At 33.2% G+C, this 241623-nt stretch overlaps 18 protein-coding genes and 4 long non-coding RNA genes across 38 annotated transcripts; 17 read left to right on the top strand and 5 right to left on the bottom strand.

Moving 5' to 3' along the window:
* Positions 1 to 23882: 23882 nt before the first annotated feature.
* LOC116404666 lies at positions 23883 to 32148 on the top strand. Of its 4 annotated transcripts, none has more exons than XR_004217668.1 (6): positions 23883 to 24053; positions 25250 to 25290; positions 25504 to 25622; positions 28610 to 28762; positions 29260 to 29325; positions 32003 to 32148. It is a non-coding gene; the product is annotated as an uncharacterized LOC116404666 (long non-coding RNA). The 4 variants fall into 4 exon arrangements; XR_004217667.1 differs by having other exon boundaries at positions 25504 to 25687; XR_004217666.1 differs by having other exon boundaries at positions 25250 to 25622.
* Positions 32149 to 46703: 14555 nt separating this feature from the next.
* On the top strand, positions 46704 to 70250 carry LOC116404614 (phosphoinositide phosphatase SAC4-like). Its single transcript, XM_031887634.1, has 10 exons — positions 46704 to 47048; positions 47668 to 47872; positions 47968 to 48133; positions 53115 to 53337; positions 53716 to 53792; positions 61553 to 61740; positions 61816 to 61913; positions 62103 to 62236; positions 62395 to 62499; positions 69941 to 70250. Exons 1-10 carry the CDS (start codon positions 46857 to 46859, stop codon positions 70233 to 70235), a joined length of 1683 nt encoding a protein of 560 aa, XP_031743494.1. The 5' UTR covers positions 46704 to 46856; the 3' UTR covers positions 70236 to 70250.
* Positions 70251 to 88056: 17806 nt separating this feature from the next.
* LOC116404619 lies at positions 88057 to 91021 on the top strand. Its single transcript, XR_004217583.1, has 2 exons — positions 88057 to 88559; positions 90649 to 91021. It is a non-coding gene; the product is annotated as an uncharacterized LOC116404619 (long non-coding RNA).
* Positions 91022 to 91561: 540 nt separating this feature from the next.
* LOC101222764 (ethylene-responsive transcription factor RAP2-3) lies at positions 91562 to 92882 on the top strand. The gene is made up of 2 exons (XM_004153027.3): positions 91562 to 91747; positions 92039 to 92882. The coding sequence occupies exons 1-2, from the start codon at positions 91567 to 91569 to the stop codon at positions 92608 to 92610; spliced, it is 753 nt and encodes a 250-aa protein (XP_004153075.3). The 5' UTR covers positions 91562 to 91566; the 3' UTR covers positions 92611 to 92882.
* Positions 92883 to 95619: 2737 nt separating this feature from the next.
* Positions 95620 to 96565, bottom strand: LOC105435841. Its single transcript, XM_011658984.2, has one exon. It carries the CDS (start codon positions 96415 to 96417, stop codon positions 95815 to 95817), a length of 603 nt encoding a protein of 200 aa, XP_011657286.1. The 5' UTR covers positions 96418 to 96565; the 3' UTR covers positions 95620 to 95814.
* Positions 96566 to 101445: 4880 nt separating this feature from the next.
* Positions 101446 to 123196, top strand: LOC101211856 (phospholipase D zeta 1). 3 transcript variants are annotated; one of them, XM_004150042.3, is made up of 20 exons: positions 101446 to 101997; positions 102557 to 102658; positions 103356 to 103471; positions 103575 to 103716; positions 105839 to 106009; positions 107270 to 107443; positions 107643 to 107885; positions 107987 to 108103; positions 108863 to 109002; positions 109106 to 109255; positions 118373 to 118529; positions 118660 to 119193; positions 119612 to 119722; positions 119913 to 120059; positions 120180 to 120377; positions 120560 to 120661; positions 120821 to 120952; positions 121109 to 121174; positions 122523 to 122584; positions 122661 to 123196. In XM_004150042.3, exons 1-20 carry the CDS (start codon positions 101767 to 101769, stop codon positions 122905 to 122907), a joined length of 3342 nt encoding a protein of 1113 aa, XP_004150090.1. In that variant the 5' UTR covers positions 101446 to 101766; the 3' UTR covers positions 122908 to 123196. The 3 variants fall into 3 exon arrangements, with proteins under 3 accessions (XP_004150090.1, XP_011657284.1, XP_011657285.1); XM_011658982.2 differs by having other exon boundaries at positions 101862 to 101997; positions 103381 to 103471; XM_011658983.2 differs by lacking the exons at positions 101446 to 101997; positions 102557 to 102658; positions 103356 to 103471 and having other exon boundaries at positions 103581 to 103716; positions 105847 to 106009.
* On the top strand, positions 115136 to 117650 carry LOC116404561. The gene is made up of 2 exons (XM_031887297.1): positions 115136 to 116792; positions 116881 to 117650. Exons 1-2 carry the CDS (start codon positions 115690 to 115692, stop codon positions 117482 to 117484), a joined length of 1707 nt encoding a protein of 568 aa, XP_031743157.1. The 5' UTR covers positions 115136 to 115689; the 3' UTR covers positions 117485 to 117650.
* A 3942-nt stretch (positions 123197 to 127138) lies between the features above and the next one.
* LOC101214034 (probable protein phosphatase 2C 73) lies at positions 127139 to 131970 on the top strand. Its single transcript, XM_004150049.3, has 6 exons — positions 127139 to 127418; positions 127964 to 128208; positions 128362 to 128646; positions 129510 to 129627; positions 130637 to 130860; positions 131564 to 131970. The coding sequence occupies exons 2-6, from the start codon at positions 127975 to 127977 to the stop codon at positions 131750 to 131752; spliced, it is 1050 nt and encodes a 349-aa protein (XP_004150097.1). The 5' UTR covers positions 127139 to 127418; positions 127964 to 127974; the 3' UTR covers positions 131753 to 131970.
* A 9287-nt stretch (positions 131971 to 141257) lies between these two features.
* Positions 141258 to 145273, top strand: LOC101211619. 3 transcript variants are annotated; one of them, XM_004150041.3, is made up of 8 exons: positions 141258 to 141492; positions 141588 to 141718; positions 141895 to 141972; positions 142042 to 142086; positions 142176 to 142220; positions 143229 to 143280; positions 143396 to 143492; positions 144887 to 145273. In XM_004150041.3, exons 1-8 carry the CDS (start codon positions 141375 to 141377, stop codon positions 145050 to 145052), a joined length of 732 nt encoding a protein of 243 aa, XP_004150089.1. In that variant the 5' UTR covers positions 141258 to 141374; the 3' UTR covers positions 145053 to 145273. The 3 variants fall into 3 exon arrangements, with proteins under 3 accessions (XP_004150089.1, XP_011657281.1, XP_031742582.1); XM_011658979.2 differs by having other exon boundaries at positions 144895 to 145053; XM_031886722.1 differs by lacking the exon at positions 143396 to 143492 and having other exon boundaries at positions 144895 to 145273.
* Positions 145274 to 145653: 380 nt separating this feature from the next.
* LOC101211371 lies at positions 145654 to 148552 on the top strand. Its single transcript, XM_004150040.3, has 8 exons — positions 145654 to 146085; positions 146196 to 146326; positions 146509 to 146586; positions 146679 to 146723; positions 146816 to 146860; positions 146944 to 146995; positions 147141 to 147237; positions 148251 to 148552. The coding sequence occupies exons 1-8, from the start codon at positions 145779 to 145781 to the stop codon at positions 148414 to 148416; spliced, it is 921 nt and encodes a 306-aa protein (XP_004150088.1). The 5' UTR covers positions 145654 to 145778; the 3' UTR covers positions 148417 to 148552.
* A 1509-nt stretch (positions 148553 to 150061) lies between these two features.
* Positions 150062 to 152986, top strand: LOC101211120. Of its 3 annotated transcripts, none has more exons than XM_011658978.2 (8): positions 150062 to 150559; positions 150661 to 150791; positions 151011 to 151088; positions 151166 to 151210; positions 151296 to 151340; positions 151474 to 151525; positions 151679 to 151775; positions 152485 to 152986. In XM_011658978.2, exons 1-8 carry the CDS (start codon positions 150439 to 150441, stop codon positions 152501 to 152503), a joined length of 588 nt encoding a protein of 195 aa, XP_011657280.1. In that variant the 5' UTR covers positions 150062 to 150438; the 3' UTR covers positions 152504 to 152986. The 3 variants fall into 3 exon arrangements, with proteins under 3 accessions (XP_011657280.1, XP_031742775.1, XP_004150087.1); XM_004150039.3 differs by having other exon boundaries at positions 150076 to 150559; positions 152477 to 152986; XM_031886915.1 differs by lacking the exon at positions 151296 to 151340 and having other exon boundaries at positions 150074 to 150559; positions 152477 to 152986.
* A 1874-nt stretch (positions 152987 to 154860) lies between these two features.
* On the bottom strand, positions 154861 to 161691 carry LOC101210872. Its single transcript, XM_004150038.3, has 7 exons — positions 161090 to 161691; positions 160026 to 160223; positions 159140 to 159412; positions 157864 to 157966; positions 156746 to 156864; positions 155754 to 155930; positions 154861 to 155656 (listed from the first exon to the last, which is right to left on the bottom strand). The coding sequence occupies exons 1-7, from the start codon at positions 161378 to 161380 to the stop codon at positions 154901 to 154903; spliced, it is 1917 nt and encodes a 638-aa protein (XP_004150086.1). The 5' UTR covers positions 161381 to 161691; the 3' UTR covers positions 154861 to 154900.
* Positions 156763 to 158295, top strand: LOC116404470. Its single transcript, XR_004217314.1, has 2 exons — positions 156763 to 156897; positions 157816 to 158295. It is a non-coding gene; the product is annotated as an uncharacterized LOC116404470 (long non-coding RNA).
* A 3445-nt stretch (positions 161692 to 165136) lies between the features above and the next one.
* Positions 165137 to 171726, bottom strand: LOC101210633 (pumilio homolog 24). 2 transcript variants are annotated; one of them, XM_004150037.3, is made up of 18 exons: positions 171543 to 171726; positions 170697 to 171008; positions 170481 to 170534; positions 170012 to 170073; positions 169827 to 169908; positions 169615 to 169738; positions 169405 to 169488; positions 168900 to 169014; positions 168672 to 168822; positions 168441 to 168554; positions 168255 to 168326; positions 167620 to 167670; positions 167483 to 167533; positions 167258 to 167365; positions 166988 to 167161; positions 166197 to 166271; positions 165855 to 166108; positions 165137 to 165515 (listed from the first exon to the last, which is right to left on the bottom strand). In XM_004150037.3, the coding sequence occupies exons 2-18, from the start codon at positions 170964 to 170966 to the stop codon at positions 165380 to 165382; spliced, it is 1977 nt and encodes a 658-aa protein (XP_004150085.1). In that variant the 5' UTR covers positions 170967 to 171008; positions 171543 to 171726; the 3' UTR covers positions 165137 to 165379. The 2 variants fall into 2 exon arrangements, with proteins under 2 accessions (XP_004150085.1, XP_031743892.1); XM_031888032.1 differs by having other exon boundaries at positions 168900 to 168981.
* A 1170-nt stretch (positions 171727 to 172896) lies between these two features.
* LOC101213788 (WD repeat-containing protein 43) lies at positions 172897 to 184908 on the top strand. 4 transcript variants are annotated; one of them, XR_004217310.1, is made up of 13 exons: positions 172897 to 173146; positions 173773 to 173866; positions 174358 to 174501; positions 174624 to 174739; positions 174919 to 175073; positions 175655 to 175743; positions 175839 to 176382; positions 176513 to 176665; positions 177091 to 177248; positions 177377 to 177456; positions 177542 to 177653; positions 182613 to 184477; positions 184571 to 184908. XR_004217310.1 is itself a non-coding variant. In XM_011658976.2 (13 exons), exons 2-13 carry the CDS (start codon positions 173777 to 173779, stop codon positions 184742 to 184744), a joined length of 1890 nt encoding a protein of 629 aa, XP_011657278.1. In that variant the 5' UTR covers positions 172905 to 173146; positions 173773 to 173776; the 3' UTR covers positions 184745 to 184908. The 4 variants fall into 4 exon arrangements, 2 of the variants coding, with proteins under 2 accessions (XP_011657278.1, XP_011657279.1); XR_004217309.1 differs by having other exon boundaries at positions 182606 to 184477; XM_011658976.2 differs by having other exon boundaries at positions 172905 to 173146; positions 184403 to 184477.
* A 242-nt stretch (positions 184909 to 185150) lies between these two features.
* Positions 185151 to 187140, bottom strand: LOC101214193 (major allergen Pru ar 1). The gene is made up of 2 exons (XM_004151286.3): positions 186878 to 187140; positions 185151 to 185647 (listed from the first exon to the last, which is right to left on the bottom strand). The coding sequence occupies exons 1-2, from the start codon at positions 187056 to 187058 to the stop codon at positions 185349 to 185351; spliced, it is 480 nt and encodes a 159-aa protein (XP_004151334.2). The 5' UTR covers positions 187059 to 187140; the 3' UTR covers positions 185151 to 185348.
* A 2737-nt stretch (positions 187141 to 189877) lies between these two features.
* LOC101213949 (major allergen Pru ar 1) lies at positions 189878 to 191344 on the top strand. The gene is made up of 2 exons (XM_004151285.3): positions 189878 to 190138; positions 190844 to 191344. Exons 1-2 carry the CDS (start codon positions 189958 to 189960, stop codon positions 191140 to 191142), a joined length of 480 nt encoding a protein of 159 aa, XP_004151333.2. The 5' UTR covers positions 189878 to 189957; the 3' UTR covers positions 191143 to 191344.
* Positions 191345 to 194920: 3576 nt separating this feature from the next.
* On the bottom strand, positions 194921 to 198292 carry LOC101210389 (protein DEHYDRATION-INDUCED 19 homolog 4). The gene is made up of 5 exons (XM_011658975.2): positions 198005 to 198292; positions 197759 to 197901; positions 196420 to 196497; positions 195675 to 195934; positions 194921 to 195388 (listed from the first exon to the last, which is right to left on the bottom strand). The coding sequence occupies exons 1-5, from the start codon at positions 198063 to 198065 to the stop codon at positions 195280 to 195282; spliced, it is 651 nt and encodes a 216-aa protein (XP_011657277.1). The 5' UTR covers positions 198066 to 198292; the 3' UTR covers positions 194921 to 195279.
* Positions 198293 to 200085: 1793 nt separating this feature from the next.
* Positions 200086 to 205636, top strand: LOC105435840. Of its 2 annotated transcripts, XR_004217159.1 has the most exons (3): positions 200086 to 200341; positions 203648 to 203770; positions 205136 to 205636. It is a non-coding gene; the product is annotated as an uncharacterized LOC105435840 (long non-coding RNA). The 2 variants fall into 2 exon arrangements; XR_004217158.1 differs by lacking the exon at positions 205136 to 205636 and having other exon boundaries at positions 203648 to 204156.
* Positions 205637 to 210191: 4555 nt separating this feature from the next.
* LOC101210138 (two-component response regulator ARR2) lies at positions 210192 to 215126 on the top strand. 3 transcript variants are annotated; one of them, XM_004150035.3, is made up of 6 exons: positions 210192 to 211088; positions 211667 to 211819; positions 211931 to 212311; positions 213098 to 213174; positions 213273 to 214433; positions 214536 to 215126. In XM_004150035.3, exons 1-6 carry the CDS (start codon positions 210902 to 210904, stop codon positions 214596 to 214598), a joined length of 2022 nt encoding a protein of 673 aa, XP_004150083.1. In that variant the 5' UTR covers positions 210192 to 210901; the 3' UTR covers positions 214599 to 215126. The 3 variants fall into 3 exon arrangements, with proteins under 3 accessions (XP_004150083.1, XP_031743094.1, XP_011657276.1); XM_031887234.1 differs by lacking the exon at positions 211667 to 211819 and having other exon boundaries at positions 210193 to 211088; positions 214536 to 214788; XM_011658974.2 differs by lacking the exon at positions 210192 to 211088 and having other exon boundaries at positions 211902 to 212311; positions 214536 to 214788.
* Positions 215127 to 218594: 3468 nt separating this feature from the next.
* Positions 218595 to 222406, top strand: LOC101209891 (importin subunit alpha-1). Its single transcript, XM_004150034.3, has 11 exons — positions 218595 to 219020; positions 219226 to 219322; positions 219425 to 219516; positions 219611 to 219742; positions 219838 to 220023; positions 220116 to 220279; positions 220363 to 220441; positions 220753 to 220881; positions 221054 to 221181; positions 221258 to 221644; positions 221768 to 222406. The coding sequence occupies exons 1-10, from the start codon at positions 218811 to 218813 to the stop codon at positions 221631 to 221633; spliced, it is 1593 nt and encodes a 530-aa protein (XP_004150082.1). The 5' UTR covers positions 218595 to 218810; the 3' UTR covers positions 221634 to 221644; positions 221768 to 222406.
* Positions 222407 to 225885: 3479 nt separating this feature from the next.
* On the top strand, positions 225886 to 227097 carry LOC101209646 (GATA transcription factor 16). Its single transcript, XM_004150033.3, has 3 exons — positions 225886 to 226349; positions 226449 to 226571; positions 226681 to 227097. Exons 1-3 carry the CDS (start codon positions 226329 to 226331, stop codon positions 226954 to 226956), a joined length of 420 nt encoding a protein of 139 aa, XP_004150081.1. The 5' UTR covers positions 225886 to 226328; the 3' UTR covers positions 226957 to 227097.
* The last annotated feature ends 14526 nt before the right edge of the window (positions 227098 to 241623 follow it).

Genomic DNA, 241623 nt, shown 5'->3' with positions numbered 1-241623 from the left:
AATCAAATATATACTTTTTAAAATGTTTAAATACTATTGTAGTGGTCGATTCTAAATTTTTGAAGATTCTATTAGATTTTTTTAAATTCACAAAATGTCTATTTTCTTGTTTTTTAAAAACTTTATTGTGGTTATAGAATTTTATTATATATATATATTTGAAATCAAATATATACTTTTTAAAATGTTTAAATACTATTGTAGTAGTCGATTCTAAATTTTTGAAGATTCTATTTAGATTTTTTTAAATTCACAAAATGTCTATTTTCTTGTTTTTTAAAAACTTTATTGTGGTTATAGAATTTTATTATATATATATATTTGAAATCAAATATATACTTTTTAAAATGTTTAAATACTATTGTAGTAGTCGTTTCTAAATTTTTGAAGATTCTATTTAGATTTTTTTAAATTCACAAAATGTCTATTTTCTTGTTTTTTTAAAAACTTTATTGTGGTTATAGAATTTTATTATATATATATATTTGAAATCAAATATATACTTTTTAAAATGTTTAAATACTATTGTAGTAGTCGTTTCTAAATTTTTGAAGATTCTATTTAGATTTTTTTAAATTCACAAAATGTCTATTTTCTTATTTTTTTAAAAACTTTATTGTGGTTATAGATGAATAATATAACGTTGACATGTGCTTAAGTATTGGTTGGCTCTAGTTTAGATTTTAAACGTCTAGATTTGGTTGATATGATGATATGAATTACCAAATGAGTATTCTTTTTTTAAAGTTTAACGACTAAATTAGAATAATTGTAATACTGATTTTGGTAATTATATATACATATACTGTCTTTTGCATTTTCATAGAAGTTTTACTTAGAATTGAAATTTTTATTAGTAAATACACCAACTCTATTAGTTGAATACAGAATTGAAATTTTTATTAGTAAATACACCAACTCTATTAGTTGAATACCCTAAATTTGACGGTATTTTGTTACTATCCTAAAGATTTTATTTTATCTATTTCTGTTTTGGTGGTAGATTTTAGAGTTTTAGATATCAATTAATTAATATGTATCCCATACATTTCTACAAGTAAATTAGTAGTTCAGTGACTCTTTATATTAGTGGTTAGTGTTTTCTTTTGGCAAGAGAAGAGGGGGAGAATTGCATAGGTTGAGTTCTATGACTTATAGAGTTCATTACCATCAATTTAGATCATAATCCATAAAACATGGTTGGTGACCCATGGGAAAAAATGTTTAAAAAAAGAAAGTAAAGACCCACAAGAAATTGAAATTTAATTAGGCAGTAATCAATGAACATACCAGATTTTAAGTATGGATGAGAAAGCTGTATTTAAGTAGGAAATTGAAGTGGCATGTGGCGCAGATGTTGAAATCAAATTTGACAATAATCTTAACATCTTGGGATCCAATTTTCAAATAAAATTTAAATGTTAGGAATAAAATTATATCCTTTAATATTTTATTACTAAGTTGAAATCAAATTCAAATCTTAAATATGGAATAGATTTCAAAGAAAAAAAAAAGTAATTTTATTGGTTTTTAAAATATGACATAACATGTCAAATTATATATACGTTTAAAATATATTTGGTTGGTGGATATAGATTTCACGAAGATATATTGGTGAGGGGTATGGGCAACGTATATTAGTCTCCAATTTAGTTCAACCATTGGATAAATATTTAACTTTTTAAAATCGATAATATTTAGTTGTTTTTCTATAGTAATGAAAACAAAATGGAACATTTAAAGCAAAATAAGTAAAATAAAATTGAAGTATATGGATGTGATAATTAAAAAAATAGGACTTGAACTAATGTCTCTACTTTTTCCAGAGGGACCGGATTGAATGAATAAACAATATATATTATATGTCGACAATGTGTGAAGAGAAAGAATCAAGAATTTTTTATTTTATTTTGATACGTATAAATACAACTACTACATTTATTTATTTATATAATATTTTATATACAATTATTTGATTTTGATAGAACAGTCTAGGAGGAAGTCTGATGAGTCATTTGAAATAAATGTTAATAATTTTTTTAAAGGGAGAATAATAAGTGTTAATAATTAGATGGATAAAATTTGGATGTATATGGAAATAATTGCGAGTATTTCAAAGATTGAAAATAGATGGTGCAGAAGCAACAAAATGAAATCCATATATCCATTATATTGCAAAAAGAGAGAACAAAACTGTGAGAGAAATTGGGTGGTTTTTTCTAAAAAGGTTTACGACTTTTAAGAACATGACCTATTTTACTGTTACACCGATATATACATTTTTTCTACCCATATATGGTGTGTAATGTATAGAAATATATTCAAAGAGGATAAACTATATATATTACTCTTTGCTCTACTATTTGATTTTATGTAAATAGAAAATTGTGAATGACTAGTAAGATATTGAAATGAGTTGGAAATAATTTGATGAATTTTATTATATTTTGTAAATAATTTTAATAATTTGCTATTTTTTTTAGAGTGATCTATAATAAATTTTACTATTTCTTTTTCAATTTTGTAATTAAATTCAAGTAAATTGCGTGCAACATTTAATGATATGCATATTTGATTTGATTTAAGAGCATAACTTTATGTAAGGTCAAAATTTTAGGCCATTAATATTTCAATCGGTGCTATATATAGTTTTTGAACTTTAAAAAATATACAGTAAATTTAACATCTTTATTGTTTGTTAGTACCAAACATTTTTTAAATAAAATAATATATTTATTGGTCATTTCAAAACTAAAAAATTAAGGTTCAATTAGAAGCAAAGTATTAAGATTTATTACATAAATTTAAATTTAAATGTATGAAAACTAAAAAGTTTGAGAAAAATTTGAAACTTACTTGTAAATGCTATGTACTGTATATGTTGACCATGGAAGAAGAAGATATTATCTTAGCTTTAACTCTAAAGTTAATAAAAAATTTATGGGAAAGAATTTGAAGCCACGACGAATGCGTTCACGGTGTGCTCCTCTACCTCTACTCACCTTGATATTTTAATAACTTGATTTTGTATATATTTAATTATGTTAAATAAGTACTTAAAATTTATGTTAAATATACAAAAACTAATAATTAAGTTGGGGAGACATATGATATGCCCGTGGCCCCTATGTGCATGGATCCGTCCATGAAAAAATTACAGCCAATGACAAATTAAAAATCTAACATTCAACGTGGGTAACACATTTGTCTTATTTTTTTTTCTAGATATAACATTTGTTAGTGTATGAAGTGTCTCGAGTTTATGAAAGATATCAAATGTATATCAATAGTATATTATAAGTATATCAAATATATATACAAAGTGTTATGTATTAGATGTTATTAAGTATATTATTACTTTTTCTTGATATTTAATGGATTGATTTATTTTTTGTCATTTTTACCCTGACAATAAGTTTGGACTATAAGTCTAATTCTAAAACTTATTTTTGTCAAATTTTTGTCAAATTTACGACAATTTCGATTATTTCTAAATTTTATATTCATATTATTTTCATGGTGCACATGCAAACTATAGATTTGGATCTATGTGTTTCCAAAACTTATTATTAATTTAAGTTTTCTAACATTAAACCCTTTTTGTTTTGTTTCTTTTTCTATGTCAAGTTATATGAATTTTTACTTGAGCTTGAATGTTTGTTTTTGTTTTTTCTACCTTACATGTGCAACTTTTTCTACCTCATCCAAAATTTGAAGATAGATTTGAATAGGGTTTGAGGAGTTATGTATTTGACATAATGAAAAGTGTGTTGTATATATATGATGTCGATTATTTCTCACCAAATTGTGTGGCGGTGGATAGATTTCTTGATTTTAATTGGCCTTAAATCTTTATTCTTCTTGCTCTGGTTTTTATTAATTCTCATACATTTCTAACAATCTAATTTGTTGGAGAAATTCACATATTGTTATTGTTCTCTACTTGTACCCTTCTTAATGAGTGTGTCAAAGCTTAATACAATCTTTTTTTCATAAAAACAAGAATTATATATTTATTTTAACTTTGTATATTATTGTTTTATCGAAAATAACTTGGATTCTTACATTTGTCACCTCACAAATATATTCAATTTTAAGATCTCTGTCCTTCTCAATATAAGATTTTTCTTTTTTTACTAGATAAGGTGCTTTTCTTATAGAACGAAATCTATTTGTTTGCGGTAGAGTTCATATATTGAATAACTGGAATGACATTTGGTTAGTTGTGTGAAGTTGTAACTTGTTTCCACCGCTCAAAGGAAGCGATTGGTAATAGTTGAGTATATAATGGTATATACTTTTAAGAGACAGCTCATTGGGCATAGTAGATAGGAAAGATAGTTTGAGGAGTTGTAGCTAATTTTGTAAAATAGAGTAGCCACCCAAAAAACCTATGGAGATAGGAACACATCTCATCTTATCTTTTTCAAATGAGGAAGATGAAGATTCTCATTGGTTTAATTGTTTTTATTCTTATTGTGTTGTTGTCCTCATCATTATCATTATTTTACTTCTCTTACAATTATGAGGTTGTTCTATTTTGGGTATTTATATATGATCTATACATGTGTACAGAAAATATTTATGAAACTATACTGTACACATTTGTTTATGCAGTAGATTTTGGTGTCCTGACATTCAAAAGTAATTAATATACTTTTATTTATGAGTTTCAGGTTTAGTTGATATTTTGGTTTCTAAACTTGAAAATGTTATACCTTTACCATTTGAGTTTTGAGTTCATTTTCTATTTGATTAATTTCTCCTACTTCAAGTTAACTTATATTTTAAAGGGCCAACTATTTGAGTGCAAAGTTGGTTATTATAGTTTATGGAGTTGAAAGGGTATGTTTGAGGGGTTGCAAAGTATTTTTTAATTTGAGTTCTAAAGTCTAATATATGGTTAGGCGAATTTCATTGCCTAAACTCAAGTCAAATACCAAACTGAATCTACCACACAAGCACCAATCTTAGTGGTAAAATCGATTTGAACACAAGAAGTGTGTTAGTTTCTCAAATAAATAGCTCACATCTCGAGAGTAACCAATGAAATCGGAGGAGGGTTTGGTGATGAATTAGCAATAAATGAAATTGCAAGAAAACAAAAAGGTAAAGGTAAAGGTTGTGAATCAATTTTTTTAAAAAAAGTGTAGTTTGGGTTGTGACAAATCCTTCCAGTTCAATGTAGTTGATCATATAATTCTAACCACCGTGATTTATTTCTTACACTCAACCAACTTAATCAGAAAAACTAATCTAACTAATTAGTTCAACCGAACAAGATGAAAAACATGCGTATGTAAACGAATTATCCTAATTGCATTAAGATTTAGGGCACACTAAATGAACTAATTAACTTTTAAACGTCTAACTAAATATTTTGATCTATTCAATCCTAAGTTAGTTAGATCAATACTCATCTAATTCGATTTGCAAGCCAACATAACTTCACACTTCTTGTAATTAACATACAATCAATCACAAATCATAAGTTAATCAAAGCAGTGGTCATAAAATTTCTATACATCTGATACTATAATCAAAATCTATCGAAAACAAAACTAAATCAACAATACAACATAAAGTTAAATACGAAACCTAAAACATAGATCGAAATGGAGAAAGAGACATAAACACCCAAGCCAAAATACAATATTTTAGCCCATAATATTCATAACGAACACCAAGGAATTGAATTGATACATGAACAAACCAAAATAGTGGAAAAATATAAGGAATCGTGTTAAGAGCTGGCTGGGACGAATTTTCTCCAACCTAGGTGGCAAAACATTGCTTTAATTATAACATCGAGATGGATCTACGATGCTAGGGACAGTGTCACGATGATTCACATGCTCGACGAAAAGATCGTGCGAATTGTTTTCAAAGCATCACAGTGTTGTGTGTCTTTCGGGCAAAGGAGGCATTATGCCTTTGAACGGTGCAACGGTGCAAGCTGGTAGAGACAAAATTGTACGTTATTTGATGCTTTGACCTCGATCGATGGAATTAGACACAGTTCTTGTCCATTTTAGTTCCATTTTGTTATTATAGTCCGACTCTACCCTTAATGTGTTCAAACTTGTAAAATAACCAAATAGAAACATAAAGTTCTAGAAGAATCTCGAATTAAGAGAGGTTAGATATCATATTTTTGGTGTTATCATCCGTGAAGCTTATGTTTCGAGAGTTTGATTATTTTATCATAAGTTCATTTAAGAAGTCTGTGTTTAGGTGTTGATTTGTTTATCATGGAGTACTTTTGAAGTATTGATATGACGTTAAATATCATATTTTACAAATAAAAATAAAAGGTTTGTTTTCTATGTATTGATCTTATTTGAATATATAGAGAAAAAAAACTTGAATTAAGGTATGTTTGAATTGTCGAATTGGTTGTTGGAAGTAAACATCAAGCTCAATCACCATATGGGTTATCCAAATTGGCAGCCCATAAATCCTTTAAAAACTTTACTTTACTTCTCCCTAAATAATTAATTTAAAAATGTAACCAAAATAGTTTACATCATTATTATTTTAAATTAATTAATTGATGGTTAATACAAACATCCAAATTAGCCTATAAAAATGTAAAATTAAAATATCAAAAGATCACATTCCGTCCATATTGAACTGTTTGAACATGTCGACATGTGAAATGAAATCTAACCTTTGCATTTGATTCATTAAGTTGGTTGCAAGTTTATATATATTAATAATAATAGTAATAATAATGAAAAATCTAAACAAAAGCCAAAAGAATAACTCACATTAAATAAATGTAATCACACATAAGTGTAATATTCTATATATATTTATATTGATGTTAATATGTTACCTTGTAATTGGAATGGTGATTTGAATAATCTAATAGGATTATGTGTTTGGATCAAAATATGTTGCAAAAGAAATAGCTAAATGTGTGGATTTAGTGACAAAGAGGATATTCATGTGCTTATTTTAGGTCCATTAGGTTCCCTTCCTAGCTCGTAAAGGGTAATAAGATCTATTTACTTTGAGAATTAGTATAATATAGAGTGATACATTATAATATAAACTTTATCTAACTTTATTATATAAGTTTAATTTTGGATATGATTCAAAATTAAATTATGAGAGATAAAATATTTGAATGAGTTCAAATATTAATTTAATGTGAATTTGATTCATATTAAAATTAATTATGAGAAACTTATATTTGAATATGATTCAAATTTAATATAAGATATTTAATTTAGCCATTAATTAATTAGAGAATTAATAATAGTTTAGTTTTATTTAATTAAAATGATAAGATATTGCATAGATATTCATTCATATAAGATTGGAATGAAATATTAATTAAATCATATTTAATTAATTACATTAATATAAATCTATAAGATATTGGAGAGATATTTATTCAAATTCATGAAAGCAAAAAGATGAGTTTCTCTCAAATATCTCTAAATCTTTTTTCATCCCAATTGGTTCCCACAAACCAATCTCATCCCAGATGATAGAAAACGTCATTGAAAGTAAGTTATCCGTATCTTTTAATTTAAAAGCATGCTTAGTTTTTGTTTAGAATTTTAGTTCTAAATTTTTGCCAATGTACTAGTATTTTAAGATTTCCAAATTAATTTGAGTAACGGTTTTTTAAATTCTTCCACTGTCATAGTGCTTTTATCCTTTCAATGACGATGTTAGAGAGTAAGGTTAGGCGAAGATGGAAGTTATTGGAGAGTTTGTTGATTAAGAACATTAAGAGGGATTAAGAGAAATTGTGGAAGATCTTGTTAGGATTTAGAATTTGTGGATCTGCCTTCTGTTTGGTCTTAGCTTCGGTTATACCTTCTAATAAGGTACTTAATTCGTTCAATGAAATAATTTCTTCTATTGAAATTTCGTATGCAATTTTCTTTAACTTCGATTGAATTTGTTACTGTTTGTATTCAATCATATTTTATGTTGTTTATTCAATTTGGGAATTTCATTGAACTTGTAGATTATCAGATTTGTTTACACTACACTTTCGTGTGATTTTGTCCATTTTTTTTCTACTGGAAAACACATGAAGCAATACTTTGATTTAAGTTTTTGTTTTGGCTTGAAATTGGGTTTCTGAATTCAATTTAGCCATGAGTGATAATCTTAGTATCTAACCCAAAACATCACGTCGAACAGATATTGATCGACTAAGATTATGAAATTCCCTATGAATTAAAGAAAAAAAAAAAGAGTAACTCGCCAACCCAATTGTCCCAACCCGAATTGTTTGGGTTGGGTGGACACTTGCACATGAAATCGATAAGGTTCATTTTTTGCCAACCCATATACTTCTAGTTGGTCCATATTTTTCCTCCAATTCCCAGCTCAACCTGAATTATGTACACCCCTACTCATACTCTTTCAAGAAATTTTCTCTATCTTTCTTCCTCTATCAAGGTGCTAAAGCCCATACATCTATGGTTGTGTCCTTGTTCGTTGAGAAGTTCATTATGGTTAAAGAAGTATTGGGGATAGGAAAACGTGAAGAAAGGGAATCATCAAGGGTGGGTACTCTTCTCCCTCTCTTTCTTCACTAATGATGTTAAACTCTTGACTTTCTAGCTCTAAGTGTTATATATGGGTTTATGTTGATAATTGTGTTGGAATTTTTGTCCTAAAACTCATAGTTTACAAAATCATATTATATTCTATATAATAAAGTGGTTATTGAGGACTTAATAGTGAAAATAGAATACTATAATCTTAAATTCAATAAACTAAGATCCCGAGACTATCTAGTGTAGACTTGAAGTTTATGTAAACATAAATGTGGATCAAGTTCGAGTATATAGCCCAAACGGTCTATAGTGTATGAATAAGTTTGGGTGCCTTCTTCTAAGAACACTATGGATGTAACCCACTTTGTAGTTAATGCAAATAATGTGATCCCTAATCGTTCATGTAGAGATATGAAAGTGGGGACATTCTATGTAAAGAGTTTACATAAGACTAAAACCATGAAATAGTCATTTTTAAGTTATAACACCGTACATTGATTATATAAAACTGTCTATTTCAATTATTATGACCTAGGTAACATAATCTTAATCTTGAGCTAACTATGAACTTCTCTTTAAATGAAATTATACTTATATCTGCATAGGTGAGGATAGCTCAACATTGCTAGCCTAATAAGCCCTACCACTTTAGGGGTAGAGACCGGTTGATGGTTATGGACATCGGGTGTGCAAGATGAAATTCACTCTTACCCGCTTTAGGGTTAGTAGATAGGTTGTTCCCTTAAAGATTAGATCCAAGTCTTGAACAAGGAGTCTTACCCTCTCACTAGCCTGAGAGATATTTGGTTTATAGGTTGGACCTAAAACCAATTGTTCAATAGTGAATCAGTAGGACTTAAGAAACAAGATGTAATCTTAGGATTTGTGGACAATCATTTGTAAGGGTTGAAAATTTTTTACTCTAGAATATCTAGTGAGAATTCTCTCAAGAGCTAGAAGACTCCCTAACTCTTAAAGTCAATCGTCCTTGAAGATTGAAGCTTCTTTCAAAATATAAACTTTCTTCCAAGACTCAAACTTCAAGAACATCACGTGTTCCACTTCCTCAAATCAAGCATAAGCATTCAATCGAAATTGAATCAGAGAATCAAATTCTAGAGACTGAACCACATCACATCAAATCATTTGGTTTTTTATTGGGAGGCTATTTAAGCCTTGCTTTAGGTTATTTAAGTAAGTTTTTGACAATTGAAGTTTAGAAATTTTCCATCAATAGAAATTCTTTGGTAGATGACAAAGTCTCATCACCATCTTTTTGCAATTCTTTATTTAGGGTTGCATGCCAAAAACATTCAAGTAGCATTTTTTTGGTCGACTTTGTAAAGGGAAAGGCAATGTACGTATTTGAACTATATGCTCGTATTGAAATTTAACTTTGTAACTATGTTGGTTAATATTTGCACGATGACCTTGCATGTGAAAATGTTGTTTGTTCATCCTTAAATTACAAATTGAGTACTAAACTTTGAATTTAATATTTATAATTTGATTTATAAACAAATAAAAGCGTTTAATAGAAACGACATTTGAACTTTAATTTTGTATTTAATAAATCATTGAACTATAAATTTTTTGGCTAATAAATTCGTGAAAAGTTCAAAATTTTAAAAATTAATTGATTTATTAGATATATGTGTATTGCATGTGTAATGTAACAAGTCATTCACTTGTGTTTTTTAAAAAAATTGGAGTATAAGATCAAAATTTGTAATTTTAAAAGTTGAATAACCAAATAGACAAACTTCAAAATTTTAGAAACTATATTTATAATTTAATTATTTCTAATGAATAGGAAGAAAACTATTTATAATGTAATGGCCACCATTCTTTCACATTATTAATTCACCATCTTTATCCTCTCCAAGCTCCACACATAACAAAACAAAACCTCCAACAAATATTCTTCTCTTACTAAATGGATCTCATACACTTAAAACAACCTACATATAAATTAAAACAAATAACAAAATAAAGGCCTCTAATTTCCTAAAATAATCAACTAAACTCTTCCTATTTCAAAGTGAAAAAAAAGCACAAAAATAATAACCTTATAAATAGACATACAAGGATTCTTCTCCTACACATCAACAATGGCACCACATCTACTCGTCTTATTGATATTTCTCTTCCTCATTGTCTTATTCGACATGTCGATGGCCAGATTCTCGTTTGCACCACAAAAATCATCCATCATTCAACTTCACCATTATCAAATCGAAATTCACAACGACTTGGAAATGTACTTGTTAGACAGTCATTGCTTCTCGAAAGATAACGATTTAGGGTTGCATATACTTTTTCCAGGTGAGCTACAAGATTGGTCGTTCCAAGATAACGATTTTGAAACTACTAAATTTCGTTGCATATTGGAATGGGAGAACGGATTATTGGAATTTGATTCTTTTAAAACTAATCACAATTTCTTGAATAATTTTTGTGGCAATTTAACTTGTTCTTGGAGTGCAAGACAGGATGGAGTTTACTTGACCAATGTAAAGGGTGAATATGTTTTTCAAGATTATTGGGACATGCTTATACATTGAAAAGCTGGCTACCTTAGTTTCTTTTCCCTTCTTACAAAAGTTGAGGTCAATAGTTTGGGTTGATACCAAGGTGTGGTGAAGATAAAATATACATAACCTTTCACGTGACATCAATAGTAAATTTGAAAAGAGAGGACCTACTACAAATTTAGTCTTTCTCGATGCACGCAAATTTTGATTGTTTGATGGTCATGGCAAAGGGATATCAAGAAAAGTATGTTTCTTAATACAATGTTTATCTTGACGGGTATGTACGTCAAGAAAAGTCTCCTTATTTTGTCGAAGAAATACGAAAAAACGTAAGAAAAAATGTGGATTCTTGATTTCCTTGATAGGCAAAGTTTTCTCAATTTTGTTGATGGTTCACAAATGTCGAGAAAACTATTTCTCAATAGACAATAAACATCAAGAATAATATATTAGTTGTCTAGCAGTATCTTTCAAGTTAGTTAGGTTTTCTTGATGGACAGACCCATCAAGGGATGAATTTTCTTAATTGCAATGGTCATCATCGAAAAAATTAATATATTTGTTTTCAATTTTTGATGGGTTTACAATTTTCTTGGATGGACAAAGACAAAAAAAAAAAAAATCATGGACAAGATCATCAAGAAAAATGATATCTTGAAGGCATTGCCCATCAAGAAAAAAAACTAGTTTTCACGTAACACGAAATTTTAACCTCGTTAACTAGTTCAGAAAACATGATATTCATCAATAATATTATGAAATTGTACTATTTTTTTAAATTATTATTGTTTATTCATCAATAATACAATATTACTTTTTTAAAAATTAAGTAGCGTAGATATAATTAGATGAAATAGTGACTTTATCAAAATTAAATTAGTTTTTATGTTCAACTTTAATGACTTGAATTGTGAGTTTATTTATGGTTTTTAAAATTGGTAGAAGCACTAGAATAAATCTGGCCTTTAATGTGGTTCAAAATCGACATCTTTGCTAGAGTTATTAAAGCCTTTAATGTCGTTTTTAAACTGACATCTTTGATGGTGTTATTGAAGGTCTTTAATGTCGGTTGGTTTTGATGTCGGTTTTTACAAATTTATTTTTATTAAATTTTTTGCATTATTGTCCACTTTTTTATTTTACCAAATAGTTAAAAACTGACATTATGGATCCGCATACATAAATATTTTTTCTTACGCCAACAAATATTAAAATTAATATTACTTCATAAACTACAATATTTCTCTTTTACATATGTATATACAAAATCAAATCTCAATATTGTGTTTATATATATACATTGTACACAATACATGAAACAAGATCCAATACACAAGACTTAAATAAGAAATCATAAACCTTTGCAGTCTTCAACCTTGAACAATCGCTTGGTTATTTACACAATCACTTAACTTTCAACCGATATGACTTCAATCATTCTACAAACAATATCTAAATCAATCATTTAATCCTTAGAATTTTAACAAGACAGCTTTGAAAAAACATGTGGAATAAAAACGTTTCTAAACACTATCATATAATTCAAGTAAAAGATAAAAACATTTGAAACTAAATCGATTAGTCAAGTATATGTAACAGAAGACTGCAAGTACTGGTAAAATAATTCAACTGACATCACGCCACGTCTCGGAATGAGCAAGGAGGCATGAGGTGGGTGTGACACCTATAATCATAAGCTTTTTTTGGCAATGAGAGAAATGAAAGTTTCATTAACCACATTGTTAATGACAACATTACTTTCAAAATCCTTCAAGGTTTCAAATTCTTTTGCATTTTTAGCCCAAAAACTTGTGTTTTCGTATAAGTGGCTTGGCTAAGGTCTGTTTAAAGGAAGTCGTGCGAGAACTATGGACTTTTGTAAGATTATTTTCTAGCCTCTAGCTTATCAATAAATTCAATCTCATTTTTTATTCTCCTCGATAATGCCCTTTTTCTCTGTTTGTCCCATTGCTTAATGGTGAATGAGAGTTTTTCAATCTTCACACAAACAAAAGCAAATTAATAACTAAATTATGCGACAATTCCTAATGTACTTCAGGCATAACTTTGTCAATTATTTCTACTTATGCTAACATGCTAATAGACATGTTCAAGTAGACCACGATAGCGTCTCAATATTCATAAATTGAGTTATCATTTAAGCTTATAAATCTATATGTGATACTACTGTGCGCATAATCAATAAACATAGTTAAAAGTTTTTAATCATACTAAAGATTTCTTAAACACAATTCTAATTTATTTAGATGCATAACATATTCAAAGTTCAATAGTACTAGTACTATTTTGTTGAGGGAAATAAATTTTATGTCATAAATTATTTTCATCCAATAATGAATTGACTAATTCGAATCCATCACAATAATATTCATTACTATAACATCAATTTGTCAAACTATACAAAGTAGTATAGTATATGCTCGTTAAATATATACATAGAATATCATTCTCAAATATAGCACAGAAATAAGCTAGCTAAATTCTTAGACCATATGTATAAATTAATTCCATGGAATACAAACCTATTAGTAAAGTTTATTCAAACTAACATAGAAGGCTCAATTTATTATTCATATTTGTAAAATAAGTTACCAATCAAATATCTTCACAAGATATATAAATCGTGAGCACAAAACTTTCTATCACACGATGAAAACTCAAATGCCTATTGATTATGCCAAATATTCATCAATTAAATTTGCCACATAATGTCAATTAATCCAAACTTCAATCTAGAGATTTGTTAGGCATAATATTTTTCAAATATATAATATGTGGCCATTTATACCTTTTAATTTACTATTCAGTGCTAATTTATTTCTCAACTTAATAGTCACGTTCAAACATTTTAGCTAATATGAATAAATTAACTAAAATTTTTAACGGAATAAATTAGCATCAATAATTTTAGTAAATTTCTTCTAAAGTTTAGCGTAACTTACCAAAATATTAGGATACATAGTATTGACAAGTTTCGCACTTCTTTGCATAGTCTATTGAGTCTTAGATCATCTTAGACTAGTAGAAGTCCATTCTTCTTAGCTGGAATTGAAGCTTTGGTCCCAATTGATGTGCTCCAAAACATCTGCATGTACTTCCTTTAGAGCTTTTATTGACTCTTCCTTTTCAAGGCATCGAAGGAAGAGCCCTTTAAGAGCTCGATGTAAGGTTCCCTTGTAATAAATGAAGTGTGCAGCTGTTCTTCGTATCTCATTTTTATGAAGGGAATCATTTGAAAGCTTTCCATGTTCAAGATACTCTATGATGAGTTGACGTCAATCTTCTTCATCAATCAAGTGGGATGTCACATTCATTTCCTGACATTCAGATATAACTAGAAGCATAATCCATGGTTGACAAAGTGGTATGTTCGAGAAGGAACATTGCTATGAATTTCTCCCTCTCTTTTGCCTAGCAAGGAAACTCCTTTCTACAACAACTCTCAACGTCGTCTGTATGCTTAATTCGCCGCCAAACTGACATGCGAGATGTTGGTTCCTTCTTCTTTGTATCTATGCTGGGAACCAATGTTGACATGTGGGCCTCCATTCCTGAGACGATAACAATTTGGAGCACGGGGTGCTTGTACATTTTTCTTTTTAGACACGCCTAGCTTTTCAAAGGTCAATGATCTTGTAGCGTCAAATTGGAAGAAGAGAGAGAAACCGACAAGTATATGTGATATAGTCGTCGAATTTCAAATCAGAAATAGCTTATGTTTAAATGGGATTTAAATATTATAAATATGAATACGGATTCATACTCGGAAGCTCGGAAATGATGAAAATAATCAAAGTTGTAAAAAAATCAAAATGTTGACTTTTGACTTTGAAAAGTTAAAATTTGACCGGCTATAGATGCAAATATGATTTGAATTTTGAGAAAATGAATGGGGATTCATACTCGAGAGGTTGGATTTAGTCAAGACGATCAAAATTGTAAAAAGTCAAAATGTTGACTTTTGACTTGAATGGTCAAATGACCATTTTACCGCTTGACTAAAGTTAGTGAATAAATTTAACATTTTGTGGATAATTTCACTAACTCTTAGTGGGCTATGTGGAGACTTATGGTGATGACACCAAACTCAGTAATAGAAATTGGAATAGTGAATAATTTCACTAAAAGTTAGTGAATTGTGAGGTGTTGAGTTATGGTGAATTAAATTGCATCCATTTTGCATGTAACTTCTTTATAAATTAATTTGAATCTTTAGTTTCAAAAACTTTTGGAATTTTGTTAAAAATTTCAAATTTTATCTTTTACTAAATTATTATTCTTCACCTCTCTCACACGAAAAAAATAGTTCTCTCTTCCAAATTTAATATCCCTTTAAAAAAATTTATCTCGGTTCCTTCTTCAATCGGGTTCCACAATCCGATTCTTTATCCAGAGAATAGTAAGTGACTACTAGTAGTGGTCCATTCAATTTCGTGAGAGGTAAAACGTTCACATTCGAATAGATACAAAGGTATATTTTTTCCTAAACCCTCATTCTTTTAGTTTAGGGTTGCATGTTAAATAGGTGCAATAAGGGTAATTTTCGATTCCTTTTTTCGCCTGGCATGTCTCTTATTAACATATCATTAATAGAATCCAAAATTTTGCTATAACTTGTAAATATTTTAATTTATTTTGTTATTTTTAAAAATATTAAAAAAAAACATTAAAACAATCACTCCCCCTCTTGATCTCAATAATTTCGTGGACACCTAAGTTGCTTTTTTTCTTCGCACTCTTCAATATATGAGGATCAATATGTGAATTTGTTGCATGTATAGAAAAAACTATAGACGTATAAAGAGGATATACATTAATCAAAAGAGACCCAACCAGACTCGAACTAAATCTCGGCTCTGCATGTATGCGACCCAATTCGACCACTTTGTTCAAGTCTAAACCCTGTTAGGTTGGGTTTTTTCTGTTCTTGGAAAAATCTTTTTGGAGATCACTTTACTAGATGATTTAGGGAAGAAAACCCCAATCCAAGAAATTAAAGATGATTATTCAATCAAAAACATGAAAGAAAATAGAAAAGGGAATATTCAAGGGAACTTTCAAAGAAACCACAACTTTCCATTACAGAACTACAATAATGAACAAAGCATCAGAAATCAGGTAGAATTTTTTATCACCTCACAAAAAGCAATTCACTCATAAATTTTTCATATAAATTAACAAAAACCCCAACAAAACCACAATTAAATACATTGAGCCCAAGCTAGATAAATATCCCATTATCGGCACATGTTGATCAGTGGAGAAAAGTTTGAGTGCATAAACAAAACTAAAAAGGGAAGAAAATAGAAAGAATTCATCATTCTTTGGAATGGTTGGAATCGATGGTAGAATAACCTGAGCGGCAAAAACTTTTATTTAAACATAAAGCGACATCACAACACAACTCTGAAGTAGTGCCATAGCACCGTGTCATTTTCAGATCTAATGCACCTACCTGCCTTAATTACAACGTCGCACACAACATCCTAAGGCACATCGCGGTGCATAAGGTAGAAGCGAAACTAACTTATTTTTTTATGCATTTGCCCCGTTTGAGTGTATGACTTCAATTTTATCAAATTCAAATTATACCCTTGAACTGAATGAAACCTATAAAAGAGTAAAAAAAATTGTGATATCATGGAACAAACTCATATTTTTTTATGCATGTAGTTTGTTAATAAAATCTCAACACCTAACATTCCAAAAACAATTAGTGGAACTTAGTGAGCTAGATGTTTACATCTCATGTAGCCACTTATTCCACTAAGTGTTAGTAGGATTATCCAACAAAAATTTGGATTTTTTCACTAACTTAGTCCAAGGGCAATATGGTCATTTGACCATTTAAGTCAAAGTCAAACTTTGACTTTTTCAAGTAAACAATCAACATTTTGATTTTTTTTATCATTTTGTCCATCTTGACTAATTTCGACCTTCCGAGTATTAATCCACATTCATTTTTCCAAAATTCAAATCACATTTGAATATAAAGCCGATCAAAATTTGATTTTTTAAAGTAAAAAAATCAACATTTTGACTTTTTAAAACTATGACCATTTCCATCAATTCTGAGCTTCTGAATATGAATGTGTATTCAGATTTTTAATATTTAAATTATATTTAAACATAAAGTTCTATCTCAAACTTATAACCGACGACAATATCAAATATATTTGTTGGTTTCTCTCTCTTTACCTAATTCCAACAATTCAAGTTATTCCAACATATAATTCTAAGTTAATTCCTTATGAGCTATCAAGGGAACCTAGTGGGCCTATAGATTATGGGGTTCACCGATCCAAGATTAACTGGCTGAACCCTTTTAGATCGAGCTAATCATCATTTGTTAACTAATGGGTCCTTCAACTAAAGTTTCGTAGTTGCACTCCCTCACTATAGATATATCTGTGTCCATCTAATATAGCCAGGGTCAGTAAGTTAATCCTTCATAGGTTGTTTAAAACCCCGACTGGATCAAAATACCATTTTACCCTCGAGATTACATCTTACCACTTAAGTTCCACTGATCCACTATTAAATAATTGATTTAAGGTCTAGCCTATAAACTGAATCCCTCTCGAACCAATGAGAGGGTGAGACCTCTTGTTCAAGACTTGAATTCAATCCTTAAGAGAACAACCTATCTACTAATCCTAAAGTGGGTAGAAGTGAATTTTATCTTGCATAATATGTTCCTACTTATCCACATAGTCTTACCCCTGAAATGAGAGGCTTATTGGATCAACGCCGTTTAGCTGCCTTCATCTACGCAACTCTAAGGATAATTTTGTTTAACAGAAGTTCGTCGTTAGTTATAGATTGAGATTATGTTATCTAGGTCATCCATAATCAAAATAGTCAATTTTATATAGGTAAGGTGTTATAAATTAAAAAAGACTATTTCATGGTTCTAGTCTTACGTAAACTCATTACATAGGATGCCCCTACTTCCATGTATCTACATGAACGATTCAGGATCACATCGTTTGAACTAACTACAAAGCAAGCTGCATTCATAGTTTTTCGAGAATAAGTTGTCTTTTTTATCTTAAGATTGAGGTCTCTTATTTATCTCCAATTAAAATTGGTCATTCCAAATTCTTGTGCTTCCTCAAGACAAATTAAGATATGGTAGAAACCTCATTCTTACTTCAAATTAAAATTTTGGCTATGTTTCAAATTTTATTTTATTTAAAAATCAAATTTTTATTCTCAAATTAAATTAAATTGCAGATAAAACCTTGAACCTTTTTTCAAATTAATTAAGTTTTGGCCATATTTCAACCTTTATTTCAAATTTGAATCAAACTCATGTACTAAATTCATAGTTTAATTAATTTGATATGTTGAATTGAACCAAAAAAAAAAAGCTCGCATTTTGACTTCAAATTTATCTTTTCAAGATTCGTTCACTCATATATGTGCATAAATCTCGAAAAAGGGGGCATTTGTTGAATATAAAACTTTTAGACCAGTTACAATTGTCACATCATTATTAAATTAATCATGAAAAGTATAAATAATTGACTTTGAAACTAATTAAAAAATTGACATGTGTCCCAAATTAAAATTGAAAACGTAAATTGGCAAATTCTAATAATGCCACATGTTTTTATCCTAATTGTTGGATCAAGTTAATTATTTTGGTGCAATTAAATATTATATATTTGGACTAAGTTCAATTATACCAAAAAAAATAAGCTTAATTCTGCCCAAAGGATAAATATGACTCAAATCCATGTGGTTGAGCCCATGGGTTTGGTCCATGGACTAACCAGACTCAAGCTCATAAAACCTAACAAGAGAACTTTATAAATAGAGGAGTTCTCCTCATTTGTAAAGGAGATAAATTTTTTACTCCAAAAGGTTTCCAGAGAATTGAAGTAAACTTTCTTCCAAGACTCCAACTTCAAGAACATCATGTGCTTCGCTTCCTCAAATCAAAGCATAAGCATTTAATCGAGAGAGACTCAGATGATCAAATCTAGTGATTAAACCACATCACATCAAATCAATAAAAATACAACATCAACTTAAATTCAACTCCACGAATCAAATTTCTCCAGAAATGTTGTGCAAATAAATTGACATGTTCAGTGAGACATCTCTACCTCTCATCTCTCTCTCATCATCTAAATCTACAAGCAAACCAATGGTCCCAAAAAAGCTACATCCAAATCTTCTGTTTCAAGTGACGCCTACACTGGACCTGTTACCCGCCGTCGTTCTAAGTGGATCATTAAAGAGTAAGATCGAGTAAGATCAAGGTTCTGCCATCGTGCAAAGCATCCTTAAGCAGTTGATGAAATCTCCTAAAGCTAGGATTGACATCAAATAAAATCCTTTATATGATGATTTTGATTTTGCCTCTAGCAAGTGAACGACAGAGACACACTCGGATGTGATGTCTGTCATGATGGCTGATGTAACGGTTGAGGCTGCCATGTCATAGATGGCGAGGAAAATTAATCTTCTGATGAAGGTTGTTGATGAACGAGACCACAAAATCGAAGCTTTAAAAGCTATAAAAAGATGTTAGGTTCCATAAGACAGGGATGCTGTAAGAAGTCATGATCCCTTTAAAGCAGATGTAGGAGCAGCTTAGATGTAGGAGCAGCTTATAAAATAGCCTCAGTCCTAGAAATCCATTATTTTGCACTTCTTTATCCTGGAAATCATTAAAGTGGAGGAGTGATTAATATAATGGAACTAATTTCTAATGGATAGTCACCTGGACCTTTATTTTTGGAGCCTTCATTTTGTCTTCAAAATCATTGAAGCGAAGTCCTCAAGACTATCCATTCCGTCCGAAGGCATGAAGCAAAGCTGACTATTGAGGAGTGCAGAAAAGAAATATTAGACGACTTTGGAGGACTTGTTTATCCATATAGAATTAGACGAAGGAGTTTATCAACCTTCACTTCTTATCTTTTATTGGGACTACTTTGAAAGTTTAGGATTTAGAGTCAAAAGCCTTTCTATTATTGTTGCCTTAGTTAGAATGAACTGAGAATTAAGGAGCGAGCGATTCAAAATACTTCTGCAGAAAATGGAGATTTCTTAGACGAATTTCTTTATTACAAGAGAGATCGGCCTTTCTATAGGCCTTTGAATAAGGAAGAGCTCACCGAAACTAAGAAACTTCTGCAAGAACGACTGAAAGACTAAGGGCTAATTGGGTTACTCGAGCGGGCTCTTTACCTCCTCCTCATTCCTCTTGTGAGGATTCATACGACATTTCCCCGCGCCTCTCGTAAGACCCTCCCTCTCTACTTTCACTGCCTCTTCCTCCGATCCCGTTCCTTTTAGTTAAATGGAAATGAAGGATAAAAGAGTAATAAGCTTCTATATTTATGTATATTACTTTTTGTTGGTTTATTCTCGGTAAATGTTAGTGGTGAATATTTATGTCAGCTGTAGTAATCTACTGTTCATTCGATTCTTATTCTTCTTTTATTCCTGGTACCGGGAGTACCCCTAGAATAAGATGGTTTCTTTCCTTTTTTTTTTTTTTTTAATTTGTACCACAAGAATACAAATATGATGTTCCTTTCAAAGTTAGACCTTTATACAACTATATTATATCTGCACTTTGATATAGGGCGAGGACAATTGACTTTACAGTGAAAATACAAGAATTACAAAAGCAACTTTCCATGGATGTAATGCTTGTGTGTCTTGGAAGTGTGTGTTTTCTTTTCTTTTGTTTTGTTTGTATCTCCCTTGGGAAATAAATTTATAATAAGCTTCAACGTACTTGTTCTTCTCCAAGTATACCATATTTGCTTTTGTGTTGAGTCATGTCTAGGGGATTGGAAACTCACACCCACCTCTTCATGAACTCCTTTCCAAAATCCTCTTCGTGTAAATAAGAACGAAGAACTTTCTTAATTTGGATATGACGTCATAAAAACTTTGAAAGGTAAAGTGCAAATGCTACTTTCTGGTTTTAAAAAAAAAAAATTAGAATTTGCATCCCATGAAGAGAAGAAGAAGAAAATAACAGAATTTGTCAAGCGTACAATATTCATTTTTACTTTAAGGAAGAAGGATTCTTGCAATAAGCCTATTATTAAAAACTCAACTTTGTTTTCCCTTATTTTCTTTGATTTTATTCCATGCTTTTACCAACTAAATCTTCGTTGTATTCGTGCAGTTTATAATAGAGACGCACTACAAAATCACAGAAGAAGTTCATCACTGGCATAAATCTCATCGATTGGCATCAATAAAAAAGAAATTGAAGAGCTTATTAACATTCTTGGTCACAGAGCTGTTGGTTCTAGCACTTCAAAGTGAGTGCATTTTGTATACGTAACATTCTGTTTTTATTATTCTCTAGAAAAGAAAACAACTTTTAATTGTCAATACTACCAAAAAAGAAGCAAATACAGTGAAACATATCAGTGCTCAAAGTCTAGTGAAACATATATTAAGGGAAAAGAAACCAATACAACCAAAAGAATCTCATGACTAGCCTTGTCTAGAAAGGTAAAAAAAAAGAAATACAACCTAGAAATGGAAAATAAGGGCTATTGAATGAAGATTCCCTATTAAAAGTATATTGTTAATGTGTTAATAAGTATTAACTAAGATGAAGTTTCTTATAGAAAAGTTTGACACCCTGTTTAATTTGGAATGCCTTTTGTTTTTCCAGTTTAAATATTTTGTATTTTTCTAGGTGTAGTTGTCATGTTTTATTTTGTTTCATTGAATTTTGAGTACTAGACTATATATTATAATTCAAGTAAAAGTCATTTTTCCTTTGCTTTAGAGCAAAATAGTCTGGTGGTTGGTTACTTCGATTTTTTCCTTGCTATTCTCCTTGTCTTTGGAGGTTCTTTCACATTACACAAATAGATATTAGAGTGACCTTCGCTGATGTGCTGCTTACCAAAATCTTAGATCGTAGTTCAAAAATGTAATTCTTTCTTATCCATAGAAGAAAGTAATGTCAGTGGTTTCAATGCATAACAAGAAAGGGTCTAAACTATTGCTATGGGAAAAAGTTTGCTTGATTCTATAATCTTGTTTGTTCCTTCAATCTACTAACAATTTTTAACATGTAGGATGAATCTATTATTCATGCATTTGTTACATAACTTAGTTTTTCTCGAGAGGACTTAATATCAATTCGTGTGTGCGTCAAATTGTTTTTTTAATGGTTTATCTCATGTACCTTTTATTTTGAAATTATAGCAAGTGCTTTCATTTTCTTTTAACTTTTTCTCCATTTGTTTTTATGCTTGGACATAATGACTTTTGTTATGGACATTTTATAGATGTTCAAGTTGGTCAACCCATTACAATCACGATAATGTTTTCTATTTGAATGCATGTCATTATTTTTATTAAAGCTACCATATAATTTTATTTTTTCTTTGCATCGTAACCAGGTAATCTCTTTATTGTAATGAGAATTGACTAAAAAGTTTGACACCAAATATGGTGGAAGTTTTCTCTCCCTAATCATACTACAAATGATTGGAAAGTCGTTCCTTCATGAAAATTTGGAAGAGAAAAGTTATGTATACCATTTTATTGTTTGTATTGAAGTTGACTCTGATGGAGTGAAACATAGAGGTTAGAGCTCAATTTTTTGGTGCTTCAGTGTTTGTTTAACTAAAACATATTTACTGATTGCTTCTTGTACTTGTAATGTTTTATTTTTATTTTATATAATTTTAATTTTGAATTTAAGTTTAAATATTTTATTGATTTTGTGTTCCAAGATACTATACATACACCTATCATAAATGAGGATTTTTGTTTAATAAAGTTTAATTGTTTGATCTAGTTATCTTTGCTCAATTCTTATTAGAGCTGCTGATAGAACACTGATACAATATTTTTATTTTATTGATACCTTCACAGAATTACAATGTAAAAGAAGTAAAAGAAAAGTAAAAACCCTAACCCTATGCCCGTTCTCTCTTTCAAGAAATGTTGCAGCCCTAATTCTTCACCAAATTCTTCATGCCTTCTTCCTCCCCACCTCCTATTTATAACCATCTAAATGCCTTAACTAACTACCCTGGCCCTATCTAAATGTAGGTATCTATCATTACCCGGACCTTCAGAAACACATTGTCCTCAAGGTGTGCTTACAAATATGATCATAAAATTGACCCTCCCCTTCCTTTTATTTTTTATTTTAATTACAACTCTTCTCAATTATATTCTCATCAAGTTTGAAAAAGAAATTTTCTTCAGCTTCAAAAAATAAAATTCTGGACTCCAAACAGATCCATTGCTTTCAACCCATAGTCCAAAATATTCTTCCTCTAGCCCACAAATCAGCCCATTAATACTGAATCTTTCTTTCCTCATCTTTACGCACGTTTTTCGTCTCTCCCATTCTTGAAAATCTCCACCCACTTCATCTACACAATAATGGACCTCCATTAATATATTTATAACAAGTTGAAGTCCATATAACAGAAGTTGAAGCCACTGGAAAAATAAAGCCCAAGATTTTAGGGTTTATTTCTGTTGCCCTATTCTTCTCTCGTATCTCTTTCGGCCACATCATTGGCATCCTTACGCGTGCAACTTCATCTTCTTCACGAGATTCTTCCATCTTCTCGATCAACTCTTCGGACCACTATTGATCGTCGTTTGCCAGCATTTTCTTCCTTCTTCACATCCAGACGAATGTCGCTGTTTCTTTTCCCATCCACTTGTCGACTTTTTCTTTCTCTTTTGCATCCGAACGACTGTCGACTTCTGCTTCTTCTTTTTCCATTGCGAACAGATGACTTTCGACTTCTTCATTTTCCATTGCAACCAACAGTTTCGGTTTCCTTAAGCAACAACTTTTTCTTCACTCGATGTTTGCATCTCACGTACAAGTTTCCTCGAGAATAGTTCATCAACAACTGGAAGGGCTTCGACAATAGATAGCATCACTTGAGGCTACCTTGGGACGACATCCAATATTTCTCTACCGATGTATTCTGAGTATCTGGTAAACTCATTTCCTAATTTATCCTCTCGTTGACGAATATGGTGGCTCAATCTTCCATGTAATCTTTCATGGCAACAACTATTTCCTCAGTCAATAAAGATCATCCTCGAAGGACGACAACAATTTAGCTTTCTCATAGGGGAAATACCTTGCCCATACTAGGCGACCCACATGAACGATATTGGAAGGCAGAAGACTCTATTCTTCGATCCATATTGATCAATAGTATGGAACCTCAAATTGGCAAGCCGTTTTGCTGCAACAGACACTTTACTCAAAACGTCAGAATGCCTCTCGTCTATACACGCTGAGAAAGCAAGTTCATGAATGCAAGCAAGGAACCATGGATGTCACATCCTTTTTCAATAAGCTTTCTCTTATATGGCAAGAAATGGACCTATGCACTAGGGCGTGATCCCACTGATGGTGTACAGTACTCGAGAATTGAAGAGAATGACAGGATTTATGACTTTCTTGCTGGTCTTAATCCTAAGTTTGATGTAGTTCGAGGGCGTATACTAGGTCAAAGACCGATTCCCTCCCTGATGGAAGTTTGCTTGAAATCCGCCTCGAGGAAGATCGCACAAGTGCTATGAATATTTCCGCAACCCCTACTATTGACTCTGCTGCTTTTAGTGCAAGATCTTCTAACAGTAGCAGTGACAAGCATAATGGAAAACCAATTCCTGTCTGCGAGCATTGCAAAAAACAATGGCATACCAAAGAACAATGTTGGAAGTTACATGGTCGTCCCCCAGGAAGTAAGAAACGCCCTTGACAAACAGAACACAGGGCGGGCGTATGTGAGTGAGTCTGCTGAACCTCCTCAACAATCCGATCCACACAAAAACCAAACTGATCTCAGTCTTGCCACTTTAGGTGCCATTGTCCAATCAGGTATACCTCACTCCTTTGATCTTGTTAGTATTGATGGGAAGAACCTTTGGATTCTGGATTCTGGTGCGACAAATCATTTAACTAAGTTCTCTGAACATTTTGTGTCGGGAACGAGACAATTAGATTGCAGATGGCTCTTTGGCCTCCATTGCTGAAAGGGGAATATTTCCCTGTGTAGGGCTCTCCTTATATAATGTTTTACATGTGTCCAAACTATCTTATAATTTGTTTCGATAAGTAAGATCACTCATGAGTTAAACTGTAAAGCAATATTCTTATCTTATTCTGTCTCTTTTCAGGACTTGAGCTTGGGGGAGGATGATTGACACTGCCAGACATAGTAAGGGACTCTACCTCCTTGATGACGATACCTCTTCTAATAGCATTTCTATAACTAGTCTCTTATCTTTCTATTTCACTACTTCTGAACAAGATTGTATGTTGTGACATTTTCGTTTAGGCCACCCTAATTTTCAATATATGAAACATTTATTTCCACATCTCTTCTTCTAAAATTGAGGTGTCTGCCTTATCTTGTGATTTGTGTATTCAGGTCAAAGAACATCGAGTCTCCTTTCCTTCACAACCATACAAACCAACCGAACCCTTCACTCTTGTACATAATGATGTCAGGGGACCATCCAAGATAACAACCTCATCTGGAAAACGGTGGTTCGTAACCTTCATTGATGATCACCCGTCTTACCTGGGTCTACCTTATCACTGATAAATCTGAGGTTTCCTCTATGTTTCAAAATTTTTATCACACCATTGAAACACAATTTCATCAAAAAATTGCTATTCTTCGGAGTGATAATGGTCGGGAATTCCAAAAACATAACCTTAGTGAATTTTTGCTTCCAAGGGGATTGTTCATCAAAACTCATGCGCTTACACTCCTCAACAAAATGGAGTGACCGAGCGAAAAAACCGTCACCTTCTGGAAGTAGTCTGTTCCCTTATATGCTTTCTACTTTTTCCTTCATACTTGTGGGGAGATGCTATTCTTACAGCAGCTCATTTAATCAATAGAATGTCTTTTCGTATTCTTCATCTTCAAACACCCTTAGATTGTCTTAAGGAGTCCTACCCATCTACTAGTCTTGTTTCTGAGGTTCCTCTTCATGTGTTTGGGTGTACCGCTTATGTCCATAATTTTGGTCCTAATCAGACCAAATTTACCCATCGGCTCAGGCATGTGTGTTTGTTGGGTATCCCCTTCACCAGTATGGTTATAGGTGTTTTCACCCATCATCCAGGAAATACTTTGTCACTATGGATGTTACTTTCTGTGAGGACCAACCCTACTTTCCCGTTAGCCATCTTCAAGGGGAGAGTGTGAGTGAAGAGTCTAACAACACATTTGAATTTATCGAACCTACTCCTAGTGTTGTGTCTAACATCGATCCTCATCCCATAGTCCTACCCACAAACCAAGTTCCATGGAAAACGTATTACAGGAGGAATCACAAAAAGAAGTCAGTTCCCCTACTAGTCAGCCAGGCTCCAGTCTAAGACTCTGAACCTCCTCGAGATCAAGGTATGGAAAATCCTACTAAACCTTGTACTAAGAATAAGATAAGTGAGAATGACAGGTCTAATGTTGATGTTCTTGAAAACGTGGAAGAAAAGGACAGTGGTGATGAGATTGAGGTCAAAATAGAAACCCGTAATAATGAAGCGGAACAGGGTCATACAGGAAACAGATGAGTATGATTCCTCTCTTGACATTCCATTGCTCTGAGAAAAGGTATCAGTCTTGTACTAAACATTTGCAATATGTTTCCTACGATAATCTCTCTCCTCAGTTCAGAGCTTTTACAGCAAGCCTTGACTCTACCATAATACAAAAGATATCTACACTGCTTTAAAGTGTCCTGAATGGAAGAATGCTTGTCATGGAAGAGATGAAAGCTCTTGAAAAGAATAGTACTTGGGACATTTGTACTCTACCTAAGGGACACAAAACTGTGGGATGCAAATGGGTGTTCTCTCTCAAATACAAAGCTGATGGTACTCTTGACAGACACAAGGCAAGGTTAGTTGCGAAGGGATTTACTCAAACCTATGGTATTGACTATTCAGAAACTTTTTCTCCAGTTGCTAAGTTGAATACTATTAGAGTTCTGCTATCTGTTGCTGTGAACAAAGATTGGCTTTATATCAGCTGGATGTTAAGAATGCCTTTTTGAATGGAGACCTCGTAGAGGAAGTCTACATGAGCCCTCCGCCTGGATTTGAAGCCCAGTTTGGTCAGCATGTGTGTAAACTCCAGAAATCTATATATGGTCTGAAACAGTCTCCCAGAGCATGGTTTGACAGATTCACTACCTTTGTCAAGTCCAAGGGTACAGGCAGGGACACTCTGATCATACTTTATTTACAAAGGTTTCCAAAACAGGAAAGATTGTGTTCTAATAGTTTATGTGGATGACATTGTTTTGACTGGAGATGATCAGGCAGAAATCAGTCAACTAAAGCAGAGAATGGGATGAGTTTGAAATCAAGGATTTGGGAAATTTGAAATATTTCCTTGGAATGGAGGTGGCCAGATCTAAAGAAGGTATCTCCGTATCTCAAAGAAAATACATCCTTGATTTGTTAACAGACAGGTATGTTAGGATGTCGTCCCACTGACACTTATTGAATTCAACTGCAAACTAGGAAACTCTGATGATCAAGTTCAGTTGATAAAGAACAGTATCAACGCCTCGTGGGTAAATTAATTTACTTATCTCATACTCCTGATATTTCCTTTGCTGTGAGTGTTGTCAGCCAGTTTATGCAGACCCCTAATGAGGAACACATGAAAGCTGTCAACAGAATCTTGAGATACTTAAAATCAACACCTGGTAAAGGGCTGATGTTTAGAAAAAAACAGAAAGACCATTGAGGCATACACTGACTCGGATTGGGCAGGATCTGTTGTTGACAGAAAATCTACCTCTGGTTATTGTACCTTTGTTTGGGGCAATCTTGTAACTTGGAGGAGTAAGAAGCAAAGTGTTGTGGCCAGGAGCAGCGCTGAGGCTGAATACAGAGCTATGAGTTTAGGAATATGTGAGGAAATTTGGCTTCAGAAAGTTTTGACAGATCTTCATCAGGAATGTGAGACACCATTGAAGCTTTTGTGATAATAAAGCCGCTATTAGTATTGCTAACAACCCTGTTCAACATGATAGAACTAAACATGTTGAGATTGATCGACATTTTATCAAAGAAAAACTTGACAGTGGGAGCATATGCATTCCGTACATCCTTCGAGTCAACAGGTTGTTGATGCTTACCAAGGGCTTCTCAGACCAAACTTCGACTTTGTGTTAGCAAGTTGGCCATTGATATTTACGTCCCAACTTGAGGGGGAGGTTGAATTCTTTTTTTTTTAGGCTTTTCCTTGTTAGAATCCTAGAATAATTATGAAAGATTATGGGAATGTTTCCTTATTTTCCTAATTCTTTTCCTTTTTTTTCCATTGTATACTTATTTATTCTCCCTTGTATCTATTGTTTTATTGATTAGAAAATAATAACAACAAATAATCGTGGTTTTCTCCTGGTACTCGGGTTTCCACATAAATTGGTGTGAACTCGTTGTCTCTCATTTCAATAATAACCATCTAACTGCCTTAACTAACTATCGTTGGCCCTATCTAAATGTAGGTATCTATCAGCTGCATTCTCGAAAGTATTCAACGACATACAGATTTATTGGAAAATTTCATAACATTTCTTTGAGATCTACTTCAGGTTTTGGGAAGTAAGGAATGTGTGGTGCAACATCTTTTGCAATCTGCTTCCTCCATCCTTTGCAAGGTACATGATACAATACCATCTGGAAGATGCATTCAATTTTCTTTTGGAACGTAACCAAAATTTTAATTTGAAATAAGGATGAGATTTCTACCATATCTTAATTTGTCTTGAGGTTGCACAAGAATTTGGAGTGACCAATTTTAATTGGAGATAAAGTTGGATTTATGGCTTCGATTTAAATTTGAGATAAAAGAAGGGTATATGTGCAAGTTAAATTGACTTGGATTTTGAACCAAAGTTTCATTTTTAAAATGGGAATAAGATCTGTTTTTTTTTTTAAATGTTGAAATATTTAAATATTTAGTTATCTAAAAAATTAAATTCGAGATTTATCCCAAAATGAAATAATTTAAAATAAGATAAGATAAATAGATTATCTTTTCTATTTTAAATATTGAATATAATTAAAATATCATTCTTAACCCTTTTAGTAATTAGATTTGCTATAAAAAATGATTAAATATCATTCCTGATCCTTTTAGGAATTGAATTTACAGAAATTGGATTTGTTGGCCTTATAAATAGACCACTTCTTAATTATTTATTCCTCATCCGGCAAGAAGGTATGAAAAATTTCTATTCTCCCTTCCTCTTCTACTCTTTTTGTCTCCTATTTTTTCGTTGTTTTTTTTTCTTCTCTTCCTTTTTGTTTTTAGAAGTTAGAGGTAAGAACTTCTTTTTTTTCTTCTTCTTCTTCTTTTTTTTTGTGTGCAATCGTTTGCAGGGTGACTTTATCGTCAGCGATCCAACTTTTACTAGGGGACGATCGGACATTTGTCGTCAAATCCACCTCCCTAGTAAGAACGATCAGACATCTCAATTTGCTTCGCCATCATCGATTCGACTTCTTCTAGGGACGATCGGGCTTTTGCCATCAGATCCACCTCAGTAGGAACAATTGAGCTTCTCTATTTTGCTTTACCGTTATCGATTCGACTTTTTCTAGGGAACAATCAAGCTTTTGCGGTTAAATCCACCTCCCTTGTAAGAGTGATTTGGCTTCTCGGTTCTGCTTCGTTGTCATCGATCCAACTTTTTCTAGGGCGATCGAGCTTTGCCGTCAAATCCACCACCCTAGTAAGAGTGATCTGGCTTCTCGGTTCTGCTTCGTTGTCATCGATCTGACTTCTTCTATAGAACGATCGATCTTTTGTCGTCAAATCCACATGCCCAGTATGAGTGATTAGGCTTCTTGGTTCGCCGTCATCGATATGACTTCTTCTAGGAGAAGATCGGACTTTTGCCGTCAAATCTACCTCCTTAGTAGGAGCAATCAGGCTTCTAGCTAGGTTTGCTCTATCGTCAGCGATCTGACTTCTTTCTCTCTTTTTTTTTTTTTTTTTTTTGTTTTCGTTTTTTAAATCTGTGTGTTTATATATATATATATATATATTCATTTCTTTTCTTTTCTTTTCTTTTCTTTTTTCTTTTCAATTTTCTTTTTCGTTTTTTTGTTTTGTTTTCTTTCTTTTTTCTTCTTTTTTTTTTTTTTCTTCTTTTTTTTTTTCTTTTCTTTCTCATTTTTTCTTTTGCTTTCTTTTATTAATTTATTTACTTATTTTCTTACTTTCTTTTTTTTTTTTTCGTAAAAAGAATTATTTTTTTTATGGAGGAATTATGCTTTTCACCATGATGCATTTCACTGAGTATTCTGATTCGACCAAAATGTGTTTAATTATTCTAAGGGTCATTCTCTCTGTGAGAGAAGGGGTATTCAAGAATATCACGGACTCCTAAATACCCAAGGACAATTTTTTTTTTTTTTTTGCCTAAATGGTCTAAGGAACAGTCCGTAAACCCAAATTCATCTTTAACATTTTGGCTTCTCAAATCTTCAGTCCACAATAAGCCTCCAAATGAGAATCCAAAATTGACGTTGAGTCATCGAATTATAAGTAACCCAAAAATTCGTGTGGGCAATGTGCTCAAAGTCCATGAAGAATTTTACTATCTTTCTTATTATTGGGGATGGTTAGAGCTTGTCGTTGCTAAAAATATGGTGGAACTTAAGAGAGCTAACATATTAAATGTTGTGATGGCCTCACTGTACATATATGATCGTAATAATGACATTGTTCGGGCTTTCTGTGAGGCATGGTGTCCTTCAACAAACACCCTTCACACCTCAGCTGGTGAGATGTCCATCTCCTTATGGGTCTTATGGATGTTAGGAGGACTCCCTATTAAAGGTAGATTTTGTAAAGGAAGCATTCCTTGCCATCAAGACTTATTAGGATCACCCCTAACACATGTCCAAAAAGTTGCGAGCATTTATTTGCAGCCTACTATCACATTGCTTCTCAATTGATGAAGGTGGGTCAAATATTATACTAATCTTGAGGCTCGAACACATATTAACAAGGAAAGGTATGTGTCATGGCACGCGTGTCTTCAGGCAAAGAATAAGACGAACTCTTAACGGATGATGGAAAGTTAATTAACTGGAATACTTCATTCTTTATAAGCATTCAATGTTGTTTTCTATCCTCGCAATGTGGATCCACCATGGTTATTCAACCTTATAGTCCTTGTAACTTTAGCTACAATTTGGATTTTATCAAGACGTGTCATATGACTTTAGACAAAAAAGTTTACGAAGCTGATTTGGCCAACTACGATATTATTGGATGATTTGCATTCGCGAGAACACACTTCCCAAGTATATTCTTGCGCTTGTTATTAACCCGAATGCACATATTACTTCTCATTGTAAAGTCTGATGGCTTGCAAAACACGGTGATTACCTCCAAGAAGGAGTGCAACATTTGATAGATCATTTCACTCCCCTCCACAACCACCAAAACAATTGAGAATAATTTTGGTAGTAGAAGTCAAAAGATATGCTCCAATGGAATTGAGGAACGGCCCAAGGAGAAAATTGAGGAAGGTACAAAGTGCTTGGTGGATAATTCGACCCCTTCTACGATTTAAACTTTCTATTAGAGGTGGTACTGACAATGTGGGTAAGGATAATTGCTTATTAATAACTGTCAAGCGCCCTTATGAACGTACTAAGGACATTCAAAGCAACAATGATGATCGTCATTGGAAGAGACCCAAGAGGCCCAACAAACAGTTAATTGATGATGAAAAGCCTCCTATTAAAGCACCAATGCCACATAGTTTCTTTATGTTCCTTCCCCATTGTTTCTTTTCGTCTCATTTTTTTTTATCATTTATTTATTTTATTTCCTCTACTTACTCCCACTCTTATTTCTTGTTCTTAACATTATTTTGCAGTTATCTTTAGGTGACCATGACCTACACATCGAAGGAACCTTAAAGCCGATGACAAATCTAGAAGGTTATAACGTTATACTTACTTATGGTGAGAACTCTAAGACACCTATAGGTGCAACAATTGGGTCAGCTTGTCCTCTTGTGATCAAGGGTCTCCTCAGCAAGTGGAAGGAATGAAGCCTATTGCATCTTATGAGATTTCTCATTTTTGTGCCGATAGCTTAATTCTAACCTCTAGCGACAGACTGCAACAATCTTGTTCGAAAACCTATGACAGAAGATCATTCGTACCCATTTTGAATGAGTAATTAGTCTTGAATTAGAAATGCGTAAGATCTTTGATGCAATTGCGACTAGTGGCAGCAACAACCATATCGTTTTGAGGGAGTTTATGGATGGTTACTGCCAAGGTGTCGAGAACCATAATCAAATACATTCCTCATTTTTGCTCCAATCAACTATGGATACTCAGTTAATAGAGGCAAAAGGTTTTGTCAAGACTCTACGACTTGATGAGAACCATATATTGACAGAGACCAACACCGTCAAACATCACCTTACACGAATATCTGTCAAGGAGGCTAAACTAGAAGCAAAACAAATGGTGGTGCGGACAAACTCCGTCAAACTTTCTGACATAATTTCCAAGCACGACATGGAGCTTAAGCGAAAGCAGCATGAGATTCCAAAGACTTGCGAGGAAATTGACAAACTCGAATGTGCCCCAATCGTTGGAGATGTTGATGCTAAAATCCTATGATCACTTCTTGAATATTTAGAAAGCACACTAGAGGAGCTGAAAAACCTTAAATGGACCTATGAATCACTGCCTCTTCTTATTTATCTATTTATGCTATTTGTAATTTTCGAGCTAGAAATTTATAATGAAACATTCATTCTTTGATTCTTCGACTTCTCACTTTTCCTATATTGAATGCAATGTGTCATTTATTTTTAATTACTTAACTAGACTTAAGGTTTTTCTCAAGCTGCCTACGTAACCTTTATAATGTAGGGATCACGTCATAACCTAGTTCACCTTTTTATCTTTATTTGTTGGACTAGACTTAAGGTTTTCCTTAAGCTGTCTGTGTACCCTTTATAATATAGGATCAAGTCATAACGTAGATTTCGTTCAACTTTTTTTTTACTTATGAAAATTAATCATAATTTTTTAAAGAATTTGTCGTTGATTAGGTCAATTCGTAATCCATTCTTGATCAACGATCTTGCCATTTGTATAAACTTCTTTAATAATGTAGGGTCCATCCCATTTATCCCATTTAGGTGTGAACTTATTTTCTGTATACCTTGTTGTGATGATTGTTCTTCTTATAACAAGTATTAGATCACCAATCTGAAAGGAGCGAGGTTTAACATGCTTAACAAAAGCTTTGGACATTCTCGCTTGATTACATTCCAATGCTTGTTGAGCCTCTAATCGATTTTCATCAGGTGCTTCTAACACTTGAAGACGTAGCTTGACATTATCTTCAGTAGTTAATCTTCTGTACTGTCATTCCTAGCGATAGAATTTCCCTTCCAGTTTCCATACCGTAAACAAGTGAATATGGTGTAACCCCTCTAGAAGTGCGATGAGTAGTTTGATAAGCCTATAATGCCTCATCGATCCTTTCTTGCCAATCCCTCTTTGACTTGAAGACAATTTTCTTCAAAAGATTGCACAACGTTTTGTTGAATGCTTCTGCTAGCCCATTCGCAGATGTGTGTTGTACACGAATGACTTGTATTGCTTGAACTTGAATTTTTCACATAATTTGTCTATCATGCTATTGGAGAATTGCCTTTCATTATATGTCACAATTCAATAAGAAATATTGTATTGATAGATGATGGTGCGTTCAAATAAAGTCTGTCACATTCTCCTTCTCGGTCTATCTCAAAGAGAATGGGATCAACCTACCTCAAAAAATAGTCTGTTGTTGCAAGGATATAAGAATGTCCTGTTGATGATTTGGTTTGTGTAATAGAGCCAACCATATCGAGTTCCCAAGCCTCGAACGGCCAACAAGCTACAGTTGGATGAAGAGGATCTGGAGGTTGGTGTATGAATTTTGCATAGTATTGACAAGCTTCACACTTCTTTGCATATTCTATTGAATCTTGATCATCTTAGGCCAGTAGTAGCCTGTTCTTCTTAGTTGGAATTGAAGCTTTGGTCATGAGTGATGTGTTCCACAAACACCCACATGTGCTTTCTTTAGAGCTTTTATCGACTCTTCCTTTCCAAGGCATCAAGGAAGAGCCCCTCAAGAGAACGACGATATAAGGTTCCCTTGTAATAAATAAAGTGCGTAACTCTTCTTTGTACCTTAGTTTTATGACAGGAATCCTTTGGAAGCTTTCCATGTTCAAGATACTCTATGATGGGTTGATGTCAATCTTCTTCATCTATCAAACGGGATGTCGTCATGGTCGCTCAATGACATTCAGACATAATTGGAGGCATAATCCACTGTTGACAAAGTGATATGTTAAGAGTTACATCCTCTGGCATCATCAAGGCATTGACTAAATTCGCCAATGTGTCCGTCCTCTTATTTTCTACTCTAGTGACATGTTCAAGCATCACGCTATCGAACCTTTCCATCAATTGTCGAGCATAAGCGAAGTATGGCTTCAAGTATTCATGTTTCACATCATACTAAAGCAAGAGTTGATTGATTATGAACTTTGAATCACCATAAATTTCTATGAATGATACTTCGATTTCCAATATCATTTGAAGGTCAATTATCAAAGTCTGATATTTAGCCACATTTTTCGAGCACAGTTCAGTGAGAACAAAGCTATAAGGCAACATATGCTTCTCAAGAAATGAGGATGATGCCTGGCCCTACACCACTTCTTCGTGATGCACCATCAAAGTACATAATCCAAGGTTCAATAACTTCCGTGAAGAAAATCTCATCGTCTAGCAGGTCCTTACATAACTTCCAATCCGAAGGAATTGGGTGGTCTGCTAAAAAGTCTACTAGCGCTTGTCCTTTTATCGCCTTTTGGGAAATATAGAAATGTCATATTGTTGGAGTAGAATCACCCATTTGGCTAAGCGTCCAGAGATGATTGGCCTAGACATAACATACTTTATAGGGTCTGCTTTTACCACTAGATGAACTGTGAATGCCTGCATATAATGCCTCAACTTATCGATGACAAAGAAAAGTGCGAGGCACATCTTCAACATGGGAGAATAGTTAACTTCAACCCCAATTAATGTTTACTTAGATAATAGAGAGCACATTTTTTTTTCCTTTTCCTTCTCTTGTTCCAGTAATGGATCCACGTGAGTGATGTATCCTAATATTTTGCTAAGTTACACTAAACTTTACGATAAATTTCCTAAAATTATTGACCATAATTTATTCCATTAAAAATTTTAGTTAATTTATTCATATTAACTAAAATCTTTGAACGTGACTATTAATTTTAGAAATAAATTAGGATTGAATAGTAAATTAAAAGGTATAAATGGCCACATATTATATAATTGAAAAATATTATGCATAACAAATCTCTGGATTGAAGTTCGGATTAATTGACATTATGTGGCACATTTAACTGATGAATATTTGGGCATAATAAATTAGAAAATTAATGATCCAAATAAATTAGTGAATAACATGGCATTTTGAGTTTTCATCTTGTGGTAGAAACTTTTCGCCTCACAATTTATATAATTCTTTAAATATTTTCTCGTGAAGATATTTTGATTGGTAAATTATTTTACGAATATGAATTAATACAATTGAGCTTTTTATGGTTAAGTTTGAATGAACTTTACATAGGTTCGTATTCCATGAAATTAATTTGTACATATGGTCTAAGAACTTAGCTAGCTTTTTCTATGCTATATTTGAGGATGATATTCCATGTATATATTTGATGAGCATATACTATAATACTTTGTACAGTTTAACAAAATTATGTTATAGTAATGAATATTATTGTGATGGATTCGAATTAGTCAATTCATTACTAGATGAAAATAATTTATGACATAATATTTATTTCCCTCAACAAAATAGTATTGTTGAACTTTGAATATGTTATGCATCTAAATAAATTAGAAGTGGGTGTCTAACGAAGGTGGCATATCTTGTGTTTAAGAAATCTTTAGTATGATTAAAAACTTTTAACTATGTTTATTGATTATGCGCACAATAGAATCACATATAGATTTATAAGCTTAAATGATAACTCAATTTATGAATATTGAGACGCTATTGTGGTCTACTTGAACATGTCTATTAGCATGTTAGCATGAGTAGAAATAATTGACAAAGTTATGCCTGAAGTACATTAGGAATTGTCGCATAATTTAGTTATTAATTTGCTTTTGTTTGTGTGAAGATTGAAACAACTCTCATTCACCATTAAGCAATGGGCAAACAAAGAAAAAGGGCATTATCGAGGAGAATAAAAATGAGATTGAATTTATTGATAAGCTAGAGGCTGAAAATAATCTTACAAAAGTCCATAGTTCTCGCATGACTTCCTTTAAAGCAGACCTTAGCCAAGCCACTTATACGAAAACACAAATTTTTGGGCTAAAAAATGCAAAAGAATTTGAAACCTTGAAGGGTTTTGAAAGTAATGTTGTCATTAACAATGTGGTTAATGAAACTTTCATTTCTCTCATCGCCAAAAAAAGCTTATGATTATAGGTGTCACACCCTACCTCATGCACCTCCTTGCTCATTCCGAGACGTGGCATGATGTCAGTTGAATTATTTTACCAGTACTTGCAGTCTTCTGTTACATATACTTGACTAATCGATTTAGTTTCAAATGTTTTTATCTTTTACTTGAATTATATGATAGTGTTTAGAAACGTTTTTATTCCACATGTTTTTTCAAAGCTGTCTTGTTAAAATTCTAAGGATTAAATGATTGATTTAGATATTGTTTGTAGAATGATTGAAGTCATATCGGTTGAAAGTTAAGTGATTGTGTAAATAACCAAGCGATTGTTCAAGGTTGAAGACTGCAAAGCGTTTATGATTTCTTATTTAAGTCTTGTGTATTGGATCTTGTTTCATGTATTGTGTACAATGTATATATATAAACACAATATTGAGATTTGATTTTGTATATACATATGTAAAAGAGAAATATTGTAGTTTATGAAGTAATATTAATTTTAATATTTGTTTGTATTTATGTATGCGGATCCATAATGTCAGTTTTTAACTATTTGGTAAAATAAAAAAGTGGACAATAATGCAAAAAATTAATAAAAATAAATTTGTAAAAACTGACATCAAAAGCCAACCGACATTAAAGACCTTCAATAACACCATCAAAGATGTCAGTTTAAAAATGACATTAAAGGCCTTTAATAACTCTAGCAAGATGTTTTGAACCGACATTAAAGACCAGATTTATTCTAGTCTTCTACCAATTTTAAAAACCATAAAATAAACTCACAATTCAAGTCATTAAAGTTGAACTAAAAACTAATTTAATTTTGATAAAGTCACTTATTTCATTCTAATTATATCTACGCTACTTAATTTTTAAAAAAGTAATATTGTATTATTGATGATACAATAATAATTTAAAAAAATAGTACAGATTTCATAATATTATTGATGAATATCATGTTTTCTGAACTAGTTAACGAGTTAAAATTTCGTGTTACGTGAAAACTAGTTTTTTTTCTTGATGGGCAATGCCTTCAAGATATCATTTTTCTTGATGATCTTGTCCATGATTTTTTTTTTTTTTGTCTTTGTCCATCCAAGAAAATTGTAAACCCATCAAAAATTGAAAACAAATATATTAATTTTTTCGATGATGACCATTGCAATTAAGAAAATTCATCCCTTGATGGGTCTGTCCATCAAGAAAACCTAACTAACTTGAAAGATACTGCTAGACAACTAATATATTATTCTTGATGTTTATTGTCTATTGAGAAATAGTTTTCTCGACATTTGTGAACCATCAACAAAATTGAGAAAACTTTGCCTATCAAGGAAATCAAGAATCCACATTTTTTCTTACGTTTTTTCGTATTTCTTCGACAAAATAAGGAGACTTTTCTTGACGTACATACCCGTCAAGATAAACATTGTATTAAGAAACATACTTTTCTTGATATCCCTTTGCCATGACCATCAAACAATCAAAATTTGCGTGCATCGAGAAAGACTAAATTTGTAGTAGGTCCTCTCTTTTCAAATTTACTATTGATGTCACGTGAAAGGTTATGTATATTTTATCTTCACCACACCTTGGTATCAACCCAAACTATTGACCTCAACTTTTGTAAGAAGGGAAAAGAAACTAAGGTAGCCAGCTTTTCAATGTATAAGCATGTCCCAATAATCTTGAAAAACATATTCACCCTTTACATTGGTCAAGTAAACTCCATCCTGTCTTGCACTCCAAGAACAAGTTAAATTGCCACAAAAATTATTCAAGAAATTGTGATTAGTTTTAAAAGAATCAAATTCCAATAATCCGTTCTCCCATTCCAATATGCAACGAAATTTAGTAGTTTCAAAATCGTTATCTTGGAACGACCAATCTTGTAGCTCACCTGGAAAAAGTATATGCAACCCTAAATCGTTATCTTTCGAGAAGCAATGACTGTCTAACAAGTACATTTCCAAGTCGTTGTGAATTTCGATTTGATAATGGTGAAGTTGAATGATGGATGATTTTTGTGGTGCAAACGAGAATCTGGCCATCGACATGTCGAATAAGACAATGAGGAAGAGAAATATCAATAAGACGAGTAGATGTGGTGCCATTGTTGATGTGTAGGAGAAGAATCCTTGTATGTCTATTTATAAGGTTATTATTTTTGTGCTTTTTTTTCACTTTGAAATAGGAAGAGTTTAGTTGATTATTTTAGGAAATTAGAGGCCTTTATTTTGTTATTTGTTTTAATTTATATGTAGGTTGTTTTAAGTGTATGAGATCCATTTAGTAAGAGAAGAATATTTGTTGGAGGTTTTGTTTTGTTATGTGTGGAGCTTGGAGAGGATAAAGATGGTGAATTAATAATGTGAAAGAATGGTGGCCATTACATTATAAATAGTTTTCTTCCTATTCATTAGAAATAATTAAATTATAAATATAGTTTCTAAAATTTTGAAGTTTGTCTATTTGGTTATTCAACTTTTAAAATTACAAATTTTGATCTTATACTCCAATTTTTTTAAAAAACACAAGTGAATGACTTGTTACATTACACATGCAATACACATATATCTAATAAATCAATTAATTTTTAAAATTTTGAACTTTTCACGAATTTATTAGCCAAAAAATTTATAGTTCAATGATTTATTAAATACAAAATTAAAGTTCAAATGTCGTTTCTATTAAACGCTTTTATTTGTTTATAAATCAAATTATAAATATTAAATTCAAAGTTTAGTACTCAATTTGTAATTTAAGGATGAACAAACAACATTTTCACATGCAAGGTCATCGTGCAAATATTAACCAACATAGTTACAAAGTTAAATTTCAATACGAGCATATAGTTCAAATACGTACATTGCCTTTCCATTTACAAATTCGACCAAAAAAATGCTTCTTCCAGCGTCTTACAACCTAAACTATATGAGGGATCTTCCAAACCTAAACTAGTTGAGTTCCTCCAGTATCATAACTTGTGTAGGGAACTCTTCACTATTGGCCTTCGCAATAATAGCTTATAGAAGGTAGGAGAGTTAAGTCGATTAGGTCATAATGCGTTGAGTTCCTTTGGTATCAGAACTTGTGTAGGGAACCCTTCACCATTGGCCCAAGCAGCAATAGGTCTAGAAAGTAGGAGAGTTAAGTCGGTTAGGTCAGAATGTGTTGAGTTCTTTCCGTATTCGAAATTGCGTAGAGAACTCTTCACTTTTGGCCTAAAGAACAATATCTTATAGAAAGTCGGAGAGTTAAGTCGGTTAGGTCAGAATGCGTTGAGTTCCTTCTCTATTAGAACTTGCGTAGGGAACTCTTCACTTTTGGCCTAAGCAACAATTACTCATAGAAAGTTGGAGGGTTAAGTCGGGTAGGTAAGAATGCTTCTAGTTCCTTCAGTATCAGAACTTGCATAGGGAACTCTTCAGTTTTGGAAAGTCGATAGCTACCATTCTTCAAATGACCGAATGAAACTTAGTTGACTTGTTGAGTTCATTTTAGAAATGTAGGAGGCTATATTGACCTTATCATTAATTATGGTTAGCATTATGGTCAAGTTGAGGGCATAACCAATGGGACGAACCAAAACTCACCCATCATCAATAATTAATACATATACAACATTTTTTATAGTAGGAGATAGATAACATACATATCGTGCATAGGATTTATGGCTTATGTTTTTTGATTTTTTGTGACAAATATTCCTTGTGCTCTTTCATCCTGTGTATGTTTATGATTATCCCTCCATCCTAATTAATGACTGCTCACAAGAAGAACTGAATAAAGTTGTTTCAGAAAAAAGATGCGTACAAATTGACAAAAAGAAAACAGATCAATAGAAACCTCCTACTAGCATAAAGCATCACTCGCTTCTATTACAAATAAGATAAATAACACCAGACCAATTTAATTTGATTTATTAGCCTGGACTCATTTGAACTTTGGTGGATTGATTTCAAAATACAACTGAAAGTTTGCTTCATGGACATCATGAATTTTACCTGGTTTGATCTAGTTACTTGCGGAGCAACTTGGCTACGATCCAAAGGACATATTTGATTTTGACTTGCAAGTATGTGATGCTTAACCAAGTGTGATTGGTGGTACTATGCGAGAATTTGTGTTCCGTGGGAGGTTGGACAATTTATGCATGACATTTTGCTATTTGAAGGTTTGGTTTTTGCTAAACCACTTCTTTAAGCACTACAATTTTGTATTTTGCCAAAAGCATTAAATAAATGTTTTTAAGAAAAAAGAGAGTTCTGGAACACTAAAAAAAGCATTTCAAATAGGCTCTGAGTCATCTCTTGGTAGCTAGATTAGTTTCCATAAACCACATGGCACATATTTGCTTGCCTTCACAAAAGATTCTTAATTTCATATCATTCATTCTAACTCGTCAAACATACATTTATTTGAATGGTTTTATACAGACACTCATTATCGACAATACTTCTCCTGACAGTAGCCTTAAGGATGAGCCTGGTGTCAAAATGGTGGCTTTTTTCGACAATGAGGAGGTTGGATCTAATTCAGCTCAGGGGTCTGACTCTCCAAAATGCTTAATGTTTTATCACGAATTACGACTTCCTTTAGCTCATACCCTACAATATTCGACTTTTCTTTACACTTCTTTGTTTCCTTTTCTTTTTATTGATATAATTAATTTTTTATCACAAGGATAGAATTTAGACATGCACACCGAAAAATGGATAAAAATTTTACTCTAATTTCCAAGATTAACATGTACATGATTAAACCCTAAATTTATTTGAAGTTAAGTCATTTTATTTAAATTAAAAATTTACTTGTTCTAGTAGTTAAATTTGTTAGAACTTAGTGTTGATTATTATTTCAAACTTTTGAATGTATATAATGCTTTTTTCTTTTTATGTTATAAATTTGAATATTTTGGTTGTAATTCTGATTGTAGATTCGGATGAATGTGAACTATATCTTCTTAGTATGGCAGATACGACTTGATCTATAAATATCTATATGATTATAATTTGATTTTAGAATAATAATATTGGATAAGTGCTATTAGATCAATTATAATTATGTTTGTGTTATTACAAAAGATGCTATAGAGGGCAATCAACAATAAAGTTTGTGGTAAAACGGGGTATTTATATTTTCCATAACAATAAATAATGCTAATAAAAATAAGAGACTTTCAATAACAAATCTAGTCTTTTATAATGTCTTTTTATTCTTATAACATTTTTTATGATATTTTTCAATACCATGAAATGTTTCCATAACAGTAATTAAAGCTATAATATATCAATTTTTATATTACTATTAATAGCTCTCCAAAAACGCTATTAAAAGTCAAAGACTTTTTGCTACGACAACATTCATAAAACGCTAAAGAAAATGGTTTATAGCATTTTTTAATGTTATTAAAATAGCTATTGAATGGTTTTGATAACGCTTTTCCAAACGCAATAAAAAACACTACAAAAAGTCTTTTATAACATTTTTCCAATGGTATTAAAACACTATTGAAACATTATGATAACGCTTTTTTAATATTATTAAAATAGCTATTGAAACGTTTTTCGAATGCAATAATAAATGATATAAAATGTTTTATAGCAGTTTTCAATGTTATTGAAAACACTATTGAAACATTTTGATAACGATTTTTCCAACGCAATAAAAAACGCTATACAATTTTCAATAGCATTTTTTTCACGTTATAAAAAATATTTATAGAATCATATATGTGTTATCGATTGAGACATATTATCTATGAAAAATCATGGACTTTCAATAGCATCGGCTACGATAGCATTTCGAAAACGCTATCAAAAATCAACAATAGCATTTTTTTATGCTATCGTAATTGATATTTCTTGTAGTAGTGTATTATAAAAAAAATAAAAAAAATAAAAAAATAAAAAAATAAAAAAACACAATCCCTACGTATGATTTCCATAATACTTGAGTTTCCCAACTGCAGACTTCTATTTTCATATGTTAGCAGAATGAGTTTGTTAAGATTATAAATTATGGGACTCAACTCACTTAGACTATGGACCAACCAATTTATTTTCTCCTTTAATTACAATCATTTAATGCCAAAAAGCAGTACACAATCAACCTACACACACAAAAAAAAAAAAAAAAAAAAAAAAAGAACTTTTTATGTAACCAATTCTCAACATTTTTTGTTACTTAGGTTAGGTACTTTTTTTCCTCTAATAATTGAACTCTTTTGCCTTCCCATTTAATTTTACTTTCCTATTACCTGTTGCCTGCTTCCACCCCTCGGATCAAAGAAAAAAAAAACAAAACAAAACTTTGGGTTCATTACTTCTTTGTCATAAGAAAAAAAAATACTTTTAAATGCATTAGTGAGTGTTGTTAAATTAGCGAGTGACTAATAATTTGTTGCCATTGATGAGTTGACATTGATTTAATTTGTTTAGGTGTTTGGAAAGTTAAAATAGTACATCTGTTGTATTGGATTAAAAGCTTGTCTAAAGGCTATAAATATAGACATTTGCTCCTATTACTTTTCTCTATGGTTGGGAAGCTAAACACTCGGATTCAATTTAGTTAACCCTTTTTTTCTAAAATCCCTTTAATCTTGTATATCTGATCTCTTTTCTCAATTTTTTTGTTTTGTTTTTATCATGTCAAATAATTGAATTTAAATACTGAAGAACCCAAATTTTAAAGTAAAAAGAAAACGCAATTAATTCTCCCAATATAATAGATAACTCCACAAACAACAAACATACATAAAATGAAAACTAGTCTTGACCTAAACAAATTATAAATGAAAGATCAATGTAAATACAGCCCAAAAAATAAAATACAAAATACCTAATTCAATATTCAAATATCTCCAATAGACATATGCATGCTTTTTAAACTCATTTTTTTAGAAAAAAAAAAGTGAAGAACTTTTTTCATAATTAATCAATTATGGCTGAGTATTGACCACAAGATCTTGATGTGTGGTAGATATGAATTTCCAACCTAACTCAAACTATTTTTAGTTCCGCTAAAGAGTTTATGTGAAAGATTACATTGTTGTCCAGTTTTTGCCGTCCATAATTATTGATCCTCATTTTTATGATTCTAGGAATGCTCTATAAGAAACAATAACTAAATTATCTCGATTTGAAAAACTACCTTTTATCTTCTAAAAAAATCATGTCCATGATGCATCATTTTCAGAATCTACAATAGCAAATGCAAGAGGAAAAATTTGATTGTTACTATCTTGTGATGAATATGTTAATAGGATGCCACTAAACTTACACTTAAAAAATGAGTTATCAACGTAAATGGTGGGTCTACAATATTTCTACCCTTCAATTGATACACCAAAAGCCATAAAGCAAAATTTGAATTGGATCACTATCATCCATCTTTAAAGCAGTCCATGTACCTATAAAAAAATACAAAATATTTCTATCAGCACCAACAAAAGAAAATAGATAGACAATGATAACATCTTTGTCTATCTAAGATAGATTGTGATATTTGTCTATCTCCATCTATTTGAAAATGAATGTAAATTTGATATAGAAAGTTGATCATATTTAGGTTAGATTCAACCATTTTATCAAAGAAACTTGGAATTAATGTGTGCGATTCAACCGTGTCACCTTTTAATATCTTTACTATGTGTTCTTTTGCCATCTAAGCTTTTTGATAACCTATATTAACTCCAAGATTTGTACAAGCCTTATGGATAATCACTTTTGGAATGGAACGGTGATTAGGCATGAACCTAAAATCATCTATCAAGCAACAACCAATTACTCGTGAAGAAGCTTGCATGTAACAACTTTGGGTAGTATTCAATAAACAGTCATGGTCATAAATGTATCTTCTTACAATGAGATACCCTAACATACCATTTGCACCCTTCTTGCAAACATCCAAATTAAAGAGACCTCAAATTTGATATTGTAGTTTTTAAATGAAAGTTGTTCTTTCACTACTATTATGCAAAATCACTTTGAAAGCACTTCCTTACTTTCAAATAATTTTTTTACCTTTAAATCACCATGATAAGAAATCTCTCTTATAACTTCATCATTTGAAACATAAGAAGAAAAACCAATATTCAATGACACCTCAATATTATCCTATACACTACTAGAAGAAGACTTTTTCAAAGAATTAACACTTACATGAGCAACTAATGAATGTGTCTACTAATTGCATATTTAGCCAAAGCTAAATACCAAACAACATCGTGTTTTTTTTTTGTATAGGGCATCTCATTTTGAACGTTGTTTTTACCAAAATCCAGTAAAACAAATAATTGTACCAACTCAGCCAATTGAATCTTTTTGTATATTAAACCAACCAAACAATTAAAGCTGATTTAGACATCCACCAAAATTCCAACAACTGAGTAATTCTCATATAAATTGCATCCATTCCATTGACCTCTATAAAAACCAACTATAGGAATAGACATTGTATTCTATAAAAAGAAATTGCAATTAAGTATTCAATAGTGGTAGAAAGAAATAGATAGACATAGATGATGTTATCACTGAATAAAAGAATAAAACGTGAACGACAATGACAATGAAAGGATAAACGATCATGCAGTGAAATAATATACATTAAAGATTAAACGATCGTGTTGACCATAATAAATTATTGTTTGACCATAGTAAACGATCATATTGAATGCAATAAATGATCTTGTTGAATGTAGTAAACGATCGTGTTGATATAGGTAAACGATCGTGATGGTATTGGTAAACAATCGTGTAGCTCAACGTAAATGATTGTGAAAAACTTCAAACTAACGATTTTCATAATAGAATACAGAATTCTTACAAAAGTATTTAAATCTTCTACACAATTGAAACGAAAACGAAATTTAGAATTCTTACCACAAACAAAAACAAAAACAAAAACAATATAATTCATAATGAAATATAGAATTGTTAACGAAATTTTATAACCTTCTAAACAATTCAACAAAAAATGAAATTTAGAATTCTTACAGAAAACAAACTCACAACAATGATCTTGATAGAGAAGTATAAACGATCTTGATATTGATAGAAATGAGAAAGATGAAGACGAATATTACACACAAAAAAAATCTAAAAGAGTATTTAGATTAAATGAATAAATGACGAAGAGAGTGAATAAATCACAAATAACTTGGGAAATTGATGAATGCCTTATTTTGGAAATATGAATACTATAATATTTGGTTAATTAGGGGAAAATGCAGGAGAGAGAAAAATTAAAAAAAAAAAAGTAGAATGCACGAGAGAGAAAAAAATTAACGTAAAAAATGTGTGAAATTAAAAAAAAAAAAAAAAAAAAGAAAACCTATTTACGTAAATAGTTTTAAATTAATCCATTTTGACTAATTAATTTTTAAAAAAACTCTAATTATCCGTATCACAAAGCTAAGGTTTTCCAAGTAAATTAAAATAATGACTCGAGATCGCAACACATACACATACCTTCTCTAATAATATTATTCTTATTTTAACTTCATTTATATAAATTTAAAAAAAAAGAACAATTATGAAATAATTTTTGTGGACTGTGGACGGCAGGCACGGTCACCCAAATTGGGGTCTTCATTCCATTCCCTCTCCTGCCCATCCCTGCCCCTGGATCTGCCCGAATCATTCTTCTCCCTCTCCCATCTGTATCTCGCTTTAAACTAAAAATTTAATAACAAACTTCAACAACAACAATAATTACCTACCACTTCCTTCTTTTTCCTCTCCTAAAGAAACCTTCATTATCTCTATCTTTCTATATATGTATATATGTAGTTGTGTAGTTGTGTACATTATGGAGTGAAATGTTGTTTTGTTGAGTTGTTAATCATTTGGTTTCCGTTAGTAAATGAATGATTATACGATCAAGAACCGAATCCAGTTGTTCTATTTTTGTGCAAATCATTCTATGTTGTATTTGAAGCAGCCTAGCGTCTTTGTTGGGGTTGATTTAAGGTGTCAGCAGTTGTGAATTCGTGGTTTCTGGGTTCTGGGTTCTGGTTGTATGAATTATTTGATTTGATTTGATTTCATATCATATCATTTTCCTTTCTTTCTTTCACTTCACTTCAATTCAATTCAATTCAATTCAATTGTGTGATTTGCATGCCCTTCTCCTAGTTTCCCTGAGCCTGGGCCTGTGCTGCAAGGCTCGGGGAATCTGTAAAATGGCTTCCTCAGAGACTGATCCCTTCTCCTCCTCTAATCCAACCGCGTCCTCTGAGAATAACTCATTCTCAACATTTCCTCTCCCATCATCAGAAAATGATGTATACTCCAACTCTGCCGCATCTTCTGATGACCTCCGTTCTGCCTCTCCTGTTTGTATGCACAAATTCAGGCTTTATGAGACTCGATCGGTAACTACACTTTCTTTTCAGTTCTATCTTTACATCCCATTTCCCCATATTCATCATACTGTTCACTCGTACTCTTTTTTCCTTTACCCTCTTACTCTTCATCTCTCCTTGGTTGTGCTTTTAACCAGTAACTTTGTAATATGCTTTACGTTTTTGTCATGCTAATTCATACGGTTCCTATTACAGCCTATAGCATTCGTACATATTTCTTCTGTTTGCTGTTCTGTAACTTATAGCTACCTACGTATTCACACATTTCCTAAACATATTACTATGCAGCTTAAAAGTTTTGAGAGAATTTTCTTCTGTAGTAACGTTTCTATGCTTTTGGTCATCAACTTTCCATGATTCTGTTATTTATGTGATAACTGATATTGTCTTATTGAGGCAATTTGATTGTGGTGGCATTAGTAGATAAATTCCTATCTTTTTTATTTTTCTTCCTTCCCTCTAAACAGATTCTTTCTTCTGTTGACTGTAGAATCTTGGTTTAGTAAAGGTTGAAGAAACGTTATGTTGGTGATGTATGTCACTTCTTGATGTGGTGTGGTGTGGCTGTCTAACTGTATTTATGTATTTGTGGTAGTATTCCCATTTATGCTTCTTTCCTTGGTTCTAGAAATTTTACATGGTAGGAAGGGACAAGAGTAGAACATATTGGAGGGTGCTCAAAATTGATAGGATGGATTTGTCCAAGCTAAACATACGTGAAGATTCTGCTGTATATACAGAAAATGAATGTTCTGATCTGCTGAGACGGATACACGAGGGTAATAAATCTACTGGAGGACTGAAGTTTGTATCCACTTGCTATGGTATTGTTGGTAAGCCAAATCTTATCTTATCTGTAAGGTTCTAATTTTGCTATAATAATGTGATATTTTTATTGCAATATCATTGTTTCTTTCTTTTGTTCTAGGATTCATTAAATTTCTAGGACCTTATTACATGCTGCTTATTACAAAGAGACGTCAAATTGGTACAATATGTGGTCATCCTATATATGGTGTTTCCAGAAGTGAGATGATTCCACTTCCAAATGCTGCTGTTTGGTCCAGTATAGCCATTCCAAAGAATGAGAACAGGTTCTTAGTTAATTTCATTGCTTGGTGTTTATTTCTAAGTGGTATAGTAGGAAGGAACAGCAACTGTTGCTCATAGTGATTTCTTTGGCTCTTCTTATTCTTCTAATTTTTGGTGTTCCTTGGTGTTTATTTCTAAGTGTACAGGAGAAAGAGCAAAAAAATAAATTAATATTTCCAAAAACAAAAACAATATATTAAATATCTTCAAGATATAAGAATTGGAAGCTCAAAATAATAAATACAGCCTCTCCTATTTGTTCTAATAAGATCACTTTGGAATCCCAATAGTCATGGCCAGATCCACAAACAAATGATGAAGGGGTTGCGTTTTTATCCCCTGTTTTTCATTCTTCTTAGACTATGTTTCATCTCTTCATTCTAAGAAACGAAGGAAGTTCTCTCCCCTCTCTCCTCTCTCCTCTCTCCTCTTTCCTCCTCGCCAGCCCCTCCGGCCACCACCAACTCTTTCAGAATGGAGGTTTTTGGCTGCAAGATCAGTCTCATTACTGCATATGAAACGAAAACAATTATTGCATCATTGAAGACGTGGAAGCCCATATCTCTCCTCCCTCCTCCCTCCTCCCTCCTCCTTCATCATTCCCCGGTTCAGTCAAACCTCTCCGACCAGCCCCTCAACATGGAAGTTGCTAGCTGCAAAGTTAATCAATCTCATTACTGTATGTGGAAGGAGAAAGAAGACTTTATTATTGTAGATGTGGAAGCTAAAAAATCCATTTCAATCTCCGAAGCTCAACTCCGATGGACTTTGCACACTATTTCTACTCTCCTCAATAATCCAGTAGACCGCTTCTTCAAGAAAGATGGTGAAATTGACAGAGGGCGAATGAAAATCTTCAAGTTCCAAGGCAACTCGGGGTGGATCCTCAGCTGTGACATTTGGCCTTACTAAGGAGGTCATTCTACCCTTAGAATATGCTCCGGAATCAATATGCAAGGTTGGTCCTCCTTCTTTAGAATGCTGGATAAGTATGTAAACATAGTAGATTACGCCCGTTGGTTCTCAACCCTTTCTACCAAAGCTCCCTTCCAACCTTCAATGGAGAAACAAAGTTATGCTGCTACTGTTAAATCCAAAATCTCCAACCATTCAGTACCTAAATCTGGAAGAATGGAACCAGGCCTGAATTCCATCCTTCAAGATCCTTCTCAGGGTTCAGTTTGCCATGCCCTTCTATCAAAAAACAATGGTTAATTAAAAACCATGATGTGGCTAAGCTAAACTTTGATAACCTTTAGATTATCTCAAAACTTTTTGCTTCTGATGATTGCAGATGGATTTGCAAATTTCTGGAATCAAAATTCCAATCCAACATTGTTATAAACCTCCTTTATGATGACAATGCTCTTATCAGCCTTGATCAAGGCTCCCTTAGTGAATTAATTGGTGCAGTAGGTAAATGGCAGGCATGGGGTAAATTTCACCTTAAATTTGAAAGATGGGACAGCTTGAAACATAGTAGGCCACTGATGTTGAAAGGCTATGGAGGTTGGATTAAAGTGAAGAATCTTCCTCTTGATTTCTGGTGTAGAAGTATTTTCGAAGTAATTGGAGACCATTTTGGAGGACTCATAGAAATAGCCACTGAAATTTTACCAATTGTAGTGAAGCTCACATTAAGGTCAAGAAGAATCAATTTGGTTTTGTTCCATCAACCATTGAAATTTCAGATCAAAAGAGTCATATTCTACCACGCACCTTATTTCTGATGTTCCTCTCGGGGTTTTGGGTGCACTGCCTTTGTCCAAAGTCGTGGCCCTAAACCAAAATAAGTTTACCCCTTGTGCACATAAATGTATCTTTATTAGGTACCCCCTTCACCAACGAAGTTATAAATTCTTCCACCTTCCCAAAAATACTACATCTTCATGGATGTAACCGAGTTTGAAATCAAGGACTTGGAAGCTTGATATATTTTCTTAGAATTTGAGGTGGCAAGATCTAAGGATAGTATTGTCATTTTCAAATGAAAATATATTTTAGTTTTGGTAAAGGAGACTGAAAATCTTAGGTGTAAACCTGTTGAAACACCTATGGATCCATATCTAGCAAGACCTAAGTGAAGTGATTAGTCCAGTTGACGAGGATATGTATCAAAGGCTGGTGGGAAAGTTGATTTACTTACCACATACCAGTTCATACATATCATATTCTATAAGACCTTGAATCACCAATTGGCCCAACATATTAAACTTATGGGTGAAGGTAAATTTAATCATATATTGTCTTGAAAGGCATCAGAAGTGGAAATGAATATTAACTGGGGAGGAAATAACAATGTTGGGTTTGAACACAGTGTTGAAGACTTGATACTCACTAGGGCTTATTCGAAAGTAGGGGAAATTTGGTCCGAAAGATCTGGGAATAAAGTTTATGTTGTGTTGAATGTCAAGTAGTGGAAGTAGGTCATGAGGAACTTTCTTTGATTTCTTGTTGCGACTTATCAATGAAACGAGCCACTTGTTGACTATCACTCTTGGCTAAATTGTTTCTAGCACTCAAACGATGGAATTCTTCTGTGTAGTCTTCAATTGATCAAGCTCCTTGTTTGCTATGTTGAAATTGGTTGTGAAGAAGTCGCTCATGGTTAGCCGGTAAGAAGTGCTTCATGAGTTTCAGTATTTTAGGCCAACTAGTGATAGGTTTTTTGCCATACATATGTCGATTGCCTTGAATAGGATCCCACCATGTCGATGCACCACTTTTAAGTTTCAAAGAAACAAGTTTCACCTTTTTGTGTTCCAGGGTGGCCATATAATCAAAGAAATTTTCAACGTTTTTCACCCAATCTAAAAAGGTTTCTATATTAATCTTGCCATTGTACGGGGTATGTTGATTTCATTTTGAAGTCATGTTCATGGCGCCACTGTGGTTGTCCTTGCCACTCTTGATATTAGTCTTGATTTTTCCATAGTCTTGTGCTTGTTCAACAGGATTCTGTTGTTGAAACAGTGGGTTATACCTTTGTGGAGAATGCATCATTCTAGCTCGAAAATGTGGCTGTGGACTAGGCAAATCTTAATCTTTGGATGAATCAGAATACAGTCCCAATAAATTAAGCGTGGGTCTATAAGGTGAATTATCTGGCATATGTTGATGGTATGGAATGAGATTAGGCCGCTGCACACCTCTGTTATTAATTCTTTGGTCTTCTTGCTGGTTCTTGGATTCTTGGAGGATTCTCTGGACTATTCGATGCAAATCTTGGTTTTCTTGCAGTATTTACTGCTGATTTTTAGGTCTGTGATGAGCTTCTTGCTGCAGATTTTGTACATTTCCGGCTGCTTGATTCCCTGCCAATGCCTCTTGATGAGTTCTTAGTTGATTTTAAACCATTCGTCCCACGTCCAAGGTCAGCTTCTTGATTGCTTGTCCACATTGCCTAACCTTCAGCTTGTGGTTTGACAAGAGGTGGTGAAGGATGCTTCTGCATCATTGGGTGGGAGTGAAGGAAGAGTGGGGAGTTTACTGAGCCCTTTACTCGTCATGAGGTCCCTTCTCGAGGTCGCTATAATACCAATTGTTGAAGGCTAAAGAGTCTTGGAGAAATCTTGGAAGAATTTTGGAGCAGGAGTTTTATTAATTGTGAATAATGAGAGAATGAAAACATTGATCCCTTTAAATGGACCAAAGGGAAAGGGTGGTTACACAACTAAACTGCCTAACTAGATAACTAAACCTAACCTCCTTTAAAGAGACCCGAAGACGAAGGGTTTTGTCACACTTGTTAAATCTAAAATATTTAAAGGTGAATATAAAAGGTCAAGTACAAGAAATATCCAAAATACCCTTGATAACCCTACATCACACACGATCTCCTGAACCAACTTACTTTGATACAATCTTGAATTTGTAGGAGTAATATTATTTTTCTATTGGATACGTGTAATTTAGGTCTTCGTTGTAGAAGAAATTCCTCCTTGAAATATAGAAAGAATAAATATAATAATGATAAATATCTTGACAATTGTCATTTATATACAAATATAGGAATTCCAGCACATTGTTAGTTAGCCGTGAACAGTCCAAATGAACATCATCTTTGGGTTATTAACAAAATTTTAAGATACTTGAAAGGAATTCCAGATCATGGGCTACTGTTTAAAAAGTTGTACTAGAACTTCATACTGATGCTAGTGGCTGGAGATTTAACTGATCGAAGTTCTACATCTGGATATTGCTCTTATGTTTGGGGCAACTTAGTCACTTGGAGAAGTAAAAGGCAGTCAAATTGTTGCTAGATTCAGTGCAAAGGATAAGTATCGAGCACTAATTTTGGAAATTTCTAAAGGAATGTGGATTCAAAAGTTTTTAAATGAGCTAAGGATAAAACTCAAAATTCAATCAAATTATTTCGCGACAGTCAAGCAACAAGCAACATAGTGAAGAATCCTATACACCATGAGAACGAAACAATATCGAGATAGATCGAAATTTCATATCTGAGAAGGTTAACATGAACTTAGTGGAACTAAACTATATTCCATCTTGCCATCAAATTGCCGACATTCTTACCACAACTTTATTGAGAAGAAATTTTGATGAATTTAATTCCAAGCTTGGATTGTATTCTATATATATCTTTTAATTCCTAGCCAAGGGGATTGTAGTTTTGTGTAAATTTATTTATATCTTTTAATATTTTTAGATGTCCTTTTCTTTTCTAATGAATTCCTTTGTTAGTATTTGGCTTCGTTTTATACTTACCCATTATTTGGTCTTGTCCAAAAATAAGAGAAAATATACAATTTCTCCAAAAATCAATAGTTAGGTTTATCATTTTCTATATTGTATTTTGAGCATTAGTCTCTTTTCACCACTACAATGAAAAGAGTTGTTTCCATTTCAAAAAAATCCTGTCTTATCTGGATTTTTGATGTAGGAAACTTAATGGTGGGCTTACTGTAAGCATTACAACTTAGTTAATCTGTTATTTATTTTTCGTTTGTTTGGTGATGTTAGATACAAGAAGCTCCTATGCTCGGTGGATCTCACAAAGGACTTCTTCTTTAGCTACTCATACCAAGTTATGCGTAGTCTACAAAAGAATATCTGTGATAATGAAACAGGTCACGCTCTTTATGAAACCATGTTTGTGTGGAATGAATTTTTGACTCGTGGAATCCGAAACCACTTGCATAATACCATTTGGACGGTTGCTTTGGTCTATGGCTTTTTCAAGCAGGTGAGTAATTGGTGCTTCCGGGATATCCTTCTGATAGCGTTGGAATCAAATAGTTTAGTGTGTGGACTTGAAAAACCTTGCCTTTAATCAATTGGTGAATTATTATTATTATTTTAATTCATTTTTTAAAGTTTCATTCTTTCTTTTATGAAATCTTGTTCTATAATTAAACAAGAAAGTAGTTGGGAATTTGTTAATATTTGATTGATTTGTTAGCATATGATTGAAGTCCACGGTGATTGTTCAATAAGACTCACTGGTAGGACAGATAACAATGTTTTATCACTGCACATTTTGTTTGATGAATATGCTTGATGGTTTCATTTTCCATTGAGTATCACGTTATTTTACAAAGGATCCTCTCTTTCTTGCTTATAGGGTACACTATCTCTAGATGGGAGAGATTTCAAGTTGACCTTAATTGCTAGACGTTCTCGTCATTATGCTGGCACAAGGTATGTCCGTTCTGCTTCTAACCTCAAGTCTCTACACTTCTCATTTGATTTCTAACTGTTTGAAAAGGAAACAAGAACTTTCAACGATGAAATGAAAAGATACTAATGCTCAAAGTACATAAATCTCGAAGGAAGAAAAGAAAAGAATGTGATAGACCACCAATTCTAATACATATAGCATAAGGAAGACAAGTTGAATGATACATGCACATGCGATGGATGTGGAGGAAGTGGAAACCACCTCAGTGGGGACCACAGTTAGTTACATTGGGGAGGTTAAAAGGAGAGATAGAAGGAAAGATGGGGTGGTTAATTAGTTTATGGAAATGCAGGGCTGTAATTTCCTTGAGAGTAGGGAATGCAGAAAATGTTCGGTTTCTGTAGTCTGTAGCAAGTTATTTCCATTATCGTGAAGTACTATTATGTTTGATGTTTTATGTTGAACTTGGTTAATTTCTGTATTAGTTCTTGTGTTGTTCTTTGTTTTCAAGGTTGTGTTATTACAGTTTTCTGTAAAAGTTTGGCTGTTTAATAAAATAATAGAACTCGCTACTTGGTGTTCTATCATTTTGGTATCAGAGATTCGAATCTATGCAACGTTTTCGCCATGGCTCAAAAGCGAATTGAGGAAAAGTTGGAAACGATTGATCAAGAGATACTTGGCATTCGGGTAGAGTTACATGGATTACCATCTATTAAGGAAGATATTGATAGAACACTGATATAGTGTTTCTATTTTATTGATATCTCAAACAGAAAATTACAGTATAAAAGCAGTAAAAGAAAAGTAAAAGAACTCTAACCCTCAAAGAAAAGTAAAAGAACTCTAACCCTCTGCCCTTCCTCTCTTTCAAGGAATGTTGCAGCCCTAATTCTTCACCAAATTCTTCGTACCCTTCTTCCCTCCTCAACTTTCTATTTATAACCAACTAACTACCAACAAATCTAATTACCCTTTTACCCTTACCCTATACTAATCTAGGTATCTAACAGATTTTTCATCGTTAGCAAAGAGCATTGTGTAAAGATACTGATAGTATCTTATTTTATTGACTTGAATGTACGAATTACAATATCAAATAATCAAAGAAAAATTCACACACTCCTATCTAAACCTCAATCTAATCAGAACAGATCAGAACAAGGCAAACAAAATATGGAAAAACTCCTAACAATGTAAACGACCAAACAACTATTAAATAAACTTGATGTCGATCCTCTGCTTCTCTCAAACTGAAACACGACAGCCTCTCCTACTCTGAAGTATTTTTCTTCCCCCCTCTTTCCTCCTCCTTTCTCCCTTTTAATCTGTTTTGCTCACTGACGATTGTGAAAGATCTTCCCCGATATTCTCTCCCCTATAATCTTGCGTGGGTTGATATTTCTGTTACCATTTTTTTCCTGCTATATTTAAATAATATCAGTGGCCTAGCACATTGAAAGGCTGGGTGTGCAGGCTGAATAACAACAGCAACATCAACAAACTTTCATGAAATATATTGAAGGAGTGATTAAGGGAAAGACAACATGGGAAGAAGTTCCCGAAGGTTCATCCAACAAGAAAGAAACTATGATTGATGTCAGTAATTCATTTGTGATGGGAGGAAAATCTGAAGAAAAACACACCAAGTTGGAAGGAGAAGAATTTGCAAGGGACCGAAGCAAATTCAAGAAAATTGACATGCCAGTTTTTGTGGGTACTAATCTGGGATTTGTGGTTATTTATAGCAGAGCGTTATTTTCAGATACACAAACTTACTGAATCAGAAAAGATGACGGTGTCAATCATTAGTTTTGATGGAGCAGCCTTGGATTGGTATAGATCTCATGAAGATCGTGAACCGTTTGTTAATTGGGAAGATTTAAAGAGAAGACTTATTATTTGATTTCGATCAGGCCGTGAGGGATCAATCTTGGGCAGATTTTTAACAATAAAGCAAGGCACTACAGTGGATGAATACATAAATTTATTTGATAAATTGCTGGCACCTTTGCTTTTTTTGTAGAAGACAATCACAGGAGAGACATTTATGAATGGTTTGAAACCTTGGATTAAGGCAGAAATGGAATGTTGGAAGCTTGTTGGGCTTGCTCAAATGATGAAGTTGGCCCAAACGATTGAGAACTTAGAGGTGATAAAGAGTGAATCAAACTTCAAATGTGCAGGGGATGGTAAAACCTAGGTTTCTATTGTAATCTAGAATTCAATGAAGTATATTTCTTATTCATATTGAGTCAAATGAAAGTTACATATTTATATAGAGAATAAAATAAACCTAGACACTATGTAAATTACAATAAAGGACATATGTATATATATATATATATCATAACATCCCCTCAAGCTGGAGCAAATATGTCGATCATGCCCAGCTTGTTGCACAGATAGCTTATCCTTGTTCCATTTAAAGCTTTAGTTAGAATATCTCCCAATTGTTCTCCCTTCACATATCCTGTGGACACCAACCCATCTTGGATTTTCTCACGAATGAAGTGACAATCCACCTCAATATGTTTAGTTCGTTCATGAAATACTGGATTAGATGCAATATGAAGTGCAGCTTGATTATCACACCATAATTTTAGCTGGCACGGTAATACTGAAGCCTATCTCAGATAATAGTTGGTGAATCCATACTATTTCACACACAGATTGTGCCATAGCTCTATATTCTGACTCAGCACTCGAACGAGAAACAACATTTTGTTTCTTACTCTTCCATGAAACTAAGTTTCCACCTACAAAACACAATATCCAGAAGTCGATCTCCTATCCTCACGAGACCCCGCCCAATCAGCATCAGAAAAACATTCAACTCTCGTATGTCCATGATCTTTGTATAGGATCCCACGTCCAGGAGCAGCTTTTAGATAACACAAAATCTGCTCTACTGCAGCCCAATGATCCACTGTAGGGGAAGACATGAATTGACTTACAACACTTACAGAATATGCAATGTCTGGTCGAGTCACTGTTAAGTAGTTCAACTTCCCAACTAATCTCCTATATCTCTCAGGATCTTTACATAATTCTCCTTCTTTAACAAGTTGCTGATTTGGCATCATTGGAGTGCCACTTGGTTTGGCGCCTAATTTTCCTGTTTCAGACAACAAATCAAGTACATATTTTCGTTGAGACAAATAAATACCTTTCTTGCTTCTCATCACTTCAATGCCCAAAAAATATTTCAATTGGCCCAAATCTTTTGTATAAAACTGACCCTGAAGGAAAGTTTTGAGAGACGAAATACCCAATGCATCATTTCCAGTAATAACAATATCATCAACATATACAACTAGTAGAACTATACCCTTCTCAGATCGGCGATAGAAAACTGAATGATCAGATGTACTCTTCTTCATACCAAAGCATACAAGGGCTTGACTAAACTTACCAAACCACGCACGAGGACTCTGTTTCAAACCATACAGAGATTTTCGAAGGCGACATACTTTATCACTCTCCCCCTGAGCAACAAACCCTGGTGGTTGTTCCATATAAACTTCCTCTTGAAGATCACCGTGAAGAAAAGCATTCTTAATGTCAAGTTGATGCAACGACCATTTATTGGTAGCAGCCATGGAAAGAAATAGGCGAATGGAAGTTAACTTGGCAACCGGAGAGAATGTATCTGAATAATCAGTGCCATAGATTTGAGCATAACCTTTGGCAACAAGGCGAGCCTTTAAACGAGCCACTGTTCCATCAGGATTCATCTTGACAGCAAACACCCATTTACAACCAATGGCCTTCTTTCCTGCAGGACGAGATACCAAATCCAAGTACCATTATCATCTAAAGCAGTCAATGAGATGAAAACTTCATGAACAGAGTTAGGAATAGATGTGGACTCAAGAGACGTAATAAACGCATATGTGGAGGGAGATAACTGGTGATAGGAAATAAAGGAAGAAACGGGGTAAGTACACTTGCGTTTACCTTTGCGAAGAGCAATGGGAAGATCATCACTTGGCGCTGGATCACATGATGAAGGAAGCATTGATGGAGGACATGAGTCTGAAGGTTGTGGTGGAGGTCGTCGGGAGTAGACTTGAGAAATCAACGGGCGGGAAGGAGGCACATCAGTAGACAAGGATGGTGTGGGAGAGGTAACCTCATATATAAAAAGATTGTCATCCTCCCCCTGACACAAACTCGATGGTGATGAAGTAAAGGGTGTATCTTCAAAAAAGACAACATCAGGCGAAACCAGATACCTTTTAAGGGTAGGACAATAACAACGATAACCCTTTTGAACACGTGAATAACCCAAGAAGATATACTTCAAGGATTTGGGATCTAACTTAGTATGATGAGGACAACGTGAACAAAACAGACAAACCAAATATCTTAGGAGCAATAGGAAACAAATGCTTGGTAGGAAAAAGAACACGGTAGGCAATCTCACCATTAAGAAGAGAGGAAGGCATTCTATTAATCAAAAAACAAGTTGTAGAGACAGCATCCCCAAAAGATTTTTGAACATGCATTTGAAACGATAAAGCACGCAGTTTCAAGTAAATGCCTATTTTTCCGTTCTGCAACACCATTTTGAGATGGAGTGTCAGCACAGGAAGATGATGAAAATGCCATTTTCACACAAGTAAGAGCCAAGAGAATGAGAAAAATATTCACCCGCATTATCAGTACGCAAAGTTTTGATAGAGACATTAAATTTTTTTTATTTCAGTATGAAAGGCACAAAAATGAGATAATAACTCAGAACGATTTTTCATTAAATATAACCAAGTTAGACGAGAATGATCTCAACAAAAGTAACAAAATAACGAAAGCCTGTTTGAGATACAACTGGACACGGACCCCAAATATCAGAATGAACTAACTCAAATGGAGCAATTGCTCGTTTATCGACTCGAGGACTCGAACTAAGACGATGAAATTTCGCAAATTGACACGAAATCACAATTTAAAGAGGACAAAGACCTAAATTCTGGATAAAGTTTCTTCAACACAACAAAGATGGATGACCTAAACGACAATGGACTTCAAAAGGAGAGGGAACGACAGGACACACAGCTTGCGATACTTGATGATCAAAGAGATAAAGGCCTCCTGACTCATATCCTCTACCAATAATCTTCTTCGTCACACGATCCTGAAACAAGCAATAACCAGAAAAGAACATGACAACACAATTTAGGTCATGAGTAAGTTGACTAGTAGAAATTAAATTAAAGGATAAGTTAGGCAAATGTAACACAAAGAGAGAGAAAAGGATGGGGTAAGGTGAATAGTGCCAGAGCCAAGAACAGAAGATGTGGAGCCATCGGCCAATGTAACAGATGGAAAGGGGCAGGGGACAACGGTCTAGAAAATAGGTGAGAATTACCTGTCATATGAGTGTGGCACCAGAGTCTATGACCCATTTGGTAGATGATGTAAGAAGACACTTTATTTACCTGGGCAACAGTGGATGCAACGGAGTAAAGGAAGATGACGCTTGTAATGACTCTTGGTAATTCTGAAACTTAGCAAACTCATCTCAGAAATAGTAACTGACGCCTCTGTATATCACATGTGGAGGCTATCTGAGCATGTTGAGATCGTTGACTATTCTTATATACAATTTCCGACAATCACGTTTCATATGGCCTGGCTTACGACAGTAGTTACAAACAATCTCTACAGAATCTGGTTTTCGATGATCATTACTATTCCTCTAAACATTGCTATCCATCACTCGAGGGCCATTATTTTTCTTGCTAAAGAGAGCACTACTGGGTTGAGGAATAGACACATTGTCGGAGAGCTTTCAATGCGAAGAACACGAGTGAAAGCATCATCTAATGATAACACAAATTTCCCTACTTCATCTTCTTATAACCCTACAAATTTTCCTACTTCATCTTATCATAATACTACACTCATAACCATTCCCCAAAATGCATATATCAAATATACAACAATAATTTTTCTCCCAAACGCATATTATGATAACACTACTATTATAATCCCTCCCCCAAACACATATTATTATAACAGTACCATTCATATTTCTTCCCCCAAACACATATTACCATAACACTACCAATAACAATCCTACTTCTTTATGGCTCCCTTTGTATAACTCTCTTGTACTTTGAGTTATTATTAATAAAGAAGTTCTTGTCTCCGTTTAAAAAACAAATAACCCAACCCCAAGCACATATTATCATAACACTAGGATTATTATAATCCTAGGATTATCATAATCCTTTTCTTCCATAACTCTTTCCCTCCCCCAAACGCACCCTTAATATCTCAAGAGGGGTAGACAGACTATGTAAATCAGTTCTGGCCCGCTTCCACATACGCCATTCCTGACAATGTGGCTTCTTCCTTGGGAAAGATAGTGAGAAACTTACTCTGGGAAGGACACTCCAGAAGTAAAATAAACCATTTGGCGAATTGGAAAAAGGTTACTCCTTAGTTTGATGGGAGTCTTGGTTTAGGTGGCAAGTTATAAGAAGTATTCATGGTAAAGAGGCCTTTGACTGGCACATGAAAGGCAAATCCAGGAACAGTTTGAAGAGTCCTTGGCTCAGCATCTCAAGAGTTTAGAGGAAGGTGGAACCTTTGGCTTTATATAATCTTGGTAATGGAAGAAGAATTGATTTTTGGACAGATTAATGAACTGGTGACATCCCCTCAATCTTCAATCCCCTAAGCTATTCAGAATTTCTTTGCTACCTAGCGGCTCAGTTGCTGCTCGTTGAGACGATTCCACTATGTCTTGGTCTATCGTGATTCAAAGACAGTTAAAAGAAGACGAAATTCCAGATTTCCAGTCTCTGCTATATCTTCTTTCTTCTGAAAGGGTGATGGAGTCGGACGATAGTAAATTCTAGTCAATTGATTCGTTAGGCAAATTCTCAGTCAAGTCCTTTCAGTTCATCTTTCTCCATCGTTCCCGCTAGATAAAGGAACTTTCAAAGCTCTCTGGAAATCTAGCAGTCCAAGGAGAGTTAATATATTGATCTAAGATTATGGCTTTCGGTCTAAATTGTTCCTTGATTATGCAAAGTGTGCCCTTGGTGTGCTCACTACGTATGAAGGACAGTGAGGACCTGTTGCATCTCTTTATTATCTGCCTTACTCAACCAATTGCTGGGGAAGTTTTCTTTCCCTTTTGGATGTAGGGTTAGTTTTCGATGAAGCTCAAATGTTTTTCAGCTGCTGAGGGGTCCGGTACTGTGAAGGAGACAGATTAATATATGGGAGAACATGATAGAATAACTGCTTGCAGAAATCTGGTTTGAACGCAATCAATGAATTTTCCACGACACGGCTAGGGTTCGGGTGAGATTTTTTCTATGGAAGAAGATAGATCTAGTTACGGTGATTAGGGTTCCGTAATGGTGGCTAGGATTCCGAAGACGAAGAAAAAATCAATTCTAAAGCTCTGATACCATGAAGCTATGTATGAGAAAATGGAATTTCTTATAATTGAATGGTGAGGAAACTCTTACGTTTATACAAAAGAACTCTTAATCAAATACTAGACTGAAGCAATCAGTCTAAATCTATATGGAAATAAAATATACATAGAATACATAGGGAAACAATCTTAGTAATGTTTAATTTACAGCAGAATTAACAAAGCTTGATTTCTTACACTTTTCCTCCTGGAACTAAATTATTGATTTTTTAATCTTCAGGAGATCAACTACTGACAATTTAGTTGAGTTATTCATTTTATTTTGATGAAGTCTATCCACTGAATTATCGTGTATATATATTTATTTCCCCTATCTTGTAGGTATTTGAAACGAGGTGTAAATGAGAAAGGTAGAGTGGCAAATGACGTCGAGACTGAACAGATCGTTTTTGAGGATGTCCCTGAAGGGGTTTCTATGCAATTAAGTTCTATCGTCCAGAATCGTGGCTCAATCCCTCTTTTCTGGTCACAGGAAACTTCACGCTTGAACTTAAGGCCTGATATTATACGTATGACCTTGATTCCATTGTACTTGTTCTTAATCAGCTTATGTATTGTTCCTTTAACCCAATTTGTTTTTCCAGTGTCAAAGAAGGATCAAAATTATGAAGCAACGAGACTTCATTTTGAAAATCTTGCTAAAAGATATGGAAACCCCATAATTATATTGAACTTGATAAAGGTACTTAGTTTAAATTATTCTTTTTATACTTTAATAGTACTTGCAATAATTGTTTAACATTCAACAGATGGAGGATGTATCACGCTGTGTTATGGTCCTATACTAGAGCGCCTGTTGATGTTTTCAGATTCATGCTTTTATTGAATTAATAATCAGTCTGAAGTTATATTTGGCTTTTCATGAAAACAGACACGTGAGAAGAAGCCACGAGAATCTATTCTTCGTGCTGAGTTTGCTAATGCTATTGACTTCATTAATAATGATTTATCTGAGGAGAACCGTCTTAGGTTTCTTCATTGGGATCTACACAAGCATGCTCGGAGGTCTGTGTCTTGTGACATGAGTTTTGGGAACTTGTCTAGAACTTTTGGTTGTTTGTTACTTGTGACGTATTCTGTTTGGTTTCCTGTCGTTACGTATTCCTGTCGTTAAGTTTTTGTCGTTAAGTCTTTGGTTTTAATATTGTTCTTTCAACTTTCAGTAAAGCTACAAATGTTTTACTGCTTCTGGGGAAAGTGGCTTCTTTTGCATTGACACTTACGGGATTCTTTTATTGTCAAGTTACTCCAGCTTTAAGATCTGAAAGGTACTTAATTATCCTGTCATTTTTGTATGTATATTCATTTTTAGATTCAATTACTTTCTTGGCCATTTATATGATGGAATTGTATGTGTGAAATTAAACTTGAACACATCAAATATCTTATCCTCATATCAACAGAATCCAGCTATGGGTGATCATTGGTTGGGCGGGATTGGTTTTGGATAAAAACCGCTGCCGACCACCGACAACTCAATGCTTATTGGTCTATTATGATGGTTTATGGAGGTGCTGAAGATGTTGGCCATCCTATCACATGGGCTAGGCGGGGGGTTTTGTTGGTTTCGTATTTCCGGTGAAATGTGAGAAAAAAAAGTGAAGAAAGGAAACAAGAAAATGAAGAATAAAGAAGATAGAGAGAAATTGACAAATGGAGAAAGAAAAAAGTACGAAGAGGAAAATAAGAGAGAAAAGAAGGGAAGAAAACAAAACAATGGACTGAGAAAAAATGAAGCAAAAATGGAGGAGAAATAGTGTAATAAAAAAAGAATAAGAAATGAAAGAAATTATGTAGGTAATGTGAGAGGAGAAAGAGGGAAATTGGAAATTAGATGTTAGGGAGAAGATAAATGCTCTAAAACATATTGAAACTTGGGAAATACAGTTGCCTAAAACTAAGAAACCTGCGGGTGGTATATGGGTGTTTACCATAAAATGTTATGCTGATGAAAGTGAAAGATACATGGCAAGAATGATAGCTGAAGGATTCACCCAGATATATGGAATTGATTATCAGAAAACATTTGCTCCTGTTGCTAAAATTAACTCCATTAGAGTTTTTTTTTTTCTTTGTCTTGAGTTAATTTAAATTGGCTGCTATACCAACTTGATGTGAAAAATGCCTTTTGAATGGTGATCTTGTGAGCTTACCATTTTATGCTGTTTTATAGTTTTTGTTTCCATGTAGATTGTTTCTCTGTAATTCCTGAAAGGAAACAACTGAAGTATTATGTACTTTAATTTTTGTTTATTTGTTTGGAGATGATGAGGGCACTAAGATGTGTAAATAACCTCATTAAGATGCTTGGCTGCGTCCATTGACCCTTAGGTCTTTTCTTTTATGTTTTTTGTCTAATCCTCTTGTACTTTGAGCATTAGTCTCATTTTTATTGATGAAGAATCTGTTAGACCACCAATTATACATACGTATGTGAGGAGGGGCAGAAATGAGAATTCACCAGCTAATAATAAAAAGAATGATGGGGAAGGAGAACATGCTGAATGGGCCCCACTGGGTGGAATTTTAGGAGAACTATAAATAGGAAATGTTGTAATAGGCTGGGTAGGTTTTATTTTGGGAATCTTCTTTAGGAGGGCAGGCTGCTGCAGCCGCAAGAGGGTAGTATCCTTGTAAAGAGAGCTGGTATGTTTTTTCTGGGTATTTCTTTCTTTCGTTATCGTTTATCTTGTTGCTGTGATATTTTGGTTATATATAAATAAAAGATAGCAGAGTACCGACTCTGTTTAGCCACTGTTGGGTCTTTTATTAGTTATTTGTGTTTGGGAGCCTAACATTTGGTATCAGAGCCATAAAACTGGGGGTGGTCACGCGACTCATGGCACAGCGACAGATTGAGGAAAGGGTGGAGGGAACAGAGAAGGAAATTATGGGTATGAAGGAAATGTTAATGGAGATGAAGAAAACAATGGAAAGAATGGCGGATGAGTTACGGGAGAGTTCTAACTACAAAAAAAAAAAAAGATGAGTCGGGAACATCTGATGGTTCGGTCATGAAGCTCAAAGGAAAAATAGAAGAACCCGAGCTTACAATCGATACGAATCAGAACATAATCGATCGAAGTAAGTACAAGAAGTTGGAAATGCCTATGTTCTTGGGCGAAAACCTGGAATCCTGGGTGTACAGGGCCGAGCACTTCTTCGAAATCAACAATCTACCCGAAAATGAGAAGATCAAAGTGGTTGTGGTCAGTTTTGGGCAAGATGAAGTGGATTGGTACCGATGGACACATAATAGGAAAAGGGTAGAGTCGTGGGAAGATTTAAAAGGAAGGATGTTCGAATTCTTCAAAGATTCTGGCAGAAAAGTTTAGTAGCACGGTTGATCAGATCCAACAAGATGGTTCTTACAGTGACTATGTGAAAAAGTTTGTCACTACTCGGCACCTTTACCCCACATGGAGGAGAGTGTATTAAGAGACGCCTTTCTGACCGGGTTGGAACCAAATCTTCAGGCAGAAGTGGTCAGCAGATATCCACAGACGTTGGAAGATTGCATGAGAGAGGCTCAATTGGTTAATGATCGTAACATGCGTTGACAATGACAAAGGCAGAAGGGAAAATGATAGAATACAAGAAAGGAGAAGGGTCTGTGGGCAAAGCTCAAGAGGGAATGGAGAAAGGGGTAGTAAGGAAGACTGACTTCCCAATGAAGCAAGTGACGATACCCATCAAAGGTAATTACCAAAGGAGTGAACCACCCGTTAAACGCCTATCAGATGCTGAGTTTAGATCCAGACTTGACAAAGGGCTGTGTTTCAAGTGTAATGAGAAGTATTCCCCGGGGCATAGATGTAGAATGAAGGAAAAAAGGGAACTAATGTTATTCATCATGAATGAGGAAGAAGGGAATGAAGAGGAGAACATGATAAAGGAAAACACAGAGGCAGTGTTGGAATTAAACAACCTGGATCTTAACAAGGAGAAGGAGATGAATTAAACACCATTACTGGGCTGACCTCAAAGGGTACTAAAACTAAGGGGTGAAATAAAAGGAAGAGAAGTAGTGGTGCTGATCGATAGTGGAGCCACCCACAACTTTGTGCACTATAAGATCATAGAAGAAATGAAGATACCGATCGAGGCAGACACCACCTTTGCAGTAACAATTGGGGACGGGACTTGTTGTAAAGGGAGAGGATTATGTAAGAGGCTGGAAGTGAAACTACAGGGGATCACAGTAGTGGCAGATTTTTTGATAATCGAGATGGGAAATGTAGATGCAATCCTAGGAATGCAGTGGTTAGACACCACAGGCACTATGAAAATACATTGGCCGTCACTGACCATGTCCTTTTGGGTCGGAAGAAAGCAAATTGAACTAAAAGGGGACCCTTCCCTCATCTGAGCAGAATGCTCCTTGAAGACGATTGAAAAACCTGGGAGAAGGAAGATCAAGGGTTTTTATTATCACTAGTCAACTATGAGATTGAAGAGAATGAAAATGGAATTGAGGAACTGACTAAAAAAGGGGATGAAGAAGACACTCCCATGATCAGAACGTGTTGCAACAGTATACCGATCTATTTGAAGATCCAAAGGGGTTACCACCTAAGAGAGCAATAGACCACCGCATCATGGTAATGCCGAATCAACAACCAATTAATGTACGACCATATAAATATGGACACGTGCAAAAAGAAGAGATTGAGAAGTTGGTGGTGGAAATGCTACAAGCAGGAGTGATCAGGCCAGCCGTAGTCCTTATTCCAGTCGTCTTGTTAGTTAAGAAAAAGGATGGGGGATGGCGTTTTTGTGTGGACTACAGAAAGCTAAATCAGGTGACCACTTCAGATAAATTCCCCATTCTAGTAATAGAGGAGCTGCTGGATGAATTACATGGAGCCACGGTATTCTCGAAGTTGGATCTAAAATCGGGGTATCACCAAATATGTATGGAGGAAGACATTGAAAAAACAGCGTTTAGAACACACGAGGGACACTATGAATTTGTTGTGATACCTTTCGGTCTCACCAATGCGCCAGCCACCTTTCAATCCTTGATGAACCAGGTATTCAAACCCTTCTTAAGACGCTGTGTATTGGTTTTTTGACGATATTTTAGTGTATAGCATTGATCTGTCGGAATATGCGAAACATTTGGGTATGGTCTTTGGTGTCATGAGGGATAATCAATTGTTCGCGAATAAGAAAGAGTGCGTAATAGCACTCTCAATCCAATACTTAGGACACATGATCTCCAGTAAAGGTGTAGAAGCGGATGAAGAGAAAATTAAGGATATGACAAACTGGCCTCAACCCAAGGATGTGACCAGATTGCGAGGATTCTTAGGCTTGACCTGCTACTATAGGAGATTTTCTAGGGATATGGCGAAATTGCCGCCCACTAACTAAACTCCAGAAGAACTCCTTCTGGAATGAAGACGCCTCTGCAGCTTTTGAAAAATTAAAGATAGCCATGACTACCATCCCCGTTCTAGCGTTGCCTAACTGGAATCTATCGTTTATTATTGAAACAGACACATCGGGCATAGGGTTGGGGCGGTACTATCTCAAAATGGGCATCCCATAGCCATCTTCAGCCAAAAATTATCCAGCAGAGCACAATCCAAATCGGTTTATGAAAGAGAACTCATGGCTGTCGTACTGTCCGTGTAGAAATGGAGGCATTACCTCCTTGGGAGGAAATTTACAATTATATCAGATCAGAAAGCACTCAAGTTTCTGCTGGAACAGAGGGAGGTACAACTGCAGTTCCAAAAGTGGTTAACCAAACTACTAGGATATGATTTCGAGATACTATATCAACCGGGGCTACAAAACAAGGCAGCAGATGCACTCTGTAGAATCGAACAACCAAATGGAAATGAATTCGATGTCCACGGTACGAATTGTGAATATGGAAATAGTGAATCGGAAGTGCTGCAAGATACAGAACTCCAAAGAATTAGGGAGGAGTTACAACATGGTTCGAGAAAGGGAGTAAATACCGTTTGGAAATGGGAAACTTCTTTACAGAACAGAGTTGTGCTTTCCAGAAATTCTTATTGATACCGACGTTGATGCATACTTTCCATGATTCCCTTCTAGGAGGGCATTCAGGGTTCCTAAGAACCTATAAAAAATGAGCGGAGAGCTGTATTGGAAAGGAATGAAAACAGGCATCAAGAAATACGTCGAGCAATGTGAGGTATGTCAAAGGAACAAATATGAAGCACAAAACCAGCAGGGGTACTTCAACCAATACCCTTTCCGAAAGCCATATTGGAGGAGTGGTCCATGGATTTCATAGAAGGATTGCCAAAAGCGGGAGGAATGAACGTGATCATGGTCATTGTGGACAGATTAAGCAAGTATGCTCATTTCGTTACCATGGAACACCCATTCACAGCTAAAACAGGTAGCCAAAGTGTTTGTTGAAAGAGTGGTCAGCCAACATGGAATACCTAAATCATTAATATCCGACAGGGATAAAATCTTCATTAGTCATTTTTGGAAAGAATTGTTTGCATCCATGGGAACTAAATTGAAAAGAAGTACCCTTTTTACCCCCAAACCGATAGATAGACTGAAAGAGTCAATCAGTGTGTGGAGACATATCTAAGATGCTTTTGCAACGCGCAACCGCACAAGTGGGATAAGTTTATTCCATGGGCTGAGTTGTGGTATAATACAACATTCCACTCCTCCACGAGATCAGCCCTTTCCAAACGGTGTATGGAAGACAACCCCCCCCCCCCATTTCTTATGGGAATAGAAAAACTCCGAACAATGAAGTAGAGTTAATATTAAAAGAAAGGACTTAGCATTGAATGCTCTGAAGGAGAATCTGACTGGGCACAAAATCGTATGAAGAAAATGGCAGACACAAAAAGAAGGGAACTGAAATTCAGAATAGGAGATGAAGTATACTTGAAACTCCGTCCTTATAGGCAACGCTCGTTAGCTCGCAAAAGATGTGAAAACTGGCCCTAGATTTTTGGACCATATCCAATCATTGAAGAAATAGGAGATAGCATACAGGCTTCAACTCCCCCCGGAAGCAATTATTCACAATGTTTTCGCATCTCCCAACTAAAACTCAAGCTGGGAAATCAACAAGTGGTCCAGCAACAACATCCTATATTGACAGAGGACTTTGAGCTACAGTTATGGCTTGAGACGGTATTGGGAATCTGTTGGAATAAGGAGCTGGAAGCGAATAAATGGTTAGTCAAATGGAAGAATCTACCTGAATCAGAAGCTACCTGGAAAGCTGTATACCAGATGAATCAACAACTTCCCCACATTCCACCTTGAGGACAAGGTGAATCTGGAATCGAAAGGTATTGTTAGACCACCAATTATACATACGTATTTGAGGAGGGGCAGAAATGAGAATTCACCAGCTAATAATAAGAAAGAATGATGGGGAAGGAGCACGTGCTGAATGGGCCACTGGGTGGAATTTTAGGAGAACTATAAATAGGAAATGTTGTAATAGGCTGGGTAGGTTTTATTTTGGGAATCTTCTTTAGGAGGCAGGCTGCTGTAGCCGCAAGAGGTAGTATCCTTCTTGTAAAGAGAGCTGGTATGTTTTTCTGGGTATTTTCTTTCGTTATCGTTTATCTTGTTGCTTGTGATATTTTGGCTTATATATAAATAAAAAATAGCAGAGTACTGACTCTGTTTAGCCACTGTTGGGTCTTTTATTAGTTATTTTGTGTTTGGAGCCTGACAGAATCTGTTTCCTTTAAAAGATAAAGTTCTCAATTAGCTATAATAAATACTATTTTATCATTCCCATTTTCTACGGTATTTACTATTTGCTACAATTTTTACTATTTTACATTCATCATTTTTATTTTTTTCTACAATGTTTGCTATTTCCTTCTACACTGTTTACCACTTCCTTCTCGAACTAAAACAATTTACACCTGAAACACATACTATCATAATCCAAACTAAAATAATCTACATACAAAACACAAATTATTATAACTCAAATATAATAACCTAGGACTATAATAACCCATTTGTTGCTCCAAACGCCCATGCCTTCTTAGTGATTTGAGCTGATTATATTAGATATTTTTACACTGTACGTAGTTCATGGCCCTTTCTTCTGTCTGATTATATACCGTACATGTCCACTAGGTCTCACCTATTTATCCAAAACTAATATCTATATGGATTTGGCCAAAGTGATGGCTGGTTAGCTATTAAGCATGGGTAGAACACAACACAATATTCTTTTAAAACACAAGAACAGATTTATTGAAATGATTTTTTTAAAAAATATACATCATTTTTACACCAAAGAAGGTTTAAAGCAAACATGTTGATGCATTTAGATGTTTAAAAACTTAGCTTGATGCATTTCACCCTAAGAATTTATGATTACTGCCCAAATATATGCCTTTTAATCTCTACTTGACCAATATTTCATCATGTCTAACAAATTTGTTGCATTAACAAGTGTCTTATATGTGTCAAACAAGTGTTAGAGTGCTTGACATGAACACGCTAGCCAAACTTAGGTGTCTGTGCTTCTTAGTTGGTTACTATGCATATTCACATTTTTTTTTCCATGGTTATGTTTCTGAGCTGATGTCTCCCTCTCAATGTAAGAATGAACGATAGATTTTAGCCAAGGAGTACAGTCTGGTTGGCAATGGTGTCACTTTTCTGGTAGCATGTTTCTTGACTCTTCCCGACAATAAACTTTATATGCAAACTTTCTTTCAGGAGTGAAGGAAATTGTAGCATATCTTCTCAGTTACATTCAAACAATGATGTCGAAGATGCTGCTAGCATGGAAAAGCAAATAAGTGCGGACAACCTTGCTTCTAATGGGAATTACATTATTAAGCAGTCGTTATTCCAGAGTGGGGTGCTCAGGACCAATTGCATAGACTGCCTCGACCGTACAAATGTTGCACAATATGCATACGGGTTTGCTGCTCTTGGACACCAGCTTCATGCCTTGGAAATTTTAGATTCCCCCAAAATCCATCTTGATGCCCCTTTAGCTGATGAGTGATGGCATTTTATGAGAGAATGGGTGACACACTCGCACACCAGTATGGTGGCTCAGCAGCCCACAATAAGGTACGCCCAATATCTTCCAAAGTGCTTCCATTGTGGGAAATGTAATTCAATCTTTAGTTAACATTGTTATTATTATTTTAATTTGATATTAATATGATAATTTAATCATTGACGTTATAGATAAAATTCTATTGACCAAACAAGAATAATGGAGTAGATATTGAAAAACAAACTCACACAATTTGTTTGAGGAGAGAGTATCTTGCTCCCTTTAAGAAGATTCAAGCTTTTTGTAGCGTCTACTATATTTATTTATATAAACTGCCGATGTAGCAAATATGCTCAGAAATGTCTCCCCCCATGATATAATAACTCAATTGAATGTAGTGTAGCTCAAACCATCTTGTATTTGCTCCAATCAGACTTCTGTAAGATCCCCTATTATTTATACGTACAAGAGGAGGGGTAAAAAGGTAAATGAACAAGCATTTAATATGGAGGAATAATCTGAAAAGTTTGTGCAGGTGGGACTCGCGGGGAGGAAGATAGGAGAGCTATATATAAACCTTTATTGGGTTTAGGGTAGCTAGGTTATTTTATCTTCCATCTTTTGGTTGTAAAGGCTGCTGTAGCAAGTTTCTCAGCTCATTGTCAGGAGGCTGATATGTTTTTCTTGTTGTTTGTTTTTTCGTTATCGTCATCTTTGGATTTGTTATCACATTTTTGGTTATGTCTATATATAAATCAGCAGAGTACTGTCTCAGTTTCTGCCATTAAGTTGGGATATTTTAGATTATTCTTGTTAGTATCCTAACAACTGGTATCAGAGCCATGAAACTGGAGGTTTTTACACTCGCAATGGCTCAATGATAGATGGAAGAAAAACTAAGATTTCCCTATCCTCCACTAATTCTTTCCATTTTACCATCCCTTTCATCTTCATGGTTCCCTTTGAAGAAAATCCAGTAATCGTTTTTAGCTCAATTTCAGTTCCTTCTATGATATCCAAGTGCATAGAAGATTGAACTAAAGCTGAATGATAGGGGGCCACACAACTTTATACACCAGAATTAGTGGAGGATAGGGAAATCTTAGTTGTGAAGGGTACTGAGTTTGGGGTTCACTATTGGCAATGGCACGCGTTGTAAAGGAAAGGGGTTGTGTAAGAGGGTTGAACTAAAGCTGAATGAGATGATTATTGGAGTATTTAGAGTATTTATAGGAGATATTATTATGTCGATTCTTTCCTTAAGTTTATTCCTCATTTAGTATATTTAGTCTTGTACTTTTGCTAAATGATCAATGAAATAAAGATTTATTCCATAAAAGCAACATGGTATCAGAGCTCTAGGTTTCTTTTGTCTCATTGAATCTAGCCCCCACATCCACGTTCGATGTCTGCCTCCATTGATCATTCGTCGACAGAGGTCGAGCCATCCCCCATTAGCCGTCTCCGCCGCTGCCCCTTAGATCTCCAAATCTACCACCATCGCCGCACCTTAATTCCCTTTGCCGCTCAAATCTGCCACCATCCAAATCCCAGTCGTCTTCTTCGTTTTCACCACCATCTGCCCCGATTCATTTTTTGTTTAGTTCTGCTCAGCCTCTCAGCTCTGATAAGTTCACTTTTTTTCTGTTCACCTCCAGATTTTGAATTCGTTCAGTCTGATTCCAACCTGCTCTGATTTAGTTTCCGCATCTGGTTCTGATTTGCTCCACTATCGACCAGTTTCAGTTCAGATTTGTCATGCACAGCTCCGGTTTCCATCTGCTCTGTCCCACAGATCCAGTCTCGTTTGAAGATCTGTTCAGCTCGTCTTTGTTTGATTTCGATCCGTCCACTCCAGATCCAGCCAACCTTCCCCTCATGCCTTACTTTGCGTTCTGCCATCTCCCTATCAATCCCAAGAGTTCTTGTTTTGTTCTTTGTAGGTTCTTTTATAGATCTCTATAGAGGATCTATGTTTCTATCCCAGAAGTTCTTTGTTTTGTTCTTCGTGGATTTTTTTTAGCCTAGAAGTTCTTTGTGTTTGTTCTGCATTAGGACAGCCCCAATACCCACACCCGAAGTGATGTAATTCAAAGTTGGATTGATTTTTCAAAAGAATTCTCTGCCATATTTCAGGCTAGGAGACTGTTATATATTGATATCTCAAGGTTAGTTACAAGTTAGTTACAAGGTTGTTTTATTTAGTTAGTTACAAGACTGTTTTAGGAAGTTAGTTACAGCTGTATTTCTAATTAGTTAGGGATTTTTACTAACTAGCTATAGTTTACATCATTCCACCCCCCTAAGGATGGACTCGTCCCAGGGTCCATCAGTCAGCAAGCCTGAAACGATCTGGTGCATGGTATGGCTTTAGGTCAGCAACATTGAAGACTGGGTGTATGTGTATGTCTTGTGGTAGATCGATCTTGAAGGCATTATCTCCGTATTTCTCTAATATAGGGAATGGCCCAATTTGTCTGTCTTTCAGCTTGTTGTAGGTGCCAGTAGGAAATCTGCTCTTTTTCAGGTGTACCATTACTAGGTCTCCTTTATTGAAGTGGGCTTGTCTTCTTTTTTTATGTGCTGCCTTTTTGTAGGAGTCTGTTGTCTGTATAAGATGATCATGGACTTCCTTGTGTAGTTTTTTGATATTTTCTGCCATGCATTCTGCTTCGTTGTTGAGATCCACAGTTGTGGGGAGTGTAGTGAGATCAAAGGTTAATCGTGGTAGTTTGGTATAAACTACTTCGAAGGGGGACTTTCCTGTTGATCTGTTCTTCATATTATTGAAGGCGAATTCAGCTTGAGCCAATGCTAGATCCCATTGTTTTGGTTTTGACCCGCTAAGGCAGCGTAGCAGATTACCGAGGGTCCTGTTTGTTACTTCAGTTTGTCCATCTGTCTGTGGGTGGGCTGTGGTGCTGAATTTCAGTGTTGTGTCAAACTTCTTCCACAGTGTTCGCCAAAAGTGACTCAGGAACTTGACATCTCTGTCTGATACTATGCTTTTAGGTACTCCATGTAGTCGTACTACTTCTTTAAAGAAGAGGTTGGCTATGTAGATTGCATCATTTGTCTTTTTGCATGCTACGAAATGTGTCATTTTGCTGAATCTGTCCACTATAACCATTATTGAGTCAAATTGTCTTTGTGTTTTTGGTAATCCAATCACGAAGTCAATTGATAAATCTTCCCATATTGAGGTCGGGATGGGTAGTGGCGAGTATAATCCTGCATTCGTGCTGGAGCCTTTGGTTCTTTGGCAGATGGGGCATCTTTTTACGAAATTATTGGAGTCTTTTCTTATTTGCGGCCAGTAGTATCGTTTGGAAGTGATCTCCAATGTCTTATTCTGTCCGAAATGTCCAGCTAGCCCTCCAGAATGTGCTTCCTTTATTAAGGCTTCACGTAGTGAGGTGTGCGGGATGCATAATTGTTCTCCTTTAAATAGATATCCTTCAACAATGTGGTAGTCATCAGCGTCTAAGAAGTTGGAGCATTTGTACCAGATATCCTTGAAGTCAGTATCACCTTCGTATAAGTCGGGTAAATGTTTGAATGCTATGATTTCCGAGGACAGTATTGTGAGTAGGGAGCCTTTTCTGCTTAGAGCATCGGCCACCTTATTCTCTTTGCCTGATTGGTGTTTGATCACGAAGTCAAACCTTTGGAGGAAGGATATCCAGCGTGCGTGCATCCTACTGATATTCTTTTGAGCTTGAAGGTATTTTAGTGAGAAATGGTCAGTTAGGAGTACAAATTCTTTAGAGATCAGGTAGTGTTCCCATTGTTTTAGTGCTCGGACGAGGGCATACAGCTCTTGTTCGTATGTGCTCCAGGTCTGTCTTGAGGTGCTGAGTTTTTCACTGAAGTATTCGATAGGATGTCCTTGTTGTACTAGGACAGCTCCAATCCCTGTACAGCATGCATCAACTGCTACTTCAAAAGGTGAAGAGAAATCTGGTAATCTAAGGATAGGGCTGGATGTGAGCTTCTTTTTGATATCTTCAAAGCTTTCTTGTTGTAACGGGGTCCATTTGAAGTTTCCTTTCTTTAGACAGTCAGTTAGTGGTGCGGCTAAAGAGCTGAAATTTCTGATGAATTTCCTGTAAAACGAAGCCAGGCCGAGGAAGGCTTGTATTTCTTTAATGGAGGCAGGAGTCGGCCATGTATGGATGGCTTCGATTTTCTTTGGTTCCATGCTTATGCTTCCTTGTTTGATTATAAAGCCGAGGAATGCAATTTCTTTTTTCATAAACATGCTTTTCTTAGTATTTATGTAGAGTTCCGCTTCTGTTAAGACTTGGAACAGCTTCCTTAGGTGTAGTAAATGCTCATCATTGTTTGTGCTGTAAACAAGTATGTCATCGAAGTAAACTACTATGAATTTGTTGAGAAATGGGTGAAGTACCTGGTTCATCAATCTCATGAAGGTGCTGGGTGCGTTAGAAAGGCCGAATGGCATGACCATCCATTCAAATAATCCTTCGTTTGTCTTGAAGGCTGTCTTCCATTCGTCGCCAGGTCTTACCCGTATTTGATGATAGCCACTTTTCAAGTCAATTTTCGAAAAGATACTGGCTTTTCCGAGTTGATCTAGCAGGTCACTAATCCTTGGAATGGGAAATCTATACTTTACCGTGATGCGGTTGATGGCTCTGCTGTCAACGCACATTCTCCAGCTTCCATCTTTCTTTGGCGTGAGAAGTGCTGGTACTGCACACGGGCTGAGGCTAGGTTTGATGTGCCCTTTCTTTAGTAATTCCTCAATATGATCATGAAGTATTTTGTACTCCTGGGGGCTCATCCTATAGTGAGCCAAATTTGGTAGTGATGCTCCCGGAATCAAGTCTATGTGGTGCTGTATATCTCGAAGGGGTGGGAGTCCCTTCGGTTCTTCCTTTATATGAGGGAACTCATGAAGGAGCTGCTGTAATTTGGGTTCTATGTCTTCAACCTGTTTTTCTTTGGTTTTTTCAATAACAACCAGTCCTAGGATGTCTTGTTCCCTTTCTTTAAGCATGTTTTTCCCACTAACAGTGATGAATAACTGTTTCTCACCTCTTAACCCTTCGTTAATCTTTTTCGTTATAGGGAGTAAGACTACCTTTCTTCCCATCCATTGAAACTCATATGTATTTTCCCTCCCTTTGTGTAATGATTGAGTATCATACTGCCAAGGTCTTCCTAGTAGGAGATGGCATACATCCATCTCAATGACATCACAAACAATTTGGTCTTTGTAGGCGTTTCCAATGGAGAGAGGGACTGTACAGATTTCGCTGACCGTGGCTTCTCCTCCTTTTCTCACCCAACCTATCTTGTAAGGGTTTGGATGTGCTTCAGCCTTTAGATTCAAGACTGTTACTAATTTCTTTGCTACGAAGTTTTCACTGCTGCCGCTGTCTATGATTACGTCACATACTCTTCCGTTTATGGTGCATCTTGTCTTGAAAAGACAGTGGCGTTGCAGGTTCTTTTCTTCCTTGGGCGTAATTAGTAACCGTTGGATAACACAAGAGACCCTTTCCCCATCATCTGCTTCAATCAGTTCAGTTTCTTCCTCTGCTTCTATACTGTCTTCACTTATCTGTCCTCCTTCTTCGGCTATTGCAATGGTTTTTCTTTGCGGACAGTTGTTTGGCAGTTTGGCCACATCGGAAGCATTTTCCTAATGACGAGCGGGAGTAGCTGTTCTGACCACTAGGCTTGAACGTCTGTTCTTTCTTTCTTTCAACGGCTACTTCTTGATTATCAATCTCTTTCCCTTTTGCTTTTGTTGAGGTTGAAGGTTGGTCGTTTGTTTTGCTTTTTGTCGAATTTGTTTCCCATGCTGATCTTCTATTTAGATTCTTGGATCGAATTGCAATCATCTCCTCTACCGTTTCTGCAAATGATATTGCTTCAGACAGGAAACGAAATGGTTGTAGTCTGACCTTTTCCTTGATGTCGAATCGAAGGCCTCCACAAATCTTGCAACCTGGTGCTGTTCATTTTCGCTTAGGTTTGTTCTTGCACTCAGGCGGTGGAATTCTTCAATGTACTCAGCTACTGTCCGGACACCTTGGCGGCAGTTTTGGTACTGATTGTATAAAGTTTGTTCGTAGTTTGGTGGTAAGAATCTTGCCTTCAATAATTTTTTCATCTTTTCCCATGAGCGAACCGGTTGTTTCCCGCATCTTTGTCTATTGATTTCTAACTGATCCCACCAAGCTGATGCACCAGCCCTTAATTTTAAGGCTACTAGGTGGACTTTCTTGCGTTCAGGCGTATCCATGTAGTTGAAGAAGTTTTCAGTACTCTTTATCCAGTCCAAGAATGCTTCTATGTTTCGTTTGCCATCATACATGGGAAGGTCAATCTTCATCTTATAATCGTGGTATTCTCCTCTTCTGGCCTCAATTCTTTGGTTATTTCTTCCTGCTCGTGCTTCATCATTGAAGTTCCACATGTTTCCTTGTTCATCCCCGCTTGAAGAATCATCTTCTTGGGTTTCTTGCCAAGCTTCTTGATCTTCTTGAAAGTCTTCGTCAAGCTGTTGCTGTATAGCGTAACCGGGTCTCCTTCTTTGAAGTCCTCGTGGATTGTTCATGTTTCTAACGTATCCCCTTGCTCGCCGGCCTCTTGTTTCACCAAAACGTTGGTCGTTTTGGAAGTTAATTTCATTCCGTGGTGGTGGCTGTGGGAATTCTCCTCTTCGGTTTAACAGTTCGACACTTTCCATCAACCTATCAAATTTGTTGTGGAGATCTCCCAAAGATTCTTCAACAGCCAGCAAGCGAACTGTTGATGTCTTTGGAGAGAGGACGGTGATTTCCTCCGCCGCTTCTTGCACACGGTTTTCCCCCGTGGCAGGGTTGTTAACTCTTCGGCCAGCCATTCCGTCCAAGAATCGGGGCTGCTCTGATACCAATTTGATGTAATTCAAAGTTGGATTGATTTTTCAAAAGAATTCTCTGCCATATTTCAGGCTAGGAGACTGTTATATATTGATATCTCAAGGTTAGTTACAAGTTAGTTACAAGGTTGTTTTATTTAGTTAGTTACAAGACTGTTTTAGGAAGTTAGTTACAGCTGTATTTCTAATTAGTTAGGGATTTTTACTAACTAACTAGCTATAGTTTACATCACGAAGCATCAGTTTCCAGCATAAAACTTTGTGAAAAATCAGGAATACCTAGCACTGGGACAGACATCATTGCTGACTTTTAACTGCTGAAATGCGTTCTCGGCCGTCTCATTCCACTTAAAGTTACCTTTTTTTAACAGTTGTGTCAAGGGCAGCGCAATAGAACCGTAGTTTGCAACAAATTTCCGATAATACCCGTTAGCCCCAAAAACCCACCTAGCTCCTTCACGTTCTTGGGTGCTGGCCATTTAACCATCGCTTCTATTTTTGTTGGATCCGCTGCCACCCCCTCTGAAGAAATAACATGGCCCAAGTATTCAATTTTGTCAACCGCAAATTGGCATTTTTCAAAGTTGGCTACCAGTTGATGAGCTACTAGAGTTTCCAAAACCATTGCCAATTGGTGCAAATGCTCGTCCAAGGACTTGCTGTAAATTAAGATGTCATCAAAGAAAACCAAAACAAACTTGCGTAAATATGGGGAAAGAACATCACTCATGACTGATTGGAATGTTGCCAGAGCGTTCTTCAACCCAAACGGCATCACAAGGAATTCATAGTGCCCCTCGTGGGTTCGAAACGCTGTTTTGTGAACATCGGCCGCCCGCACCCGAATTTGATGATAACCTGACTTTAAATCAATTTTGGAGAATATGGTTGCCCCAAATAATAAGTCTAACAGTTCATCAACAACAGGAATCAGATACTTATCTGGTATAGTGGCAAGATTCAGTGCTAGGTAATCAACAAAATCGCCGGCTACCATCTTTTTTCTTAACAAGGAGCACAGGCTTGAAAAGGAACTTTTGCTTGGCTGAATTATTCCGGCTAGCAGCATTTCCTTAACTAGTTTCTCTATCTCATCTTTCTGAAATTGGGGATAATGATACGGGCGCACGTTCACTGCACGAGCCCCTAGTTTTAATTCAATAGCATGATCATGATCGTGAGGTGGGGGTAATTGATTGCTTGGTTCAAACACAACGCTAAAGGACTGAAGAACTTTTTGAAATTTGGTTGTAGTTTACTCAAGTAGTCTGCTATGTGTTCCCTTGCTCCCCACTGTTCAACTGCACTTAATTCGATTGACACACCTTGATCTTCCTTCTCAAAGGTTTTCATCATCGATTTAAGTGACACTTGGGATATTACTAAACTTCTATCCCCTTGAAGAATTACCACCCATTCACCCAGTGAGAATTCCATCTCCGACAACTTGTAATAAAAAATTACTTTCCCTAACATTTCCAACCAAGTAACTCCTAATATAATGTTGACACTCCCGAGTGGTAGAGGGAGAAAATCGTGAGTGATTGATAAATTGGCGATTGTCAGGTTTACATCCTTACACACACCGGTTGCTTGGACTACGCCTCCGGTTCCCAGAACAACCCCATATGCATCCATGGTTTCTACTGAAATTTTTAGCTCTTTGACTATCTCTTCTGCAATTAAATTGTGTGTGGCTCCCCCATCGACCAGCACCACAACCTCACGTCCCCTTATTTCTCCTTTAATTTTTATGGTTTTCGGCGAATTGAAACCTACCAATGAATTTATCGACAGATTCACTATTTCCCGTTGGTTTCGATTTCTTCCCCCACTTGATCGGTTCTGTCACTTAAGTCTTCCCCTTCTTGAACAACAATGTTGTTCAATTCACGTCTTTTGCAGCGGTGCCCCGGACTGAACTTCTCGTCACATCTAAAACACAAATATTTTTCCTTCTTAATCCGCACTTCGTTGTCAGTCATTCGGCGGTATGGTTGAGACATCGTACTCTTCGCGCCCGATTCCTGCGATGAAGTAATCGTCGTGGATGAATACGATGAATTTTGGCTAGGGTTAATCGTAATCGTTCGTGATGTAGCGACCCGATTTGAGGCCTTTGACCCAGTTTGACTTCCCGACCCGCTTGGCCCACTATTCGACATTTTAAGTGATAAATTAGGGTTTCCACTTGCCCCATGAATTCTCTTCAATTGAACCACTTGATCATCTTCTCAATTATTTGGGCCATTAACATTTTAGCCTGTAGGCCCACTGGATTCAATTTTCAGATCTCACTTTGGATCTCTTCCTTCAGCCCACACACAAACTTACTTTCTAGGGCTGCATTACTCATATCTTTAAGGCCGGCCGAAAATTGTTCAAATCGCCGCCGGTAATCCCTCACGGTGGTCTCCTGCTGTAATTTCATCAACCTTGCGTGTTTATCTCCCTGGTCGGACGCTTTGAATCTCGTCCACAGAAGCTGTCAGAATTCTGTCCAGCTGCAGATTTTCTTTCTATCCTCCTTCCATTGATACCAGTCCAAAGCTTCCCCTCCAAGCACAGGACCGCCGCATCCAACTTATCTCTCTTCGTCAGATATTCACCACAAAATAGCACTCCACATGATGTAGCTATCCATCCACGTTCTCTTCTTCCTCCCCTTTAAATATCGGCACCTCCAATTTTCGTAGCTTCGTGTCAAAAAGGGGTATCTCACAAATATTTGGTGCACATGGTACTCCAACTCCCTCATCCACCACCGGGTTAGTTTTTTGTTCACTTTTTTCTTCCTGAACTTGTTCCTCATTCATTATTCCCTTTCCCTTGTCTGTAATCGTTCTTTCACTAGATGTGGATCCTTTTGAGGCACTTCCCGTCACTCCCATCCCGTGTATTAACAATTTCATATCCTCGCTCAATTTTTACCAACCATACCAGGAACGTTGGCTCTGATACCAAAACTGTTAAGGCTTTAGCCAAAATTTTATTTATCAACTGTGGGAAAGGATTTGAGAGCTCCCAAGTCTCTCCAGACTCTAATGAGAGTCTAGACCAAAATCATATGTCCAAAAAGATACTCATACCCTCCCACTCAAGACACTTAAGTAATTGCTCAGAGAAATAATAAAATACTTGGCCCCACTCTAACAAACACATTCCTAAGGGCCCACACAAATGGAAAAATACCAACTAACACTCAATCATTCTTTCTTCTTTCTATTCTTGTCTCTACGGGAATGCACCTTTACTATGGGAGGTCTATCAGCTTTCTATATAATTTATGAGAGTTTAATATTGCATGGTTGCATGGTATAAAGATGGAATAATATTTAACCCAACATTGAATATTTCCAATGTTTATCATCACAACAGGTAGAACTATCTAAATGACTTGCCATGCTTGGATCCTGAATTGTATCGCCACCTTATTTTCTTAAAGGTGTGTATTCCCTGGTATCACTTTTAGCTGATACCACACTTAGCCTGTTGATCGATGATCTAGATCAATCTAGTATCCTCATAGAATCTTTTTCTCACTCCTTATCTTAAATTTTGGGTCTTCCCTTCTGATTTTTCTGGACAGCATTATGAAGGTGACATTTCTGAACTAGGGCTATATTTTGTTATTATAAACAATGAATATGGAAAGCAAACTGAAGAAGAGCTACTTCCTGGAGGAAGAAACCGTCGTGTCACCTGTGAAAATGTCATCACATTCATTCATCTTGTTGCCAATCATCGTTTGAACTTTCAGCATAGTTTGTCCCTTGTTTATCCAATGTGTCTCCCTACTCCAATGTTGATTGAAAACATGTCCTCCTCAGATACGACAGCAAAGTTCTCATTTTTTGAGAGGGTTTCAGCAGCTTATACAGAAAGAATGGATCGACATGTTCAATGAGCTTGAATTCCAGGTATCACTGGCTCACTGAGATAGTAACGTGGTTTGCATGAAAAGGCTGGTTTGCTGTTATATAATCTCTTGATGACTCGTTTATCATTGCACATCAACTGCCTCATGTGCCTTGAATCCTATTTCATGCTAGTATTAATTATACTATTTGGGAAAGAAGTATGTTAAAGGAGGAACATTTTTTCTCCTAGACCATACGAAGTCAGTAGGGTTAAGCACTTAGATTTGCATTTTTATTCTTCTTTTTGTGTGGGTGTGTGGGTGTGTGGGTGGGGGAGGGGAGGGGGAGGAGGTTAGTAGTTTTGATAATGTGCCATTGTCGACCTTTAATTTTCATGTGACGTGAAACACTAAACTAATTAAAGCAAGAACCTAGAATGATTAGGAGTACACTTGATCTTGTGATCTGGGCAGCAACTAACCAAAGCCTAAACCCTAGAGGAATAAGGGTCTTCCTTATTGAGTTCACCTGAAGGAATAGATGTGGGTTTCCTTGATGATGTGAAGATTCAGGTTCAGGATAAGGAAACTAGTCTTCCTTAAGATTCAAGTTGTTCATTTTCGAAGAGGCATAATGCTCGTAAAAGTGTAGAGGCAGAATTTTACTAATCATTAAAATCTGAGAAATAAACGAAGTGAACTAGATTGTTTTTAGCCATACATGGACTCTAAGTGGTGACAACTGAAGTCCTTGTAAGGGGAAAAGATGTGGGAAAAAAATTCCCTTGCGATGGGAAATGATAAGAAAAACATAAAGAGAACCCTAATTTAGGTCAAATCATGGACCAATGGCTAAATACTGTGAGGTTTTGTTGCTAGTCTTTTGTGGTTCCAAGATAAATCGAGTTGCTGTCTTTGACTGGTCTATTTCATTTCAGCTTTTAATATCAGGTTCATAGGGTAAGTTCTATTAAACCCTTTTTTCTACATATGTATTTTCTTTTCTTTTCTTTTCTTTTCTGCATAATTTTTTTGCATATTGTGTTCGATAAAATTTTGAAAATTTGAAATCTTGCAAGAAGATTAGTTACAATTAATCTTCCTTTGGAGGTTGAACAATTCTTGGTTTAGGATATCGAATACTAGATTTATTGTAGTGCAATCGGAATTGTGATGTCAAGTCAATTAAATTTCATAATTGTAGATGATGTTGGAGGATCTCACCCGGGTAATTGGGAGATGGTTTTGAAGTCTTTGGAGCTTAGGGAGTTGGTCATCGTTTAGATTCTTTTTAATATTTTTCAATTAATTTCGAATTCTTACAATGTGTATGCCTGTATTTGTGTTTGAAACTGGGGGATAAATTGATTACCATTATTCAGACTTCTAGTCCTCTCTTATGTTTCTATGACTATGAAAACAAACTTTGGACTTGTATTGTTTGTAATGCCCTGTTTGGTCAGGCACAACCATGATCAAGAAATTTGTGATAGGAAACTGAGAAACATCTTCACTTTTTTAATCATGTTCTTTTATGCTTTTGAAATGTGGGAACATCGAAATTTGAATTTTTATTTCATGCTTTCAGGAGCATTATGTCATTGAGATGTTTTGGGAAGTTATCAAAAGTTTCTCCGTGGAAAACCAAAAGAAATTTCTGAAGTGAGTATTTTCATTACACATCAGTTGGTCATTACTTCTTGTCTCAAGTTGGCTTAGAGAAAAACTGAACTTCAGAAATATAACAATTGGATCTTGCTTTTTCATTAGGTTTGTAACTGGTTGCTCTCGAGGACCTCTTCTTGGCCTTAAATATCTTGAGCCATGTTTTTGCATACAAAGGAAATTGGTGTTTTGTTCATTTTTCTCCATTTCCTGGGTAAAATTCGTATCCTCGTTATTCTTAATTATTTGTTTTGGTTTCCCTTAAGGGGATAAGTTGGTTCCTTCTAGAGCTTAAACTAATTTATCCTGCTAGCAAAAATCATGTGAAAAAGTAACTCAGTACTTTGCGAGACATTCCTGGCTACATGCTTGAAACTGTATTCAGGCATATATAGATTAGCGTGGAACATAAAAAAAATGGGATAATTGCAAATGTAACAATTAGATTCAAAATAATTAAGTATATAGCAACATTTTAAAATGATAAAAATCACATGTCATGTCCAAAATTACTCTGAGGAACACATTTTAGTCATTGAAAATCAAATTTGGTGCTATGAAAATCGGGTTTAAGTATTAAATCAAACATTAAATTGATTAAGATTCTCAATAGTTAAGGGCATGCCAGAGTGGCTTCTAACATATACGGAGTGATTTTAACTCTAAAAAATCATTCTCAAACATATCCTATGTTTTTCACCTTCACGGCTCGTCCATTATGGCTGGGTTTTCTTTTTTACTTGGCCATACAACATCCAGTCCACCAAGAAATTTTTATTTTTCGTGATTACGTGAAACTAACACCAATTTGGTTGAATAACTTGGTTAGGTTTATGATGTAATATAGAATGTCATGGCTAAACAACTGTAGTTAGTTAGTAAAACAGTTTTAAACAATTAAGCTGTTCAGCTGTTAGGACTGCAGTTAAGACTGTTTCATAAAAACAGTTATTTCATCTACTTGTAACTACTTACAATCCTCAATAAATACTCCATCTCTTAGCCATTATTGGCAGTTGTGAAAAACTAAGTCCAACTTGAATTACATCAAGTGGTATCAAGCAGCCCCGATCCTCAGACGGATGGCTGGCCGGAGAAGAATCCCCGCCGCAGGGGACAACCGCGAGCAGGAAGAGGTGGAAGAGACCGCCACCCTCTCTCCAAGGACCACCACTGTACGCTTGCTGGCCGTCGAAGACTCCTTGGGAGATTTACATGACAAAATGAACAAAGTAATGGACAACTTAGACTCACTCACTCGAAGAATGGATGAACTACCGGCACCGGCAAGGAACGAGGATTATGACTGGAAGGCAGGAAACAGAGGTGGCTGACGGGCTCAAAGGAACCTTAGAAACTGGCCCAACCAAAGAAATGATCAAAGAAGGAGACCGGGAGGAATCCCACTACGACACGCCGACGATGATGAGCAAGATGACGACGAGGAGTGGCAAAACGTGCAAGATTATGATTCTTCCAGTGGCGACGACCAAGGAAATATTTGGAACGACAACGGAGAATATCGAATGGCTTATGGCTATAGAGGACATAAAGCATGACGAGAGATTCATCACGACTACAAAATGAAAATTGACCTCCCAGCCTATAATGGTAAACGGGATATCAAATCTTTCTTGGATTGGATAAAAAACACCGAGAACTTATGGCTCTGAAATTGAGAGGAGGATCCTCGGCATGGTGGGACCAATTGAAGATAAATAGACATAGATTCGACAAACCACTCATACAATCATGGCTCACGGCTATAGAGGACATAAAGCATGACGAGAGATTCATCACCACTACAAAATGAAAATTAACCTCCCAACCTATAATGGTAAACGGGATATCGAATCTTTCTTGGATTGAATAAAAAACACCGAGAACTTGTGGCTCTAAAATTGAGAAGAGGAGCCTCGGCATGGTGGGACCAAGTGGAGATGAATAGACAGAGATAGGGCAAACCACCCATACAATCATGGCTCACGGCTATAGAGGACATAAAGCATGACGAGAGATTCATCACGACTACAAAATGAAAATTGACCTCCCAACCTATAATGGTAAACGGGATATAGAATCTTTCTTGGATTGGATAAAAAACACCGAGAACTTGTGGCTCTAAAATTGGGAGGAGGAGCCTTAACATGGTGGGACCAATTGGAGATAAATAGACAGAGATTCGGCAAACCACCCATACAATCATGGCTCATGGCTATAGAGGACATTATAAGTGATAGTGGAAGCAGTGAGAACTTTTTAGCAATAAAGATTGTGACCATTCTCTGCCTAAAAACAGACCCTCACCCTGATCCTTACAAAATAGGATGGGTGAAGAAAGGAGGAGAGACCACAATCAATGAAATTTGCACCGTGCCCCTAGATTAGAGAACTTGTTTGCAGATTTCCTCACCTAAAGAAGGACTTGCAAGGATTGCCACCAATTCGTGACATCCAACACCAAATTGATCTTACCCCAGGAGCCTCGCTACCTAATTTACATGACCACATTGAAGACTTGTTGAAAAAGGGTCACATGAAGCCTAGCCTAAGCCCTTGTGTTGTGCCAACACTGCTCACACCTAAGGCCGGAAGTTGAAGTATGTGTGTAGACAGCAGGGCTATCAACCGAATCACTGTAAAATACCGATTTCCTATTACTCGAATTGGAGACTTACTAGATCAACTAGGTAAAGCTACCATCTTCTCAAAAGTTGACTTAAGAAGCGGTTATCACCAAATAAGAATCAGGCCCGGAGACGAGTGGAAGACAACCTTCAAAACTAATGAAGGGTTATTTGAATGGTTGGTGATGGCCTTTGGCTTATCCAATGCACCGAGCACCTTCATGAGGTTGATGAACCAGTGCTCGTTTCTAAACCAGTTCATAGTGGTTTACTTTGATGACATCCTCTTGTACAACAATAGTACTGAAGACCACATTCAGCACTTAAGAAAATTGTTCCAAGTCCTGGCCGAAACTGAACTGTACATTAATCCAAAGAAACGTACATTCCTCACCAAGGAAATTGTCTTTCTCGGCTTCGTAATCAAAGAAGGAAAAGTAGGTATGGAACCAAAGAAGACAGAAGCCATAAAGTCTTGGCCAATACCAACCTCCATCAAGGAGGTACAAGCCTTCCTTGGCTTGGCATCCTTTTACAGAAGATTCATCAGAAACTTCAGCTCAATAGTGGCCCCCTTAACCGACTGCCTAAAGAAAGGGAACTATAAGTGGAACGAAGAGCAACAGCAGAGCTTTGAAGAGATAAAAAGAAGACTAACTTCCAGCCCTATTCTACAGTTGTCGAACTTCGCATCACCCTTTGAAGTAGCTGTTGATGCTTGCGGAACCGGAATTGGAGCCGAGTTATCACAGCAAGGCCACCCTATTGAATACTTCAGTAAGAAGTTGAGCACAACAAGACAGTCCTGGAGCACTTACGAACAAGAGCTTTATGCCCTTGTCCGAGCACTCAAACAGTAGGAACATTACCTCCTATGCAGGGAATTTGTACTCCTAACGAACCGCTTCTCTTTGAAAGATCTCTAGTCACAAAAGAATATTACTCGGATGCACGCACGATGGATCTCCTTCCTACAAAGGTTCGACTTTGTCATTAGGCACCAAAATGGTAAGGAGAACAAGGTGGCAGATGCACTATCCAGGAAGAGCTCCTTACTCACTATTCTATCCATGGAGATCGAGGCATTCAAACACTTACCTAACCTATATGGGGAAGACGTTGACTTCGCCATGACATGGACCAAATGCAGCCACTACACCAAGGCGGAAGACTTCCATATAATGGAAGGATATCTATTCAAAGGAGATCAGTTGTGTATCCCACACACATCACTTCTAGAAGCACTACTAAAAGAGGCTCATTCAGGAGGATTGGCTGGACACTTCGGGCAGGATAAAACTTTTGAAATAATCTTTAAGAGATACTACTGGCCTTAATTAAGAAGATACTGTAACAACTTTATTAAAAGGTGCCCTATCTGCCAAAGAGCTAAAGGTTCAAGTATAAACGCAGGCCCTGTACTCACCATTACCTACCCCAATTTCCATTTGAGAAGATCTATCAATTGATTTCGGGCTCTGATTACCAAAAACTCAAAGGCAGTATGACTGAGTCATGGTTGTAGTCGACAGATTCAGTAAAATGGCACACTTTGTGGCTTGTAAGAAGTCAAATGATGCCACCTACATAGCTAATTTATTCTGTCGAGAGATAGTTCGGCTGCACGGAGTACCAAAGACCATTGTTTCTAATCGGGATGTCAAGTTCCTAAGCCATTTCTGGAAGACATTATGGAGCAAATTTGACACAACCTTGAATGAAATATAGCACAACATCACACCCTCAAACAGATGGCCAAACAGAAGTTACAAATAGAACTGTCGACAACTTAATATGCTGTCTTAGTGGATCCAAACCAAAACAGTGGGACTTAGCTCTTGCACAGTCAGAATTCGCCTTCAACAATATGAAGAATAGATCAACCGGCAAATGTCCATTTGAGGTCGTATACACAAAACAGCCAAGACTAACAACCTTTGACCTAGCATCACTCCCCACAACTATTGACACTAGCTCAGAAGCAGAAAAGATGGTAGAAAAGATTCAGAATTTACACGAAGAAGTCCATAACCACCTAAAAGAATCAACTCAGTCCTACAAAAAGGCAGCAGACAAAAAGAGAAGACAAGCTACCTTTACTGAGGGAGACTTAGTAATGATTCACCTCAGAAAAATTCGATTTCCAACTGGAACACAAACTGAAAGACAGACAATTAGGACCATTTCGTGTCCTAGAAAAGATTTGAGATAACGCTTACAGAATTGAACTACCACCAGACTTGCACATTCATCCTATTTTTAACGTGGCAGACCTGAAACAGTACTATGCCCCAGATGATTTCTGCCTTGTCAACTAAGTCACTCGGGTCGAGTTCCATGCTAGGGGGTGGAATGATGTAATATAGAATGCCATGGCTAAACAGCTGTAGTTAGTTAGTAAAACAGTTTAAATAATTAAACTGTTTAGCTGTTAAGACTGCAATTAAAACTGTTTCATAAAAACAGTTATTTCAACTACTTGTAACTACTTACAATCCTCAATATATACTCCATCTCTTAGCCACTATTGGTGGAGAATTCATTGTGAAAAACTAAGTCCAACTTGAATTACATCAGTTTATTAAAGTCTGTTGATTTGCTGGATGAACTAAAACATATACATCTTTTCTAAAAAGGATAAAAAAAACTTGCATAAGTTTTCATTTTCACAACTCTATGATTTGTGATCAATGCAGCAAGGAGCAGCTGGCAAACAAATTTCTTTATGCCATAAATGCGGATGCTGGTTTTGATCTAAGCTAATGGTAAGTCGTACCCTGCTCAATATTCCTTCTATTCTCCACTTCATCCTTCGCCTTGGCCATAATTTCCAATCATACATGGAATTTACTTTGGTTGATTATTTTTTTCTTTCTTTTGGATAAGGATATCCTGGTCTTGCCCTTATCATGGAAGATTCTTGTATATCTTTCATCCCATACTTTGGTTGAATTTTGGAACATTAATGTATCGCCTGACATTCATAAATACACTGTCATAATTTTAAATCTGCTGTCTTCCTACATTATGCATGTTTTTCTGTTATTGAAGATGCTGCCCGGTTGTGCTAAAAGTTCTCAGTCACATTCTAAATTTTTCTTTAGTTCTCAAGCAGTCATGTTAAAAGATCTCAATCACATTAAGTGATTTTTGACAGGATGTTGTTGTTTTACCCTTCTTCTTGTTGATATACCTTTCGTAACATCCTTTCATCCCTAATCTCATCCTCGACCACAACCACTGCTTTGACCACGATCGTCTCTCCGAAGATTTGTGAGGTATGTTCTTGGATTGGTTTGACATTCTACTTTTCTCCCATTCTCAATAAATACTAATCACCGCTTCATCTCTAATCTCATCCTCGGCCATGCCCTGATTTTGTCTAATTTTGTTTTCTGTTATTTTGTGAAATTCTTATTTTTCTTGTGATCTTTACATGTAGAGATAGGAAGAAATATCATGCTCCAAATACTAGTCCTTATGTTTCAATTGGCGTTAGATTTATTTATGTGTCCCAAGAAAATCGATCACATTGCACGATACCTTGAGCTCCTTCGGTAAAATCTGAATCAAAAGTGCCTCCACTACTCATTGTAAACATTGATCAGTCGATTAAGGATCCTCTAGAATCTGATCTTAATACCGCTTTCAGACAAGGGAGGATTTAATTACTGAGAAACAAGTCTCTTTATTTCCCTCACAAGCTCGACAATGTGAAGTTCCAGATCGCTTGAAGTCAATTGTTGAGCAATGTGGAACTACTTTGGTTTGAGTATAGAATAACTTGATCTTGGTTTTTCAGCCAATTATCTTTTAGGTTTGTTTTAGTGGATCACATGAGGTTCGACGAATGCTTTTATTATTTTGGCCCTCTAAAGTTCTTATGAAATATTCTGGTTCTAGTCACTCACTCAAGATCGAAGGATGACTTGGGAGGGATATTTTTTTCAACAAAGCTGCATTGTTGTTAGCTCTCCCTTGGTGTTTCCTTCCATCTAGTTTGAAGTTTTTAGTCTGCAATTTTCAGCTGATTTTGGGCTTCTTGTTGAAAGGTTTTAAGTTCGCTTTGTTCTCAGTTTTCTATTGTTTTCTCAGGATTTTGATTGTTTTGTTCAATTTGTCTGTACTTTTGTTTTGGTCATTCTTTTCGCTCTTAGTATAATTCTCCTATAGTTTGAGCATTAGTCTCTTTTTTACTTACATCTTTAATAAAAAGGGTTGTCTCTGTTTCAAAAAAAATATATGAACAATTATTTTTCAGAAAAAGGCGCCTGATTAATATGTTTGTCAAATTTCTAGAAGAGGGATATAAGGACTAATTTTTTATAGCAAAAGTTAATCATAGATTAACAGTTGGGGAGTAATTTTAAGAAAATAAAATAACCTCTCTGAATTCTATACCTCTACATTGTGAAAATTGAGGCTAAATGACGGGGTTCTGACCAAGTATACATTTATATTAAGTTTCTTCTCTCAAAGCTTATAAAATACATGCCAATTGACATAAAAATGAAGAAAACTTAATGATAAAAAGACTTGGTGGGTTGGGTCCAAAAGTTTTCTTACCCCAACCCATGAACCCTAGATAGTTTTATGTCGCAAGTTGGTAAAGATGGAGTTACTGTACAAAATAATTCCTTTGAGGTAGTTTGGGTTTGATTATCACTCACATTGAGGAATGCAACCGTACATGGCTGATCCAAATTGCCACATCAGCTAAAAGTACTACCTTTAGGAACTAGTTCGAAGTTTCATTCTTTCATAATAAGAATCATAACTTTTCATGAATATGTGAAAAGTTACATTGTAATTCCAACCTTCGAAGGACCAAGTATTTAAACAACAACAACTCTCCCAGCATATTTTCGAAGAGATTTTTGGAATTGGTTTCAGAACAAGCTTATCTTTTATTTTTGATTGAATACAACAAATATATTTATGTTTATATGCTGAGGAAGCAAGGCTATTCAAGGTAGCTTCTCATCTAAGATATATTGATGTCTATCCAATGAGAGGAGTTTGGCATCCTAAGAATCCCGGGAAGACTTTAGTCTTTGCTCATTGGGATTTCTAAATGGAAAAGCTCAGAGTATTTCTTCAATTTATTTTTTGTTACCTGTATATAAGTTAGAAAGGACCATTCCTAGAGTAATAAATTAGAGCTTCTTTAGTAGGAAAGAAAAAGATTAATAAACTCTATAGGTTGTTGATGAAATATTAAATGATATTAAAATGAGTGATTTCTATTGCCTTCTTTGAATCTGTAGAACCACTTTTCATTTCACATGGGAGGACTATTTGTTATATTCTTTATATTAGAATATTGAATTAATTAGAAAGTTGACTTTGATTTTCTTTTCCATTCAGACAGTTCCATTAGGTTATGGGCACTAAGTGGTGAAACATTGATGGAGATGGTTGGTGACACTTCCATTGTGTATTCAGTGGATTCACATGCTTCCGAAGTCATTGTTAGTGGGAGTGAAGATTGTTCGGCAAAGATATGGAAAGGTTAATACTTCAATCTATAGGAGTTCGTCAGTTTTTGTTATTCCTTTCTTCTTCTTCTAGCGTGGAGTTATAGACCACTATATCGTCCAGATAGACCACCACAAACTTGTTAAGGTATTCATGGAAGACCTGGTTCATTAGCGTACAGAACGTTGCAGGCGCATTGATAAGTTCACATATTTTACCTTTTAAATTTGTCAGTGAAGATCGACAAGTTTTACGTAGTCTTTTAAAAATATGTGAGGAAAAAAAGACAGATAAGTTTACGTATTCGTTTATTTATTCTATGAAGTTTGATTTGGTAGGTATGTTGTGAATTTGTAAAAGTAAAACAAAAAAAACAAAAAAACATAAAAAACACTATTTGAACCTATAAAAAGAGAGGAAAAATAAAAGAGATAGTTGCAAATTTAACAATTAAATTTAAAATAATTAACTATATAGCAACTTTTTTAAAAATTTATAAATAAAGCAAAATTTGTCAAATTCTATGGATGATAGACTCTATTATTGATAGACCATGTTATAAAAATTGGTCTATCACCGATAAATCATATGAGTCTATCAGTCATACAAATCTATCAACGATAGCCGTACTATATTTGCAATTTTTTTAAAACTTGCTATATCTTTAATTATTATTTCTCTCATCATTACCGTTACTGAAAATAAAGTGTGATTATGTGTAGTGGACCTGGTAGTAAGCCCAATAAGCAGGCACCATTGTAGGGCCCAAAATGAAGGCCCATTAAGATCGTCTATAAATAACATTGTATGAAGTGGTTTCCAAAACCTCTTTATTATGTTGGAGGAATTATATTAGAGAGAAAAATGTGCGGTGGTGCCATTATCTCTGATTTTATAGAGAAAAAGCGAACTTGTAAGCTTAACAATGAATCTCTTTGGTCCCATATCGACCCTTTCTCCGATCTCCTCGGCCTCAATTATTCCTCTGGTACGTTCATGTTCTTCCCATTCTCCATTTTTATAATTGTTTTCATTTCGTTTGATTCCTAAAAGTTCTCTCTATATTATATTATTCTACGTATTTGCAAGGAAGGAATAACGATGAAGATCGATTTGTTTATATTTTATTCAATTAACTTTAAAAGTAATACAATTCTTAGTCTCGCTACTTCTATTTATTTATTGCTTCTAGTTTAGCTATAGTCTTTTAAAATAAAATATTAGAGAAGGGAATGAAAATTTCAATGGTCATGGGTATTGAAGTGTGACTGATTTGTAGTGAAAACTGAGACGCCTAAGAAAAGAAACCGATCTACGGCGGCGGAGGCGGTGGCGGTGGAGAAGACTCGAAAAGCTCGGAAGAATATATACAGAGGAATCCGGCAACGGCCGTGGGGAAAATGGGCGGCGGAGATTCGGGACCCACGAAAAGGAGTTCGAGTTTGGCTCGGCACTTTCAACACCGCGGAGGAAGCGGCCAGAGCATACGATGAAGCTGCCAAGCGGATCCGAGGAGAAAAGGCGAAGCTCAACTTTGCTCCAGCGCCGCCGTCGCTCGCGGCTCAGCGTCAAACTCCGGTAAAAATGCAGTGCGTCGTCCCCGAGTTTACTCCGAGTGGCTTGAACACCACCGGTTCGCCTCCGTGTACACGTGCGGATAGTTCGTGTGACAGCGAGGAGTTGTACTACGGCGAGGAGTTGGCGAGTTTGAGATCGTTCTTGGGTCTGGATAGCGAGGAGCAACAAGCGAGTGAACTCGGTGGAAATGGGGAGTTCGAACGAGTTGATTTGGATGTTTGGATGATGGACGACATGTCGTTGAATGAGCAGAAGTTCAGTCAGATGGTATGAACGTAACGTAAAGTGTTCTGTTCGACATGTTGGTTATTGGTGTGTGTAATATTTTAAAATGGTTTTTTTGTTTGAGCTTTGAAGTGTTTTGGCGTAGCCCTTTGTAGATATTATTATGGAGATTGAATAAATGCTTTGCATCTTGCGATATGATTATGATGTGTTTTTGTAATCCTTTTGGAACGACATGTCGGTTCTTGTATCAGTTCAATCTGCTTACTTTGTAGTTTTATCAAATATTTTATTTCAACTCCCAATGCTTTCTATGTTTTACTCTTTTTTGTTGCTCTTCTCTTATCTCACACACAACTATATAATATTTATTACTTTGCTCTCATTTGAATGTATATTTTGGGGTTCTTTGGATCAAATAACACTAAAAACATACAACCCTTCCTTAACTTTTAGTTGATATGCAAACTGGACTTCCATATAACATTGGTTTTCTTCTATTTATAAACGAGTAAAAAATGCTAAGGCATAATAATTGAAGACTTTCTAACATGTAGTTTTGTCTTTAAGAATGCACTTAAAAATTTTATATGAAAGAAGATAAGTGTTATTATATATCTACCATACCAATCTCTTCTCTCCTTAATCAATACATGAGACCATTTATAAGAACTTCAAAATATATAATGATCGAAATTGGTTAAAATTAGAAGAAGTAAGATGAAAGGTATCTAAGATACAAACCTTTCAATTTAGGTATGGGGAAAAGGAGGAAGAGGTGCATGAACCAAACGTGAAAATGGTCCAACTAAAATCCAAAATGGGACCTAAAATCAAAATGACGGTTTAAATTGAAAGAAAATCAACAAAGTAATAAATTCTCAAAATTTTATCTCTTCTTCTTTTAGGGTTTGATTGATTTAAAATTCAAAATGGCTTTGACATCTTCATCATTGCCATGTCCTTTCAAATTTACCTAATTATTTTCTTTTCTCTTTCCAATTACTAATTACCTCACCAACCAAATATATTAGCAATATAAGGTGTTTTTCAAAATTGGTAAACTTAGGTAAATGTCCCCATTTTGTAATTGAATTTTGAAAAGTGTTGCAATATTTAGCATTAAATCATTTTTCATTTTAACATTTCACATAAAAAAAACATTCTTCTTCTTTTTTTCTTCAATCTATATGTGCAAACATATTTATCTCAAATCTCATTCTTTGTCGTGGAGATTAAAAAATGAACTAGTAAATTAGAGGATCGTAGTCATTCACTGTGTTGCACGTAAAATTTTGGATGATCGAGTCTTTATTATTTTATAATATTTCATATCCTTAAGTGGTTTATATTTGTGATTTCATTCGTTTCTGATAAATTATACCTTATAAAAGATGATGAACACTAAAATTTCATTCAACCTGTATAAATGTAAAGCCATTATAATCATCCAAAGAAGCTTATTTTTCTCAAAAGAAATCCAACTAAATCAAAAGAAAACTTAAAAAATTAGAATATTATAAAAATGCATTAAAGACAAGTGGTGGATACTATTCCTCGGACGACAAGGCGAAAGGGAAAATCTAATGAAATTATTTATCCAAAGTGTTGCCCAATTCGTTCTATTAAAAGAATTGCAAGAAATTCTAAGTGAATCCCCACCATGATTTTCCATTGCCACATTGGTAATTTCAATGAATATCCATCAAATCTATTGATCAAATTTAAACTATATAATATGAAATTTTGTTAGAAAAAGATAAACTATGTATGTGAAAATTGTGCGTATTTTAGCCTCTTTTTAGATTTTAGTTTTATGGCAATGTAATATAAAATGAACATCCAATAGGTAGGACATTGTACCATGAATCACATTGTTAATACTTGAATACATATTTGGTTCTCAAACATACTTGTGTTTTATGAGTCTTTGACCAATTCTATTTTTTTTTTGTACAAACTTGTTCTTTAAAATGATTTCGTGTAAAATTGAAATTTGTACATGATATATCACTAAACTTTCCATTCTCATTCCAATAAATTCATAAATTTGTATTTTAGGTATAAAATAGATGCTATAAAAAGAGTATAATGAGGATATTTCCCACAAGGACATAAAAAAAACTGGGTATTTTGAGAAAATTAGAATTTAGAACACAAAAGCTTTCAAATAAGTGTAGGATTGAAAATAAAGTCCAAATCTTATCCTCATTTATCTATACAGTATAGTGTTGATAGGGACTGAAAAGACCACACAACTCTCTATAGTATAATCACACATCAATTCCTATACATCAGATATTTTATTTTCATTATTTGGTAAGAAAAAATGAATGAAGCATAAACAACAACCAACCAAATTTCGCGGATATAAACATAATATAAACAAACAGTGATCATACTACGAACAAACGCAGCAGACAGACAAAAAGAAGATCCTCAAGTTGCTTAATGGGTAGAAAGTTTGGCGAATCACATTATTGAGTCAAATCATTGTAACAAAGATTTTGACAACCCAAACACAGAAGACATAATTGATGAAACTTCTAGCACTACAATAATGTAAAATATTATTTCATAAAAGAAAACACTTTTATCTTTAAAATCTCTAAAAAAGTTAATGTACGTTTAGAAAATGTATCCATTTGTGTCAAGTAATGTCACTAAATCGCCACAAACTGTAAAACTATAATGACCAATAAAAGTTAGGGGACTAAAGTATTTACTCCCTTGTAAGAAGCCTATGATCATAAAATAAAATAATGTATGATGAAAAGATTGAAATAATAAAGGTTGTAACAACCCAATTACAGGAGGTTAAATTCAAGCAGTAAAAGCATATGGCCAGTTGACACCAATAAGAAATGATGATAATAATAACAATATGACAAATACAAAATGATGAAACCAAGAACTTTCTATGGAAGTCAAAACCAATGGATGGAAAAACAAGCAAAAGATTTCCGCCCACAGATTTCTCAAAAATATTTGAGACAGAAACAAACAGGCAAATATTTTTATCCATTATAAGAATGATAAACATGAACACCAGCCACAGAGAGTTAACTACTAAGGAATGTTATTATCAGATTGATAAGGCACAGATTTCAATATGTAATTCCCAACCAATTTATAAAACAATGTTAATTATTTACAAAATATATACATACCAATTTTCAAATTGAATTCAAGAGATTTATACCCAGATTTCCATTCTAAAAGATGATCATTGAGAAAGAGAATTTGTACTAATCAACAAACGGAGATCAATCTCATGGCCAATTTCCCTCTTTCGGAATTCCCAATTGCTTCAGCTGCAAATCTAACAACCTTCTTGAACGCAAAATGAACACAATTTGATAACGCAATCCAACAAACCACCTCGTAAACGAAATAATACGCTGGATTTGAAGAGGAAGAAGAAGACGATGATTCATCCCAATCATTTCCTCCAAATCTATCGAAATTCCAACCTCTACCACCGCCGCTGCCGCCGCCATCTCCACCAATCGGTCCATCAAAATCGCCGCCACCAAATCCATCGTCCTCGCGTCCCTCTGAATCATCGCTATACAATCTACGTTTCGTTCGACGCTTTCTACGGAGAAATGTCCGAGATGCCGATCGGTAGGAAACCGATTTAACAGGGGGCGGAGCAATGGTTGCGACGGGGAAAAGTGCGGCAGATAATCGAAGAGCTGCGGCGGTGGAAGACGGTGGGATCTGGTCAGTGATTGAATCGGTGACGGAGATACAGTAATTGGAGACGAAATCAAGGCGATTGAGGAGTTTTGCGAAGCCGATGCTATTGTTGGCAACCATTGAAAGGGTTCCGGCAACCAGAGAGGAATCCATTGGAATGGAAGGATTTGGAATTGGGATTTCGTAGTAGGAGAGAACTAGGGATTTAAGAAATTTGGGGGAATCGAAGAAAAATCAATGAGGAAAACGAGTTGGCGGGCGAGTCACTCCACGAGTCTGGAATCCGAAAACCCCGCGTGTTCATAATGCGAGGCTTAGACCAATTCGCTCACGGCAATAGTCCGACGTCTCAACGTAGTGGGCCGGTTTGGGCCGTATTTGGGCCTTGAATACTTGGTACTTTCTGGGCTAATGCTTCAGTCCATTTAACCAAAACATTTTTTTTTCTTAAAAAAATAATAAAAAAAAGTCATGGCAATATATGCTTAGTTAGATACTAAGTGTATGTTATAATTTGAATAATTTAAAAATGTTGTTATATGATTCGTTATTCTTCTAAAAGTGTTATTCAATGGTATAGTGTAGGTTAAGGGCACCATAAATCAAGTCCAAACAACCAAGCTGTTTTTGGGGATCTAATTTTCTTTTTAAAATATAATTTTGCATTTAAAGTGTTATATTTACAATCTTTTAACCTAAAAGATATCTTCGAATTTGAAAATTCAACGGTCTTAATACTATTTTGATTACTTTAAACTTTGATTCGTTTTGGTTCCTATACTTTCAACATATTCATTTTCATTCCTTACTTTCAACTTTAGTTCATTTTGGTTTTTATACTTTCAAAAAGTGAATGTGTCAAATCTCTTGATTTTTATTTTTAAAGGAACATAGTCGTCACTTTTGAAAAGTACTTCGAGGACCAAAATTGAACATTTTAAAAGTATATAGATCAAATTGAATCATAATTGCAAATACAACTATCAAAATGAATATTTTAAAAGTATGACAAAAATGAATTAAACTTAAAAGTAACATAGTAGTATTTAAGTGATTGATTTTATATTAATATCAGTTGAATATTTGAAGGGATGCCGTTTTAGTACGTAACACGAAAAGAAAGAAACCTTTGTTCTCAAGTCAGTTATCCTTCGTGACAATGCTCAATCCATCATTTTAGTAATGTTGATTTTTGAATTAAGAACTCAACCAAAACATATTTATGATTTATCAAATGCATATTATCTTAAAAGTATATATAAAAGCATAATTTAGATTTCTTACCAACAAACAGATATTTACAATTTTAGCTATGTTACATGCTAATGCATTCACATGGTCATCCAGCGAGAAGGACGAACTGAACAAGTAGAGAAAGAATTTCAAAGTTGTTTGGAAAGTGAATAAAAGTAGGTAACTGCCTTCAAAGTATCCTTGTGATGTATATACATTCACATGGTCCTCTTTTACTTATTAAAATAATCAACTTATCATCTTTGTGATGCATATTCATGTTAAATAAATATTACACTTCTTTCAAGTGGGGTTGAATGAAAAATTTTGGTCAAAGTGAATTCTACCATGGTATCTCAAGAAAAACCGAGCTCATTGAAAAAATTATAATTTAAATCAATTTGAGTAATTAAAATTTCACAAAGTCAATCCAATTGAAGCTCGTAATAGAAGAATGAATTGAAGATATTTGATCCAAGTCCAATCTCATCACGTAACTGGAATCAAGTCCACCTAAAACTCATGAAAATCTTTTAATACGAGTCTAACCATTTTATTTTGGAGGATGGGAGGAAGAATGAAGAACGAAGTGCTGAAACTTTTGTTCTTAGTTATCTTGAGATTAGACAAATTGAAAGCTTAGAATATTGGAGCTTTCTTTAATTCCATAAGACTAAAGCGTTCATGATCTTCTCAAATTTTGAAAACATGTTCAAAGCTCTTGAGATAAGGATCACAGGATCAAAAAGTTCTTGATATGAAGAATATAACTTTGGTGAAGTTGTAAGATTGATCCAAGACAATCAACATATTAAAGGTTAGTCTACAAGTGAAATACCAATCTTCTAAAAAGATCGATAAGTCTAAAGATCAATCATGGATGGAAATCAACGAACTTTAAGAATTTTTTATTTTAAAAGAGAGAGAATCAAGTAGATTAAATTTGATAGATTGAAATTAATACAAAATTTTTAAAAAATATAATTTTATTTAAACTAATCTAAATTAACTTATACTATACTGTTTTTTTTTTTTTTTTTTTTCCAAACGTAGAGGTTTGATTCATCAATTGAAAAACAATAACAATAATTATCCAACTTTCCTTCTAACTATTTTAACTCATCAATTACATGGATCAGCCCTTGTATTCATTGGCAGGTTCATACAATGATACAAGACTTGACCCATTTTTTTCAAAATCAAATCTTAACCTTCTTTGCATCAGTAAATAAATAAATAAATAAATAAATATAATATAATATATATATATATATATATATATATATATAATTTCAATCCCTAATAATAATAATAATAATGTGTTGAAAATAATAAAAATAAGAATAATAAGTGGTGTTAATGTGGTAAGAGTATAAATAAACAATGAGTTTGAGTTGGATTCAAGATAATTGGATAATAATATAAAATAAAATGTATTTGAAATTAAAATCCGGCTTAGGTAACTTAGGGTATGTGTTGGCGTCGTTTTTTAATGCCAACTTCCACGTGTCTGCATGGCCAAAGTGTACGCCAATGCAGCCCAGCAAGCTACAATAACTCCAAACTTGTTTTTATTTTTCTTTAAACCCTAAATTAAAAATTATATCCATATCAAATTACACATTTAATAAAACCTTTTAACTTTAGTATACAAATCAATTAATTTGGATTTATTTTAAAGCATTTTCTCTATAAACAAAAATTATATATTTTGTGAAATCTACGTCTGAAAAAGTCATAAACTGAAGAGTCAAAATTGATTTGCTCCTATTAAATTGATTTAAACTGTACGCTTCACACGATGATGAAACCTAGAGGAAGATGTAAATTTATGTCATTACAAAAGTTTATACTATAAAATTGATTTACAATCGTAGTCTTAATTGATACGGTTCAAAATTTACGAATATAGAAAGATATTTATTATATTTTTAAGTATTATTTATTTTATATTTCCTTTTAACCTTCTAATATAAATTTGAATTTTTATAATACTTATATCGAGTTTATTTAAGAAAACTTACTTCAAATGACAAAAACATTTAGAAAAAAATAGCTAATGACACATATTTTTGCATATTGTAAATATGACAAAATTAATACATAAAACAGTTATCAAAAAATAATTATATAACTATCACTCGATGATCATAAAGTTATTGATTTTAAATTTGATACTTTTACGATTTAAAAAATAAAATTAGGTAAATTTTATTATCATAATATTTTTAGTATTTCTGCCAGTACTATCATAAAGTAAAACCAAAAGGTCGAAAACAATAAATATAACTTTTAGAATAAGTATAACATAATATATAAATAATAAAATCAATAAATTAAAAAAATAATAAATTTCTTTTCAAAATTCTCCACAAACGATATATTTCTTTTCCAAAAACTATCAAATATTATTATTTATAAACAATTTGTCACACATGTATCATTACATGAAAAAAAAAAAGTTAAAAATAGAAGAATAACAAATAGGGGAGATTAAACATAACAATAAACATCTATACTAATAATATTTATTAAAAAATATAGTTATTCATGATTGTAAAAGAACTAATATTTACTAAATTTGAGATGTTTTGAAATAATTAGAGTTATAAAGTTAGAAAAAACGGAATTAAAAGTAATACAATGGGAGGAATATATGGTCAAAATGATTGATTGATTATAATGTTATATTGTCTTAGTATTCCTAACATTTAAAAATAGGAAAATTGTAGACAGGTGTTGAAGAAGAAGACTCTTCTCGATGGCTTGAAGTCGTTACTCGTTAGTGAGTGGAAGGGCACACGCGGCACTTTCACAATAAATAGTTATTACCTTTCTTTTATTTTATGGTTAAATATTATACTAAATATCCTAAATTTTTTATTTTATATAAAATTATCTCCAAACTTAAACTTTTAAAAAATATACTTAAACTCTTAAACTTCAAAAATGAGTTCAGAAACATACAAGTTTATTAAAACAACGAGGTCCAACTTTTTTTCGTAACAAGGTAATAACTCTTTCTACTCATATAATCATGGTGTGGAAGGTTTCTTTTATTTGATTGATTTATTTATTTTAACTTGGGCATATTTTCTAAATTAAATTTTAACAATTTTTTTAATACTAACTTCAACAGTATTTTTTAACCTTTTAAGAAAAGTATGAGTATTTTTGCAACTTTTAAAAGTCGGTAATTTCAACCTAGAGTGTAAATTTCAAGAACATTTTCTTTTTAATTCAACCTAAATTTATTTATTAAAAATTTGAATATTTTAAGTTTTGTATATGATTCAACAAACTGAGGTGTTAGGTCAAATACATCACCATGAAACGGAAGTTGATCTTAAATTGAGAGGATTTTCTATAAGAACAATGTTTTATTGGTAGTATAATGATTAAAAGCCTCGTAAAAATATCGAGCAAATTTTTTAAAATTTATATTGATTTTTTGTATTTATCTTTATATTGTCAATAGGACATTGTATTTAGAGAGATTTTTCCTCGAATTGGGATGAACTTTCTTTTCATGGATTTTGCTTAACACCTCAATTTGCTTTGCTGCATGAGTATTGTATTACATACACACTAAACTTTGTATTTAAAAAGTTAATATTGTCGTATACAAATATTTCATATATTCTACCTTTTAACCTTATTTTCTTTATTTCATAATTATTTCAAACTTTATCTATTAACATTAACTTCAAATATATATAAAGAAAAATTCAGAAATAATTGGAAAAAAAACATGTAAAAGTTTTGTCAAATTTTCGTATATTCAAAGTGAATATCTTGTAAAAAATCAACCTCAATTTAGAAACATAATTATTTTAAATAAGGAAGAATTATTATTGAAATATAAGATCTTAAAAGGAAATATAAATATAAATACTAACAGGAGAAGAAAAGGAATATAAATAATTTTTGTGTACACTGAATGAAACGAGTTGGCGATTGTTTTATGAATGTGGAGCATTAAAAAATAACACACCAATGGTTTACAACGACCAAACCAAATGAAAAGTTCCTCCACCTTCATCTTCATTGCTGGATTTGACCCGAAACCCACGTTACAAACCCGCGAATTTTCACACTTTGACGTGTTTCTTGTTGCTTGCAGTTCAGAAAAAAGCCAAAAATTCAATCTTCAACGCCAAGAATTTCCCATCTCTCGATCTCTCTCTTTCTCTCTTCTGTGATTCTATACTCTTCAATTGTGGCAAAATTCGATCAAACCAAGCTGCTGTGCTCTTGGACAGATTTGGGATGGGATCGGAGCAGTTGATGGCCGGAGGCGGGCCTCGATACGTTCAAATGCAATCGGAGCAGCCTACGCCTTCGATGTCTTCCTTTTTTTCGTTTCATCAGGATGCTCCTGAGCCTACAAGGATTTTCGATGAGTTGCCCAAGGCTACAATCATTTCTGTCTCTCGTCCTGATGCCGGCGATATCAGTCCTATGCTTCTTTCTTACACAATCGAGTGCCAGTATAAGCAGGTTTGGGTTTTTTTTTTTCTTTTTCTTTTCTTTCAATTTGTGTTGTTTCTAAATTTATCATGCTTTGGAGATTTCATTTCTGCTGCTGAATTACTCCACGCTTTAGGTGTTCTGTAATTTCAATTGGGTCTAGGCTTGTAATATTAGATTTGTGCAATCTGTTTTGTTTTGTCCGCTTAGAACAATGATGAAATCGGATATGACAATTGTAAAATTATGTATTATTATCGATGAATTGCCTCAAGTTTGTCGTATAGTGTAGTGGTGGGATTGAGGAAGGCTTATTCTATTGTATTTAGAGCTCTATTTCGATGCCCTATTCCTAATTCTAAAATTTGACGATTAACTACTCCATTCTACCAAAACACTCCAGCAGAAGTAAGAGTTACTTAGTTGTTTGTACTCCCCCGTTATAAAATGATTTCCTTGCCAATATTCCTGCTGTAGTGTAGTGAGTGTTTTCCATCATCATTTTGAGATTTTTTAACTTTTTTTTTTTTTTTACCTTTTCAGTTTTGAACATTTCCTGGTTTAACTCTTTCTTGTTTTCCTGTAATAGTTTAAATGGCGCATGTTGAAGAAAGCTTCCCATGTATTTTACTTGCATTTCGCATTAAAAAAACGGGCATTCATCGAGGAAATTCACGAGAAGCAAGAACAGGTATGTGCATAATATGGTCTACATAGTTGTATGGTTGTTTTTTTTTTCTTTTTCACGACAACTCATACCTTCATTAAGAGAAATTGTGGCTTACAATAGGAGCCAAATGAAAGTTGTTGTTTCCATTAAAAAAAGGGAGCCAAATGAAAACAGGGCTCCAATCAGCCTAATAAGATTTAATGGGTAACTACAAAAATCATTACACACTAAGGCTCAAGGGAAGATATAGAATCAAACAATTGATCAAATCAGCTCTTTCAACCCCTACATAAGCTTGATTGTGTCTCAACCCCTCGAAAGACTTTATAGTATGATTGTTACTATTGTATGTTTTCTTAACCATCATGGGTTGGTCTAGTGGTAAATAGGGGATGACTTTGATAAAGAGCTAAGCGGTCATATAGGTTCAATCCATGGTGACCAACTGTAGGTTTCTTATTCTGTGAGTTTCTTTGACACTCAAATGTTGTAGGGTCAAGACAAGTTGTCCTATGAGATTAGTTGAAGTGTGGGTAAGTTAGAGCAAACACTCAAGAATTTCAAAATAAGAAAAAAATCGTTACCCGTTTTGTTCTTGGTTTGATAATGTGAATTATTTGGTGTTAATGCTTTTATGCTTTTGAAATCTTAGATAAGTTATCGTTAATACGAAGGTTTGGGGTTTTGATGTATTCTTCATTGGAACATTATATTAAAGGTTAAAGAATGGCTTCAAAATCTAGGAATAGGAGATCAAACAGCAGTACCCCAAGATGAGGACGGACCAGATGATGAGGCCGAGCCTCTGCATCACGATGAAAGTTCTAAAAATAGGTATTTTTCAGCTATGCTCAAAGCAAAATGAGAAGAATTTGTTTATGTAGCCTATTCAATTATGCGTAAATGATTCATATATGGTCATGTTACTTCATTTTAGGGATGTTCCATCCAGTGCAGCCCTGCCAATTATTCGGCCTGCCTTATTAAGGCAGCACTCTATGTCTGATAGAGCTAAGACTGCTATGCAAGGGTATCTGAATCACTTTTTGAGTAACATGGATATTGTCAACTCTCGGGAGGTATAAGTGGTGATACATTATTTGAATACATATGATGCATATCTTATTACTGTTCTGAAACCACTGTATCGGCTTCTTTTGTATAGGATTTCTATATTATTTTTACAGCACATCTATTTTCTTGCATTTTCTCAATGAAAGATTGGTTTATTTTTTTTGTGGAACAATGATGTAAGAGATTTTGTGGAAGTCTTCCTCTTGTTTAGTTTAGTTTAGTTGGTTGTTAATCTGTTTGGGTTTGTTGTTGTATTCAGTTGGGTTTTGTTTCTGTTTTAGTTGGGTTTGTTTTAATCCCTTCTGGTTTCTGGCTGGTGGTTTATAAATAAGCTTTATTTCCTATTCCATTCATTCAATAAAAATTCTGAGATATATTCAAGATTTCTCCAAGAAAGTATAGCCTATTCTTTGCGATTGTGAGTTGGCAAGCGGTGTTTGGGATTCTTTTCTCTAGACCTTTGGCTTGAGCTGTGTTCGTCACGAAGTTGTTAGAGATATGACGAGGAGTTCCTTCTCAATCCACCGTTTAGGGAGAGAGGCCATTTTCTCTGGTGTGCTAGCGTTTGTGCTATTCCGTGGGTGCTTTGTGAAGAGGGGAATAGTAGGGTGTTTAGAGGTCTTGAAAAGGGGAGTGAAGGCTTATGGTCTCATGTTCGCCTTCATGTTTCCGGTTGGTTTTTGATTTTGTAAACCTTTTATAATTATCTTATGACATTATTTTGTATAGTTGGAGTCCCTTCTTGTAGGAGAATCCTCCTTTTTGTGGGCTTGGTTTTTATATGCCCATGTATTCTTTCATTATTTCTTAATGGAAGTTGTAATTTCTCATTAAAAAAAAAAAAAGAATTCTCCAAGGAAGTAATTTTATCAAACAAATTGTTTCATAAGTTTAAAAATGGTGACCCTACACTTAAGACTACAACATATGGTGGCCAAGAAATTCATGGGATATTTGCCATTGCAGTTGTGGGTACCTAGTGTAGTCTTAATAAATTTTCTTTCTATTACCTCTCTGAAAACTTGTATGGACATTTATTAAATTACTACCACATTGGTGTTTTTTATCATAGATTTTTTTTCTCTTCGTGGTTTCTTCCCCCTTTTCTTCTTTGCGAACATGGAAGCAGGAATGTGACTCAACTAACTGATCAACTGAAATTTGTTATCTTAATGTATTTTTTAAAAAATAATTTAATTTTGAAATTTCCATACTATTGCAGACTTAATTAAAAAAATGTGTTTTCAGAATTTGTACAAAATTAGGGTAATTTTTGAATTACCTTGACAAATTATTTTGTAACAAGTCCTCTTTTAAGGTCTGTTTGCTCCAAAATCTCTCTCACATTGGTAAAAGACCTGATATACTTGTCAGTCACGAGAAACCAATTTTACCATTGATTAGTGTGATTAGCTTTCACTTCTTATACTTTAGAAATTCATGGGTCATGAATGAAAATGGGAATATCACAATGTTGAGAACCACATGTCAGTGTCGTTTTTTTCTTCTTTCCCTTTCCCTTTCATGTGTTTTGGGTTTCCTAATGGTTTTATGAAATTTTCAAATAGTTTTGACTGCTATTGTTAGACAAATATCTGCATGGCAGGTACGACCAAATTTAGAACGTTAATAATATTAGTCAAAAGTAGGGAACTGTCAGGTGGCTGAGAATTTGTAATTACGATTAATATACCAAGTTCATCTTTCTTGAGAAAAATTGTTTAATTTATCTTCTACCGGAGCCAAATGAGTACTAGTGTTTTAGATTTCTAATTTGCTTGTTTTTTTTTTCAATAATGAGTAGTATTTTGCTCGTTTCACTTGTTCTTTGCAAGATGTATAATGGTATTTTGAATATGATCAAGGGGAATGCCTATTGCATTGAAGTTTAGTACCTTTTGGTTCTTAAACCTCCATTGGGGTGTTAACAAGTACCCTCTTGTATTCAAGATGTCCTAATGCATGTTTTTAATATAGAACACTTCGATGCTAGTCTTTGTTTTTAGGATCCTTATTTTAGTTGTTTGATATTCCACTTGTATGTTTTAATGCATGAATGTAAAACATTTTTTATCATTTATGATCTCTTTTTATTATTATAATTCCTTTTAAATTTATAAACTGTAGGTTTGCAGGTTCTTGGAGGTCTCTAAGTTATCATTTTCACCAGAATATGGCCCAAAGTTGAAAGAGGATTATGTCATGGTGAAGCATCTACCTAAAATTCCAAAGCAAGACGACTCTAGGAAATGTTGTCTATGCCCATGGTTTGGTTGTTGTAATGACAATTGGCAAAAGGTAAGGGGCTTTTTTTTTCTTTTCTTAATTATCTTTATGTCTGGGTTTCCATGGTGTTTTAAATGACCAAGCAAGTTTAGTTGGATGCAGTTAGCTTCCTCTTCTTCTTATTCTCCTTCTCGCTGCTTATTAAGTATGTCCTAGCAGCTAGGTTATGATCTATTTCACCTATCATTTGCTTTATACAAGACTTGTTTATATAGAGAAATCTGCGAACATTCAATATATCATTTTCACATGAAGATAGCAGCAGATTTAGTATAGGCCAAGCTGTGTTCGTCACAAGTATGCTCTTTAGATAATATATATTAAAAAAACTGAAATAATACCAATACCAGTAGCCGGTCCAGTGATAAAACTGTTTTCCAGCCTCCTCTAGACCCAAGTTTAAGTCTCACTCCCTACACTTTTTTCTAAATTATTTTGACTGAATTATAAGCTCCCTGTCAATAAAATTTTTGGATCAGCCACTGGTTGTGGTTTTTTTAGAATATGGAGGTCCTCTGGTGATCTGGTTACCCTAACAGTTCCATAAAGAAATGGGCAATAATCAGTTCAAACGCTCTATTGTTTGTTCCCTCAAAAGGTGTCCTGAAAGTAAAACCTCTTTAAAATCCCCTATATCCAGACTAAGATCCTCTCAGTTTATACAAAATGATTATATAATTATTCTGGGAGCCAAATTGTAAAGTTTGATTATATGTTTCTTAAAGTAGACACCTAAATTTGTAGGTATGCTAGCAGGAAATGAAATTCCTCCCTTTTCAAGAACTTGTGTAGGATGTTCTCTTCTTTTTCTCCTTCTATGGAGGTTTCAACTTTAAATGCTTGTTTACTCTTTCGAGTTCTGACTTCCTTCTATCAAAATCTGACAAACTGTAACTGGATCTTCTTGGATTTGCATTATGATCATATTATACCATGACTTGTGGCTCTTTTGAGTTTTGATTGTTTAATTGACTATGAAAGAAACTACTGGTTATGCATTATGCTTTTTGTTGTCGCTTATCTTATCGATGTCTGTATCATGAAAATCTTCTAGAGTTTCTTTCCTTCCTGCCTTTTGCATCTTAGCAATTGACCTCTTGGATCTCCCACCTTCTCATCTCTTTCCATGTTGTAGTAATTTCCTATTTGCCCATAAACCTTTGTCTTTAACTGGACAATTTTGGCATATTGCTACTGTTAGTAGGTTTTCAAAGCAACTTATTTAATGACAAGCTTTACATAGAAATCTACACTGTTGATTGGACTTTGTAGGTGTGGGCTGTATTAAAACCTGGGTTTTTGGCCTTGTTGGGAGATCCTTTTGATACTCAACCAATGGATATTATAGTTTTTGATGTGCTACCTACTTCTGATGGCAATGGAGATGGACGACTATCTTTGGCTAAGGAAATTAGGGAGCCAAATCCGTTACGACATTCATTTAAGGTAGTGAAATTTTGGCATTATAATTTCTTTCTGGTTATAAATGTGGTGCTGTTCTTTTCCCCCTACACGGTTGGAATTAAGACAGATTTCACTTCTTCCATTATTCATTTAGTAGTTGTTAGACACTTTTATTTGTGGTGGAACTTTGTGCTAATAAGAATTCTTAGGTAGAATTTAAATCTGTGATTTAAAATGTCAGGTAGCATGTGGAAATAGGAGTATTAGGATAAGAGCGAAGACTGGATCCAAGGTTAAAGATTGGGTTGCTGCAATTAATGATGCTGGACTGAGGCCTCCTGAGGGCTGGTGTCATCCTCACCGTTTTGGTTCTTATGCTCCACCAAGAGGTTTGACTGACGATGGTAGCAAGGCTCAATGGTTCATCGACGGCCTAGCAGCTTTTGAAGCGATTGCCTTTTCCATTGAACGTGCAAAATCAGAGGTATTCTATTCCCTGCAAAATTTTCTCCCCCTTATTAAGAGGTTTTACAATCATTATTCTTGTGGGGAAGAATTTTTGGCTGAGAGAGGAGTTTTATGCAGATTTTCATTTGTGGTTGGTGGCTTTGCCCAGAATTGTATCTGCGGCGGCCTTTTGTTTCCAATGCTTCATCTAGGCTTGATGCTTTACTTGAAGCAAAAGCTAAGGAAGGGGTCCAGGTACCTTTTGGAATTCTTTCATATTTTTATAATATGAATTCATGAAAATCTTGTTAGTTATAATGTAAACTCACAAATATCTTATTCATAAATTTCATGTCCTTTTAATTATTTAATTGTATTGGAATGTTGAAAATCAAAATTAATTGCTGAAGTTTATCTATTTTTATCCAATGCTGCAGCTGAATTTTGATAAGTAAAAACATTTGGGGGGCCAGGGATAGAGATCCTGCCCCGTCGCCATTACTACAAGTTTTTAGATTATTCAAATAATCTTGGAATAATTTTAAAACTACACAAACATGAAGTTTAAATTTAATTCCATGCATCTAGCTAATTTTGGTACAATCTAATCTCTTTCAAAGTCTCAAACTGATAATGGTTTTTATATATCAATTAATTATCCATGTAAACAGTTAAAAATAATACATTAATTATTCCACAAAGTTGATTTACATTTTTTTTTTTTAAAAAGACTCAATTGTTTACAGTAGAGAGAGAAAATTTTGTAATAATTATTCTATGCCTCCGAAGCATTAGTATAATGAGGCATCAAAAAGTTACCTATATATTCTAATAGAATAGGTGTCCATTGATTTAATGGTACCAGGCACGGAATAGATAAAATTTTGGAATAACCCTCTCTTAATGTTATGAAACTTGCATACCTTATGCATTATAAATGTATTTTCGCTCTTTCGTTTTCCACAGTTTTGATTTGAATCTCTGACGATGGTAATTTCTGCATTTTGTATACAGATATACATTCTTCTCTACAAAGAGGTTGCCCTTGCTTTAAAAATTAACAGTGTTTATAGTAAGAGAAAACTTCTCAGCATCCATGAGAATGTGAGAGTATTGCGCTACCCCGACCATTTCTCCTGTGGTGTGTACTTATGGTATGTGTTCAGTGTCTTCTTTTTGAGGGCATAAATCTGTACTTTTTTGTGTCAAATTGGTCTAGATTTTCCAGAATCTAATATTAGTGAGTGGTTAATATAGGTCCCACCATGAAAAACTTGTCATTGTTGATTATCATATTTGCTTTATTGGAGGACTGGATTTATGCTTTGGTCGTTATGATACACCTGAACATAAAGTTGGTGATTGTCCTCCTTCAGTATGGCCTGGAAAGGACTACTATAATCCAAGGTAAGTTCTACTCTCTTTGCTGCTGAACATTTTCCCTGAATTTTTTTGGGTAATTGTTACAACTTAGATGATTCCTCATGTCATTACGATATTTTTTATCCAAATTAATTGAGTTGGTAAAAGGTTAGAGAGTGTTAGGCCACCAATTATACATACGTATGTGAGGAGGGGCAGAAACGAGAATTCACCAGCTAATAATAAGAAAGAATGATGGGGAAGGAGAACGTGCTGAATGGGCTCCACTGGGAGGAATTTTAGGAGAACTATAAATAGGGAATGTTGTAATAGGCTGGGTAGGTTTTATTTTTGGGAATCTTCTTTAGAGGGCAGGCTGCTGTAGCCGCAAGGGGGTAGTATCCTTCTTGTAAAGAGAGCTGGTATGTTTTTCTGGGTAATTCTTTCTTTCGTTATCGTTTATCTTGTTGCTTGTGATATTTTGGCTTATATATAAATAAAAGATAGCAGAGTACCGACACTGTTTAGCCATTGTTGGGTCTTTCACTAGTTATTTGTGTTTGGGAGCCTGACATTTGGTATCAGAGCCATAAAACTGGGGGTGGTCACGCGACTCATGGCACAGCGACAGATTGAGGAAAGGGTGGAGGGAACAGAGAAGGAAATTATGGGCATGAAGGAAATGTTAATGGAGATGAAGAAAACAATGGAAAGAATGGCGGATGAGCTACGGGAGAGTTCTAACTACAAAAAAAAAGATGAGTCGGGAACATCTGATGGTTTGGTCATGAAGCTCAAAGGAAAAATAGAAGAATCCGAGGTTACAATCGATACGAATCAGAACACAATCGATCGAAGTAAGTACAAGAAGTTGGAAATGCCTATGTTCTTGGGCGAAAACCTGGAATTCTGGGTGTACAGTGCCGAGTGCTACGAACCAAAGGTAAACACACTTTGGAAAAATATGTCCGTGACACCGAGCACTTCTTCAAAATCAACAATCTACCCGAAAATGAGAAGATCAAAGTGGCTGTGGTCAGTTTTGGGCAAGATGAAGTGGATTGGTACAGATGGACACATAATAGGAAAAGGGTGGAGTCGTGGGAAGATTTAAAAGGAAGGATGTTCGAGTTCTTCAAAGATTCTGGGCAGAAAAGTTTAGTAGCACGGTTGATCATAATCCAACAAGATGACTCTTACAGTGACTATGTGAAAAAGTTTGTCACCTACTCGGCACCTTTACCCCACATGGAGGAGAGTCTATTAAGGGACGCCTTTCTGATCAGGTTGGAACCAAATCTTCAGGCAGAAGTGGTCAGCAGATATCCACAGACGTTGGAAGATTGCATGAGAGAGGCTCAATTGGTTAATGATCGTAACATGGCGTTGACAATGACAAAGGCAGAAGGGAAAATGATAGAATACAAGAAAGGAGAAGGGTCTGTGGGCAAAGCTCAAGAGGGAATGGAGAAAGGGGTAGTAAGGAAGACTGACTTCCCAATGAAGCAAGTGACGATACCCATCAAAGGTAATTACCAAAGGAGTGAACCACCCGTTAAACGCCTATCAGATGCTGAGTTTAGATCCAGACTTGACAAAGGGTTGTGTTTCAAGTGTAATGAGAAGTATTCCTCGGGGCATAGATGTAGAATGAAGGAAAAAAGGGAACTAATGCTATTCATCATGAACGAGGAAGAAGGGAATGAAGAGGAGAACATGATAAAGGAAAACACAGAGGCAGTGTTGGAATTAAACAACCTGGATCTTAACAAGAAGAAGGAGATTGAATTAAACACCATTACTGGGCTGACCTCAAAGGGTACTATGAAACTAAGGGGTGAAATAGAAGGAAGAGAAGTAGTGGTGCTGATCGATAGTGGAGCCACCCACAACTTTGTGCACTATAAGATCATAGAAGAAATGAAGATACCGAGCGAGGCAGACACCACCTTTGCAGCAACAATTGGGGACGGGACTTGTTGTAAAGGGAGAGGATTATGTAAGAGGCTGGAAGTAAAACTACAGGGGATCACAGTAGTGGCAGACTTTTTGTTAATCGAGTTGGGAAATGTAGATGCAATCCTAGGAATGCAGTGGTTAGATACCACAGGCACTATGAAAATACATTGGCCGTCACTGACCATGTCCTTTTGGGTTGGAAGAAAGCAGATTGAACTAAAAGGGGACCCTTCCCTCATTCGAGCAGAATGCTCCTTGAAGACGATTGAAAAAACCTGGGAGAAGGAAGATCAAGGGTTTTTATTATCACTACTCAACTATGAGATTGAAGAGAATGAAAATGGAATTGAGGAACTGACCAAAAAAGGGGATGAAGAAGACACTCCCATGATCAGAACGTTGTTGCAACAGTATACCGATCTATTTGAAGATCCAAAGGGGTTACCACCTAAGCGAGCAATAGACCACCGCATCATGGTAATGCCGAATCAACAACCAATTAATGTACGACCATATAAATATGGGCACGTGCAAAAAGAAGAGATTGAGAAGTTGGTGGTGGAAATGCTACAAGCAGGAGTGATCAGGCCCAGCCGTAGTCCTTATTCCAGTCCAGTCTTGTTAGTTAGGAAGAAGGATGGGGGATGGCGTTTTTGTGTGGACTACAAAAAGCTAAATCAGGTCACCACTTCAGATAAATTCCCCATTCCAGTAATAGAGGAGTTGCTGGATGAATTACATGGAGCCACGGTATTCTCGAAGTTGGATCTAAAATCGGGGTATCACCAAATACGTATGAATGAGGAAGACATTGAAAAAACAGCGTTTAGAACACACAAGGGACACTATGAATTTGTTGTGATGCCTTTCGGTCTCACAAATGCGCCAGCCACCTTTCAATCCTTGATGAACCAGGTATTTAAACCCTTCTTAAGACGCTGTGTATTGGTTTTTGTTGACGATATTTTAGTGTATAGCACTGATCTGTCGGAACATGAGAAACATTTGGGCATGGTATTTGCTGTCATGAGGGATAATCAATTGTTCGCGAATAAGAAAAAGTGTGTAATAGCACACTCTCAAATCTAATACTTAGGACACATGATCTCCAGTAAAGGTGTAGAAGCAGATGAAGAGAAAATCAAGGATATGATTAACTGGCCTCAACCCAAGAATGTGACCGGATTGCGAGGATTCTTAGGCTTGACCGGCTACTATAGGAGATTTGTCAAGGGATATGGAGAAATTGCCGTCCCATTAACTAAACTCTTACAGAAGAACTCCTTCTTCTGGAATGAAGGCGCCTCTGCAGCTTTTGAAAAATTGAAGATAGCCATGACTACTATCCCCGTTCTACCGTTGCCTAACTGGAATCTACCGTTTATTATTGAAACAGACGCATCGGGCATAGGGTTGGGCGCGGTACTATCTCAAAATGGGCATCCCATAGCCTTCTTCAGCCAAAAATTATCCAGTAGAGCACAATCCAAATCGGTTTATGAAAGAGAACTCATGGCTGTCGTACTGTCCGTGCAGAAATGGAGGCATTACCTCCTTGGGAGGAAATCAGATCAGAAGGCACTCAAGCTTATGCTGGAACAGAGGGAGGTACAACCACAGTTCCAAAAGTGGTTAACCAAACTACTAGGATACGATTTTGAGATACTATATCAACTGGGGCTACAAAACAAGGCAGCAGATGCACTCTCTAGAATCGAACAACCAATGGAAATGAATTCGATGTCCACGGTAGGAATTGTGAATATGGAAATAGTGAATCGGGAAGTGTTGCAGGATGCAGAACTCCAAAGAATCAGGGAGGAGTTACAACATGGTTCCGAGAAAGGGAGTAAATACCGTTTGGAGAATGGGAAACTTCTTTACAAGAACAGAGTTGTGCTTTCCAAAACTTCTTCATTGATACCGACGTTGATGCATAGATTCCATGATTCCATTCTAGGAGGGCATTTAGGGTTCCTAAGAACCTATAAAAGAATGAGCGGAGAGCTGTATTGGAAAGGAATGAAAATAGACATCAAGAAATACGTCGAGCAATGTGAGGTCTGTCAAAGGTACAAATATGAAGCCACAAAACCAGCAGGGGTACTTCAACCAATACCCTTTCCAGAAGCCATATTGGAGGAATGGTCCATGGATTTCATAGAAGGATTGCCAAAAGCGGGAGGAATGAACATAATCATGGTAATGGTGGACAGATTAAGCAAGTATGCTCATTTTGTTACCATGAAACACCCATTCATAGCTAAACAAGTAGCCAAAGTGTTTGTTGAAAGAGTGGTCAGCCAACATGGAATTCCTAAATCATTAACATCCGACAGGGATAAAATCTTCATTAGTCATTTCTGGAAAGAATTGTTTGCATCCATGGGAACTAAATTGAAAAGAAGTACCGCTTTTCACCCCCAAACCGATGGACAGACCGAAAGAGTCAATCAGTGTGTGGAGACATATCTAAGATGCTTTTGTAACGAGCTACCGCACAAGTGGGATAAGTTTCCATGGGCTGAGTTGTGGTATAACACAACATTCCACTCCTCCACGAGATCCACCCCTTTCCAAACGGTGTATGGAAGACAACCCCCTCCCTTAATTTCTTATGGGAATAGAAAAACTCCGAACAATGAAGTAGAGTTAATATTAAAAGAAAGGGACTTAGCATTGAATGCTCTGAAGGAGAATCTGACTGGGGCGCAGAATTGTATGAAGAAAATGGCAAACACAAAAAGAAGGGAACTGAAATTCAGAATAGGAGATGAAGTATACTTGAAACTCCGTCCTTATAGGCAACACTCGTTAGCTCGCAAAAGATGTGAAAAACTGGCCCCCAGATTTTATGGACCATATCCAATCATTGAAGAAATAGGAGAAGTAGCATACAGACTTCAACTCCCTCCGGAAGCAATTATTCACAATGTTTTTCACATCTCCCAACTAAAACTCAAGCTGGGAAATCAACAAGTGGTCCAACAACAACATCCTATATTGACAGAAGACTTTGAGCTACAGTTATGGCTTGAGACGGTGTTGGGAATCCGTTGGAATGAGGAGCTGGAAGCGAATGAATGGTTAGTCAAATGGAAGAATCTACCTGGGAAGCTGTATACCAGATGAATCAACCTAAGAAGCACGAATACTTCATATTAGAGCTGGTATCTGTGTCGGACACTTGGCGGACATGGATTCGTTCGGACACGTTGCGAACACGCCAAAATTCGTGTCCCTTTTTTTTTTTTTAATTGTCCGGACACGTCTCAGACACGTCCGGACACTCCATTTTCCTTTTTGGAAGAAGCCCAAAGCCCAGCCCACTAAACTAATTCTAATAAATAATATTTAACTTAAGTCCAGCCCAAAGCCCCGCCCACTAAACTAATTCTAATAAATAATCAAATATAAAGATTTTATTAGATGCACATACAGTAAATCAAATCTTCTTCAGTTTTCTTCCTTTCTCTTCCGTGGAGGGCACGTTTTCTTCCGTTTTCTTCCTTTTTCTTCTGTGGAGCAAAGTTTTCTTCCTTTTTCTTCTGTGGAGGAAAGTTTTCTTCCTTTCTTGCAATTTGTCACTGCCGGCAACTCAAAACAAATTCACCAAACCACGACCAACTATCAAGTATGTTTTTTTAGTTATATTTTATTAGTTTTAATTTGTTTTTTCTAAAGTTTTAATCTTTTTTGAAAGTTTTAATTTTTTGAAAGTTTTAATATTTTTCAAAGTTTTAATCTTTTACAAAGTTTTGATCTTTTTCAAAGTTTAATCTTTTTCAAAGTTATAATCATTTTCCAAAGTTTTAATCTTTTTTAAAGTTTAATCTTTTTCAAAGTTTTAATCCTTTTCCAAAGTTTTAATCTTTTACAAAGGTTTAATCTTTTTCAAAGTTTTAATCCTTTTCCAAAGTTTTAATCCTTTTCCAAAGTTTTAATCTTTTTCAAAGTTTTAAATCTTTTAATCTTTCTAAAATATCAACCAAAGTTTTATATATATACCATTAGCAAACTTCAAAATTCATTTGTTTTTTCTTTAAATGTTAGGACTAGGAGTAATGAGTTCCATGGAAAGTAATAGTAGCACTGTTGAAGATGATTCTAAACCCCTATGGCAATATGTGACTAAGATTAAGAAGTTAAGTGACGGGGGTGGAAATTTTTCATGGCAATGCAATTTTTGTCACGTTATAAAGAAGAGCTCATATACAAGAGTGAGAGCTCACTTGCTGAAGATAGTTGGTCAAGGAATTGGGCCATGTCTAAAGGTTACTCCTAAAGACATAGCAGATATGCGAAGGTTAGAAGATGAGACAAAAATTCAAATGGAAAGAAAAGCTCCAAAAAATGTTTCGTTGCCAATGGCATCTTCATCCATATCAATTGGGGGAGTGGATGTGACCAGTTCAAATAGATTTGAGACTGAGAATAAGAAAAGATAAGGCAATACAAGTGCACTAGAAAAATCATTCAACAAGACATCACGGGACCAATTGGATGCACTTATTACTCGAATGTTTTATTCAGCAGGCTTGCCATTTCATTTGGCAAGGAACCCCCATTTTATCAGTGCCTTTACTTATGCCGCAAACAATCCGTTGTCTGGATACAAGCCTCCAGGATATAATATGTTGAGGACTAGTCTACTACTGCAAAGGGAGAAAGCTAATATTGAAAGACTACTGATGCCTATTAAAGGTGAATGGCGAAAAAAGGGAGTGAGCATTATAAGTGATGGTTGGAGTGACTCACAAAGAAGGCCATTGATAAACTTCATGGCCATTTCTAATGGTAAGCCAATGTTTCTAAAATCGGTCGATTGCTCAGGTGAGATTAAGGATAAGTACTTCATTGCAAATTCGATGAAGGAAGTGATTAATGAAGTCGGTCATGAGAATGTTGTTCAAGTGATAACGGATAATGCTCCTAATTGCAAAGGGGCAGGACAACTTATTGAAGCACAATTTCCGATGATTATATGGACACCGTGCGTAGTTCATACTCTAAATCTTGCCCTGAAAAACATTTGTGCTGGCAAGAATGTTGAAAATAATCAAATTGTTTATGGAGAGTGCAGCTGGATTTTTTATATTGCTGGGGACATCGTGGTAGTGAAATTTTTTATCATGAACCATTCCATGATGCTTGCCATGTTTAATGAATTTGTGCCTCTTAAATTGCTTTCAATAGCTGAAACTCGTTTTGCATCGGTTATTATTATGCTTAAGAGGTTTAAGCTTATTAAAGGCGGCTTACAAGCTATGGTCATCAGTGATAAATGGGAAAGTTATAGAGAAGATGATGTGGTCAAGGCAGGACATGTAAAGGAGTTGGTGCTCGATGTCATTTGGTGGGACAAAATTAATTATATTTTGTCATTCACTTCACCCATATACGACATGCTAAGAGATTGTGATAAGGATACACCTTGTTTACATTTGGTGTATGACATGTGGGATACAATGATTGAAAAGGTGAAGATGTCCATATATAAACACGAAGGATTGCGACCAACTGAATTCTCTTCTTTCTATGACGTGATGTATAACATTCTCATTGATTGTTGGAACAAGAATAGTACTCTACTTCACTGTTTAGCACATTCTTTGAATCCAAGGTATTTAATTAATTTTAGTATAGTACATTCTAAGTTGATTCTCAGTTAATTTTTTCGAGTTTAACCTTTTCTTAAAACTTTTATATAGATACTATAGTGAAGAATGGCTTACAGAAGATCCTAATCGAGTTGCTCCACATCAAGATGTCGAACTAACTAGAGAGAGAATGAAGTGTATGAAGAGGTATTTTAGTAGCTCGGAGGATCGTGCAAAAGTGAATGTAGAAGTTGCTCAATTCTCTACAAAAACTGGAGATTTTGATGATTATGATTCCATATGCGAGAGATACACAATAGATTCTATAAGTTGGTGGGCAACTCATGGGACTTATGCACCAATGCTTCAGAAGATTGCCTTCAAAGTTTTAGGACAACCATCATCCTCTTCATGTTGTGAAAGAAATTGGAGCACATATTCCTTTATTAACTCCATCAAGAGGAACAAAATAACGCCTCAACGTGCAGAGGATTTGGTATTTATCCACAGTAACCTTCATCTTTTGTCTAGAAAAACTCCGGAATATTCAAAAGGAGAAACCAAGGCATGGGATATTGCAGGAGATGCTTCTGATTCACTTGAAGATGTAGACATGCTTGAAGTAGCTAATTTATCTTTAGATGATCCAGAGTTGGAGGCTGAAATTACTAAGGAGGATGGTGTTGATAAGGATGAAGATGTTATTGAGATTTGAGAGGATAGTTTTTTTATTAGTCTTTAATATTTTATTCTTTTGTATGGAAAATCCCTTTCCATGTTGAATATACCTAATATGTTTTGTACTATTACAACCTACAATGGTTAAATGTTAATTTGACATTTTATGTTCTTTTAGTGAAGATTGAAGAACATTTAGTTTTTTTTTTTTTTTTTGTTGAGGAAATGAAAAACATTTAGTGTTTTGTATTAAATTTATATATATTATATAAAAAAATACTTTAAAAAAATAACGTATCCCCAACGTGTCTGTGTCCTATTATTTTAGAAATTGGCGTATCGCCGTGTCCTATCGTATCCGTGTCCGTGTCCGTGTCTGTGCTTCCTAGGAATCAACAATTCCCCACATTCCACCTTGAGGACAAGGTGAATCTGAAACCGAGGGGTATTGTTAGGCCACCAATTATACATACGTATGTGAGGAGGGGCAGAAATGAGAATTTACCAGTTAATAATAAGAAAGAATGATGGGGAAGGAGAACGTGCTGCATGGGCCCCATTGGGAGGAATTTTAGGAGAACTATAAATAGGAAAGGTTGTAATAGGCTGGGTAGGTTTTATTTTTGGGAATTTTCTTTGGAGGGTAGGCTGCTGTAGCCACAAGGGGGTAGTATCCTTCTTGTAAATAGAGCTGGTATGTTTTTCTGGGTAATTCTTTCTTTCGTTATCGTTTATCTTGTTGCTTGTTATATTTTGACTTATATATAAATAAAAGATAGTAGAGTACCGACTCTGTTTAGCCATTGTTGGGTCTTTCACTAGTTATTTGTGTTTGGGAACTTTTCATGCTATTCTGTTATAATTCTGTTTGATTCCACGTGATGATTTTGTGTAATTTTGCTAATTTCATCTATAATTGACTCAGGGAATCTGAGCCAAATTCATGGGAAGATACCATGAGAGATGAGTTGGATCGCAAGAAATATCCTCGCATGCCTTGGCATGATGTCCACTGTGCACTATGGGGACCACCTTGTCGAGACATAGCCAGGCATTTTGTCCAACGCTGGAATTATGCTAAGGTCAGTGCTCGTTTATACTCTGTCCAGATAGGACAAAAGTTGTTAAACCATGAAGCATTTGAAGAACGTACAACAATAGTTTTGAAAGTTTTAACACTATATCCTAATGAAAATGTATATTTTCCTGCAGAGAAATAAAGCCCCAAATGAGCAAGCAATTCCATTACTTATGCCTCAGCATCATATGGTCATTCCTCATTATTTGTGGAATAGCCGAGAGTTGGAGGTTGAAAAGAAGAGTCTTGACGACCCTAGAGAAACAACAGTGCAAGATTCGTTTTCTCGTGGATCGTCTTTCCATGATATTCCATTGCTTTTGCCTCAAGAGGCTGATGGACAGGGTGCTGAAAACGAAGGTCCAAAATTAAATGGACTGGAACCCATTGTCAATCCCCTTGATCAGCCAAGTAGGGTTAGCAGTGGTCTCTCCTTTTCCTTCAGGAAGATCAAAGTTGAACCCATGGGACAAGATATGCCTCTGAAAGGCTTTGTCGATGATCTTGACCATTTGGATTCTCATGGAAAGTTTTCTGGAGATGGTAAAACACATCATCGTATCAAAAGTTCAGATTTTGAGTGGTGGGAAACACAAGACAGGGGAGATCATGGTGGCTTCACAGATGAATCTGGACAAGTTGGTCCACGTGCTTCATGTCGTTGCCAGGTGAGTTGCTTGAAGAAGATATTGGAAGTTTTATACCTGTGGATAAAAATTGTTTTGGATTTTGGTTTTCTTCAGCGAACTTGTTCTTTTGCAGTTTCAAATGCACTCCACTGTCTTTTGATTTTATGATATTTATAACAGTAGCTAAGGCTCATGTAGTTGGGATTATCTGAACTCCCTTTTTGTTTGTATAGATGTTATTTATATTTAAAAAACCTCAACTCACCTGTATGAATATCTTAAGTGAAACATCCTTAATTTTCTGAACCAGCAAATTATTTAAGTGAATCAACTCCTAGTAGGAGGACTTAAGGCTCTTTAAAGTCATATTTGCATATATACAAGCTAGTTGGTGGTCAGTGATTCACCAGTATTTATGGTATTAGATTGTTTTGTTGCTAATGACCGCTCATTTCAGGTCATCAGAAGCGTCAGTCAGTGGTCTGCTGGGACAAGCCAAGATGAAGAAAGCATTCACACTGCATATTGCTCTCTTATTGAGAAGGCAGAACATTTTATCTACATTGAGGTATATGATTCTTTACCTGTAGTTCGGTTATTGCATTGATACTTTTTCTTTTATTATTTCTGTTCTTTCTCATTTTCTTTATTTCCACCCTCATTTTTTAACTAAACATGATGATATTTGAGAATTTTGCTGTTGAAATTAACTGGTATTCTACACTTAATGATATTGATACTTGATTTTCCTTTTTCAGAATCAATTTTTTATATCAGGCCTCTCAGACGATGTTTCAATAAGGAACCGTGTGTTAGACGCATTATATCGCCGAATAATGAGAGCCTACCGTGAAAAGAAGATTTTTAGGGTCATTGTTGTCATACCACTCTTGCCTGGATTTCAGGTTCTAGTTCTTGGAAATTCGTCATTCTTGTCCTTTGCTGGTTTATTATTGTAGTATATGTATGCATATATATATTTATATTGTTTTGTTTTCTTCTATTCTGAATCTGCGGTTTGTCAGGGGGGACTGGATGACAGTGGTGCAGCATCTGTTAGGGCTATAATGCATTGGCAGTATCGAACTATATGCCGAGGACCGAATTCAATATTGCATAATCTTTATGAGCTTCTTGGTTCTAAATTTCATGATTATATATCGTTTTATGGCCTCAGAGCTTATGGTAAACTCTTTGATGGTGGTCCTGTGGCTACAAGCCAGGTATGTATGTATGTGTTTATATATGTCTTTTATGGGTTTGTTTTTAACATGCTTTGTGATTTTGGATGGAACACATAGGGTTTGTTTTAAATGACTTTATAAGTACTTAGAAATCGTTTCAAACTGATCTGCAGCGGCAGTCAGCTTTTATTGACATGCTAGCACCTTTTTATGTTCTGTAGGTGTACGTGCATAGTAAAATTATGATTATCGATGATTGTATTGCTTTGATTGGTTCGGCTAATATCAACGACAGAAGTTTACTCGGTGCTCGGGATTCCGAGGTACCACTTCTCTTTTGGAAAACCACGGCCCTTTGCAGTTTCTTTCCTTTTCTTTTCTTCCATCAATAAAATATTTAATTGCTGCTAATTCACAATGTACCTGAAAATTTACAAATAACAACTCCTGAAAAGAATAACTAATAAACATATTCCTCTCAGATCGCCGTTGTTATTGAAGATAACGAACTCATCAATTCATCTATGGGAGGACAACCATGGAAAGCAGGAAAATTTTGCTGGAGTCTACGTATCTCTCTTTGGTCTGAACATCTTGGTCTTCGTCCCGGACAGGTTAGTGGGTGGCAAATTTAAACATCTGTCTTAGAATTAGGAAAAAGTAGTTTCACTGCTGGAAGTTTCACAGTTTTTTACCTGTCAAGGTGAGAAAACCAAATGATTACCAAATAAGAAACTTGGCTGATTATGATGTGAATTTGTTTTCTCCAGGTCAGTCAAATAGTTGATCCAGTTGCTGATTCAACCTACAAGGATACGTGGATGGCAACTGCCAAGGTGAGAAAGCCTAAAAAGATTAATGTGTATTTTTTTTCCCTGAGGACTAATAGCTTTTTCTAGAATGGAGAGAATAGAAGTTCGCCCCTAAAATTCTATTTCAATTATCTCTGAAATCAAATACACCGTTCGTCTTTTGGATTTAAGCTTAGTTTCTATTTGGTTCGAAAGGTTTTAAAAGGAATACTTTTGACTTCTTAGATTTGAATTTAGTTACTATTTTGGTGCTTGAGATTTTAAAAGTCTCCAAGGTGTGAATTTGATTTCTAATTGGTTTATTAGAAAGGATCAACATGTGATATTATTATGAAATTACCTTCTAGGTCCTAGGTTCACCACTGAGGACCTGAGGTAAAGAACTTAGCTCTTTGGTAATCATTGAAATTTTGAACATTAGGTCTATTTTTTCAATTTATTTATTACAGCAATTTTCATCTCTCTTGAGTGAAAGAGTTGAATTCTTAGCCAAATTTCAAAAACTTAAATAAGTTTTTAATTTTTTTAAAAAACTTGGCTTGGTTGCTAAGCAAGAAATTTAGGAGCGGAAGATGTGTTTGTAAGCTTACTTTTTAAAATCCAAAAACCAAATGATTACCAAATAAGATGATAGAACACTGATGTAGTGTTTCTATTGTATCGATAATTCAAACACAACTTACAGCATAAGCAAACCGTGAACCTTAGAAGATGAGTCACGAACATCAAACAAGTAAACCTCCTAATCCAAAATACCAAACAACAAACAAAACAAAATACTAAAAAGCAAACCAGAATACAAAACACCAATCTTCTGCTTCCCCTGTCTTTCAAGGAGTAATACAGACCTTTCTTTCACTCAAAAACTGCCTGTACACTTTCCCATCTCCCTCTCATTGATTTAACTTCCTTTTTGAAATAACTGTCATTTTTTAAAATTTAACTGTAGGTGATTCTTTTTTAATTGACTGTAGGTAGTTCCTCACGTCCTTTTTTTTCTTTCTTCTATTATAAGTAAATAACAGTGGTGGTCTAACATAAGGTCTAGACAATTTTCAATATTTACTGTCTTGTGAACTTAGCCTTGGTAGGTAGGTAGGTCAGATGCAATCTTGGGATAGTTCATGAACATAATATCTAGTTATACCAAAAATACAAATTGTAAAGGGAAGTTGTCAAAAATAGAAAAATTGACAAAATATTTATACTTTCGAAGATCCTCCCCTTAGAATGATAGCAATTATTACTAAGATCTCATAGAATAAAAGTTTGCATTCTTCTCCCATGTTGGTACCTCATCACCAAAGCATTGCATTAAATTTCTGTTTTGTTGCATTAGAGTACTGACAATAAACTGTTGCTTTTCAAACAGACAAACACAACAATATACCAAGATGTTTTTTCTTGCATACCAAACGACCTCATAAATTCCAGGTACGACTTGTGCTTTCGATACTGAGTTGTTTTCTCCTTCTCAATATAACAGTTTTTACGTGCATTTTAAATACAGAGCTGGGCTGAGACAGAGCGTTGCGATCTGGAAAGAGCGACTGGGACACACGACAATAGATTTAGGAATTGCCCCTGAGAAGCTTGAGTTTTATAGGAATGGAGAAATTGAAAGGATTGATCCAATGGAGAGATTAAGTTCAGTGAAGGGGCATCTTGTTTCCTTCCCACTCGAATTCCTCAGCAAAGAAGATCTAAGACCTGTGTTCAATCAGAGTGAGTATTATGCATCTCTAGTTTTTCATTAAATATATCTATATATATATATATATACACACACACATACATGTGCCCTGTTTTTTTTTTGTTAGGTTAACTTCATTAATTTTATAGTTAAATGTTGCATTTTACCTTATTTACCATTTTTTAAAGGGAAAAAAAAAAGAAAGAAAAATAAGAGAGAGAGAGAGAAGGTGGGTGGGTGGAGGCTCATGATAGAAGCCTTCCAAAAAGCACCTTAACAAAAATTAGTACTTTGTAATATTCATTCAATTAATACAATACTTTTGTCCTAATTTGGGCATTTAATGTCGTTTTCATCTCCAACTCTATGCACTCCAATTACCACCTTAATACTAATAATGCTTTCAGGTGTGGATTGGTATAATTCACTTAATTCTAAGTTATGTTTCTTTTGAGTATTCAAATATCTAAGATTATTCGAGACAAGTATGGTTAGTTGAATTGTGTTTTATTAGCAACTTATGTGGTAAAAAAAAAAATGTTTTTTATATAGATATTTTTAGGCTCTATTGGTGTAAAAATGTTAGCACTCTTAACAATAATGCAAATGTCTGCATCATTAGCTTGGAATTTTCATGTTGAATGAATGGTTGGAAAATGGAAACGTGAGGTCAAAGAAAAATGGCTATGATAAAAATGGGTTGTTCTATTAGGCTACAACGTGTGTTCACATTCTTGTGTTATGTGGAATTGTAGGCCATAAGAAATTGTACCACTAGCTAACTGAAATCTAAACACATCCTTTTATTAATTAAACTTTAAACTTTTAATTAAGACTAAGTTATGTTTACCCATCAGTAATTAAGGTTGGTGTAAGTGTAACAAGATTCTATCGTAACGAGCTTCTATTGTAAACATAATTTGATTTCTTTTTGTCACATTTTGTTTAGAAATTTTGCAAATATAATTAATTATGATTGGAATTGTTTGCCTTGTATTGTCTTCTTATAGTTACATTTAGGGTTAATGGATAACGATACCGTAACGGTAATAGTAAAATTCACAATGTTCATAATTGTAACATTGATGGTTATATCTTTAATTAGGAAGTGTTTAAAAGTTTTCAATTAGTTATTGTAAACACAATAATAACCTAAAATTATAATAAGGGACATTTCTTAAAATAATACAAATTATAACAAAATTTTGGATTTTATCCCTGATAAAAACTAATAGATTTCTATCAATGTCACTAATAGAAACATGTTTCTATAAATGTCTGTATTGATAAAATATTAAATTTTATTATATGTTGTAAAATTGTTATTTTTTGAATGAATTCACTTCTCATTCCAAATATTCTTGGTGAGTAGTATATAATTTTCAAATGCAGCTGTATTCTTTATACATTTGAATCCTAATTGTGGATTATAGATTTGGCTGTGGATCTGAACCCACCAAAAGATTTTGAGAGAAATAATCATGACCTTAAATTCAAAAACATCTTCCCCATCCCTAAAAGTCAGTTTTGTAACTTCCTACTTTATCTATTTATTTATTTATTATTTGTTTGAAAAGACAGTTTTATAAACATTTAAAATTGGAATAAATTGATAAATAAATCAACTTCATATTAAAAGAAAAAAATCCGGTCCAACTTAGTATGGCTATTTATGAATCTAAGAGATACACTAATTGTGCTCGTCTGGCCCCCCACGCTAGGTGGCTCGTCGGCAGCCACCAATTTTCGATCTCCCCATTCTGCCTTTACATTCTCTACAAACTCACCACAAAACATTAGTCACCAGTCACATCAACTATCAATTCTATATTGTTTAGGATTATTCAATATTCTAACTTTCCAATGATGTCTATATTAAAGTTTTTTAACACAAATAAATACAACTTCTCGTGTCAACTTACGGAAATAGAAGTTTTTGATTTTGTTTGGGTGTCGGTTTTGTTTTTCAAAATTAAGTCTATCAATATTATTTCTACCTTCAAAATTATTATTATTTTAATATTCTACTAATAATTTGAAAAACTAATTTTAAATTTGAAAATTTAAAAAGAAGTTTTTTTTAGAATTCATCTGAATGCAAATTATTGTCTGCATTACATGAAGGACGTAAACTTAATTTTTAAAACTTTTTAAAAATGATTAATAAATTGGTTCTTAAATTTTAAGTCAATTATAATATAAATAATATGAAAAGAAAACCTAGAATGATATTATTTTTTAATGAACTTTTATAATACTCATTCATACAAATGTGTAGTTGTTTGTTTTAAAAAGGAATACAAATTTATCTTTTCTTCCTCTCTTTCCACTTTTTTTAAATTTGTTATTTGTCAAGTAGGAAATCCACTATATCAGAGTTGAGGCCATTTTTTATAACTATTTCAATTTTTTGCTTTTGTTAATTTTTTTAATTTTTTTTATTAAAAACAAAAAAATGATTTTGTTTTCTATTAAATATATTTTTTGAAAACTCATTTTTCAAGAAAAAATTCCATTATTTTAAAAATAGGTTTCTTGTTTATAAAAAATAAAAAGTCAACTATTTACCAAATAAAATCTTAATTTTCTTTAATCTCTACCTGTAAAAGCTAAATTGATCTAATTTCATTTATAATAATTTTATTTGCGGAGGTGTTCTATTTTTTAAATTCGTTTTGATTTTTTTTAGCAACATTAATTTTAACGCACAATGATAAATACATATATAATATAACAGTTTTTTTTTTTTTTAGTTTTTAAAAATTGTTTTCAATTTGAAAAACATGGTTTAACCAGAATGAAGATAGCTAAATCTTTCATCTTTCTTATAAACCTTAATTATTGGAAAATGGTGGGGGCAATTAAACTAATTTGATTCTTTATGAAAAAAATTCCTCAATCAATTTTATTCTAAATGGTCATATTAATGAATAATAAATAAATTATTGAAAAGGAAATTCAAATTATTAAAATGAATGAAATAGACAAGCAAATTGTATGGTAATCAAACCTTGTTCAACAACTCCAATCCAAGATATTTTTAATTACACTAACAATAACAATAACAATAATCTATCCCAATCTCTCATATATAGCTTCAATTGAAGTTCCTAGCAATTGTCATCCACACAAATACTATATTTAATTTATTTTCTTTTTCAACTTTTAATATATAATTAATACAATACTTTGGCTTATATATATACGTAATTTAGTTACCGACCTTGAACTTATTTTATTCAAAATATAGTTTCCGATAATTTTGTTTAGTTAGCTTCCAAGTCCATGTAATGACATAAAGATGTTGTCCATTGTTTAGGTTAAACTCTACCTTTATTATTCTTTTACTAATCTTTATTATGACATTTTATACATACATATAATATATATATTCCAACAAGAAATACTAATCATAATACTCCAATGATTTTATTTAATTTTAAAAGAGAAAGTGTTAAAAATAGTACCATTATTCATAAATTATTTAAAAGGACTAATAATAATAATAACAACAATAACAATTACAATTCATCTTTATTGTCCCCCAATAAAAGTTGACCATATGTCGTCTTTGAGTTCAGAAAACTATTTTGTTGTGTTTGTTTCTCTTATCACATTCCTTTTATAAAGTTATAGATGTTTGCTTATGTGATTATCATCCATCCTTTTTGTTTGAAGACATTATATCCAGCCCTCTTTTTTATGATATCAAAGTGTACATATTGATGGGTTGTGATGAAATTTCCTTTTCACGATTTTTTTATAGATAAAAATGGGAAATTAGGTATATTATTTAAGTTTAAAATTTTATCAGATATACAAATTTAAATATATAGACATATAAATATAAAAGCATTCAATGACAAGTTAGATGAAAGTGGTTTCGTAATTATAATTTTGTAACAATAAAATTTTTAAAAAATGCTATAAATATAAAAGAAATGAAGCTATTGCAAAAATAAAATTATAAGCTTTCTACAAAATTCAATAGATTTTGTAAATAGTTTTAAAATAAAAATACAAAAGAAAAAACCTAATTTTTCAAAAAAGAAAAAAGAAACTTGACCAAAATTATATTATTCTAATTAAGACATAACCTACTCTTTTAATTAATTTCTGAATAATGTTTTTCTAAGTGTATTTTCTAAAAAAAATACCATAATTTATATATCCAGCTAACAGTGGGTAGTGACATTTCAAAATGCAACCCTATTCTTTTCAAATTGTCCAAACTACCCATACTAATAGTCATTATTTTAAGGTCATTATCGTACTTTCACACAAGAGGACAACGTACGGCTTGAAGCCCGCGGTAACGAAACGAAATATACATTCACGTAAAGGACGCTTTGGATTATACAGCAGAGAGAGATAAATAAATAAATGGAGAATCAGCGTACGTAAGGCTTCAAGTTTCCGACTAGAAGTTTGCTCTCCCCGGGAACTTTCGGATTCCGACCGGCGGAGATCAGTTTCAGGAGGTAGTTCCGGCGGACCAGTTTCGACACATATAGAACTTACCGTTAGTTGATCGTCGTGTGCTTGAACAATAGTTCCGGCGGCACTTCAGATTTGGTACGCTTTAATTTAATTAGTTTCTTGTTCTTCTTCTTTAGATTTTAATGATTCAATGGATCGTAATTCACTCTTTTGCTCCTTTTTTAATAATTTTTTACTTGGAAAAGTGGCGAGTGCTGCAAATTTTCGTAGTTTTAGATTCATTTGTTTACGGCATTTTTTTGTTGCCTTTCTGGATCTCCAAATTTCTCTTTCTTCTGAACTTTAAACAAGAAGTAATCAGAACTTTGGACTGATTGAATTTGATGACGAATTCATCTTTGTTTTTCTCGATTTAGAAATCTTTGGTAGGATTGTTTTAGATCTTTTTTGGACAAATTACAAGAACCACCTAATACAATTACACCTCAAAACTTTAAATTATAAAAACTGACGATGTATCTAATTTTAATATATCTATATAAGTTTGAGATTAATATTTAATTTTTGTGATTTTCTTTTTGTTGAAGTTAATATATGGTTTTACTCCTATTATATTTAGAAATTTGTTCAAATTTTTTATCACTTTCTCTAGTAGATAATAATTTATTTTATTTCCTTAGGTTCAATATTGATGGTGGTTTTTCCGGAAGTTATTGAGGAAATGGTAAGAAATATGTCGATAAAGAAAAAGAATAATAATGAGGATGATGGAAATAAAGAAAAAATAGGTAAAGAGGGAAGAAAGAACAAATCCATGATTTGTTTATCTGGAAGTGTTAAAACCAGCAAGTTTGAAGATATGGCTTCTGTTTGCTCCAAGAGAGGAAACAAAGGAATTAATCAAGATTCTCTTGTTCTTTGGGAGGTAGCTTTTCTTCTTCTTCTTCTTTTTTTCTACTGAATTTTCAAGCAAAAGGTTTAAACAATATTTTGTTTCCTATATTATATACTTTAAAATATTAAATTGGATCTAAATTTTTTCTTAACATTGATCATATTTATGTGGATGTGTATACAGGACTTGGGTTGCCAGGGAGATGTGGTATTATGTGGGATGTTTGATGGACATGGGCCTTGGGGTCACATGATTAGCAAACAAGTCAGAAAATCATTACCTTCTCAATTACTCACCAATATTCAACAAAACCTTTCCATGCAAACCGACCAAACCCATCTCTTTCCTTTCAACCTATGGAAGCAATCTTGCTTAAAAACTTATGCCACCATTGATGAGGAGCTCAAGCAACACCCTCGTATTGATTCCTTTTATAGTGGCACCACTGCCTTAACCGTTGTTAAACAGGTAACTAATTAGTTCTTAATTACTACTTAAATTTTTAAAATTGAACCTATAATTAATGTTAAAAGTTTGGTTCCCGTAAGTATATGATTTTTGAAAATTAAACATATATATTTACTTGTTTGTTTGGAAAGAGATTTTAGTTCATAATATATATTTTTTAAAAATTGAAAATGGAATGATTTTGAAATTAGAATTTAAAATTAAATTTTACTTATTCACCATTCTAAATTTTAATTAACATATCACAGTTAAAATGTTTGTGTTAGTAAATTACTGATACTTTTTCTTTTTCTTCTTTTTGTTATCATTCAAATATATAAAATTTGAAATAGTTTCATTTCAACACTCTTTGCTGGTTAATTTAAAATAAATTTTATGATTTTAAATTATTGGATTTAAAACAATTTCTCAATCTTTTTGAATCTAAATTAGGATCAAGTCTTAAACTAATTTTAAAAAATAAACAAGAAACAATAAATCTAGTGAAGGAGAGATATTCATAAGCTTAATATCTAAAAACTAAAATAAAAAACTCAAAGAACCATTATTTTGTTGTGTAATTCAAATATTTAAAATTATGGGTAGGTTATAAAAGTATGAGTAGTTTTTAAAATTTTATTTTATATTTTAGAATTTGGTTGAAAATTCTGATCTTTTAATTAACTGTGCAAAATTTTAGAATTACATGAAATAAAATCAAAACCGTTATCAAACAACACTTTGAAGTCTTTGTTAATTTCTATGTTGACTAATTAATCAACCAACGAGAATTTTGTTTGCATTTTTAATAGACACTATTTTCTATTGACTTTTCGAGTTTAAATTTGATTCTCAGTTGTTTTTGGTATGAATCTAAATTTCAGGGTCGACATCTTGTTGTTGCAAATGCTGGTGATTCACGAGCTGTCTTAGCTGTAACTTCTGATGATGGGTGCTTGAAATCGATTCAACTTTCAGTTGATTTTAGACCTAACTTGCCTGGTTAGAACTTAAAAGACTCTTCTATCAAAATTCCTTTATTATTATTTATTTACTTGATGTTAATTAAGTTAGTAGTCATATACATCTATATACATACATATATCTTCAACTTCAAACATATTGTTTTTATACAAAAAGATAAATTAAAAAATAAGTCGATTAGATGTATTGACCGTGAATACAAAATAACCAAATTTAATTATGAATATAATTTACACTAAATTTATTATCATTATTGTATAGGTTTACACTACAAATTTTATTCATATTTAATACATTTGCTGCACTAATACATGTCTAACAAATGTTGGAGTGTTAGTGTCACAGTACCTCTTAACTTTTATTTTTTATTTTTAAAGACATTTATATTATTTTTTTTCAAAAGTTGTAACATTTGAACCTTTCTATATACATTTCAAAACTACTATTAGAATAAAAGTATTCCTTGTATATGTGATTGTGACCTAAAATAGAGATTTGGATCACGGGATATTGTTCAAAATCTTTATTTTAGTTCTAAACTATTATAATATATTAATTTTATTCTAATAGAAGTTTTAAAATATTTATGAAAATTACAAGTAAAATAAATTTAAATTAGCCTTGTTTAGTTATATATCTGTTATCTAATGTGATCAAATAAAAAACGGAGGGTCATTTGGCTTATCAACTTATGAAGTTAACGTAAACAACTCAACTTCAATAGAATTTTGCATATTTATCATGATTCGATCTTTTTCATTTTTTTTATATTCATCAAGTAACTTTATATTTTTTGTCGTCTACTCTACTTTTCACCATTATCAAGCAATTCGATCTTATTACTACATACTTCTTATAACTTTAATATTTCAAACACAAATTTACTGTTTTCAACTTATTAACCTACAAATTTATATCAACTTAGTAGAAGGTTATGTGCGTTAAAAATTTAGACTTTAATTTTCGAAAATAAAATGTGGAAATTGAGGAGTGGTTGGTTTGTAATTGGGTTTTATGTATATGGCAGAGGAGGCTGAAAGAATAAAGCAATCAAAAGGGAAAGTATTATGTTTAAAGGACGAACCTGGGGTTTATAGAGTATGGACTCCTGACTCTGGGACTCCAGGTTTGGCTATTTCAAGAGCCTTTGGGGACTACTGTTCCAAGCAATACGGTCTCATTTCTGTGCCCGATGTCAGCCACCGAGTCATTACCACGAAGGATCAGTTTGTCATCGTCGCCACCGATGGGGTATGTTTGTTTAAGCAAGTTCATTGACCACTTTGTTTTTTCATTTTTTATTTTTTACAAATTAACCTTATTTTCTTCCTACTTTTTACCATAAATTTGCATCTTTTGCTTAGCCAAACTAAGAAGAAAAAAAAAACAATAATAAATTAAAAATTATTCTTTTTTTGCTTTTTAAAATTTATTTTGATTTTCTAAATCACTAATGGAGAGGAGATAACAAAGGAAGATATTTGAATGCAAAAGAAATGTTTACTTATTTTTAAAAGATCATGTTGTTACAAAATTGAGTTAGAAAAGGTGTTTGTGTAACTTCAAAATTTGAGGGATATAAATTAGTTAATGATAAATTGATAGAATTTAGAGCTGAAAAATATCCGTTGAAAAAAATGAAAGTATTTTTAAAAATTGCAAAATAAATTAAAATATCTATAATTTATATTAAAAATTTAAATTCTATTAATGATAGAAATTGATAGACTTCATCACTTTATATCAATATTACTTAGAGAAAGATATTAAAGTATATCAATATTTATTATATCGAAAATTTTGCTATACATATGGTAAATATTTTGTCAAATTATCTATTTTAAAATTAAAAAAAATCATTTTTCTTCCAAATTTCTACAAAATTAATAAAAAAAAATTAGCTTTGTCTTCTATCAATATAAGTGTTCCTAAATTTCTACTACTTCTTCACTAGGTGTGGGACGTCATGTCGAATCAAGAAGCGGTTCACATAGTTTCTACAACACCAAATAGAGAAATGTCGGCCAAAAGACTAGTGGATTGTGCTGCACGTGCGTGGAAATCAAAGAAACGAGGGTTCGCAAGGGACGACATGTCGGCCATTTGCCTCTTTTTTCATGCTGCACACACACAAAATGATTGAATCGTAATTTTATCTATAATATAAGACACCTCCCCTTGTGTGTGTAGTAAATATAACTAAGAATTAAGAACTTTAGCCAAATAAAAGGAGTATTCATAAAAGTAAGTTTTATGATTTTAGTTATGTTATGCCACCGTAAGACCACGTGACAATCTTTCTAAGTTTTTTTAATTTTCATTCAACCACCAATATAAAGAATTGGAATGTTTTTTAATTTATGCTATATAATTTGTGATTATTGTTATTTTAACGATATAAAGAGATACATAAATTATATTTATTATTTTGGAGTTGAAAGAATATAGTTGAGGTTGGTTGAGCTAGGTAAGAAAGTGGAATCTTTTTGGGCCTTACAACTTTCAAATAAAGAATCTATGCTATAGAAATATCACTTGAAAAAATGGTGTTTGCGTCGTGGGGAGAGAGAAAATATGTAGCATACAATTTTTAGATGAAGGTGTTCACACGAGATTTCGAAGAAATATATTTCGTGGAATTGCAACTCGATTTGAACTTTGGTCTTCTGGAATTCAAAAAAAGTTTGATCTTCCAAATCTTCAATCTTTCAGAAGATGATGATCTCGAAGTTGATAAGAACTTACACGTCTTGAGATTTGAATATTCAATTCTTCAGAGCTTCAATATTTTGGAGCTTCAATTCTTCCTTCAACAAAAGACAAATGTCTCTATTTATAGATAAATTTTGTGGGCTTTAGGTGGGCTTGGGCTTGGACCAATTTGCCTACTGGGCTTAGACTTGTGCTTGGGCCCGTTTGCCTTTTATTGGGCTTGTGCTTGGGCCCATTTGCCTTTATTGGGCTTGTGCTTGTACCCATTTGTCTTATTAGGCTTGGACTTGGGTTTGGGTTTGTGCCAATTTGCTTGTTGAGCTTGGACTTGGCTAATTTGCTCATTGGACTTGAATTAGGTTGGATTGAGTAAACTTAATTATCAATATTCAATAAAAATATAATTATCAAATATTTGTTGTGATGATGTGGCAGGGTTTAATTGGCTAAAATTTCTTGCTCAACAAATGTCCCTTTCGAGATTAGTGCACGTGTATGGGTGGGTGAGTCTCGAAAACGATAAGCTGAAACAAAAAATATATGTGATTTGTTCTTGACTTTGGTTTCAGTTAATATGACAAATTAATCATATTATGCATTTGGACATGTTATATGAAGTTTGGTGAATTTTGAATTCAATTCACAGTTTATATATATATATATAAATCATTTAAAATATGGTCAACAGATTTTTTTTTTTTACCAATGAATGTATTGAGATAATTGAGGCTTAAAAAGAAAGGATAGAATTGGAATATTGCCCGTTCATCAAAACGTGAATTTAAGTCAAAGTTTTGATTTTTTTAATTATTTAATTTGAATTTTTAGCAAAAACTTATGGAGTTATCTTTAAAATTTGAAAACTTTGCCATTTTTTTTAATTTGAATTGAAATGAATTTATGACTTGGGAGAAATATTTTTTTTTTCAATTGAAGAAAAACAAAATGATTTAGATCTTTTTTTTCTTCAATTTGTTTTTTCAATCCTCGATTTAATTAGAGAAAAAAAAATTTAAAAGTTTTTTAAAAAAGTTAATTTATTTTATTTTTAAATAAATAAAAAGATTAAAAAAGAAAAAAAAAATCTCTAACTCCTAACTCAATTTTAACTGTTTGTGAGTGAGAAATAAGAAGAAAAGTTGGAGATGGATACATTTTTTACCCTATAAATAGAGAACAAAGTTGAGAGCAAAAATCATTCCTTTGTTTCTCATCACTGTTGCACGTCGGAGATGCAGATGATGACCGCTATTGCACGTCGGAGATGCAGATGATGACCGCTATTGTACGTCGGAGATGCAGATGATGACCGCTATTGCACGTCGGAGATGCAGATGATGACTGCTACAGCAGCACGTCGGAGATGCAGATGATGACGGCTGCCGCAACACCTGTTCAAAGATGAAAATGATGACAGCTGCTGCAACATCTGTTCGAAGATGAAGATGATGACAGCTGTCGCAACACCTGTTCGAAGATGAAGATGATGACAACTGTTGCAACACGTCGAAGAAGATGAAGATGAATCCTCTCCTCTTCGAAGATGCAGATGATGACAGCTGCCGCAACACCTGTTCGAAGATGAAGATGATGACAGCTGTCGCAACACCTGTTCGAAGATGAAGATGATGACAGCTGTTGCAACACGTCGAAGAAGATGAAGATGAATCCTCTCCTCTTCGAAGATGCAGATGATGACAGCTGCCGCAACACCTGTTCGAAGATGAAGATGATGACAGCTGCCACAACACCTGTTCGAAGATGAAGATAATGACAGTTGTTGCAACACATCGAAGAAGATGAAGATGAATCCTCTCAGCTGCAACACATCGAAGAAGATGAAGATGAATCTGTTGGAATTTTTTGTCCTAAAACTTGTAGTTTGTAAATCATATTATGTTCAATAAAGTTGTTATTGAGAAATTAAATATTATAATCTTAAATCCAATAAATCAAGTTCCAAGGCTATTTTTGAATAAACTTGAACTTTATGTGTAAACATAAACGTGGATCAAGTTCGAGTATATAGTCTAAATAGTCTATAGTATATGAAATAAAGGTTGGGCGCCTTATTTAGAGAAACTATGGATGCGGCCCACTTTGTAGTACAAACGAGGTGATCCTAATCGTTCATGTAGAGACATGAAAGTGGGGGCATCCTATGTAAAATGTTTACATAAGACTGAACCATGAATTATTCCTTTTTACGTTATAACACCGTTTACTGTTTAAAATTGACTATCTCAATTATTGATGACCTAGGTAATTTAGTCTTAAACCTGAGTTAACTATAAACTCCTGTTCACACGAGATTATCCTTAGATCTGCATAGGTGAGGGCAGCTCATCAGCGTTGGCCCAATAAGCCTCCCATTTCAAGGGTAAGATCGGGTGGATAGCTGGGAACGTAGGGTACAAGATGAAATTCACTCCTACCTGCTTTAGGGTTAGTAGATAGGTTGTTCTCTTAAGCACTGAATCCAAGTCTTGAACAAGGGGCCCCACCCTCTCATTGGTCCGAGAGGGATTAAGTTTATAGGTTGAACCTTAAACCAATTGTTCAATAGTGGATTAGTGGGACTTAAAGAGCAAGATGTAATCTTGGGGGTAAAACAGTATTTTGATCCAGCCAAGGTTACGAGCAACCTGTGAAGGATTAACTTACTGATTATGGTTTTATCAAATGGACACAAATATATCTATAGTGAGGGAAGTGCAACTACGGGACTTTAGTGGAATGACCCGTTAGTTAACGAATGTTGATTAACTCGGTTTAAAAGAGTTTAGCTAGTTAATCTTGAATCGTTGGAGTCCATGACCTATAGGTCCATTAGGTTCCTCTGCTAGCTCATATGGATTAAACTTAGAACAGTGTGATGAAATAAGTCGAATTGTTCGAATTGGGAGAAGAAAGGGAAACCGACAAATATAATGATATAGTTGTCGGTCTTCTAATTAGAAATAGAGCTTTATGTTTTACATACTATAAGTATGAATGCGGATTCATACTAAGAAGCTCGGAATTGATGGAATTGGTCAAAAATAGTAAAAAGTCAAAATGTTGACTTTTGACTTTGAAGTCAAGCTTTGACCGGCCTTATATTCAAATGTGATTTGAATTTTGGAAAAATGAATGCGGATTCATGCTCGGGAGGTTGGAATTAGTCAAGACGGACAAAATGGTAAAAAGTCAAAATATTGACTTTTGACTAAGAAAAGTCAAATGTTGACTTTTGACTAGAAATATCTAATGACCATCCCACTAACTCTTAGTGGGATATGTGGCCATATGAGATATAGACACCTAGCCCACTAAGTTCCACTAATTGTTAGTGGAACATTAGGTGTTGAGATTTGACAAATGAATTGCATGCATTTTTTCATGTAATTAGTTTATAAATCGAGGTGTTTTCAAATGTTGAAGAACTTTTACATCTTTTATCATTTTCATCATCTCAACAAAAGAAAAGAAAAAACCTTCCAATCCCATTTTATCTCCATTACTTTCTACACCAAAATTGGGTCCTACAACCCGGTTCTTTGTCTAGAGGATAGCAGTTGAGTACTAGTGATGGTCTCCGTTAGAATTGGTAAGAAGATATCAAACCTTTTGAAAGCTTCAAAGGTAATATTTCTTAAAACCCTAATTTGATTAGTTTATGGTTACATGTTAATTGTGGCAATTAGGGTAGAAATTCGATTCTTTTTCCGCTGTGCATGACTTAGTTCTATCAAAATCCTCTCAGCTGCAACACATCGAAGAAGATGAAGATGAATCCTCTCAGCTGCAACACATCGAAGAAGATGAAGATGAATCATCTCCTCGAAGAAAATGCAGATGATGACAGCTGCCGCAACACCTGTTCGAAGATGAAGATAATGACAGTTGCTGCAATACATCGAAGAAGATGAAGATGAATCATCTCAGCTGCAACACATCGAAGAAGTTGAAGATGAATCCTCTCAGCTGCAACACATTGAAGAAGATGAAGATGAATCCTCTCCTCGAAGAAGATGCAGATGATGACAGCTGCCGCAACACCTGTTCGAAGATGAAGATAATGACAGTTGCTGCAACACATCGAAGAAGATGAAAATGAATCATCTCAGCTGCAACACATCGAAGAAGTTGAAGATGAATCCTCTCAGCTGCAACACATCGAAGAAGATGAAGATGAATCCTCTTAGCTGCAACATATGTGAGAATGAAGATGAATCCTCTCAACTGCAATACTTGTGAGAAGATGAAGATGATGAAGATCCTCTTGACTGCAACACGTCGAAGAAGACCAAGATCCTCTCGCTGCAATACGTCGAAGAAGACGAAGATCCTCTTGGTTGCAACACGTCGAAGAAGATGATCTCAACCACAACATTTGGGAGAAAAGATAGAGCTAGCTAATTTGACTTTGCTCACTTTCTTTTCTATTGTAACTGCTCATGAACTTCATTTTCTATTGAGATTACACTATCACGATGAAATATAATATTTTTTCTTTCGTGCGACTGAACTTAAAGTAATCTTTAAGCTGCATACGTACCCTTTTTATAACATAGGGATCAAGTCATAACGTAGTTCAACTGATTTTTTGTTTTTTGTTTTTTTTTTTTTTTTTGTCATTAACCTTTTAAGCTCTCTTGGACTAGGAGCATCATGCAGTTTAGGCTCTTGCGATAAGGAGCTTCGCATATTTAACAACTTATATTTTCATCAAATATTTGTTCACCTTCTTCATTTGTAGAATTTGTGAATATCATAAGTCTTGGCTTCACGATCAAGGTTCCTTCTGTGTTTATGTCAACAGATAACTTCCTCTTTATATGTGATGAGACACAACTACGTATCTTCTCGCCATTGTTTCCTTCAAGTGATTTTACCTTTAAAGTTTTAATCTCTTTTTCATGTTGATCGCTTGTCATATTTAGTCGATCAAAAACAGATGTTGAAGGTTGATCTTTCTTCAATGTGGAGATACTTAGCCTTTTGAAAGCTGAAGTTCGAGTGAAAGTAGACATTGGACATTGATTTTCTTCTTCTTTCGTGGCCAAACTCAATCTTTGAAAGACTAAATATCGAGTAGTTGGAGGCTTGATACGATCAAAGACAGAAGTCCTTTGCTTAATTTCGTTCGAATTGTCAATTTCTTTAGAAGATGCATAATTGTTGTCGACTTCTGTTATACTGACAACATGACATGCAGTGACTTATAATACTTCCTTGGGATGAACATCAAGGAAGATTCTTGGGAGGAATTCTCTCAAAGTTATCGAGAGAAAAGACCGAAAGAAGTCCTCATCTTTTTTGTTTCTTTTTCCCTTCTTTTTATGGGAGATGTTTCCTTTTGCATGCTTTTGACAGAACGACGACTCCTTTTGAATGGAATTTGATTGTTTTCCTTTTCGACGAGTCACAACTATCCTTCCTTCGTCATCATCTTCAACAGAATTTTCTCTGTTTTGGGACATTTTCGTCACGATCCTTTGTTGGAATTGGACAACTATAGGTTCGAAAGTCCCAAATTGAATTAAGTTTTTCCTTTGATCATAAAGTTGTGTTGATGATGGAACACTTGAAGTCATATCGACCGCAACATGATTGATCTCAGCTGATTCCTCAATATCCAACTTGATCTTCTTTTCACGAGCTAACTTTATAATCAACTCTTTTAACACGAAACACTTTCCAACAAGGTGACTAATGACCCGATGATACTTACAGTATTTAGGATCATTTACTTTTCCTGCTTGTTCCGGTCGTTTTCATTCTGGCAGTTGAATAAGTTGCTTCTCTAGCAGCTATTTTAACATGTCTGCAACATCAAGGTCAGGAAATAGATAAAATTTTCTTGTCTTTCTTTAAGAGTCGGGCGTCGCTTTTCCTCGTGATCATGCTTTCCTTCAATTTTTGTTTCTTTTCTTTTAGAGAAAGATTTCAAATAGGTTGCATGAACAACCATAGACTCATTTATGACACTATTTGCAATCATTTTAGTGTCGTCAATTTCATTCTTGTCACTCTTCATTTTTGGAACCAAAAAATCTTTTGTTCCTCTGTGTATGATACTTAGTTCCATATCATGGGCACGAGTCGCCAACTCTTCAACCGTGCGTGGTTTTATCCCCTTCAAAATATAGAGAAATTCCCAATGCATGCCTTAGGTGCACATCTCAACTGCAGACATTTCTGTGAGTCTGTCTTTGCAATCTAGGCTTAGAGCTCTCCATCGATTTATGTAGTTGATGACTGGCTCCCCTTTCCGTTGTTTGGTATTTGTCAACTTCATCATGCTGATAATATGTCGGGTGCTGTAAAAGCGATTGAGAAAGTCCTCCTCAAGCTGCTCCCAACTATCAATGAATTCATGTTCCAGGTCGATGTACCAGTCGAAGGTGTTTCCTTTCAGTGTTCGAACAAACTATTTTACCAACAAATCTCCTCTTGTACCAAAAGTTTCACATGTTTCAATGAAGTGAGCAACATGTTGTCTTGGGTTACCCTTTCCATCAAACTGTTGGAACTTGGGTGGTTGGTATCCATTATTCGGCATTCTGAGATTGTCGATTCTCTTCTTATATGGTTTAGAATACAAAGAGAGAGTTTGAGCAGGTCCACCATATTGAGTTTTAATGGTATTTGCAATCATCTCTTGCAACTGTTGAATTGATAACGATGCAATTGAGGTCAAATTTTGTGGTTGACTTTCTTGCAATGTCTTCCCTTTGTCAGTATTTTTTATAATATGTGTATGGCTTGATTCAGCAGCATCACGACGTTCGATGTGATTCTTGAGAGATGCAATCTCATTATCCTTTTCTTCAACGGCCTTTATGAGCATGTCGATCTTCTTTTCAAGTCCAGTCATTCTATCTTCACTTGTATCCACGTCAGTCACCATAACTGACATTATATTTGGATAAGGCATCTCCTCATTCGAGCGTTCACATAAAGAAATTTGTTCGTCAATCACAAGATTTTCTTTGATTATAATTCCACTTTTTGGTGGCTTGGACAATTGTTCCCAAATGTTCTTTGTAACCTCAAAGGATGACATTTCCTCATATGATTGAGCCTCCCTTAACCTCAAATGGCTTGGATAATTGTGGAAGTATTGACTTTGGATGTCATGATTTATTTAGATGTTCTTCAAAAGAGAAAGAGATGAAAGGTAGAGATTGTCCCACACGAGATTTCGAACAAATGTATTTCGTGGAATTGAACTTTGTATGTTGATGAATATAGCAGATACAATCTCTAGTATTTACTCATTTGATGATGTATCTCTAGTATTTACTCATTTGATGCTTTCTCTCGAATACAAGTTAAATCTTAGAACTTCTTGATCTTCGGTTTTCATGATGTTGTAGTTGCAAGTCGATTTGAACTTCGGTATTTTAGAATTCAAGAAAAGTTTGATCTTCCAAGTCTTCAATCTTTCAGAAGATGATGATCTCGAAGTCGATAAGAAGTTTATAGAAGTTTGAATTTCCAATTCTTCAAAGCTTCAATACTTCATAGCTTAAATTCTTCCTTCAACAAAAGACCCCCTCAAATGAATAGCAAATGTCTATATTTATAGAGAAATTATGTGGGCTTAGGCCCATTTACTTATTGGGTTTGGGCTTGAGTTTAGGCTCATTTACCTTATTGGGCTTGGACTTAGGCTTGGGCCCATTTACCTTATTGGGCTTGGGCCTATCTGCTTCGACTTGGCTAATCTGCTTATTGGACTTGAATTTGGTTGAATTGAGTAAACTTAATTATCAAAATTCAATAAAAATATAATTATCAAATATTTATTGTGATGATGTGGCAAGATTTAATTTGCCAAAATTTCTTGCTCAACCCAAGGTTTATTTGTGGATTGTGCTCTATTTAGAATGCTTCGCAACTCTACTTGAAGTGGAAACATTTTTTGGTATTGTCACACTCCTTCCAAAATAAAATAACCAAAATACTTGATTGAAGTTGCACCGTCTCGATCAAAATACTAAACACTCGTGAAGACTTTGCTCGAAAATTAAAACAAGAGAATAACTTTTGAGAGAGTTTAGTAAGATAATGTATTTTCGTCGGTTATAGTAAAAGCATTAACACTTAAAGATCTACAACAATGGTGATATAAAGAGCATAATACTTCAACGGCCATGTTAAAGTGTTGAGCATTCCAATGTCTCACACAATTTTATTGTTTTAAAAATAAAATAAAATGATTTATCGTTACTTATTTTATTATTTTATTAAAATACTATTTTTTTATTATCCTATCATCCATTGCTCATTTCATATATTACAAATATTATTTTTCTATTATTTCTCATTATTTATTTTATTATTCTATTTAAATTCTATTTTTTATTATCCTATCACTTATTGGCCATTTAAATATTACAACTCACGGCAATTGCACACGTGCAGACAACGGTAGAGAACCTTTTGATTTAAAGACCGAAAATCATCAATTATTAAACTTTATTTTATTATTTATGTAATTATTATGCCATAGACTATTTTTAATTACTTTATTTATATATATATATATATTAAAAGTATCATTTTAACCCTCTACTTTACACAAATAGTTTATAATTTTAGTCCTTATATCTTCCATTGTCCACAATTATTTGATTTTGAAGTTGTAAAACAATTTTCATTCACAAGGTAAATATACTTTTAAAATTTATAATAAAAATATTATAGATACCACAAAAAAAGGATTGAATAATAAAATAAACTAATATTTATTATGAACTAAATTTTAATAAAGTATAGTGACAAAAATGAAACATCAACCGATTTTTCTCTTCTTTTATTTATTTACTTTGAAAAAAGATGTATTAAGAGATTATTATGGGATATATAATATAATAATAATATATTCTGAGCAATAATTGCTTACTTTTATTAATTTTTATTATCTTATTACCCATTGGCTGTTTAAAGCCATTGTTTGAGCTTCTGATTCGGTCGAGCAGTGACATATCGACTCACTCTCCAATTGGCTCATCCTTCTCTCTCTCCAACCCATTTCCCTTCCCATCCGAAAAAATTGCGAGATGAGCCTGATTTTGAGTGAAGCAGAACCGAATGAACTGCGAGATGAGTCCGATTTTGAAGCAATCTTCTCCGACAGCGATTACATTTCCGTTTGTGGCTATGGATCTCTCCTCTCCGGTATGTATGTACGATTGAAGTAATTTTAAATTCATGGATGGTTGATTTCGTGTTATGACTTTGTGAACAATTTTGTGAGTTTGATTTCGATTCAGAAAGGAGTGCACGAAGTACTTTTCCTGAATTGATCAACTTTAGAATTGCGAGATTGAACAATTTCAGACGCGTTTTCGGAGTTATTGCTCCTATTTTCTTTGAGCACGACATTGCTAAACCTGAAACCAAGGTCGTTTTCCTATTCTTAAATTGAGACTTTGTTCTTACTGTTCTATTTGTACTACATTCAACTTTGGATACTGAGAGATTTTATGAACTGAGATCGTTTCGCTTGTTCCTCTTCCATTATCATTCTTTGATTTCTCTTCTAACCAAAGGAACTTGACTATGCGTCTCAAATATTAGGAGATTTCAAGTGTATTTGCAGAGCCTTGTGAAGGAGAAACTATCATCATTACGGTTTTCGAGATTAAGAAATTTGAGGTAACATTAAAACAGAACTGATCTTGATTTTGAATATCATGAATAATTTTCTATATCTCGTGTTTGCAGATTCCAGCGTTTATAGAGAGAGAGTTTGCGTTTCGATTTCTAACGGTAAGATTACCATATCTCTCATGAACTCTTTATCATCAATAATTTCTTATGAATATTTATATGTATATATATAATTGTATTTGATGTAGGTTCTTCCTGAAACATTAGATGGAAAGCTATATCATAAACCAGCGGTATGTGATTATTGAAGTTATATCATCACATTTAAATCTCTTTAATTCCAAAATAACATTTAAATTTCAATTAAAAAACTTTTGAATTTATAAAAGAATAGTTACTTTTATTTACTTTTTATACATCAAATTTATTTCTTTAATTCCCAAAAACATTTAAATTTACAAAAGAATATTCTCTTTTTTAATACATCACGTTTAAGTAGTTTTTCAGTTTTCAAAAGAGACTGTTTTAGATTAGAAGGATTTAGTTAATGTGTCTTTTGATTAAGGTCATTGTAATAAATTTTTTTTACTTCAAATTAGAAATATGTTTTTTTTAAAAAAATTATATGTTCTCTATTATTCTTTAATTAAAAATATCCAAAAACTTTATAATATAACGGTTAGCGTTAATTTTTGTCCAAAATAACTCACACATCTAAATTTAAATCTAAAAATGTTTCCTTTTTTTCTTTAATTCCATTCTAGAAAGAATACTTTATTTGATTAAATCTAAAACTCATTTTTTATTTTAGTTTCTTTTAGAAAATTGATTACTTATATTCCAATAATGAAAAACGTTTTTTGTTTTAATTGTTTAAAAAGTGGTTGTTTGACTTATTGGCTTTGTTTTTTTTCTTATTTTTGTTGTCTCTCTCAATTTTCCCATTCTTCTAGTTTGAGAAAACAAAAAAAAAAAACCCTGGATTCCAATCCTTATTTTCGATGGAGTGCATAAATGCGTGTTATTTGATTTTGATAATCAGTAATGGAGGAAAAGCAATTTAGTAGCACTGAAGTTGTTTAATTATTTTCAAGAAAATTGACATTTTATGACACAAACAATTATTTTGATCTAACACGTTATTTTTATATAAGACATGTTAATTCTAATTCTCTTATTTTTATATAAGACAGGTTAGTTCTAATTCTCTTATTACTAATTAGTTTATGAAATGAAATTCATGTTTTTTTTTAAATAGTTACAGTTTGCTAATTGAATGATGTTTTAAATTTATATTTTAGGTGCTTTGTTCTCGATCCACCGATGAAGAATTTTTTCAAGTGAAATGCAAAGGTAATCTTACAAATTATCATGCTTAGTTAAATTGGAATGTACATGAATGATTATGTAAGTGAAAGTAGAAATATCTAAAGAAAAAGCAAATTCATAATCTACTCACTAATTTTAGGAAACAAGGACATTTTTCTTCAATATTACGGTCGTCATAACGTTGATAAAATATGGAGAGATGATATCTTACCTTGTCGTGTCTATCTTCGACACTGGTAAGTAATTTTCAAATGCATTTTCTTAATCTTAAAAGTGAATATTTTAATTTTCTAAAAGTAAAACCATGCTTAATCTTGTTGAATGTTTGTTATTAGGGATATATTAATAATTAATGTAAAACTAGAGTGTCGAAAAAATACCAATTGTTATGCCATGAAATGACCACGATCTTGAAAGCGTAATTAATTGCAACATGACTCTTACATGCCCAAAGTTAATGTGATAATCTTGATGGAGAAACCCAATATGATCTAAACATCTTTGTAAAAACAAATTAAAAGTAATAAGAGTGCATTTAAAATTTCGTAATATATTTTCAAACAAGACATATAAAACACTTGTCCAAATGTAACACATGAAACATTATAATTTATAGCATAACAATAATACTATTGTCTTTTTCTTGGACGTGCCATAAGACAATTTGCTACACTATATATCCATCAAATGTACATTGAATATGATGTCAAATATATAACAATGAAATAAATTTCTAAGTCCTCATATCACATACAAAAATTTAAAATAGTTGAGTTAAAAAAAAATATAGAAGAGTGAACTTATATATAGTTTATTCATGCAAAGCCATGCATATTTAAAAATATAGAAAAGTGAACTTTTAGTATATTTGGAGGTTGCATTTAGATTTGGAACAAGATTTTGAATAAAATTAATAAAAACAATTAAGAAAAATGGAAAGTGTTTGTGGATCAACCCTTCTCCTAAAGCCATTAATAGTTGATGCCTAATTCTTTCAACATTCCATTGTAACAAAGTGAGGAAGTGTTTTAACAAATCAAAAATTTTGTTGTGGAATAACCCCTGCTTTAAAATTAATTATGACATAATCTTGTTACTAATCATCTAATCTGGGCTTAATTTAACACGATACTGTTGATAGAGGAGCACTAGTAAAAAAAGAGTTAAAATCAATAAAAAACCTTGTTCAAAGAAAAATTATTAGAGATGTATAAAAAATAAAGGGAAAAAGGAATCCAACTTTTACCAAACTAAATACTAATTTATATATAAAAGACATTACATTTGTAATGGTCAAACGATTTTAAATCCTTATATTTGTAGCAATTAAACAACTTTAAATCTTGTAATTCATCTAAAACGATATTATTGATTCTACACAGTTAAAAACATGCAATACAAGAGAAATGTAAAAGATACACTTTCACAAGTCATTCTCAATAATTAGTGATGATGAATAATTAGTGATGATCATAAAGGGAGGAAGTGAAAAATGAGAAAGGGAGTATTTTATTAAGTAAATTAGGGTTCTAGAAAAATCTTACTAAGTACCCTTCAACACTTATATTTATTAAATAATTGTGATGTATCTTTGTCATCTTTTTAAGCTAATTAAAGTAATGTTTGGTAGTATTTTAGCTGCAAAAGGTGTAGATGATGTTGCTTATAACAACATTTTGGATCACACTTTCCTTGGAGATCGTTGCACAACCATTCGTGAATACTTGGTTACTAATGGCTCGAGCATTATGGAAGAGGAGCCTCCAAAATCCCTCAAGTTTCGATATGGTGGTTGACACTATGAAAGAAAATTATTTAGATGCATTACAAACAATACCTACTTTTATCTCAAAAAAATTTGTATTTTAGTTTTATTTCGCTGCCCTCCAATTATTGTTGTCTATGGAATGTCTCGTACCTATGCTATTCTAAATGTTAATTTCAAACATGTTCTCAAGTTGTTGAACTTAAACACTTCTCGTGCAATAATTTGCAACAAGTTTTTCTTCTCTTTTAAGTTTTTAGAAATTTAGTCCGAGCTTCAATCTTTGAATCTTTAGAACTTGAAAGTTTTGATTTTCAGTAGTTTATACGATCTTTATCGTTCTAACAAAAAAAAATTTATCTATTTATAAAATTCTCACGAGATAACATGGGTCTAGCAAGCCCTTGGATCCAATTATTATCCATTATTTGAACTTTATCATGATTTATTAATTTTTGTATTTTAATTTTAATTTGAAAAATATCATGTCTTCTAAATTCATCCTTTAACTTAAAAAATGACGTGACAATTTTATCGATCCAAAAATTTGATGGTCACAAAGAATAATAAAAAAACAAAATATTTAAACAAAAACCCATCACACAATATCACTATTACAACCACAGCGACCAACGAATTTTGAAAGCTATTTTGGAAACTAACAGAATTTCATAATAAACTGGTTTTCTACATTGTTAGAAAGAAAAATTATTCAACATTGACGCCACTGTTCTTGAGTTTCTGATTATCGCGGGCAATGACTGATCGACTCGCTCTCCAATTCGCTCGTCCTTCTCCATCTCTAGGGCTTTCCGCTTCCAATCGCATCCCAATTCCCTCTAAATGTCAGTTTCAGCTTCCATTCCCTTTCTCTTTCTCTATTGCACACTCTCCTCTTTGCTCCGGCTCCGGCCTACTCCAGCGAATATCTCCGATCAACGTCTTGTCGAATTCCCTTGTGAACGAAGCAGAACCAAAGGAACTGCGAGATGAGTCTGATTTTGAAGCCATCTTCTCCGACAGCGATTATATTTCCGTTTGTGGATTTGGTTCTCTCCTTTCTGGTATGTGCGATTGAAGTAATAAATTGACCATTTCGTATTCTTGATGGTTGATTTTGTGGTGTTTGTGGTCTGTGTGCTTGACTTCTCTCTCTCTCTCTCTGTCGATGTAGAGAGGAGTGCGCGAAGTACCTTTCCTGATCTGATCAACTTTAGAGTGGCGAGATTGAACGGCTTTAGACGCATTTTCGGAAATGTAGCTCCTGTATTCTTTGAGCGCGGCATTGCTAAACCTGAAACCAAGGTTTTCTTATTCTTTCGAACTCTGTCTACTGTTTTATTTTTAATAAATCTGATTGGATACAGAAAATTTCTGTGAAAAGAGATGTGAGATCATTTTTCTTTCGATTTTTAAGTTTAATTTCTATTCTAACCGTAGGAATTTGGCTACAATGTCTAACGACGTGCTATTCATGTGAATATCAGGAGATTTCCAGCTTGTGTGCGGAACCTTGCGAAGGAGAAAATATCATCGTTACGGTTTTCGAGATTAAGAAGTCTGAGGTAACATCAATAGCACTTCATGTAGTATAATCGAATCTCAATTTGAAGAGGAATATTTTCTTACTCTCCTTTATGCTGCCTAACGGTTTCAGGTTCCAGCGTTTATACAAAGAGAGATTGAGTTTCGATTTCTAGCAGTAAGTATTGTCCATTATCTCGTCTCTGATGAACTCTTTAAGACTAATAATTTCTGTTGATACCATTTGAGATATATATGTATTTGATGTAGGTTTTTCCTGAAACATTACATGGAAAGGCTTATAAAAAACCAGCGGTATGTGATGATTGATGATTGTGTACTCTTAGGCTACTGATAATTTATTAGTGTTCGATTGATGTTTTAAAGTTGCATCGCAGGTGCTTTGTTCTCGATCCACTGATGAGGAGTTTTTCCAAGTGAGATGCAAAGGTACTCTCAAAAACTTTCCTGCTTGGTTATACGGAAATTTTCATGAACTATTATAAGTAGAAAAGCCTAGGAATTGAGGCCAAAGAAAATGCTACTTCAATGTAAGAATTCTTACTGAATGCTTGCTTATTTCTGCTAATACCAGGGAATAAGGACATCTTTTTTCATCATTATGGTCGGCATAATATTGATAAGATCTGGAGAGATGATATCTTTCCTTGTCGCGTTTATCTTCGACACTGGTAAGTAATTTCGCTATGCATCTTCTGTGTCTTCCAGCAAATATATTGCTACATTAGCAACAAGATTCAACATGAAACTGAGAAATAAGACTGTTTAATTTGGTTCAAGGTCTTGGGACCAGCATCATATGCTTCTGTTGATTATGATATTGCAAATGTACAAAATTGTTTGGTTTAGCATATAGATGTTGCTCTAGATCGGAAATGCTATGCAATTGATCTTTGCTCTTGACACATCCGACTGTGTTCTGTTCCCTATAGATTTTAAACCTTTAACTGTCTGTTTGGGGCCTGAGTTGTTATCGTAGTAAGTGGTTATTATATTTTGTAGCTTTTTTTTAGGTGTGCACTATTTTAATATGGATTATAGTACGTAATAGCCTACGTTTGGAGTTTAAATTTTTCTAGAGGATGAGTACGGAAATAAAGAGAAAGAGAGGATGAGTACGGAATAGTAAACACTGCATTAAATGTTGTAACAAAAAGGGTTTTGAAATGTAAATATTTTAGTTAACTGTATGTTATAATAGTTGGAAACATTAACTATTGTAAATGAAGCCCCGAGTATGGAGTGGGCTATCACCCACTTGAAGTTGGAGGTCCAACCACCCCTACACCTAAAAGAGTGTGTGTGTGTGTACGCACCAAATAGTGTAAGTAGAAATTCTAAGTTAATATCAAAGCATGTAAATTGAAACGTTTATCTTTTAGTTGTTGATCTTTCCTATTGCTGCTGATGGTAGACTCTATTTTAATTGATTGACGCTATTTAATTTGTAGCTTGCTAGGAATAAAGTAGACAAATGTAGTTCTCTTTCCATGTAGAACAAGATCAGTGAATTTTCTATTTTGCTAAATTGTAGCGTATAGAGTTTACTTTCTTCTTAATTGGTTTCTGTTTTACTTTAGCGTCTAATAATTTTGCTTCTGATTGAAAATTCAGACATCATTATAAGCTGTTTCTCAACTCTGTTCATGTAAACTTCTCAATCTAAACTGATATTTTTCTCTAGTATTCTAGCTGCAAAAAACCTGGGTGACAAAGCTTATAACAACTTTCTGGATCATACTTTCCTTGGAGATCGTAGTACAACCATCCGTGAATATTTGACCGGTTATGGTTTAGGCATTATGGAGGAGGAGCCTCCAGAATCCCTCAAGTTTCGATATGGCGGTTGACATTATGGAAAACAAAATAAGCGCAATGACTTGTAGATCCTTTGAAAGCTTTATGAGGTACGATTAACATATTATTTGTTGGGAAAATGACTGAAGTTTGGGGGAATATGTGCATTTAGTCGTTGAGTTTTATTTATAGGAACAGTTGCAAATATAATAATTAGATTCAAAATAATTAAATATATAGCAACATTTAAAAAAATTATAGATATATATCAAAATCTATCAAAGTTAGAAGTTTATATGTGGTAGACCATGTTGCAAGTATTGGTCTATCACCGATAAACTTTGACTATATTTATAAATTTTTAAAAATGTTGCTATATGTTTAAATTTTTAAAAATGTTTTTAAAGTATTTTTTCTTTTAATTTTTAACATAATTATATGATGTTTTAGATTAAAAAATAATCTTAGATCATATTTTTTTAAAATGATCATTATTAACAGAATAATAAAAATAACTTAGTTACCGTTTAAACCCATTTAAAAAAACCCGTTTAAACACATATGTTCTTAAAAACTTTCCAGAGTTATAAAGGTATATTTCCCAGAAACTGATTTATAGTATTGGAAATAGGCTAAATTGATCAGAAAAATTTGTTATATTTTAATATCCCTTCGATTTAGCATGAATAGGTTAGTGATTTATTCATTTAAAATATATCAAATGCTTGTTGGAAAGAATTATTAAAATTTTCATGTTCCATTCAAATTTAATTCGAAAGGTGTGTTTTAGAACTAGGCCTAAATTTTTTTCCCAAAAACACAAAAAATGAAAAAGCCCAATCATCATGATTCGGTCTGTCTATAATCATAGTATTAAATTTCTGTAAATAAATTAGTATTTTAATTGATATTTTCACGTTCTTAATTTTGATAGGGATATAAAAGGTATTTGGGAAGCTGAATTTTCAAATCTTTTAATTCAATGTTTTTAATTAATATGTTCATGAAAGATGGAATTTGTAGCAAAGTGTACCACAACCTGATTATCACAAAACAACATAAACAGCTAATAATAAATATACATAACTCATGAAGCAACAATCTAGTGGAGGCAAGAGCTCGATATTGAACTTGAAACTTTTATGTAATAGAACTTTAGGTCTATCAATCTATTGGACAAATAACACTCATAACAATAATAGTAGTAGTAATAATAGTATTGTTACGTACACATCGAAAGAACTGTGAAATTATCATAAAGAACCATATACAAACAAGGAATAACTAGCTTTAGACCCCATAAAACCGAGAGCAACCAATGCCTGTTTGGCAAACCATTGATGAGAAGCCTACGGACTAAGAGGGAGATTCATGAATACTTCTTCGAACAAATCACCATGAAGAGACACACATTCATGTACAATAAAGACCAATCGCCATGGAGAAACACACATTCATGTGCAATAAGGACCAATTGAAAGACACTGCCAAAGTAAGAGTAAATTAGCTAAATAATGATAAATTATTGTAAATTAAGGAAATATAAAAGGAATATATTCTAAAATTTATATATAAAAAAAAATGTAACTAAATAACAATTTTTTATAAAATATTCAACCCATTGATTTATTTAAAGTAAAATCACTAAGTTTTGGTGTTTAAAACTAAATAATTTTACAACCAAAATAGTATTTTAAATTTATTGGGAATATATATACACATAATCATATCATGAATGTGAAATTTTAGTCTATTTTATAAATATTTTAGTTTTTTTCTTTTTCTTTTTTTTGCAATATTTGAAAATTTTCTTGTATATATGGAATCACTCCACGAGTACGCATCATCTACGCCATTCTTTTTGAGTTTCTAATTCTCGCGGGGAATGAACGATCGACTTGCTCTCCAATTCCCTCATCGTTCCCCATCTCTAAGCCATTTCCCTTCGCTTCGCGACCAATCTGCTCTACGTTTCAGTTTCAGCTTGTGTTTTCTTTCTCTTTCTGTATTGCCTACTCTTCTTCTTGTTCCGGCTCCGGCCAATATCTCCGATCAACGCATCGTCGAATTGTAGAATGTCGAATTCCATGTTGAATGAAGCAGAACCGAAGGAACTGCGCGATGAGTCCGATTTTGAAGTCATCTTCTCCGACAGCGATTATATTTCCGTTTCTGGCTTTGGTTCTCTCCTCTCTGGTATGTGCGATCGAAGTAATAAATTGATCGTTCCGTAGTGTAGATGGTTGATTTTGTGGCGTAGAGGTTTTTGTGTTTAATTTCTCTCTCTGCCAATGCAGTGAGGAGTGCTCGAGGTACCTTTCCTGAACTGATCAACTTTAGAGTGGCCAGATTGAACGGCTTCAGACGTTTTTTCGGACATGTAGCTCCTATATTCTTTGAGCGCGGCATTGCTAAACCCGAAACAAAGGTTTGCTTATTCTTTGAGACACTGTTTAGTGTTTACTATTATTTGTATTATATTTGATTGGATGCAGAGAAATCCTGTGAAAAAAGATGTTAGTTACATGTATGATTAATGGTTGCTCTTCTTCCTCTTCCATTTTTCTTTCCATTTTCAAGTTTAATTTCTACTCTGACCGAAGGAATTTTGTAGTGTTTAATTACGTGCTATTCATCTGAATATCAGGAGATTTCCAGCTTGTGTTCGGAGCCTTGCGAAGAAGAAAATATCATCATTACGGTTTTTGAGATTAAGAAGTCTGAGGTAACATTAACAGAACTTCATGTAGAATAATTGAACCTCGATTTGAAGTGGAATAATTTCTTATTCTTCGTTGTCAGATTCCGGCGTTTATACAGAGAGAGATTGAGTTTCGATTTCTTGCTGTAAGTGTCTGGTTCCTTTTCGTCATCTCGTCTTTGATGAACTAATTTATGATGGTACTTTTCGTGATATATGTATTTGATGCAGGTTTTTCCTGAAACATTAGATGGAAAGATTTATGATAAACCAGCGGTATGTGATGATTGATGACTGTGTAGTCAGTCGCATCACTGGCTCGCTCTTAGGTTACTGTTAAATGTCAATTGGATAAATATATCACATTCTTTCTATAGTTATCGATTGATGTTTTGAAGTTACATTGCAGGTGCTTTGTTCAAGGTTCACCGATGAGGAGTTTTTCCAAGTGAGATGCAAAGGTACTCTTAAAAAGTATCCTGCTTAGTTATACCAAAATATTCATGAATAATTATGGAAATCAATACGGAAAACCCTAGATGTTGAGACCAAAGAAAATGGTACTTTAAAGCAAGAATTTGTACTAAATCCTAGCTTATTTCTGCTAATATCAGGGAATAAGGACATTCTTTTTCATCATTATGGTCGTCATAATATTGATAAGATATGGAGAGATGACATCTTACCATGTCGCGTCTATCTTCGACACTGGTAAGTTATTTGCAATGTATCTTCTGTCCAAGCAAATATTTTAATATAATAACAGCAAAATTCAGCACGAAACTTAGAAATAAGGCTATGTTTAATTTGTTTCAAGATCCATTGCTACATCATATATATCTATAACAGTTGGGACCAGCATCACATGCTTCTGTTGATTATGATATTGTAAATGTACAAAATCTTTTTGGTTTAGTCTATATATGCTGCTCTAGAAATATTGGGAAATGGTATGCTATCGGTCTTAATTATCTTTTACAAGAAAGAAAAAAAATTACATCCCACTTTATTCTATTCACAATAGATTTTAAACCTTTAAAAGAATAGTGAAAGTAGAAATTCTAGATTTTAGATCAAAGCATGAAACGTTCATCTTTTAGTTAATTTTTCTTGTTGTTAGTGTAGCGTACTCTCCATGGGTTCAAGTGATACACACTGTTCGTAGCTTGTTAGGAATAAATTAGATAAGTGTAGTTTTCTATCCATGTAGGAAACAATCAGTAAGCTTTTTCTTTTGCTAAATTGTATAGTTTATGGAGTTTACTTTTCTTAATTGGTTGATCATCTACTTTGGTGTCTGATAGTGTTTTGCTTCTGGTAGAAAAACGGGGATGTATCATTATTAGCTGTTTTTCAACTCTGTTCATAATTTGTTCATATCAACTTCTCGGCTTAAACTGACATTTTCCTAGTGTTTTAGCTGCAAAAAACCTGGGTGAAATAGCTTATAACAACTTTCTGGATCACACTTTCCTTGGAGATCGTAGGACAACCGTTCGTGAATATTTGACCCGTTACGATTCAGGCATTATGGAAGAGGAGCCTCCAGAATCTGTCAAGTTCCGGTATGAGGGTTGATATTGTTAAACAAAATCACTGCAAAGGCTTATAGATCCTTGAAATCTTTGAGAGGTACAATCTTAACATACTGTTTTTATGCTGCGCTTGTAAACAATAATTTATATCTTAGCAACTGATTTAAAATCTTTAATGAAGCCAAACCATCCATGAACTGAACTATAATATTAAGGTAAATAATTTTGCTTTTTTTTCTATGATTCCACCCTGTTTGAGTGTGTAAACTTAACATGTTACTTTTGTGGTGTGCTTGTAAACATTAAAAAACCAAACAATTGGTTTGTTACACACACACACACATATATATATATTGTAAACTTAATATGGATGTATGTATGCATATATCCCTTTCCCTTTAGTTTAGCATGGATATGTTATTGATTTATTCCTTTAAAAAAATTAAAAACAAAACATAAAATAGAAACCTAAACCAAAACCAAAAACCAAGAAAACATGGTAGCTATGGGCTAAAAAACCTTCAGATTTTTTAATGTTCAATTGACATTTGATTCGAGTTGGGTGTTTTAGAATTAGGTTTAACAAGCTCGAAGCCTTGAAAACCAATTTGTTTGGTTGCAATTGTAGCTCATAACCGGTTCTCAATTATTCTTAATTTGGTTTGATTTTTACACATCGAACATCTTGGATTAAACACGATTTATTTGCCCATACTATCTTTTCTCTACCTTGAAATTTACCTTCAACAAAATCCGACATCTTAGTGATACGTTTTTTGGTATAACAGTGAATGTGTAGGAATTTAAAGTTGGGATCTCAACGAATGTTTAGAAGATCATATTTATTTATAAGTAGTTTTTTCATCAGCATCATGAGCTTGGGAAAGATGAATATACTATTTATTAGTTAGTCGGTGTCTGGAGTGTCTTTTTCCAGATATTGTGAGTATTCTGCCAATGGAGATTGAATGGTGGCTTCTGCCAATGGAGATTGAATGGTGGCTTCTGCCTACCATGAAGATAGATGAGCATGGCATCCTCATTTTGGGATCCAAACGAGGTAAAAAAAAATTAATGTTGTGCGTTACTCGTTACGCAATAGGCAATGGTGGTAACAATTTTTTTATTTATTTCTTTTTTACTAGAAGGTTTTGTCCGAAGCATTGTTTCCAAAATTATTTTTAGAAATTGCTCTTTAATCTTTAAAAAAAAAAAAAAAAAAAAAAAAAAAACTGATGGTATAAATCTTTCCATTACTCTAAATTCTAACAAATATCGTTAGAATTTTGTTTTCCATTCTTGTTCATTATTTTTTTTCAAAATTTACTATATTAATCAGCAATTTTTGTTAGCATTTTAAAACTATGTTTAAAAGTGAAATTCTTTTAAATTTTCTAATAGGAATTAAGACTTGAAATTGTAGGTGATGATTTAAAACAATGCAGTGATCTATATTTTCGTTTTAGATGATTGTATCATTTTATATCTTAATTCTATCTAAAATTTGGAAAAATCTATACTTCAAGGACATTTTTGAAGAATTTCAAGTTCTTCCAGAATAATATTACTCTTTGAAAGTACAATGCTATTTTGAAACAAAAAAAAAAAAGTTGGAGAATATAATCCTCCTTTAAACTTAACTACTTAAAACGGTAGAAAATATCCTTCAGAATAAAACAATTAACTTATGGGTGGGTACATAGTCCACTGAGGATTGCTTCTTCCAAGTTGATGGATGAAATTGGTCATATCCGTTGGATCATTTTAGTCAGTATTTTTTTTTAAAAAAAAAAGTTATAATTTTGGGTTAGTAAAATGAAAATAAATAAAATAAAATGATCGCTTTTAGAAGTACACAAATGAAAATGAAGACCATAGTGAACCCATAAAGAGGAACCTTTCTAAATTAGTATACAAGGCAAAATTAATTTATAAGTGAGTTAGACTTTGAAATTTTAATGTCCCCTCTCTTTGAGTATTTATTTGTTCATTTTAACATGATATTTGCAAAATAATTAAAATTATTTACAAAATATATAACTATCAAAATTTTCATAGTTATTTGTTTTTATATATTTTGTAAATAATTTTGATTTCTTTTACCATTTTATAAAAAAATATCGCTATTTTATTTAATGGCAATCAATTGAAACTTCAAAAGGGAAATAAAAGGAATGGATTAACATTTTAAAAACCAAAACTAGATTTACTTTGAAAAACATCACTTGAAGAATTGGTCAAATTGCAATGCCCACATGTACTAATACTAAGAAACATTTTAATCTGATGCAATTAAATTATTTACATTTCATAATTGCTTATTACATCTTTTTCAAGTTGGTTGATTAATGATTCCATCATCTTTTTGTACATAGGCATATAATGATCATTAATCATTGTTCTAGAGAGACGCAGCTTACTATACAATTCCCTAGGTGTCTCATATATCCCAACTATTTCCTGCGTACTCTCATCCTCATCATCCTGAACTAAATTATCAGAATTTGGTGAGGGAGTGGAAACAATATGCATCGTTTTCCCAGGAGGATAGAAACGAATATTTTCCGAAGCATCTAGAGAAGACAATGGCTTTTCACTGCTTCCCTCGACATCGGTCAACATACTCTCCTCTTCTTCCTTGATCTCCTTGCCTACTGTAGCCACTTTCGCTTCTCGAGTATTGGCATCAACCTTTTTCTCCTGTCGTTGCAGTTCCTTCTCCAATTCATACCACAACTCGCCATCCGTAATGTCTTCGACATCGGTCGAGGCGATGATTCTTTCTCCGGTAATTATGTGGTGTTGCTCTTCATCTGTGTCGTGATCTGAACTATCGTCACATGAAGAGCCAAACTCTGGCTTCTTTTTCTTTTCGATTCCGTTAATTCTAACTTCTTCACATTTGAGTGATTCATGATTTCTTTCAGTCATCAGAGGAACTTCAGGCAACTCCTCTGTGGGATTGGATAAAATGTTACCGTTTCTTCTACGGGCGCCCATACAGGACCAGGAAGATAGAGAAGAACGAGTTCTCACAACTGCGCTTTTCACGGCAGCCTAAAAAACAATGTCAATCCCAATGTTAAATCAAACAACAATGCGTTGATAGAACGAAGAAAACTATTTCTATATCTTGATGAAGAGAGAAAGAAACCTGGGTGGTGGTGGAGACTGGGCGGAGGAGGGCACCGGCACCAGCAACCTTAGCTTTGGCAGTAGCAATGGATGGAAGGCGCGAGCCTAGAGCACTTGCAGAGCGATAAACAACATTGAGAACCCTTGTGCGCTCTACCTGATCTCTTAAATCATTCAGCCATGATGATGCTGTCACCTGATCATTAACCAATCGTAACAATAATAATACATACAAAGAAATTAGAAAATATGATACTTACACTTTTACAATAATAGATTTTTAAAGTTTATGCATAAAGAAACAGAAATAAATCTTAAAGATAGACAAACAAGGTTGTTAGGAAAAGATAAGAAATTATGCCGATGTCATTCTAAGGAGGGCAAACGGATGTTTCCGAGCATAGCAAAACAAATTAAAATATAAATTGAGCATTTAGAACCAAGAGTTTGTTATTATAATCTTAAGTAATTATAGTTGGATTTATAATAGTTTATGTTTGGTTTGAATTATAATAATCTTAAGTTAATAAATAAATATTATAGCAAAGAATAAAAATGATGAAAATAAAATAGTAAAAATTATAGAAAATAGTAAATATTGTAACCGGTGGAAATTTAAAAATAGTATTGACGGTACCAAAGGAGTGATTAGTATAGTTTGAGAAAACCTTAGCTCTAAACAACCCCTAATAGACTGCTATCATCTCCAGAGAGAAAATAAGTTATAAAAGTTGAGATCAATTTAATGAGTTCATGTCCATACTAGAATTGTAATCACTATATTTGTAAATATTTTCAGATAAATTGTAATTACCGTACTTATAATTATTATATTTGTAAATATTTTTATATAGTAGTTTATCTTAGTCTGATTATTTTTAATATTTTACTATATCTGTCATTTAAAATATTTTTCCTAAAAAAAAAAGTAAAAATATATATATATATTTTTTTTTGTTAGGAAAAGAAACATAAAATTTCACATGTATGATAAAGAGTTGTTTCCAATACCTCAGAACGCAAGTCGTCAATAGAAGCCGCGGAGAAGCTGGGAACAAGATCTGAACCGTTAATAATGGTAGTGATGAACTGCTTACCCGATTCTGCCAACTCCCATGTCATACAAGCAGCTACACCCATACAAGTAATTGTAAATACAACAGGTTGGCCAAACAAAACAAATTATTGTAACTTAACTTGTATGCAAATAAGTAAAAATAATAATAATAATAATAATAGTAATAATAATATAATATTAGCAAAAGGATGTGTCAGAAAAGAAAATTTTATGATATCTTATTGGAAAATAAACAATTTAGTTTATTAAATAAAACCCTAAAAAAGTCTCCGGACATTAAAGTTCATCATCACTTTTCTAAACAGTGGCAACACCTACTCTTTTTTTCTATATATAATTTTAATAGTAAAACACCTCCTTATGGTTGACAATGTCGGTAGACATTAGGTGGTTGGATTATAAATAATTTATGAGGACTTAAGTTATAGACGCAAATCCAAATCCGTAGCATAAAAGTTTCCATCAGAAATGTTCAAACATTCTAACCCCATCCCACCGACATACAATCAACAATCAAAATATTTGTCGATATAATTGTGAATCAAACATCGATATCAGTTAATATGAATAGGAATAGCAATAACAATGTTCATATTTTGAAAGAAAAAAAAAATTAATTATTAATTTACATAAATTTTATAATTTTGTTTTTTATAGGAATATTCTTTCATATTAATGTATTATCATTGTATTTATAATATAGGCATGAGGCTAAGCCAACCCATTTATCTGATAAAAGTAGTCAATTTATGGATATTTCAAAGAAAATTGTTAAAAGCAGTGAACAAATCTATTCTTATGAACGAAGAACCATTGAAATCCATTGAAAGAAAGCAACGACTAAAGGAAACGGTTGTCAAACATGGATGCAATGCAATGCCTTGCTTTTCTTAGTAATCAAAACCATTAAAACAAAAGAATGTTAAGGGTTATTTGGTTTAATTTTTCAAATTCGAAAACATTTCTGTCTAAAGTCAATCCAAACATATCCTAAATTTCGCAGGATGATAAAAGAAAAAGGGAATCTGAACGAAGGAGGAAGTTGGCAAACCTGGGGCAAATGTGATGCAAGTGCTAGAGGAGAACTCCGTTTGCTCTCGAAGAATATATGTTAATAAAGCAGCGGTTCCACCACCAAGAGAATGACCAACAATCTGAAATATCAAAATCTAAGAATTAGAAATGTACTTTACATGGAAAGTAGATAAAGAATAAAAATCAGAGTATTGTTCTTGATTTTGTAATTCATAAGTACTTGGTTTGTACATCTTTTTAGCATAGGTTATCTTTTACTTCTTACTTCGACTTTGACCGTCTTAGAAGTCTCATCTTAAACTAGGAAAGATCAGGTGGACGATGATGATCTATCTTTTCATGATTTAAATTTAACCTCATCTCATCATCATGCTTATGTTGAAGACAAACAGATAATCATTTCTTGGAATATGTATGTATCAAAAGTGTTTTCACTTGAAGATCTTAACATCGTTATTGTTACACATTAACTTGGTTGTCAACCTGTCAATGCTGTTTTGGGTAGAAGTACCAATTGAGTCCCAAATGGCATTCCTAGTGGCTGCAGGTTAAGTTGAACAGGTTCTTTCCTCCAAGTTCCAAGGGTTCAATGGATCTTCTTGATGCTTATAAAAACCTTTGTTGGTTTTGTTTGATTGTTTCTCTTCAATATCCATGGTGTCAAGGGCTAGCTTGCGTGTACCTAACCTAAACTATTCTGACAAATTACTACCGGCCTCTACTACACTACATTTGGAGGCCACCAACCTAAATCCGTTCTCTCTATGTCCAGCCTATTGGTGGGGTTTTATGTCCTAGGAATTATCTTGTAATTACAACATTGCTTCAAAAAAAATTCTTCAAACTTAAACGAGTAGCTTCCTTTTAGATTCTCTAAGGAGCGGGTATAGATAGTTTGTTGCTTCTCTCTCCCCCCCTTAATACTCTTTCATTTCTTACTAAACAAAGGTCTCCTAAACAAATGATTAATCACCAACTTCGCTAGCCAAATTTATTAAAAAATAAAACTAAAAACTTTTTGAAACTAAAAGATCTGACGATTAATAAAAAAAAATCCACAAATACTAACATAGTGCATCTCAGAAACATCGGGAGGGGGAAATATAATTTATCAATTCAAACAGCAGTACAATATAATGAAAATATTGTAGGCAAAACAGAAGTTTTCATCATGCAATAGAATCTGATTGATAGAAGGAGAAAATATGGTATAAGAAAGAATAATGAAGTAATTGAGTTTATATGCGTATAGATAGATTTAGAAAACAAAAGAAGGTAAGAAAATAATGTACCTTTATTTTGTAGTCGGGAAAATCGTCAAGACCTTTGAGTAAGAAAGGAGTGCTTAGCTTCGCAATCCAACGAGCTGCAGCAACCATCCCAAAGTGTGCATATCCTAGAACTAGATTACTTATCCCACCATCATGTAAAACTGAATGATGGAAAGGAACCACTGCACCAGTCACTGCTGTTAATGTATCTTTGATACTATGAGTACCACGAATCAATAGAAGGAAACATTTTGAACTACTATCACGAATTATTGTAAACGCAGGCTTCAAAATCTGCAGTTAGTAAAAAAAAATGATGGTAAAAAACTCAACTCAAATAACGAATTCTAACCACGGAAACAATAAAGGTTAGAATTTCTATAAATACTAAAACTCAGCGCTATCATAGAAGAAGATATTCAGCTACAAGAACTCGTTTTGTTTTTAGAACTCCATTCAAGTGTTTCTCTAAAAATTATAATTGGAAAATTGGAAAGAAACAAGCATAAACTTCAAAGAAAAAAACAAAAAATGAAATCGTTAACATGATCTTATTCGCAAATCGCAATGCTTTTCATTTAAATGAACAATAAAATTCTTAATCAAAATCCAAAAACAAACCAACATGTTTCTAAAAAACTACATCTCAAACTCGAATTAGATTTTGAAAGCACCCTTGGGATAGACAATAAAACCAAGAACTCTAGGGGTTGAAGAAGTATTTATAAACTTAATTCTCAAAATGAAAAATGAAAAATGAAAAATGAAAAAGCAAATGATCATGAAACGAAACTTTTATTTATTCTGACTGAATTTGTTAGAATGTTAACAACGCAGTTTTCCGAGGAGAATATCAATAATTCAATTGAATCAATATATGAGAGAAGCAAGGACAGAATCTAAATACCCCTGCTTTTGGTTTCTGAATAAGCACTTCCTCCTGAGAATAGCCGGCAGATTCTAGAAAAATCGGAAAAGGTTTCTTAGAGAAAAGCATGCAGAAGGTGAGCAACCGCAAAAAACTCTTCAACTCTGCGATAATTTCAGGACCTTTAAGTTGTACACTGTCGTTGCCCGCATACACGTTAGCAACTTGTAAGTTACCCTACACAGTAACATCGATAAGTCCAAATTACAAGTTCCGGTAAAAGGAAGGTAAAAGAAATCTAGAGAACCTAAATCAGTAACGACAAATTACGACATATGATAATTTTAAATATAAAACAACGTCCTCTATCAGCATTCAAGAAATGACAACCAAGCCATTGCATGCACGTCAGATAGTCAACGATAGTCGTGGCAGAGTAACGACAACGCTTAGTCCACAACACCTCATTACTAAAATCTCTTTCGTATGCGGTACAAGGAAAACAAACAAGCATTCAAAAATGAATAAACATGCAACAAAAGAAAAAAAGAAAAAAGAGAAACAGAAAAATCTAAAACAGACGGGAAAATCAGTGCATGTCAAGTATCTTAATAAATCAAAAAGAAAAACAACTTCCTAAAGTCCACATTCAAGAAATGAGAGCTCTAAAACCGAGCACAATTGTGCGTAGTTCACACTCTTGATACGAACAGAACTAAATTGACATAACCTCGCTGAATTCAGACTCGAAATATACGTAACGTCATGACCAAATTCACTCCAAAGTTCTAGCACAAAGAAAACAACTGGCATTCGCAAACGAAAAACCAGAGAACAAGCAGCAGAGAACATAAAACAGGAACAATAAATTACGGCAAACCAAGACTCATAATAAAAAACAACGTCCTTATGCACACAAGAATGAGACTCTCAAGCTACCATCGGAATGTTGCCTATGTTCACACTCTCGGAACGAAACCAAACGCAGAAAAGAAAAACAAACAAAAAGATACCACAAGCGAATGCAAGTCGTCCAGTGAAAGATCGCGAGCCGTGTCGGCCGAATCGAACAAAAGGAAAATCTAAAGGAAAAACAAGCGCACCTGTCTCCTCATCAAGTAATTAATGCCAAATGCCAAGTCGCCGATCGGCCATTTGCCTAAGGTCTCGGAGTATGTAAACCTAAGAGTCTCCGATAGAGTAGTAATCGTCTCAAACCACGTCGCTGGCGCCTGAGCCGGCCTCCGAGAGATCCTTCTCCTACATGATCTTATCGATTTAGACAAATTACCACTCCGATCATCCTCATCACCTTTTGCTGCTAATCTCCGGCTCAGAAAGTAATAAATAATCAAGGCGGCTCCCGCATAGGTTGCCATTGCACCGGCCGCCATGGTAACGAATTATGGAGATCGAAACCTCAAGAAAAAACCATCAAAATCGAAGTGCGATGAATTTAACACTTCAAACAATAACCGCAAATCTGAGAATAATCGAATGCGAATGAATCTAGGGCTTTGAGAATTGGAGAAGTATGAAGGAGAGATAGAAGAAGAAAAAGAAAAAGAAGAAGAAAAAGAATAAAGAAAGAAGAAGAAATTCAGGAAGATGGATATGATTCCTAAAATCTGGAGAGATTATTGCGATTGTTTGGAAGAAAAGCAGAGATAAATCTTTACTTGGCGTCTGGAACGATGGTAAGGGTAGTTTCGTCATTGTAAAAATATGCTCGGTGTTTGGGTAACGAATTACGATCGCCTAAACCAAATAAAAACGTAAAAATAAGTTGTTTGCCTATAAAGTCAAGGATATTGGTTTTTCGTTTTTTTCTTCCCCTCTTCTTTTCCTTTTCTCCGACGAAAAATTGGAATTAATCTTTAATATTATTTTTTAAATCATTTCCTCTTTAAAATATGATATTTCTAATTAAATTAGACATAATACACCAACTAATTTGATTTAAGCGCTTGATATGCTCTAGATTTTTAAATTTATTTAGGGTTTAAAATACTGAATTTTTTAAATATTGCAAATTTTGAAATTTTTTAGTACGATATATACATTTTCAAAGTATTTTTAAAAAAATTGTTTAAAAAGTTCAAACGTTAAAGTTGCATTTTTTAAAAATAGATATCCATAATTACCTACCAATTCAGTATAAACTTCCCAGTTTTAAATAGAAATAATATAATACCAACAATAATTAGTTCGATAGTAAAATTGTTATCCAACCTTCTCTAGACACCATTCAAACCTCACTTCTTATATATTTATATCTAAAGGTAAAATTTACATCAACAAAATTTCCGAAATTGGCCTCTTTAAAACAAGAATCTATCATTTATAAGGGGCAAAAAAAGAATATATTAAAAGTTCCTGTTAAATAAATCTCAAGTTATATATCATGGTATAATATACTCATTCGATTATCTATATAAATTATCAACTTAACCTTAACAGTAATGGACGTTTACTCTTTTTCTTCGTAATTATTTACATTTGTACTAATGATGAGAGATAAAAAGTGAGAAATGTTTGGTGATGTAAGCTAAATGGTTTTTTTTTGTTCACAAGAGGAAATGGTGTGTAAAAAAATAACATAGGACAAATAAGGGTTTTAATTTCTTAATAAGTAATGGAATGATTTATAAGAATTAAACAAAAAAAAAAAAGAATAGAAATACCACCGAAATAGAATAAAGTATTGAAGCCGCAAGTGGAGTGGCCATTACAATATAATTATAATTAAAAGTGTTGAAATGTAAAATGGATGGATGAAACTGGAGAAGGGCAAAGAGAAAGGATAGTGACAAATCTCAATAGCTGTCCGTATTTGGATGAGAGCTTGGGGAAGAGGACCCACTTTGAAACCTTGGTAGTTCCACTTTGAAAAATGCTGCCATATAGATTTTATATATATTTAAAATATAGAATAAAATGATTGTTTTTTCTGGTCACGATGTGTTACAAATTTGACATTGTAAATAAAGGTTAAGAAAATATATTTTGTGATGTGTATTTAATGAATTAAAACATACCTTTGTTTGATATAAAATTTAAAAAAATATCTTTAAAGAAATGTCCATATAGTTCCTTTTTTTAAGTATATATTAGAAGGAGAAAATTTGGTGAGAAAACCACTTTAAAGTTAATTAAAAAACGATAATAAATTTTGGACATTTATTGCTTTTTATCTTGGGCATTAGCTTTCCTTTTTGGGCCAAATGTACAAATTATTTAATTTATAGTCAAATTTTAATGAGATCGTACATATGGCAAAAATATATATATATTTCTAATCGAGTTTAGAGTTAAAAACTATAATAAGTAAGATAATTTGTATGATATATTATCTTATCTTGTATATTGAGAATATGTACCGCATTTTCATTTTATTTGTAACCACAACAAATAATAATAAACCATATTATACACTATGTATATTTTCTATTTTCTGTTTAAAGCAAGAAGTATATATATAAAATAAAGATTGTTTTATTAAGAATAATAAAAAAAGAATACATACTATTTAATGTCATGGGGAAAAAATCTCTAGATAGCAAAAAAATTCATTGAGTGTAAATATTTGTCAGAAATAAAATCTTCTAAAACGTAGAAAAATATTGCATTAAATAAATATCAACTGAAATTAATATGTAAAAAACAAAAGTAGATTTCGAAAACAATGGTAACTAAAAAAATTGAATTATTCTGAAATAATGGTGGAAAGGGAAATAAAAATGTACCATTGGAAGACCTGTTTGTATATTGCTTTACTTTTATTCTTTCATTGCTAAATGGGTTTGTCCATCAACTTGGCATTCAAGTCACATAATCATAGTTTACATAGAAATACTATGTCCTTGTCTACAAGCAACAAATTCTTATCTTAGGATAGTCAATTGATTACTAGCATACACTTTCGACTATAAGTTTGTATCCTTCACTTTATATGTTTGACACGAAACGAAATGAAAAACTTTTTCTAGTACCAATATTTCATATAACTTTCATTTTGTTGCAAATAATTTTGTTAAATTTCTAATTAGATTTTTATAAATGCAACTAAATCACAGATTTAAAGGTGTTTGTGGAATTGTCAATGGAAACATAAGAAGAGTTATCGAAGATTAGAGGAATGCGGAACAAAAATGAAATCATAAATAGTATAAATGAATTATATATACTAATGAATTTCGTATTATAATTTTTGCTCAAAATATTTGATCCAAATAATGCTCTCATTATTAAATATTATTAAAGAAAACAAAGGATAATCATAAAACTTTAGCCATAGGCGCATGGATACCTACCGAGGAACAGCAGAGGGGACAAGTTTGAAAACTATAATTTGTATGTTAAAAGGTCACATTCATAAGTTCCAAAAACAAGTTTTAGATTTACTCAAAAAAAGAAAAAAGAAGGTTAGAATCTTGAATGCTTTTGATTTATTTTATTTTGGTTTAAATAAAGTACATATTAAATTTGGGCATTAATTTTTAATAGGGTAGAAGGTTCTTATCCGAGGTTTACGAGCAGTTTCGTTTTTGTTGTGATAACATTATCTAAAAATTGCCCATTAGAATACTGACTTGAACCATTGGTTTGCCGGTTGTTGGCCCTTCGTTTTTAGCATTAATTATTTGAGATTCTGTGACCATATCTTTTGTTATTTTATACATTCAACATTATTTTAGCCCGATGACTGTATCACAACTTACTAATTGATGAGATCAATTTCACAATACATATATGTATGTATTTAGAAAGTTGAGTTTATACTTATGTTAACAAATAATTCAGCTAGTTTTGTGTTCAGTTTTATAACCTACTTAAAATAGGTGTTGATGTGCACATAGGCCAATTGGATAAGCTATATTAAAAGAGTTATATGCTCTTGATCACAAAAAATAAAAAAAATTATAACCTCATTCCATTTTTTTTTAACTAAAAAACCAAAGATAGTTAAGTTATGATAAATTATACATTTTTCTCCTATTTGCTATATTCGTCAGTTTGGTAGTTGGTTTTATTGATTTGTCAATTCAGTTTCCACAAAAACCAATTTCAGCATTGGGTTGAATTCTCCTCAAATGGATGTGGATTCGATTGTGGCGAGAACTCTCTTGTTGAGGGGAGAGAGCACAGTATTCAAAGAATTGAAAATAAATCTAATACTTCAAAGCAAAAAACAACTATTAAACTGGCTGAGAGTTTGAAATATCTAATCGGTTTATAAAGAACGGGGTCTACTTGCAGGGTACAATTCCACCACAGAAGTTAGACCCAACTCCAGAAGTAACAATTCAATAGATATGCTGTAGTTTAACAGTACCTCTGGGATGTGGATGTTTATGAGGATTTGATTTGCTTTCATCAGACAAAATTGGGATCTAGCTTTTGTTGGCAGACATCTTCGAGTCTGGGATTTTGAGTACACCTTCGGCTATCAGCGACTGCAATTCTACTCCCGCAATCTCACGAACACTAGAGTCTGAGGATTCCAGGAAAGCTTGAACTATCTTACAGCTATAATTTCACAAGAAAATGTGTCAACGTAGATGATAAAATTAATCACAAGACATTGGTCTAGGAGTAAAAACCAAAACCGTAAAGTGGTAGAGGTGGAATATTTGTTGGTTTTCAAGAAACAGTTTCTGCTTTGGTTTTGGAAATATTACAGGTCTATTTGAAATGATTTTTTAGTTTATAAGCTTAAAAAAGTGTTTTAAAGGCACTAACAAGGTCATTTCAAACATACCCAACATCTAGAAGGGTTCAGTAACACTTTTGATATGGTCGACATTGGACGTATTGAGCTAACTTCAAGATCCAAAATACCAAAATATGGAAAAATTTATAACCAACCTGTGACCTTGGGCCCACATTTTGGATTTGCCTTCAAGTGCTTTGTTCCACAAAGTGAGGGCAAAAGCAGGGCAGTCCAAGACTAGCTTTCTTATTGTCCTACTAGAGTGGAAATTTTCAAAGACGTGCTCATCTCCTGAGGCTGCGTCTTCAGATTTAGGCTCTGCTGCAAGTGAAGCAATAGCTTCATACAAAGCACTCAGCTTTTCACCCAATTTCGATTGCAGAATGCCATCAGCACCCCCAGTTGCAACCTGAATGCAGGCAGATGAAGTAAATCCAAACAACTAACTAGACAAATGGATACTAGACATTGAATTGTCTAGCTTTAGTATAATATACCTCGTACAGTACTTCACGGCCAAAATTTGACCTTAATATTTCCCCAGCATCGTTGATGCATACGTCCACAAGCTTCTGTAAAATGTAAAACTTTCCAAGTCAACGTGGGCAGGTTACTGAATGTGATAATACAAACTATTTATGCAGCATGATTAAAGGAATGGAAGAAAGTGTAAAATTGCCAGTTCACGGTTCCTGGAAACTATCAATATAATCTTCTGCTCTTCAAGGATAAATTGATTATTGGCTTCTTAAAGCTTTGTCGATAAATTGATAATTGGTTCCTGGAAACTATCAATATAATCTTCGGCTCTTCAAGGATAAATTGATTATTGGCTTCTTAAAGCTTTGTCGATAAATTGATAATTGATTCCTGGAAACTATCAATATAATTTTCTGCTCTTCAAGGATAAATTGATTATTGGCTTCTTAAAGCTTTGTCGATAAATTGATAATTGGTTCCTGGAAACTATCAATATAATCTTCTGCTCTTCAAAGATAAATTGATTATTGGCTTCTTAAAGCTTTGTCGATAAATTGATAATTGGTTCCTGGAAACTATCAATATATTCTTCTGCTCTTCAAGGATAAATTGATTATTGGCTTCTTAAAGCTTTATTGACATATCGATGGTGGTTCAACGACAAAGCAAAAGGATGTATTTTATGTACAGGTTTCTCTACGAGAGTGCTTTCTCTTTCCCTGCTGTTAGGGTGTTCCTCTTATCATTTCATTTTTAATACATCTTGTCATTTATAAAAAAATAATGACACAATGTGGAAACTACGAACCTCAGCGAGCCCACTATCCACCAACAACTCATGCCTTCTGATAAGTGGATCTTTTTTACCACCCTCCACAACTTCAGAGCCCTCAGCAGAAACCTTGCTTCCATCAGCTTCACTTTCTTTTTCACCCGTTTCGTTCTCCACCTTCTCTTCAGCCTTTTCATCTCCCGACTCACCCTGAGAAGAAGGTACAGTTTAGTTATAATATTGGCAGTTTGCACCAAAAGTAAGAACTAGTTGTGCAAAAGGAAATGATTGACGGCCATTAAATACCTTGTTGCAAAGAGAAGGTATTGATGAATTTAAAGAAGCAAGATCGTCAGGACTGAAGTAGCGTGAACAGTTTGGATGCAACAGTTGCAGTAATACACGCCTTCCATTCTGAAATTGAAATTGAGCAACAGAAAAAAAAAATCAAAGAAATGGCTAGCAGGGAAGAACGGGACTCGAGAAATGGTCACCTCGATATGGAAAGTGAAGGAAGAGAAGAATAAAAACCTTGTCTAAAATGAGCTCCTTCAAATCTTTTTCGAGCTCACTGATGATAATCTGAAATACATGAAATTTAACTTACAACATGCATCAAAATACAATAAACAGCACAATAATTTGGAAAATATTGATTAAGAACTAACCTTCCTAATGAGCTTTGTATCATCAACAACTGAGATGATGCACACAAGCACCTAAAAGAGCAGAAGAGGAACCGCATGAGAGCACTTGTTTTATTGGTTAAAGAAGGCGTAATGGTACAAATGTCGTCCCCAACTTTGTACATGTGATTGGTGGCCATACCCTCACATAGGTGGATCCACAGCCAAAAAAAGAAGAAAGAAAGAAAGAAAAACATGGAACAACTCAATGGTCTAAAGTAGCACAATTCTAAGTAATTTGACCTTACTTTATGCTAATGGTTTCTATTATAATCCATAAACTTGAGGATAATAATTAATACCTATACACTTGGTACTCATATGACACAGGATCAAGAACGCAAGTGGGATTCTAAATAAATAAATAAGGAAGAAATCAAGGAAACCTAATCAACCAAGTTGGTCTATCGTGTTAAAATTGCATTTGCTGATCTTTTCTTTAGTTGATTCAGTTCAAATTTGTTGACCACTGTGAAGTCAGCATAGTTTTGTATTTGTCTTAAACTGATGATTTTTTTATATCAGCTGGTATAGAGAGAATATTATGTTTTATACAAACTATAAATTTATATAACAGGGTTTAGTAAGCACGGCACGGTTTAAAGAGTAATGCTTACCATACTTGCATGTTGCTCGTGCGCTATCTTCTTCATATGGCCTTTCATTCCCTTGATGCTTTTCTTTCTTTCCTGAGGTAATGAATCCAAGACGACAACAAACTCGTTCGGTGTTAGATATGTTATACAAATTAGGTAGTTTGTTCGTTTTGATTTCAAGATACAAGAATTAGATGAAAGGCAAACCTTTGCACTGCCATGTTTTATGCAAAGTATACCGATCCTCGATCCATCTTTAGTGTGAATCATTCTAACGAGAAGTGAACTGGACAACTGTTGGATTACATCTGCGGCAGATGTCTTCCAACAAATTCATTTAGGGAACAAAGAGAGAGATTTAGAAAGAAAATATAACTCCTAAAGAAATTTCTGATTAGTTCTTAGTAATAATATTGAACAATGAAAATCTCAGAACACCTTATCAGCTACAGTAAAGTACTCCACCAGCACCCTATGTATGATAGAGTGGTCAACTATCCCTTTTTCCAAAATTGGTTGGATAACCGATGTCATGTGTCGTGAGACTGAAGCTTTCTGAATGTCCAATTTTGAAATTATATCTACTAACCTGCACGATAACATAATTTCATTGGAGAGCCTGCCAGAGAAAATTACAAAATAACCAAATTTGCCAAGTAATTGAACCTGCTTTCTTTCACTGAGACCAGATCCTTAAATAACTGAAGTTCCAATGAATAAAGTTCCTGTAGAAGAGTTTGCTTCTGCGCTGCATTTGCAAAATGGTATGCATGTTCAACAACTGCAAATAAAATAAAATACAACATTAACAATGATGTAGGTAATATTCAAATGCATGTCCTAGTTGTATCACTTATAGAAAAATGTTCACTTACAAAAGCAACACAGACCATAAAGACCAAAAACTAATTAGATGAACAAGTACAAATTAAAAGTTCAGTAAATAACTGCATCTGCTAATTCATAAAGATAAAAGAAAAGGAAAGGAAAGAGAAAAAATAAAACAAAACAAAATCAGAGCATGGAAACATTAACCCAAGAGAATGATGGGATGAGAGCGAGATTTTAACATTCAAAAAATAAAATAGAGTTGTTTATGTGATAAGTCATGCAGTAAATCTTAAAGGTTGAAGTAATTGGATGAGCAGCACCAGAGAAACTCAAAAAGTACCTAAAGATCCAACCATGTGACGAAGAAGAGAAGCTACGTGGCCACGCAAAGATGAGATAAACACTGCCAGCTGCTTTTTCGAGGCTAAAAACACAGTATAAAGAAAATTATTGATCCTATATGTATATAATAGTCTCACATCACAAAGTACCTTGCTTAGAAGAAATCAAGGAGAAAGAGATGGAGGTGATAAGATAAAAGCATACATACCACTGTCTAACATTTTTTTCACTAGATGAACTGCATAAGTGTTGCACGCAAGAGTAAGAAAATGAGGCTTAAGTTCCTCAAACACTGCATCTCTCTCAGTATCTGTGCAGTGTTTAACACACGTCTACAGCAGTAGACCAAAAATAAGTCAAAGTGAACAAAAAAAATATATAAATTTGTGAAGAATAAGAGAGATTGATTGGAAAATTCACCTGAAGCACACGAGATGATACGTGGGAACCTGCTATTTCAGGGATCTTTCCCTTCATGTTTTCTAATGCTTTACTTATCAATCTGAAATTCAATCATGAAACTAGTTAAGTAAGAAACTAGGAACACAAAAATCGATGATATGAGAGAAGGTAGGACAAAGTAACTCAGTTACGGTTATTCATACTTGGATCTATCTTCTTTAGTGATATCACGTTTCCTCATTTCCTCCCATAGACGTGCAAGCTCCTGTACACAATCAATGGTTAAAAGCATGGAGGATTAAGAAAAACTTAGCCTACCCATCATTGGCTCCTCAAAATCTGTAGTTAAGTTTATGACTTTGCAATAATTATTTAATGAAAAATGACTAAGCAACTGAATTATGCATTTAAGTGAGAGAGAGGAAGAGGAAGAAGAAGAAGAAGAAGAAGGAAGGAAGGAATGAATATAGCTTAGTTTCAACCACTTACATGCCTGTCTGAAAACACCATTCACATAAATGTTCAGTGGTGATAGGGAGGGAAATATAGCTTAACCAGATTTTAGCAGTGAAATGGCATATTTTAAGCAGCTACTCAAGTTTACCCTCAGCACCAACTAAAGGCTTCATGAATCAATGGAGAAATATGACTAATCAAAGTTGCGAAATTTACATGTTCCAGATCATAATGTCGTTTCCTTTTCTTCTTCCTAGCCTCTGCAAGTTCCTAATGAAATCAAAAAAGAATACTTGAGCAATTTCCTTCAAGGAAAGAATTGTTAGAATGCAATAGCAATTAGTTAAGGTCAACAAATGTTTGAAACAAATGCAACAAATCAGCCAATATCATTTAATAGAGTGAAAGTGAAACTATGAAACAGGAACAAACCTTAGCTTGGACTCGACGATCTCGATTTGTGGCTGGCACCGAATTATCCTTTCGAGCTTCTGCTTTTTCAACATTTGATTTGAAATGCTGATTTTCTTTCTGTTTGGGCGGTTTGAAGGGTTTACCAACAGTCCCCCGGCTCAGGGATTTTGAAGACTTATTGTCAACAAACTTCGGTTTCTTCGAAATGGAGCCATGAGAGGAGCCCTTGTTGCCCGAAATTTGCTTTCTCTTTTTGAGTTTACTGTTCTGTTGGCTCTTCGGTGCCATTAGAAGACTTGACGTCTGATTTTAAGGCTGAAGCTGTTTATTCTGATACAAAGGAATTTGATTAGGAGATGAACAAAAGGGTTTGGCTGTGAATGCGAGTTGAATTACTCCAGATTTACATTAGAAATTCCAATCTTTATAATATTGATTCCGTAAAGTTCAATTATCGTAATCAATACTTTATTTTCCTAATGCCTAACTATTACGAACATAGATTAAAAGAGAACTGGATACCAAGATAGATTAATTCAACTGATTCTCGGATAAACAGAGAAAGGAAATGCCGGAAGCTTCATGGTTGCAGAAACAATACAATTCTCAGCAGAGAGCAAAGAGAAAAACATATAATCAAAGCTTCGATTGACAGAAATATGCAACCAATCAAGAGAAACTGGGTAATAAAAGGCGGTTCGAAAAGTCCCAAATTCACGCAAGTTAAGAAATCAAAATAAAAAATAAAAAAATCAAAGGAGCTCCTCTGTTCTTTCACTAAACAAGTTGCGAGAAGAAACACAAATATGGAGATTGAGAGAGTACAAGTAACTGAATCGAATAAAGCGTAAAATAAGTACATACACGCTATGAGGAAGGCTGCGGCGGCACTAGCGGTGGAAGCACTAAACCGGTGAGAGTGGAAACGGCGGCGGCGACGCTGAGCTTGCTGTAAGGAAGGAGGAGGAGAAGGGGTGAAGAAAGAGGAAGAAGAAGGGGGAGCACGTGATAGGTAAGAGGAAGGTGCAAGGGTTTATGACGATAAAAGGGTTTAGGTTTCTCTTTCTTATTTACACGTGTTTATTGACTTTAAATTAGAAGAATGATACAATTGTCTTTAAAATGTATTGTTTTTTTTTTTCAAATCCTAAGTGGAAATCTAACATTTATGCTCTAAATACGAGTGCTAACGTGGATGTTCACTTAAGTTTACAAAATCAGTAATAGACATTTAATTCAAATTATATAGTTCTAAACTTTTGTAACATTTTCGTAAATAAATTGCAAAATACTACTTTTTCGTATTTTTTTTCTTTAAATAATTATATCTTGAGTGAAACTACATTATTGGTCGCAGTATATAGTAAACTTATTGAAATGAATGCTTTGATTTTGTTTTTGGGTGAGATTGGAGTATATGGCTATTGATAAGTGGATTGTTTGACGATTTTGCTCACTTTTAAATATTGTATAAATATAATCCTCAAAACATTTTAGAATTTCTCATATTTTTTGTTGAGAAAGCTCCAGATTTTTTCTTTTTTGCTTAATTAAGTTTAAAATTTGTGAGAGGATATGAAAAGAAAAAAAGTGGTGGTTTATTTTTCGACCCATATGACGTTTTTCTACTTTCTATTTTTAGATTTAAAAACGGGTGTTTTAGGTAACTAATTTATTTACACTTTTGTGAAATATAAAAAAAAATTTAATAGAATCCATATCATTACATTTTATAAATTGCAAATATAAAAATACACTTATGTCACCTTGTTTTATAAATTAAAAAAGTAGCAAATTTAATAGTAGATAGCCATCTAATTAATTTTTGATACTTGTTTATAGTTTTCATATTTGTAGTATGCAAAAATGAGATGTTATGGATTTTTTTTTGCCATCTAATAAAGTTTTTTTAAAACAAATTCATTAAAATACAAAATTCATTAGACTTAATTTTAAATATTTTGTCAAATATTATACTATTTCACAATTTAAAAAAAAAATAAGTTTTTTTTGAATGAGTTACCAAACATATATGGTTTTTATTTTTAATAAAAAAATGGTGAGGTTAAAGAATGTGTGTTATATTTGAGATGGGAGAGAAATTTTAACCTAAGCTTCCAAGTAGATGCTAAATTGCTAATATAAGATTTACTTAGAAAGAAAATGCTAAAATAAAAACCAAATGGAGAACTTAAATTTATTTAGAGAACAAATTAAAGAAAACAATACAATTATGTAAACAACAAAGTTTAGGGGAACAAGAAAGAAAGGAAGAGGCGTAAACCTAAACATCTAAAACCCTTTACATTTTCCTATCACCCTCACGTGCTTCAGCTTCTTCTTCTCCACGCCGGCGTCTCTTCCCTTTCAGCAGTTCAGCGTCGCCGCCGCCACTCCGCCGCTCGTGCTGCCACACCATATCTCCTGGTGGGTTGCATTGAGTTTCTACTCTCTTGTTGTTGGCCCTGGTACTCTCCCAATCTCTGTCCACGTCTTGTCTCTCACTCGAAAAACTCAAATCAGGAACTGTCCAATGAAATAAAGGAGTTGTTTTTAATTTTATTATCATTGTTATTATTATGTATACCAATATTAGAATAGCAAGCAAAACAAGCTTGGTTGCTGCAAAGAGGGATTTCCCGTGCTGCCTTTTGATTTGTTGCTTTGATCATTTGCACGTCTATTTGGTCTCTACTGAAAATTGCCTTGCTTATCGGCCAAAGCACTATCCACCGTGAATTTCCTGCATAGCCGAAGTCATGTTATCCAATTATCGTTTAATCTCTAACTTCTTAGAGTTGTTTTGATTGACTGAAAAACCTCAACCATCGTTGAGAAAGAGACAACGAGTCTTTTTTGGAACTGGGATTCTCTTTCATGTTGATCAATCACCAATGATATTTTGAATTTGCTCGAAATAAGAGCCGTCTATAAGCTTTAAGGAGGTATAGGAAATGATCAGGGTAAAATATGGACATTATGTTACTAGTCGAGTATGGATATAGATATTGATTTATATGATATATGGTAATTCTATTTTATTAAAGGTGATTTTTTTAAATTCTTATTATTATGATTGATTTTTACATCTCAGAATCATGGGGTTTTCAAATATCAGAGATCTATTGACATCTTTTAGTCCAGATTTGCACTTCTTTGCTATCAGCTCTGGAGATGGTCGGATTAAGGTATCTCTTTCTTAACTGCATGCCAAATGCGAATGCTGAAACCATGGTGTGGAGCTGTTGTATGTTGTATATGGAATCATCATTGCCTGTTTATTTTGCAAAAAACTTATTGGTTTAAGATTTTAATAGTTTATGACATCCAATCCCACATACAAAGAAGAGTGTTAACTGTTAATAATATGTATAAAATATCAAATATGTTCCAATTTATCGGCTTAAGCTTTTGGGTTGAATGATACATTAGTTAAAAGTGAGCATGAAGGTTCAGGTGGGTTATCCGGTGAAATTCAAAGTGTGTATAAGTTGACCCAGACACTCACATATATAAAAAAAAGTTAAGATTGAGTTTGAAAGTTAGTAAAACATATCAAAACATGGGACATTTATGTTAATCTATGGACAGTGAAACACAGCCTACTGAATTTCGTTACCATTCGGTTCAGTTTATTCTAAAACATGATTGCTTTTCTTTTTTATCATCTTTATTTTAGATTTGGGACACGTTGAAGGGGCAGATACAGACTGAGTTCGCAGACTTCTTTACATCTGATTCAACAAGCATACTCACGAAACCAGAAAAAGGGCATCTATCAGTTGATTATAAATGCATGAAGTGGTTGTCATTGGAGAAAAAGGTTTTTCATTTATGGATTAGATAAATGAATTTCTTATTACGAGTACTTGAATATCTAGCTTTTTATTTTTATTTCTCTAGCAGTATGTCATTATTCAACGTGTACTTTTCTTTTCGATGCAGAGAAAAAGAAAGCGCCAATGTTTGCTATTGTTGTTAGGAACTGGTAGTGGTGATGTTCTGGCCCTTGATGTAGCAGCTGGTGAATTGAAGTGGAAAATAAGTGATTGTCATCCTGGGTAAGATCGAAGTCTCTTTTGCAATACAACCTGTTTAGTGCCTTCATTCTTCTCTTAGAAGGTGGAAGGTGGAAGATGCATGTTTCTTTCTTGACAATGAAGCTGAATGAGCCACTACAGCCTCCTAGTCCGGGGGTATTAGAGTTGCCTCACATTTAGTTGTCGCTCTTTTGTGCCAGGGGTGTTGCATCGATTTCGTTTCCTACACATGGTTCATGCATTTATACTGCTGGTGCTGATGGAATGCTATGCGAAATCAATTCTTTGACGGGAAACCTGTTGAGGAAGTTCAAGGCTTCTACAAAGGCAATATCCTGTATTTCAGTTTCACCAGGTATTCAAATACTTACATTATTATTTTCTTCGTTAAATCAGAATTTACAAAGAATGACTCACATAACTCCAATGATCTAGAAATTTGGAATTGGTTTTTTGAGGAATTTGGTCTTACTTGGCTAGACATAGGGGTTGCGACTTGCAAAGAGATGATAGATAAGTTCCCATTAGGTTTTATTTTACACTACTGTGCACAGTTGTCCTCCCCCCATTTGTAACCTCTTTTTTGTATGCCCTTCTATTCTTTCATTCATCAAATAAAAATTTGGTTGTTCATAAAAAAAGGAAAGAAAAAGCAAAAAAGAACATACAAAAGAACTCCTATAACCTAGAAATAGAAATAAGCCTCAAGGAAAAGGAATTAGTTTGTGGGTGTTCTACTAAGCATCTCTAGGAATCTATGTTTTAGTTTGTGCCACACCCAAAGCATCAAGACTGCTATTTCCACTAAAACATGGTGGGTTATGAAAATAATACGAGGAGATACACCAGTTATGAAAAGGAAAGAGGAAAAATATTTTAATTATCAGATAATATTTGACTGATTACCTGTCTGGTTTGGTTTTTGGCTGGTAACAGATGGGAAGATAATTGCAACTGCAGCTTCCCAAGTGAAGATCTTCAACTGCTCCAATCACAAAAAGATACAGAAGTTTTCTGGGCATCCCGTGAGTATATGTTCTCTATCTTTTTGTGGTCTTTCACTTTTGTGTATGAATATCAATAATGCTTGTTGAATAATAGTTTCTCTCCTGACAAATAGGGAGCCGTTCGATGCATGGTTTTTACCGAAGATGGAAGGTACATCCTTTCATCTGCAGTTGGTGAAAGGTATATTGTTGTTTGGAGTGTAGATGGAGGGAAAGAACAATCAGCTAGTTGTGTTCTTGCAATGGAGCATCCTGCCATCTTTGTGGACAGCAGGTGTTCGAATGATGGAGGTGATGAAACTGCTCTGTACATTTTAGCCATATCAGAAATCGGTGCTTGTTATTTATGGTATGGACAGAATCTTGAGGAGTTACGAACTGCCAAGCCTACTAAAATATTGATGTCTGGTAATGATATTTTCTCAAAGAGTAAAAAACGGGCTATACCTGCAATTTATGCTGCAAAATTACAAGGAGTTCCCAAGTCTGGGTCAGGGCAGGTGTTCCTTGCTCATGGATTGCTAGTGAAGCCTTCATTTCAGAGCGTTTTGGTGCAATCCGGAACAGACATAAATTTAAACAGCTCCAACGAAGGAATTCTTCTACCAAGTCAGTCGATTGGAAAATCTAAGAAGGGTTTAGATGTACAGGGTGGAGGTGAGACCTTACTTGGACTTCAATGACTTCCTGTAGAGCTAGCAGATGTTATGACATCACATAACACTGATTCTTTTCTATTCGTGCAATGCTTTTTTGCTCATTAATCACTTCTTTTATTTTTGTTCAGTCGTTGCATTAGATCGAGCTAATGCTGAAGATGCTTTACGGCCAATTCCAAAGATTTTCGATTCTCAAGAGAAAAGTACCTTGTACCAAGATTTGCAAGTTGATCGCAGTGATGTGATGACTCAATTGGTTGACAGTGGGAGCCGATTAGAAGGTACAAATGTAAATTGGAGCTATTTTATATGAGGATTATACATACATATGTTTGTATGTATGTAAAATCAATTTCTAGATGAAATTTATAGGAGAACAAGACTCCAAAGAGATTAGTCAAAGGTGCCCCAGTAACACGTTGAGTTAGATCACAAATGAATTGAGGGAGCTACAAGAAAATGTAGTTTTACATTAAATCAGATATTACTAAAACCTTTACCTATTCCATTTGCAAAAGGATCTTACTTGAGTTTTCTGTGATATAATAATCAAGCATGGTCTAAATTCATATACATCTGGTAGAGACTTAAAATAGACTGTTGTTTTTAATAAATGTTTCTTTCTTGCCTATGGTCTATGATGGTGTATTATTGCTTACTATGAAACCATTGAATCTGATCTGGTTGTCAATTCTCTTTGCCACAGATGATGTTGGAGTGAAGGACTCTGCAGCAGTTTGCATGGAGGACCAACTTCGATCGTTAGGCATACTCCATAATACAGATGATCATATGTTGGAGTCCATTCTTAAGTTGGCGATATCCAAGGGCATTGATCTCGAAGCTAACATCTCACAGAAAAAGGTCCATGCCGACCTCAGTTTCTCTCTAATCATTATTTCATTACACAAAATGGCTGTTCTTTTGTTTTTTTGGTTTTTTTTTTCATTTAATGTCTCAGTTCTTAACCCACATTGCAATTTCTTGATTAGTTAAGAGAAGCAGTTTTATCATTAGCACCAGGCGATGCATACAAGTTACTCGGAAACTTGGTTAACATCTGGCAATCAAGGTAAAATAGGTTTACACATTGGAAATGCAACTTCAAAAATGATTATTTCTTCGGTTAACCAAGTGACACGTCTTGACTGCCTCAGGTTGCATTGCGGAAAGAATGTTCTACCATGGATATACAGTTTATTGTTGAATCACAGTCAACATATCTTGTCTCAAGAACAATCGGCCCAGATGCTCGATTCTTTATTTAAGGTAGTCTGTTTTCCTTTTTCATTACCATTTTCAATTTCCTTGTTTGGTTTTAGCAATTCGTCTCGGTGGCTTTAACTGTCGTCGTTACTTTCCTCCTCTCCTTGTCCTATTTTCATTCATTGTGAGATAGTGTTAAGATCTTTAGTATTGAACTCTCTCTCACTGTGATATTATGTCAATTAGGTGTTCTTTAGATAACTATCTTGAAAATGTTTCAGTTTTTGTTTTCAAAACTGTTTTAAATTTGTGATTAAATATGTGCTGACAGTAAGTGTTGGGTTAAAAAATAATATATTGGTCTTTTCACCTTTGAGTTCAATTCTTTTTTTTGATAAGAGACAAGTATATTCATATAACAAAACAGAACATCCTAAGGGCGAGGGACAAGAGGGCCCTCCCCGGAAGAAACTAGGGAACTAAGACATAATGGCCTTCCAATTGTTGAGAATCACAGAAAGGCTATAATTACAAAAGTGTTTGGTGTAATTCGTACTCCACCAAGAGGCTGTGTGTTGAACCACAGTCCAAAAAGAATCAAAAGAATTAAATCTATCTTCAAAATTCTGCTATTCCTTTCTTTCCAAATGCTCCACAAAAGGGAACGCGTCGCACATTTCCATAAGATGTTTCCTTTAGGGCTGTAACCTCTAATGTTAAGACCTTCAATCATCCAGCTATCAATCTTGCTAGGAAGGCAAAGCTCCAAATCAAAAATACCAAACAGAGTGTTCCAGGCTTTTCTTGTGAAGGGACAATGTAGAAATAAATGATCCAAGGTTTCCTCATCTTTAGCGCATAGGCAACACATCGAGGGGCTAAGCAATGTGTTCTGAATTTTTTTTTGTAGTTTCTCATGGGTGTTGAGGCTTCTGTAAGCAAGCGACCATAAGAAAAACTTCACCTTCTTCGGAATTTTATTCTTCCAAATCTGACGAATCAAGGGAACAACAATGTTGGGGGATCTCTTAGTTAAGTTAAGAAAAGTAGATTTTGTAGTGAAGTTGCCATTCATGTTAGGAGTCCATTTAAGACTATCATTCCTTTCAGTGGGGGCCCAAGAGTGAAGAATTTCTAAAGCTGAGGCCGCATTGGCAATCTCGTTGTCGAGCATATTTCTTCTAAGGCCCAAATTCCAAGAATGAGTAGCAGTACACCAGCATTCAGCCACATAAGCTTCCTTATTCAGCGCCAAAGAGAATAAGTTAGGGAATTTTTCTGCAAGTGTTTCCGCGACACACCATTTATCCTTCCAAAATTTGATTTTTGTTCCTTCTCCCAAAACAAAAGCAGAAAAATTAAAGAATATCTCCTTATGCTTTAAAATACCAGCCCATAATCTATGAGATTTTCCCCTGTTTGGATCTTTGGTAGACCACCCATTCTCATCTAAACCATAGATGGCCACAATTAATCGCCTCCATAAAGAGGTTTCTTCCTTACTAAACCTCCAAAACCATTTAGTGAGAAGAGCAATATTCTTTTGCCTAAAAGAGCCAATCCCAAGACCACCATAACAAGTTGGGGTGGAAGTGCATTCCCAGTTGACGAGATGAGCAATTGGATTCGTAGATCCACCTGTCCAAACAAACTTCCTGATCATCTGTTCCAATCTATTAATAACGCCAACTGGAGCTTGAGCAAGGGAGAAGAGATAACAAGGGAGGCTGTTGAGAACTGATTGCACCAGAGTTAGTCTACCCCCTTTGGAGAGGGATACATTCCTCCACCTATCAAATTTGTGTCTGAATCTCTCTTCAAGATTGTTCCACATCTCTTTTCTATTATGACCCCTTCCAATAGAGAAGCCCAAATATTTAAAGGGAAGATTATCAACCGAGCATCCCGTAGATTCACTAAAAGGAGCTAAGTCATCATTGCTAAGGTTAATACCGATCAGGGAGGTTTTAGCTTTGTTAAGGGAAAGACCGGCTCCCATAAGGAAGATATTAACCACCTTCCACCAGTTCTCCAGATTTCCATCCTCCCAGGAAGAAAAAAGAAGCGTGTCGTCTGCGTACTGAAGATGGGTTAAATCTTCTGACAGGTTCTCAAAATGAAAGCCTTTTAAACTCCTTTTCTCATTACAGTAGTGGATAAGGCAGCTTAGAGCATCTCCCACAATCGTAAAAAGAAAAGGAGCAAGAGGATCACCTTGACGAATGCCCCTTTTAGCAATAATTTTTCCTCTAGGCCTCCCATTGACAATGATGGAGAAATTAGTTGTCGACAAGCATCCCCAAATCCATTTCCTCCATCTCTTACCAAAGCCTTTAAGTTTCATGATCATATCAAGAAAAGACCAATCCACCTTATCATAAGCTTTCTCCAGGTCGAGCTTCAAAAGCACGCCTTTTCTGCCTCTTAAAGACCATTCGTCAACAGCCTCAGAAGCAGTTAAAATAGCATCAAGGATTTGCCTTCCCTCCACAAAAGCCATTTGAGAGTCATTAATTATCGATGGAAGAACTTTTTTAAGCCTTGAAGCAAGCACCTTGGAGATAATTTTATACAAGGAGGTAATCAAGCTAATTGGTCTGAAGTCACTGACACGGCCCGCCTCTTTCTTTTTGGGGATGAGGCAAATATAAGTCTCGTTACATCTTCTATTAATAACTCCGTTTTTAAAAAAATCTTGGAACACCCTTACGAGGTTGGACTTCAAAATGTTCCATGATTTTTTATAAAACTCTCCAGTCATGCCATCAGGACCAGGGGACTTGAGACAACCCAAGTCAAAGACAGCTTCTCTAATTTCTTTTTCGGTAAAGGGAGCCTCAAGTAAATTCGAATCCTGTAAGCTAAGGCCTCTCCAATTAAGACCGTCACAAATAAACGGCGAGGAGATCCTTGTGCCATATAACATTGAAAAGAAGCTGAGGATCTCATCCACAATCTCCTTCTCTGTGACAAGAGTCTTCCCATCAATACTAACCAAGGAAGAAATAATACTTTTACTTTTACGAGCCGAAACCCATATGTGGAAGAAGCTTGAGTTTTCCTCCCCCTCTCTAAGCCGGTGAAGCTTCGACTTCTGAATCCACAACTTTTGTTCTTTCACAATCAAATCAAGCAGAGCCCCTCTACAGTTTTCTCTTTCCTTCACATTTTCCTCGTTGAGGCAGCTTGACTCTTCAAGTGAGTCAAAAGAGTTAATCTTATCAATCAGCACCTGTTTTTGGGAGAAAATGTTACCAAAAGTCTCCTTATTCCAACTTTTTAGGATGGCTTTCAGACCTTTTAGCTTTTCCATGAAAGAGAATATAGGCCAGCCATCAGCCTCCAAACTGCCCCACCAGTTCTCAACATTTTTAAAGAAAAGATGATGATCCAGCCAAGCATTTTCAAATCTAAAAGGTGTGGGACCCCAGGAATGAGCCCCCATTTTTAAAAGTATCGGAAAGTGATTCGATGTGGTACGAGGAAGTCTTTCCACACTTACTTCTCTAAAGAACTCCATCCAAGGGTTGGATAGAAGGAATCTGTCGAGCTTTGAAGCAGCGGGCCTAACCCCTGATCGGGACCAAGAGAACCTTCCGTTTTGGAAGGGAATATCCACCAGATCCAACTCCTCAATCATGTTGTTAAATCGAAGCATACTTCTAGTCGGGCGAGTGCCAGAGCTCTTCTCGTTTAACCATCTGATTACATTGAAGTCACCCCCTACGCACCAGTTATCGTTGCACAAGCCATATAAGCTAGAAAGCTCCATCCAGAATTGGTCTCTACGTCTATAAGACGAGGGGCCGTAAACACCTGTTATCCATCCACAGAAACCAGCATTAAGTTTACAATGAATAGAAACAGAGAACTCCCCTTGAATTGAGTCATCTACCGTGAGTGAATCCTCTTTCCACAAAATAAGAATACCACCCGACGAACCATAAGCCTCTAAGGAAGCCCAGCCAACAAACCGACTACTCCAAACGGACTTCACCAACTGACGATCGACACTGCTTACTTTAGTTTCTTGTAGAATTACCACATCTGGGTTGAATTTCGTAAGCAACTCTTTCACAATCGCTCTTTTGGGGCGAGCATTAATACCCCTTACATTCCAAGAGATAATTAACATGGATCACCCTCACAGCCCGGCTTATTATTATCTTTTTCCGCTTGGGCTTCCCTTTCCCAACTACCTAGCAGTGCTTTGACTTCTCTAGTAAGCTTTTTGTTGTTGTTCGAGGAGGCCCCACCCTTCCTATGTTGTTTCCCTTTTCTGGTTACAGCCCGAATGCATAAATCATATTCAAGTAGAGCCGCTATCACCTCCTTACTCAATGGAAAAGGATTTTGTATAGAAGCTGCTGGTTCTAACTCGGTTACGCTTTCAATTTCAAATAACTCTTCATTGGATAAAGGAAGCTCACTGGTATCCTCAACAGCTATTATCTGGAGACCCTCTTCCCTACCTCTTTCCGTGGTGCTTACCTCGTGGAAGAGTCTTTGGACGTCGGAAGAAAAATCCGAGATGTGCTGCACGTCTTCGGCTTCAAGAGGAGCAAATTTGTTTTCAGAGATGAGGCTGCCCGGGCTAGAAATAGAAACGTCCAAAGTTGGATCTATTTCTCCATGAATGCGGTCTGATATGAACGTTGAAGTTGAAGAGCCTCCAGGTTGGTTTGTGGAGCAGATCACACTGTTTTTAAAGAAAGGTCGAATTTCTTCCTTTTCTGCAAACTTAATTTTGGTGGGCTTGGGTAATTTTAGTAAAAGGGGTTGGTTGGCACGGGTAGCTTGGGAATTTTCTCTAATAAAAAGCCCAGTTTGCTTTTTAATATTGGTGGGCTGTTGAGTAAGTACTTCATCCACTGCTATGCCTTTCCCTTTTAAATCAGGGAAGCCCACATCTGTAATGAGGCCCACTTCATTGGTCAAGCCCAATTTATTAGTCAAATCCATTAGGGTTTGCTTGGGCAGTAAATTTGAATTAGTTCCTCTAATATCTCCGTCAGTTTGCAGAGAAGGACAGATGTTCTCAGCTTCTTCTGTCGCCGTACTCACCATCTCAGAGTTCTGAAAAGCGAAAACTGCCAGCCTTGAGTTCGACTTCTCCACACGCCAAATATCAATCGGGTTCGGATCCGGGCCGCCCGGACCTTTGAAGAAATTCTCAGCTTGTTCTGGCAAGAAGGATCCATGGATTCCGGCGACTTTATCAATAAGAAGATTGGGATCTTGGAAGGAAGCCACCTGCACAAGATAAGAATCGGGTCCTTCTATCAGCTCAAAATCCGCCGGAATGAAGCCTCAGTAGTTCCCTCTAACTTTGATATTCACTTCCAAACAGTTAATGAGGCTCGAATTTTCTTCCGCAAACTCAATGAAGCCTCCAAACTTATCACCAACCCTCTTAAACACCTCCTCGTTCCACAGATGCAGGGGAAAATTTCTTAGTTTAATCCATCCTCCATAAGATGGAACAAGCGCCATTCTCCCATGTTTATTTGGATCCCACCATTCCATTTTCAAGGTTAAAGGGCCATAGGTAGCCCAGCCCTTGTTCATTGTGAGAAGTCTAGCTATCGTCTGATCAGGGCATTTGAGCAAAGCTTTATCAGCGTGGAACGGATTGATAATAAAGGTTTTTTGTGTTTGATTCTGAAGGACATCCAAAATCCTCTGCCAGTCGTCATGGAAATCGCGCTTAGTGACCACCAGTGTGTCCTCTCAGCAAATCTTTCTAACTCTTTTTTCTCCTTTGCTTCTGTCTTCCTCTTGACTAAGAATTACCCTTGGATACCCTCCATGGTTAGAAATTCGCAAAGGATGACGAAGCTGATAATGAGTTTCCAGTCTGTTTCCAAAAGAAGGCTTATGGGTTAATTTCTTCTCAGAGTGAAAGGCCCTAGAGTCGACTTCATCATTCAAAAAATCCATCAATAAGCGCCTAAAACTTTCCCAGCCTTTTAAATCAACACCAGCTGGGACCACTTTCAGCACCTTCGAAATCTCCAAAAAGCTTCCTCTCTTGTTTGTCGTTTTTTGAATCCAGGTGAAACCTCCATTACAGAATGTCTTTCTAAAAAAATTTTGGGGCTTCGGGGTCTGCAGAACTTCCTCCAAGGACGCCAGCCAGCCAAAAAGAGTTTCCTCTCCTAAAAGGGTATAAGACTTATTCAAATGAGCTTCGGTTAGGCGAATCACCCTTCCTCTACTATTCGAATCAAACTCACACGAGAAGGATTTATTTTCGATTTTTGTCGAAATCCGTTTTGATGTCCCCATAGTCTCAGTGAGGAGATGATCGGAGAGGGTGAAGTCAGTCGGGGATGAAGAGATAAGCGGAGGAAGTAGGTAGAGCAGTGAGGACGGGAGGTTGCAGGTAAAGGAATCGTCGGAGGCCATCAACACGAGAGACGGCAGGGGAGCACTCTCTCTCTCTCTCTCTCTCTCTCTATTTTCAGTCTTTGTTCAAATTTACTTCAATAAATCTTAAAAATAATCCCAAAGGTTAGTTTATTGTAGATTATTCCAAGAAAAAATTTCTAGTAACGTTCTCCTTAGATGTTGGACACATATTTATGTAGCCTCTTTTCTTGCATAAAAATCAGTATCAATTTAACTGATTTCCATTAAAAAAAAATTCAAAAGGACTATGTATGCGGATTAAATTTGGACATAATAGAAGGATATTCATATTACAAGACGAAATTGGTATCTCTTGACCTCAATCTGTAATAAGAGATCTCAATGTTTTTTTCAAGGAAAAAAAAGGGTATTTGAGAGTTTAGTTTTTTTTCCTCCATCAGATTACCAAATCCAAAGAGACTGCGGTTCAGCCTCTTCTTCAATTATCAGGTCGTTTGCAGTTGGTGTTGGCACAAGTGAGTAATTTCTCGTTCTTTCGGTAGTTTTTTTTTTTCATGAGGGTTCTTGAAAAGCTTATGTATGGTTGCATTACTTTGCATATTCAACAGATTGAAAGGACATCAACCAACAAAACCAAACAAACGATTCAAGACAGTCTTGAAATAGCTGGAAGTGAAAGCAGCGATGACGACGAAGATGAAGATGAAGACGATGAAGTTGATGATGTTCTTTATGGGGAAGAAGAAAATGAATCTGAATTAAGTAGTGATGATGAGAAATAGATTCCTTTTTTCATGTTGTAATTGTAATGATCAATTTTGGGAAATCAAATAGGCTTTTAATCATATACTTTGTAACAATTGATGATGAAATTTGGCAAAATGAGAAAATTTTGGCATGTGGAACTAATAACCTTCTCTTACAATCTTATGCCCTGATTTGATAATCAATTTTTTGTTTTTCTTTGTAAGAATTAAGTCTAAACATTATTTTCATGTATTGATGTTCTCAGCCTTATTTGCATTTTAAAAGTATTTTCAAAATCAAACTAAAATTTCAAAACTAAAGAAAAGTAAATTTATTTATTTATTTATTCTTTAAATTTTAGTCTTACAACCTTACTTTTAAGCTTTCTTTTTCAATTGGTTAAGGCAACTTGTAATTTAGCCAAACTTGGGAGACCAAGAATATCAAAATATAATAAGGCCAACTCATTTTATTGAAACCAATAATACAACTTGAACATAACATTTTTTTTACCCTTTGAAAATCACAATTCACCCACAACTCAGAAGCATACAAATTGACACAACACACACTCCAATGCCCCTTATCAGAAGAAGGCTAACACAATGCATATATTTATTTATAGATTTGGTTTTATAATTAGTTGTATTCGGCGGGGTTGGCCAAGAGGTAGGCCTCGGCGGCTTTGAGAAGAGCCAATCCCTTTTCTTCGCCGATTTTGAGTTTTCCCTCGTCGAGCTGGTTGTCTCCTTTGGTGTGGTAAACGCTAGTGCTCTTCAAAATGGAACCTCCGTCAGGACCCTCCGTTACCTTAATTTCCTTAACAATTTGGTCAATAGTTTCTGAAATAAGGTCTCCTTCTAACACCGTATATTTGTACGTCAATGATGCTTCGTCCACTACGTCCAGCCTGTGCGCTATGGTTTTCAATTCCCCTCCTGCAAAAATTTAATTAATAAATATATAGTTTTTATTAATACAATACAGTCTAAATTTATTGTAGGATCATTTTTTAAAATAGTATAATTTTAAACTATTTATAAAATATATCAGATTTTGTGATGTATAGCCTATTCAATTTTTTTATTATATTTTATAAATAGTTTGGATATTTTGTTATTCACAACAATTTCTTTTTATTGTGTTTAACATTTTATTAAAAAATTATTATATTTTTTAAATATAAATTAAAATTTATATCAATAAAACGTTATACTAATTAATTTTTTTCTAAAAAACTCAAATTAAAGATTGATGCAACTTTGAATTTTTTTAAAAAAAATATACTTTGTTAGTAGTAGGAAAAACATTACTACAACTCCATGAGATAACTATTTATGTTCATGTGTCAAATGAAAAGCATAACAACAATTAAATTGAAAAAAAAAAAGTAAAAACGAGCTTAATTGAAAAACAACCAAATGAAATAATTTTAATATTACAATTTAAACTCAAAATGCTCAATTCAAGTATGAATTTTGGAATACATTATAATACATTCTAATCAAAATGCTCAATTCAAGTATGAATTTTGGAATACATTATAATACATTCTAATTCTAGTACGAGTGTTCAAACATCCCTTATAATTTCGCATTTAAGTGAAACAAATTAAATCTAATGTAAATAAATTGAAGAAACCAAGCAAAATTATTAGTCACAACCCAAAAACATAAACCCAAATAATTAACAAACATATGACCTAGCCTTTCCATTTCAGTATCCAATGGTTTCCTAAATTTTTATAAAAAGAAGTTGGAAAACTTTTTTAAAAATAATAAAAATATTTATAAGCTATAGAAATTTTAAATTCTGATAGACTTTTATCACTATCTATTAGTATCACTGATAGAAGCATATCATTGTCTATTAACGTTATTATTGATAGAATCTAAAATGTTGCAGCATGTTGTAAATATTTTATCAAATTTATTATCTTTGACAACTTTCTAAAAAAAGGGTTAAATAGAACCAATTACCTACTAAACACATCAAAAATGACAAATTACACGTTTTCAAAAGTCCACGAGTTTGTTAAACACACGAGGATAGGAAGTAAAATACATTTTTTTTAAAGTTGAGACAATATGACACATAATTAAAAAGGTAAAATTGGTAATTAGGAGAAAAACACCAAAGGTAATGATGGTAAATAAAAGGTTAATTACCATGGCTGAAGGTGATCTTCTTGATAGTTCCAGGGCCACCATTTCCTTCAACAATTTCAGTTTGAGGATGACTTGGGATAATCTTAGAGTAAAGGTTGTCAGCATCAAGAATAAATGCTTTAAAGAATTTAGTTGGAGGAACCACTGAGGTTACTTCGTTTTCGTATGTGAAAACACCCATATTGCTATATATTATCTCAGCTATGTAACTTTAGAAAAAATAATTTTTATTACTTACAAAGGCTTTTAGATATGAGCTTGGTGATTAAGGCTTATGGATATATGCTCTATTTATAGTTGGGAAAATTAAGCCTTTCTTGCAATTTCTCTCTCACATTTTTAATATTTTCCTACAAATTCAATGTTTGATTTATGTATTTTTTAAGCTAAGATGCCAATGGCGTAGATGAAGCTCCAGTCATATACTTATTTTTAATCAAATTTATTTTCTTAAATCAACTCTTAATTTGACCAATAATTTGGACTAATATAATTTAATAAGCTAATGAAATAATGATGTATATATATAAATATATATATAGTAAGACTGAACAATTTCATTTGGTAAATTACAATCACTCTATTTTATTTGACTAATTCTGGCCGTTTACATAAATATTTAGATAATATATATATAGAGTAGAGATGTTCAATATTACTGATAAATAAGTCTATTGATATCTATTAAAATAGATATGAAATTTTATTATATTTTAATTGATTTTGTTATATTTGAAAATGTCGTAATTATCAAATTAGTTCGTATTTATTTAGAAAATGCATTATATTTGTAGACGGCCGAATTAACACATACTTTAGAAACTTTTTTTTATTAAGGAACAAACATTAGAAACTAAATTTATACTTCGATAATCGATAAGGAATGTATGTATGCACTTTTTTTTTTTTTTTTGTACAATTTAACTCTTATAATGTTGCAAATGTATGTGTTATGTGTTTTGCGTGTGTATTTTTGCTATATTTTACAATGATTTAATAAATATTTCACTATAATTTGAAACTTGTCTATTTTAGAAATTTGTGATATTAGTGCAATTTGCTATATTTTGTTTTCATGGCATTATCTTTGATTCTACCATCTAAATAAACTCAAATCGAACACAACTATTATATATTGCTAACAATGTTTCTTTATAATAAAACTTAGCTATGTAAGAATGGGTATCTAAACTAAACATTCATAGAGAGCATGTGTACAGGGAATTTTCTCAAAATCTCATACTCGACAACTACATGATTTCAAACCTAACTTCACTATGTATTGTTCACTTCAATCCATTACCTTGTATTTCAATGTTGCTAATGAGATTAAGTACCTAATAGATAAGATAAGTAAGAGAAAAGTAATAAATATAAATAAATATATTTGATATAGACATACATAGACTGTTATCTGTGTCTATCTAAGATAGACATAGGTAGAATTCTATTTCTATATATCTTGGATAGACACAGATAGCAATCTATACGTGTATTTCCTAGATACATAATTAGTGCTCCTCAAGGCTCAAGCACAATCGAAATTCACTATAGTTGAGGGCAAAGTTGAAATTTTTGCATCAATGGTATTTCTGCATATCTTCGTCTTCCTTTTTTTTAGGTCTCAAAATCATAAAAAGAAGAGAGTGAAAAAAGAGATAGGTTGAATAACACACCTAAAGAGAGAGTGAGATTTTATGCAAATCTAGTGAGAGAAACATTGTGTTTTTCATCTGGTGAGTGTCTCGACATCGGTAGACTACGATGGAGTGAGTATATATTGGTTGTACATAGCATAGATTGACTTCTTCAATGGTCTGTTTTTACTGTAGACAGCGTGGATCTTTCAGATTTGATTTCAATAAAAAAGAATGATAACTCTGTAAAAAAACTTTTTTTTTGTTACACAGATTGTAAATAGTTTAATATTTTGTTATAAATGCGTTAGTTTACGTATTTTTATACTATATTATTCTTCAACGCATTAGTTTTACATCGTTAGGGGAATCATCATGATTAATTAAATATTGTTGTAAGAAATTGTCAAAATTATTATAGTATTTTTCTTATTCATGACTGGAGGTGCTTCTAGAAATAAATAAATAAATAATTGTTCACAATAAATAAAATATTGGTAGTTTGAGAACAACGTTTTATTTATTTATTACAATAGAGAAGAGCGTTATATTGTGTATTCAAAGTTTCAAACCAATAAACACAATAAATAAATACATTAATATAATAGATCAAGATGAGACTCATGCTTTAATATATTTATATATATAACGTAATATCTATTAAATTTGTTTTGTGTGACCAAATTAATTTAGTGGAAAACTTAGACCAAATTTTCTTTTGAGCATTTATCCCCCAATTTTGTTATTAATACGAGGATAACAATTATATTTATTGTAACATATTTATAAAATATATCAAAAATTTATATTTTATCTATCTATATTTATTATGTGTATATAAATATATATATATATATATGTTAAAACGATTAATTTAATTATAGTCAATAACGTTATTTAGCTTCATGTTCGTGAATCGAATAATATTGTGGTTCACTCTTTGACATTTACAGAATGGATTGAGTAGAGCAAGTGTTTTCTCTATTTTTTTTTCCACTTACCTTCTTTGGTTTGGATTGTTTGTTTCTTCTAAATTGATTATTGAGTTTGTATATTTTTATCTTGTTTTCTTTCTAAAAAATAATATCATTCTTTTATTACTCTATTACATTAAGTCCAAATTATTGGTCAAATATAATTAAGAGTTCAATTAAAAGATCAATTTGATTAAAAATAAAGGAAGAAGAGAGAAGTGACAAATTAAGAATGGGAACTCAATTATATTGGAATTCCATCTACGCTATTGGCATCTCTTGACTTAAAGAATAATTAAAACAAACTTTAAATTATTAAAATCTAAGAGGGAAATTGCAAAAAAGGCTTCATTTTTCCAACTATAAATAGAGCATGTATTCATTAGGCTTAATCACCAAGCTCATACCCAAAGCCTTTATAAGCAATAAACAGAGTTTTTGCTAAGTTACATAGTTGTGGTATAGCAATATGGGTATTTTCACATACGAAAACGAAGTAACCTCAGTGGTTCCTCCAGCTAAATTATTTAAGGCATTTATTCTTGATGCTGACAACCTTTACTCTAAGATTATCCCAAGTCATCCTCAAACTGAAATTGTTGGAGGAGATGGTGGCCCTGGAACTATCAAGAAGATCACCTTCAGTCATGGTAATTCGTCTTATATTTACCATCTTAATTATTTTTGGTATTTTTCTCGTAGTTTACAGCTTTTTAAAACTGTGTTTCTCAGTTATTAATCACTTGGTTTGAACGTTTTTTTATATAAAAAGAATTGTATTGGATACTAAAATTGAAAGGTTGTGCATATCATGTTTTATTAACTATACGAGTGTTGTTTGTGGTTTATTTACAACAAATTTAATTAGTTTAAGAGTATAAGAAAACAAATTTCTTTTATTAGAAAAGAGTCAAATAATGGTTATCACATCAATTCTTAACGCATCATTAGAGCATTCTTAATGAATGAAAGGCCTTGATTATGAGGTAGTTGATTGTTCACTACGCTACGGTTCTGCCTTCGCTCCGGAACAAGAACCATCAAGTGGTTTCAGATTGGCCTTTCTTTCTTTTATATTAGGAAAATATTATATTTCTTAAAAAAAAAAAAAAAGGTTAAAATTGCATTTGTTTTCTCACGCATTCTTTCTTAAAGGTTTAATTTTTCAATTTTAAACAACTCCAACCAAATTCTAAAAAGAAAAAAAAAACAACAAACAAAAATAAATAGATAATATAATATTTATTGATACATATTTCAATTTTATATTTAAGAAAACACATTGATTTTTTTGATAAAATGTTAGAATACGGACAAGTTGTGTTGTATTCTTAATATATATTAAATTTTTGCAGGAGGGGAATCGAAAACTATAGTGCACAGGCTAGACATAGTGGACGAAGTATCGTTAACGTACAAATACACGGTGTTAGAAGGAGACCTTATTTCAGAAACTATTGACCAAATTGTTAAGGAAATTAAGGTAACGGAAGGTCCCGACGGAGGTTCCATTTTGAAGAGCACTAGCATTTACCACACCAAAGAAGGCAACCAACTGGACGAGGGGAAACTCAAAATCGGGGAGGAAAAAGGATTGGCTCTTTTCAAAGCTGCCGAGGCCTACCTCTTGGCCAACCCTGCCGAATACAACTAATTATAAAACCATATATATATATATATATATGAATATATGCATACTGAGTTATTTTTACTGTGTCTTAGCCTTCTTCTAGTAAGGGGCATGGATTGTGTGTGGGGTTAATTTCTATGTTTGTGAGTGAATTGTATTTTTCAAAGGGTAAAAATAAAATTTTATGTTGTATTATTATTGTTTCTAATAAAATGAATTGGTCTTATTACATATTTTGATATTTTTGCCTCAGTGTGGGAGTGTTTAGTTAGGTTAAATTAATCACGAGTTCCTTCCTTCAATTATAATGTTTGTGCACATTTTTTCTACAAAGTCTATGATATATTAAAAAAAAGTTATATAAGTTAAATTCATTTATTAGGATTAAAAACTTTGCGCGGTCAATTTTGAAAAATAATAGGGAATAATATGTTAAAATGTTAACATATATGTAATTCCTCTTACAATTTTTTAAAATTGTTCGAATTTAATTAGAAAATTATTAGAAACTATAGAAAATTCGAGTCAAAAGTAAGCACAAACTTGAATCCATAGTAATAATTTAATAATATAATCACTTTTTATAAAATTCTATACAAATAGGAGAGGAACACATATAATCAAAAGAGAGAAAAAAAATATTTTTAACCGCAATCAAATTGTTCTGATGTAATTAAAAAAATTCAAATCTTGAAACTATTCTAAAAAAGAAGATATAAAACTTAATTAATTAACTTGTTCTTTTAAGAATAATTAGTTAACTTATTAAATCTAAACAAGTTTGTAACTTTCCATTTTTCCAACAATTTCAAAATCTTTATTCTAAAAAGAGGACTATAAGTTTGTAATTATTTTTTTGAACTATATCATTCTTGAATTTCCCCTGGAAATTGCAGTTTAATATTTCAAATTTCAACTCGGCTTTCTTAGATCACAAAGATGAGGTGTTTTGTAAAATTAAAAAAATAACAATAATAAAAGAGATCGATTAGAAATTTAAAATTTGTTACTGTGAACAAAATAACACCGTAATTTTAATTGTAGGAAAAAAATAAGCAACTTAAAAAAGAAACAATTATCGGTGTTTGTCTATAACAAATTTTTTTATGTGAAGAAAACACCGACGAACAAGAGCATAGCACAACATTTTTTATTAATAAATTAAAAGTTTGTTAAAATTTATAAAAATAAATCAACTTGAATGATTTCAAATAAAATATTATTTGTTGAAATAGTCTTTATGGATTCTGTAGTTTCTTAAATTTTAATCCCTTCCTATTTTTAAGATATATTATTTTAATCTGAACATTTAATCTAGTTAAATATTAATTATAAGTTTTATGAAAGAGTATAGATTTATTTGTTTAATATTAATATTTACAAAATACAACGAAAAAAAATATTATTAGAATGTTAAACTTTAATGTTTTAATTTATTTTACTATATTAAAAAAAATATTGCTTCAAAATTTACATTTACCTTGAAATATTAAATAAACAGTATGAATAATTTATTTATTTTGAAGAACAGCAAGAATTGCAAGTGATGTCAACCACACAAATTTCTAGAAGCTACCCTCGATTTCATATTCTAATTTTTCAATAATAAAAAAAGAGAGGTTCGCATAATTTGGTGTTGAATAATTATCCCAATTATTGTAAACTAAATAAAAGAGCACATGATTTAGTCAATCAATCATCTTAATCAATTACTTACATTATCTTTTAAATGTAATCAAATTTGAAAACAATCCTAATATTACTCTAAGTCAAATGTAAGAAATGATAGAGACCAATAATTTGTCTCTTTATTTTTAAAAAATATAGACTTATAACACATTGTGATTAGTATAATATCCATTCCTTAAGTATTTTATTTTTCTTGTCACATGATAATATATAATATGCAAAGTGAAATCAATTTAAATTTCATCAATAATGAATTTAGTGAATAACAATTATTTTGATGTAATCATTAGCTACAACACATATTTCACCTATATTTTTTATATAGGTTAGAATATATTTTTTCACGTAAAAATGTAAATTAAAAAATGTTTCAAAATTTTTTTTTTTCTATCATGAGTCAAACTATAAAAGGACTATTGAAAATGGACGAATATACGTACATGAATCTTTCTAGTACGATTAGAGTACCATACACCCTATGTTCACGTTAAATATTTAGATCTCACATTAAAGTAAATAGGTCTTACACTATTATTAAAAGCGTATCGAAGTAACACATAATAAAAAGAAAGTAGAAAAAAGTTTATGCCATGTCTGAGATGGTAGAAAATTTTCCTATATAAACACGTAATGGAATGCATGTCTAAGTATTTTGATTTATTTATTTGCACATTAAAATTTTCTTACTTGAATATAAAGTTACCTTTATAGAATCTTTCTCATTTGTTTAAAAATCCTTAAATAAAAATATTTAGAAGAATAAGGCCGGCTTCAACCAACTAAGTATAGAAAATACCTTTTAGATAATAAAATCGAAGCTCAAATCAAAACCCTATCATTGAGTTGATCTAATTCACTGCATTAGTTTTCCAATAAATAATTACTGAATAAATTTATATCAGTAAAATTACTAAAATATTACATAACGATAGGTGTTTACATTTAACAAAAAGAAGTAACAACTATCAAGGTCAACTAAAGAGTCATAATTATTACATAAAATTGAACCCAAAAAAAAAAGTATTAAATCTCAAATCTCATCTATGAAACTCAATTAGTCAAATTGGAAGTTTGAAACTGGAAGTGTGTTGAAAAGTATAATCAGAGAAATGACCATTCAACAACAAAACAAAAACTAGACAACAAAATAAACCAGCAAAAGCATATTGACAAAATGGGTATCAAAAGACCAAAAACAATAAGCAATATTTTTGTATCAAAACTGCATTTAGTTTGGGGAAACTTGGGAGGCCAAAAGAGTAATCCAGAGAAAATGAAAGATAGTGTAACGATACATATCAAAGTTGAATTTGTTAAATAAACATCAAAACGAATATTTAGACGAATTAAACATCAAGTATAATGGACAAAAGTTGAATTATCGAAAAATAAAGAAGAGAAAAGAATATAAGGAAAAGTCTATCAACATATCAAAAACTCTAAAGTCTTAGCTTCCATCTATTATGTATCCTTTTTCTTTATGCACTTTCAACTTTTTAACCTTAACGTTTAAGTTAGGCAATATTCTTTTGTATGTTTTTGTTGCTAGATTTTTGAAATTGAAATATTGCAACCCTACAGGAAAACTTATAAGAAAAATCTTTCTCATTGACAAATATTAAAATTAATTTATTGCAAACTATTAAAATTAAATTATTACAAATGACATAATTTAGCATTTACAAGGGGAAAAAGAACACTTCCTTCAGAAAAAAATTACCATCTCCCACATTCAAATCTCTAAAATAAATAAATAAAACATAAACAATTTTGAGATTTTTTCCCTCTAAAATTGGCTTTATTTTCAAAGTCAAGTTTATATTCTACTAATTTAAGGACCAACAACAATAAAAGACTAAAAGACTAAAGATATATTTTAGCCAATATTTTCTCTATTTATTAGAATTACAACTAGCCAAAACTCTGGAATTGAAAATTAAAATTTGGAGAATTTATAATTTAATAGAACACACAAAAATGGAAGTGATTGAAATGCGATTTTATACTTTTACAGGCCATTACAGGTTATAATTTTGATTCCAAGAGCCTAAATTTACATACCAAACAGGCCACTATGCTTTAGTTCAATCCAGAATTTAGAATGAACCTAAAATGCACCAAAGCCTACAAACACATTTATTAAGCAAAGTCAACGTTTTAAATAGCTTGAAATTAACATTATTTTCCCAAGCAAACTCTTTAAGTTCTAGGGGATCGGGAGAGTTGATTAAGAGTTGCATTATCATATCATAATACTAAAATGTTGATAAAAACAAGAACTTCCATCTTTCCATTTATGCACATATATACTTTTGGATAATAGAACCTTGCATGGTTTACATTACCTAATAACTATTGCCGTGCCACCTGCTGCAACATTCAAATCAGACCGATCCATCCTGATAACCTACGCTCATGGTTCCGTACTTTTAACTGGCAAGGTCTCCTCTTCCGACGAACCCTATAACCATATCATAACTCATCAAGAATAGTAGACATCAACAGCCCTTGTACAAACTCACATTTCTGAGCCTTCTCCTTTATATCCTTATTATTTGAAGACGCCAACCTTGAGGAATTGCTGCCATGATAAGTTCAGGTTTTAGACTTTGCAACGGGGAAAAGTAAGATATATTTCATGGGTACAACAAAGGTCCGGTGTATAGATTTGAAACTGAGCTATGCTCATGTTAGCAAGAAAAAGAACTGATATAACATGGTATGAATTCAATGAGAAACAAAGTACACAGGACAAGTAACACAGAAATAATATTTTCATTTAGTATCTAGATTGATCAACATGCAGAAGAGTTTTTTTTTCTGTTCTTTTTTTTTTTTGGGAGGGGGTAGGGGGGTGTGTTTCTTACCTCCTCTCTGGAAGAACGTTAGGATTTCCCTTTGACGAAATTACTTCGGCTGATGACTGAGACTGCACCCTGTCAGGTTTACTGACAGTAGGCAGATTAGAAGTAAATGAAAACAACAATGGATCAGGCTCAGTACTTGTGGGGGCAGAGTGTAAAGAACCACCAAGAAGGGATCTCAAGTTTCCTTCCCTGAGCTCTTTTCTCAGCTTTGAAAATGTCAAATTGGATCCAATTTTTCGCAATCTCCTATGTCGCTGCACGTATTTTTAAGTAAAGGAAGTGGAGTAACTACAGTAAAGAAATTACAAAGGACTGACAAGAAGAATTGGCCTTCAATTTCAGGAATTGACTCGAGTCTCCATCGTCATCCAAAGACTAAAAGCTTTGCATAGCATCATAGATTTGTAAATGTTTGAGAGTAATTTTAACAATAAAATATGATCTAGAGATTTATTAAAAATAATTTTCATATAACCATTCTAGCATTTGGTTCTACAGTTCTAAAAAAAAAATCATACACCCGAAAGTGATTTTGAACAATTAATTTAAAAATATAAGTTATCTTGAACGTGAAAAAAGTGATTTTATTCCAAAATAAATCTCAAACATGCCCTTACAAATTTCCAACACTACAAATTCTAAATGCAAACGAAAAAGTGATATATCAGTAAAAGTTGAGTTAGTTAGGATGAAAACAATATCCAACACCAGAAGACAAATTATCACAAAGGAAGATCAAGGATATCTTGAAAAGGCTCCCATGTTGTGAGATGATGTGGCCAACAATATCCATCCCCACCTTCTTTGTGCATAGTGGACATACCTGAAATTAGAATATTGCTGTTGTGAGGCAAAAATTGATTTTGATGGCATCTTATTCTTGATAATGACCATACAGCAATCAAGCTATCCAGAGATATACAAAATGAGACGGTAGGGGAGAATATTTCCCCATTTGACCAGCTTTATAGTTACAGAATGTGCTGATGATGCATTTCAGGAAGAACGAAGAAAGACACCATAAAAACATTAATTCTTTAAATTTGTCCTTTTTATTTGCCCTCCTCGTCACACACACCATAAAAAACATTAGTTCTTTAAATTTGTCCCTTTATTCCCTCTCCTCATCACATATCGAAGTAACATAGTCCAAACAATATAAGCTAACTGAAAAGTGAACAAAGCTAGGGCTTGTGATTCACATCATTGATCAGATAAAATTTTGTTCTCCTTCTCTCCTTAGTCATATTTTATCTATAGTTTACTACCATCCTAAGGCTTTTGTTCCCTTCTTGATAACTAGGAGTCAGAGTTAGAAGATAAACCTGAAGTTTCATCTTAAAAATCAAAACCGATTGACAATGAGAGAAGTTACACTTGTCCACTCAAAATGGTGTCTCTTTGAGCTTTTTTTCTTTTTTTCTTTTTTGACCAAAAGCTCATTTGGACTTCATAAACATGGGGTTGGATCTCAAAACTAGATCTTCATGTAAATTGGGTTTGAGATGAAATCAAGCGTTTCTAATATGGTTCTAGAGCGCATAAACCCCACACAAGAATAGTGAACCCAAAAGGCACCATCTTGAGGAACATGTTAGAGACCTTACAATCTTCATAAGATAGGAGTTACCCTCCCATTGTCAATTGGAAGCTCATGTTATCTAATAAGAGTTTTGCTATTGTATATTAGGAGCACCTGTAACCTCCCAAGACCCAGACCTAGGAGACATCGAGGGTTTTTGGTATTAAGCTATCCAGAAACGCAGTTAGACACCTACACAAAATGATCTTACAGCAACACATTGAGGTGTTAAAGAGGCTATAACTGAAATCCAAACAGATCGACAAAACCGTGATTGAGGGGGAAAAAATGAACAGATTTCATAAAGGAAATTATAACAGAATATTGCAATTCCACGTTTACCAATTGTGACAATAAGTAGTAATAATCTCAACCAAAGCACAAAATTTCCAGATTATGAAGAACAAAATTTTTACACGAAACGATGCGATCATTCCTTACCACAGAGTGTTATAGATCGGGCATATCTATGTTATAAATCAAAATTATGAAATATTCATACCGCGTTCTTGACTTCCACCGGGTGCTCCTCGTCGACGTGACAATAAAGACCTACGATATCAAAATCCTCGGCGCAAAAAGGACATAAAAATTCAGCTTTTGAATTTTCCTCTTCAATTTCTTCATGATCTCCTTGGTACACGCCTACACCAAACAAACAGAAAAGACGATCAAAACATAACGCCCATTTCCAGAAAAACTCAAAACCAAAGAGAGAATTTCCAAAACAAAATAATCGGCAACGTACCGGACCGAGATCGGTAGCGTCGCGAAACTTGAAAAGGAGCATCCCATGAATCGTCATCCATCGATTAAACTCTAAAATCTTCTTTCGACAAATTGATCTCCGATGAATTCTCACAACAAACAAACAAAAATCTCGATCGTTATCGAAGATCGCGAAATGGAATCCAAAATCAAACTAGAAACTAGACCTTACAGAAACGAAGAAATGGCAGCGAGGAAAAGACACAGAAATTACGCGACGGAGAGAGCACCAAAAGACTCTCTACCGACCCTCTGGCTACGACGCGACTTTAACATATAGATTTTGCCACCATACCCCTGTTCTTCTAACTATTTGCCAATATACCCCCCACCCGGCACCCCCACCTACTTTCCGCTTTCAAAGCCTGATTCCTGACACGATCCAAACTAACATGGCCTTCTATTTTAGCTTATTTCCAATTCCCTCCCCTTTAGTTTAATTATTTACGACTTTTAATTTCTTTCTTTTTTTTTTTTGCTTGTAAGGATTGTGCTAGATATCCCACGTGGCTTCTAACATTTAGGTCATTTCGTTTTTTATTCTTTTTAACTTTTTTAAATAATATATTCTCACCTTATATATATAGTACATAGACACATTTTTAAATAACAAAATATTAAAACAACCTACAGTAACGAGCAAAATATATATATATAATATATATTTATTATAATATGAGAATTCACGTCACTTATATTTTAAAGTTGTAAATTTAAAAATAAATTATCTTCAACAAAAAAAAATAGGTTATCAACTGTTTTAAATTTATATGTAATTCAATTTCTTATTCATTATTTGGTTGTGTGAAATTTGAAAGCAATGTTTAAAATAATAAATAAAAATAACAAATACCAACAAAATAGTCAATAAAAAGGTGTTCCTAACTTTTGATTCTCGATCATTTCATAGGACTCATGAGTCCTATAGTTTGATCTTATAGAATCTGATCAATAGTTTTTTATGCTCTTCAATCATTTCTTGAGTCCTATAGATTTAGACAAAAATAAATCGAGAATAGTTTAGTAAAAAGAATATAAATCTATCTATACATTCTTATTGTTTTTTATTCATATTATTGTGTGCATGTTTTTTTTGTTCGGAAATCCTAACTGGACATTGTTTGGTATTTATGTAATTTTTGAAAAAAATAATTGTGATATGAAATTGAGAAAATGGGTGGTTTTAAGAGAGCATAATGTATTTTTTAAAAGAATTTAAAGGTTTAACTAAATACAATTTATTTTAAAACACTTTTATTTCATTAATCAATGTTAATATACAAAATTAATTGTCGTTTTTTTTTAAATAACACGACGTAGCAATCATACAAGACCATGAAATGTTTCACAAACACAGTTAAATTTATATTCAACTCTCAAATGTTAAACCATATTGTTTTTCTATACATAAAGTCAAATATGCTAAGCACACCCAAAGTCAGATGTAAAATATATTGCAAAATATAGCCATAGATCCCAACTCTATTTCATCGACAGGCACTCCTTCACACCCATTTTTCATGTGATAATCATCGATCCACTTTCCTGTTGACTATCTTATTCAAGTTTCCTTTTTCTCACTCTACCTTTTTATTTTTTATCGAACATCTCTTTTTCACCAATTAGCATTACTACACACCATCTATTGTTGCTCCCACTCCTTCACTTACCTACATCGGCCACTACATATTCAGTTCGTCATTCCAATTCTTGCTCTTTGTCTTTATTTCTCACTCTATTACATGTCTGCTAAGACAAGCATGATATACAAAATAATTTAAAATCCATATTCAAAGTCTTTTTCCATATTTACAATTTTCGAATATGAACAACACACCTTTGACAATATCTCGTTAGTATTTTTTTTCTCCCATTATTTCGAATGTAACATTTAAAGTTGCCATGAACTTCAAGCCATGATTAGATATTTATTTTTGGGCCAAACATGGTTAACCCAAAACCAACCAACCCACACACAAAAGTGGCCCAACATGGTTAACATGGGCCGATCAATACTAGACCAACCGAGTTCAAAATCCAACTCACTAAACATGCCCTCGGGTTCCCGAATTTCCGCTCGTCGAAGATATTCATCCATTCTGTTTCGCGCCAGTCTTCCTGCTGTAAAAACTGCGATCCGTTTCTCATTTATACTTCCTGATGCATTACCTTTTCCTGATTATGTTCTGATCGCCAATGCATCTTTGTTTTCTGGCTTCCTATGATTTGATTTTAAATTTTTTACTCCCATTGTAATTCATCCGTGTTTTTGGCCATTCGTGTTATGGAGTTCCATTTTGGATGCCAATGGAATCTGGTAACATAATCTTCTCAGACAGATTTCTCGATTAGATATTAGTTTTGTGGAATTATCTTTTGTGATGTTGAATCGCTGATTAGCCAGTGTTTTTGGAAGTAATGGATTCTTCATTTTCTTTCAGCAAAACTAGTGAATTCATTTGATTATTTTCCTGATTATTTTCTAATCACCAATGCATTTTGTTTTCCTGGCTTTCTGTGATTTCATGTCAAATTTTAATCTCCCATTGAAATCGATCCATCGTGCTTTTTGCCTCTTTTTGACATTCGTGTTATGGAGTTTGACATTGGATGCGGATGTTTCTGTCGGAAAGATTCATTAACGCTTTCATGCTAATGGTATCTGGAAACATATTATTCTTAGACAAATTTCTTGATTAGATATTAGTTTTATGGGTTTATCTTTTCTGATGCTGAATCATTGATTAGCCGGTGTTTTTTGAAGTCATGCATTCTCCATTTTCTTTCAGGAAAACTAATCAAGCCAATTGATCATTTTCTGATTGCCATTGCATATTTGTTTTCTTGGCTTTCTACGATTTCATTTTAAATTTTAAGCTCCCATTGAAATCGATTCGTTGTATTTTTTGCCATTCGTGTTATGGAGTTCGATATTGGATGCGAATGTTTCTGTCTGAAAGATTCATTTACCCTTGCACGCTAATGGTATCTGGAAACACATTCTTATTAGATAAATTGCTTGATTAGATATTAGTTTTGTGGATTTTACTTTTCTGATGTTGAATTATTGATTAGCCGGTGTTGTTGGAAGTTATGGATTCTCCAATTGATTGCCTTTTCCCGATATGCCTTGCACGAGGCTAAGTTGCTCGATGTTTGTTAGACATGATCGTTTCTGATGTGGACGATACCACTTTACCATAGTGCAAAGTTCTTCAACCGCTGGAGCCTTGATTCCTATCTTTATGTTCGAAATTATCATATGCTAATTGCAGTCGTAAGCAGATTGAAAATATCGATTTAGCTATTTTGTAAATCTCTGCGTGCTATGTTACAGCACCAAATGATAACCGATTGGTGGGCAGTCGTAAGCACTAAGCAAATAGAAAATAATTGATTCAGTCTATTGCTCTTTTAACCAAGACGCTTTGTTTGGCTCTGGGTCCGAGGAAGAATTTCGAGGTGTATGTGATTATTGATTATGTTTGGATTTCTTTTTCCCTTTTCCAACTCCAATGGAGCTAGAATATCAGCAGTGGGTTCCATTTTCCCTTAGACATTGAAGGGATTGACACAAAAGGTAGGGAGACGATCACTGAAAAGAATTAAAGAAATACGTACATCTTTGCGATACTCTCAAAACTCATCCACTCACCTTTTGCATGTTGTCTAATTCTCTTGCTTTTCTTCTCTCTTCTTTCTTCCTTTCTTTGTTTGGATTTCATATGGGCCAGCACGAGAATTTTGTTATCCAAGTAAAAGAATCTCTTAAGTTTCTTTTTAGTTACCTAGGTTCTAGATATTTCTGTAAAGTTATCAAATTCTCTAGAACTTCTTGGATCCTAATGAAACTTTAGGACACTTCTTTATGCTTACTTTTGCCAAATTTGTTCACAATTTACGTATTTCAACGTAATTCTAGAAAAACTAAATGTACACATTTATGTCATTTTGTAGATACTTCAACAATCTTCTAGATTATTTAGGGTTCGGTTTCTATTTTAATCTAAGAGGTCTAGGTGCTATAGAATCCTTTCCGTTCAGTTTCAAATTCTGCTATAGCAGTCTTTATAAAGTATGGTGTCTTTAAATTAGTTGACTGGTTTCTGATAAATTGCATAATCAATATTTTTGGAATCAGAAAGGACCAACGGGTAGATTGTACGGAAATTGGGAGATTTTCTTCCTGCTTATTGAGTACTTGTGCGCAATTGCGTTCATACAGGGTGTCTTCAAGCAGATAATCTAGATAGAAAAGACTCAAGAGGGCATATTCTTGGGCATGATCCCACGTGATGTATGGGAGTGTTTTAAACTGCCCCTGTCATTTCTGGGAGAGTTTGGCTAGTCAATATCTATCTAAATCAAAGTTGTAGGTCCGACGTTCAATTCCCCTTCTATCCACAACAAAAGGAGTTTTCCAGAGAGGAGAATGGCGTGAGCCATGAGCCATCTCTTAATCATGAGGTGGCCCATTGATTTTTTTATCCTCCGCACATACGCCAATTAATTTCGTAATATGATGCATATGAATACATGAGTCAAAATAAAGTAGACTTGAGAATGTGTTCTCTAGTTTTGTTTGGTCTGGAATTAGGTATCATGTCTCTCTTTAGGTTTTGATTTGAAAGACTTGTAATTATTCTCTAGGTAATATTTTACTTAGTTGAAAATCCTTCCTCAGTTTTCGCAGGCTTGATTCTTTTCCGCACTTTTATTTTTTCAAATTTTCTCTGTGAAAACAGTTTTTTACTAGAATGATCATAAAGAAGAAATAAAATTGATTCTTTTCTCTTAGCTACAACTCCCAGGAGAGTTGGTTGATGACATCTATCCTCGATCAAATTTCTTTCTTTAGTTTCTATGCTGGAACACTAATTGAGAGCTTATTTATGTTAATAAATGTGTGATTTGAATTCTCTGTTGGAACCGAAGAGTTGCCAATTGGACCTTAAAGCGAGAAAAGGTGAAGTTTGTTTTGGTAGTAAAAAACAAGTAACGTGTTTAGGGATTTTATGCATACACTTGCATATCCTATATATATCCTTAGCCATAACAGTTGGCAAGCAGTTCCCATTTTTTTTGTCATAGCACTCTTTTCCTTGCAAAAAAAGAGAAAGGAATCATGTAAATCTATGCACATAAAAACCTAGTGAAATTCGAAGCCCTTTTGATATGTAAATTCATTTTAATTTACGATCTTTCAAGTCCTAAATTGATTTGATTTTCCATTAGTTGAACAGAAATTGCTTTTAAGAGCAATCTCTCAAGACAATGAACACGTTTTTTGGCCCAAAAGTCAAACACTTCACAAGAAAAGTTAATTCTACATGAATTTTCTATGCATGCAACTCAAGTGATCAAGAGTTGCAAGAGTTCAGGAAGCTTTTGGTTAAACGTGAAATAAATAGTTAAGAGCTATGCTCTAAACCCTATGCAAAAACCAAACGGAAAACAGAGAAAGAGAAGGAAGAAAATAGAAAGAATGTGGTACAAACAGAGAAGTACTTCAAATTATTATTTAGCTTTTTGTAATTATTTTGATGAATTTTAAGGTTTAGCGAGTTGCATAGTCTGCAGACTACAAATTTCTTACTGTACATATATTTATTTAACTTTGCAGTTTCAAGCAGAGGACATATCTTCGTTGTATCTTCTCAGAAATGGTGCTTGTGAAGCCGCAGTTAGAAGATGAAGTCTGTAAGGTGAATGGACTTATTTATGCTGCCATGAATTAATCCCACAGGTAAAACAGGCTTCAACTAGTATTGTAGTTCACCTCTAAGTAGAGCTTGAGGAGTTATAATTATGTTTGTGCAGTTTTGATATTAAGAAATATAATTAATCGGAATGGAAGAGAGTGAGGTGAAACGGTGGTGTTCGCTTAACATAATTAGAATCACTCACTAATGCTTGAATTAGATTAACGTTTTTGGTAAGATAGGTTTCTCGCCTTGTAGATGTGTGTATCTGTGATCATTCCCCTTTATTTAACAAGAGGAAAAGTTTGATGGTTATCGCTTGTCAAAGACTCAAATAAATATCAAAATTTTGTGTTTCTTATTGTATTTGATTACAAAGGATGAACTGTATTTATAGAATGAGTTTATGTAACAACTATGCTATTAGTGAGTAACAATTAGCTAAAATAAGATATATAGTTACAGAGATAAAAGGAATAGAGTTCAATGCTCTTCAAGAATAAGACATGGGCCTTAGAGACTAAGGCCCTAGAAAGTTAGAGACTCTGACATGAATTTGGTTGATTGTTGATGGGCGTTTCAGATCAGATATGACCCCAACAGTTCTGTGGCACAGTCTGAGTCCTTAATCACTAATTATAGCCTTTTTGTAACAAGTTATATGTTCCTTTGTCTTTGATAACTATTTCTTAATTTAGCTAGTTGTTACTCGCAAATAGCCTGGCCTAGTTATTAAATTAGCTGAGCTGTTATAATCAAATACAATGGGAAGAGACACAAAATCTTGATAGTTCTTTGAGTGTCTATTAAGGTGACCCCATTAGAGCTACACCAAATTGTAATTATTGGCCTCAATAACAATTACCTCGATATTGATTCATGTAACTTGCTAGGATGGCTTAAAGTGTGCTGTCTTGACATTAGTCTCATCTTTAGTGGTCTTCATATTCTGTTAGCACAGAGCGCGACCATATGCCACATTATCTTCCTTAGATGAGCTTCTTTTAGAAGTGATGTGCTAGATATCTTTCTATCATCAGTTATGGATTATTAGATTAGCTGATTGTTATAATTGATTGTTGAGTAGTTGATCGATCTTTTAATAAGAGGTGGTCATCATTTGGTTGGAGACGGGTTTTTTACAAAACTGTTACCGAACCAACTATGGTAAGTTTGTAAATGTTCAAACCGACCTAATCGTCTATGAGTAAATGTCGATTGGTCGATTTAACCCTTTGACATGTTTCTTTTGAAAATTTTAAATTTGAAACATTTTCAAGTCGACACCGACCGACTCCTCTCGCTCTCCGACCGTCCCTTCGCTCTTCGACCGACTAACTTCAGTTTGGTTGGTCGATCTGATTTAATGGTCTATCATGCTCACCCATAATTTTAATGTATGACTTCAGGTGTTTGGTCAAGTGGGCTCGCCTTGCTCGGGTTGGCTACTTAGTCTAATTTTACATTCCACTCCAAATGGTAGTACTTAGTTACATCGTGGCCTATTTATCAACCATAATGGGTTGATCTAGGGGTAAATATGGGGGCATGACTTTGATCATGGGCTACGAGAATCATGAGTTCAATATATGTGACCACCTAATTAGAATTTGCTATTCTATGAGTTTACTACACCCAAATATTCTAAAGCCTAGCAAGTTGTCTCATGAAATCAATCAAGATGCACGTGTGTTAGTTGGACCCTAACTAGGTGATCTATATAAAAAAATATTCTCTTATTGAAAGGCAATTGAAGTGATTAGAAAAGGTAGCATATTTGGATCTTTGCTTCGACGGAAAACTTAGCTATGGAAAACTTAGCTATGAATTGCTATGATGGTATCTATGTAGATTATTATGTCATTTTAGTTCTTACATTTTTCAGTTTCAATTGGGATTGGTTTTTAAAATATTAGATTTTGTTTGGACTTTTAAAATATTAATTTTGGTTTTCAAATTATACTTTCATACAACTTTTGAAATGTTTATTTTAGTCACATACTTTTATAAATGGACTATTGGTTATTTTATAACTCATTTTGGTCCATCAAGGCTCTAGCATATTCACTCTAATACTTGAAAGACTTTTCATTTTGTTTAAAAGAACACGTGTACCAAACATGAAAAAATACATAAACTAAAATAGCATTTAAATCTTATTTCTTTAAAATAATTACTCATGTCTTTTTTTGAGGGTCTTTCCGTCGTTTTCTCTTCATATTGCTATCTTGTATTTTTCCCTCTATTGAATTGTTGCTTGCTGCCAACATGCTTCTTATTGCCCTTTTGTGTCAGCTTTCAGTAGTGGCATTTCAATTCTCTTTTAGAATTTGGAGTCTTAACGACTCGCAAATTTTCAAACATAATATATTTATCCTCTTTTTAATAATATTTTAAGCTGTGGTACACAACTGCTTTCGTGGTGATTAAGACAGAGAAGTGAGCTGATTGGTCATTATTGTAGTTTTCCTGCTGGCCATTTCTTTCGTCCAACTCTTTGTGTGTCTCCACGTGCCAAATATTTTTTATTTGCTATATTCAAATACTCACTTTCTGCCTCTCACCCTAATTATAAAAAAAAACATATTTCTTCTTTTCCTTTTTAAAAAGTAAGAAGACAAAAACTAGTTTAAACCACAATCAATACTGCATTTTACATTGTACTCCATTCACTCCTTTACAATTATAATATATATCATATAGACCCAAATTTGTCTATCTTTAGTTTATATATTACATTTTGTTATATATAAATTGTGGTTCATTTTGCTAAATATAAAATTGTCTTAGTATAGCATCAAAACATATTTTCCTTGTATTCATTCAAATTTGTTAAATATATATTCTTTGCGAAATATTTAACAAATTTTGGTGAACATTTTTTACCCCATTCTAAAAACTTCTCCCTTCAAAGATAACTTCTATATTAGCAATAAAGTTAAAACTGCTGTATATTTAAAATTGCTATATTCAAATTCAAGTTTCAAGAATACACAACAATTTTCAAAACTCAACATCGAAAAACTAAATTAAAATTTAACGGTTTAAATGTTTCTTAATTTTTGGTATTATACTTTGAATGTTTCTTAATTTTAACTTCAGTTCTTTCAAATAGTTAATTTTGGTCATGTGTTAAAAAACTTTAAATTTAGTACCTATGCTTATAGTTGATTTTTTGCCTTTTTTTTTTTTTTGGTTATTTACTAGATTTATTAAAAATACACAGGTTAAAATTAAATTCATGGCTAAAATTGAACAAACCTATAACTACAAGGATTGTAATTGTATTTAATTTATCCTTTTGTTTCTATCCTTTAAAATTTTGCACCACTTTGATTCTTGTATTTTTTATAAGTTATATTTATCTAATTTTAGACTTTATATTTTCACTAAATCTTTGAATTTAGTCCATCATTTATTCATTTTTTTTATTTTGCTATCAATAGCATTTTCATTATACATATCGTAAAATGAATCTAAATTATATAAAATAAAATTTATCTTTGATAATTTGATAATTGCGATATATGTTGACTTATATCATGATAGAGACATATAGATTTGTAAATATTTTTATAATTTTTTATCTAAAATTATTTATTTATTTTATTACACTAAAGTTATTTTATTATTATTATTTCATCCATTTTGATAAAAAGAAAATAAATAGAAATTTAAGATTTTGGTAAAAATACTTTAACAAATATTAGACTCCATTAAAGGGGACCAAAATGGAGAAAAAATCAAAATATTAAGACATGCTTTAAACCAAGGAAGAGCAATTATTGAATATTTTTGTATTGATTTGGTTTGAGGGAGGAAAAAAATGAAAAATTATGTTCCGTGTCATTTCCGAACAACTCTGCTTTTTAGAGACTAGACCATTGTGCCACACGGGGAATATACGGTTCAGTAGACTCCACTTCACTTTACCAGAGTTCACTTTTTTTTAGCATTGGAAAAAGGCAAAGCTACTTCTTTATCCCCAAGGGATAAAGAATCCAATTTTTTTAATTTTGTATTGTTTTTATTTTTCTTCTTCTTCTTCTTTTTCTTTTTTGAAGAAGCTTTTATAATAATTGAATTCTTCTCGGTGCTTCTTTTTATTTTTGTTTAACATTACATCACAAGTAGAATTCTAGTCTACTGCTTTTTTTGGTGGTAGAGATGCTTTAGCAACTCAACTGGATTAATGTTCAGAAATTTCAAGACAGTGAATAACAAAACTTGGGACAAAGTTATAAATCTCGAAACTATCAAATCAGTCTAGATTAATTCAATAATAACTAAATTAGAACACCAAGACTTTGAAATGTATTTTCTTTTTTACCAACAAGTTAAATAAAAATAAAAAAAAAAGATAAAAAAAATGTATTTTCTTTTTTACCAACAATTAAAAAAGAAAGATAAAAGATTTTAAAGTTATGTAGCTATATTTTAGAGTTTTTTTAAAAATATAAAATTTGATAAACTATTTACATTCCCTACCACAAACAAAAATTGTATTTATAAAGTGTAAATATTTTATTAAATATTCTATTTTTAACAATTTTATTATATTTTAAAGCTTTTATTTTCTAACTAATTGACTCTAATTTAACCATCATCCAATATAATGAATGTCTACTTCCACTTAAGTTAATCCATGAACTATTCAGAATTATTAACAAACATGGAAACTAAAGTGTGTTTAGAAATTAATGAATTAAATAGACATCACCTTCAAGTCTTAAAACAAAAACAAAAAGTACTTTTTACTTATTATTATATTGACACACATAAATAGGAGATATAGAGGTGGTATAATTGGTGAGACATCTGTTAACTTTATAAGCTTTGTCCATTTACTAAAATTTACTTCATAGCTACATAGAATAGGTTTTATAATGATTTTTTAATTCCTTATTTATTATTATTATTATTATGGTAAAAAGAAGAAAAAAATGGAGGGTGGAAAATGAATCGGACGGCCTTGATTTGTTTAATCATTAATTCATTATCTTTTCTCTCTCTCTCTGAGTACGTAAAAAAGAAAGAAAAAAAAAGGGTTAGAATTAGAAAGGATGGGAGAGCCAAAGAGATCTTATCCTCCACGAAGTCGAGATGACAGATGGCCGCTGAGGGAAGCACAGGTAGATGAATGGGTAAAGCATATAATAATCAAAAGGCTTTGTCAGAGACAGCGGAGAGCAACTTGACGGGTAGCTTTGCCCAATTATTTATTCATTTATTTATTGTTTCAAAAAAATTATCATTATTGTTCATATTATTTCATAATTGACAGAGACAGACAACCTTCTCTCACTTCTCAAGCCCTCCTTCTTGGGTTCTTCTCTTCAACAGGGATTCCCCTTTGGAGCACGTGGAATTTAGGTTTTTCTTTTTATTGTTTACTTTTTCTTATTATTGCCATTGCAATTTTGCTTTCGTGAGTAGTTATATCTTTAGTAGTTTCCACTTCTATGTATCATTCACTTACGAGATGAAGTTAATAAGTTTGAGATCAATGAATTGAAGTTAAGAATATTGGGTATGAATGATAGACCTGTGAGATGAAGTTACTTGATAATTATAAATTTTATAGATAAATGAGAGAACATTTAATTTTTTTTGTTAATTAAAGGTGAAAAGCTAATAAGCATGAACACTTACTTTGGCTAGCGTGTCCGTATTCAACACGTGTTGGACACTCTCACTTGATGGACATCTATTAAACACTTGCTAGTGCAGTCAATTGAATATATAGAACACTTATTAAGTAGACTAAAAATATACTTACGTGACTATAATAATAACCTTTGAGTATAAAATACATCAAGCTAAGTCTTTTAATCTTATAAATGTATCAATGCATTTATTATAATTTTTTTACTATAAATATCGTATATATTTTTCTAAAATAATTTTTTTAATAAACGTGTCTTTGCCAAGTTGTGTTCTATATTTTAATAAAATGGTGTTTCGTCGTGTTTGTATCTTGTTTTATATCCGTGTTTATGTTTCTTAGGTGAAAACATACAAAAGTGTGAGAAGATGAAGTTAAGTTTTATGGTATTTGCTATTGGTACTTTAAAAAAAATGGTTTTTTCTATCGAAGTTGAACCGTTTAATCATGACTTAGAAAATTGGTGGGTCGAACGGCTCCAAAGTTTTGTCTTCTTTTATTTTTTTCTTAATGTAAAATATTTCAAATGTATGAGTAAAGTTTTGTCTCACATAAATGTATGAGATATTCAACACTTGATGAATTAGTATGTATAGACATAAATGCCCAAATTGTTCATCACTTTTTTTAAAAAAATAATAAAGTAAACAAGGGTCAAGGGCATATAGACACAAAAGCTCAAAAAATTATTAATATAGAACTGAAAATTTAAATAATCATTTGTGTAAAATTGAAAGCCGTTTTAAAATTTATTTGATATAAAAGTTTTTAAAAGTAATGGACTAAACTTGAAGTTTCTTAAACTAAGTTTGAGAAAGGAAGCTGAAAATTGATCTCCTCTTAATGGTGCAAGTGGCTGTCATTGTAGCATAGCAACTCCAAGTAAACAACCCTCAAATTCGATCCTCAACCTTATCGAATTTGAAAGAATATTAATTTTTGCTCATCACCATCTGTGTCAGACATCCATTCTATGTGAAAATTTTGTTTAATTTCAAAAAGCTCACTTCTTTTTGTGGATTATTGTATATCTTGTTATCTCGAGTTAAAGTCCTGTGTTGAAGAAGCCTTTAGCCAATGGATTTGACTGTTAAAAGTAAGGCATTTGTAGGTTTTGCTCTCTGTTTATAGCGGATAAAGTGGACTGCAGTGGAAGAAAGCAGAAAACAGTTCAACTATTGGAGGAAAAAAGCCAGGTGAGGAGAGAGAAAACTCCCATAATAGAGAGAGAAACAGAAATGGGCTCATGGGTTCTTCAAGGAGCAAGCCATTTTTATGAGTAGGTTATAGAAATAGAAACCCCCATGAAATCAAATCAATCTGAGAATTTGATCTTCAAGCAGTGCAAGAGTTTTTGTCTTTGATTTCTGGTTCAGACGGCTCCAATTATTCGGTTATTAAAAACTCAGATTCTGATGGGTTTTGTAAATTGGGGAATCACGCTTCTGAAGCTGTAGTCTTTTGGTTTCTTTACCTCTGTTTTACTTGTGGGATTTCTTAGCCTTGTGGAATGGATCTCGGCCACATGAAGGGATCGATCCCGACACCGACACCGACGCCGACTTCAATTTCTGCTAGAAAAGCCACGGATATGAGTTCTGATCAGTTTCCGGCGGGTCTTCGGGTTCTGGTTGTAGACGACGATCCTACCTGTCTCAAGATCTTGGAAAAGATGCTTCAGAATTGCTGCTATGCTGGTTTGTTTTCAATTTCAACTTCCTTTTTTCTTCTTTCTTTCCTGAGTTCTCTACTTTTTGGGGTCTCCTGTTCTTTGTGACTTAATATTTGACACTGGGACAATTTTCTGGATCGTTTCTTGAAGAAATTTGAAGTTTAGGGTTGCTTCCGACCTCGAATCTTTTCTTCTTGTTTTAGGAATAAGAACTTGTTGACTTACCACTTATTACACTTTCTTTGCCCCCTGAGCTCATTTTTCTATTTGATCCAGAACAGAAATTGCATTAATTTCTGCTAATTGATTTGCGTGCTTCTGAAGCTATCATCTCTTTACTCATTTGTAGATTCAGGAATCGGGACTCTTCCCGTCATGTTTGGGGGTGACCTGGGGGGTTTTATTCTTGAAACGTTGTTTCCATATCATTAAAATTGATTTCAATGATTAGAAAGTATGTTTTGTACCCATTTTGGACATGACTAAACTGATTTTCAATATAGATACTTGGTCACTTAGCTAATTCTTACACCAATCCCACAATTCTGTGATCTTACAACAAATCATCAGTAGTTAATCTGCTGTTTCTGGGGTTACTGACAGTGACGAAATGCAACCGAGCGGAGATTGCTCTATCCATGCTTCGTGAGAACAAAAATGGTTTTGATATTGTCTTAAGTGATGTGCATATGCCTGACATGGATGGATTCAAGCTTCTAGAGCAAGTTGGGCTGGAGATGGATTTGCCTGTTATCAGTGAGTAAAATGGTTTAGATGCGTTTACTGGATCATTGAATACTAACTTATATAATTATGTGTGGTTTATATAATTTTGCAGACTAATATTGGAGACATGTGATTGTACAGTGATGTCAGCTGATGATGGGAAGAATGTTGTGATGAAAGGAGTGATTCATGGTGCTTGTGATTACCTTATCAAACCTGTTCGTATTGAAGCACTCAGAAACCTATGGCAACATGTAGTTCGGAAGAGAAAGACTGAATGGAAGGATTTAGAGCAATCTGGCAGCGTGGATGAGGGAGATCGAGAGCAAAATCTGTCTGAAGGTGCAAATTATTCATCTTCGGCATATGAAGGAAGTTGGAACAGCTCGAAGAGGAGGAGGGATGCAGAAGAAGAGCCTGAGGAGAGGGACGATACATCAACTTTAAAGAAGCCGAGGGTGGTTTGGTCAGTTGAGCTCCATCAACAGTTTGTTGCCGCAGTTAATCAGCTAGGGATTGACAGTATGTCTTCTCTTCTACCTCTCCCAGTTCTATATGCCTTGGTCGAACTTATGACTGTTTTTTAGAGGTTAAATTACAATTTACGAATAGTCCCTAAATATTCGTGCCAAATATGTTCTTAAACTAGAGTTTTAAAAGATCTTTGAACTTGGAACTCTGTACTTGATTATTCATGTTTAAAAGATTAATTAATAATTATAAACAAATGTTGAACATGCCATGGAATTATTAGATGCAAAATGGAAAGTATATGGATTTATTTGACATTCTTAAAATAGGAATCTATTAGTCAGAAGATTTAAAATTCAAGGACTTCATAGATATTTTTTAACTTCAAGACTTTTTGACGTAATTTGTTTCATGGACTAAATTTGTAAGTTAACATTTTCAAGGTAACAGCACGACCATCATAACATAAATGATACACATATAGGCTATGATCTTGTAAAATTAGTTGATTATAGCCTACGTTTCAAGTTCAATTAAGGAGGTTTTGTTTTTAATGCCTAACGCATGACCGACGTTTTTCTTCATGTTGTTCATCCTGTTCTCTGCAATTTAACCCAAACTTTAAGAAGGATCAGTTCGTCCATTGCTTCTCTTAAAGCATTTCTTTATATCCCGTGCTGTCTTATCCTCAAAATAGTTCTGTAGCCATTTTCATTTATCTTTAGTTTTTTAAAGTTTGATCAAGTCTATCTTTAAAGGATTAATTCATTATATACCCAACTCCAACTGCGCATTGTTCTTCTTGGTTATGTTTTCAATCTTGTTTTGAAAATGCAGAGGCTGTCCCTAAGAAGATATTGGAGTTGATGAATGTTCCAGGTCTTACTAGAGAAAATGTTGCCAGTCATCTTCAGGTATATAAGTTGTGAGGGGCTCTTTGTGTATTTTCTCTTTGTTTCCTGATGATTAGCATAGGCATCTTAATTGTTTTATATATTTGATGGCTATGCAGAAATATCGCTTATATCTTAGAAGGCTTAGTGGAGTATCTCCACACCAAAGTAATTTGAACAATTCTTTTATCAACCCCCAAGACCCACCTTTTGGATCAATGGGTTCATTCAATGGGATCGATCTTCAGACGCTTTCGGTCACCGGCCAACTCTCGCCACAAAGTCTTGCTGCCCTCCAAGCAACAGGACTTCGTAGGCCTACCGCAAAATCTGGCATATCCATGGCCCTTGATCAGAACAATATATTCAGCTTTGAAAATCCAAAATTAAGGTTTGTTGAGGACCAAACACAACATCTAAATAATAGTAAACCAGTAAACTTGTTTCATGGGATTCCAACAAAAATGGAGCCAAAGCAGCTTGCGAATATTCAGCACCCTTCCGTGCAGCCTCAGGGAAACATAAACATGCAACTCAATATCAAGAGCGAACATGGTGGAACTCAACTAATGCATTTGTCTCAACAACAAACTATAGGACAAACTCTAGGTAACTCTCCTGCTAGCCATTTACCCAGAATTTCATCAACATTAAGGAAACCGATCATATCGGGTAGTGTTATGAGAGGAAATGGGACTGCTGATAATAGTCACAGACCTGGATACAACCTAGTTTCGCCAACATCGGTGATGGTGAACTATCCAATGAGCCAAACCACAGAATTGTCTAACAATTATTCCCTTCAGAGCAATTCATCTGTATCTACCCTGAACTGTAAAGGGATGTTTCAAGAAGAGATTAGTTCAGATCTAAAAGTTTCGGGCGGACTAATGTCGAGTTATGATGTTTTTAGTGACTTGCCCCTGCAGAAATCCCATGACTGGGATTCTCAAAATGTTAGCACCTTGGCCTTTGGTACTTTTCACCATGGGAACTTCATACAGGATAGCTTTGATATCTCATCCTCCACTTTAATTCATCATGGTTTCCCTTCAAGCCAAACGAATGGACAAAATCAAAATTCATCAGTCGTTGGAAAGACTGTGTTTTCCTTTTCGGATTCGACTCAACCCGAGAATCCTCAAAATATTTTCCAAAACTCACTTCTCGATCCTGTGGAGGTCAAATCTCAGAGAATCCCCGATGCAAACTATCAAACTGACCTCTTATCCGAGGACTTTGGCCAGGATGAACTTCTTGGTGTCTTTATCAAACAACAGGTTAGTTTTTCCCTTTTTCATTAATGTTTGTTGGATTGTTATAAAAAAATGGATTCTTTTTCTTATATCATTGTTAATTCTTCTTTGTTTTCTACTTCCCAGCAACAAGGAGACAACGGATCGGTCGACTTTAGTGGGTACCAAACAGAGAATATTTGTGTTTAGAAGATTTCTTGCTTTAGTTCCTCATTTGGCTGCAGCTTCAAATACACTTTGTTGTAACTTTAAAGATCAAAGTCCTCCCACATTAGATGACAGAGGTAGTTCATCATTCTTGTCAACAAGTCCATTGTGAATAGTATGCTTAGTTAGTTGAACCTTGAAAATGTCAGATTTCTATGCAAGTTTGAAGCAATCTTCCTCAGAATGCTTACACAGAAGATGCAAATCTTACTCCGACTTCGGTTGAGATCTAATGCCCGAAGCGATTTATTTTAGGACGAGTGTGAAACTGTTTTGTTTGTAACGGGCACATCGCTCGATTGTTGTCGATGCAAGGCTCCACTCGGCTCCATTGCATTTGAAACTATTCAGGAGATTTCTCATCTCTCTAATTACACTTTAAGAATAGTTTTATTTAAACCCCCATGAAAAATCATCAACTTCAATGTAAATATTCTTGTTTGATTGAGACAAATGTGTGCATAGTTTCTTGAGTTTGTTAAAAAAAAATCTTCTTGGCAGCTTCTCTTAGATTCTCATCTTCCTTCCAACTTTTCTGACAATGTATTATGAATTGTTTCGACTTCTATTCATACTATTTTCTGTAATGTGTGTGATTTGATGGGAAAGATCATGATGATTGTTTGACATATGGTAAAAATCTAGAATTCAAATATCAGTATGCATTCAATTATCATCTGATCGTTAACAAAAAAATCAACTTCAATGTAAATATTCTTGTTTGATTGAGACAAATGTGTGCATAGTTTCTTGAGTTTGTTAAAAAAAAATCTTCTTGGCAGCTTCTCTTAGATTCTCATCTTCCTTCCAACTTTTCTGACAATGTATTATGAATTGTTTCGACTTCTATCCATACTATTTTCTGTAATGTGTGTGATTTGATGGGAAAGATCATGATGATTGTTTGACATATGGTAAAAATCTAGAATTCAAATATCAGTATGCATTCAATTATCATCTGATCGTTAACAAAAACTAGTTCCCTACCCACAATAAGTCGATCAATTTCATTTGAATACTTGAGCACGCAACTGCAGTTGAAAAATTGTAAGAAGATAATAGCAAATCTCGGTCGTGGACATAGAAAAATCTTCATTCCCAAACTTAAGTTAAAGAAACTGTCTTGTAAAAACTAATGGCTAGACTTAGATAGCTTCCTAAACCTTAGTAAAATATCAAAATACAAGTAACATATTTTAGAAATGATAAAATTGGAAATAGTAAATCTACATCTAAACTATTAAACATAAATAATAACTTTGAGTCTTTAATGTATCCTTTCGTCAAGATAACATTAAATTGCACACAATTTTCTAGCCGGTGCATGCACAGTCATAGGCTAAGCAAACGATGAAATAAATTGCTGCTCTCTCATTTATAGCCCTACGTTAGGAAAATTGTATCAAACTTTAGTATTTCCACACTTTCTTGTCAATCCCTCCCTTCAATTTTCAAATTGAAAGATTAGTCGTAGACTCAAGCTTAAGTTCCATATATGAAAATTATCTAGATATAGTCAAAATATAATATAATAAAAATAAATAACTGCAATTTAAAAAATAGTAAAATATATAAATTCAATTCTCGAAATTCTTCTTTTTAATTTACCGATGATATCACCGTTTAAGGTTATTTGACAACTGGAACGTGATATTTCATGACCGTGTAATTATAAGATACATATGTCAAAGATACATGGTATGATTGGAGAATAATATTCAGTCTTTTCACATTAATCATCTGTCTATATTAGACACTTATTGTAATGTTTATAATAGGATTGAATTCAAAATAAAACAACAACAAAGTTAGTGTATTAAAAAAATAAAAGATAGGGGTAGTTGTAAATTTAGCAATTAGATTCAAAATAATTAAACATATAGCAACATTTTAAAAAATTTGTAAATATAGCAAAATTTGTCAAATTCTATCAATGATATAATTATTAGTCTATCATTGATAGACTATATGAAGTGTATAGCGATATCAGCGATAGTTTTGCTATATTCGTAATTTTTTTAAATTTTGTTACATCCTTAATTAAAGGTATTTCCGCCGTTAATCGGTTTGAGAAGGCTGTGTTTTGAGCCCAATTTGAATCGGCCCACCCGAAGGTTGAGCTATTTTTTAATTTGATTTTTTTTTTTCAACTGGGTGAGAGGGTATTTGAATTTTGATTTGTGTCTTTGTTTTTTGGTCTGAAAAAACGAAAATCAAAGTTTAATTTTTAAATTGAAAGAAAAAAGGCACGAGTAACTTTTTAATCTTCAATCTCCACCCCTAATTGCTAAATCAATAATAATAGTAGTAATGATATAATAATAGTAATAGTGACAGTAATAATAACCAAATAAATAAAATTAAATACGACTATAAATTAATAGATAGATTTATAGTGAAGACCATTTTGATTGAAGTAAAAATAAAAAATTAAACTACATACATAAGAGTCTTGGTGGTATTTCTGTAAAATAAAGTGAAAAGGAAAACGTATGAACAACCTAAGTTTGATTTATTACTTTGTTTTAAACATTCATAATAAACCACCAACACTAAGTGTGAACAAACTAGGTGAAAATAAATACATTGTACATAACACACCTCCTTGGACACTCTTCATATTTATTTATGTAATTAATTTATTATCTATTAAGTATCTATTAACTTTTTTGTGTATACATTCTGAGAGTATATTTAAATGTTTGTTTTTATTTGAGAAAATTTGCTATAAGTTAACAAATTTGATTAAAACATTAATTTCAAACTAATATAAGTGGTAATCTTAATATTTTTTTTTAAATGCTAAAGTCGAAAAATATCAAAACTCATAATAAAAATTTTAGATTAAAAATATGAAAAGCACCAAATTAGTATACAACATATAAAATAATAATAAAACTACATAGGAAATGAAAGAACACTCATAGTTGGATGAGTTCGATCTATGATGACCACTTATCTATAAATCAACTTCCTATCGATTTTTTTTTATTCAAATATTGTAGGATGTCTCCGATGTGCGCGTAAGCTAGTCCGAACAACCACATATATATATATAAACAAAAAACTACTAATTAGAAGTATGTATCACGTATTAGAAGTATGTATCACGTATGCTAGTTGGAACAACCACGAATATATATATAAAAAAAAACTAACATGCGCAGCTCAATATATATGATAAATTATTTAAAAAATATTTTAAAATATAACTGAATATTATAATAGTTCCATTTTACCCCTACTAAATATTTTGTTTTATTTGGTTATATTTAAAAGTAATCTTAAATTTAAATCAACAACCCATTTACTGACGAGGAAAAAAGCATTAAAAAGACGAAAGAGTACCGTTGAATGACTTCCATTATTCACAAAAGTAGTGATAATAAAAATAAGGAACAAAATAAAAAACTGGCAATTATATAAAATTTGAAATACATTGAAATTTCACATTATCTTAGAGTGTAAGTTAGAAAATTCTAACTAGATCATAAGCCAATTTTGATACAGAGGTGAGAATGACATGCGAAAAAATCAAAGGCATCTGGTGGAGGTAATGAATATTTCAGTTAATCACAGCTAAAAAATTGAGATTGGTAATATTTTTTATAAACTTGAAAGACTTTGAACACTTACGGTTGATGACAAATTGATTGAAAAATCGATTTCAAGTAAGGGAGGATCAGAAAATGATTGTTATTATATTAACAACGGTGTAAGCAAAGAATTGAAACTCAAAGGATCTACTAATTTATATATATTATTTATTTTAAGTTTAATAATAAAAAAAAATGAGAACTTTAACTGAAACGGTAAGAAAATTTGAAAATAAAAAAAAGAATGGCAAAAACATGTAATTAACAATAAATTTGAGGAGTAAAATTAAAATAAAAGAGGAGTTATATTGTAAATTTATTTTAATCAGAGTTATTATATTTAAATAAATATAAAAATATACTTTTATGTTCCGAAACTAGCGATCTATTTAAATTCGTTCGAAACTCTAAACCATTTCATACGCCCTGTATTTCAAAACAAACCAAGACTCGGTTCTACTTATAGGATTTTCAATTATTGTCGTCGCTAGGGTTTTTCTCTATTCCGGCGATCCCGATCATTTTTTAATTCCTTTTACCAAATTCCCATTTCTGTGAGGGTTTTTGAATCCACTCCAAGTTAATCAACGAAGTAGCCATGTCGTTAAGGCCTACTGCTAGAACCGAGGTTCGTCGGAACCGTTATAAGGTATCCGTCGATGCCGAAGAAGGCCGACGCCGGCGAGAGGATAACATGGTTGAGATCAGGAAGAGTAAGCGCGAAGAGAGTCTTCAGAAGAAGCGTAGGGAAGGCCTTCAAGCACAGCAGTTTCCTTCTGCCGTACACACTTCAACTGTCGAGAAGAAGGTATTGTCGAATTCGATTGTTTCGATTTCAATATCTGTTGATTCTGTTTTTGTAAATGGTCTTGGATCTATATGTGATTCTGGAGGCTTTGGCATCTGATGTTTTGAATCTTTGGATTTTCTTTTAAAATTAGGGGTTATTGATGTGGATGTTTGGGGTTTTACGATTTAGGGGTTATTTAAGGGTTTTTGGTATTTGTCTGCAGTTAGAGAGCCTTCCGTCTATGGTTGCTGGGGTATGGTCTGATAATAGCAGTCTTCAGCTCGAGGCAACAACTCAGTTTCGGAAATTACTTTCGATTGGTACTTTTATGTGTATTACATTGTGTAATCTGTTTCTTTCTTTTTGCTCTTATTTTGATATAAAAGTTTAACTCGTTTTGATTTCCTTACTGGCGATTACAGAACGAAGCCCTCCCATTGAGGAAGTGATTCAATCTGGAGTTGTTCCGCGTTTTGTAGAATTTCTCGTGAGGGAGGATTTCCCTCAACTTCAGGTTTTAACTCATATTCTTGGTAACTGTATCATTGGTTTCAATTAATATCAGCTGTTCCTTTTGTACTGACTTGGATGGTATGTGCTAATTGAAGTTTGAGGCTGCTTGGGCTCTCACAAACATTGCATCTGGAACTTCAGAACACACAAAGGTGGTTATTGATCATGGTGCAGTACCAATTTTTGTTAAGCTACTCGCTTCTCCTAGTGACGATGTTCGAGAGCAGGTATATCTCAGAACTTTGACGAACTGCTATGTTTTTTCTGTGATGCTTTTGAATGAATTTGAAACTTGAACGACATGGTTTCCGAATATTTGTAGGCTGTTTGGGCTTTGGGGAATGTTGCTGGAGATTCCCCTACATGCCGTGATCTTGTTCTTCGTCATGGAGCTTTGATTCCACTTCTTTCCCAGTTGAATGAGCATGCTAAGCTTTCTATGTTGAGAAATGCAACTTGGACGCTTTCAAACTTCTGCAGGGGCAAGCCACAACCTCCATTTGACCAGGTTACTTTTTGCGATTATTGTGAAGTTTGAGATTTAGAAATGTTCCTTATTCTTCCTTGCCTGTGTATAACTTGTGAATGTTTATTGGATAGGTAAAGCCAGCTCTTCCAGCTCTTGAGCGCTTAGTGCACTCCAATGATGAAGAAGTTCTTACGGATGCCTGCTGGGCACTCTCTTATCTATCTGATGGTACTAATGACAAAATCCAAGCCGTGATCGAGGCAGGGGTGTGTGGACGACTTGTACAGCTGCTATTGTAAGCATATCTTGCATCCTATTTTAAGCATAATACTCCCTTTTCATTTTCCTTATAATAAAAATATGTCACTGCTACTTCAGACATCCTTCACCGTCCGTCCTCATTCCTGCCCTTCGCACAGTTGGGAATATTGTGACTGGAGATGACATTCAAACTCAGGTATGAATGATGATTTCCATTCCCAGTATTGCTATTTTAGCTTAACTTTATGTATTAGATCCACGATCTGGGCAATTTCAAGAATCCTGTAAATCTTGATTAGGTCTCTAGTATTTTGAGTACATTTGTAATCTCATGCCAAGTTTGTTTCCTGCTTGTTGTTTGTATCAAAGTAAATGGAGAAATGAAGAGACAGAATAAAGCGGTAACTATGACTGCAAAGCTAGATTATGGATAGTGACTAATGGCATCATTAGTGTTAAGATATTTGTATGTGATTTCATCATCTGTCTTATTGTTTATCTTATCAGTGGATAGTTAATGATGGTGCCCTTTCATGCCTTCTGGGCATATTCACTCAAAATCATAAAAAGAGTATCAAGAAAGAAGCTTGTTGGACTATATCTAACATTACTGCTGGAAACAAGGAACAGATCCAGGTAAGAGAGGCTTTTAAACTTTGGCAATGTTGATATGCTAGTTAAGCCTAAGATTTGTGTATATGGTTACCACCAGCAATTGCATCGACTACTGAAGTCTCTGCATGTTGATTACTGATTCTATGGTGGACCTAGAAGATTAAACCTAAAATTTGTGTCCTTCATAATGCAGGCCGTCATCGAAGCTCGTTTAATACCTCCACTTGTCAATTTGCTTCAAAATGCTGAGTTTGATATAAAGAAAGAGGCTGCATGGGCAATTTCAAATGCAACATCCGGTGGAACTCATGAGCAAATTAAGTAAGTCATGGTAGAAGTTTCTTTCTCCCCCATGAGTTCTCTTCCTTGGTTTGACAACCTTCCTTTTTGTATACAGGTACCTTGTCAGTCAAGGGTGCATCAAACCTTTGTGTGATCTTCTTGTATGCCCAGATCCAAGGATTGTCACCGTCTGTTTAGAGGGGCTGGAGAACATTTTGAAGGTCGGAGAAGCTGAAAAGAATCTGGGTACCAATGGAGACGTTAATCTATATGCACAAATGATTGACGATGCTGAGGGTTTAGAAAAGATTGAAAATCTCCAGAGTCATGACAACCACGAGATTTATGAGAAGGCTGTCAAAATACTTGAGACGTATTGGTTGGAGGAGGAGGACGAGGCATTGCCCGCAACTGATGGTGGTGCTCAGCCTGGTTTCCGCTTTGGTGGAAACGAACTTCCAGTTCCTTCTGGTGGATTCAACTTTAGTTGAAGGCTTATATGGTATGTTAGCTGCTGCACGTCATCTTTTACTTCATGTACATGTACATCATTTCTTGAAGGTCGAGATGATGGGAGCTATTTGTGTTAATGTAATTGCTTCAATTTTCACCCGAATTTTTGCAGTGGTTTTGGTGGTGATACTAAGGGAGAGTAGTACATGTGTCGGCTCACAAGCTTATTTGTTGGAGTCCAATCTGGGGCATCTTAATATCGAGTTTTTAGTCGGGTCTGGTCTCGTCCAGTTTACATTGTGTCCAAGGAGATGCTTAAAAGAGGGAGGGAGGGCAGAGTCAAGTTCGACTGACGGCCAAAACAATCAATCAGTAAAGTAAAGGTAGGTCGTTTTGGCAAGATGACGTAGCATCAGTGTTCACAAAAATATCTGCATTGCATGCATTGTATCATGTAATAAAAATGTGGCTCAACTGGGCAATTATGGGTTTCATCATATAAGCATTTGATTTGTACTTAGTTGGGATTATGGGTCTTGGTAGCGCAGGGTGTTCTTTTTTTTTTTTCTTTTCTTTTTGGGTCTCATTTTGGCATCGAGTCTGTTATTTTTTCCTTTCTTCTTTTTACTATATTTTAGGTCATTCGTCATTGTTGTTTTTTTACATGGCAATTGCTTCGGAGTTGGGATTTGTTTTGCCTTATGGAGTGAATATAGTATTTCTATTATAAACTTTGCTATTGCTAAAGAAGAAATTGGCACTTTTGTATTATTATTATTTTCTGAAGGCACTCTTATTATTATTTGATGCACATGATGTCATGCAAGTATTTAGCTGGCCTTGTTTATTCGGTTTGTGATTTTTTAAATTTCCTACGGTGGTGTTTGGATGGATTGTATGGGTGGTGGGGCCTTGCTTGTACTTTCTGTACTTTGTTAGCCTTTTTTTCTTCTTCTTTTTTTAAAAAATGTATTTCGTTTATCGTTTTATTTTTTAGTTTAATAACATGTGGGGGATCGGGATTTGAATTTTGTCACTTAACTTTATCTTCTAATTGAACCTATGTTTTCAAAATATTGACAATAGTAGTAACAAATACTAATAATTATGGTATTTGTAATTCATCTTTTAACTATTAATTATATCAATGACCAAAAAGAACTAACATCCTTAATTCATATTAATTGTATTGAAGAAGACTTTGGAATATTTTTTCAGGGGTTCAATTTTAAAAAATAAGTAATTTTGGAAAGATATACTGCGTTTAGTGTTTTGTAAACACCAAGTATATTTTAAATTATTTTTATCAAAAAAGTTTTTTTTAAATATTAAAATATTTTTTAGAATTAAATTGAAACTAACAGATTTTACTGTTTTAAATAGAATATAGTCTAATATTGGATTCTAATTTTCAATTCATCTTGACATGTTTTCTGTTTAGTAGAGAAATTTTATAAACATTTTCGAAAACGATAGAACACCTATTTTCTAAATCCCAAAACGAAAATATTTCTTTTTTTCAACTTCTTTTGTGCTGTATGTAGATATATATATATTAAAAAAAAAAAAAAGAGATCCAGAGAAACACCTTAATTTCCATATTTCACAAATGTCCAAATCGTTGAATTTTATGATAATTTTAAAGAAAAATTTAAACAATATTTTTATTAATTATCAACAAATCAAATCTATTATATCAATCATAACTTTTTAAAATTATTAATTTATATATATTTGTATATTAAGGTAATATCTATCCTTGTTTAAAAGTATAAATTATATAACTTATATGGTAATAATATTTTTAATTATCCTATATAATTAGTTTCAATTTAACGTCAAACCAAAAGTTTTTTTTCAAGCCATCATCCATTCCAGTCGGATTTCTTTTTCGATCCGTGTAGAAATTGGTCTTTATATTTTTTGTTCAATTATGTGAACTTATTCTTTCGTTTTCTAGCATATATTTTTTTTCTTAAAAAAATTTGTTATTTCTTTTTCCATTTTGTAGCATATATTCTGATAATGTTCTTTTTATTTTTTTTAATTTTATATTCTAAATTTCTTATTGGATTGACGCCTTTTATCTAAAAATGTTTGGTATACATGTGTATACATAAAATAAAAGGTCACTAGAAATGCCCCCTGGTGTTCAGTCCCTTTTAATTTCAAAGAATGGCCCAGTGGACTCTGAGCTATGTTTTAGGAACCTAATATAGCCGAAATTAGGCCCTAAGTTTATTTGTACAAAAAAGATTTCGTGGGCCAACGCAAATGTAAGATGCTGGCCCATAACCTGAAACTATTGGGCCATCGGCTATTTGTAAACCTTGTGGGCCTACTTTAGTGGATCATTTACCCTACAAATGCTAACGTGATTTTTTACCACCTCGATTTACTATCTTGTGGATAAAAAACAAAAAAAAGATAAATTAAGTTTGTGAAAATACCACAATAATCAAAAGGCTATGATTTCATATTATGGTTATTTATGGTAACAAATGTATACTAGTTTATGGAACAATATCAATTATTTCTATTTTAGAATTACCTACTTCAAGGATTTGAAGACCAAATATTCCCAAACCTTATTAGCTAAAGTCCACCCAACGATGAACAACACGATTTGTGAATTTAGGTTTGAAATTATAATTCTTTTTGTTGAAGGCAAAAAAATAAATACTTATTTGATTAAGTATGTAGACTGATTGGAAAGATATAAATTTATTTTGCTAAGAACTAGTGTTAATTATATGTTTTAGGCATAAAATCATAAGTTAATTTTTTAAGTATGTAGGTAGATATACAAGGACGGTCACAAAGCCATAATGCTCAAATATGAATCCTATATATGGACGATTGTAGAGTTGAAGGAGGCAGATTCTATCACAATAAAGATTATGTCTAAGTGTGATAGTTTTGTGCATTATCAGGTCACTCGTGTAATAAATACATGCAGTCCACGATGGTTAGTGACAACTTTGATTAATGATATGGTGAGTTAAATAGCAAATAACCATGAAACCTATTTCTATATAATTAATAGCGTTATTGATATTTGAGATATGTGAAAATACATTAGAAACTATATAGTATTTAGGTCTCTAAGCAATAACTGACTTGATCGTTGAAGTGTCGATGTCTAAGCACTATACTGGTGCAAGTTTTTCTTCTATTATGTAAGGACATCAACAGATGACAAGTGAAATTTGGCAGCAAGTGGCACGAAAGAATTTCAAGTGTAGAAACATCTACATTCATTTATGAAACTCGGTTCAAACAACAAAACTCGAATATTAACATGATCGTGTATGATTGAAGAGATGACTGTAATAATCGAAAGAATCAATCCATGAGTTGCAACCCTCCTATGATATTCCAAAATTCACACCGCCTTTTGGGCATCCTTAGCTGCCATGGATGGTTTCATTAGACCACACTCCCAAACAATGAAAACAAAAACTAACTCCAAATTGATCCTCAACAGACCCTTTCGAAAACAAAATGTAAAAAGCTACTTTATTATTATTTTTTTCTTCATCATTTTGTGTATTTTTTATTGGTATTTTTTTTGCGATAGTTTGTAAGTAGTTTCATTATTTTGCCATCAACGATAGTTTTCTTATTAAATATATATATACACACGAAGTAATTTTCTAACAAGATAGTTAAAAGAAGTTTTTTGAAAAATAGAAAAATTAAGAAACTGTCCACTCTGAAAAAACATTAAAATTAATTTAAAATAATATAAATATTTTATCAATTTTTTTAATTATATTAGAGATTTATTGAAAAAGAAAGTACAAAATATTAAAAATATTTATCAATATAACAAAACATCCCTTCAACCAACTCTTAACAACGTCTACTAGTTAGAAACCATAGTGCTATTGTAAATCTATTATTAACAAATAATGATATTTAGCAATATTTAAAAACAACCCAAAAAAAAATATACTCAGGACGTTAATTTAAAAACAAAGGGAGTAAAATTCAATAAACCCCCAACTATAGGGATAGGGATGGAGTTTAACATATTTTTTTATTTTTTTTTTCGAAAAATGAAAAATAAAGAATAGAAGGATTTGAAATTGAAATATAGCGCGTTTTATCTTTAATATTTAATAATCAAATTTGGGAGGGGTTCTTTTTTTTTTTCTTCTTCTTCCAGCGTTATATTTTGGCGGGTACGCTGAGAAAGTCGAGAGAGGGGTATTTTCGTCATTTCATAAACACAGATCGATGACTAGGGTTTCGTTATCCGGTTGTATATTAAGTCGGTTTTTTCTGCCCTAAAGTGGCTGCTAAACCGTGTCGGTTCAATCCTTCTTCTTCATTATCATCATCTTCATCTTCTTCTTCTCTCTTTCTTCGTGCCACTGATCGCTCTCACTCTGTTCTTTTCATATCTCTTTCTCTCTCTGCATGTCGGTTTCTTCTCAGATTTCTATTATCTCCTTTTTCACTGTTTTTGTAGTTCCAGTTCTTCGCATTTTTCGTTTTAGTATTGATTGTTTGAGTGGTTTTGTTCGTCTGATCTTCTGTTCAAACTTCCGTTTACGTCCTTCGAATTCGAGTTTGAGTTTGAGCTCTTCTTCTAGTGCATTTCTCCTTCAGTTTCCTTTGATTTTATGACTCCAATTCGTCTCCACCGCTTTCAATCGTCAACATCCTCTTTCCGCTTCCATCTTCGGTGCTGGTTCGTCTCAGATCTTTGAGATTTCTACTGAAAAATGATGGATCCGATCGAGGAAGTGAGTGATCGCGATTCGCGAGTCTTTATTTGAGTTGATTTCTGTACTGATTTTGAAATTATTTTAGTATTGATTCGATTGTACTGTGCTGGAATATAGGGATCGGAGTTCAAGGATGCTGGAAAGACATCGCCGATGGAGAGTGAGCAGAATAAAAAGACCTGCGCCGATTGTGGAACGACGAAGACTCCTCTCTGGCGTGGAGGTCCGGCTGGCCCTAAGGTGATTTATTCTTCATCCCCATGTCTAACCTCGATCAAATCTTCTGTTTGATTTTCCATTTCTATGGCTCGATTTTAACGATCAGAACTTGGTTTTTTTTTGTGCTCAGTCTCTTTGCAATGCGTGTGGGATCAGAAGTAGGAAGAAGAGAAGATCGCTACTAGGTTTAAACAGAGGAGGGGAAGTAGAGAGGAAAAACAAGGGTAGTAGTAACAACAGAAACAACAATGGCGGTGGAAATCAAGGAAAAATTGGTGGAGAAAGCTTGAAATGGAGATCGATGGCGTTTGGTAGAAAAGAATTAATGCAAAGGAGACAGTTGGGAGAGGAAGAGCAAGCTGCTGTTTTGTTAATGGCTCTTTCTTATGGATCTGTATATGCTTGAAATGCTAATATAATTAATGGAATAGTTCCATTTTTTCTTTTTTTGGAGCCTTTATGATTTCTTCAGAGTATTTAACCTTTTAACTGTAATGTAGCATTTGAGCATTTCCTTTCTTCAATGGATTGATTCTCTTTTATTTTGTGTTTTGTGTGTGTTTTTTTTCTTCTTTTTTGGATGTTTAAAATTCGTTTTTGGTTTAGCTTTTCTCTTTCACATTTGCAATAATTTAATTTTCCAACTTAATTAATCAATCAAGTAGTCATTTGTAACAAATTAAAGACAAAGTTAGGCTTTGAAGATATTTAAATTCTTTTTTTTTTAGGCTTAGTTATATAGATAGACATTTAGATGAGTTTTTAAGTGAAGTGCTATAAACTTACATTATATTCATATAGTTAATGACTGTTTTTATTGTTAAAACAAGCTAGGTCATTGGTAAATATCAAAATAAACGTTTTTCAGTTCATAAAATTTATGGATGGAAAGATGCAACATGATTTAAACTACTACAAACTTTTAGACATGATTTTGAAATATATATATATATAGATAGATAGATATATATATATATGATTAAGCATCATATTTGTTTATTATTTATAAATTAAAGTGCTAATCCTTTTTTAAAAAAGAATAAAATAAAGAATACTAGCCTTTAGTAGGGAATAAATTGTTATTTAAAGTACGAGAAGAAGATCTAAATAATTGAAGCAAAATTAAATTTGAAGATTAAATAGTTAGTTGTAAAAGATGTAGAGATTTGAAAGAAGTGTGTGGTTTGAATATTAAATTTATTAAAGAACCAGAAATGGGAATAATAATATAGGTGTTTTATTGAACAACTGTTGACCAACAGTTCAAATTCAGAAAGAGAGAAAGAAAATAGTCAAAGTTGTGAGAACATACGTAATTCAGGACATTCCCTTCTGTCTCAACACTATCAACTTTGTTTTGAATTTTTTTTCCTAAAGGGAATGTTTCTATTTCATAATTGACTTCAAATTATTCATAATTTGATTCAATTTCTCTCTTATCTTTCTTCTTCCTCACACCAATTTTCAAACATTCATCACATATCTTTACTAAAATTTCATATTTATTTATTTCATTAATATTGGAGAATAACTCCACCACAATAAAACAGATAAAAAAAGATAAATGGTTATCTGTGTCCCACGATCTACCACAGTTTATCATAGACGATCATCTATGTTTGGAGAAAAAGTTATGTAGAAAGAGTTATGAGATGATTATGATAAAATGTGTTTGGGGTAAGGGTTATATACGAATGGTTGTGATAAGATATGTTTGAAGGAATGATTATTTATGTAGTGTTATGAAATTTATTTTTTTATACATTTTTTTAAAATTCATATTCTAAATCCAACCAAAATTTTATATATTTAATTTACTAAATTATCCTATTTTCGTAAAACAATTTTCAATAATTTCTTTAAATGTGACGTCTATTTTCAACATTTTTTACGTTGTCGTCATGTGCAAATAATTTATTGATTTTTTAAAAGAAATTTGTATTCTAAATCTAATACACAGATTTCTTTGACGTAATTGTTGTGTGCAAATAAATTATTAATTTTTTTAAAAAAATTCATATTCTAACTCCAATACACAAAGTTTGTATATTTAATTTACCAAATTGTTCTAGTTTTCATAACACAATTTTCTATAATTTATTTAAATACAATATGAACTTTTTTTTAAGTAATCGTTTCGGTTGAATAAATTACTATTTTTTCTTTTAAAAGGATAAAACATCTTCTTACCTCAATATTATGTTTTTTCTCTCCTCTTTTTAAAGGGTTGTTGTTCCAGGAGCAACAAAAATGATAAAAAAATTATAATAAATCAATGAAAGATATAAAAATAAGGAAGAAAAAAGAGAAAAAAACGTACATTTTGAAAAATATAGCATAATTTGGTAAAAAATTAGATTCAAAATTTAATTCAAATAAATCTTAAATCAAATCTCACCATTAAATTGATTTTTTAAAATGAAAATTCTTATACATTTAAAGTTTAAATACTTCCAAAAAAAATTTGTTATACATTTTTTAGGTTGTTTAAGAATTTAAAAATTAGTTAATTTAATATTAAATCGTCTCATTTCATGTTTTGATTTTTCTATAAGTTTAATAAAATTCATTTTTTAGAAATTTATTCCACTCAAATTTATCTAAAAAAACAAATAAAAGACATAAAATAAAAAAAATTAAATTAAATACGAGTACTAAATGCATAAACTAATAACAATTAATATTTATTTAAATTTTATTTTGTAAATAAAATAAATTAGAAACAAAATTCTTTTAAGACTATTAAATTAATTAAAAAACAAATGACATTTGATAAATAAAAGAGTAATATTTTTTTAAAAAATGAAGTGGTAAAACTATGAAGAATTAAAAAGGTAGGATAATGGAGAATTGAAAAAGTAGGATTATGAAGAGTTGAAGAGGGATTGAGAAGGAAGAGAGAGAGGGAAGATGGGTTATGATACACCTAAAACAAGGGTTATGATAACCCTTCCCCAAACAAGGGTTGGGTTACTATAACCCTAACCCAATAGTGATAATCCTTCTCCAAACGCCTCCTTAAAATTTATCAGATTGATATTTTTAATATATAGATTTATGCCATTCATAAACATATAGATTTTGCAATATTTGTAATTTTTTAAACATGTTGTTATATATGTTAATATTTTAAATCTAATTGTTATATTTATAATTATCATTTTATTTATTAAGTTAGTGTAAATTAGCACATCAACAAAATGAGCATAACTCAACTCATTTAAACTACATGTACTACCAATCTTAAATTCCTAAAAAACAGCAAACTCTTTCCAAATTATACCACAAATTCATATTTTGAAATCGTTTGTTGTATTTAATACGTTGTTCAAATACAACAATACATCAATGTGTGCAAAAACAAATCTAAAATGAGCACAATTCAACTAACCTAAAATTTATATTATCCGTATGAAAATGTGAGAAGTTAAATATTTCACTTTGGAAAGAAAAAAACATACACACACAAAATTAATTGCAAAATCAACAATCACATTGTTTCACTGCAAATGGTGAAAAATAAATAAAAGGAAAAAAAATGATGAAGGAGAGAGAGAGAATATATGTAAAATTAAGCATCGTATCATAATACAAAGGGAGACAGTATAAAGGAAGTGTTGTCGTTTTACCAAAAAGGCTAAATTCATTTATAGTTTTCTCTTTTTTATTTTATTTATTTATAAATTTCATTTTTTAAAAAAGTTTATAATTTTAAAAAAAGTTGATTTATGAAGTTCTTCGATTGTTGGTTTGGTACACTCCTTGTTTTGTGTCCACATTTTTTGGTAGCTGCCCTAAACCCTAACCCTAACACCTGCCCTTCTGCCCCTCTCTTATTTCCACCAAACTTTCCTCTTCTCTTCAATTTTTGTCCTATTTCTTTTCTCTTTTTCTTTCTTTTATTCCATTCAACTTCAAAAGTCAAAATCTCATATTTGAGGCATATGCACATCACATTGCTTTGGATTCTCAATGGCAATCCAAGGGTAAAATAGGAAAGTTGACCTCCTTTCACTTTAATTCACTTACCTTATCTCTCTTTCATCTTCCATAAACAATTTTAAATAAATAATAATTAAATATATAACAACAGTTTTTAAGGATCTATCGAGGATGAATTTCTATTGCTGATAGGCTATGATAGATTAGTATTGATAACATGGTTTACCAGTTGATAGATTTCGAAAACTAGATTTGAATTTTTTCATATATTTATAATTACTTTGGATTTGATTATTATGTTTGCTATTGTCTCTAGATAATAAACTAACTCAATTCAAGTTGTGAAAGCATTTTCGCTGGGTTAAGTTGTTCACATCAATTATTTGAATTTTTTTTTTTTCGTTTTAAAAAATCAAGGGGTTATTTGGGGTGCTAAGCTGATTACTATAGTTCATGAGTCATAATAGTCAATGTTTGAGGTGTTAATTATTTTAATATGGGTTACAGTTGAGGAGAGAATGTGCTTAGACGATGTAGATGTAGACTGATAGAGAGTTTGGTTATTATAAAATATGGGTTAAAGTATTCACAAATGGATGTTCGTAATACCAACAAGTGATTTATACTTTTTAATATGAGTGAGTTAGATACTAATTTTACAGTTAGCTTATATGTAATCACATCCATATTTATTTTTTTTAATAAAAAATCATATTATGTAAAAGAATATTTATGTATTTTTTTAAAGGTAACTCCATGAACAACAATATTAAAAAACAATATTTAAGTATATAACATACCGTTTTTAACATAGCCTAACAGTGATAGATTTTGACTAGTTTTACTATATTTGCAATACTTTTAAAATGTTGCTACATACACTAAAATTTTGAATTGAGATAGTTGAAAATTTAGTGATTTGATTCAAAATAATCAAGTATATAACAACATTTTAAAAAATTTATAAATATAACAAAATTTATCAAATTCTATCAATGATAAAAATCTATCACTGATAGACCATGTTATAAATATTGATTTATTATTGATAGACCATACAAATCTATCAACGATACAAGTCTATCAAGGATAGTTTTGCTATATTTTCAATTTTTTTTAAATATTATTATATCCTTAATTATTATTTCTAAAATCACCTCACCCTTAATAGCTAATTAACAACATGAGATGGTTGCAAATTTATCAATTAAATTCAAATTAATTAAATATATAACACAATTTTAAAAAATTTGTAAATATAACAAAATTTGTCAAATTTTATCAATGATATAAGTCTATCACTGATAGATCGTGTTGCAAATATTGGTCTATCACTGATATACCGTATGAAATCTATCAACGATACAAGTTTATCAGTTATAGTTTTGCTATATTTGCAAATTTTTTAAAATGTTACTATTATTACGGCTAAAATAGTATCCATTCCAATATCTCCAACAATGATTTAGATTTTGGATTGGGCCTATATTTATGGGCTAATAACGTATCACTGAACCGGGCCCATTAATTAAGGGTGAGTGGATACAAACCTTTAGAAAAAGATTTAGAGTTGTTTATTCAACACAAAATATCAATAGATATATAAAAAAAGTTTGGAGAGAAATTTAAATCTCTCATATGGAACAAATTCTTGTTGACCTTATGTTTACTTTTATTTTGAAATCCTAATTTTAACGAATAAAAAAATTACATTTCAAATAAATTTTTGTTGTTGTCATTTTTATTCATTATTATATATAAATTGTTGCAGATTTTATGTTTGAATTGCTTCATACACAACAATTAACATATGGATATACTATGTATTTATATTCATATATACTTGCAACCATACACTATACTCTATATAATACAAAGAAAACCAAGATATTGTCACGTCATATTGAAGGATCAATTTCAAGGAACGATAATTTATTTGAAATATTTTATAAGTTACTGTTTTTCTTATATACAATCATTATTTGTAGTAACAACAAAAGACGTTACTTAATAATTTATAATACTTCAATTAGACATATTAGAGGTCATGTCTTTAATAATTATTAAATAGAATTGAATATTTATTTGGACTATATCATTAAAAACTATATGCTACTATTTTCAAATTATTAAAAAAAAAAACTATATTTTATAATAATTAAGATGTAAAAATATCAATCACGAATATTCTTTTCTTAGAAAAAAAACATAATTACGATTTCGATCTACACTGAATTAATTAAACGGTTGAAGTCATGTTAATTAAATTATTAACTCTCTTTCACTAAAATTAGAGATCCAAATATGAAAAATAAAAGAAAATTAAATGTTCCAACTCTTTGTATGAAATTAAAAGATAGTTTATATAACTAAGATTTGGATATTTTTAAAAAATAATGGAAAGTTGCAATACAACAAAATTTTAAAAATGTTTGTTATATGATTGATCATTATTTATAAAATTATTACCAATTATAATTAAGGTCAGACTTCTTGGTTATCTTTCACTCTCGATCTCCCATTTCTCTCACTCTCTCTTTCCTCTATTTTGGCTAAAATCTAGAATACCAAAGCCTCAAACTCTCACATCCTTTGATCTTACTTCAAAACGATGATTTCCAACAAAAAAAACTACAGATTTGGTTGGGTGGAAAGATCGATCAGTGACACAATAAACTAATGTCCAGTTGAAAATTTACACATCCAACACTCGAACAACCTTGTTAATGCCATCAAAGTTCCACAACGGTTAAATAAAGGGATGGTATTGAGTTTAGTATGTAAGTGAGTACAATTACCTTCTTTTGAATTAGACATGTTGGGATGATATCAAAAGGAAAATCATGATAGTGTATATCGAAAGTGTATAATATCATACTATCGCAAAGATATTTGAGAGGTTGTTGTCCTAACAAACCTCTCAAATCCATTTTTTCGCTAAGTTTACAACCTCTTTTGTGAACACATTGCTAAAAGCCACTATGCAACATTAACTAAAAAAGTGGAGGAAAAAATTAAAAGCATTTTATTTTTAGCAACATAAGTAAAAGGACAAGAAATTTAAGTTTAAGCAAAATGGGGCAAAAATTATTTTGGACTTCCTCTTTTAGGGTTTCTATAGAATTATCTCATAAGATAATGGTGAAAGTGAGATGGTGGCTTTCTTTTCTCTTTGACAGATTGGGAAACTTAGTTGGATTTGTGCGGAGACTGAAAGAGAAACGAAAGAGTTTGATAATGATGTTTTATTAAGATAAGTGATTTTCAAATTGTTTGATTTCTTTTTACTTGTTGAAAATAAAAATAACTCAAAAACCGTTTTTCTTTCTCCAAAATTTCTCCCAAATCATAAAAAATAATTTTAAAAAAATACGAGAATGATTTTAATCATTTTAGAAATAGTTCAAAATTGTCCAAACCAAACATTAACCAAACTTATTAAGCTTAATCATGAATGTATTTTATAGCCCACTCAAGCGCGTATATATATATATATAAATAAAAGGTGAAACAATTCAATTAAAAATTAGTCAAAATTTATTTTTAGGTTGACTTCCATGAATAGAACAAATTAACAAAATATCTACAGCTTCTGTTGAAAAATAAAAAAATTCTATAAAATTTACCATTTTCTTTAAAAAAATCGGGTTTGTCGTATTCTTTATCATCGTCTTTCTTCTCTTTTTTTTTTTTGCAATTTTTTTCTCTTCTATGATATTTTTTTTCATCGTTTTTTTCTTCTCTTCTACAATTTTTTTAAATATTTCAATTTGTCATTCCTTTTCATATTCTATATTCTACAATTTTTTATTTTCCTTTCCATCATCTTTTTTAAGATTTTTTTATCATAATTTAAACGATCGTGTGCTAAATGTAATAATAAATATACTATGCAGATTGGATGTCAACTACATATATTTATATATATTTTTTTATTGTAGACTCGTGACAAATGTTTATATAGTCCCATTTAAATATTTGGAATGTGTCTTAATCGATTTAGTGGGAGTGGGCAGTATGACTCAATAAATTAGTGTTTTAAAATTTATTTTTGGGAAATGGTTAAAAATAGCAGATAAAAATGAGTTTGTATTTTAGTGATTTTGTTTACGAAATTTAAATAGTGTTTTCTTTATTATTTTTGAAAAGAACTATTAGTTTTTTTTAAGTTACAAAATATATTAAAACCTATTAAAAAACTATTTATAAAATATAGCAAAATTTAACCAATCAAATCTTCTCTAGTCAGGGTGAGATATTTGCTATATATAGATATATATATAAATAATTTACTATTCACGATACAAAAAATAAATTTAAGCCACTTCTTGTAATTTCTCTTTTAGTCATTTTAGTTTTTGTTCTTTTCATTTTTTACAAGTTTTGATGGTTAGATCTCCATCTCCGCGAATTGTTGAGTTACGAGATTTATGAATTTAAGTTTAAGATAATAAAAAAAACTATATCATATAGAACGAGCCGCCCCTAACACGACACTTTAAATTCCTCCTTACTATAAAGAGCTATCGCAAATATTCAACTTCAAGTCATAGTATAGAACTTTTTCTTTTCTTAAAAGAAATTTCTTTAATTTATTACTTTAAAAATATAAATACCAAAATCAACTCAAATAAAAAGTACCTGAAACCAAATGAATACGCTCAAAATTTTAATGAACATTATGAACTAAAGTTAAAACGGTAGAGATTAAAATAATATTTAAACCATATGATATATAATAAATGAGGTTAGGTCTAGGTGGTATGCAATCATAATTATCCAAATTGATGCCTTTTCAAGCTATCTGTTTTAAATCTAAAGTGAAAGAGATGAGAATGTTTGACTTTGCCCTCTAATGAACCGTGTGGGGGCTTTGGCTTTGGGCACAATAATGAACACCAAAATCAATTTCACTTTTTTTTATGGTAATATAAAATTAGTGGAACAATCTCTTTTCGTTTAGTGTATTTATCATTCGCAATCTTTTTTTTCATTTTGGATAGATATTATCTCACAAAACCCAAAAGTTAGATAAACATATTTCACCGTTAGCTCGTTTGGATTAACTTTTTAAATGTTTAAACACATTTTTTATTTATTTAAACACTTAAAAAAAAATCTCAAATCTTCTATTTAATATTATATTATAATGTTAATAGTAGAAAGCATTTTAATATCTCATTCCGACAATTATTACACAATACTCGATATTACAATAGTAATCTTTATCTTTGTTTCTGTTTTGTCCAAAATTTTCATCCACTCTCCTTTGTTTTAATTGAAAATGACAACCTTGTGAAATTTTTTCAAACTTGATTTCTTTAGTTCAACGAAAGTGATAGAGAGTGTGAATTACAGAAAGAAATGGATGTCTTAACCAATAGCCCTAGTGTATGTTGACGTAAACTCAATTTTCTTTTTTTAAATTTTAATATCATGTTATATTATTGAGAGACCTAAACATTTAATTTAAAGCTTTTGATAGGATAAAATTTTACCTTTATCTCTTCATACACAAAAATATTTATTCCAAATGTTATGAGCTTATTAATTAGATTTTTTTGTACATACATACTAGATAGCCTAAAGGAAATCAATATATTTTATAGTTCATATGGATTTAGTACAAAAAGAAAAAAAAAAAAAAAAGAAAGAAAAAACTAAGCTATGTAATCAGAGTATATTAAATAAATTAAGTTTTATTACGTAGATTTAAAATATCGACCTTAATAATTGTTTGAGTTTTTTATTTTTATCAAATAATTTTTTAACATATTGGATAGTTTTTTCTAATATTACATAATTTTTATTTTTTTAGGATTATTTATATATTAAAAAAATCAATTACTTATTAGACACAGGATCCAAAGTTTAAAAACTGATTAGAAATCAAATCATTTAAAAACATACACTTTAAAATCTCTTAAAACACAAATTTATGATATTAGATGGAAAGTTGAAAGTTGTGAAAAACATATTTTATTAAAAACAAATATATAACAAAATTTATAATATAACAAAGTATTTAATTAATATATGTCCAACAAAGAGAACTACATTGTCTATATTGCTTTCATTAATTAGGACAAAAAAAGAGGTGGTAGTGATAAAGACTATTAGCAAACTTTGATGTGTGTATAGCTAGCTTTTGCTTCTTCAATGAAACACACACATCATTTTCACTTTTCCCAATTCATACTCTCTCCCTCTCACAATTCCACTGAAAGTTCTCTCTTTCTCTCTCTTAACCTTATCTCAAGATGAAAGGCCTTTACAACTTTTTTGCCCTAAACAAATGATCCTAATAAATCTCTTATGGTCTTGTTTTAATTATATGGATTTATATTTGAATTTTGTGTGTGACATGTTTTGTCTTGTACAAGGGCTTCATGAACAGATAGCTCCAAAACAAAGTGCCTGGTTGAATTGCAACCAAATACCCTTAATTATGGGGTTACTATGCACAAAAAATGAAGCATTTCCCACAAATATTGGTCCGAAAGAGAAGCCATGATGTGTTCTAGCAAACTTCAAAAAAACTTTTCAAATTTGGCCCTCCCCCTCATATCCCCAATTTCTTACCTCTTGTTGGGGGCCTTGTTTGTGTTTATTTGCTTTGATCAAGACATAGCATGTGGTAATCATTACCCTCATTTTCCCTTTCCTTGTTCAACTTCTTTTAAAACAACTATTTAGTTGTGAAAGATTCCAACCTATATACATTAACTATCCATGCATGTCTTAGGTTAGTTCGGATTATACTCATGTTAACTTTCACGTTTAACTTGGTTTAACAAAGTCCAACAAAAATAAAATTCTTACATACATTTTCAATTTATGAACGGTTGGAGATTTGGAACAAAATTTCACATGGGTTAAAAAAAAGAATGATATAACTTAGAGAACAATTATATCTCTAATTGAGGTATAAGACATTTTGGTTGAAAGAAAAAACAAATAAAGATTAATTAAGTCTCTTATATGCTTACCAATGGACAATATCATACCATTTTGAGGAATTTGGAAGTTTATTTACTTTAATTTTTGGTAAAGTTAATTACAAGTAATAATATACATGTTGAAATTGTTGTTTATGTTCTTAATAAGAATGTTTAGCTCAAATAAAATTGGTTAATTAAGTCTCTCTTTTGTAATATGTATTAAGCATGTATTTCCATGCATATAGTACAAAATTAATGAACTACAAAATATATATATACGTGGAATACATCCTTAACCAACCGCTAAAATTTTAGTACACACATGTACACATATATAGGGAGGAATGTCCTTAGACCGTTAGATTCCGACCATCGTAGTTTTTAAGATAGAGTCTTTTATTTACCATTCTTTGTTAGATTGTAATTTATGGATCACATATGACTAGTTGGTTTTTTAAGGTTATGATATCATATTAAATAAAAAACGCAATAGTTTATCTTGAAATCAATAAAATTTGTAGTCCAATGTATCTCTTTTAGAAAGGTTTTGAAATCTTCCCAACTAATTCACAAGATCTTCAACAAGTCATGTACATATTAATTTTGAAAACGAAAGTATATAAATAATAATCAACTACTCAATAAAAAGAAGAGAGACGAAAGTTAAACCGAGAATGAAAAGATGAACGAGGAGAGAGAAAAAAAGACGCATGTGATTTGTATAGAGAACACAAAGAAAGAAAAAGTGGTTTTTGGTTGAAGTTGTACCAATTTCCACAAAAACAAGAGAAAGAAAGAAAATGAATTGAAAAGAAGTGGGAGTGAAAAGTACACTAAAATGAAATGAATGAATGAATGTATAATATAAGGAAAGATGGCATATAACATAACGCGTTACCCCTTTGTCTTAGCCCCTCCGGCCGAGCCGACAATCGCTTTCCTTGTAGTCGATTGTCGTTTTGATATAACCCTTCCACTTCCACTTTCCCTCCTGCAACATTATTGCCTTAAACTTACCTTCCATTTTTTATCATCCATCATAACCAAATTATTGTACCAAAACTCCAATATTTTTACGTGTAAGATATAAATAAGAGGTGAATCGATATTTAACTTGTTATCAGAAATATCAATAATAACAATATATCTGTTTACATCATAACACTTTTACAAAATTAAGAGCTCAACATTTTCATTATACATTGACACTAGAAACATTGAATACAGAGTAGTGGCCATGACGTTTGTAAAAATAGTTACAAACACATCACAATTAACACTTTTAATTTGATGGAACCATCCACCTTAACTTTCAAGTTGTTATACTAATGTGATCGTTAACATAATAACAAGATAGATAAACCACTTTTAAATTAAAGTGTTCGTATGTCAATCAAATCTTCAAGCTATAGGATTATTACGAGTTCTTTTTACAACTTTTCTTTTTGGGTTTCTTAAATAATGGAGATGGCAACTCAACATGGATTTCAACACAAAAAATTCATATGGGTTCTTGTTAATAACGTTAGTTTCCAAAAGAGTATAGAGTTGAATTTCTATACACTCATAGGCTTTGAAACGATTTTTAATAGTTGAAAGGTAGGTTTAATTTGTGCATATTTTGCCACATTTAAGGGCTTATAATTGCAAATTTTTATAAATTTTGGAGGATATTAATCAATGAAAAGTTCGAGAGTGTGATTTAACATTTCAAATTGTAGTTACCTTATGCTGGAAAATATAAAAAATAATTGTGTTGGAAAATATAAAAAATAATTGTGTCATACTGATTACGAAAGTCGAAGATTTCTAGTCCACGAGTAAATTACAGATAAATCTTTATCAGAATGAAAATCTTTAAGTATATTTAATTATGAACTATCATTTTCTTAATGACATTAATTCAGTGCATGCGGCTCAAAGTTATCTATATTAACACACACTATCTCTTTTGAGGTCAAATGAAATTTGATCTCGTCTCAACCACCATCGTATTAAAGGTGCATTTGAGTTTTACTTTTTCAAGAATTTAAATTTTGAAAAAAAAAAAAGTTAAATCGAGGGTTTAACAACCACTAAAAATATCATTTAAAAAATATTTACATAATTTTCTCTTTCTTTCAAGTTAAACAGTTGAAATCATTGTCAAATGTTTTTTTAAAAAATTGAACAACTACGTCTTCAACCAGGATGATGATTTGGTTTTTAAACTTGGTGCTTCTTCCATGTATAAAATTTTCAATTATGGTTTCACTTTTTCTTTTAATAAAAAATATAAATTTTGAGTCGAATTCTAAAAACAAAATCAGGACTTGAAAAATCTACTGCCATTTTGATTTCAAACTTTGGTTCGATATCACATTTGTAGAAGGTACGTAGATAACAAAATATAAAAACTTGTAGAATAAAGTAGTGTTTATTAGTTATTATTTTGATATTAAAAAATCAAATAATTATCAAACATGATCAACATTTTACTATTTATCTATTATTTGACTTCAAATTTTAAAAACATAATTAAACAACATACATAACAAAAGAAAGAAATTCATGAAAAGAAGTAGGATTAACAAATACTTAAAATGATATGCTATGATAATTAATATGAGGAGAATTACGAATTGTAGTTGAAGGAAATAAATAAATAAATAAATAAAAACTAGGGTGTAGGTTTGGAGGAATGGATATGTTTGAAAAGTTGAATGAGGGCGACGAGCTATAAAGGAAAATGATGGGAAGAATTTACAAGTAAAAACTTTTAGGATTGGGAGACCCCTCAAAATGGAACACGAAACCATTCGACAACACATAAAAATATTTTAAAATGTGATTCTATTTACAAAGTGGTGTTGATTGGCTTGAAACGACATATCGTAATAGTAAATGCAAAATTTGGCTTTTTTCATCCTACTCTCAAATAACCTAACATTTGCCTATTTTGAAAATTAGGGTTTGTTTTCTATGATTTATAGTGGTCGAGTTTTAAGCAAAAGTACAAACTCCTAACACTAAAACAAATGCAAAATCCTAATTAACAACGATTTTTAATTGTTAACATCAATTTAACAACGATTTTTAATTGTTAACAGTTTAGTTTGAATATAATATATATATTCCTCTGTTGAATAAAAGAAAGAGAGCTTTGAATTCGTTCTCTTTATATATTATTTGATTAAAAAGAATTAAAGTTATGTTATGAAGTGATTTTGAAATAGACTCAAATTATAAGTGTTTTTCATCATTTAAAATTTATTTATTGTTTGTTGTTTTACGAGTTTGGCTAAGAACCTAAGAAATTAAATTAAGAGAATAGATTTAATTTAAAAAAAAAAACCAAATATTTATTGATAAGGTCTAAACTATTTGCAAAATTTTTAAAAGTAAAATAAAATCTGAGGACTAATTTTGAATTTTTTTCAAGAAGCACGAACCTTAAAATTTAAAGGCTGATTTTGAAAATTTGCGGTTATTGTTTTATTTACCATTTATAAAATTTGATTATTATACCATTTATAAAATTTTCACATAATCAAGTTTAATTTTGAACTATTAAAAGCTCAAACACATTGATAAAATTTTGATCTTTGTCAATATATATAAAAATCTGATACCATTGTTGTTATTATAACACTTCACAACAATAATAATAATAAGTTTGCACGTAAAGTAAGTATCGTCGGTCCTTAAAATGGCCAAAGAAAATACAAGGAGATTGAGATGTCTAACCTAATGGATTCAATCGATTCTTTGAACTTTTATCTTTTAAGGTCATATCTCTTCTGATTTAAGGGCCAACTTAGAAAATGACAAGAAATTCTTAAGAAGGTTTCTATGAATATATCATTACAACAGTATTATTATTATTATTATTATTAGTCTCTTCCAAAATTCATTAGAAATATCAGCTGGCAATTAATTAACAAATTATGTTAAATTGTACTACCTAACTAATGTAAGAGTGTATAATAATTTAGTTCCAATGTACTTTACAAGTTCTAATTACTATTTAATTTAGTTCAATTTTAATATGCCACACCTTGTCCAAAATTTTGTAATGATTTATATTCCTACTGTCTATTATTTAGTTTATATATAGTTGTCTAATATGTATCGATAAACTACTGTACACCAAATCAACTTATTATACGATAAAGATTAGGTACTAAATCGTCACATATTGGAATTTGAGG

Source organism: Cucumis sativus, chromosome 6 (genome assembly GCF_000004075.3).
Source record: "Cucumis sativus cultivar 9930 chromosome 6, Cucumber_9930_V3, whole genome shotgun sequence".
Taxonomy (NCBI): domain Eukaryota; kingdom Viridiplantae; phylum Streptophyta; class Magnoliopsida; order Cucurbitales; family Cucurbitaceae; genus Cucumis; species Cucumis sativus.
The sequence above is the reverse complement of the archived record's forward strand: the minus strand, read 5'-3'. Positions and strand labels throughout refer to the sequence as shown.

Coding starts and splice junctions, on each gene's coding strand:
- LOC116404614 (XM_031887634.1), top strand. CDS start 46,857: ATGGCTTCCTCAGAGACTGATCCCTTCTCCTCCTCTAATCCAACCGCG. Junction 47,873..47,967: donor CACTTGCTATGGTATTGTTG/GTAAGCCAAATC, acceptor CTTTTGTTCTAG/GATTCATTAAATTTCTAGGA. Junction 53,793..61,552: donor CGTCATTATGCTGGCACAAG/GTATGTCCGTTC, acceptor CCTATCTTGTAG/GTATTTGAAACGAGGTGTAA.
- LOC101222764 (XM_004153027.3), top strand. CDS start 91,567: ATGAAGTGGTTTCCAAAACCTCTTTATTATGTTGGAGGAATTATATTA. Junction 91,748..92,038: donor CGGCCTCAATTATTCCTCTG/GTACGTTCATGT, acceptor ACTGATTTGTAG/TGAAAACTGAGACGCCTAAG.
- LOC105435841 (XM_011658984.2), bottom strand. CDS start 96,417: ATGGATTCCTCTCTGGTTGCCGGAACCCTTTCAATGGTTGCCAACAAT.
- LOC101211856 (XM_004150042.3), top strand. CDS start 101,767: ATGGGATCGGAGCAGTTGATGGCCGGAGGCGGGCCTCGATACGTTCAA. Junction 107,444..107,642: donor CGTTACGACATTCATTTAAG/GTAGTGAAATTT, acceptor TTAAAATGTCAG/GTAGCATGTGGAAATAGGAG. Junction 119,723..119,912: donor AACATTTTATCTACATTGAG/GTATATGATTCT, acceptor TTCCTTTTTCAG/AATCAATTTTTTATATCAGG.
- LOC116404561 (XM_031887297.1), top strand. CDS start 115,690: ATGTTTTATTCAGCAGGCTTGCCATTTCATTTGGCAAGGAACCCCCAT. Junction 116,793..116,880: donor GCACATTCTTTGAATCCAAG/GTATTTAATTAA, acceptor ACTTTTATATAG/ATACTATAGTGAAGAATGGC.
- LOC101214034 (XM_004150049.3), top strand. CDS start 127,975: ATGGTGGTTTTTCCGGAAGTTATTGAGGAAATGGTAAGAAATATGTCG. Junction 128,209..128,361: donor ATTCTCTTGTTCTTTGGGAG/GTAGCTTTTCTT, acceptor ATGTGTATACAG/GACTTGGGTTGCCAGGGAGA. Junction 130,861..131,563: donor TCATCGTCGCCACCGATGGG/GTATGTTTGTTT, acceptor CTTCTTCACTAG/GTGTGGGACGTCATGTCGAA.
- LOC101211619 (XM_004150041.3), top strand. CDS start 141,375: ATGAGCCTGATTTTGAGTGAAGCAGAACCGAATGAACTGCGAGATGAG. Junction 141,719..141,894: donor TTGCTAAACCTGAAACCAAG/GTCGTTTTCCTA, acceptor CTCAAATATTAG/GAGATTTCAAGTGTATTTGC. Junction 142,087..142,175: donor TTGCGTTTCGATTTCTAACG/GTAAGATTACCA, acceptor TATTTGATGTAG/GTTCTTCCTGAAACATTAGA.
- LOC101211371 (XM_004150040.3), top strand. CDS start 145,779: ATGACTGATCGACTCGCTCTCCAATTCGCTCGTCCTTCTCCATCTCTA. Junction 146,327..146,508: donor TTGCTAAACCTGAAACCAAG/GTTTTCTTATTC, acceptor TGTGAATATCAG/GAGATTTCCAGCTTGTGTGC. Junction 146,996..147,140: donor TTTCCAAGTGAGATGCAAAG/GTACTCTCAAAA, acceptor TGCTAATACCAG/GGAATAAGGACATCTTTTTT.
- LOC101211120 (XM_004150039.3), top strand. CDS start 150,439: ATGTCGAATTCCATGTTGAATGAAGCAGAACCGAAGGAACTGCGCGAT. Junction 150,560..150,660: donor CTTTGGTTCTCTCCTCTCTG/GTATGTGCGATC, acceptor CTGCCAATGCAG/TGAGGAGTGCTCGAGGTACC. Junction 151,211..151,295: donor TTGAGTTTCGATTTCTTGCT/GTAAGTGTCTGG, acceptor TATTTGATGCAG/GTTTTTCCTGAAACATTAGA.
- LOC101210872 (XM_004150038.3), bottom strand. CDS start 161,380: ATGGCGGCCGGTGCAATGGCAACCTATGCGGGAGCCGCCTTGATTATT. Junction 160,224..161,089: donor ATTACTTGATGAGGAGACAG/GTGCGCTTGTTT, acceptor GTTACTGTGTAG/GGTAACTTACAAGTTGCTAA. Junction 159,413..160,025: donor TTCAGAAACCAAAAGCAGGG/GTATTTAGATTC, acceptor TACTAACTGCAG/ATTTTGAAGCCTGCGTTTAC.
- LOC101210633 (XM_004150037.3), bottom strand. CDS start 170,966: ATGGCACCGAAGAGCCAACAGAACAGTAAACTCAAAAAGAGAAAGCAA. Junction 168,555..168,671: donor ACTTTACTGTAGCTGATAAG/GTGTTCTGAGAT, acceptor ATTTGTTGGAAG/ACATCTGCCGCAGATGTAAT. Junction 165,516..165,854: donor ATGTGGGCCCAAGGTCACAG/GTTGGTTATAAA, acceptor GTGAAATTATAG/CTGTAAGATAGTTCAAGCTT.
- LOC101213788 (XM_011658976.2), top strand. CDS start 173,777: ATGGGGTTTTCAAATATCAGAGATCTATTGACATCTTTTAGTCCAGAT. Junction 173,867..174,357: donor CTGGAGATGGTCGGATTAAG/GTATCTCTTTCT, acceptor TCTTTATTTTAG/ATTTGGGACACGTTGAAGGG. Junction 174,502..174,623: donor GGTTGTCATTGGAGAAAAAG/GTTTTTCATTTA, acceptor TTTTCGATGCAG/AGAAAAAGAAAGCGCCAATG.
- LOC101214193 (XM_004151286.3), bottom strand. CDS start 187,058: ATGGGTGTTTTCACATACGAAAACGAAGTAACCTCAGTGGTTCCTCCA. Junction 185,648..186,877: donor GAAGATCACCTTCAGCCATG/GTAATTAACCTT, acceptor AAATTTTTGCAG/GAGGGGAATTGAAAACCATA.
- LOC101213949 (XM_004151285.3), top strand. CDS start 189,958: ATGGGTATTTTCACATACGAAAACGAAGTAACCTCAGTGGTTCCTCCA. Junction 190,139..190,843: donor GAAGATCACCTTCAGTCATG/GTAATTCGTCTT, acceptor AAATTTTTGCAG/GAGGGGAATCGAAAACTATA.
- LOC101210389 (XM_011658975.2), bottom strand. CDS start 198,065: ATGGATGACGATTCATGGGATGCTCCTTTTCAAGTTTCGCGACGCTAC. Junction 196,498..197,758: donor CGGTGGAAGTCAAGAACGCG/GTATGAATATTT, acceptor TTCTAATTTCAG/GTATGTCCACTATGCACAAA. Junction 195,935..196,419: donor AACATGGGAGCCTTTTCAAG/ATATCCTTGATC, acceptor ACTTAAAAATAC/GTGCAGCGACATAGGAGATT.
- LOC101210138 (XM_004150035.3), top strand. CDS start 210,902: ATGGATCTCGGCCACATGAAGGGATCGATCCCGACACCGACACCGACG. Junction 212,312..213,097: donor TAATCAGCTAGGGATTGACA/GTATGTCTTCTC, acceptor TTGAAAATGCAG/AGGCTGTCCCTAAGAAGATA. Junction 213,175..213,272: donor ATGTTGCCAGTCATCTTCAG/GTATATAAGTTG, acceptor ATGGCTATGCAG/AAATATCGCTTATATCTTAG.
- LOC101209891 (XM_004150034.3), top strand. CDS start 218,811: ATGTCGTTAAGGCCTACTGCTAGAACCGAGGTTCGTCGGAACCGTTAT. Junction 219,743..219,837: donor GTGACGATGTTCGAGAGCAG/GTATATCTCAGA, acceptor GAATATTTGTAG/GCTGTTTGGGCTTTGGGGAA. Junction 221,182..221,257: donor GGAACTCATGAGCAAATTAA/GTAAGTCATGGT, acceptor TTTTGTATACAG/GTACCTTGTCAGTCAAGGGT.
- LOC101209646 (XM_004150033.3), top strand. CDS start 226,329: ATGATGGATCCGATCGAGGAA. Junction 226,350..226,448: donor TGATGGATCCGATCGAGGAA/GTGAGTGATCGC, acceptor GCTGGAATATAG/GGATCGGAGTTCAAGGATGC. Junction 226,572..226,680: donor GAGGTCCGGCTGGCCCTAAG/GTGATTTATTCT, acceptor TTTTGTGCTCAG/TCTCTTTGCAATGCGTGTGG.